We start from the raw sequence: 243,793 nt of genomic DNA, 5'->3' as shown, positions 1-243,793 counted from the left end.
AGCGTTTTTCTTTTACAAACAGCTCATGCTGTTTTGTTGTCAGTGGTAAGCTCCCAGATAGATATTATTTTTAAAAACTGAGCACACTTAATCTGTCTTTAAGGCAAAGAGTGGTACTTTTTCAACAAGCGGAAAAATGATTTGTTTTGGAAAGAAACTAATATAGGGTGTTTTGAAAGTGGACGTAGAAATGTTTGCATCATTGTGCGTGTGTGTTTGTGTGTGTGTGTGTGTTTTGATGTTGCTGAAAATTATGTAAATATATTATACGTAAAAACTGTCCTGTATACTTAAAACCATTGGAAGCTGATTTTTTAGCATGTTTAAAAGTCAAATGAAGAGTCTCAGTGGCTTTTTGAGCTTATTATTCATAATGCAGTACTCTCCCATTAGTACCTTACAGGAATGAGTTTTTGACATAAAAGAGGGTAGAAATTTAATTGAGCCAACAAAAACTTTTGCAGAATTGTTAGTTGAAAAATGTGTGTCATGATTTGATGTTGCAAAGTATGCACTTTTTATTTTTTTGGATAGACATCTTTGTGATACATGTTTTCCAGCTATATCAGCTATGACAGTTTACAATCAAAAGAAACCAAACTTAAATTGGATTTTCAAATTGATGTAGCCAAGATACCAGATTTTTCAAAAAGAAGGAAACTATTTAATCACCTTGACTCCACTATTATTAGTGATACTTAAAACCACTGTATATTATCATAACGAAAATGCTAAAACTCATATAATGTTTACTGTATGCCAAACACTTGTTTTACGTATATTAACTTACTATTCTTCATCAACATTTAGAGTAGTTACCCCAACTACAGAATTGAAAATGAGGCACATTTTCTTTTTTAAATAGAAACTTAGATTGTATTGCTCCTCATCAAGAGCTTCTCAAAACAGAGGCCAGGTACAATAGTAAATACTGTTAAATAATCACTGAAGTACAGTATAGGTCAGCAAATGTAAAGTTTGTCTTAGCTTATCTTAGAATATTATCTGACAAATTTAATGAAATGTTAATGACCATATTTGTAGAAAATGCCTCAGGGATGAATGTGAAGTGTGAAATTGGGAAGTAAGTGATCTGCCAGTCATAGGATGAGAAAATTAGGTCAATGTATTAAATCAAGAAAATTGAAATTTAAAATTCTTTGTACAGAAACAGTCCAGCCTTTAGTTTATCTTTACAAGGCTCTGGTCACATCGTGTTTGAAATATTATCAGGCTCAGTGTCATTACATGGAGCTTTGTCTTCCTTGTAGAGGTTTCTCATTTGTCAAGTAGATTAAAATCACCTCATGTAAGGAACACTTAAGAAAGTATCAATGTTTATCCTAAAGAAGAGAAAATTAAGGGAGCAGAGAGTCATTGTACTCAGATATTTGAAAAGCTGTCATTTGAAGTTAAATAGGACTTTACCTGTGTTGCTGTACAGGAAGATCTTACAGTGTGGTTGAGGAGTAGTCGTATCTATATAACGATTATATTAAAGCTGTGAAGTGGGAATGCCCTGTCTTGAGTGTCATGCAAGAGAGGGAGTAATAAAGTAGAAATAAGAAGGAAGCAGTGCAGAAATTGGAGTGCCATGGAAGTGAACATTTGAGAAACAGAAGACAGGGAAAGGCTGCATGAAATTGGGATTGGAGCTAGGCCTAAAAATACCAGTGGGCAGTTGGGTATCTGAGTATGGGTGTGTGTGGTGGAGGATTCCATGGTAGAGATAAACATTTAGAAATCCTTTATGTGATGAGGCAGGAAATCATGGGCTATGAACTAGACCTCTTACATTAACAGAAAAGAGGGAAATGTGGAAAGGGAGAGGCGAGCCACCATTTGCTGGTGAGCAATTTGATATGTGATTGTATTTACTCAACAACAGCCTTGATAGGCTTGATTTACCTCTCCCTTTTAAAAGGTTAGGAAATCAAGCTTAGGGAGGTTAAATAATCTGCCTGAATTCATAAGCCTCATAATGGGTAGAGAGGAGATGCAAACCAGATCTGAGCCCAGAGCTCTTTCTACCTCATCATGTCATGTTGAGCGCATCTGTAGGGATGAGTGTAGGAAGCAAAGGAAAAGGAAACAGCAGTGATGTAAGTTTTTCAGTCTGATGGACCAGAAGACTGGTGGCACCTTGAATTAACAAGGGATTTATAACTCAGTGTGTGTGATAACCTGTTTTGGTTATGGCCTGTATAAGAAGCAGTGGTACGTTGAGTAGGAGAGTTCATTAAGTCACTGGAAAAGCAGAACTTGATATGCAGATGTTCACATTTGGAACTTTGGTAATATAGAGGCCAGAGAAGATGGACACCCTAGGGGATGTGCTAACCACTGCTTTCAAAAATCTAGTCCATGTTTTCTGCAATTGAGTATCTAACTGTATCTTGATAATTTGAATTAAAAAAAAAGCTTGCTTTTATACGTCTTATTTTCTTATAGCTGGTTTTTAATTTGCTATTATTGAAATTGATATAATTATATATTTTCTCATTAGTCTTCTCAGATATTTTGCTCCATACTATTCCTATTTGTGTGTGTCTTTTACTGTATTTTCTACTCTATTCTGTTTTGTTCTTTATATTGTTAGTGAATTTCTCAAAAAAATTTGAAATCAAGTTTCCTATAACTGCAGGAGTGAAGGGGAAGCAATGCAGAAATCACAGTGCCATGGAGACATACAGCTGAGAAACAGAGTGACAGGTACACAGTGTTGCTTTTTAAATGAAGAGGCTAACTTTATTGACACGTTCTGTGTACACAGGAATGTGGGCTGAGCTTTATAGTTTTCACCTCTTTTTTGTTGGTTTTCTTTTTCCCACCAGGTAATTATGATCAAAGGATATCATCAAACCCACAGATAAAGCATAGGACTACAGTTCAACGAAGCAAATCCTCATCATCCACCAGCTCTCCAGAGGCTGCAAGAAAAGTCCATCCTCGACCGAGCGATAAACTTAACCCTAAAACAATTAACCCGGTAGGTACAAAGAGATTCCTGACTCTGTAGGTTTTTCTAAGGAACACACACTCAGCACACTATTGAACCATTTGTGTTGCTGAGTAGCATGCTGCACTGGAAAGTTGAAAGTGGCTTGAAAGTCAGGGTGTTCATTTGCCTCTGACCTGAGCAGGGTTAAAATTGATTAGATATCACAAAGTGGAGGTGATAGTAATATTTAATGTCATGTTTTATTTCAGTTTGGAGAACAGTCACGAGCCCCATCTGCATTTGCAGCTGTTTACTCTAAAGGTGGTATCCCTTGCAGGTAAAATCAATACAAGTTATAACTCCCCATGTTATTCAGAATCATTGAGTAAAGCCAATACACTATTCAGTTTCAATGTGTTGAAAGTTTTATTTACTAGGGAGGTTGAAATAAAGGTGACTTACACTTTTGGGCTTTGGGTTGGTATAGATCCTGGGACATTATTGAAGAAAACAATTTTAATTCCAAATAGAATTACCAATAAGAATATGATTTGAAGTTATGGTTTTCCTACGTGCTACAAAATCATAGTAGCATGGTTATGTTCTAGAAAGAGAGTGTGTGTGTTAGGTAATCACTGCTTGATGTTTTATAACACTGTCCTCCTTACATTCACCGGTGTGTGTATTTTAGGTTGGTCCACGGTGCAGTAAAACACAGGTTGCAGTGGGACTGCCCCCCTGAAAGCCTTGCGTTCGATCCTCTACTCATTACTTTAGCCGAGGTAAGGTGGCACCCATCTCTCCTGAGCATTTTGGGGGAGTCTTTTAAAACTGCAATAGATGTGATTTTGTAACTCATCAGTAAATCTCATTCTTTTCTTGTGAAATCGGACCCTAACAGTAGGCATTAAAACACTTTTCACTCTCTTAAGAACTAAATACAATTGGCACATGGTGGTTGGAAACTAATTAATCAGCTCTATAAATATGAGGTTAGTCTGCACAGGGGTTTGTAGATAAGGGGCTGAAATATTCAAACTTAACTCGAAATATAAAAGGACTTAGAATCCTGATGTGGAGGAAGATTTTTGCTCAACTAGTCAAATCAGAAGAACATCAGTGGTTTAAATTCAGCTACATCAGATAACAATTTCTCTGTACAACCAGTCCTGCTTAACACTATGTGCTTCTTAGGAAACTGGTGGTAGCTACCTCACGTTTTTTCGTAGAATTCTCCAGGGTTTTGCCTACTTGTACATTTTAAGTAGGACTCTATGGAGGTGTTTTTATACATGATTTAAAAAAAATCTCCAGATGGGTTCCTTTATATTATTTAATATTTGTGTCAGGAAAGCAAATTGTAAAATCGTGGTATAGGTAAAGGGCCCAGTAGTCAGGCATTCACAGAGGTCCACTTATAAGCACCCCGCGGGTAACTGGGCCTTTCGGGCTGTGCTCAGGAGTGTGCACAGAATGCACCTAGAGTCTTAGTGCCTTTCTCTGCCTTTTCTCCACTTTATTTCTTCTTCTTTACCTTTCTTCTCCCGCCCCCTCTCTTCTCCCTAACTTTCTTTCCTTTTTAAAATTCTCTGTTTTTTGTCTCTCTTTTCTTTTCCTGTTTATTTTTTCTTATTTTTCTTTTCTCCTTCCTTCCTTCCCTCCTTCCTTCCTTCAGATGGAGATCTTTTCTATCTCATGTATATCTTTTATTCTACAATTTATCTGTGTAATTAAAATTGTAATTACTGAAATTATATATCACGATTAGGAAACGAATAACAATAATAATAAAAAAACTTGGTTTTCACTTGCACTAGTAAGGATTCAATGTTTCTTGTTAGCATCATCAAATGGGTAGTAAATCATGTGGGTTTTTGTTTTTTGTGTTTTCTTTGGTCTTTGGCAGGGTCTGAGAGAGACTAAACATCCATATACCTTTGTCTCAAAGGAGGGTTTTAGAGAATTACTTCTGGTTCAGGATGCTCCTGAAAAAGCAGTGCCTTTGCTTCCTAGACTGATTCCTGTGCTAAAGGCGGCTCTGGTATGTCCTTTATTCTTTGGACTTTCTGTGATACATTTAGGATATTTTATGCTTTTTCTTCTAAATTCTATGCAAATTAACTTTATTACCTGTGATTTTGATGTGTTTGCAGAATTAGGTCACTGTTCTTCAGGGCCAGATGATTACTTACTTGAAAACACCTTTAAGGGGATGTGCTAATGGTAAAATGGGACAGTTTGAGTAATTAGAGAAAGTCATGAACCTCAACGCAGTCTTTTTGCAGGTCACAATTTCTTTTTTAATTTTTTTATATATCTTTACTGATTTCAAAGAGGAAAGGAGAGGGAGAGAGAGAGAGATAGAAACATCAATGATGAGAAAGTCATTGATTGGCTGCCTCCTGCACGCCCCCTACTGGGGATCAAGCCCACAACCAGGGCATGTGCCCTGACCGGGAATTGAACCCCGATCGCCTGGATCGTAGGTCGATGCTCAACCACTGAGCCACGCCCGGCTGGGTACAATATTTCTTAATGTTCAGTCAGGGTTGACATTCATATGTTGCTTCTATATGTCCTGCATTAAAGGTTATTTTTTAAATCCTGGGTTTGGTTGATTATCTCGTCATTTTGAATAGTCAGTCTCACTTTTTTCTCCCTGGTTTGCCCTATTTCCTAACCCAACCTTCCTTTCTTTGTCTCTCCCTCCCATTTCTATCCCTACACCTCTGACCAACCAATGCTGCGCAGGCCCATTCGGATGACGAAGTGTTTGGAAGAGGGCTGAGTGCTCTGGTACAGCTAAGTGTCGCTGTCGGACCTCCTCTGAGCCCCCACCTGAAACATCTGCTTACAAGTGTAAGCACTGAAAAGATGAGAGTGGTTGTGGATATGTATCATGTGCTGCCGGTATCTCTTCATGATGTAATGGCTCCAAGTGATTCAAACCTCAGTAAAACCAAAAAACAAAAACAAAACTCATCATCGTAACCAAAATCATTCTAGTTGTTCATAAAACATTTGACTAAGGACAGTATACTCCTTAAGTGTTTTTAGTGGAAGCGCCTACATGAGCAGAATTTAGGGCTGCAGTGAGAGGTAAGCAAAGGTGAATGCATACAAATTAACGAGCAGCGTAATAGTATGGTGCCCATGTTGACTGGCTGTGAGTTATAAGCGGGGCTTAGCCACCCTCTTGTGTTACTATATATTGCCACTGCCATGCTTTTTATCCTTTTATCTTTTTGTTTTTTATTGTAAGTTTTGTAGTGAGTGTGTAAATAGCACTCAGGATAAGACTTTTTCCTGCTTTATGTAGTTTAATTCTTATCACAAATATACAGTGGGACACTGAACTGTGCTGTTTCCCTTTCTGCTCTGTGAGTCTGTCCTCACTCACCTGTACTCTCCCCTGAAGTCAGAGTTCCACCTGCAGTCAGAGGCCCATTCAGGACACACCTAGGGACATGTCTTGTGGCTTCTGGCTGATTCCTCTGTCACTGTTACAGAGTCACTCATGCAAATGCTCTTCTGTGTTGTCTCTTCCCATTTTTACTATTGGAGACACATGTGTTTTGGAGGCTTAGCTTCCCATCATAATTCTCCAAATGCTCTTGAAAATTACAAAATAGAAAAATACGCAGTTTCTTAGAAAACTTATTCTGGGTACCACAGATTTTGTAGGATTGGTATTATTTGAAATAATTAAATTAATAGATTTTCCCCCCATTTTTTCAATGAGATGTTTCCTAAAAGAAGACTTGAAGCCTAACATTAAGTGGTGTTCAAGAACTTATTATGCAATAAGGACTCAATGACATAGTTTACTTGCATTACTATTTTAAATCATTTCATCTCCCCAATCTTATCTTTAAAGCTTTTCAAGAGACTGAGGGACAAGAAGTTCAAAGAGCCGATCACCAGCGCGCTACAGAAGCTGGAGCAGCATGGCGGGAGTGTGAGTAGGACAGTCTCCTTAAGTCACGGTGCTTTCCCACCTTCAGTCATAGTGCAGAACTGACTGTGTAACACATGAGCTCATTTCAGCCACAAGTAAGCTGTGGACCTGATATGACTATTTCTGTGTTAGAGCTCTGAGTTTCTGTCTTCCTGGGTCACAGTTTCTAAGCCCTGGGATTCCGGCCTGGGTTGTATGAACACAGGGCCTGTGCACTTTCACTGTGTTCACTGTGTGGCACTCCATGGGGGGCAGCTTTACAGGTGGTTTTATTTTGGGTGTTTTTGCTTTGATCATTTAAAGCAAGGAAGCTCGCGCTTGCTTGAACGTGAGCGTGTGTGTGTGTGCAGCACTCGGGTGACTCAGAAGGTGCAAGAGTGTGGTGTACCTAGAGTGCGTTTTCATCTTTTGAAAGAAGTGTTCAGATAAGCTAGTCTGGAAATATTTCCATGAAGCAGTATTCCCATCTTGTTTCGGAGCTTACATTTAATCAGATCTTAATGATGGAGTTGCATATGATTATCTTAACATAGCAGAACTTAGATTCATTTTAGGTACGTTCAAAAGGAATTAATTATAAAGAAATGTTTATGATAGTATAGTTTTAAAACGGCACCTGTTTTAGTTTAAGCTTTGCCTAAATTACCCAATTTGACCAATTTCAGTGACTTTTTAAATTGAAGATATTCTTTGCATGATGAATGCCTGGAATAGTTTGTAAGGAGGAAATAATTCCCAAGGCTGTAGATCGTGGGTTTCTCTGTTGTGTGTGGGTCTGAGGCAGAGGGTTAGCATTCAGACACCGTGTGGTGATGTACACAACCACCTCCTAGCCAGTCCTGCGTCTCTCCTCAGCAGAAATGGAATTCTTACTTGCAAATGTGTTTGCTGCTCTGAGAGTTGGAATGGAAGATGAATTCCCTGTGAGGTGCAAGTAAACAGATACTTAATAAAGATGGCACAGCTTTTCAATCTGAAACTCTACCCGGGGGGTTTCAGACATCCTGTGGGCTGGATGGGGAAGGGGCAAGTGGAAAGGGGCAGGCCCAGTGTTAGATTGCGTGGTGTGCCTGCGGAGGGCAGGTAGTTTGTGCAGAAAGTTTAGAAGTAGCGCAGTAAGCTTTGGAGGGGGATACTGAATCTCAGAGATAGCTAACAAGGGAGTTCCTCTTTTGCTAATCAGTCTCATTAGTTTTGAGCCATGCTAATACAGAATAAAAAATATTTTGAAGTCAAAAGGCTATTAGTATTGTTTTTTCCTTTGGACTTTTTCTCTTCTTGTGCTCTCCTAATACCTTACATACTATTTTATTACACACCAAACACGTTCCCTTGGCTTTATTATTATTGTGCTGCTTTGGATACTTTGTCGTCCTCCGTGAAATTAATAAATGCTCTTCTTTCCCTTCTAAAACTTAAACATTTATGTTTCTTTCTCTTTCTTTAAATATTTAGAGATGAGTCTTTAAAAAATAGTCTTCTCAGTGTTGTAGTTTCTCATTCTTGGGGCCTGCATGTATCACAGTGATGGACTCAACTTCTGGGAAACACAAATATCAGTAACAGAGTTTACAACCAGCCTTAAGTTGAGATTGGTTCATTCTGAGCTCATTTTGTTTTTTTCCTCATGATATGCACATTTGTCTTAGGTACATACTTACACACATCCCAATTTCTGTTGAGCACATGGGAACGTATGACATGCCGGGTATTTTGTTGAGTACTTTTTAAACATTAAACTCAATCTTTACTACATCCCTCAGAGAGAGGTTTTGTTATCACCCCCCCTTTAAAGAACTAAAAACTGACACACAGATTCCTGATTACCCCAGATTTGACAGGGAAGTGGCTGGCAGAAGCTGGATTCAAATACTGGCAGCCTGGTTCCTGACTACTTCTTTAGTTGGTCATTTTTTAAAATCAGTAAGAGATAACCTATTTTTATTTAACTCAGAAGAAAGTTTCACTTCTCATTTCATCCTTTTACTCTCACTCCATTTTGTTTATTTGTTTTGAGTTTTGGATACTTTTCTAGGCATGCTTTCGAAAATGTAATACCCATGAGGGGAAGCTTGCATGATACTAATGAGGCTCATTGTTTTCTGTTGACAGGGAAGCCTTATCATCATCAAAGCTAAAATTCCAACATATTGCTCCATATGTTGTTGAAGAAGGGAGACGACAAAAATCTTACTACCTGGCGACAGGTGTTAAACGCTGGCTGTGGATACCTGTGGAACCTTCGCAGATTCACTCAGTATATTTTGTAAATCACAGCCACCATTCATTATTTACCAGTTTAAGATGAATATACATAATTCCACTGAATCACAGTAAGTTATTCAACAAAAAAGAATGATTAATAGTGGAAAGCTATTAAAGTTCTATAACACGACAGTTATGAAGCATTTATTGTTCATATTTTTATGATTTGTGTGAACAACCATTATTGGGTTTATAGTAGAAGTGTTTGCATTTATTTTCTAATGCCTTTTACTTATAACATCCCTTTTGCAATCAGTTTGTAACTATACACTTATTTTTAAATATTTTGCTGTTTTGGGATTTTATATTTATCAAGGCTATGGAAATTTAAAATAGTGGACAATTAATAATTCACTATTAATTATTGTTTGTAAATATGTCTTTTGCAATGTAGAATGCTTGGGAAAATTTCTTTCCAGAGTATTCTAGTGTAAGAATTTTTTTTTAATGTGTAAATTCTCTAGTATGTTGTTTATTACAACTCATTAAAACTACCTAAACTTTAGGTGTTAGTTGTAGATAAGTAAATGTTATGTTTGTATTTCATAGTCTGAGTTCAGTACATGAAGAGATTCAGAAATGAAAATGTTAAAACTCTCACATATTTAGTGATTTGTTGTGCTTGCTTATGTTGAACAGTTAGATTTTAAAAGTTTTTGAAATTTACAGGCATCATTCTGGGTGTTGATGTAAAAGCTGACTGGGTCATCTGCAAGAGACAGGAGTAGAAGAGAAACAGAAAACAAGACTAAGACCTTTCACCTTCAGGGCAAGAAGAGAGCCCCTAGAAACTCAGTAGTCACACCAAAGCCCAGCTGACTCTCACTTCCAAAGGTGGACATCAGGGGTCACTCTTACATAGGGGAGCAGTATCATATTCCAGAAGCGTCAGAAGAAACCCTGTTTTTGCTCCTTCCCTCCAATACCTGGAGAGACCTCTTTGCACTCTCCCTTTAACCAGTCTTACAGCTGTGATTTAAAAGAATGCAAGTAATTTCTGAAGTGTCATAAGTGTGAAAATGCTTGTCCTCCTTTAGATCTGCTGTGCTTCCTGGTTCCCTGTCGGGTACGCTCTTTCCTCAGGTATCACTTGTCACATCCTCAGGTCATGTAGTTACAACATCCGCCTGACCCCTGCCTCACTTTCAGTCTTCCTCATGCACTGGGCGCTGCCCAAAGCAAAGATTTCTACAATCTAGAAAATGACATAAGCAAAAATATTTTTAACCTAGTAATTACAAAATTTGTTGGAATAAAGACCTATAAGATACAGTAGAGTTATAAACATTTTATTTGCTTTATTTTCTCTTTTTGAAATACAAAATGTGCACATTGAGTTTACACAAACACGCGATGGCGAATCAGTGTACATGTACTGTACTACTCTTAATTTCTACACTGGTGATAGCAGGGCAGCTTCCACATCCTATCTCTACACCAGAATAGATACCTGATTTATTGTTGCAAAACAGTTGCAAGTTTCCTCCTACTGTAGCTTCTTGGTGATATTTCTGCAAAACAGGGAAGATGTTTGTATCTTTAGTAGTGTTGAGGCAACTTTACAATTTTGGCTTGAGAGTGTTGAAAAGATCTGAATTATTGGAGTTTTATGATGACCTAAATCATAATACAGTTAGGATGAGTTGCTTAGCACATACTCATTTTCAACTCGATTTTGGTGTTGGCATCCTGGCCATAATGGAATCACTGGGTCTGTCAACGTGATTCTGCTGCTGTCTCTTCCCAGCATGCACTGGGGTAGTCAAGGTGTCTGTGCCTGATGGCATGGAATAATGAGGCGCCACGAGGGACGGGAGGGGATGCAAGAGGCTTTCACTGCTGTTAAAAATTAATTCTCATTAAGCATTCCCAGGTACTGGAGACGGATATCCTGACCCTTGGCGTATGCCTATAAACACCCTCACGCTGTCTCATACCTTCTTGGACTTCCACTTAGTGACAATAGAAAACAGCCTGTAGGATTGAACAAATCCAAAATTATATACATCGTGTAGGCCTTGGCTTAATATGTGTTTATGAAAAATTAAGAAATGCTTATTAAATAAGCTGTTAGAAACTAATTTGTTTCATATTATTTCAAAAAACCAAAAACGCCAGATAAATGAATGTCTGACAGAAGGCAGCAAATCCATAGGAACTGGGACTATGTGTTTGCTTTCTTAAATTGTGGGAATTGGAATTACAGCATACAAACATGAAAATTAATTTCCAGAAATTAAGTGCAGATGCCGATATTTTAGAAAACCATTTAAAATCCTGGGGTTGGATACATACAAATGAGGAGCAAAAAACATTTTAAAATTACCGATAACGTGAAAGCCTCAATAATCCCATGGCTAAAGTGTCAATAAAACTACTTGCCAGGTTCTACCCCTTTGAATGTGCACAGGGTGGGAAAGGACTTGGACGGGCCGGGAGCTTGGAGGCATAAAGATGATGCAGATTTAAAAGTGAACTCTAATCTTTTGGGGACTGCTCCATATGAAGACAAAGCTGGTCTGCATAATGTGCCTCAGTGTCAAGCTGGGCAGCCTATGCTAAAAGTGGCAGCTCCGACGTTAAGTGGTGGAGTCGTTCACGTTTGTCTGATTGATTGAGGATGCATTTGACAAGTTAAATCACATTTTCAAAGAGCTGCATGGAGCGCATTATGTTTTCATCCTGTAAGGGAGAAACGGGTTAAATTCAGCATATGTGCAAGGAAAGAACAGCAAACCCTCACTTAACGTCATCGATAGGCTCTGTGGCCAAGCGAGGTGATGTGTAAGGAAGCCAATTTCACCATAAGCTAATTGATATAAATAGGAGTTAAGTTCCTATGGCATCTCAGAGTTATAATGAGACAATGTTGAGTGAATGACATTGAAGGAAACTTATTTGAGGGCCTGCTGCACCATTTTGCCTAAGTACTGCCTTTCTCCAACACCAACTATGCCCAAAGCTCAAATGCTAAGTGTTTGCAGATGTGAACAGCATTCTCTTCATGCTCCATGTAGACAACTGGAGAGCCCATTTTAGGTTTTTTTGAGTCTACCAGACTTTAAACATTTCATCCAAATCTTACTTCGTGTTAACAGGATATTTCTCAAATCAGAACACCAGAATGGAAACTCGAGAGAGGTAAGACAAAATAAGGAAATGCAAATTTGGGCATCCAGGTGAATCACAGACTTGAACATGTAGAAGGAAACGGGGTTTGTGTGTAAGAGCCAACTTCATGAGGACTGGAGCTTGGGGCTTTGGGACATGTTTGCAGTAATTGCTCCTGTTTCTGGATATGCTAGGGCTTTTTCTATAGATTTCAGAGAGAGGGAGAGGGAGAGGGAGAGAAACATCAATGATGAGAGGGTGGTCATTGATTGGCTGCCTCCTGCACGCCCCCGACTGGGGATTGGGCCCACAGCCCCTGCATGTGCCCTGACCGGAATCAAACCATGATCTCCTGGATCCTAGGTCAATGCTCAACTGCTGAGACACACCCGGCTGGGCTGTTAGGGCTGATTCTGTGTGGCTTTTAGGAGCCTTTAAAAATGAATGGGCTCTCCCGGGCTGGTGTGGCTCAGTTGGTTGGGCATTGTCCTGTGCACCAGGAGGTTCCCTGTTCGATTCCTGATCAAGGGCACATGCCTGGGTTGTGGAATCGATCCCGTGCAGGAGGCAGCCAATTGATGTTTCACTCTCATGTCAATGTGTCTCTCCCTTCCCCTTTCCCTCTCTCTAAAAATCAATAAACCATTCTTAAAAAAAAGAAAGAATGGTCTCAAAGTCAGAGAAAGAATTGTTTGGGAAAAAACATTGCCTGGTGACTGTATTTGGTTTAGCGTATTCCTTAAAAACATAAGGGACAGGCCTTGGGCATTACAGCGCCCTTGGAGATTGCATGTGAGTGGCTCTCAGTGAGCTTTTTATACTGTGGCAAGTGGTAGCTGGACTAAAGATGGCCTGCACTCCTAGAAGCGGCAGCACTGAGCAGGTGGATGCCATCAAGTTAATTCTCTCCAAGTCCACCAGCTCAGAAAAAGCTTAGACACAAGCAGGCACTGGGAAAAGGAAAGTATAAAAATTCATAAATAGAATAGCTAAAGCACCAACAAACTTTGTTGTCTATATTTATTTTTTAAATTCTTAATTGTGGTTCTAGCCACACATTGAGTCAAATAATTCTAGGTCAGCTAAAACTGGCCTCCTGCCAGGTGACAGAGAACCAGCCTGAGTTCTCTGAATTTACTACTGTTTTTGTGAATGAAGACCATTACTGCTTCAGTCAAAAGCCATTTATTGTCCACATATATTAAAGCAATGGTGTTTCTCTTAGAAATCAGCTATAATCTTGGCCTGTGATGAATCCTTAGCTGTACCAGAATCCTAAAGCTATGGAGATACGGTAGATAATATGCATGTTATCAGCTAAGTCTAGGCAAAGAGCAGTTTAAAACTCACATGTGTTTTATTCGCAGTGATAGGTACTCTCTAAAGGGTTTAGGGAACAAAAACTCAGTCTATGTGCAACTTTTGCATCCCCAGGACTTACCTACACAGCTGTAGGCACTCTACAAATGCTGAGCAGTTGAAGGTAGAAATTGGTGATTGTTTCACAGTGTGGGCTGAGCTGTATAAAAGTGGTAGACTTTGCATATGATCTTTATATTTTGCTCACTTCATGGTGGCTAGCTTGCAGTTCTCAGTCTAGATGCCATGAAAGCAAAGGGGATGGTTCCTTTACTACCGGTACTTACTTTCTGGCAACTTTCGATGAACTCGTCTATAGTAACCACTCCATCTTTATTTTTGTCCATTTTCTGTTCAGAAAGAACAAAAAAACATTATTTAGACTTACCCCATGATACCCTCACACCTGAACTGAATGAGCTGAAGCTGATAAAGAAAAAAAACAGAAAAAAAGCCTGCTGCTGGTCTATTGGGAGGAACAGCCGCAGGTCATGGACTAGTAATTTCCTAGCAACAGGAACCACCAGCTGACTTCCAGCCCTTTCTTGTCAGAAGGTGGTGACGATCTAGTCACCGACCTAGGTAAAATCCTGCGCTCCAGCTGTGCCAGAGCTCGGGCGCTTTGCTGTGCCTTTCAGAGCCTTGGTCTTCTCATCTGTAAAATGGGGCTAATGAGGATTTATAACCTCAGGGTTCTCGAGAGAACTGAACACACACAAAAAAACCCCAAAAACATGAAACATGGCAATCGCTTAGTGTCCTATCTAGGACATCGTGAGTGTTCACTAAGTGCAGTTATCTGTATTATAATAAATTCAAAACCAAAACTATTAAATTGTTAGGGTGGCGAATATTCTATTGCCTTTTCTCTTTCAGGAAACGGTCTTTTCCTTTATATTCTTATGAACCATCATGACACTTTGAAAGCAGAAACTGCCCTCTTACTTCCTCTCCGTTTCTCTCTGGCTCCCGTTTGCCTTCCTACCTGGAAAAATGTCTCCACGTGCTGTCTGGGCGCATCTTCCTTGAGGACGGGGTATGTGCATTTACCCATCATGTCGTATATCGCTTTCATGATATCCAGCATCTCCTGCAAAGCAAAGGCACGCTCGTGAGGCCTCAGGCAACGTCAGGACACCCCAAGAAGCTTAACAGGCTCTTCCCGCTCAGTTCCAAATTTCTTCTTGGATTACTCATTAGCTGCCTTTTGGTTGTGAGGAGAAGCCAACAACTTTGTGCTTTAAAAGCAGCGGAATCAGAACGTGAGATCATTTCTGATCTTGGCTTCAAAATGAAGCAGATTCCCACGTATGGAACATGGTTGGAAAGGGGGCTCTGGTTCAGTGTTTGGGTTTCCGCAGACTGCAAGGCAGGACCTTTGTTTTATTGACTTATTATAGATCTTACACGCTTATTATCAATTTGTTCACTGAGAATAAAATATAACTCCACATGAGAATTATGTAAAACTAAGTCTCAAAGCTCATTAGGGTTTTCTTTTCTTTTTTTTTTCCTACTATGGCTTCAACTGAAGAACTCACAGGTATAGATTAATCAAAATATTATAACTGAGAAACATCTTGAAATCTCATTTTATTAAAACAAAGTCTAGTTTTTAACTTATTTTCAGTCTTAGTGAACATGATATCTAATTATCTAGACATTCAGGTTTATTGTTTCACATTTGTTTCCTTCATATTGAATTTTCCACAAACATCTGGATTAAGTTGATAATATTTACTTTTGAGAGTATTCAACTCTATTATAAATGATAAACTAGTCTGTAGTTTACAAATGATAGGTGAAACTTTTAAAGGTCTTTTGAGCTTAGTTAAGTAGAAGTTCGCCACAGGCAGAATTGTGAGATGTGCTAGGTGCACGTAGCAAGAACAGCACGTTCGTGTTACAGAGAAAGGGACTGAAGGACCAAGAAATGCTTAATGTCCCTGAGGCATCTGAGTACTAAGTACTTAAAATATACAGGAGGCACTTAGTATTTAGGATATGCCCTGTATACATGAAAATTTAATATTCATGATGTCTTAATTCAGCCACCCATTGATGAGAAACATTCTGGCCCCGTGTGTCCTCTGCTCGAGAAACAGAAATAAAACCCAGGGCCACTGACCAGGCTAATTGTGTCGCTATAGCTGTGGTCAGGTGCACCTGTCCCTTTTTCTCCAACAGAGCAAGCTCATGTCACTGTCCCAGACACCTTTTACTTGAGGGGCCTCTTGCTCATAACTCACCTCTGGGGAAAACCACTGAGGCGGAGAGAAAGACGGCATGAGACTATTGAGCCCTCCCAGGACTCAGGTGATGCCATCCGTGGGCCCCACTGGCACCTTATCCTGAGTCTGGTAACTCAGCCCGTCCGTTTCCCTTGCTTCTCACTGTGTTTTAACTGATTTAATGAACCATTTGATATAAACCTCTTATTTGGTCTGCGGCCCTCCTTTCTTGCATAGCCTGCCTAGCAGTGTTTGCGGCGGTCCCCCATTCCATGAGGTCCTTTTCCTCACAGTACAGGTCGTCACACAATCTATATGACTTTAAATTGCATCTGTTTCCATGCGGATCACATTATATAGGGTGGGGGGGTCACAGGCCAAATATGCTCACATAGTTTGGATACATTTCCTTCCTATCTCATTCCAACCACAGTCTATATTTCATTCACATAAAATGCCATTAGGAAACAAGAGTATAATCTTTACACGTTTTCTATCTACAGTACTTTGCAGATTCACTGTAAACTATTCCTATCCATTCCAGATTTTTTATTAGAATATTCCTCTACTGCTACATAAAATATTTTAGATTTCCTGAAAAGGCTATTTTCAAATTAATAATTGCAAGTGTTTAACATTTTGAAGTTAAAAAATGAAAATGTGGCAAAGGACAGCTGCCGGTGAGGTATTTCTTACTTCTTTAGTGATGTAGCCGTCTTTATTTATGTCGTACAAATTGAACGCCCAGTTGAGTTTTTCTTGTACTGTCCCCCGAAGCAAGATGGAAAGACCCTTGATGAAATCCTAAAAAGAAATAAAAAATACAATTTGATATGATAGTTCTACAAACATAAAATACAAACTCGGATGAAACTCTCCCTTAAATGATGGAAGCAAGGGTTACAACCCACTGGATTTGGAACCGTTTATTTAGCAACATTATCCTTGTTCTCAGTTATTTGTGCCCCAGAGTTCTTTGTGAGCATAAACCACCCCTTACAGCCAACATTCTCATCTTCTAATTGAAAACTGACTTGACTTTGGAATTGGAAACTGTGTCAGAACAGATAACCACAAACAGCGAGATGCCTGCTATAGGTGGTATTGGTTTTCCACCGCAAGGACATGCAGTTCTACTGGAAGGAATCCAATAACACAGTGTCCTTCACAATACAAACACATAACACCCTGTGAAAAGGATCTGTTAACGGGACGTGAAGACTGCCCTGAAGATATGGGCCAACTGTAGCCTTTACTCAGCAGTAAAGTTATAATGTGCACTGTGGGCAGTGGCTACGAGCGTGGAGCTGGGAGCCAGACCTGAATTCAAATTCCAGCTTTGTCACCTAAGAGCTTTGTGTTCTCAGACATCCCCTTGCCTCAATTTTCACATCTGTAAAATGGAGATTATAGCATCTACTTCTTAAAGTTGGGGGTACATATAGGGTTTGAAGTAAATTTTGAAGTTTTCAGATCAACTTTGCAGATTTTGTTATTGGGAAGTTGGGGTATTGCTTTCCCCACTGAGCACTGGGGGGAGAAGGGGGTTGTGGCCACGCCCATTCTGGCCAATGACCTCTGTTCCCTGGTGTAACTGACAGGCAAGTACCTTTGCTGGTCCCCCCAACTTTACTGGGCATGCATCTGTCTATCTCCCCTCTGTTGGACCCCTGGGGAGTAAACAGCTGCAACTTCCTGGCAAAGCTGCCTATAATATCTGGCCTTCCCTTTGCTCCATTCCAGTTATTAATAACTAGTTAATTACAACAGTATCAACTTGATAAGTGCTTGTGACGAGTCTCCTGCTCAAGGCTGTAGAACACCTTTCCCTTGTTCAAGTCATTTTTGTCACTGAGCATATTGTTTTCCCATTGTTGCTGTTAGCAAGTTCCCGCAAACTGAGTGGTATAAAATAATACGTTTATCAACATACGGTTCTGGGGTCAGAAATCGGGACTGGGTTTCATGGGGCAGAAATCCGGACGGAGGCAGAGCCCCCTCCCTCCAGGGGGTGTAAGGAGAGAACATGCTCCCTGAGCTGCTCCAGCTTCCAGAGGCCACCCACAGGGCTTGGCCTGTGGCCGCTCCCTCCAGCCTCACAGCACATGCCCCAACCTCTGCTCCTGTTGTCATAGCGTCTCTCTTACCCCAGTCTGTCTGTCTCCCTTTTGTAAGGACCCTTGTAATCACACTGGGCCCACCCAGAGCATCCAGGATGAACTCCCCATCTCAAGGGCCGTGGTCACATCTGCAAACCTTCTTTCCATGTAAGGCAACATGGCCACAAGCTCCAGGAATTGGGATGTGGACATCTTGGGTGAACCGTTACTCGGCATACCAAACTCCGGTATGTTCTAGATCTTTGTTTTCCCCTCCAAACTGCTTGTTCATATTTCCTAATCATATTTATTTCTAGATATTTTAGTCCTATTGCTATTGTACATGAGGTATTTTCTTCTATTATAGATTCTAAATTTTGTTTGTACAGTATACATGAAAGCTATTGATTTCTGTATAACAATTTTGTATGCCAACTGAGGGTTCCTACTGGGTTTTTCATGTATGTGATCATATTAGCTACAAATGGAGTTAATTTTACCTCTTCTTTCTAATTTTCACATTTTTAATTACTTTTTTCTAAATGTATTGAATAATACTTCCCGAACAACATTACATAATTACCATAATAGCAGACACCCTTATTTTGTTACCGATTTAATGAGGCTATTTCTAGTGTTTTTACAGTGAGCATGATACTGACTTTTATTAGGTTAAAGAAGTAGATACAATTTTTACTTTATTAGAAAAATGTATCAAACACGACCATTGCCCTCTTTTGCAATAAATGGAAAAGCGGATCTTCAAACTCATACGGAATTCCAAGGGGCCCCAAAAGGCTAAAACAATATTGAAAAAGAAAAAGAAAAAAAAAAGCTGGAGAACTAGAACTGTCAGCTTCGAAGCGCCGGGCAGCTGGCGGGGAGTGGCCCAGCGGCTGAGCAACCACCTGGGGTCCAGGCGCGCGGGTTCGAGTCCCGGTCAGGGCCGGAATGGGTTGCGGGCTCCATCAATGACTCTCATCATTGCTGTGTCTGTCCCTCTCTCCCTCCCTTTCCCTTCCACTCTCTGAAATCAATAAAGATATATTAAAAAAAAAAAAAAAAAAGCTCCCAAGCAGCACAGTGTCCGGCCGAGGGCCCAGAAACAAGCTCCCACGCCTGGGGCCACTGATTTCCCACAAGGGCGCCAAGGCGGCGCCACGGGGGAAAGACCAGCCTTTTCCACAGGCTTCCCGAGTGGGTCACGATGCCTCCTTCACTCCCACAGAGAACCCCAGCCTTCGGTAGGGGGAGAAAAAGCCAGCAAAGCATCTTCCACACGGGGTCCCCAGCGGCGGTGGGAGCAGCTTCCGTGGCGCCCGGGCGCTGTGGGCACAAAACTCGCCCGCTGGGCTGTGCGCGCGGACCTGGGGACGGGCTTCGGGACCAGAGGGAGGCGGCCGGAGAGCGCTTTGCGGGAACGCACTTTGCAGACCCGGGGACGGGCTTCGGGACCAGAGGGAGGCGGCCGGAGAGCGCTTTGCGGGAACGCACTTTGCAGACCCGGGGACGGGTTTCGGGACCAGAGGGAGGCGGCCGGAGAGCGCTTTGCGGAACGCACTTTGCAGACCTGGGGACGGGCTTCGGGACCAGAGGGAGGCGGCCGGAGAGCGCTTTGCGGGAACGCACTTTGCAGACCCGGGGACGGGTTTCGGGACCAGAGGGAGGCGGCCGGAGTGCGCTTTGCGGGAACGCACTTTGCAGACCCGGGGACGGGTTTCGGGACCAGAGGGAGGCGGCCGGAGAGCGCTTTGCGGGAACGCACTTTGCAGACCCGGGGACGGGCTTCGGGACCAGAGGGAGGCGGCCGCAGAGCGCTTTGCGGGAACGCACTTTGCAGACCCGGGGACGGGTTTCGGGACCAGAGGGAGGCGGCCGGAGTGCGCTTTGCGGGAACGCACTTTGCAGACCCGGGGACGGGCTTCGGGACCAGAGGGAGGCGGCCGGAGAGCGCTTTGCGGAACGCGCTCGCACGCGCGAGGGAGGGCTCTCAAACAGGCCCGGACCGAAGGCTGGGCTCTCGCACTGTCCTCAGTTTCCCCGAAACAGACAGCTGAGCCTACAAGGCCAAGGCGCGGACACGAGGCCCCCAGGGGCCCAGCCGCGCGCAGGACGTGAGCAGGGCCGCGGGCAGGGAGCCCCGGCCAGGCCGCGCCCCGCGTCCTGCTGCCGGGGTGCGAGCGGCGCGTTCCGGAGGCCCCCGCGGCACCGGGCTCGCTGCGCCGGGACGCCTGCCCCCTGCGCCCCTCGCGGGCCGCGCCAGCAGCTTTCCCGAGACCTCCGAGGCCGCACGTGGCCTCTCCCCTCGAAGGGGGTGCCCCTTTCCTCCGGGGTGCGGCGTCCCCCCAGAACAGTTAGCGTCGCTTCTCGGTGGCGGGGAGCCCGCTGCAGGGGGCCCGGGGCGAGGCGGGCGCGGCTCCCGCTCCCGGGGCAGCGCAGTCGTGAGAAGTCTCACTGAGCAAAGGTCGCCGTCCCCTTCCAGCGCGACGCCGCCGGCCGTCACCAAGGCCACGCCTCTGCCCCGCGAACAGCCGTCGGTCGGCTGAACGCTCCCTGGAATCGCTTGACGCCGCCGCTCCCCGCGTCGCGGACGCCGACCCGACGCCCGCAGCCCCGCCAGCGCCGCGTGCAGCGGACACTGTCCGAACCCTGCGCGTCCCTGCCCGGCCCGCGAGGAGCCCCGCCCCGCCCCGTCCTCAGAGGCGTCCCGCGTGAGGCCCCTTTGGGGGCGGCGCCGCCTGGAGGCTCTCCCGTCGGCCTGTCCCGGAGCCTGTCCCGCCAGGGCCTCGCCTCCCCAGCCAGCGGGCATCGCCCGAATCGCGGCTCTCGGGACGGGCCCGGAGTCCCGCGGTCGCCGTCACAGGCTGCAGTGTTCACCTCAGGCCAGTGGCACCCAGAGGCCACCGAGTGACAGGCGAGCAGCTCACGGAGCAGAAGCGGGCGGGAGGACAGCTGAGTTTCCACAGCAAGAGGCTCCCGCCCTCGCGCGGGCGAGGTTCAGGCCTCCAGCCCTAACCTGGCGGCCTCGCTCCTGCTCGCAGCTGCCAGCAGCCCGGCGTCCGACCCGTCGAGAGCCCGTCGTGGGAACGCCAGAGCCCTGGGTGCGCGCGGATGGACCCACGCCCGGCCGCGCCTCTGCTCTCCGCCCGCGGAGCACCCTCGGGCTCCCCGAGGCCGCAGCTCCACGCAGCGCGTCCCTGCCGCCCTGGACCCGCCCCGGACCCCGCCCCGTGACCTCAGTCTGCCTGCAACCCGAGGCCCCTGGAGAGAGGCCCGCGGCGCTCCCCCGGCTCCAGGCTCCGACCCCGGGCTCCAGGGGGCGCCTGGCTGCGCGCGCGGAGCCCCCCCCCCCCCCCCCCCCCGGAGAGCGCCGCAGCCTGGGCGCCCCGGGCCGCTCCAGCGACAGGTGCGCACGCGTGTACCTGGCTGCATCTTCCTCAGCCACTCCGGACTTGGGGCCATCCTTAAAAAGTCATCCTTAAAAAGTCAGAAAAGATTTTTCTGTCTGCTGGAGCGCTGAGCACTGCAGCTCATCACAGCCCCTGGGAAGTGGCTGCAAGCAGGTGGGACAAGAGCAGCGCCTCGGAAAGGCGGGGGGCGCACGAAGGGAAGTCACTCAGGCACGCGAAGGCCTCCAGGAAGCAAGGCTGGCTCTGCAGGCTGGGGAAAGGGGGGGCTGCCTTGGGCTCCCCCTCCCCCACCGCCCTCCGCCACCCCGGGGCGCCCTGAGGGGTCGTTTCTTTAATAATCCAGAGTTTCTGATTCATTATGTCTGGGACCCGGCCCGAGAATTTACTTTTTAAAAAAAATTTTATAGCAGGGCTTTTTATTTTTTATTTTCTTATGAATGAAATTTTTTCAAATATGCAATACATTATTATTAACCACAGTTGCCATGCTGTACATTTACATCCCCATGACTTATTTTATAACCGGAACTTTGGCGCAAGGTATAAAGAATTTACATTTCTAAGGCATTCCTGGTCCTGGGACCACACTGAGAGCCACTGGCCTAGGAGAGTCATCATGGGCCCTGGCCCATCACCCGACAGAACAGACCCGAGCAGCGATGAAAGATTTAGAGACGGCACTTTTAAAGTCACCCGTGGATTTTTATTGTTTGCCTTCCTAGTAGGCCCTTCTTTTCCTCCAGCCAGTTCTGTGGAAGCACTTGGACTTTGGCTCTAGCGATGGGTAAAATCAGGAAGCCGTTTATCCCTGTGGTCAAAGCTGTTGGGTCTGTGGTGGGCATGTGGCTGGACCCAGTCTACATCTGGGTGGCTCTCAGGACTCCCGCCAATGGTAGGATGGAAATGCCGCCCCTTCTCCGCCCCCAGGAGTAATCGAGCCTGGAGCCCAGGAGCTGCGGGCACCTTCTTCTGACCCTTCGGCTGCAGCCAGCCTACCTCTGCACTTTTGTTCCTGGCAGCCAGTGGAGCCAACATACTATTTTTGTTAGTGTGGGGTTTTCTGTTATTTGTGACCAAAAATATCCTGATCTAAGTCACATCTTCTTAAATATTATGTGAGCAGAAACTACTACCATTAAAAGATAGCTATGGACCTTGAGCACCCCTCTCTCCTATAATATACCACCTTTCAGGATGATAGCAATAAACAGTTATTTCAGAAAGGAATGATTCCTTATTTGTGCTAAAGAAAATGAGAAAATCAGTGTGTCCTACATGGTTCTTGCCCCGTGCTTTTCTGAATGGTAACTGAAATCTGTAAAGCAGGAGTTGCAAGGTTAGAAAACAGACAGACACAAAACACAAATCTCAAGCATACTTGACACAATTCCCCTACTTTTATCTGTGAAAAAATGCTGCGTCTGTTCTCTAATGTATAAAAATGATACAGGGGGTGAGTACTGAGTTCTGGTTTCTGTTCTCTTGTGATCAAGCAAGAGGAAGCAGGGGGCACAGAGCCTTACTTCATGATAACCTAGCTCGATCGATCTAAAACCTGTCCTTAGGGCCTCAGTGCTGGTTACCATGCCAGGAACACTATCCGCCTGCCTCCCACCTGCCAAAGGCACTGTGGCCTAGAATCAGGCATTGGGGGGGGGGGCATTTGCTACAACCAGTCCTGTTTTCAGATGGGTAAACAACATTAAGTGACTCACCAAAGGTTAAGAAGGTTAACTGAGCTAGGCAGTGGCAGATTCAGTAGGGAAAGTCACACACCTGTTTAGTATATTTCTTATGTTACATTTGCTTAAATAGTTTCATAAACTTTTTTAAGGTTGTTAATTTTTTCTGGTGTGACCTCCCTTGTGTGGGGTTGAACTTCCACAGTGATTGAGCTACTATTTAAAGCACCGAAGGGCCCTGGCTGGGTAGCTCAGTTGGTGAGAACATCGCCCCAGTATGCCAAGGTTGCGGGTTTGATCCCTGGTCAGGGCATAAGAAAGAAGCAACCAATGAACGCATAAATAAATGGAACAACAAATCAATGTTTCTCTCCCCCCCCTCTAAAATCAATAGATACATTTTTTAAAACGATGAAAAAGAAAGTGTTTGGAAGAAACAATTTTGGGTACTACCTAAAGTTTGCGTTTGTTTGGAACTAATAAAAGTTATCAGCATGTCAAAAAATAATATGTATATTTTCCAAGATTTGTAGCTTGATTTTTATCACGTAGAAGACATAAGGTACTTACCTCGATTGATAGGCAATACTGTCTAGTTACGGAATTTAGTGTCTTGATAAGTGATTACAGCCATATTAAATTAAATTGGAAGAGAGTTCTTTGGTTTGATTTCACTGGAGGTCATTAAAATTAATGAGTTTAAAAATAAAATCATAAATACAAATTATAATAAATATATATAAATATAATGCTTGGCTTATGTAAAAAATACAGAAAACTGTATTAAAGAAAATTGCTCTAACAAATAATCCTATCATCTATTCACATTTCCATTTTTTTAAGCATATCTTAGCATATATTTATAGTAATGGTCATATGGTATATATAGAATTCCTTATATTTCACTTAAAATTATAAGCATTTTCCCACATTGCTGGAAATGTGACATCATTTAAATAACTACCTATTAGATTGAACCATATGAAATTGCTGATCTTTTTCACCACATTTGTCAAGAATAGTAATTTCATATGGTTTAACCATAAAATACTATCACAGTAGCTTTTGAACATTTGAACATTTTAGACCCCAAACCACACTAAGTATTACAAATGGCAGCCTAGCACACACACACAAACACACACACATGCTCATGCACACAAAATTATACACCAGAAACTAAAGTTATGACTCTATTTCCACTCTACTTCTATTAATTTTTAAAGATTCTTGTCATTTGTCTCTAAATTTATTTTACCACCCACTAATGGTTGCAGCCTGGAGTTTGAAACACTGCTTTGTCATACAAATGTATTGTAATTTATTATCCCTACTGCTGGATATGAAAATGAATTTAAATTTTTCTTCATTATAAATGATGACATGGAAAAGATTTTTCTCTATTTCCCATTATTTTGACTTTTTTTCCTTAGGAAAGAAGTGGAATTCTTGGGTTAAAGAGCCTTGGGAACCCTGAAATTTAAAAGTAACAATGACTACAGTTTACTTATATGTGTGGGGCCCTGTGCTAGGCAATTTCCATGTATTATTTTATGTCAGCCTCAGGCAACCATAGGAAACAAGTATTGTTGTCTTTATATTATAGATGGGAGCTCAGAGAAAATATGTGAGTGAGTCAAGGGGTATAGCCAGTGAGTAGTGCTACCAGACATTGAACCCAGACCTCTGCCTCAAAGTCCATGTTCTGATTTTTGTGAATGGGATGAATTTTTGAGTGGTAATTGTAAAAGTTGGTGATAATACTCAGTAATTAAATTATAGTTTATCTTAGACATCATCTAACAAACATTATGGCTCAGTCTCTCCCTGATAGGCTGTTGTGTTAGTTAAGAATGGGGGCTGTAAATCTATGGCCCAGGAATCAAATATGGACCAGCACCTGTGCTTGTAAATAAAGTTTTATTGGAACACAGCTATGCCCATTTATCTAGAAGTTGTCTGTAGTTGCTTTTGTGCTACAACAGCAGAATTGAGTAGGTATAATAGAGACTGTATGTCTTGCAAAATTAAAAATATTTACCATTTGGCCCTTTACAGAAAATTGCTGAGTCCTGGTTAAAGCCATAGATTTTTAGAGACTTGGGCAGAGCTGGTGCTCAATCTTGGTTCTGCTATTTATTAACTAAATGACTTTGGACAAGTCACTTAACTTCCCTAAGTTTGGGATTCCTCATCAATAACATGTGGCTAGTAATACGGGTCCTTCACTTTTTATCTACAATTCACCACCTCCCTCCACAATTTTTTTGTAAAGTAATAAAACCACACAAAAAAACATTTATTGTGAAGACAAAGGAGGTGGTAAATTTTGGTGCCAAGACTTATTTGGTGTCAAAACCTGAAGTAAACTGACATGAAACTATTTCTAATTAGCTCTATCATCTATCTATCTATCTATCTATCTATCTATCTATCTATCTATCTATCTATCTATCATCTATCTATCTATCTATCTATCTATTTATCTATCTCTCTATCTCTATCTCTCTATCTCTCTATCTCTCTATCTCTCTATCTCTATCTATCATCTATCTATCTATCTATCTATCTATCTATCTATCTATCTATCTATCTATCTATCTATCTATCATCTATCATCATCTATCATCATCTATCTATTTCTACTGCATTAATCATAGGGCATTAACAGCTATGTCAATACTTGCACATCTTATTGGCGTAGCGCAATCTAGGCTTATTTGTCACTCACAAACAGTGAAATACAAGTGGGAAGGGGGCTCTCTTCCATGTAGTCATTCAGAGATCCAGGCTCCTACTTTATTGTGACACTAACTGAAATATGGGACCTCACAGTCTCCACAGATAGAGAGAGGGAGGAGATGAGGTCACTTCCACGCAGACCCCCTAGGTGAAAACTTAGTCAGGGCCCCACCTAACTGCAGGAAAGCCTGGGGTTATGGCCTGGCCATGTGATCACGAAGTGGTGCGCATGGACAGTGGTGACTGGTACCAGTCTCTGCCTCATTTATCAGTTGTCATAATTTTGCTGCACAAATATCACATATTTGATTACAGCATGCTGCAGACCCAGCTGGAGACATTAAAACAGAGTATAAGCACAGCATCACCTTTCTAAACCCGTAAGACTGAATGACAAACTCAGCTGGCTCTGCAGATCTCAGATCAGGCTGGAGACCTGTATACACCTCACAGGCAGGATGCAAAGCTGCTAAGACGTGCATCTGGGGCCTGAATGCCTGAGTTTGAATCTTGGTTCTCCTACTTTCTAACTGTGTGACTTTGAGCAGGTTGCTTAACTCCTCTGTGACTCATTTGCTAAAAAGGAAATAACAATAGTATCTATGAAGATCAGATAAGTTAGTATATGTAACTCCCTCAGCACAAGCTCTTCCTCATAATGAATGCTAAAGAAGTAAACACAGTTAATAGTAAACACAGTTACTATTATTGTGTTTAGCTATTATTATTGTTGATGTCATTTTTAAGCACATAGTACAATGACTGACATACAACAAATGCTTGTTATATAACCAGATGCAGAACTATCTTGCATAGCATTGCAGAGCAATCCGAGCTTTTTCTAGAATATGTTCAATGATATGAGACTGTTGTTTATTAAGATGACCAATGTCATTATTCTCTGGTTTTGTTAGAAAAATCTCCCATGTAACAACTGCTATGATTAACGTCTAATAAATATTGAGTGCCTATTTGGTGCCAGGTGCTGAGCCGAGTCCTTGACTGACATTATTGCTCTTTCATTCTTACATTATCCTGTGAAGTAGCTTCACTTGCTGATGGTTTACAGATCTGAATGCTGAGGCCCAGAGGGTTCACATACGCAGCCCAGGCTCTGACCGCCACTTAGGAGCAAAGAGGGGTTCAGATCCAGTCATATCTGGATCCAGGCCCCTCCTCTTTCATTCACTCTGCCCTTCAGGCTTTCAGCAAATTAAGTAGAAAAGTCCATTCCCCTTTATTGTGGAGTTAGAAGGGTCTCTGCTGTACCTCTCAGGATGCTATTGCTACTCAAAATATGTTCACTGACTAATCGCTTCTGTTTTCTAGAGACTTTCCAGGTAGCTAATCCATTTAGAAAAATAACTACAATAGCCTAATGTTAAATTTGATTTTAATGTAACATTTATTAATTTAGCCATTAGTTTGCCTTTGAAAGAAAGACATTTACCAGCATGCTTATAGTATATAGCCATTACAACTAATATTCTAAATTGCAATCAACGTTCATCGTAATTACAGGCATTTTACATAAATATTGTAACAGCAGTGCTGTACATGGTCCCGTATCATTAACACCAGACTAAATTTACATGTGAAATTAGACACCATGTGCTATAGGCAACTGATGGTACGTTGCTGCCACATAAGTAATTTCAAGTACTGAAACCTCTAGTAGTTTTTGCCGTACTCATTCCCTGCAGCTGTGAAAGATTTCATCAGGTAAACAGGGAACTTTGATGTCTGCGGTATAGGGGCCCTGAGGCTGTGCCGGAATTAACCTCGCAGGTAAAGTGCAATAAACACTAATATAACCGTTATCATGCCAACAGGAAAGAGGAAGAAATATCTCAAATAAACGTTGTAACTTCATACTTCAAGGAGGAAGCAAAAGAACAAACTAAGCTCAAAATTAGCAGAGGAAAGAAAACAGCAAAGAGCAGAACAGAAATACATGAAACAGACAATAGAAAAATAATCAGGGAAACTAAGAGTTGGTATTTTGAAGAGATATACAAAATTGACAAACTCCTAGCTAGACAGGAAAAACAAAAAAGAGCTCTGGCCGGTGTGGCTCTGTGGTTAGAGCATTGGCCTGTGCACCTGAAGGGCCTCAGGTTCGATTCCCAGTCAAGGGCATGTACTGCGACTGCAAGTTTAATCCCCAGCCCAGTGACAACCAATCGATGTCTCTCTCTGTCCCTCTCTCTCCCCCATCCACTCTCTCTAAAAAATCAATGGAAAAAAGAAAAAAGATAGAAGGCTCAAAGACATAAATAAATCAGAAATGGAAGAGGAGCCCAGCTGGCATGCCTCAGCGGTTGAGCGTTGACCTATGAACCAGGAGGTCACAGTTTGATTCCAGGTCAGGGCACATGCTTGGGTTGCAGGCTTGATCCCCAGTAGGGGGCATGCAGGGGGCAGTGGATCAATGACTCTCTCATCACTGATGTTTCTCTCTCTCGCTCCCTTTCCTGTCCTCTCTCTGAAATCAATAAAAACATATTTAAAAAAAAAAATGAAAGAGGAGGTATTATAACTGATGCTGCAGGAATAAAAAGAATGATAAGAGATGACTAGAAACTCTGTTCCAACAGACTGGATAACCTAGAAAAAAACAGGTAAATTTCTAGAAACATACAACTTATCAAGGCTGAATTATGAAGAAAAAAAAGAAGCCTGCACAGACCTGTAACTAGGAGACTGAATTAGTAATAAAAAAAAAAAACTCCAAACAAAGAAAAGCCCAGGACCAGATGGCTTCACTGGAGATTTATGCCAAACATTTAAAACACTAACACCAATCTTTTTCAAACTTTTCCAAAAAAATTGATGAGTAAGGAACACTTCCAAACTCATTTAGGAGGCCAGCATTTCCCTGGCACTAAAGCCAGACAAAGATCACAAGAAAAGAAGACTGCAAGCCAATATTCCTGAAAATATAGATGCAAAATCCTCAGCCAAATACTAGCAAACCAAATCTAATAGCACACTAAAAGGGCCATAGACCATGACCAAATATGATTTATCCCTGGGGTGGAAAGAAGGTTCAACATATGAAAATCAATAAATGTGGCATACCACATGAACAGAGTAAAGAATAAAAAACCACCCGATCGACCCAATAGATGCAGAAAAAGCCTTTGACAAAATTCGACACACATTTATGATAAAAGCTCTCAACCAACTAGGAATAGAAGCGAAGGAGCTCAACATAATAAAGATCGTATATAAAAAGCCTACAGCTAGCATCATGATGAATGATAAAAAACTGAAAGCTTTCCATCTAAGATCAGAAGCAAGACAACTATGCCTATTCTTGGCACTTCTATTCAACACAGTGCTGGAAGTCCTAGCCAGAGAAATCAGACAGGAAAATGAAATCAGATGACATGATCTTATATGTAGAAAATCTAGAGTCCACCAAAGAACCACTAGAACAAACAAACAAATTCAGTGAAGCTGCAAGATACAAAATCAACACACAAAAGTCAGTTGCATTTCTATGCACCAACAATGAACTAAAAAAAAGGGAAATTAGAGAAACAATCCCATTTACAATACCACCAAAAAGAATAGCCTAAAATACTTAGAAATAAATGTAACTAAGGAAGTGAAAGACTTGTATATCAAAAACTACAAAACACTGATGAAAGACATTAAAAAAGATACAAACAAATAGAAAGTTCATGGATTAGAAGACTTAACATTGTTAAAATGTCCATATGACCCAAAGCTATTGGCAGATTAATGCAATCCCTGTCAAAACCCCAACAGTGTTTCTTATAAAAATAGAAAAAAAACAATTCTACAATTTGTATGGAATCACAAAAGACCACAAACATCCAAATAAATCTTGAAAAAGAACAAAGCTGGAGGCATCACACTTCCTGATTTTAAAATATATTACAAAGTTATAGCAATCAAAACAGTATGGTACTGGCATAAAGACAGACATATCGACCAACGGAACAGAATAGGGAGCTCAGGAATATATCCTTGCAAATACAGTCAACTGATCTTTGACAAGGGTGCCAAGAACACACAACGGGGAAAGGAAAAAGGCAGCCTCTTCAACAAACGGAGTTAGGAAGAGTGGATATACACACCCAAAAGAGTGAAACTGGATCCTCAGCTTACACTACGCACAATTATCATTTAAAGTAGATTAAGACCTGAAACCATAAAACTCTAAGAAGTAAAGCTGGGGGGAAACTTCATGACATTGGTGTTGGCAACGATTTCACTGATATGACACCCAAAGCACCAGCAACAAAATACTAAATAAACAAGTTGAATAACATTAAACTAAAAAGCTTCTGTGTAGGAAAGGAGACAACTAAGTGAAAAGGCGACCTATACAATAAGAGAAAATACTTATAAACCACCTACCTGATAAGGGGTAATCTCCAGAATGTATAAGAAACATCTGTAACTCAACAGTAAGAAGAATCTTGTAGCCCAATCAAAAGAAACGTGCGGAGGAGAAACAAGCCGGCGGGTAGGTAGCAGCTGCACCGCCGCCTCCCCAACCGCATCACAGTTACAGCTAAAACACAGAACCACCCTCACGCAGACCTCCTGGGATCTGGCCGCACAGAAGCCCCGCAACCAGGGAACAAAGCAGCACCGAGACCGGGAGGAGGGGCGGAGACGCGGGCGGGGCGGGGCTGGATTGAGGAGACCCGGCCGCGGGCCCACACACGGTGCCACCATTGAAACCCGGGAGGGCATCTCGGCGGTGAAGGTTCCCCGGAGGAGCGGCGGGTCCCAGCCCCACAGCAGGCCCCCAGCCCAGGGCTCCAGGCCGGGAAGAGACGTCCCCACAACTCCGGGCTGTGAAACCGGCGGGGACTGTCCCTGAGGGTCGCGGAGGCTGCGGGAGCCCCAGCAGCTCCTCTAAAGGGCCCGGCACGGACTCACTCGGACGCTCCCTCTGAGCCCAGCGCCGGGCAGCAGCCTGAAAGGACCCGGGACACTCGGGGAGGAACTAACCTGCCTGAGATCCGGGCGAGAGGCGGAGGGCGGCTTCCTCCAGGCAGAAGGGCTGGCGGAGGCCATGGCTCCTTGGCGAGTCCTCCCCGCACACAGCCGGCAGGCAGGCGCCATGTTTGAGTCGCCAGCACCTGACTCACCTTTGGCCCCGCCCCGTGATTCCCGGAGGCCCCGCCCCTCCCACCTGCAGCTCATCCGGGCCATTTCCAGGGGCTTTTCTGTGCAAGTGGCCTCTCGAGCCTCATGCTTAGGACTTTCCTAAAGTCTCTCACACAAGCAGCAGCAGGCCCCATACGGCTTGATAAGCGGCCCCAGCCTGGCACTAGTGGCAGCTGCACTGGCTCATAGCTGGGCCTCTCCTGGGCACCTCCAAGCCCAACACAAGGAGCAGCCAACTACGGTTTGCTGTGTAGCTCATGCTGGGGTCCCTGGGCAAGGCCCTGGCACAGGCTGACTTTGCACCTCCCGGGAGGCCCCAGAGACTGCACCTGGTGCTCAGACTCGACCACGCTGGATTACAACCCACGAGTGACACTCAGGGGCGCACTTGGTGAACCAAAGTTCCACTGAAGTAAATCCTGCTCCACAGGGGTGTCTCCAGCACAGCAGCTCTTTGGCTGTAGCTGCTGCTGGTCCTCACAGCTGATTGGCCTGGGGGTCAGTTCCTCCCAGTGACACCAACAGCAACCAAGGCTCAACTACAATAGGTAAGAACACATGCCCCACACAGGGGAGCACCTAGAAGGCCCAGCTCAAGCGACTGGGGAGGCTGAGCCACTGGGCCCTACAGGACACCTACTACACAGAGCCATTCTACAAATTCCAGGAGACATAGTAGCTCTACCTAACACATAGAAACAAACACCTGGAAGCAGCCAAAACGTGGAGGCAAAGAAACATGTCACAAAGGGAAGAACAGAAGAAATCCCTAGAAGAGGAACTAAATGAAATACATCCAAGCAAGCTAAGAGATACAGAGTTCAGAATTTTGTTTATAAGGATGTTTAAGCAGACTATTAGGGAAATAACTGAGAAAATCAATAACATAATAAAGCATCAATTTGAAATGAAGGCTACAGGAACTGAAATGAATAATAATTTCATGGAATCAACAGTAGAGTAGAGGACGCTGAGAATCAAATCAGCACTTTGGAACATGAGGAAACAAAAAACACCCAACCAGAAGAGGAAAAAGAAAAAGAATCCGGAAATATGAGGATAGCATAAGGAGCCTCTGGGGCAACTTCAAGAGGCCCAACATTCGTATTATTGGGGTACCAGAGGGGAAGAAAGAGACCAAGAAATTGAAAACCTATTTGAAAAAATAATGACAGAAAACTTCCCCTACCTGGGGAAAGAAATAGACTTACAAGTCCAGGAAACACAGAGGGTCCCAAACAAGAGGAACCCAAAGAGGCCCACAGCAAGACACATCATGATTAAAATGCCAAAGGTTAAAGACAAAGAGAGAATCTTAAAAGCAGCAAGAGAAAAGCAATCAGTTACCTACAAGGGAGCACCCATTCTGCTGTGAGCTGATTTCCCAACAGAAACTTTGCAGGCCAGAAGGGAGTGGCAAGAAATATTCAAAGTGATGAAAAACATGGAACTATAACCAAGATTGCTCTACCCAGCAAAGCTATCATTTAGAATTGAAGGTCAGATAAAGAGCTTCACAGATAAGAAAAAGCTAAAGGAGTTCATCACCACCAGAGCAGCACTACAGGAAAAGTTGAAGGGTCTTCTTTAAGAAGAAGCTAATGAACAAAAGAATCTGACAACTAAATAGATCCAGAGACATTGACGCATGCAACAGACGATCATATTTCAGAGGAAAGAGGGAAGGGGTTGGAGGGTGGGAAGGGATTAACCAAAGAAGTTATATGCATATATGCATAACCCATGGACACAGTTAATAATGGGGTGAGGCCCTGGGGAGGGGGTGGGAGAGAAGTGGAAGGTGTCAGTTTGGATGATAAAATGGGACACCTGTAATACTCTCAAGAATAAAGATAAATTTTAAAAATCAATAAAATTTTAAAATTAAAAAAAATACAAAAATTAAAAAAATGGGCTGAGGACTTGAACAGGCATTTATTTTTTTTTTGAAGATACACAAATGACCAATAGATATATAAATAAATGTTCAGCATCACTACTCATCAGTGAAATGGAAATCAAAACCACAATAATATATCACCTCACACCTGTCAGGATGGAAAAACTGAAAGATGAGGACATGGAGGACTTGGAAAACTTGCACACTGTTGGTAGGAATGCAAAATGGTGCAGCCTCTATGGAAAACAGCGTGAAGTTTCTCCAAAAAATTAAAAATAGGACTACCATATGATCTAGCAACCTCACTTCCTAATATTTACCCAAAAGAATTGAAACCAGGGTCTCGAAGACACATCAGCCCTCTCATGCTCATTGCAGCTCTTTTCTGGTTACGTTAGCCAAGAGGTGGAAACAACTAAATGCCCACGGACGGATGAAAGGGTAATGAATATGGGGTATATATGGACAACGGAGCACTACTCATCCTGAAAAAGAAAAAGGGAATTCTGCAATACGCAAAAGCATGGCTGAGCCTTAAGGACATCATGCTAACTGGAATAAGCCATCCTAGAAACACAAATACTGCATGATTCCACATATATGAAGTATCTCAAATAGTCAAATTCATAGAGTCAAGGAGTGGAATGGTGATTGCCAGGGGCTGGGGGGTGGACAGAGAAATGGGAGTTGCTAGTCAGCAGGCATAAAAAGTTTCAGTCAAGCAAGACCACTGCATTCTAGAGATCTGCTGTACAACACTGTACTGTAGTCAGCCCTAATGTATTGTACACTTAAATGTTTGTTAGGACATGTTGAGTGTTCTTAACCATAATAATAAAAAAAGAATAAAGTCTCAGAAAGAAAAAAAAAATCAAGCTCAAATTTCTAACTAAAAAGACCAAATCCCTTTCAGAGTCCAAAGTCAAGTCACATTCAAGAAAAAGTCTAAGACTTACCTCAAAACTCACAGCTCCATTGTGGTCTGTGTCGAACGCATTGAACAGAAAATGCGCATACGTTGTAGAGTCTGGAATGTTGAAAAGGAAATAGCATTAAGTCAGCGTTTCAATGTCCTGTGTGAGAATTGTACATCATGTCCAAGGCCAAGTCCAAGTCAGGAGAGTCTACTCTGTCTCCTTTAACTTGAGCTCTCTTCCCAGTTGCCCACCTGACCTTTCAGGAGAGGATTGTAATTTGAGGTTCACAGGAGTGAGATGCCTACAGAGGCCACTGATGACAGACATCCCTGTAAGTTCCTGGCTGGAAATGCACTGCACACATGGGGGTCCTGGGTGATGTAAGTGACTCTGGGATGAGTGATAGTACCACAGGCGGGTGGGAGGGTAAAGTGAGACCCATCTGGAAACTGCTTAGTGCTTGACAGGGGCTATCTCTAGAAGTAAAAATAATAAAACTACTACTAACGAGACACAAATTGCTATTATTAGTGTCATTCATCAATTTTACAATTTAGATAAGCTATTGAGACTCAGAGAGGTTGAGAAACTCGCCCAGCGTGACACAGTCAATGAAGAAGAGTAGGGTGGGATGTAACTGGGGTCTTTTTGACTAAAAATCCAGGCGAGCCCATAGCCAGTAAAGCTGAGACAGCAGTGACTTGGGAAGTGTCTGTCCCCATGTTGGAAGGGGACTGTGTGGTCTTAAAAGTTTCTGGTTGTGAGCAGCCAGGAGCCCCTGCCCTGCCTGGGTCCTGGGTGGGATTCCAGGCTCTGAAAAACGCTGGAAGGTTTTGGAAAGCCCTCTGTCCCCAATGTCTTACGATGCTGCCTAATGACACTAAAGGACTCTGAAATCCACCCCTTCCTCTTAGTAGGTTTTTCCCCTCTAATTCCTTCTCCCTTCCTCTCCTGTTTCTCCCTAATCCCTAAGCTTTGTGCTTTTTCATTTTAAAAGTATATACTTTTTCTTACTGTTTTCTTTTCTTAGTGCACAGTTTTCATTTTTAAATGCTTCTGTGCTTAACTCTTGATCAAACCTACTTGATTGTTTTAAATGTTTCATCTCATGGGTTTTAGCCTTTTACCTTAACCTTTTTTATATTAACAAAACCTTGTAACCTTTGAGCTCATTGGCTCCAGCCTTTTATCATCTGTTGAAAATCCATTTCTGCTTTGTAACTTTTAAACTTTATTTTTATTGGGATTTTAACAAAACTTCTATTCGCCTTTTACTTTATGAATTGCTTCTCAAAGGTTGTCGAAAACCTAAGTCATAGTATCTGGAGCAGAGAATTGTCCTCCCCCAATAAGGGAGGTCAGAGGTCATGCAAACTTCCCCCCAGCTCTCAAGCACCCCTGGCTGCTTGTGGAGTATTTCTCCTGAATGCTTGACCCCAGTGGTTAACAATATTGAAGGCCACGAGGTAGATTGTACACTCTGTTTCTCAAAACGACGGTAGCATTTTCTTTCACCTCTTAGCTTTAAAAAAGATACGAGGAATTGCTTATTTTTAGACATGAATTATTAACACTGTTTTCAATGAACTCAACAGGTACTATCATTGGGCCTAAATAGTATGTGAAGCCATCACATCTAGAGTGGATGTTCATCAGGCATCGAAGGGCTGCAGGAAGAGGTCCTTGAGCATGGGACCAGGGGTTAATCTCAGCGAGCTCAGGGCATTGCGGGCAAGTTCCTTTACGGAGTCATCAAGACAGGCAGCCTGTTTCACTCGCAGAGTTGTTTTGCTCCCGCAGCACTCTTACACCAAGTTCTGGGACAATTTAGTGCCCTGTGGAGATATGAGCTGATAACTTATTTTCAGGGAGAAAAAAGAGATTTTGCATATTTCATAATGAGCTTCATTAAACAGGTCTCTTGTTGCCTTATTTATACATTCAGAGTAAATGCGTTTACCTTAGCAAGCAGAATTCACCATGAGTAATGGCTCAGAACAAACAAATGGCTGAGAATTTTTAAAAATTTACCAGACGCAGGCATGAATGGTTACTGCCCTTCTCACATGGAGCTGCTCTAGCATTAAGTTTGTCGTGGGGGACACGCACGCTTTAGGTTTGCCCTGATGTGGCACAGAGGACTTCTTATTCCAATGCGCCTTGGCGATTCTCCTAGAGGGTCAGCTGGTTTTCCGGCCTAGGCATACTGCGCACAGAGCAGCTGTTAACAGTGTTGTGAAGTCAGACTGCCTGCGCTTGAATCTCAGCTCTACCAAACAGTAACTGTGTGACCTTGGGCAAATTGTTTCACCTCTCTGTGACTCAGTTTCCTGTAAAATGATAATAACAATATGGACTTCATACAATCACCATGCAAAGATTAAATGAGATACTATAGGCAAAGTTGCTTAGAACAGCCCTAGGCACATATTAAATGCTCAATAAATATTAGGTATTCGTCTTTAATAGGCAAGGCACTCTTATTTCAACTACCTTTAAGACATGTGATCAAATTTTTTACAGATGTAATATATTTTCATCTGAAAAGGTTCCTGTTTTTTGTTAACTCTCTTGTATGTTTAAGTGACTGATGTTCTAATTTGATACAAAGTCATGTTCAATAGACTAGCAAAATTGTGTCATGAAAGGCATTGAGGCTTCTGGTGGAGTTTGGACTTCTTCTGGCAGGCCTTTGGAGACTCTGAAAGCTTTTAGGGAAGGGGAGAGATGCTCCTTGCTTTCCCTGGGCCAGAGGAAGGAACCGAGATACTGGAAGTATATGGCTGGGCACAGAGGTGGACGTGTGAAGAAAAGGAAAACTGCCCACAAAAAGTATGATCTGGTTCCACCTGACTGTATTCTTCTTAGATACTAGTAAGTATTTGCTAAAAGGATGAATAACTAGTATCCTAAATTCTAGATTTCAATACAGTTCAGAAATCAAAAGATATAACAGTAATCTCTTCTCCCCATATGACCTGACTGTTCACATTTCCTTACGTATAACAGTTACTGAGTTTGATATACTGAGATTATCTTGGTTTCTGTATAATCTTACTTGTGAAATTAAAACTTTACAGTTGGGGGACAAAATGTATGGGTTCTTAGGATAGGAGGGCGTCTTGGATATCGCCTAGCTATTCATGTATGTTTAACAAAGATGAAAAGTAAGTACTTTTAGTGGCTCCGCTAAGGTCACCAAGTTAGTTAATGGTAGAGAGTAAATAATAACATCAAGGCATCTCATACCAACTCTTAGAAATGAAGGTTATTGGAGTAGAAAAAAAACTGAGGATACTTTGTTCCACATTTTATAGATGTTGTAAAAATGTTGTTCCCCATTTCACAGAGAAACAACTGCGGCCTAGAGAAATAAACCACTTGAGAAACATGCCTTGGTCATGGCATAGCCTAGCCCCAAACTCAGGACTCTCAACTTAGTTCAGTGTCCTGAACCCAGTTACTTCCAGACCACAGTGATGATACCAATTAGCCCCTTCATTAAAAAACCGTCAATAACACATCCATTTCAGAATATCTGATTATCATGTTTCACATCTGAGGACTGAGATCAATCTGGTTGAGTTTTTTCTTCTCAAGACAAAGCCCTACCTGAACTGAAGCATAATGTATGGAATTAGCTTAATGCATTTGGATATACAGATCATGGCACGGTTGCTATGGTAAGTCAGGTTCATATACATGAATAGTAGTTTCTGTTAAACAAGCCCTTTATCAACCACCCTGAAATTTCTTACAAATATTGTCCTAGATAGTCAATGATGGAGTTATTTAAAAAATTACAACAAAATCTTTATGTCCATTAAACCCATCAGAGTGCCTCAGGTGCCTTAAACACAGTGGCTGCTCATGAAATGTTGGTTGACTTAGAATCTTTTGACGGTAGCTCATTCATTCATTCCTTAGTCAAAGTAAATGCAAAATTCTTACAACATAAGCAGGAGTAGCTCAGGAAACTGCAATTTTGATGCGCTTTAAAAATGCTTAGTGAGCTAAGAGTGTCCATATGCAAGCTCCACTGCATGTGAAGTTGTGAAAGTATTGCTGTAAGGATCCAGGTAAGGGCATAGTTTCATAGTAGGCCTACTTTATCCCTTACAAAGAAGAAGCTTCTGTCCAGTCCAGCTGTGCTGACACCCCGAACACCGAACAAGCTGCGCTCGGTAAGCCATCGCGCTAAGAGAGGAGGAAAGGAAGAGCCTGACACAATACAAATTGCAGGAGGTTCTGTAGATGAGATGAAGCATCTTCCTGGCGGAAATGGCGAGACACAGTGATTTATGGAGCCATCATTGTTACGGCTTATAATGAGATAAACCTGTTGCTTTCAGATCAGCAACCTAAGTAAACGGACCTATGGAAGAGTGAGGGTGGCCATAGCATGAGGAGATGCCCTTCCTCAGATCTTTTTTCCCTTTCGTAGGGCTGCTGCAGGATACAATTTGCATGCATGATAGCAATTTTTTAAATGGCAAGTCATTATTCTTGAAAGTATTTCATTTCCTTTATTTATGCCTGGTACTTTTAGATTTATGCATTCAATTAGCATGAATAATCAAAGAATTTTTAAGAGTGCAAAAGTAATTTTTCTTCAAATCCCTTTCGGTTTTATAACAAGAATCCTTTGCAAAGGATTGTGCTTAAGTAAATGTTCTTTAATGCCAAAACGTTATTTTTCAAATAAAGATAAATTTTTAATGTGGAACTGTATCCAATTTGTAGCATGTAATAACTTTCCTTTGAGATAATAAAAAATAAAGATTTCCATTTGTGCTAGGTGCTCTGATATTATTGCCTATCAACACCTTAGCAGACACTTAAGTATATGGTAAACATAATTTTTCTTAAAAAATTCCATGGTTTTTAATAATTTAAAATTATAAGAGTTAATCAAATACTCTTCCAATTTTTTTTATTAACTCAGACACTAGACCGATTACAATCCGGCATCAGGCTCTATGGCCAATCAATACCTGTGTGTGGGCCGTTAGTAATGAGATGGGGTAGGAGAGTTGTCTCCCACAACATGTCTAAATTCACATAATAATGGGTCACACTGTGCTTTCTCAGAATTGAATTCTAATTAACTTCTCTTAAAAGGCCATCTTAAATGAAAATTTCTGTTTTGATAATCCATGTACAAAATCGTTTCAACCCATTGAAATATCTAATACCAACTATTGAAAACCAAAAGAGCCTAATTTTTATATGAAACAACTAATATTTAGGTGCTGTAAGCTTTCAAAATGTCTGTTATAGCAATGGCTCCATTGTATTGTTATAGCCACCATGCGAGGTGATATCATTCAGTCATCCACATATTCCGTCATTTAAGCAGTGGGTCTGCCACTGTTCCACAACCTGGGGATACAGCAGTGAACAAAACAGAAAAAAAACTCTGTTCCCTTGGAGATGGCATTCTAGTGGGGAAAGAGACAATCAGCAATGACAAAAGCAGGTTAAATTGTATGCATTATTAGATGCTCTTGAGTGCTAAAGTGGAGCATAAGGCAGGGAAGGGGTAAGGGAATGTTTCAGGGGTTAAGGCTTAAGGTAGGGTGACATTTGGTGAGGCACTGAGATGGACATTTGAGAGAAGAGAATTCCAGGCAGAAGGAACAGTAAGTTCAAAGGCCTAAAAGCAGCAACATGATGGCCATGTTGGAGGAATGGTAAGGAGGCCAGTGTGGCTGGAACTTAGTGAGTCGACAGGGAGAGTGGTGGACGCGGAGGCAGAGAGGGAGCAGGAGACCAGCAAGCACAACTTGTAGGTCCCTTCGTAGGTTGTGGCTTTTGCTCTGATGGGACGGAAAGTTGGAGCACGGCAGTGACATGATCTGGCAGGATCACTAGGCTTGTGTTGAGAACAGACTATGGTGGGTAAGCGGGGAGTACAGAATTAGAGATGAATTTGGGGACTGTTGGGTTATTTTGGCATGAGATGATGGTGGATCTTTTCAGTGGACAGCAGTAAAAAGATGTTGTGTCTTCATTCCCACAGTTATTAAAAAGGGAGAATCATTTCTAGGGTTGTTGGAAGGTGAGGGGTAATGCATGCCAGGGGTCGACACATGTCAGGTGCCAGATTAATAGTGGCTAAGACAGCTCATGTTCAATTTGTCTGGAGAGGCTCGTTTTCATTTCCTCCCTTCCCTTCTGCTACTCTAATCGCCTGACCTGGTTCTCCCATAATGGTACTTTTTAAAACCTGTATTCTCTGACTTATACTTTATGTTGACATTGCCCATCTGCTATACTAGAATAGAATGCCTTTTGGGGCAGGTTCCATGTCTCATTCCTTTTCCATTACCAGCAGCTAGCACATAGGTGGGCACCCAGTAGGCTGTGCGACAAATCTGAGCTGGGCATCCCGATGGGTGATTGACGGACAAACAAAAAGGTCCAGTGGCCAACATATCTCTTTACTCATCTCTACCATGTATGTATTATCCTTCTGCTCTCCTGTTTTCTTTCCAAATAAAATAATATCTAGGGTGGTATTGATTTTTCTCAGGTGGGGGTGTCATAGTAAAGGGTCACTGAAAAACAGAGAAACAGTAGAAAGAACCCTAGGTGAGGCTCCAAAGAAATCTAGGTTCTAACCCAGATCTGCCACTAAATGGACATGTGGCCCCGAGCAAGCCATTTAATTTCTCTAAGCCCCAGATTTCACATTTGCAAATTGAGGATAATTACGTTTGTCCTAATTTTGAGAGTTGGGAGAATCAGATAACACCTCTAATGCGTGTGAAAGCTCGGAGGCACAGGACAAAGCTGTCATAGTCAGAAGGTGCTTTGTACTTGAGAACAACGGTACTAGGCACCAATAATACCACTTGGTGTGTTACATCGAAGAGCAAGCTCGTGGACGGTTGATAATTTGTAAGTCGTTTACTTTTATGATATATTGAAACTCAGATGCCCTTGAGTGCGGTATATTAATTCTCTGACATAATGATTAAACATGTAGAGTCATGCCGTGAAAGATGAAACCAAACTGGAAATGGCAAGTGTAAGTAGTTCAGCAAGGGGTGAACATACAAGGTCAACACTCAAAGAGAGTGACCTCACCAAGGTCACACAGGTCAATGGCAACTTCACCTCCCCTCACAGGAAGAACAATGAACAATTACTCAAGAACAAAAACCAATGAGAAAATTCTAGAACTTTCGTCTACACTAGAAAAAGTGTATGTGAAGGTTACCACACTCCCCCTCCCCCAGCCCCTTGCAGCACCAAATGGGAAATGAAAGAAAAAAGATTGCAAGCATAATTCTAACTGAGAGCACTGTAACAAGTCCTCATTGGTACTTACCTCCCTGTGGAAAGAACTGGGAGTAAATCTCTTTGAAGGTTTCTTCGTTAACAACACCGCTGGGGCATTCCTGGAGAAAGCAGTAGAGAAACAGTATGAACCAAGTGCTCATAAAACTAACTTTTTGCACATTTTTAAAACAGAACTGTCTACCATGCAAAGCTGCCCCAAGACAGTTAAGCATCCAGCCATTATTACAAAGATAATAAAGTTTTCTTTGTCCCAGTTTTCACAGAAAGAAAAAACACACCTGCATATGTAAAAATATATGCATATAAAAACACACTTCTGCTTGTAAGAACACATGTTTATTATCAAAGATGCAAGAGGAAATTACATTGTTTTTCATAAAGCAAGGATATTGCAAGATGCTTATGATACGGCCTTTGCTAGGTCTTGGTGCTGTGTCCTCTGGAGATTTGTTGACCCACAAATCTTAGATTCAATGAGAAAATGGGTGTTCCATTTGGGTCAAAGGTGGCCTTGCCCAAGAAGTTTCAACCAGAAATAACTACTAATTTCTGTTAACAGTTTGTAACAAGTGACCTTGAATGAGACAGGACCCCACTCAGTTTTAAATTCTTGGAGGGGAGGTTCTGAAAAGAAATAGGCCTGAAGGTAATAAATTCCCACCTTTGTCCCATGGGTGGAATTATTTAAGACTCATAGATATTGACCTTGGGAACTCCACTAATGTTGGACTGTTGACCTAGTGGGAACATAGGGCAAGGCTACCCCTCCCAGCATGCACTGGGCATTTTCTGTAAAAGGAACTGAAATAGTCAGTGTTAGAAGGAATTTGCCTTGGTGCAGAAAATAGAGACTAAACAAGTGGATCTTAGACTGAGGTGAGGGCCAGACTTCCTCCACTCTTTGCAGTTACAAGAACAGTCTGGCCAGGAATCTGAGAAGTGGAGACTCCTGGGGCAGCAGAGACTGACAGTCACAGACAATCCAACATCAGATCACTGTGGGATGCTAACTGCGCATTGAAGGTGAGGAAGTGATGAGCTCTGTCTAGTCCTTTTGATTAGCTTCTCATAAGCAGTCCCATTTTACCTGGGCTCCTTTGGGTCAGTTGTGATGGTACCCCCTCCCCCCAAGCTGCCTGGCATTCCCCCAGGATTCAATGGAAAAGAATGGTGTGTGTGTGTGTGTGTGTGTGTTAATATCCTTGACTTTAGGGATGAATATTTTGTGTACTTTAAATTTGACACTGTTCCTGGGATCTTCAATAATCATCTGTTGTGGTCTTTAAAGCTTCTCTTAACCCTTAAAATCATTGTCCATTCACAAATAAAGTTGATTTATTAATTTGACATTTCTTTATTCCAATAAGCCAGTTACTTGCAACCGTAGTGTTTCACATGAGAACTTTTCTATTTTCTCATTCATTCGTTTGAAACGTAGGACCTCTGATACATAAACACAATTTTAATAATAATTTCAATATAAACTTGTATTTAGAAAGCTTGTCAGTGTATATTTCTCCCACTTAACTGTTGTAATAAATCTATCACTTGGGTATCACCATTCACACAGGCAGAACAGCAGGTTCTGTAGTAAAGACCATTATTCAGCTACTGGGAGAGCTGGAATGTGAGTTTGGGACTTTCCAGGTCACCACAAGTTTTGGATTAGATGATCCCTGTGCAAATAATGACCCCAACAACCCCCCCCCCCCCAAAAAAAAAGAAAAATAAGATAAGTAAAAACAAATGAGCAAAAAAGCAAGCAAGTAAACTGTGAAGGTTAATTTTATGTGTCAACTTGTCTGGGCCATGATGTCCAAATGTTTGATCAAACTTTATACTGGATGTTTCTGTGAGGTTGTTTTTGGGTGATATTTCCGCTTAAATGTGTGGACTTTGAGTAAAACAGATTGCCTTCCATAGTGTGGGTGGGCCTAATATTGTCAATTGAAGATTTGAATGGAACAAAAGGTTACCTTTACTAAGCAAGCAGGAATTTTCCAGAAGAGAGCCTTAGATATGATGTGCAACATCATTTCTTCTTGGTTGGACAGCAGACTGCCTTTGAACTTTGAACTGCAACTCCTTCTTAAGCCTCTAGCCTGTCTGTCTCCCCCATCAGATTTTGGACTAAGTCTCCACAACTGTGTGAGCCAATTACTTAAAATCTCTCTCTGTATATACATATGTCTATAGGTTCTTTTTTTCTGGAGAATCCTGAGTAATACAGAAAAGAATCAACAGATAACTCTAGAAAGAAAAGAAGACGGCATGCATATAGCTAATAACCCCAAAGTTTTGACTAAGTGGTTCTATCTAGTTGGCAGCAACAGAACCAGTTTTAAAAGCAAATAAATACTTTGTAGTTAGACCCTCTCACACATGGAAATTGTGATTTATGAGCTATTTAACTTGGCACCATCTGTTTGGGATAGTAAGAAGAGAGCAGATGAATGGCTCTCTGACATCAGGTGGTGAATTTGTTCAAGGTCAGAGTTAGAAACCTGCCTCGGAATTAAAGTGATGCTAGCAAGAAATGAAGAAGATGGGAAGTGAAGACTCTGTGCTCAGAGAATCTGTCAGTTGCCTTTGGTCTTTAAGAGCATTTGATAAATATATCTTATAATGTGAAATAAAATTTAGAAATTGGCTGCTTATATGTATTGGTTTTGTGTTTTATCATGTCTGTATCAGACAAAAATCCTTTCTCTGCCAACTGAAAATTTTAGGGTGGAAAGTCTCACCAGGTGAATTTTTCTTTTTCCAACTCACATTCATTACGTTAAATTACATCTTCAACCAATATATACTGTGTACTTATTATTATAGGGATTTTTCTAGGAACTGGGGCATCAGCAATAAACAAGTCAAAAGTCTTGCCTTCATGGAGCCTGTATCCAAATAGAAGAAGAAAGGTAAAAAACAAGACAAAAGATGATAACAATCCCAAGAGTGTAATCTGAGTTCTTATAGGAAGCCCATGCATTATAGTACCTTCACATGAGAAAAATTAACCAAATTATGTAGGACTCTAGTGATTTTAAAAATGGTATAAATGGACTATGTTTAAACTATTTCCCCACCTCTTTCAAGGAATGGTTTATCCACAAAAGTGGTATCTACACCTCTTCATCAAGAATGAATTTGGCCAGGCCATGTGTACAGCTAAGTGTACACGATAGACAACGTGGCTGTATTAGGTAGGTTATCTCTTGCCGCTGTAACAAACAGGCCCCTCAGTATGTAACAAATTAAAAAAGAATATAGTCTATTTCTTGCTCACCTAACAGAGTTGGGCGAGTGTACAGACTAGCTGATGGTCCTTCCTCTCAGAGTCACTAAGGGAGAGAGGCTAATGAAAGCCTGGCTGTCTTCAACATGTGCCTTCTAAAGTCTCTGTGACTGTCTCATCCAGAAAGAGAAAAAGGGCATTGAGATGTGTGCATGGGAGATGTTTATGGGCCAGGTTGTGAAGTGGTGCCCATCATTTTCACTCTCATTTTGTTAGTTAGAAATCACTGAATATGCCCCCCCCCCCCCAAACAAAGAAAGAAGTCTCATGTGCCCAGGAAGAAGATAAGAACACAGATTTGGTGAACTGTTCTCAATGTCTGTCTCGGAGGCTTATTTGAAATATACTCTGTGTTCTGAAATCATCCTCCCACTGATGAGTCAGTATCACCATCATCAAATCGTATAGCAGGATGAAGTCTTCTCCCCTAGTGTCATTCTACAGTTATGATATTTTCCAGCCAACACGTCCCATAAGGCTTCAGCATCTCAGGGTGCAGCTTTTCATCAGGGATTCTTCAGTTTTAGAAGAAGGATCCAAGAAGCAGTTGAGCTCCCAAGTTTAGGGAAAGTGAGGAAATCTCAGTCATCTACACTTAGACAAGAGACAATAACCTTCTACAAGCCCTTATGACTTCTATATTCTATGTTCTAATGAAATTTTGTCTGATTATTAACTAATTACTGTTCTGTGAATATATGTTGTCTATGGAAAAAAAATTAAGTAAATAAAATTTGCCCATAATTGTACTACTGTAAGAACATTTAGGTCATGTATCTAATGATATATTAACATACTCTACAAATAAAATGGAGATAATACAAGAACATGGAACTGTATCTTATTATTTTTTAAGTTTTAGAAAATATCCTGAACATTTTCCGTGTCATGATTTTTAATGGCTGCATAATACTGCATCCATTGAATTTACCATATTGTTGGATATTAAGGAGAGTTCAGCATTTTTACTACATAGGAATAATGATGTAATTAATGTTCTAGAGTGTACATCTTTGACTGCACCTGTGGTTCATTGTTTACGACTCATCCCGGTAGACGAATCACAAGACCAAAGGGTTTGAGCTCCTTCTATGCACCATGACGATGCTTCCTAGGAAGGCTGCACCAATATGTACCCACCTCCACTGGTTTATGAGAAAGTTTTACAGCTGGAGGGGCTGCTGACCAGGATCACATGGGGATTTCACATGCACCAGATCCCGTGAGTAAACAGCAATAATTTGCTTCCCTCATGAATCTAATTGTCATTCTGAAAATTGCCAGAGGATGTCAAGGATCTGTACAGATCTCTCCGAGAGAGAGAGATGTGCCTGTTTTCACGAATACAAGGATGCTCTGAGAGCAAACTGTAGGGCCACGTTATCACATAACAACCGTTTACTGAGCCCAGATTCCATGCCTTCTTACAGACATCACCTCTTTGGTTGTTTTCTATTGACTTCAAAAGGTAGGAATTATTTAGAGATGAAAAAGAGAAGCTCAGAGAGATTAAAATGAAGTAAAATATTGAATGACAGCTTTTTTCAAAGCTATCCATCTATTTATTCTTTCAACAAATAGTTATTCAATGACTTCTATGTATCAAGCACTGTTCTGCTCATTGGGGATATAGGAGTGAGTTTTAAAAATTCCATGTTTGCTCTTATGAAATTAAAGTTCAGCGAAATAAAACTCACAAATGCCTAACTCCATTGATTGCAATGTTATCCTATGTCTGGATTATCTGTTTTTCCATTAAAACTGAAAAGGTGGCCTCCTGGTAAACGATCTATGGAAATGCCTCTAGAGCCAAATGAAGACATTTCAATTAGAACTGAGGACATTGATTAAAAAAATATAGATACAGGGGTGGGCAAAAGTAGGTTTACAATCGAGTAAGCACAACAGAGTTAATAAAGCTATTGCAAGAATCATAACCTGCATGTCTTTTTTTCCATATGAACAACTGTAAGATTACTTTTGCCTACCCCTGTATTATGAATTATAGTTTGAGAATTTGTGGAAAATGTTTTAAATTTTTTTTGGAGAAATTATTGTCTTTAGTGCAGTAAGGACCTCTCCGCCTTCCTCCCTACTACATACACTTTAATTATAAATGGCTAGACACTAAAGTGCTTTGGATAAAGGTCTAGTTTTTAGGTCAGGTTAAAATGAACTACTCTGTCAAATGTTAAGGAACTAAGGTGTCACGGTACTTTGCCTGCTGGTGCATTAATCTATTATGACCAGAGAGTGATTTTTTAAAAATTGCTTCTTAAACATTTCACCACGATATGATCAGGATGTAATAGTGTGGAATGAGCTTTTTTGAGCACATAGCTGCCATACATTTGTCAGCTGGTGAAGAGACATTTGCTGTTTGGAGCCGTACAGAGGTGTTCCCTGATGATCCTTCTGGGTCCCTTCAGGGAGTGTCATGATACATGTGAAGGTCAAGATCAGTTGTAAATGCACAATGAATATTTTGCTTATTTATGACTCATGTCAGTAGTAATAAAGTAATGATTTTTATAATAACAACATGATGATGGTGATGACAATGATGATGACAAACATACATATGAGCACTTTCTATGTTGCAAGCATTGTGTTAAATGCTTTATGGGGATTATGTCATGTGAATAAATGGATGTTAGCATTATCTCCACTTTATAGATGAGCAAACTGCCTTCGAGAGAAACTACCCATGTTCTCATAATTAGAAAATGGCAGAACATGGTCTGTTGATCACAGAATCAGGAGACTTGAGTGTTTAAGCAACTTTAGAGATAACTCCTTTCAATGGCTTCATTTTAAAGGCAAAGAGATTGAGGTTGAGGTTAGAGGAATCGTCCGTAAGCCACGTGGTAGATTGCTGAGCCTTATCTTGTGTCTGGGTTTCCTGAGGTTAGGCTGATGTGTGGATACCACAAATGCCTTCATGTCCATGCAATAGCTGGTATGTTCTGCCAGGTAGTATTTAGAATAATGTAGTGACATGCTCATGCTCCTGGGCTCTGGAGTTATATAGAAGAACTGGCTTGAACCCCTGCTCTGCCACTTACAGGCTGTGTAGCTTCAGACAAGTTGCTTAATGTAAGAATCTGAGTCTCAGTGTTCTCCCCTGTAACATGGGGATAGCTACTGACATCAGAAAGATGTGTAAAAATTAATAAGGTAATGAATGTTTTGTTATCTTAGCCCTCTTCTTTGCACACATGTTGCCCATTAAATATTAGTTATTAGTGCAATAGTAATAATCAAGAGTTTGGTAAGCAGGATTCCATTATACAAAGAGTTGCTGTAACATCAATGTGGCTATAGCAGGGTTAAATGGTATTCAGCAAAGCAGGTGAACCCAGCGGAGTGCAGGTCTGATATAATGCAATGAGCCTGTAAAGCAGATATGAGTTATGCCTCCTACTCCAGCATTATAAATTGAGTTTATCTAATATCGTCAGAGCTTACCCTCAAAGGCACGGGAATATTGCAATTGTAAATGACAGCTGAGAAGAATAAAGGCCACCACGCTGGAAATAAATGTCAGTAGAAACCCAGGGGCCTTTTATTCATTAATTTAAAGGAGATCTTTTCCTAGTAATGCTTAGATGAGTACATTCAAAATACAGTAGATCATGTAAAGTGCTTTAAAGAGAGATCCATGTATGCATAGGAAGTTGCTAAAAGAATTAGATCTTTGAGATGCATCATGAATCCATATACTTTTACTTCATAAGAAGGCCTTTTGTATTTCCTCGAAAACGGTCAGAACTCTGGTGGAATGTTCTAGAAATGATTGCAGTAATATGCAAATCAGATGTATTTTCTCAATAATATCTGTCTACTCCACTGGCTGAAATCTCCTCTTCCCATAGATCAGCATGTTCCAGTGTAAGCCATCTCCTCCAGTTCAGAACTATTATTAAATGTTTAGAGGTACCTCTTCAGAAATCCAGAAAGAATTATGGTACAAAAATATCATGGGGAAAAAACTAAAAGTTCTTGTGAAATAAATAGTCCCTTGGGGACCCTTTTATAATATCTTTTAAGCATCTATGAATGTCACCATCTTTCACACCCACCACTCTTGCTAGGAGGCCATACATGGCAGTGGTGGTGAGGCGCTTACACTGAAAACCTTGGGTTTCCACCAACAAACAGGTCAGGGCATCCATGTTCTGTCCATGGCTGGTCCTTCTGTTATCCTTCCTGACAGAGAAAGCAGACAGACGCCCTGTTGAGGGATCTGCACAGGCAGATTGTGGCAGAGCTACACAGAAGGAGCGCACAGACTGGGCACTCAGATCCGAGAAGAGGAAGATGGTGACACACGTAACTACGCAAATAAGGTGAACTTCCATTCCTCTGGCTAGAATAGGTGGCGGGTAAGTTGGTTTTTCTTAGAGGAACTTGCCTTTGTAAACAGTACTGAGCTAGAGACCGTACTGAAAGCGAGCTGTGCACAAGTCCACAAGCAAAGACCAGAAGGCATCCAGGACATTAAAGCAAGTAGCAGTAACCCATGACATGCACCAAGGGGAGCAGCTAAAGTGGACAAGGAGAGGAGAGATTTTATGTGCGGCACCCTTTCGTGCTAGTTCTCAACAAGTTTTCCCTGGTTTTGAACATCTAGGAAGATTGCATTTCATGGTACCTAATGGTTGACTATGACCACATGACAAACTGTCCAATGAATAGATGGCAGAAGTGACACTGATACTGTGATTTCTAATAAAAAGTATATGTATATATTAGTCTTTGTCCCCATTTTTGGCACAGAGCTCCTAAAACCATTGGAATTTTAGGAGTGATAAGAGAGATAAAGGTTTCTTTTATTGTTAGTGAGGTGACTTTTAGACCCCACCTAAGCATGTCCCACTGGTTGTCAGAGAGCCAATCACATGACTAGAGAATTGGAATTTTCAGCACCCCCCCATCTCTGAGAAGGGATAAGGTGGAATTTGAGTTAATGATCAATAATTGATAACTTAATCAATTGTGCTCATGTAATGAAGCCTCCATAAAACCAAAAAGGGAGTTCAGAGAGCTTTTGGGTTAGTAGACACATGGGGATTTGGTGACAGCAGGGTTCTGTGAGAGGGCCTGAAGCACAGCCCCCTTTTCCCAACCCTTGTCCTATGCATCTCTTCTACCTGGGTGTTCCTGAGTCACATCCTTTTTATTTTTTAAATTTGTCTTTATTGTTCAAAGTATTACACATTTCCCCCTTTTTCCCCCCTTTGACTCCCTTCACCCTGCACTGCCCCCAGGCCTACTGCATAAGCTGGGAATCTAGTGAGTAAGTGAGTTTCCTGAATGACTTCTGTGGGCCACGCTAGCAAATTAATCAAACCCAAGGAGGGGGTCATAGGACCCTGTGTTTTATAGCAGGTCAGTTAGAACCACAGGAAAAAACCTGGGCTTGGGATTGGCCTCTGAAGTGGAGGACAGTCTTGTGGGACTGAGCCCTTTACCTGCGGAATCTGATGCTAACCTGGGTAGATAGTGTCAAAGCTGAGCTGACTTTTAGGACACCCAGCTGGGGTCCCAGAATCTCTTGGTGGTGTGAGAACATTCTAGCCCTCCTCCTCTCCTCAGACGTGATCAGAACCCTTCTAGACACACAACATTCTTGGGGTGCAGCGTTTAATTGCTGATGTCATGACAGAGTTGTTTTCTTTCTGGCATGGCGACCACGTGCGAGCTGGTGGCTGCTCCATCAGCAGGACTCCTTGAGGGAAATCAATAAGCAAAGCATCCCTGCTGACCGGAGACGAACTTGGAATGAATGAGAAGTATATCTTTTAACATTTGCGGCCATGAAGATTCTGTGATGAAGTAATATTCTGGCCGATGTGCCAGGAAGGGGCAGATAAGCTCTTTCTCCCTTGCTCAGAAAGGGTAGGTAGTTTTACCGGTTACAGGGGGAGGGGATATTTTAAATTCACCTGAGAACTTAACTGCATATATAATAACGCATATGTTTGTTTATACCTAGGTGAATGTAATCCTAAATTCTGAAGTTCTTATGTTGAGTATGACTCCAACTGTTCATTAGTTATTTTATAAAGTCATAATTTAAAACTACTTTCAAATTACCATTATGTGTACCATGTGGACTCTACCCAATTATTATAGTGGATAATAGGAGATTCTGATGTCTGTGGTGCCTACAGATCAGATAAGAAGTCTCTTCACGGAAGGATTCTCTAACAAGCTGCATTATATGCTACAGATGTATCATCACTGCTTGTACATATTTAACATTTGGGAAAGACTGGCTTTTTATTTTTTTAATTTTAAAGATGTGAGCATATCAAGTGTATATGCTTGATGATTATATAGTATAGTATATAGTATAGGATAGTATAATTATTTCATAGCCAAGATAATTTTTTAATCTTTTGAGATGTCCTTTTATATTTTCCATTAATTAGCTGATTAAAATGTGAAAACAAAACACTTCACCACCTCCAGCAAGGACGACTTTCACAGGACAGGAGAAGCGAACTCACTGTTACAGTACAGATGATGGATGGCCCATTTTATTCTCGGGGACTTGCACTTGGAAAGCATGGCTGTCTCTACACATTATTCCACCTGGCTTGATACCTAATCTAATCGGGAAAGTATAGTTTCTTTTAACTTATATTTCTACTCCCCACTTCTTTCATTGGAAACTGGGATTGCTCTGAACAGTCACTCTCTTAGTCACATGACGATTTAAAGATGCCCAGGCATCCTACAATTGTAGGAGATTTTCAAAATTTAAATGGCACAACACCATGACCTGGAAGGGTGATATCATTAGATTGTGCTTGTGGGCCCCCCTGCTCCCTTTAGACTTGGTAAATACCTGAAGGCAGGGACCAGTCTCTACAGAGCCTAGCAGTGCTCAGAACAGAGAGTACTAACCATGTTTATCCTGAATGGATCAGTATTCAACCAGTTCTTAGCTTTAAGAAATTAGGAAATAAACTTGCTCTGGAAGTTTGCTCAAAAACTTGTGTGCAAGTTTTTAGACTTCCATGAACTCCAAAATAATTTTTTCCTGTGACTTCCCTATTCTTCTCTGTCCAGTTGTGCTGAGGAACATTTCTGATGTCTTGTGTTATGCTTTTCAAAGTTCCCCTTCTCTTATATACATGTCTGTTCCCGGCCACACCAGAGACCATGAAATGGTTTTGAAGAACTTATGTGGTCAAACTCTTGGTTCCACCCCCAACCTTCAGGACTGCTTATCATAAATATGATCATGGAAATAAAGGGAGACCACCAGGCTCAAGAGAAAGCATTTCTTATTTCAACACAAATTTTAGAAACCTTGCTGTATACAACGCCTGGGCTATAAAAAAACTCATTTAAAAATAATAGAATTAGTTCTGTTTTCAGAGCATAAAAGCTGATCACTAAGATCTAGAACTAGTTTTACGTTTCTGTTCTAATGTTCCCAGGTATTCGAACCCTTAGGAAGTCATTTACTCTCTGACTTATCTGTAAGTTTCCTTACCTGTAACATGACCTCTAGGAAATGTTGACATCACAGGCAATAAGACAAATGAAAATTAAGATAGACAATGTATGAAAACGAAAAACTGGATGCAACTAAAATGTTAGATATTTTACAACTTCCAAAATTTGCATTAAGAACCTTCTTTATTCCCTGAATACACTCTTTGGAGCTAAGTGGTTAAATATAAATTTCAGATTGTAAAAAAAAAAAAATGGAGAAAGCCTTCCCACATAGTACAGAAAGAGAGATGAGTGCTTGATGATAGTCACGATTGAACTCAGCTGCTGGTGTGCGGTGACGTGGGCGCATTCTGAGCGGCACTAGGCCCTACAGGCACCAGGACCAAGGAGAAATCCAAGGTGCAAGACAAATGTCCTCCTCAGCCTCACCTCTGCTCTCTTACTATCTGTTAGAGGAAGATTATATGAGATTTAAAAGAAATCACTGAAATGTCCTGGACCTCTGAGTGTCAGTCTACAAAATGTGGAAAGCAATAGCATTTTATATGAAGAGATGATAGCTCATTGACATTAGATATATAAAGATCTTCGCCTTATTTTAGGAGCTCTACAGATATTGATTTAACATTCTCTCTTCTAGTTACTTATGCTGATTTTGCAAAATGAAGTTGCCCAAATTTTGCAGAAAAAGCCTTCCTGGGATTGGGCCCAAGTCTTGAACCTTTATTGGAATGCATGTTGAGTTATTTTATTTAAAGAGCCTCTAGAAAAGGATTTTATGACCTTTCCTAAGTTCAGAAAGATTTTGAGCAGTAGGACTGGGATCTGAACCTGAGTTTGACTAAAAGATCTTTACTATATATCTTACTAATTTCCCTCCAGAAAGGCAAGTGCAGCTATAGGAAAGAAAAATACACGGATGGAGAACTATTATCCCAATATTTCTCAACCCCATTAATTCACCACCCAAAAATTACTAATAATTTATTCAACAAATATTCTTAGACCTACAAACATGATACCCACCCATTTAGAGTTACAATCTATGGGGGAGACAGGCATTATTTACATATTCATACAAATAAATATCATATGAAAGTCCATCAGGGCAAAACATCAATGAGAAATCTAACTACTCTTCATAAAGTGATTCAAATGCCACAGTTGAGGACACACGGTGGACAGAATCTCGAGTCCTCGTGTCACTTGCTTTCATGAGGAAGGTGCAGGGCAAGGGCAAGCTGGGCTCTAGCACATTCTATCACATATTCCTTTACTTCCACTTTCTTCTTTCCAATTCTGAGAAAAGAATATTTTGTTCCTCCTCAGGCATTTGCCTCTGAGCAAACCACAATTCCAGGAGCAGCCCTGAGTCTCTGAAGCTTGGCTGTAAGGTGAAGGAAGGTTTATTCTGTTTAATAAAATTATGTTTGTTGCAAGTACTTGAGAAGTTTCTACCCTTCTTTGCCTTACAGTGATTCTTCAGAGGATTTTTTCTCTAATTAGCAAGGGTCAGGAAAGCTGCCCAAGAGGGCAGCTGTGTCTGGGCCCATAATGCTTCCAGGCTCTCATCGCACGCAGGGTTGCCCAGAAGGAGACCTGGGCCTGGGTCGCCAACACGGCTTTAAAGGGGCCTCTGGAGCTCAGATGATGCCCACTGTGTGTACAGGATGAGCCGGCCTCAAACATGCTGGGTGTTTTATTACAACATCAAGACACAAGGGGGCAGCAGCGTCCTCTACGAGAGCCAGAAACTGGATTTCTAGTTCACACTCTGCAATTCTTTCCTGAAGTTCCGCGCACGTCCGGCTAGATTTCTATCCAGAAAGCTATTTTCCCTTTATGGAAGGTGACCAAGAACTCCTGTTCCCAAGCTAGGTATACCGAAAAATTAACCATTTCAAGGAAAGGAACCTAGAGGCTATTATCTCCTTCATCCTGGAATTTACACTTAGAATAAATCAGCCTAAAATTACAACCTTTTTCGGCAGTTGGGCCACCTGTAATTTTAGTTACCAAAAATCTGTAGATTGTAGGCGTAAATAAGCAAAACAACACAGAAATTCCAAAGTTTAAACCTTAAAGTCTTACAAATTTCTTCTTCAGTTCATGTGGGCTCTCAAGTCAAACTCCCTGGGTTTGATTGGCTATATTACTGGGGAAAGATTTAAATCTTGAAAACAGGAATTTTGACAACACCTATCTCAGAGTTATTATGCGGTTTGAATAAAGACAACCCATATGCCATGTTCACTGCGATACCTGGCGTGACCTATGACGGGGGTTACTTCTGTAACGGTGGGGGCGACCGTTATGAACCTGTTTAAGTTTTTGTTGCTTTTCACTTAATGGAGGATATTATATTTCTCCTTATTAAATATCATCTGCTTATTGCCCCGGCCGGTGTTGCTCAGTGGTCTGAGCATCGGCCAGCCCACCTAAGGGCGGCAGGTTCGATTCCTGTTCAAGGGCATGGGCCTGGGTTGCAGGTTCTATCCAATCCATGTGTCTCCCTCACATAGATGTCTCTCTCTCTCCCTCCCCCCTTCCTTCCACTCTCTCTAAAAAAATCAATGGAAAAAACATCTTAGGGTGAAGATGAACAACAACAACTAAATAAATAAATAAAAATAAATATCATCTGCCTATTTAATCTTAAAGGGTTTTTATAATCCTAAACCAATTTTCCATTTTCTTTTTTATTGTACTAAATTGCAGCCTTTGGAATTCAATAGCCCCTGGCTTAAAATCTATTTATATCACTTGCTAGTTTTTGGACTTTGAATAATTTACTTAACATCTGCTAGCCTGCGTTTTCCCATCATTCATTTATTCATCAAGTATTTTTGAAAATACAGTGCATGTCAGAGAGCGTAATAAATGTTGGGGACAAAACAGTCAATAAGACAGGTAAAGGCCCTCATGGGGAGGTTAGAGGTCATCAGAGGAGGCACATACAGCAGAGACCTGCACAGATGACCACTGAGCTGCAGCTGTGATTGGTGCTACAAAAGAGTAATGGAGACCAATCTAATTCAGGGTTATAGGGAAGACTTCCCTGAGGATGTGACATTTAAGTGACTTTACAAAGAGACCTGCAAGATGAGGAGAAGTAAGCAGGAGCTGGGGGAGAGGCCAAGGTCAGGTACAAAGCCTGGGACGTGTTCAATATTGTCAAAATGCCGGCTCTTTCCAACTTTATCCGTAGATTCAATGCAATCCTAATCAAAATTCCAGCAAGTTATTTTATAGATATTGGCAAAGTAATTCTAAAGTTCATGTGGTGAGGCAAAAAAAAAAAAGCCAGAATAGCCAGTAGGAGGAAGATAAAAAAAGTTGGAGGATTGATGCTATCTTACCTTAAGACTAAATATAAACTACAGTAATCAAGACAGCATGGTCTTAATGAAGGAATGCACAAATAGGCCAATGGGACAGGATTGAAAGCCCAGAAATAGAGCCACCTAAACACAGTCAACTGATCCTTGACAAAGGATCAAAAACAATACAATGGAGAAAAATAGTCTCTTCCGCCAATGGTCCTGGAATAATGAACATCTAAACGCAAAATAATTAATCTAGACACAGACCTCACACCCTTCACAAAAACTAACTCATAATGGATCGTAGGCCTAAATATAAAACACAAGACTATAAAACTCCTAGGAAAACATGGGAGAAAACCTATGATTAGGGTGATATCTTTTTAGATATAACACAAAAGACATAATCCATAAAAGAAATAATTGATAAGCCAAACTTCATTAAAATTAAAAACTTCTGCTCTGCAAAAGACAATGTCAAGACAATTAGAAGACAAACCACAGACTGGAAGAAAACATTTGCAGAAGACGCATCTGAAGGAATACTGTTATCCAAAATATATGCAGAACCCTTAAAACTCAACAATAAAAAAATCACAAAAAACAATTTGAATAAAAAAATTGACTTCAGATCTTAACAGACACTTCACCAAAGAAGATACACAGATGGCAAATAAACACATGAAAATATGCTTACATCATATGTCGTCAGGGAAATGCAAATTAAAATGGCAATGCAATACTACTACACACCTGTTAGAATAGCTAAAATCTGGAAAACTGACAACACCAAATGCTGACAAGGATGTAGAACACCAAAAACTCCCAGTCATCACTGGTGGAGATGCAAAAAGGTGCAGCCACTTTGGAAAACATTTGGAGGTTGCTTACAAAATTACTCAAACCATACAACCCAGCAATCACAATTTTTGGTGTTTGCCCAAAGGTGTTGAAAACTTACGTGCACACAAAACCTGCACATGGATCTTTATAGCAACATTATTCATAATTGTCAATACTTAGAAGCAACCAAGGTGTCTTTCAGTAGGTGAACGGAGAAACTCTGACACATCCAGACAATGGAATATTATTCAGCACTAAAAAGAAATGAGCTATTAAGCTACAAAAGAACATGGAGGAAAGTTAAATGCATATTATTAGCTGAGAGAAGCCAATCTGCAAGGCTACATGCAATATGACTCTATGACATTCTGGAAAAGGCAAAACCATGGAGACGGCAAAAAGATTAGCGGTTGTCAGAGGTGGGTGGGGAGAGAGGGGCAGATAGGCAGAGTCTATAGATTTTTTGAGCAATAAAAATACTCTGTGTGATATTATAACGATCGATATATGTCATTGTATGTTTGACCAAATCCATAGAATGTACAACAAAAGTGAACCCTAAAGTAAACGATGGACTTTGGGTAATTAGGATGTTTTCATGTAGGTCCATCTGTGGTAACAGATGCACCATCCTTGCGAGTGATGCTGATAGTGGGGGGGTCTGCATGTCTGGGGGCTGCGTGTATGGGAAACTCGGTGCCTTCCTTTCAGTTTTGATGTGAACCTTAAGCTGCTTTAATAGAGCTGTGAATTAGGCTTTTATTAGAGGTGCTACAAAATATTCTAATGTATACACCGGGTGGTAAAAATACCATCTAGTCTATGATATTGTTCCCCCCGGCTTTTTCTTCTTTACAGGACGGCCTCAGAGAAATAAACGTACACTCCTGTTCCTCTCGGTGCGTTTCAGCGCTCCAGGAGACAACAATCAGATGGATGAGGCAGAGTTCATATTTTTCTTACTTATTGTTCCAGTCTCTGGCTCCAGGCACAAGAAATGATATATTAGCTTATTTTATGAACTTGATTTTCACAACCAGAGGGTTTGAGTTTTAGAAAGTTATTTCAAATCCAGCAGGAAGCTGAGATGATGCAAAATTTGTATATATATATATAACAAAACAAATTAATCTGTAAGAACATTTGAAATTTCAATTTCACACTTCTTCTTCTTTATTCAAGTCAAATCTGCTCAACAAATCTCTATTAGACCCCCACTGTAAGCCAGGCACATACAAATGAAAATGATGAACAACCTGAACTGACTTAGAGTTGTGGCCTAATCATCACTTCATGGGATGAAATTCTTTGAGAACACCGAACGAGGAGCTCCAGCCTGCTATAAATTAAGCATACAGAAATATAATGTGTCGATACGAATAGATACTGAGGATTATATACAAATAAGATTCTGCGATAATTGCAATTCAGACACCTCTTAATTCCTTACGCTCTCTGCTAATTATTAGAGTGAGAGAAGGTGGTGGGGTAGCAAGGAGCAGCTTGTCGTACTGAGTCCTGGGCTGGCTTCGGTCCCTGTTTGGCATCAGTCATCGCTGAGCAAAGAGAGCCTCGGGTAGGTGGCCACGATGCCGAATTCCAAAATCCTCAGTGGCAGCTCCCACCAGGACTTGTCCAAGAAAATTGCTGACGGCCTGGGCCTGGAGCTAGGCAAGGCGGTGACGGAGACATTCAGCAACCAGGAGACCGTGTTGACACTGGCGAAGGTGTCCGTGGCCAGGATGCCCTCACCGCTCAGAGTGGCTGTGGGGAAACTAACGACAGTCTAATGGGGCTTTTGATCATGATTAATGCCCGTAGTTTGCTCCAGGCAGCCGGGCTACTGCAGTTGTCCCAGGCTTCCCTTAGGCCCGGCAGGACAAGAGGGACAGAGCCGGGCTCCAGTCTCAGCCAAGCTTGTCGCAATATGCTCCCCGCAGCAGGTGCAGGTCATGTTATCACCACGGGCCTTCGTGCGTCTCATGCTCAGGGCTGTTTTGATGTCCCCCTGGACACTTTGTACCAGGGCCAGCTGCCCTGAGGTGGATGAGGCAGAGTATCCCCGAGTGGACGCAGAGTATCCCCACTGCTGGGGGGCTGAGAGGGTGACCTCCATCGCAGACCAGCTGAATGTTCACTGGGCCTTGACTCACAAAGGACGGAAGAAGGCCAGTGAGGTGACCGCATGGTGCTGGTAGGAGGTAGGAAGGGTCCCGTGGCCATTCTAGAGGATGACACGGCTGGCACTTGTGGCGCAATCCGCCAAGCAGCTGACAAACTTCTTTCAGCTGGAGCCACAGGAGGTTATGCTATCCTGACTCATGGAGCCTTCTCCGGCCCGGCCGTTCCTCACATTGACAGCACACGCTTTGAAGCAGTAGTGGTCATGCCTCAGGAGCAGAAGATGAAGCTTTGCTCCAAAATACCAGTGATCGACATCTCCGGGATCCTCGCAGAGGCCATCAGGAGACCTCACAATGGGGCATCTGTTTCCTACCTGTTCAGCCACGTCCCTTTATAACAGAATAACTTCTGAGGCTTTTAAAAAATAAAGTGAACCCCTTCCCCCCCAAAACAAAAACAGTCTGAGAGCTATTACTTGGAAATAGCAAAGGATCTATTCCATTAACATATTTTTTTTTTGAGACTCTACCATATGCCTGGCCCTGGACTAGGCACCAGAAACACGACCGTGAAAGACTCAGCCCAGTTCTCCCCTCTGCCCCTTAGTGCCTCTCAGGGGCCCTCTGGTGCGTTATAGTGATTACCCCCTTCACTCTTTCCATTTAGTAGGTGATAAAACTCATAAATACTAGTGTCCCAAAGCAGTGATGGTCTCACTGTTTTTATTTTAGTCACCCCAACGTCCAGCCTGATAATTAAATAACTGACCATGATTCCAGAACACTCGTTTGCTTGAATATGAAAGATTCGTCATGCTCAATGGTTCCATTTTAACCTGGGGAAACCGAGGCAAGGGCTGTCAGATGATCTGCTCACGGTTACATCCTGACAGAGCAGGAGTAAGATCCTCTTTTTATCGCTCTCAGCCTGTGTTTGTTCCACTATCCCGAGCTGTCAAAGACAAACATCACTGAGGAAATACAAGGTCGACAGGCTTAAAACGCAGTTCCCTTCTTCCTCAGACATACAAGAAGAAAAATTCCTCCTTCTTTTTGCCCCTTTCTTTATCTCCTTCATTTTTCCTTTCTTCTTTCTTTAATTCTTTAATTTCAAAATCTTTCATTCCACATGAAGTTATTCTGTGTGTAGGGTGTGTATTCTGGGCACGAGGGACATAAAAGTGGGTAAGGGACACGCTCCAATCTAGGGGGCTCACAGTCCGGCGGCAAGGAAACTGGTAGCTGAATCGTTACAAAACAGTGCGATGTGTGTCACGGCCCCATGGAAAAGGTGCTCACTCCTCCCTGGGAAGGAGTGGGTGAAGAGCTGGAAAGGATTTGTAGGGGGGAAAAATGACTGAAGGTTTGTTAGGAATCTACCAGATTTCGAACTCAGGGCAGGGCATTCTAGGGCGAGGAATGACCACCTCAAAGGCGAACAGTATTTTCTACAGCTTTCCCCCTTCTCACTGGGGTGTAGAGCATTAGAAAGAGATATGTTTGGTGGAGAGGAAACACCACTGGGCTACTTTTAGCATTTGTTTCTCAACTGTAAGGCGGGGCTGGCAAGCATCCCACATCGCAAAGGGTTAGAAGGGGAAAGGGGCAGAGAGAGGGCTGAGCAAGGCCGGCCTCAGTCCACGAAGCGGGCGTCTCCGGCGGGCCCAGCTCCTGGCCTTGTAAATGCGCACCGCTTCCTCCACAGATTAACCGCGGCCGGTTTCCTTCTCTGCTTTTTCTGATAACCGTGCCTCTTTCACCACTGCGGCCAGTCTTGGAGGTGGATTTCCAATCCACTCGCTTCCCAAAGAGCTATGCAACACGCCCTTAGGCGCTGTATTAGTGTCCCACACGGAGGAACAAACCCTGTCCAAGGACAGCGACTGGGGGCGACTCTGCTGGTAGACCTGACAATGGAGTCGGGTCGTTGGAAGCAGATTTGGTAACATGTACAATTCTCAAGATACTTTGGTTGTAAACTGAATGAGGCAATTTCAGAACACAATGAGGGTAATATATTTTATTTATGTAATGTGAATTTTGGATGAGTTTGATAAAAATGCCAAGACTTTGGCCGGTCTTTCAAAGAACATTACAATAAAGGATAGAACATAATTAGTGATTTAAAATTTTTCATTACAGTCTTTTATATGTTTCCATCTTTCTATTTTGTGATTAGAAACAGATAAAAATTTTATTATAGAAATAATAAAATCATCACCGCCATCAACAAACTTACCTCGGTAAGTTTCCATCACATTCCCTTATGAAGATTGCAAAAATAAAAATGGCTATTTCTTGCTCATGCAGAACATACATGTGGGTTTCTGATATGTCTGGTCATTGGCAATTTCTTGCAGGTGTTTTCTTCAGCTTGGGGGCGTAGTAGGTGGGTTGCCAGGAGAGGTACCATGTGGTGGAGAGGAATGGCTTCAGACTTGAAGTCACCGGACCTAGATTATAGTTCTTTATCTTTCCTTGTCTATTTTGCGGCCTTGGACGACTCCTTTCTAATTGTAGCATCTGTTTTCTCAAATAAGGTGAACCTAATAATACAGCCCCTATCTACCAAACATGGTGGCTGAAAAGCAGTTTAACATTTTGCAAGCTGTAAGATGCTATAGCCATGTAAGTTGCTTTTAAGGACAATTATTCATAGTCATAAATCCTGCTCAGTGGCCTAAGGCAGGGGCCTGTTCTAAAGGTCTGTTTATTGTGCAATTGGCAAAGAGGCCCTTTTACAATGTTAGTGTATAAGTAGGCAGTTTAGGTCCATGTAACTACAAATAGTCAAACTGTAATATCTATCCTTCCCCCTGTATTGTATCCGGAAAGGCAGTTTTCATGTTTCATAATAAGAATGGCATTTACATCTACAAATTCCCTTTCAAATGCTCACATCTCCCAACTGATTTGCTACCAGCAATTTACTTTTCAGACATTTTTATTATGATGACAATAGCTTACTTGAGCACTCTGGAGTTGCTGTCTGAGAATGTTATGTAAGAGTATTAAACTGCATTATACTTCTGATGCTTTTTAAAGATTTTGTTTTCTGCCTGCAATTTAATTTTTCAATTTAGAATTTTTCTACTGCTCTTCTCGTATTGATTTTATTTTGTAGCACCATTACAGGAGTGTTCAATGAAACACTTTCTTTAAATGAAGGTAGACAAGTATATATCTATACATCCATGCATTTTTTCAGTGCACTTACTTTTGGTGCAAGACTATTGCATAATGATTAATTTGTTACTCAAATTCTAATTCTGGCTGAATCAATATGCACATTTCATTGTTTTTTGAGCACTTGGGTCATTAGTAGTTCCACGAATGTTAGTCATAATTCACCTTTAAGTTTATAGTGTTAAAATTGTTTAAAAATCATTTACATTTGTTTCCAGTTTAGTTTGTTTTCAATAGAAATTCTCACTTGGAATGTTCTTTTCTTTTAAAAGCAAATGTGTATCCAACTACATTTTTGCACTTCAGGCTTTACTATCTGGTTACATGTTAAAAAGAGTTATTTGGTAAAGAGATACTTTCCCCCCTATTTGTAGGAATTTTACTATGTACTTCCTTCCATAGTATTTTATTCTTTCCTTAAGCACTTTTCATTTGGTATTGTGATAGCTCATTTCCTTATATACATATACATAGCTCACTAGGTTGCAAGCTCTGTGGGAAAAGGAGATTTTTTGTCTATCAGGTTCGCTGCTGTATTCCTACATGTTGCTTGGTGCCTAACAAGTAACAGACCACTTCATCGCAATGAATTAATGAAGGAGCTGTAAACTATAAGAGACAAGAGAAGAGATGTGCACATAAATACACGAAGATTTAATCCACACGACTATGGAAATGCTATGTTAAAAAAATAAAACCCTAAAGAACATCAGACAAAACATTTGAAAATGTTGTACAAACCATGTCATGATTGCCGTTTCATATATCATGAGGGATACCTTGGCTCCCAATCAACAGACCAGTCTTCCCACTGAAGGGAGCAGGGTTTAGCCCCCCATCATTGTAGCGCAAGGTGAAAGGGACAGAGAACATGGGGCTGACGTCCTCTGAGGGAAACGCAGCTCTGAGAAAACAGATGAAGGGGTCCCAGCATGGTCCCGTGCGGGAGGCTGAAGGGAAGCAGAGGCTCCAAAGCAACATATCCATAGTCTCTGCTCACAGACAACTTCGAATAAGTGCATAAGCAAAGGCAATGAATCTTCAACAAATAGTTATGAGGCTCTGATTAAATTTAAAAAGGAATAGCCTGGTGTATTTATCAAGAAGAAGAGATAGAGATACCCAGAAGACAATTCAGTAAGTAGTTGGTGAATTCAGAGCAAACGAAAGTTGAAAAATGTATTTCCTCAGCCACACAAAGTAGAGGATTTCTAAGGGTTTAAATTAAGAGTTCCATAGTGAGGAGGAAGGGATATGAGAATTCTCTGATCACTGAGTAAAATTTTGTTTCTATCAAGACTTAAGGAGTAGCAGGGCATGCATTAAGGCCTTCTTCCATAGTGTGCATTTAATCCTAAAACAATCCATTCATGGGGTGGGCGGAGGACTGGGTGGAGGGGGCAAAAGAGGCAAATGGGGGACATCTGTAATAGTGCAACATTGAAAAATACCAAAAAATAAAATAAAATGAGCATAGAGCAAAAAAATACAAATAAATAAATTAAAGAATTCATTCATTTTCATGTTAAATTCCTAAGTTAAACAAACAAGTAAATACAACTTCTATGTGTACTATTATAGTTCTTTACCTATACTAGGCAGACGGATTCTGTCTGTCTATTGCAATTGGTCAAATACTACTCTAGATGTTTCTTTGAAGGTTTTGTTTTAATGGAATTGATATATTAGTTGGTAGACTTTGAGTAAAGCGGACAGCCTTTCATAATGTGAAAGAGGCTCATCTAGTCGGTTAAAGATCATAAGAAAAAGACCGACTGCCCTTGAGAGAAAGGACATTCTCCTAGCAAACTGCCTTTGGACTTGAACTCCACCCTGTAGTCTACCTTGCAGATTTTAAACTTGCCTCCACAACTGTGTAAACCAATTCCTTAAAATAAATTTCTGTCTCTCTCTCTGACTAATACAACTAATAAGCCAAGCAAAGAGATAAAATTAAATAATAAAATTTACTAAATTAACAGGAAGAATCATAAAAAGGGGATTTCTTTTATCTCTTGTGAAATAGGCATCAATAATTACTCACAGTGTGGCTATGAAGATCAAGTGGGTACAGATCTGCTAAAATATGTCTAAGGCCCTTAGCACTAAATAACATAACAGTTCTTAAAATTATGTTTTCATATTAACTATGAGACATATTAACATAGTAACTATGTTCTAGCTTCCATTCTATTTTTTAAAAATGTACTCAATTCCTATTATTATTCTCAGTAATGCAGTCTTTCTCTGAGTCACAAGCTTAGTATTCTTGACACAGTGACTCAAGATAGCATGTCTAATTTCTCAAACTTGAGAAAAGCTTTTGATGCAGAGTAAATAAGAAAGATTGAAATCCTTAAGAAATAAAAACACCAAAGTTTTAGGGCCACAAATAAAAAAAGGTTTCAAGCAAATATATACAAATGCATAAAGCAGATACACTGAATAGTAATAGATGGAAATTATATTGCATCCTAAGTTGGTTTTCTAAATACCAAACTTTTCAATAAATAGCTATTTTAATAACCCCCGGTGTTCAGAGAATGTAGTGCCTTGTGAAAATGAAAATTCTGAAATAAACAACAGTTCTGTATGTTCCATGTCTCTTGAGAAATTCATGGGCTGACCTCTGTTGCTCTAATACAGAAGATATGAGGGCAGGCCCTCTCACCCTGGCCAGCAAGCTCTGTTGTGTAATGAGTTTTCCCTTTGCCAACCCTTGCAATGAATATAAAAACTCAATTTTAGTGCTGCAAGCTGAAAAGGACGCCAGTGTCACTGGGTTTTTCTAAGGGGATATTTTCTGGTTTTGTCGGCATTTGTATTCCACTCATTTAATGGAGGGAGGTAATAGGATTTTTCTATCTGCTATAGAAGCTGTTACAAAAGTACAAAAGATGCAAGGTTAGGAAATATATTAAAAAACCCCCACACACATAAAGGGAAAACAAAACGGTCTATCGGTTTTGCACCCTGAGGATGCCCAACGTAATAATCGAGCAGCCTGGGAAGATGAAATCGCGCCTTCGGGGAAGTATAGCCGTGTGCCCCGGAGTCCACGCAGGGCCTGCCCCGCAGGGTGGAAGGACTTCCAGGACGGTCCCCAAGAGTCCCTGCCCCTTGTGCACACGCCCTGCGTGCATCTGATGGACTTGGCTCTGCGATGCGGTCATGTTATGTGGTGCAGCTGACCAGTTAACCGTAAAATAGTGCGATCACCTGGGGGGGCCTGGCCCGGTCCCTGGAGCCCTATACGGGAGGGCGCTTTCTCTGGCCCCGTGAAGAATTAAGGCCGCCGTGAGAAGCAGGGAAAGTCTGAGCCACCATTCCTGGCTAACCGCTGTGGGGGCCAGGTGGCAAGGGGGGAATGCCGTCTTCTGGAAGCGGGGAGCAGCCCCTGCTTGTCAGTCAGCAAGGAGAGAGGAAGCTCAGTGAAATAGCTGCGGAAACCTGAAACCTGCCAGCAGCGAGAGTGAGCTTGGAGGCCGATCTTTCCACAGAGCCTCCAGAAGATTACTCAGCCTGGCGACGCCTGGGCTTTGGCTTTGCGAGACCCTTAGCGGAGAACCCAGACATGCTGTCGCTCTTCTAAGCCACACAACTGTCCCTTAATAAATGTGCGTTGCTTTTTGCCCTTAAATGTGTGATAATTTGCTATGCAGTAATAGAAAACTAATACACATGGGTGGATCCCCTAACGAGTTTTATTCCTTCTTTTATATTCATGAATTCATTTTTGTATATGTTCGTTCATTTGTAATGCATTCATTGAATGCCTACTATGTGCCAGGCTTTAGGCTTGATCGGGAATTTTTAACTTATAAGGTAATTCCATGACCCATTCCCAAAGACTATGTAATTAGGATCCTGGAATGTAATTATCTGTTGACCAAAAACAGATAATGCAGACACTCTGCAAGTTGGAAAACCTTAATACAATTCAACATGTAGTTTGGGGGCTCATTTAGAAAGCGTGGTGGGCCCGCTGAAAAGCCATAGGTATCTCCCATACTTAAAAAGGTGAAGGCAGTCGGTGACAGCAATTCAGCCTAATTATTTTGGCCGTCTCAGAGGTTTATTGAAATTCCTCATAGTTTTTGAAATATCCAATGACTATCATGCTTGGAAATTCCAAACAGAGGGTCCCAGGACAATTTCATCAATTCTCCTTCACAGAGGCGAGCAAGCGGACAGGAGCCTGCCTAGGGTTTGCCGCCAGATCCTCCTCCCAGGGGCGCGTGCCGATGTCCACCGATCAGTCATGAAAATCCTATGGCTCTGGGGCAATGAAATCCCTGCTCTCCTCCGGATTTTGCTGATTCGACTGCATGACACCAAGTGAACACACCTCAGCTCAACAAGAATTTGGTGGCCCAAAGCCGGACATTCTATGATACCTGCCAGTAGCTGACGGGACAAGATACAAACGGATCCCCGCAGGGATGCGCTGCTAATGTTTTCACCCATCTCTGCAGAGAAGCCTGGAAGGTCTCCCCTCTCTTTCTTTCTCCCTGCCCCCTCCGCTCTCTCTCTTTCACGTTCTTCCTTTCCTCTCTCCCTCCCCCTTCCCTTGCTAGTGGTAGGCAAGGTCCAATTCTGAGCCTGCATTTCTTCTCGTTTTCATATCTCCCGTGTAGCCCTGTGACTTCAGTCCCTTATGTAATCATGACTCCTTAATTTTAGAATTAGTCTAGACACCTCTTCTCATCTACAAATGCAATTATCTGCCTTCTGGGGAATTCCCCCTTCACGCATCCTAATCCTGCCATAACCAACAGTTCCCAAGGCACCATTATCTTGTCCTTGGCAAGCATCCCCCCCCCCCCCCCCCCGGTCCCTGCGACTGCACGTTCCAGTCAGACCCAGTCCACAGCACCAGTTCCTTCCACTGCATTCACCCCTCTGGTTTTATCTACTTGGCACCCAAACCCGCTTTTTGTTTTTTACCATTTTTACTACCATTGCTCTAACCCAATGTTGCCCAAAGTGTGATCCCTGGGCCAGGAGCGTCCACAGCCCCTGAAACTTGTTAGAAATGTAAGTTCTCAGGCTTCATACCAGATCCCATGAGTCAGAAACTCTAGAGGTAGGTGTGTGACTTGTGGCCCCATCATATCTCATCGCTTATCACTCAGATCCTGCAACAGGCTCTAAATTGACCTCGCAGCCTCTGGAGTTTACCTTCTCCATTTGCAGTCCTAATTGTCTTATTCTCCTGCTGAAAACTTGATATTGGCAGGCCAGTGTCTTCTGGATAAAATAAAAAGGCACACGTAACGAATTACCAGGGATCTGCCTCTCTCCTTCTCTAGCTTTATCTGATCTCATCTCTCCTTTCCTTTCTCCCACCCTTCAGAACACAAGCTCCTCTTACACTTGGGCAATGATTAAAGACCTGTCATTCCAGAGTGGCCACACTCTCTTGAATCTCTGGGAGCCTCGCAGAAAGTAATTGTCTCCCTCCTCTTTCCTAGTCCCTATGTCAGATTTGGGTTTCTTCTCAGGGTTCTCTGTTCTTCTGTGTCATACCAAAAATTGCTGCATTTTTAAATTACCTCCCCTTGGTTTCTTGAAAGATGTAAGTAATTTTGAAATGCAAAAGGATAGTATTTTTGCTTTCGAGCAAAATGCAATGCTGTCTGGAAGGGAACACAAGAAAATATTCATAGTTGTTTCCTCTAGTGGGGTTAGGATGGGGAGATCTACCACCTGCACTCTTGATTTGTTACCATAAACATGCTTTATTTTTATTACCTAAAAATAAAGTTTAAAAATTAAAACACACTAGTCACAGGATGTGTAGATGTGTGTGTAGGGAGAAGGCATGGATGTTAAAGGGCCAAAAATTGTGCAAAAAAGAAAAGCAATGCTTGAAATAAATAAGAACTGGGGAGAGAAGATGCAATACATAGCTTACTCTAGTTTTTGCAAAACTACTCTAGTTTTCTCAGCCTTAAGAAATGTATGGAAGCCTTTTAAATGTACAATTTTCTCTTGATGTTCTTCCTTCTGTTTTCAAATTATTTTTATTTTCCCTTATTTAAATATGCACAAACGAACAAGGTGTATGAGATGGTAGCATAATCCCTTCTAATGAATTATAAATATAATTCATTTATCTTAAGTAACTAATATGTGGGCACCTAGGTAGGAAATGGCAGAACTGGGTTTTGAACCAAGGAGTAGGGTTGTGGTATCTGCAATGTTCTTATACGGCCATGAGACCAACTCAAACTAACAAGTTCAATACAGACCCAATGACAAAGCCAACTGATTTAGTATGACACATGCTGCTGGTTTGCTGAAACAAAATTCCCTTTATAATGTGGACACAGAACAGAACTCCACTCCATACGAAACACACTCACACTGATGTGAGCTTGCTTGCTTCTGCCGTGGCTGTGGGCTGTGTGCTGAGTCTAATTCACCAGCTTCTGAATGACTCGAACTCTTCATTTGTAGAGCTGCTTTATGACGTTTGGCCTGCATTTAGACCAAACACGTCATTTACAGCTAATGTTAGCTCTCTTCATTTTCTCACTACCTCATGTCTGTGAAAACAGTAGGACTCGGCACCTACACAAACAGTGCAAACAGAAGTGTGAAGACCCTGCAGTCACATGGCAGTTTTCAGAAGAATACATCATCTAGCTAGCAATCGTCCAGTAGGGGTCAGTAAACGATGGCCTGGGGGCCCAACTGGTTAGACACCTATTTTTGTAAGGTCCATAAGTTAAAAAGAGCTTTTTACAATTTTAAATGGTTGAAAAAATGAAAAGAATGTATGACAGAGATATATGTGCCCCACAAAGTCTAAAACATTTACTCTCTAGCCCTTTGGTAGATTAAGTTTACTGATCCCTCTCCTAGAATAACCTCATCTCATTTAAAAAATACGATCGTGAAAAGAAAATACAAAATGGAAAATATCTTTTAGAAAGCTTCAGGACCCTTGGGGATGTATTTTCAGGCAGCAGGGAGGAAAACACATTTCTACCTACTGGAAAATGTGGTCCAATTCATCGTCCAATATTTGTGAGATACAAGCACAAATAGACCATTGCCCAGGAGAAGCACAACCGTTCTTGGTACTAAGACAAGAAAGAAATTACTCCCAGTATTGCCATAAAGAGGACATTACTGAATGTAACAGTGTCCTCTCTGGCTGGCGAGCCTACAACAGATGGAAAGCAAGTTTCACAGCGCCCTTTTATATAACTAGCCTACGTTTAGTCAGATGACATCCTGTGGAAGAGTGAAAGGCAATTTTCAAAGGACCTTAGCGTGTGGGTCAGGTATTTGCTTTCTATTTATCTGGCTTCACGTAGACTTAGGAAGTATGGGAGGCTGGAGGCACTTTGGGCAAATCTCCCTCCATATCCTTCTCTTGGGGAAGCTGTTGGACACATGAGTAATCACGTAGGCGCACAATTGAAAATCAGCTGGTCTCTGTTGCCAGCTGAATTCATACCCAGTTTATGTTATTACCATGAAAGAACATTGTGCATAACTGGGAGCATGGCCATGCAGAGTTCTGGGGATAAGATCAAACATACAAATACAACACTTAATGAGGCCAGGAAAGCAATAGGTCTGCTCCTGAGACAGTTTCTCTATTCACATAAAGCAAATACGACGGAGCACACATCAGACACCTCCACCCAGCAGTGACATTCACGCCAGTAGGTGCTGAGATGAAATCTCTGCCTTGATTCTGTTAGAGGCAACTATATATAGCTCTCTCAAGAGCCATCATAAGTTTTATTAATCATACTTTAAAAGAGCATGAATACATTTAGTTATAAGCACAATTATTTATATTTTATTAATAAATGCCTGGCTTATCACACTTTGTGCTAGTTCAGCCCATTAGGATGATATCAGAGCGTCCAGAGCCCAAGTGCTTCTCTTGGAAAGTGCCCTGAGAAACCCAAATCACATTTGTAAAAGGGGTAACAGCTATGGATGCTGGATGGGTTTACGACTTTGCCATTATTGGTTAAACAACAACTATACTCTGGGTTCTGTCAGGTCCTCATGCAAAGCTCATAAGGGTGAGCAAGTTATGAGAGGGTTTGAGATTATCATGTGAAGTCAATTGCCTCATCTCCACCTTTGTGTGCAAAACTTTTTTCCTGGAAACTATTCAGTTTAGATTTTAAAATCAACTGTTGATGATGCAGCTGCTATCAGCTGTTTCCTGCCATGTTTTTTCTCACCCTCAGCAAAATCAGTGAGCTCTTTGGGGTCAGGGGCTATTCTCTGTATTTCCCTGCAGCCCAGAGTTGAGTGAAGAGGAATCTGTCACCCCACACTTTCCATACATGCGACACTTTCAGCTAAAGTAAAAGTATCTCTAACAAGTCTATCAAAGCATCAAGTCCTTTGCGGGTGGGAAGGTCACATTTACATTTTTGGCTGTTTAACCTCTCCAATGACAGGAATAATCTACAGTCTGCAAATCACTGGAAAATGGGCACCACTCTGGCAGACCGTGGTCAATGGATTTTAAGGAGAAAAAACAAGAACCAGAAAACACAGATATGACCTTGTTCATTCAATGAGTAAATTGTGAGGTTAGAGGGACTTAGGGTTGGGATGGAGAAACATTTGGAGCCTTCAAAGAGTATGTTTTGGTTGTTGTTTGGCCTATTAAACCCCTTCCTACTCTGAGAGGCTACGGTACAAGCCGTGATGTTCAAGGTTAACTGGAGAGGAACTTGCATTCAGAACTTCTCTGCCTAGAAGTGGACTTCAGGCTGCCTCTCTTCTCCTCTCTCTCTCTATCCTCCTAAAATGAATTCATAAATTCCGAATGACCTGGATATATATTTTCTACCTTTCATGGCCATCAGTTGCATTATCAGGATGAGTTTCAGTGGCTGTCACTCTGCAAGTCATAGCTGTCGCCCTGAAAGTCACAGAATGCAATGTCCTGCTTTCCTGTTATCAGGAATGTGAGATAATAAACTTACTCTCTTGCAATTTCATACGCAATTTTCTTACAACAGACATCAAAAGCCTGGAACTTGACAGATTTAGGGTTGCTCCACAGGGGCAGCCGGCGCCGCAGCTCATCAGGGCTCTGCTCGGATGCGCAGTAGGCTCTCGCTTCCCTGCCGTGCGGGGGGCTGGCACCCAGCCCTGGCCCCGAATGAGAAACTCGGAGGCTGCTGGGCTGGAGTGCTGTCCAGGGCGCTGCTCAGAGCAAAGCTGGGGAGCCTGGCTTCTTCGGCAGTGCTCCTTGGGACACGAGCCCGTGGGAACTGGGGTGACTCGCTCAGGCCAAGGCAAATGCCCGCATGTGCATGGTGACTGTAACCCTCCTGGGCAACTCTCCCTCCGGGCCAACTGCTTCTTTCTTGCTCCCAGAATGGACAGCTCATCACCCGAAGCGATCTTCCTCATTGTTGCTGTTATTGGAAAACAAAGACTGCGAGAGAAGACCATTGTTCAAGCTGGAAGTCATTTCGTGGAGAAAATGAGATGCTTGGGCCGTTCACTTGGTTCTTTATTTTATCGGCCCCTCTGGCATCCGCTTATGGATCTGATTTGATTTCTATTTTCATTTTGAGTCTTTTCTCTGTGACCTTGGGTCAGAGACAATATCAAAAGCAATGTGTTTTGTTGGGTTTATTTGTCTGAGCCAGTGAAAGGAGAGAGAAGTAGCAGAAGTGGAAGTGGGGAGAGAGAGGAAGGGAGGAAGGAAGCGAGGAAAGGAGGGAGGGAGGGAGACAAACTATGTCTGTATGAGGAGGAAGACTGACTACAGAGCCAAGCATCTAGCAGCTTTAATCTTTAACATAGCTCCAGATACAGTGTTTGCAAGCCATTAACATTTCATCCCATACACATGGTCACCAAGATGAGCGGAAAGGGCTGGAGCTGGGGGCCGAAAATGGGGAGGCAACCGGCAGCAAGAATAAAGAAGATAGATTGCTTTTTGCCATTGAAATAGAAATTTATCGTAATAAGTATTTGAGACAGCAAATGTTTTTTTGGAAAGCTTCTGGGCTTGCCTTTTGTAAAACATCATAAAACTTTCAAATCCAGTTTCAGCGGGAACTTTTTCATTAAATGCAGCTGTGCGCTCCTTAAGTCCCATTGTACTCGGGGCTTCCAGGGCCATGGGCGGCCCGCAGGCGGGGCGGGGGCATCAGCAGAGATGGCTGATGGAAATGAAATGGGGGAAGAATATGAACTCGGCTCATCCGGAGGACACCGAGTGACCACCTGTGACTGGTGTCATCAATGATGTCATTAAGCAACTTGCGAGGATGCAACCTTCCCTAATTTACAGAGAAAAGGTAAATCACAGGGCATAAGTTCTTCTCTAGGATTAGGTACCCCAACGCTACCATTTCCAGAGTATCCGAGTGGGAAAGCAAACGATGCAGTGTGCTTTGTTCAGAGACACCAAACAAGGAGCAGAACTGTCCTTCAGTGAATTGAGTGGTTACTAGGGAAACTTTTTAACAAGCTTGTTGGCCTAGTGATGCTTGGTCCAGTTTTCAACTTTTCCTTAGAGACTTCTTTATCCCACAGCCATAGAGATAAAAAAAATGAGGCAATTATTAAATGGGTATAATAAATGCTTAGAAAATTTTTAAGCGTAGTCGTACTTAATTGAATCGATTTTTGCTTATTAAGCATGATTATTTATAAGGCTATGGCCTCAGACTTCAATATGCATTTAGGATTGGATTGCCTTGGATGCGTGTTAAAAATGTACATACCAGCCCGGGGCTAATCCTAAAGATTCTGACTAAGGTGGTCTTGGGTGTGGTCCAAGAATTTCATTTTAAGCAAGTTTTCCAAGTAATTCTGATGAAGGTGGTGCATGGACCATTCTTTGAGGAGCAGTATCTTACCATGTGTGCATGGTGTGTACGTGGGTGTGTGAGTGTGCGTGTGCATGTGTGTGTGTGAGTGTGTGTGTGTGTACCGGGGAGATGTGGTAGACTTCTAGTTAGAAAATTGGTTTGTGTTGTTTTGTGAAGGAACTGCACTGACATGCTAAGGAGTTTATGTTTTTAAATAAGCAACTAATGTGATCTGTCATTTTAGAAGTACAGCTCTGGTAACCGGGTGGCTTGGAGAGGAGGGGAGAGGGGAGTCAAAGAGACGGGTTTAGAAGCTTTGCAAGGGATAAAGGCTTGATCTAAAATTCTGCACCATGCGTCGTGCAGGAATAATAATAAGATGCGGTCCCTTTCCTCAGGTTGCTTACAATCTAGCGAAAGAAGATCCAATAAATGAGACAGATGGAGAAGTCAAAGAGGTGGCGGGCCTGGTGCACAGCCGGGGATGGACAGACGCAGGCTCTCTCAGAGCTATAGGGAGAAGAGAAGAGTAAGTTCCAGACGAGGCCAGACGGACCCTGAGAGAAATTTCATTAGGTTAAATCAGAGTTGGATGTGATCCAGTCTGGCGCTGTGATCTTTTCACTCGTGGGGCCAGGGCCAGGCTCCACAGACTTGCATGAGTGAGGGGTGACAGACGGAAAGCACGGAATATTGCTTTCTTCTGAAGGTTTTGTCGGTGAGAAGAAAGTCAGAGCTGGGATAGCAGCCTGAAGGTACTACAGGGCTAAGGAGAGGCTGGCTTTGGTTTTGTTCTTTCCTGTAGAGGGTACTGGAATGTCTTTGCAGGAAAGGGGGAGATAGATGTTGAATATGGGAAGAGTGATGATTGATGGGGCAAAGAGAAAGGGAGAAGAGGTAGGACCTGGTCTTGGGAAGGAAGAGACCACAGCACTGAAGAGGGCGGGTGACTCCACATGGCCCTTCTGAGGTAGGAGGTGGCGGCAGGAGACAGAGAGAAGCGAGGGTGAGGGACTAGATGCTGAAGGTCCCCCCCAGTGGCCCTACTACACCTTCCTCCTTAGTTTGTAGAAACCAAGTGTGTAAGTTTTGTTCACACGGCAAGTGCTTGGCGAGGGCTGATCCCTCCCCGAGTCCCCGAGGATGAACCGTGACGGAAACTCCTCATGCCTGTGCCATTGGCTCTGCCGGTGACTGGTTTGGGTGTGGGAAGTGGCCGAGTTTGGGCCAAATATACATCAGGGAGCTCTCGGCTGAGGGCACTTCTGGGAATTATTTTCCTGCATGGTAAATAAGTTTTTTTCCCCGAATTTGATCGTATGAAGAGGGCATGGTGCTGAAATGAGGGAGCCATTTGCCACCATGAGGTAGGACAAAGGACCACCAGTTAAATGCTCAGGACGGAGGAGTAGAAATCTGGGTCTAATGACAACACTGAGCTAAGGTGTTCCTGGCACTGCTTGTCCTCAATTTCCTGTTTGGAGAGAAATTTACGTTCATCATTGTTTAAATCACAATCATTTGAGTTTTGGGAAACTTTGTCTCTACTCACTAAAGAAAAAGAGGAAGTCACCTGCTGAAGGGAGAGGGGAGCTTCTGGGTTGGGGCTTGGGATACGAGGAAAATACCTGGAGATGCCACTGAGGATGCTGAGGATGGTAGCTAACAAAAGAAACCAAAGGAATACAGTTTTAACAGCACGCCCAAAACAAAGGGGGTGGAGCATGGCCAGAATGGCTTCCCAACATTTCCAACCTCCCCATGGACGGGCAAAAGTGTAGACAGTCTGTGATGGGGCGAATTAAAGGTGGGCACTGGGCTGCAGCATCCACCAAAAGTCAAAGGCACAGGGTGTCCTTGGGGGAGGAGGGAAAGTGGAAATGTTCCAGGAAGGAGTCGATCAGCGTCAGCAGTGCTTGGTCGCCTCCTGTAACAGGTTTTGGCCTTGGTTTCATCGTCAGTAAAAAGAGAAGAAAACTAGCACCCAGCTCTTAGGGTTTACTGAAGACAAACTGAGATAGTATATATAATTGATTTTACGTGGTATGTGGCATATTTTAAGCACCCAATAAATATGCGGTGGGAATTGGGCCCTGAGCTCCTGTCAAAGCCAGTAAGGGAAGCAGCTCACACATCAGAAATAATGTCAAACAATCACTTCTGTGTGCATCAGGCTTATTTTTTCAATCAGCAAGATGTATAAAAATTCCACTCACCAAAAGATAAAAATTCCACTCACCATGCATATTAGTGTCTCTAAAGCTGAAGTAAGGAAAAAAAATTTTGGCACAAAATAGCCCGTGTATCCTAACAGGACAAACTCCAAGCACGCTGGCTGCCAGCGACGCTCACTGATTATTTGCCAAGAGTGTTTTTAGCCAGCGCATGCTTTTCCTCCGGCTGGGCCAGCGCTACTGGAGGTGTAGTTACTCATCTTGTCACTGGACCGGGTGGAGGGGCCAACAGGGGCCTGAGCCTGCCAAGGAGCCAGCTCTCTGAGCAGCTGTGGGTTAGGTCAGGCAGCTGCAGGCTTCTCGCTGCATCAATTTCCCTAGATCTTCCCTCAAATCCTCCCCTGTGTGGTGTGCTCCTAGGACAGGATCCACAGCTACAGGATCACTTGAGGATTTGCTCAACATGCAGACTTTCTAGCCCCATCACAGGAGAACTGAAGCAGGTGCTGCCTCTCAACAAGACCTCTGACATTTGGATGGCAAGGTCTATCCAAGCCCCATTTGAAAAGTACAGGAAGTATTGTGAGTGAAGCATCATTTTCTGTTTTAGGATTGAGATGCATGAGACTCTGAGAGGTGAAATAACGTTCCCAAGGTTTCCAGCTCGCCTTCTAAAATCCCACTACTCTGAAAAATATAGTTTTGATCAGTGAACACAGGGGAAATGCTCTCAGAAATCTTTGAGTAGAAGACCCGGGCCTTCGTCCAGATGCTGTCCAGGGGAATTTCACCTGCTCTTTTCCTAGAAGGTGGGACGAAGTCTTTAGGGAGAAGTGGCCTCTTCTTCAGGACTGGTACCGGCAAAAAGGTCAAGGCCGCGGGGAACTTCCCAACAAAGCGAGCTCTGTAAGAAGCGGGTCCAGGGCAAGGTGGAAGGCCTCTCATGGAGTATGAAATCAAATTCCTCATCCCTGGCAGGTGCTGGGCAGCAGAGCAAAGCTCAGCATCATGATTTTCTAGTGTATTGAACTGGACAAAATGTTTTCAAAGGAGATGGACTAGTTCTTAGGTAAGAGAGTTAAAGGCCCTATAGCAGCTATCTGATCTCGACGACCTGATAACTCAGTACTCTTGTACCCAAGGAAGGGCAGATTTGCCTTTTAAAAAATAACTCGAGTTTTCTCTACTTGAAAGTTTCAAGCAAAACTGAAAGGATCCTGGAGGTTGTATAAACCATTCGGATCTTTTGCAGGTTGGCATAGACCTACTAATAGGAACTCTAGAGTGGATTTCAGACCTTCTTATGAAAGGGTCTGTTTTGGGGCTCAGTTAGCCATTCTCTGTTTATTTTGGAAATTGATTTTGTGTTGGCCTGGGGGTTTAGACATTAGATTGTCTAAATAATTCTGTGTAGAAACAAAAATTCATGCCCAGATGTTCAGGCCAGTTTCATACAGAGCAGTAACTTAGAGGCATTCAAACTAGTGTTAAATGCACAAGGAAAAAAGTCAATATCTTATGCATTCCAAACATGAACCAACACCATTAGGTAAGGAAATCTTTCTACTAAGAAAATAATGTCCGGAAGGTTCACCCAGTCACTAGGAGGGAAAGGAGGGTTCATAAAGACTGCGCAGCTTTCCTGTGTCAGTCAAAACTTCAACAGCTGTAATTCCTGAGCCCCCAGAGTTGAGCCTGTGGAATTAGCCCAAGTCTTAATCTTTGTGTGAAGCGTCTTTTACCTCAAGGCAGTTTTCCAGGCAGATTTCAAATTCTGCCTTTAGGACAAATTCCTAAACCCTGATTAGACACATACATCCCATGACATTCCGGCTCCAGTCTCCTCCTTAGCTACTCACCATGCATCTTCCCCAGGAGCTCTGCCCCTGACCTGGAGCCAGCTCTGTGCTCCCCCACGGTGCCCTCCTGGCCATTCCATTGGCTGCCATGCCCCTTCTTCTGGGGGAATGTTCTGTGACCTCTCAAGTCCTGGTTCAAATAGCACCTTCCTCAGGCCCCTTCGCGCCTCGCCCTTAAGTGTGAATACCCGCATCTCTCCATTCTGCCTTACCTATTGCCTCCTCATCATTTACCACGGCAGCTCCTTGTGCCATTTCTCTGTCCCTCTCTGGTAACAGGCTCTTCCAGGGCTCTTTTTGTCTGCCTGGCCTGTGTCCAACGTTCGCTAAGTGGCTGCATAAGCATATCAGTATGATAATGCAATTACTGTAGGTTTTAAAATCGAAAACCAAGGATTATATTTGCAATATAATCAGCTATTGTCTTTGCAAAGTTCTTTTCCTCCAGCCTGCGGCCACTTTGAGGGCTGGTGCGGGGCAACTGGGAGAATGATTGGTAATCAAAGGAGCAGCTAGAGGGGTCACCGAAGCAGGCGGAACACCAATCATCTGGAATGTGAAAAGCAAAGCGAAACAAATTATCTTTTAGATCTATGCATTCATGCTGAGTTGATATCCATAGGATTAATTGAAAATCAATGATATTTACCGCTATTGAGCAGCATGGACTGGGCAGAGATTATATGGCTTATATTGAATGATGCTTTCTGGATATGATTTCTAACGATTGCAATGCCCCACATGACACACTGCTTGCCCAGTTTTAGAGATGGGCAATCTCAGGTTCAAAGGTACTCCAATAATGTTGCTAACATCAAATAGTTAAATAAATGGTGAAACTAAAAGGGGGTGGTCCTCAGGAAAAGATTACCTATACCTTGGTCAGTTCAGGCGGCTACCACAGAATACCACAGACTGGGTGGCTTACATATCAGGAATTTATTTCTCACAGATCGGGAGGCTGCAAAGTCTGAGATCAAGGTGCCAATAAATATGGTGTCTGGTTAGGACCTGCTTTCTGTTTTGCATGCTGTCTTCTCATTGCATTTCCAGCAGAAAGAGGAAGCAACTCTCTCATGTCACTTATTATAAGGGCAGCAATCCTATCATGAGGGTTCCACCCCCATGACCTCCCAAAGACAGCACTTCCCAATAGCATTGCATTGGGGCTGGGATTTCAACATATAAATGTGCAGGATGGGATGACACATTCAGTCCATAAGATCCTATTAATAGTAATGCTGGAAGACTAGGCTGGTGGGCTAATAGTAGTAGCATGAATTCTAGTGCTTTTACTTTGATTTGCAAGTCTATGAGAAAAAGGCAGCCAGACTAGTTTAGTAAACAAATATGATGAAAATCCCACTCCAAGTTAGTAGAAGAAATGTAGTCCTCTTCAGAAACAGTGAAGCTGGCCTCTGGGGTAGCTTGTCAGTGGGTTGGCTCAGCTCTCTTGACTGTGCCATCCCTTGGAGGCACACTTTGTGGAGTCTGAAATCCTTTTGACATAAGTAGCTGTCTAGTGAGAGCATAGCTTCTCCAAGGGCTAAGGCCTGTGTTTTGAGTGTTGCCAGCATAGAGCCTGAGCAGAAGGACATCTGTGGTGCTGCAGGGAGGGAACTAGCAGCTGCTCCCACCTGTAAGAACTCTACCGATTTTTCTGCCAATTATAACATTAATCCAATAGGCCTGAGTTTACTGATTGGAAAATTAAATCCAAGGTACCTTAGGCACAAAGTGGGGTGCAAATTTAGATTCAGAATTAAAGAACGTGCCACTATGCATGGTACTTTCATGAACACTATAATGTTAAACAATTCAGATAATAGTAGAAAGACAATCTAACATTTTGGGATGTTTACCATGTGTCAGGAATTGTGCTAATCTATCTATCTGTCTATCTATCTATCTATCTATCTATCTATCTATCTATCTATCTATCTATCTATCATCTATCTATCATCTATCATCTATTTATCATCATCTATCTACTATCTATCTATCTATCTATCTATCTATCTATCTATCTATCTATCTATCTATCTATCTATCATCTATCATCATCTATCTACTATCTATCATCTATCTATCATCTATCTATCATCTATCTATCTATCTATCTATCATCTATCTATCTATCTATCTATCTATCTATCTATCTATCTATCTATCTATCATCTATCTATCATCTATCTATCTATCTATCTATCTATCTATCTATCTATCTATCTATCTATCATCTATCTATCTATCATCTATCTATCTATCTATCATCTATCTATCATCTATCTATCTATCTATCTATCTATCTATCTATCTATCTATCTATCTATCTATCATCTATCTATCTATCTATCTATCTATCATCTATCATCTATCTATCTATATATCATCTATCTATCTATCTATCTATCTATCTATCTATCTATCTATCTATCTATCTATCATCTATCTATCATCTATCTATCTATCTATATCTATCTATCTATCTATCTATCTATCTATCTATCTATCTATCTATCTATCTATCTATCTATCTATCTATCTATCATCTATCTATCTATCTATCATCTATCATCTATCTATCTATCTATCTATCTATCTATCTATCTATCTATCTATCTATCTATCTATCTATCTATCATCTATCTATCTATCATCATCTATCTATCTATCATCTACCAATATCTATCTATCATCTATTGATCAACAGATAAATAATCCCACTTGATCCTCAAAAAGAGCTCATGAAATAGGTAGGTGCTATCATTATGTCATTTTGCAGATGAGACAACAAAATTTCACTTTTAATAACTGACAGTTAGCACTCAAGCTACACTCTCATGGTTTATTCATTTATCACTTTAAATTCATTCAGGACTGAAGACCCAAAGAAAAAGGGACTTATCACCTATGCTCACAGTAGGGTAGGGAAATGGGCAAATACACCAACTACAGAGTAAAACCATGTTGTAAGAGGTGCAAAGAATGATCTGGGAGGTTCGGGGAGGAAAGAGAAGTCTTCACAGGTATCTGAGACTTGGAGTAGTAAATATAATGTCTGACTTAGAAGAATCAAATTACAAAGTTGGCAAGAGAAGGCATCATATGCTCTGGATAGGATGGGTGCCTAGTCCAGTAGGATAAGAACATAAAAGACGAAGCAGAGAGTAACAGGAATTGAGGGCAGAAATACAGGAAAGGGCAAACCCTGAAGGTCCTTGAATGTTATGCAAAGGAATTTACATCTTATTTAAATACAGGTATAGGAGGTTCTTGAGAAATTTAAGCAGAGTTAGTGTCAATAGATTTGTTATTTACAAAGATCACTTCGACAAAATAGTGGTGGATGGCTTGGTGATGATAAGAGTAAAAATAAGAAAGTTAATTAAGATATTGCAATAAAGCATTGAAATTGAGTAAGGAGGGGCGGAAATGGGAAGCAGGTAACAAATTTGAGAGTATGGAAAGCATGGGTGGTGGTTAAGAGCATATATTCTGGGCTGACTGTGGAAGCTTGAATCCCAGCTCTGCCACCTCCTTACCTGCATGTTCTTAGGTTACCCCATAATCCTTGTGCTTGAGTTTCCTCATTTATAAAATTGAAATAATAGTGCTATGTTTTTCACAGTGTTGTGTATATTAACATAAGACACTTTGTATTTAATATGACACATTATTGCTGAACACTACTGTACAATATTATTGTATAGTTAATGCAAAGTGCTTAAAACAGTGCTTAGCACAAAGAAAGAGTTATGCCAGAGACACGTGGAAACTGAAAACAGTCTATATATACATTTTGCTGACCCTCCAAATGGACACACATAGTTATTTTTCCTTTTGTAAAATTGCATCCTAAAGCAAATTTAGTATATTGGAAACAAAATTCAGACTAAGAAAGCATAAAAATTAACCTGGCTTAGAGCTGAAAATCTGTATAGAAAGTGAAAACGTGATACTTCAATATGTATTTTTTGTGTCCTTTTGGGGTCTTGTAGTTGCCTGGTGTAAGGACTTTGGAGACAAAATGTTCCATGAGAGGGGCTATCAAAGGATTGTCATCTCTAAAGCACTGTGAAATTTGCCTCGTCTGCTGTGGGTTAAGATGAGAGTCCAGTCTTCCCTTGTGGGCCAGTGGCAGAAATTACAAAAGGTAAGCAAATAATTAATCTTTGCCTTCTTTGCTTTCACATCACAAAAGAGGAAAGAGGGGCCTGGCCCTGGTAGCATTTCTGCCATATTTTTATTGTAACTGGTACTGTATTCATTTTTAAAATTATAATTGCATTGCATCATGACTCATTTTTTCATCACCATGGTTACTGCTGTTGTTGCCTCTCATCTGTGCTAATCAAGCTTGAAGTTTAACTACTGCAGTAGCCTTCAAGCTGGTGGAACAGCCTCCACTGTCATACCTCTGACTCTGCTCTGTCAGGGTGAGATCTGGAAAATGTAAATCTGACCATAGCTGAGCTTGTTCCCTGGGTGATCTCATCTAGTCTCATGGAGAGAAATACAATTTAGGTGCTGAGGTCAGCAATGTTTATTTCCCAGCTTGGATATCTCCCCTTGAACTCTAGGTATATGTATGCTGCTAACAACTCAGTAAGTCTCCTTGGATGTCCACAAGGGGTCCTAAGTCCCCAAACAAGATGGGACTTGAGATTTTCTTCTCCAAATGTGGTCCTTCTTTAGTCTTTCAGAATGTCAACCCATTTTTCCTTTTGCTTAGATGAAAAGGTCTGAGCCATTTTTGTACAGAAACTGACATACCGAGAGGCTAAGTGGCATCTTCAAGTTTTTAAGTAAGAAAGCGGCAGGATCAGGATGTGAATCCAGGTAGTCTGGCTCCAGAGTCCATGCCCTGTAGCCTTATGTTAGGCTGCTTCTCTGTCGTATAAACCCCTTCGCACATAACCTGGAACTTGGTATGTCCCCTGCATGACAAATATCAACTATTCACTGTGGGGCAGGCGTGCTAGATCAATTTAGAACCATGAATTCTGATTCTATCTAGTTGTCCTATTAAAGAGCTAAAAATTCCCTTTCTTTAAGGTCAAGATTTAAAAAAATTCATTTTCACTCTACTTTTTTAATATTTTGTGTGTTCTTATTGGAATACTAGACTGGGATTTTGAGATGGGAGCTCAGATGTGTCTGTTATAATTATGTCACAGCTACTAATTAGTTATGTGACTTTGGGATGTTTCTAAACCTCTTGATGTTAAGATCATTCTGCCAAAAAAACACAAAACACCATGCATGCAATAGATGGTCCAGGTTTTATAATAATAATATAGAACAAATAGATACCAAGTTACATGGTCCCTTCACTTCTTGAGGACAGGACTCATCTAGTTGCTTACTACCCATTTTCCAAGTGTTTATTGCAGCTCCACATTCTGCAGAAACTAATACAGTGTGTGAATTACTGATGGAGGTTTCATGCCTTGGTATGTGGGAGGGACAAGGGGCCTTAGAATTCCAGAGGCAGTTTGATACCTTTAGAGAATCCTAAAGGAAGAGGCAGAAGACAGGGTCTGACGGTAAAGGAGGCAGAGGCCTCGTCATTTCATTGGCTATTTCATTGATTATTTGACTTCAGGACAAATAATCATCACATAGGTCATCTTCAACATTTGTCTCTGCAAAATTGGGAGAAGGTGGGATTAGTTGTTCTCAAAGGTGCGTTAACAGAGCTCTGAATGTGTAAGGTAGCTTCACCCCAAAGCACAAAGGACGCGGGCAATTCTGCAACAGCATCTATCACATGTCAGCATCTCCGCTCCCCCACCGTCATTTCCTTAAGACCCGTCACCCGTTATTCCCACTACAGAGAAGGAACATGAGGTCCAGGGAGGTTTCCCAGGGTAAAGTGACCAGTAAGCGTCTGAGCTGGGATCGGAGTCCAGGACGGGGTGGCTCTCAGTTCCCCATCTGTGCCTGAACCTTGTCCTCCCTAATCTGCAGCTCTAGTGGCGCAGGAACGAGGGCCGCCCAAGGTGCTGCTGGAGATGGCCTCGCTGCAGCACGCATTCATGGGGCTCTCGCAGAAAGTTACGATCAACGGAAGAATATTCTAGTCACATAAAATACTAATTAATTGGAGAAGGCTGGCAATTAACTGCATGCTCCCATTCTGTTTTCAATAAATGTAATCTAGCCAATAAATCTGTAGCACTTATTAATGATAATACAAAGTGTGTTCAGCAACAGGCTTGCCTCCCGTTAGGCAAGTAATATGGGACTTTATGTGGCTTCCAGGAGAAATGGAGTAGGTATTATTAGCATTCGCTTCAATGCACAGATACATGGTGCCTTAATTCTGCTGCCGACAAGCCGTAATTGCTCAGTTGTGTATGGCATATTAAAATGTGTTTAATCTGCTGTTAATTGCATGAAAAACATTATTGCCCACCCCACTTCTAATTACCATGGATAACATGGGGAATCAGAGTCCTAAAATAATTATAGACCATAAGTTGTAACAATACACTGCAAAGGGACAAATCACAAACTTCCCTGGAATTTGTTCATTTTAAATGATGTTTACTTCCATTGTTTCATGAAGAGCTCTGTATTGGACCACATTTCTGAACAAGATTCAACTTGGGTTTAACTGCAGAAATTATGCTATTTAATTTCTCAGTGATAAGGCACTAAATAACTGCTTGAAATGTTTTTTGTTCTTCCTTTCTCTCCACATTTCTGCAAACATTTTTTTTTTAATGATCTCTTTTGGGGAGAAGAAAGGGTATAATGTTTAGAAAGCCAGGTAGATTAATAACTAGCTAACTGCCTAATGATGAGTGATATAATCAGGAACTATGCTGAGAGAACCTAAAAAGAAAAACAAATAAATTGGCCCATTTTTGCAAAACAACAACATCAGAAAAAGACAACAAGCTGAATACTTGGCTTCTGAGAGTTAAACATTAACAATGATCCCAAATAGCAGTAACTCTCTTGGCCCACATTTTTGAAAAATTAAATTTTCTCCTTTCTTCAGTGTTATGGAATCTATATTATATTGGTTGTATAATATGTGTGTTTATGAACGTTTCCTTCAGAATATTTTGAAGATCAATACATGATATATTAAAAATGAAAATAGAAATAAAGTTGTACATTGGCTTATGTACAGTGGTTGAAAATTCACTTTTGAAAAAAATGATTTGGCCCTGGTCGGTGTGGCTCAGTTGGTTGTGCCATACACCAAAAGGTTGCAGGGTCAATTCCTGGTCAGGGCACATACCCAGTTGGTTGTAGGTTTGATCCCTGTTTGGGTGTGTGCGGAAAGCAACTGATAGATGTTTCTCTCTCACATTGATGTTTCTCTCTCTCTCCTTCTCTAAAAACAATAAAATAAAATAAAATAAAATAAAATAAAATAAAATAAAATAAAATAAAATAAAATAAAATAAAATAAATCAATGAAAAACATGGTTTGGCTTATTTCCTTGTTGGCCTATTTCAATGTTTATAAAATAAGGGCCATCAACCTGAAGGATTTGGAAGGTATAGTGTTTGAGCTCACTCTAAACATTTGTTTTTGCTAACTAAGGAACTAAGGCTTGAAAGAAGCCTTCAAGAAGATCATGAGTTAATTTTCTGAAGCAACATTATCTACTCTACCGAAATGGTCCTTTGATGTCCCTCAGTGGTTTTAAAGGCACTTTGTCTCATTCTTTACAGATTATATTAACATTTTCTGCATGGTGAGTAGATGTTGCTATGACAAAATAGGCCAGACAAAAAGCCAAAACTATGCCTGAGTTAATTATTTCCTTTCATAATTAATTTCACACTTTCACACTAGACTCTAATGTCTATGAGTAGAAGACAACTCTCTTTTACTCATTACTGTGTATCCAATACTAGCAACATCCCTGACATATAGATAGTATTTTAAAAGGGTTGGTGCTTCATATCTGCTTGTGGGAAGGATTAACCAGGAGGAGTTTAAGATGAGAAGTTTTGACTTAATCTCCTAAATTCTACAGGAGTTGGAATGTCAAATATTAAGCATAATTTATATATCAACATAATATGCATAGTAAGAAAATTACTGATTCTATCTCATCTTCCTTTAAACATTTCTTTGTATTTCCATCAAGTTAAATTAATCAACACAGAATTAAAAAAATTGTATCCTCTAACACATTCAATTCAAATGTAGTATTGAAAGACTTCTAAAGTTTTGGCAACTTACTTTATTTTAATGAAGATTTGAGAATCCCTGCCAGGATCACAGGAATAATTGCCAGTAAGGCTTATATTAAAAAACCCATTTAAGTGGGAATTGCAAAAATAACAAAAAATAATCTGACTTTATGGGGTAGGTTCACAGCCAGCAGCTCACAGTGATGAATGGTGCCCCAGATTTATTTTTGGTTTTAACCATAATACATCCAAAGTTGCACAGCAGGCTCGTTAAAGAATATGTACTGCATTTGAAAAATTATTTACTGGGCTCTGAGTGATACGTTTGTGTGAAGCAATTAGTTCTTCCAAAAAGAATAAGAGAGATTACGTAATGCTCTTAAAATTGATGGGCATAGCAGGCTTACCGCCAGCTTGTGCTTGGGTTCTGTGCTATGAAGACTGGGTTCCACATAAAACAAACTGTATCAGCAAACCTCCTTGGGTGAGGCTGCTCTTGAATTTGTTGTGTACTGTTCCCTTCTGATGTCCAGTACTAAGGGAAGTAGGAAACCTCGAAGCATTCGGAAGACAGAAACCTACCATTCCTATTTTAAAAGTAGTGATTCATTAAGGAATACGTGACTTTGAAGAATAAATTGACACATCACTTCCCAGACTTTAAAATAATTGTCTTAGGAGGATTAGCTTGACTAACTTGGGAAATCTTTAGTATATTCTATAGAAAAATTCAGTAGAAGAAATGTTTATTGACTTTTTTGCATTGCTAGTTGTTTCCCCAATCTAGTTTCTCCTTTTATCTACATACCCTGATGTCCAGCTAGAGAATACATGTCCTAGCTTTCCCTGCAGCTGGCTGGTTCATGTGACTAATGAACCCTTGGGATATTAATGAAAGTGATGCACATAACTTTTGTGTTATCTCTAAATTAAGACAAGTTGCCTGGTGCTGCTCTATTGTTCTTTTACCTTTCCTCTGGAAACGAACATGAAAATGACCTGTTTACACAATGCAGATGGAGACAGAAACTCAGCCAAAGGAGAACAGGGAAATGTATTGGAAGGAAACTGGATCCCTGAATGACCTATTGGAGCAGAACTGCCCCATCAGCTGGGACCACTTTGAGAAATAAAAATGTGATCTCACTTACAGGATTGCTGTGGAAAAATGGATAAAAAATCTTGAAGATTTTAGAAATGCTTCTAGTGAATGGTATTTTATACAAGGGTTGCTTTTATGTAAGTTGTTTTTTAAAATTACCTTCATCTCCAGGTTGCATTATATGTTGAAAACATCACAAATTATGTTATGTGGTTTGATTTTCACAAAATCTTGGTGAGGAAGTCATTATGGGAAAGACTGTCAGTTTCTCCAAGAACTCAAAGGGCAGAGTAAAATCAAACTAAATAAAGTGCACTATTTCCAAATTTGTCCTTAGGCAAGGTTGTAGGACAAAAACATCTTAAGAAAGAGCTTCTGGACAGTACATAATTCAGAGGAGCAGCATGGTGACAATGGTGCTAATGATAATAAGAATAGTGAGAATAAGAATAGCTACATTTGAGTGTTATCATGAGTCATGTTTTGTATTCTGTGCTTTACATTCATTATCTTTGCAAAGCATCTGTGAGATGCTATTTCTTCAATTTTGCAGATGAGATAAGTGAAGCACAGAGAGGTCAAGTATACTGCCAAATGGTAGCCAGAACTGGAATCTAATCACATTATCATTTTTACTTCAAGATGACATCATGGAGTCTTTCTGAACCTTAGTTACTTTTTTTTTTACTTAGAAGAATCTGAGGAAAGAACTAAAGGGTTCTAATATCTATTGACCATACTCTAAATAAAAGGGATTATGCAAAACATATATCATCATCTCAAATACATGAGTATTGATATTTTGAGTTTTTAAGAATAATATGATGTCCAGAGAAGCTAAACTACCTCTCCAAGGTAGGAAATGATAATTGAAAGGTTTAAACCCAGGAAAGAACTTGGACCATGCAATCCTTAGAAGCCAGAGGCAGCCAGGCTTATCTGCTTAGACCTGTCCACAACCTTCCCTTCAGAAAGCAATGCGTCTTGAGAGTTTGACAGAAAGTTCTGCTAGGGCATAGGAAATAGCATTTTAGCTCTGTATTTATACTTGACTCTAAGTACATGAGTAATACTTTGCACTTAAGGAAGATCTGCTACCTGAGTCCTTCAAGAGCGGAACAAAACCAATTATTACCCACCGCCCTTCTGATTGGAAAGGAAGATCTCTTAATCCCTAATTTGCTGACAGGGAGGCAGAAGCTGCCAGGGAAGACGTGATTTACTGAAGGTCACACAATCGGTCTATGAAAACCTTAAGAATACTTCTGAGGGCTCATGACAAAAGAGCAATTGCCTTACACAATTAGCAGCTTATTTCTCTAACCACCATATCCCACTCTTTCCCATGCATGTGCTAAACTCTCCCTCTCTCCCTCTCCATCATCAGTAGGATTTTGTGCTTATTATGTAAATTACCATGTCAAAAATGTAGAGCCCTATAATTTCATCCTCAGCTCACATCATCTATTTTTAAAGGTCTCAGTGCAAGGAGTTCTCAAACACTTTGGGTGGGGTAGAAAAGCCCCATCAAAGAACTCTCATTTCCTGCTGGTTCCTTTGGCCACAGCATAAAAACTTACAGAAATCAAGGAGCCCTGGCCAAGCAGTTCAGTTGGTTAGAGCATCATCCCAATACACCAAGAACACAGGTTTGACCCCTGGTCAGGGTACATACAAGAATCAACCAATGAATGCACAAATAAGTGGAACAACAAATTGATGTTTCTCTCTCTCTCCCCCTCCCTTCCTCTCTCTCTCTCTAAAATCAATCAATTAAAAAAAAATCAAGGGACAGTCTGGTGCCACTTTTGGTAAAATCTCCAAGGAGATGTCTGAATGCAGGAACAACACTGAGGTTGCGGATTAACTGTACTTGAGATGTGACATCAGACCAAATTCAACTGCTTCACTCCACAGGAGTTGCTTCTCCTCACTGACGCCACTGTGATGGACACTGTATGGTGATCTCAATAGATCACATCTTTTTTATCTCCTGGTCCTGAGTGCTGGATTAGCAAGGGTGATGGGCTGAGATGTTGTACCCTGGTTATGTTACATTATACAAGACTCTGCTTTAGTAGACTAGAGACACTCTCCCTTGCTAGCCACCATATCATGAGAGAACCTGTGAGTAGGCCATTGGCAAGGAATGGGGAGCCTCTAGGAGCTGAGTGTCCCCAGGTTGGCAATCAGCAAGAGTGAGGATCTTGGAAATACAACCATAAGGAAATGAGTTCTGCCAACAACCATGGACCCCAGGATCCAAAAAGTAATGAAGCCCAACCAAGATCTTCATTGTAGCTTCATGAGAGCCCAAACAGAGGATCTGACTAAGTCATTGCTGGACTCCTGACCCTCAACACTGTAAGATAAGTGTGTGTGTTTTCTAAGCCATAAATATGTGGTAATTTGTTATACACAACAGAAAAATAATACAAACATTTTTCTTTTTAGGTAAAAAGGATATTAATACTTAGCATTTTTAGGGAAAAAAGACATTAATGAAGGGAACCAAAGTTTTGCCACCCTGAAGTTATCTTTTTGGGATATTAATTTTAGGTCATTAATTAAAAAACAAGACTCAGAAAGAACCTTTGACCCTCTCCCTTTTTGCCTAAGAGATTCAGATAGAAAGGCCTACACCAGGAAGAAAATTTTGGGATATTGCCTTAGTCTAATTCTAATTAAGTATGGTAAATAGAAGGGCTTCAGGCAGGGGCTTAGCTATGTACCCCGTGTCCCATTGTTTCTGAGTCTCTGAACAACTTCCTGCTCTTCCTCAACTAACTGTAAGTCACCCAGTTTCACTTCTGAAATCTAAGACCCTGTTCCTGCCTTTCTCTCCTTTGTCTAAAGTCTATATACCTAATGTTGCCTCACTCTCTTTGGACTGTTTCGGGCTTGTGTGAATTCCCCATGCACATGTATTAAAATTTGGTTTTTCTCCTGTTAATCTGTCTCTGTTAATCTGATTATTAGCCCAGCTAGAAGAATTTAGAAGGTGGGAGGAAAAGTATTCATTTAAAATTTTTTTTTGAGCCCCCACATTAACAAGGATTAAAGTGATGCCTTAAAGATATATTTGAATCTAGTGGACACTTCAACGTAATGTAATTCAAAGTAGTGAACAAAAGGAAGCAGGCACAGATTTGGGACAGCAAGGAGCCAGGTGACCAAAGCATATGGGTCTAACTACAGGGTGGGGTAAAAGTAGGTTTACAGTTGTCTGTCTGGGACAGAATACAATAATTAATAAATAATAATACAAGAATAAGCCCTGTGTTTTGTGTAGTGACAACTGTAAACCTACTTTTTCCACACCCTGTATTTGCACCTATCTCTCCTCCTGTACCTTAAAGGATGGGAAGGATATGCTACAAATTATTAATCAATGAGATGAAATGCCGGAGACGCACAGCCATATTAAAACTTAATGCCCAGTAGACCATTCACGATCGCCTGAAGTTGAACTAAAGTATTGCTTGATTTTGAAAGGGAGCTGCAAAGAGCGTTCATGAATCATGTATGTAAATAACTGTGTGACCTTCTGGGTCAGTGGTTCTCAAATGTGGCCTTCTATTAGCTACCTACTCAAATGAATTTTTTTTTTTAAATTAAGAAGTTTATTTTTTCTAAAAAAAGGATTCTTGAGCATCACACCAAACTTGACTGAATCAGAATCATTGGAGGTAAATACTGTTACTCCCACTCCCTATACCCCTCACACACACACAAATATCTCACCCACCAGGACTTCATAAGGTTCCAACATAGCCAGTCTCACCATTGGTATTTGACATTATAGGGCTTATCACAGTTAGATCCGCGCTTGTGTGTGTGTATGTGTGTGTGTGTGAGTGTGAGATAGACTTGAGTAAGCCTTTCTCCTCTGCTCACCTTGTCTAATGTGCACCTACAATGTGCGAGCATCGGTGTGCCCAATGAGTCAAAGTCCAAATGGTTACAACATCTAGGAAAGATTGGCATGAAGCGCGCAGACAGCTGGGCTCCCCAGCTATAGATTTGCCTCTTTCCCTCTCACTTCTCAATGCTCCTCTGAGAACTAGGTGAAATTAAAATCGAAATGAAGTTCTTACATTCTTAAATCCTCTGTAGAGGATCTGGAGCTCCTTCTTGGTGAATTTGCTCTGGGCCTCCAGCAGCTCAAGGGCCTCGGGCCGATGCCTGACGGTGGCCATTTCCAGCTCATCTTCCACGCTGTCTGTGGGAGAGAACCAAGCAGAGTCTTAGGAACAGCCCGGCTCCCCAGCGCTTGCACACAAGCAAACAGAAAGAAGTGTTTATTCACGTCAATTATTTTTCCAGAGGAGTGATTCTCACACTGCCAATCGCTATTCGCATGTCCCAGAGTTTATAGTATTAAGCCAAGCTAATTCTATATAATATTTTTTCTAGTTATTAAAAATAACATAATAACAGTTTCTAGTTATTAGACATTACAAGATTAACATTTCTAAGTACAGTTCGAAAAAGGAAAAAAATCATGGAAAACTTAAAACTTGGGATTTGTGTATATATACCAAGTACTAGTTATACAAATAGAATTGTAGTTTAATAACAATCAACATCACCCTTGTATAGTGCGCCTATGAGACAGGACTTTGCTAATACTCAAGAAGGCTTCTTCTGACCTAGAGTATCTCACCCGCGGCTGCAAATAAAGTAGTCAGGCCAAGTGAGCAAGATCAGCTGCCAGATTGACTGGCATAGACCCAGTCTTCACGGGCGGGTACACACTGGATGGACTGGGGCCTATGGGAACTTTGGGCCAGACCCTGTTTTGTAGCCAAGGAAATCCATAGCTATAGATAAATTATAAAACATTGCGCTTTATTTTGTGAATTATATTTTTACTATAATTCTCTAAGATATTCTATGCAAAATAATTTTTAGACCACATAAATTTGAGAAATGTAGATGTTTACATAGTCTGGGAGCAAAATACAGGACTATAAAGTTTTAAAAGAACTTGTAACAAAGAGTTCTGTTTAGCTTTGTTTAACCCAATTAACCCCAAAGGGTATTTGTCCATAGAACCCTTCCTCCCCATGAGAAACATCTGGTAACATCTGCATATTTGCTCTAGGATCATGTAGAACACGCACTGGGAGGTGCTGGGATATATTAGGATCTGGGTATTTGGGTCTCCAAGTACGACATCCTTAATTAGGTCCAGCTCTTTGTAGTGGGGCCCAAGGAATTCTTCCCGCCATAGTTCAGTCCAAACCTCAGCTAAAGAACTCGTGAGGGGCCCCAGTGTCCAGGCCCAGTACTGAGGCCATGGCTTCCCTCTATTATATTCCTTCCTCTTGGCTATGGATCCCCAGCTCAGAGGGCTGAAGCTCAGAACAGCTTCTGCTCCTCAACTCTGGACCCAGGGCCACCAGCACCCCCTTTTCCACACTTCATGTGTCATTGGAGATGTAGTCATTTTTGACTACAAAAGTCAGATCATTTTTGATACTTAGTAATGCTGCCTCTCTGGTGATTCCCGGGGGTGGAGGTGGGAGGGGTGGGTAGGGGAGGGAGGAGAGGGTGAAGGGGGGATGAATGGTGATGGGAGGAGACATGACTTGGGGTGGTGAACACACAGTACAATATACAGATGATGCGTTATAGAATTGTACCCCGGAATCCCATGTAATTTTATTAACCAATGTCACTCCAATAAAATTAACTAAAAAAAAAGTAATGCCGCTTCTCACTAACACCTGCACCTTCTTACTGCCCTGCTTCCCTGGGGGCAGTGAGGGCCGGTGCTCTCCCTTGGCAGGGAAGTGAAGGTCAGGGCATGTCTCATATCGTCTCATGTCGGCATGTCCTTGCCACTGCCCTCAAGGGGTTTACAAAAGACCACTAATGGCGATGAAACAAATCCTTGGAGTGGCTGTGCTTGTCAAAATGAAAGAGAGGAGTTGAAAGCAAATATTTGTTTTGTACTTTTTGTATCAAAATCATTTATTTTGCAACGGTGGTCTGGAAAAGCTGCAGAATAGTGATTGATGGATAAAAGTAATAAAAGGGGCCTGAAAAGATGGGAAGACCAAGAACAAACTCTGAGCTGACAAAGATAAAAATGGGTGAGAATTTCCGTGTTTTTGCCTCGAAAGGATGTGAACAGAGAGAAAGCAGCTAGTAAAGCCAGCCAGGAGCTAACAGCTCGGCCTCAGGCTGGGCTTTATGAGGAAAGTAAAACAAGCCAAACAGGGCTCCTTTGATTTTCCCCTTTGTTCACTGTAGCAAAGAAGTTGATTCTACTGGATGGGTCCTGAGCAGAGAGAATGAGGGAAGATGGTACCCTCTGCGGCTGCTGCGAATCCAATGACTTGAGCTGCGTTGCAATTATTGCAGTTGCCAATGCAAAAATAAGCTCCAGAAACAAAACTAATGTAACCAAACAATAACAAACAGACTCTGCTTTCTCAAAAAATGTGCAGCTGTAAGCTCCTTTTGAATCATTTAGAGTGCCATTGCCTAAGCTTAAAACATTCCTCATTCCTTTCTCACCTGGTGAAATGTGTGCATCTTTTATGATCCAATTCTAATATTACTGCCTCCTCTCCAAAGCCTTCCCGATTGCTCCGCCATGAAGACAGATGGCTCCCTGGTCAGAGGCCTCACACCCTACCTCCGTCTCATACAGCATGTAAAGCAAAACATTGTGATCTGCTCATGTCTGTCTTCTCCATTGTGAGTTCCTGGAAACGGGAGCAATGTCTTACAGATCTGAATATTCTCTGGACTTCACACAGAGTCTGATATTCCATCAAGATTCAAGGATTATTTGGTGAATGAATGAATGAGTCGGTAAACAGATGATGTTGCTGCTAGAGTTTCCATTCCTCTGGAGTCCCTTGAACCTTAGCTGCCCTCTAGAAATTTCTCAGACTGAGGTCTGTGGACCTCTGGTGGCCCTTAAATGCCTTCTTTGGATTCACTGTTGACTGTGCATTGTTCTGAGAAACACAGCATGAGCAAAAGTAGAGGACATTTTAATCAGGTTTTCTGAGCAGTCTTTCAATCATAGCATAACCTTGTCTAGACCTAGTGACCCTCCCACTGGAAAGAAACAAAACAGCTCATTAACTTCTTGGCCTTTGTAACCGCACAGCCATCTGAACCACACGCTCAACACAGTTTCTTCCCCAGCTGTCACAGACTTGCAGATGCTGAGACTGAGACAAAAGACCCAGGGTTGGGGGGTCAGTTAGGTGTGTGATAGGATGAGCAGCACATGCAATATTCAGAGCACCACATGCAATATTCAAAGCACTGTGCTTGAAGTGCCCGCCGCAGGCTCTCATTTTCCCAGCTCACTGGTACCTTACTTCTTAATGACTCCTACCTGCTGAAGGGCTCTTTCGGTTTCTAGGAGGCTGACAGGCTCTGGAAACACACCCGAAATCATCAGCAATCACCAGTTTATGATAAATTAAAAAACACACGATACCACCTAACTCAATGAAAACCCTGGTTCCTGAAGGCGAACTCTGGAGAGCACAGCGTGATTCTGCTGTGAAATGCGTGCTGTGGCTCAGCCACCAGCGAAGAGCATGCATTTGGGGTGGGGATTAATATGGGGCTTAACGTTCACTGAGCTCCTAGTCCATGTCGGGAGACGGGCTCTGTTGATACCATTCTAGTCCTCGCAATAACTCCAAGATGAGGTATAACTGTCCTTTTTGGTTTTTGTGGGTTTTTTTTTTACATATGTGGGTACTGAGTCTCACAGAGGTGAAAAAAACGAGTGGTCAGATGTCACATAGGAGAAATAAATAGAGACAAGATTTACATCCAAGTCTTTAATGACAAAGCTTATGTTCTTTCTACTTGGCCACGTGCTCTCTTAACAATGATAAAAATAATGACAACCTTTCTCCTCCGCTGCACTGTCAAATGTCTCAGAAATGTTGGCTTTATCCACTGGGTTCATTTCCTAACTCCTGCTTGCTCCTTAATCTACTGCAGCCTGATTTCTGGCCCTGTTTTGGGTTGAAATATGTCCCTGTATAATTTGTATGTTGAAGACCTAACCTCCAATGTGACTATATATGAACATATAGTCTGAAGGAGGTGAAGAAGTTTAATGAGGTCATAAGGGTAGGATCCTAATCCAATGCATCTGGTGTCTTTATAAGGAGAGAAAGAGAGAGAGAGACTTGCAGACAGCCCCGGGATGCCCATGCACAGGGAAGGGCCATGTGAAGACACAGCAAGAAGGCAGCCACCTGCAAGCCAATGGGAGAGGTCTCAGGGAAACCAGCCCTGCTGGCTTGATTTTGGACGTCACGCCTCCAGAACCATCAGAAACTAACTTTCTGTTGTTCGAGCCAACAGGTTATGGTGTTTTGATGGCAGCCTGAGCAAACTAATAGCTCTACCTATATTCAAATGACGCACAATGCTAATAAAAGCAGGTCTTTTTATTCACTAGGTTTGCCCAGTGCATGCTGGGCAGTTTGCTGGTCAATCATATTATTTGTTCTTTACAAAGTCTGTCAAAAGAGATTATCATCCCCAATCTACAGATGAGAAAACGGAGGTTTGGAGATTCTACGCAGCTTGCTCAAAGTCAGATGGCTGGTTAGTAATGAAGCAGAAAAGGGTCCTCAGTACCCTGAGGTCTGACTTTTTAAGCATTCTGCTGAGATTGTTAACAAAAACCACCATCCTGTAGAGAACTTTTGCTCCAAGAACTTGCTGTATATTCTCACTGTAATAGGGCCAAAAATTCTGGGAGGTGTTACTGCCTGTTTTACAAAGAATAAAGTGGGACTCAAAGAACTTGAACAGCTGACTCGAGGTCACACAGCCGGTAAGTGACAGAGCTGGGATTTGATACTTGGTTTTTTGACACCAAAGACTGTGACTTTAGTCAAGATGCTTTTTGTAACAGTTACATATTTTGGTTTAAAATCCTAGGGGATAAAAGATTTGAAGCCACAAACCAGGTGGCCACTGACCCCCAATGCCTCAGGGGAAACATGCCTGCTGCCTGGAGATCACTATGATGGTGGCCCATGATGAGCTGATCAGAAAGGAGTGGGATAAGGCGTGGAAGGAGTGATGAGATCTCAGGACTGGAAAGAACCCAAAAGGTCATTTGCTCTTCCTCATGTTGTCACTGAGAAATTTAAGTTCCAGGAAGCCAAGGAGTATGTCTGGGATGAAACCAGAACCACGTGGGACTCTGGCCTCTGAATCATCTCCAGGCCTCTGTTAACACATATCTTGCCGAATTGCTAATTCCAGACATCCTGAGACAAGCTGAAGACAAGTAGTATTTTAATTCATGCATCTTCTGAGAGATTTCATTTTAATCAGACAATAAGTTCCTAAACCCAGACACCCTTGAGCTTCCTGGCTGTCTCTTTTTCTTCTTTGTTCCTTAGATTTAAGTCTCTCAGGAGCTGAGGTTTTTCTAATGTCTGCGTCAAGGGTCCCCTTAGGCCATGACACAGTTGGGCTAGAAATTGGAATTCAAATCACTTGGGAACAACCGAATGAGTTTCAAAAATAGTCATTTTTCTCTCCTTTCCAACAACTTCTCTTAAAATAAAGTAGAAACTTATTCCAGCCGGACTCATAATTATTTGAACTTGTCTCTATCCGAGGTTAAGCCACACCCTCCAAAAACAATCGCAGAACATCCTGCTCTGTAAACAAACATGAATGTGAGGTCTGTTGTCCTAATACACATGTTTGTAAACAATGCTGAAATAAAACCATTTTATGAAAAATAATGTCACTTTTTTTAAGAAGGTGGCTCAGTATGCAGGTCAGGCACACAGAGTCTCGTCCTTGCCTTATCATGTCATAACATTGTGAGGTCCTTGCCCCCGTGTCTTCTAGAATCTGCCATACTACTGGCTACATGGGCCCAACAGCATCTAGTCTGGCACCCTAGAAGTGCTCAATAAAAAATGTGAAATACATGCAAAACTATTTGAAGCACCCCAACCAGAGTGGGCATATCTACAAGGAGGTCTATTTCTCTATACAATGTGAATCTTCTTAAAAAAAAAAAATTCAATTTTTTATTATAAAAAGATCATAGATAGTAAAACTTTAAAATTATATTTGAGCTGAAATTGATTTGTCTGAGCCAAAGATTCAGCCAGCTTGACTTATATTGTTTTATCTCATTCATAAAAACACCCTCTGAGTCTTTACTCCTAAGGTTGACCCTTATTAAATTGATTTAATAGTGACTTGATCGAATGACAATAACATCAGGATGAGAACGATTACCTTCTAATGATATGTTACATTTTAGCATTTAGAAGCGGGGTCTAGTGGCAGGTATTGGAGAAGAGTTTAACTAATTTCACTCCAGACTTTAGCTTCACACTAAACAATGCTGTAGGATTCTTGACTACAGCATTGGCAGCTACTCCGGAGAAATTCTGGAATAAGAAGAGATACTATTGTCTGATTAACCAAGTCTGACACATCAGGACAAAGATGAAGCTGCCTGGGGGAAGATTTCCAAAGCTATTTTATATGACACATGCAATTTTTTCCCTCCCTTTCTTTTCTACATCAAAAACTTGCACAGGCACAGCAGGATGCCATATACTCAGAGCATCCCCTCCCTTAGTTCTACCCACCACAATGCTCTAATGGGCTGCCATTATAATCAGTTGAGGAAACAGATTTTCAAGGGTTAAGGAATTTGCTCAAGTCTGCACAGCTGCTAAGTGGGGGAGCTGGGATCGGACACAAACCTGTCTCTCCCCTTCCTGTCCGAGCATTTGACTCCTCCGGATGGGGAGTTTAAACCTGGGCCAGGCTCTAGAACCAGCTCTTTAAACTTTGCCAACTTCAAATGTTTTATTCAAACATATGGAGGCCTGGGAGCCCTCTCAACTCTTCTTGTCTTCACAACTATTCACCCATCCCCCTAGGAGGAGCTATTTCAGGCACACCTAGAGGGCATATGAGTAATTAACTCCAAGTTGATCAGCACAGCCCATGAGGAGAAGGCAATCCATCCACCTGAAATGCTGGGGAGTCCTAGCACTTCCCAGACCACCCAGAACAACTGGAACCCCTCCAAGTTCTGTCACTCAAACATGTGTTTCTTCAACTCTGACCCTAAAAGTATGTTAGGACCAAAAAAGCCCTTTAACATTGTACTTTACTTAGTATTCATATATCATGTAGAAAATGAAAAGTACTTTGAAAACAGCTAATTATTTTGAATGTCTTCTGTTAGAGGTGGTTGTTGGCAATGACATTGCAATTTCTGTTCCAGGAGAACTTGAATTATTTTGCAATTTTGCGACTGAATTCAATCAGTTATAAAATATAACTACTCAGAAGAAAATTACTTGAGCTATTTCTCACAGCATGTATGAATGGGTTGTCTCTATATTATTTATAAACCTAAATTACTGTTTACACAGCTTAGATTTTAAAATATAATCACCTATTGGAATGCTTATTATTAGCATTATCCACATTATTACTACAGCCAGTCAGGAAGGGCCCCTTATAAAAGAGGTATTATTTCATAGGTGACAGAGTCTTACTCCCTTTTCAGTAAGTGAGTGAAATAAACATTATTTTGCCAGTCATTACACATGGAGAGAAAATCTACAGTAAAAAGGCTGGGGTGAGGGCAGAAGGAAACAAGAAATATGATTGCACTTGCACACAGAGGCAGAATAAAAAGATTGATATTCTAAGATATTCTTGTTGCCTGGAAAGGCAACAGCTGGCAAGAATTATGATCAAAGAGAAAAATTTAAAAAGTAGTGAAACAGGAAGAGAGGTAAAGAAAGATAGCCCATGATAATGCACTCAATGAAAAATGCCCTAATGATAGAGTTTCTCTTGAATTTTGATAGACTTTCTTCTAAAAATGTAATCATCATAGCAAACCACCCTTTATAGCATTGGCTCTGTGTAAGCACTTTACATAAACTCATAAAATTCCCATGAGCCCACTGTATTCTGTTCTTAAGAAAAAGATGCTGGCCCAGAGAGCTTAAGTAACTTGCCCATGGTCACACAGCACCACTGCCAGAGCGTGCGCCCTGGAGTCTGCTTCCAGGGTTCAGGGCCTTGTTCATGGCTGCAATCTTGGCACCAAAATTAATCTCTCCCATGTGGAAGGTATTAATAGAGAGATGACTAAATGACCTGGCCTTGAGTCGAAGCTCTGCCACTTAACAGCTTTATAATAGGGAATGAGTCACTTAAAACCTCAAACCCTTTTTTTCCTTTATTGTCAAATGATGATAATAATAGCACTTAACAATAATTCTGAAGATTAAAGGCAATCACGTATGTAAAGGATTTTGCATAGTGTATGGTGCACCGCAGGAATCCATCCACATGCTTTCTGCTATTATTATGATGACTTTGCCACATCTGCTCACCTAAAGCATTGATTTTACACTGTCACTGAGATCAATTAAAAGTGGTTTTTACTACCCCCAGGAATACTCACTGAGAGATATGCCCACCTCCAAGCATATTCAGAGAACGCGACAGTGTACTAGGGGTTGTTTTTCTACCCAAGTCTCAAACGGAAGTGTTTCGCTGAACGGTGAATAAGGCTTCCTCTGCCACTTTGTCGCCACAACATGTTTTTTTTTTTGTTCTTTGTTTCTTTTTTCCCCTCTGAACGTTTATAAGCAAAGGTGGGCCAGTGTTCCTGTCAAGGACTTCTGCCCATCACATTTGCTGCCCTGTATCGCCCAGCAAAAAAGCAATTTGGAAGTAAGGAGGTTAAACTTTAACCCTGCGATCTAAGCAGATAACAGAGCAATGCTGTGTATTTTATAGGCCTGGTGGGGTGGAAAATTGAGTCTGTGTGAAGTGTTAGGATCCTATTTCAGCCTATAAAGGAAACCAGCAGAAACTGGCATAGCTGGATGCATGTTTAGCCCTAATGTTACTGTCCAGGTCACTGCAAATGGAGCACAGGTATTTGTGACTTCTACTAGAAAACTGCCTAAGTGGCCGATTATGAAATCATCAATGAGAGAGACAAAAAACAGAGAAGGTTTTTAAAAATTGAAATGTCTACGCAGCTTCTTATAAGTAGTCATCACTTCACCCCTTTTGGCCCCAATTAACAATTTAAAAAAAGAGGGGAAAAATCAAGTGGGAAGCAAAAAGATTTCATCACACAGGTGACCTGAACGATAAAGACACACCAATCCAGGATGAAGCTGCTTCAGGAATGGCTTGTGATCTTAAGATGACTTTAAGCCATGTCTAAATAAAATGATCGTCTTTTCTTAATTGTCATGGCCTTCTCTGTTCCTTGTCTTGCTTATGCCACCAGCATCCTTCTGGTGGAATCATCCTTCTGGTGGAATCGCCCTTCTGCTGGAATCATTTTGTCCATTCCTATGCTTCACTCAGTACCATCAGTGACGCCTTCACCGTGCCTTTTAGGTCCATCTTCTCCCTCCTGTGACTACCCCTCACACTGAGGCACCGGTCTTCTCCAGGCTGGGGAGAGCCCGAGGCTCTGGCATTACACTGAGGTGAAATCCCTCCTTCAACACTGAGTTATTGTGAGGTCTTGGGTTAGTGATTTCATTTCTTTGTTTAGTTCTCTCGTTGAACTGGGGATTTTATGATTTATTTTTGTGTCTTTGCCTCACTCTGAATTTCAGTTGGTTCTTTGATTCAGAAATCAATACTCGACTAGCTTTTGCTGACAGGTTTGACACCCTGTTCATATTTTGTATTTAAATGTTGCTCTTGCTCCAGCCAGTTTGGCTCAGTGGTTAGAGCGTCGACCCACGGATGGAAGGGTCCTGGGTTCGGTTCTGGCCAAGGGCACGTACCTTGGTTGCGGGCTCGCGGGGGGAAATGCAGGAGGCAACCAGTCTATGTTTCTCTCTCTCTCTCTCTCTCTCTTCCTTCTACTCTCTCATAAAAGCAATGGAAAAAATATCCTCTGCTGAGGATTAAAAATACCTACCTACCTACCTACATACATACATACATAAATGCTGCTCTTGATCCTTTGCTAGTCTTTTCTCTGACTTCAAATTCACCATTAGCTTTTCTAAGGTAGGACTAGTGTCGAGCTCCCTTGGCCCTTGGCCAGCTCTAGCCATCTCACAACCCTTAAGATCACAAGGATGCATTCCCCATATTGAATCAGCAATTGAACTTCCAGGTATATAGCCAAAGAAAATGAGAGCAGTGTACCAAAAAGATACCTGAACTCCCTTGTTGACTGCAGCAATATTCACAATAGCTAAGATACGGAAACAACTTAAATGTCCATCAACAAATGTATGGATAAAGAAACTTTGGTACAGATATACAATAGAATATCATTCAGCCATGAGAAAGAAATCCAGTTGCTTGGGGCAATATAAATAGAGCTTGAGGGCATTATGCTAAGTTAAATAAGCCAGACAGAGAAAGACAAATGCTTTATGATAACACTTATATATGGGATCTTGACAAAAAAATTAAAATGAAATAAAAAGTCAAATTCATAGAAACAGAATAAAACAGGGGTTGCCAAGGGCTGGGGAAGAGAGGGGATAGGGTGAAGTTGGACAATCTTTCATCTATAGGATAAAAAAGATTTCAAGAGCTAATGTAAAACATGGTGACTATAGTTGATAACACTGTGTTGTATAATTGAAATTTTCTAAGATAGTAAAACTTAAATAATCTCATCCCCCCCGAAAATCCTAAATAAGTATGTGAAGTGATGGATGTGTTCATTAACTAAGTGGCGGGAATCTTTTCTTACAATTTTATATGTCAAATAACTTGATAAAGCTGAAATAGAAATCAATCAATCAATCAATCAATAAAAGCCTTGGACATCTCCCCACCACTTCCCTTTACTGCAGACTGATGTTGGCACCAAGGACCTTCAAACTCTGGTCCCAGCTCACCTTTCAGGCTGCCTCTCCTCCCCACTTCTCATTCCTTCTGACCGACTTAAGCTTTATCTTTTAAGGTACCTAGAATGTTCTTCCTGCTTTTTCTACCTCCCATGAAATGATGAGTCTTCTCCAAAGGGCGCTGCGGAAATATTCTCTTTGTGAAACGCACTGAGGTGAGATGCAGTCTCACATCTATGGCTGTGGTTGTCGTGATCACCACAGTATTAGAATGACAGCATCAGCGGCTAACGTTTAGGGACAATCCTAATCGTAAACACTTCATGTGCTCATTTAATCCTTTGGGCGAACATGGAATATTTGCCACTATTACTTCCACCGTACACATAAGGTGATTGAAGTTCAGAAAGGGTAAGCAACTTACCTAGGATTTCTATAGCTAGTCAGTCAGAGTGGGGATTTGAACCAAATAGGCTAATGGCAGCATGATTGCTCTTAGCTTGGTAACTCTGACCTCTCTGGTGTTGCCTCTCGCAGCATTCTACTTGCATTCATTTATCTGAGTGATCTGCATACATGTCTGTCTGCTTCAGTACAAGGTCGGCCTTCCGACGCCCTGATCTATGGGTTCCCTGTCCCTGGCACTACTGCTTTTCACATGGTTAGCGCTCCATACATGTTTCTGTATCTAAGTGAACTCTACTAAGCCTGCCCGCGGAAATGGCTGTCCCGGGGCTCCTGCCTCTGGCTTCCCTACACCAAGACTCATTCACCACTTAATGAAGATTCCTGGCAGATACGTGAGAGGTCAGCAAAAAGAATGCCCAGCTTTCTGTTTGTCACTAAACACCCAAGTGACTTTGGACAAGCCGCTCGATCTCTCCATTTTTTAGTTTGTTAAATGAAGACTGTGACCCCTGTGAACTGTAATTCCCTCTGGAGCTTTATAGGATGAAATACGATCAGCAAGAGGAAGAATCTTAAAACCTGGGAAAGGACATACAAAGGGAAGAGACAACTCTTCTACTTAGTAAAACACACAGTTCACAAAAAGTAAACGAGAGGCTGACTGCTATTAAACTGGATTAAGTGGAGTTTCTAACTTTCCCGCTTCTGCCTTCCCTGGGTGGTGAAGCACTGAGGACAAAGGAAATGGCACGTTAGCTTTATTGTCACAGCCAGAAGCAAGGCCAGCTCTCCTGTTCCTGCAAGGTTAGGCCAGAAGGACACAGGCGCGGTGAGGCGCTTCTCGTTTGCACATGGTGACACTGAGGTGCAGAGGCCACAATTTCTCTGAACACTATGGGCTTCACAAGGGTGCCATATGTTGCATAAGCACCCTGAAAAAGAATTTTTTTTTTTTTTTTTTGGTAAAACCGACCAAAATATTGAATGTAACTAGAGAACTGGTAAAGTACACAGAGTCTGCTCCCTGCCCCCATGCCTCTTACTGATGAGGTGATTTAGGCAAGTGAATTAACCTTTATTCGCCAGTTGCCTGTGGTGTAAAATGTGAATAATAAAGAATGACCATTTCATAGGATTATTTTTAGGATAAAATAAATTAAAATGTACAAAACACTTATTTTTTATGTTTATTTAAAGATATTTTAAATTGAATTTTTTAGAGTGAGAGCAGAACATAGACAGGCTGCTTCCTGCACTCCTACTGGGGATTGAGCCTGCAGCCTGGGAATGTGCCCTGACCAGGAATCAAACTGGCAACCTTTTGGTGCACTGGATGGTGGCCAACCAACTGAGCCCCACTGACCAGGGCATGTGCAAAGCACTTAGAACTGTGCCAGCCACATAGTAAGTGCTAGATGTCTGTTAAATAAGTAAAGATAACTGAGAATTCGATCACTACATTTTTGGAGCTCATAGAGATGCTGAAATGGAAAGACCTTGTATTATACTTGCAAATTAAGTTTATAAATCCTTACAGGTTATATTTCTGTTCCTCCAAAAATTTTCTTGACTATATGCCCAGGTCTGAGCTTTTAGCTAAAGTCACTAAGGAGTTGGCATGAGATTGATTAATTATTAGAAGGTTAAATATATATTTTAAAACTTCCTGGAGGTTACTGTTGTATTTTTAATTGGCAGCATGTTGGCAGTTCAAGTAACTTTTTGAAAATAAATCCAACAACCACATGCTGATGTTTTCTCAGCCAAGAGAGCATCTAAAACTTTCATGATCAATAAGCTTCCAGGAAACAAAACACTGAAATGTTATGCTGTATTGGACACCAAAAACCTGAAGTAAAGTTAGGAAATTATGTTTTGTAATTATACAAGGCAATATGATGATAGTGGCTTATGGGTTATGAGTAGTCTAGCCTTATAATAACCTTGTTGCATTTGCTCTCCTGTGTCTGCTCAAATAAACAACAAACTCCCTTGGAATAAAGCTTTAATTTGTTGAATCAATTATTTTTATTTTTTAAAATATGTTTTTATTGATTTTAGAGAGAGAGGAAGGTAGAGGGAGAGGGAGAGAAACATCAATGTGAGAGAAACATTAATTGGCTGTCTCCTGCACACCCCCTACTGGGGATTGAGCCTGAAACCCAGGCATGTACCTTGACCTGGAATCAAACCAGTGACATTTTGGTTCACAGAATGATGCTCAACCATCTGACCACCGACCAACTAGGACGGAATCAATTATTTTGATTGAATGAGGGCACTGAGATTCTACTGGGTAAAAGTAATTATGAAGCAAATTTAAGTAAAACATACACACATGCATACATATATATATATGTGTATATATATATATGTATGTATGTGTGTGTATATATATATATACACACACATATATTCAACTGTTCTATTTTTTGTATTTGTTCCTTACCATTATCTAGTGAGTAACCTTTTGTCACCATCATGTCCTTGGATAAATAGGGAAAGTAATTTCTTTAGAACTGGGGCATGGGGAAATAAAGTGACTTAGTCAATGAGGAGATAGAGCCACAGATTTGACAGCACTTATTTCTTTAAAGAAAAAGTATTTGTGCTCACATAGAGAAGAGTAGCTAGAATGTCTTGATTCTAAGCCATTCATGAAATAGCTAGTTAAATTTCTTAATCCTATAATTACCTACTCAACATCAACATATATGTGTGAGCCAGCTGTCAGCCTCCAAGATGTCATGGAACTGGAAACAAATCTTATAAGAAAAAGAGCAGTGTGACTGCCTCTGAGAATTATCACTGGTCCTGTAGTTCCCCAACTCTTGCTTTGCAAGACTACAGAGTATGGAAAACATCTCCATTTGGCCTCCCGAGCCAACGGCTCCCCTTCTGCTTGCTGCTCTGGGCCTGTGAGGCTGGTCTCCATGGATGGAATCTGCACCCTGGCTGCCCACTGGGTGTGGCCAGAGGGAAACACCAACAGGAGACCAGTGAGGAGGGAAAGAAAGAGGTTGTGGTATTGATTCTTTGGGTTCCCTCCTTGGTGGCATAGAGTTGATAGTAGCTGCATTCCTCTTCCAAAGGCCAGAGTCCCTGTTATGGAGATGTCTACGATAGTTATAGCTATAGCTATGATTTCCTTCATCTTCTGGTAACTGACAATCTAGAAATGATAACTTTCACTCCTGCTAGCATTGGGTGTTTCACCAGTCTGTTGGGTCCAGACCCTGACTATACCTTGGCAAATATTTGTCTGGCAGTCTTCTCAAACATCAAAGTCCAGATGTGTGGTTTAACAGGAGTCTAGGCTTATGATTTTTGCTGTTTGTTACAGATGAGTAATATATTTGATTTTCAAAAATTTAAGAATGTCTATGGTTTTTCATGCAGAAAATCTTTGTCATGTTCTACTTCTTTTAATGCTTTCATTTGAGACACAGACAGCAGAACTAATGTTTAAGTCTGCAGTTAACAAATGACTATAAAATCTGTATAATTTCCAAATATTGAGGATATTAGTCCATGTAACAAAAAATTTAGGAGGTAATATGTATGATATGTTTAAATATTTGAAGAGCCAACTCAAAAAATATTTTCCTAATATACATTGGAAAGCTTGCATTCACATAATTCTTTCATCCAATAATTCCAAACTTTGGGGAAAATAATCGAAAAGACATATATAGATATATGTACATAGATATAGGCACAGATAAATTTATCCCAGTGCTATTTACATTATAGGAGAAAAACTTAAAAGGGGAAAAAAATTAAATATCCAAAAGCCAGGGGATATGGTCAAATACAATTTATGGTAACTCTAGAATGTAATATGCTTGACATTAAAAATGACCTTTACAGATTCTTAATAACAAGGCTAATATTGGTGAAAGTGTGCAATGTAAAAAGGATCCGAGTTTGGTACAGATGGTATCTCATCGATACACACACAGCAATGAAAAAAGACGCTAGTACTTATTTGTTGGCACTTCAAGGGAGAGGAGTGCAGCAGGCCCAGGAGTGGGCTGTGGGCTGTGAGTGGGGCGTGATTGTGTGTGCGATTGCTCATCTGCTTTGCACTTTCCAAATTTCCTGCCATGAACCTTTTCACTTCTGTAAATAAACCACTCACCTTCCCAACACCCAAGGAGGAGGAAGGCTATCCTGTGGCCGGTATTGACACCACAGGTTACTCTCAGGGGTGGGAGCATGGGTGGAAGCTGAAAGGAAGGCTGATTTGAGCTCACTGTGATAGAGAATGCTCCTGGAAGCTGGCTGTCACTAACGGGTGGCTTTCTGAGGAAGCTGGAATGCTCCCCGGTGATGGCAGGAGTCTCTCTGGGAACTAGACATGACTACATGTCTATCCGATTCTCCCTCTAAACGCTCAGGTTCTTGACTGTGGAAATCTAAGTGCTCCATGGCACAGCAGGAGTATAGGCTTTCCTGCAGGAAACATTTTTTCTTCTGCTATTTGCATAATATGGATAAATCTCACATCCCTGCCAAGAGGAATGAAGAGTTCCTTCTTATCTACCTTTCGGGAAAAAGAAAATGAAATTGAGGGTGAGTATTGGCCCTTTACTAAATTCACTTTCAGCCTCTAGGTTTGAAGCTGCATGGGACCTGGTTTAGAATATTTCCTCAGCCACCCTGAAGCCATTCAAGCCAGGAACTAGCCCAGCCAAGCCTCCCCTCCCCTAGGGCTCTCTGCGAGGCACCCATGCTCTTCCCCCTTCTGGCTGGGGGTCCTCTGCCACTCTGGTACCACCTGCTTTGTACCTCGTGTCCTCATATCATCTTTACAGATCTGTGTCTCCCCACTTAGGGCCCAGATCATACATAGGGATCTAATGAAACCACTGTTGTAAAGCAAATAGCAATGGAATTAATGTGATCTCCTTTCTAAGTAATTTACTTCCACATGCTGGGGCTTTCTTGTGCTGGGGAGCTAATGCGGCAGGAGTTTTATACCTGTAGACCTTTTGGAGTTCACAAATCAGTGGCCATACCTAGCGTGGGTTCACTATCAACCAGTTTTATGAAATCATATTTTTATAAAAATAGTTTTTGGAGTCATTCTGCTAATTTTTCAGTATCTTTTTCTTTCCCTCAAGAAATACTCTAGACCTGCCGTCATGGCTCAGTAGATGAGCATTGACCTGGGATCCAGGAGATCGGGGTTCGATTCCTGGTCAGGGCAGGTGCCCTGGTTTCGGGCCCCATCCCCAGTGGGGGGCATGCAGGAGGCAGCTGATCAATGACTCTCATTATTGATGTTACTCTCTTTCTCCCTCTCCCTTCCTCTCTCTGAAATCAATAAAGATATATTTAAACAAAAACAAAAACAAAAAACAAAAGAAATGTTCCACTTCTTCTCATTTTTGGTTGGAAATTGTGGTGCATCCTCTGTGAACATTTCTTTGTGGGCTTTACCAGATGTTGGTACAGGAGGCTCAAGAGGGCCTGGCGATGTTGATCTTACCTAAGTAAACATAGTGATCCATTTGAAAGTTAGCAGCAATGGCTCTAATAACCAACACTTGCTGACAGATAGTGGCAATATAAATATCTGTAGCTTCAACATCATGTAGGACTAGGATTTGGCATTACTCTGAATTATGGCCTTCTAGGTTGTTGATGACACGTTAGGTTTTGTTTTTGAGATGGTGTGCATGTGTTTAAAATGAAGGGGAAAAAGCAAAGCAGTCTTTTTCAATCATAGTTCTAATATTTTTATCCAAAAGATTATTACTAATAAAAATAATTTTGTCCTGTCTCCTCTCTTCACAGAATGATCTAGTAAAACAGATCTTTTTAAAAGCTGTTTTATTTACTACTCTATCTCCAGCACAAGAACAGGGGCTGATGTATAATAAATATATGTTGAATGACTAAGTGAATTAATTAAATATTATTATTACAATATATTACCTTTGGTCAGTGTCACTGAAACGAATTACTGTTCTATTCTGGGACTTTTGACTGGATGTATTGGGTTGCTTGAAGTACTTTACATATTTTCTCCATTTTTGTTGTGGAGACTAGTGAAATTTTAGGGCATTTACATTTTCAAATCATGAATTGGGTACATCAGTTCCTAGAAAATGGTGTGGCAGAATAAAAAGAGGGTAGGTAAAGACATGGGTTATTTTGAACCTTTTCCTTATGTTGCATTAAAGATAACTGATTAGCAAGTGAAAACAGAATCATGCACCTATATCTTTTGAATGGCAAAAGTAAAATTTGGTGGCTTTTTTTTTTTTTTTTTTTTTTTTACCTTAGATAGTGAATAAGGTAAATATCACTGAAAAAGTTAACTGGACTCAAATTTCAATATTCAAACCAGCATTTTAGCCCCTCACCTAGAATGTTTCTCCTAGTTTCTTAGTGCTTGCTTTCCTCACTGGTGAGGAATACCACCTCTGCGGCTGATTCCAACAGTTGTTTGATGCTTGAAAAAAATTGTCCATGAAAGAATGCTTGTGAACATAGAATATTCATAAATGTTCATTATATATTATATATAGCATCTTTTAAAAAACAAAGGGTTTCCCCTGAGATATGCTCATTTTCTACTCCTCAAGAATGCCATGAAACTGGAGAGAAAGAAAAAAAGGAGAGTATGCTAGTCTATCCATCACCTTGGCTAAGCTATAGTATCGCTATTTAATCAAGCACTAATCTAAATGTTACTGTCTAGATATTTTGTAGATGTGATTGACATCCTCAATCTTTTGGCTTTCAGTCAAGGAGATTGCCCTGGATCATGTGGGTGGAATCAATAGCTTGGAAAGACTTAGGCAAAAACTAAAGTTTCCTGCAGAAGAAGGAACTCTGCTCAAGACTACAGCGCCAAATCCTGTCTGAGTTTCCAGCCTGTCAGCCTGACCTGTGAATTTCAGACATGCCAGGTCCTGTAGTTGTGTGAGCCCATTCCTTAAAATACATCTCCTTATATTAGTGTTTGATTTTTGTGTTTGTATGCATATATTATATATATACATATATGTGTACATGTATATGTATACATGTATCAGTTCTGTTTTTCTAGAGAATCCTGATTGATACAAGTAGAGAGTGAGCAGAGAAAAAAAGTCACATTTGCATAATTTTTTCACTTCATAGTATTTTTTCCGAAACTAGTGATATATCTGACATTTGGCAGTATCTAAATTACAACACCAAGTGCACGTATGGGAGTCAAAAAACTCACAAGGTAAAACCCTTTAAAGGGCACATTGCTTTGCTCACAAGTTAGGCAATGGGAACCCAAGAGTTATCTGAGTCTAGTCCTGACCCCTCATGTCAAAAAGTTTCTAAATGTTTTGAAGCCCAAGCTCCCATCACTAACACCATGCTGTCCATCTGCTAATAGGGGGGCTCCTCGCAATTGCACAAAACTTCCCCGGGGTATTTAGAGTACATCAATAGAGTTGGTTTTGCAGAATATAACGTATGGATTCTCTTTAGAAGCAGAGAACTGCAATGCATGCAGACCTACACAAACAAAACAAACATTTTTGGGGAAAGGAACAAATGAAAAAACAAACTTGCTTTGAACAGCAGGAGACGATGTTTTGGCAGCTGAGCAGGGCAAGAGCTTCATGAGCCGCTCTTTGATGCTGCGCTTGGTGCTGCTCTGAGCGTAGAGGAAACCTAGAAGATACCGATGGTTGGGTGCTGTTAACGCTGTCTTCCACGAGAAACCAGGGCGGGCTGCGTGGTTTGTCAGAGGAAGCCGGCAAGCAGGACCTGACCTCAGCCATCCGCTCAGGCAATCACAGGCAGTAGGTTGGGACCCCAGAAGGAAAATCAAAAACCCTTCCCCTTCTGTTTTTCTCATGTTTTAGGTTTTCTTTTCAAACCTTTTCCTTATGTTGCATTAAACATAATGATCAGCAAGTGAAAACAGAATCATGCAAGTGTATTTTTTGAGTCACAAAAGTAAAATTTGGTGGCTTCTTTTTGACTCTAGATTGGGAATAAAAGAAATATCATTGAATGAATTAACTGGATTGAAATGTCAATATTCAAACCAGCATTAAGGGCCCACATGGCAGTTTTCTGTTCTCATTGCTCCTTGTCTTTGATTACCAAGGAGAAAGATGCTTTGCATAAATCATTCACACTGCAATCACCTGGTAGTACATTTGCCTTCTCTGAAAGTGAGAAAATAGATGTCCTTGATATGCAGCTTCATTAGCATAAGCTGACAAGCCCAGAGAGGAGACAGTCCTTCACAATTTTTCTCCTGTCCACACCACTGAATGGAATTATTCAATCAGAGTAACTCCAAAAGAAGCAGCGTGTGTTTGAAATGTTAACCCAGGAATAGACAAAAGGGAATCTGTGACTTCAGATACTTCAGGAGGTCTCAGGAATGTCACGAATCACCTAGTGGGCAAGTCGCAAACACTTGACTGTCGAACTTGGCATCAGCCTGCCCACCTTGAGTGCCCAGAGCTTGAATTTGCATGTGGATAGATATATTGCCTCCCCCAAATCAGTTTGGAAGAGTTTGAATATAAAATGACAGCAAGAGAACCAATTTAGATTGAGTTTAGACCATCTTTATAATAGGAGTCTTGAGAATGTATTGCTTGTTGCTTTTCTACTTTATAGTTTCGATCTCATAATTGTAAGAAATCCTGACCACAAGGCTACTGATCTCTTTCCCTTTGGGGCTGGTTCCACCCGACATTAGTGTCTATTGGCTAAAAAACCTGATAGATTTCTTGTGTGTGGGATGACAGTAAATTAGTAGATGCATAAATCAAATCAGATCATTTCCCTGTTTAAAAGCCCTTAAAAATCTTTATGTTGTCCTTTGGGGGGAAAAACACACACACTTCCCACCATGGGCCTCAATCTTCTTACTCTGAGAGCATTTTCTACCATCCACCGAACTGCTCCAATGGGCCATCAACCATTGGCCACACCACCTTTCTTGCCTTTGTTGGGATTCACAAAACAGGCTGTTCCCCTGCTCTTGACACTGACCGGGTGTGAAATGTCTCCTTCACTTGATATCCCAGGTGCTGAGTGAGAGTCTGGCACGTAGGAGGAGATCAAGAAATGTCTGACAAATGAGTGAATAAGTTCACTTTTAATATCAAGAGAAGACCGGATTTCATGCCCTAGATTGGTATGTAAGTAAACTTTTAAACTTGTAAAATAAAATAAATCTGATTTACATAACACAGACTCTTTAGTTGGCTTCTTTCTACTATGTTTCTACAGGGAAAGGAGTACATACAGCTAAGAGCCACTTCCTTCTCAGGACATTGGGGTTTACTTTAGCTCCCTAGGCAGGATGTTGCTTCTTCTTTCAAGTAACTGAAGACTTCCATTCCACTGTACATGGAATCTAGTGGGTCCTTAGCCAATTACCAATTTCTAAATGCCCATGCAGCCTTTAAAACTCAGCTCAAATACACATGCACCTGGCAAACTATCCCTATTGTATCCTGACGCCTTCTTGAGGAAAGAGAGGCCTCGCCTTCCTCCGCTCTCCCTTCTCTATTGTTCTAGTGTCACACCCTCTTGTTCTGGATATCACATCCTATTGCAGAGTGAAGCCCTCTCCTGACAAAGAAAGAGAAGGTTCTATCAGCCACCAGCAGTAGGAGAGAGTTTTTAGTTTTATTTACTTCTGACCCAGCTCCTTGCTCCAGATTTGATTTCTGGACATCTAGCCAAACTACAATCATCCCTGAGACTGGCACATGGCAGACATTCAAGAAATATTTGCAAGTTGTTTGATTCCCCCCTTTTCCCTTAAATTCTGATACCTGCCAAGCTTGCTCTCTCTACAACTGCTTCCTGGACTCTCAGGCCTGGGTGTGGGGGAGGAGTTTCCTGCTTCCCAAGTCCTCTCAGGTTGCACTCCCTGCTAGCACCCATTATTGGGTAACTAAAGATGTTCTTCCCTGGAGCATCTTTTGAACTGCTCTTATTTTTGGGGGAGGACCCTTAGAACTTTAAAAGAAAAAGCACGCCTGAGAAAGAAAGAGGGCTTAGAAAGGTGCAGGCATGCTCCAGAGGGAGTCAGCAGAGACTACAAGGTAGACAGGCCACTGTTTTTAATCATGAGTTAGAAGTCCCAGATTTCAGTCCCTGTTTTACTACTTCAAGCTGAATGACCTTGAATAGGTTATTAAACTTCCTTGGTTCTCTGTCTTTTCTTAATAAAACAAAAGGATTTATAGTAAAGGATCATTGTTGTCAAAACGCAGTTTAAAGGTCCATTTTAGGAGTACACAGGGAGGGGAAAGTAGGTTTACAGTTGTTCATATGGAAAATAATACAATAAATAATAAATAATAATACAAGAATAAACTCTGTTTTGATAATTGTAAACTTATTTTTTGCCCCACCCAGTATTTAAACAGAAATTGTATATGGTTACTATCTTGTTTTTATAGTGTTTTCTCTTCAGTGAGACCTTTAGCTCCTAGAAGGCTAGATGTGGACATCATATAATTTCCCCCCTCTCTCTCTCTCTCTCTCTCTCTGCTATCAGATTATTATGCTATTTTAAAAATTTGTTTGTTTTCCTTAAAGTGTAGTAGTTGAATGTTCAGGCACTGTAGCAAAACAGCCTGGATTGAGATCCCAGCACTACATGTCCTTGGGTAAGGTTATTTAATCTCTCTGAATCTTTTCTCATCAACAAAATGGATTAGTGATAGTACATAACTCCTAAAATTGTTAGAATTAGAATTTTATGTGATAAAATATAAAGCATTTAGGTTGATGGCTGTTCATAATACACTCTCAGTAAATGTTAGATGATATTTTTCCCCCACTCTTTGAGTACATCAGCTTTCCTCTTACCTCATTCCATGATCTCTGTCTGAACTGTTGCTTTACCTCCATGTGGCCTAGCTTATCCTTGAGATGTCAGTCTAATAATCACTTTCTAATGAAAACCTTATATGACAGACCAAACTGAATTATGAACAGCTCTATTATATGCTTATAGCTTCCTCTATCTCTCTTTGATCTCAAATCTAAATCTCATTTATCTTTATTTTCACAAATGTAATTAAAACAATTGATGATACTATCATGGGTTTGACATATGTCTTCCCTACTGCAATGTAAGATTGAAAATTTCTACTTCCATACTTTACTAGAGGTACTATCCTACTCTAAGCAACCATGTAAATGGACAAGTTATATGAGGAAACTCTTTTCAAGGACTGAATAACAAGCAATGTAGAACTGTGGTACATGAAAGAAAAGATACCCAGGAGGTGAGCTCCACAAATGTCCTGGCTCTCTCTGCCTAGTGACATGTTTCTTCCATAGTTCACAGAGGTGGAGCTCATGTTCACTGAGCTGAGGTGGTAAAGATTGGAATTCTAGGCTTTCAAAGTGACTAGAATTGCAGGAAAGGGTGCTGGAGAAGAGAGACCTGGTATGTGTGTCAGAGGGAAGGATCCCTGTGAGGATTAAATGTGGGTCATTGTGATGATTAATTTTATGTGTCAACTTGACTAGGCTAAGGGATGCCCAGATAGTTGGTAAAACATTACCTTTGGGTGTATCTGTGAGAGGGTTTCTAGAAGAGATTAGCAATTGAGTTGGCAGACTGAATAAAGAACCCACCTTCACCAATGCTGGTGGCATCATCCACTAAGTTGAGGGCTTGAGTAGAACTGGAAGGCAGAGCAAGGGAGAATGTGTTCTCTTCCTGATTTGGGACAACCATTGTCTCCTGCCCTGTGATGTTGGTGCTCCTAGTTCTCAGGCCTTCAGTCTGACTGAGACTTAGACCATTGGCTTTCCTGGATCTCAGGCTTACAGATTTGGACTGGAAATATACCATCAGCTTTACTGAGCCTTCAGGTTGCAGATGGCATATTGTAGTTCTTCTCAGCTCTGTCATTGTGTGAGCCAGTCTCTCATAATAAATATCTTTCTATATGTCTACATGTATCCTATTGGTTCTATGTCTCTGGAGAATACTGACTAATATTGTCGTTGACCAGGGACTGTGTAATGCATACTCAGAGTCAGACTCCATCATATTTAGTAGGCAGAAGCTGCTGCAGGACTGAGAAATGGAGATAGAAGTCATGTAATGCTGAGATATAAACTAGATCTGGCTTAGGCCAAAAAATAAATAAATAAAATGAAAGAAACGGAACTGAGCACCTCTGGCATTCACTGGAGAATTCAGAAAGACTATTATTTTGGACTAAGAATCATTTCCTAGAGTAGGGGCGATACCCTATAACTAAGTATAAGACTAAAATTAGCCTATCCTAACAATACAACTGAAGTTGCCAAGACCAAAAAGAAGCCCTAGAAACTATGGAATGACTTCCAGGACAATATTCAACACACATTAAAAGAAAATAATACAATCAAAACTCCCTAATATGTTTTATAACAATGTCCATCATGCTACCAAAAATTAGCAGACATGTGAAGTTGCAGAAAAATGTGACTCATAAGCAGGATTTAAAACAGTCAATAGAAACAGAGCCTGGAATGACACAGATGTTGGATTTAGAAGAAAATGACTTTAAAGAAAATGATGGTCATAATAAATAAATATGTAAAAAAATTTTAGCAGTGAAATTAAAACTACAAAAAGAAACCAAACGAAAATTCTAGAAAAGAAAAGCCAAATATCTAAAATGAAAAAGAAGCCCTCTTTAAATGGATTTAACAGAGATTGGGGACTATGAGCTTCAATAGAGATGAAAAGAGGCAAATCTTCCTATCTGAATAATAGAGAGAAAAGGAAATAAAAATAGACACATTAATTTGTAAGACAATATCAAATAGTCTAACATGAATATATAGCCAGATGAGATGAAATAAAAAATTTTGGGGAAAAAAAATTACTGATCTTACATTATACTTGGGGAAGAAAAGCAATAAACAAAAATCAATTGCAAAATATAAATTTTGGCAGGTATGAGGTCTAGAGACTTCTGTTGGTAGACGGGTTGGGAGGTAGGGTGGGAAACATTTGTAATTTTAAATATTGTGGTCAGGGAAGGTGTCATTGGAGTTATATTTAAGCAAAAATATCTAATGAGATAAGAAAGCCTTATCTTATTTTGATTATTAGCAATTAGTAAAGAGTATTACATATATTAGCACTAATATACATTTGTGGAGTAATTAATGACTCACTTATTGGGTTACTCAGTTAACACTTATTGGCACTTACAATGGACAAAGTAATACCTTAAATTAATTGGCTATATAACCACTAAGTTTAACGATCTATTCACAAATTCATTGCCTTAGATATTAAAGTGACATCAACTCCCTTATCCCTGCATGTAGACATCAAACCAATCTACTAAAATACTAGCACTTTGATAGTCATGCAATAGAGCAATACAAAAAAAAAAAAAGATTAAAAAGTAAATGTGCAGATTAGTAGGCCACTTTAAATTTTGATGGAAATGACTGAAAATGTGTTCATTTTTACCAATGGGAAAGGTTTTATCTTAAAAAGCCCGAGGCTACTGAAAACAGATCAGCTGTCATCATCTGGTGGCCCCATATTTCTGACCCTCTGCATCTCAATAGGGGTCCATGCAAGGGGTCATTTTTCACTGACTGCTTTTCTCGTTACACAAAAATCCACATTACCTGGGAATGTCAGGTTTCCATGGTGGATGATGGGCCATGAATTATGAAATCAAGAAGTAATGATGATGGTGATAGACATGGTAATTTCACTGTGATGAGAATCATGCTTACTTTCCTTCTTTTTGCAGTAGAGCTGATAGCAAAGCCAAATATTCTCTGTGGCTCTGCCTGGGAATAAAGGCTCTACTGCACTATTCGCAGCCTGTTCAGCTTCTAGCTTGTGCTCTTGAATTATGGACAATGTTTTTCTTCCTAGACCCTAAGCCTCTTAGGGATGTCTGGTGGAGGAAAATGGCTAATAATCTTTCCATGTCTTTCCATGAATCAATAACTATGACAAAATCACCAGGAGTTTCAATGGCACTGTGATCCCATCTGCGTCTCCTGAATCAGTGACAAGGTGACTCGTAAGCAGTGACTTCAGACTGGGGCTGGAAAGTACATTCTTCACGGGGTGCAAATGTGAACTTATCTGCAGCATGTCTGATATTTTTCAATGGGCTTGTGGCTCATAAATACTCAAACACAGGAATTAAAGTGGAATACTGAAAATATTTAATCCCCAAGAAGTCAGGGACAGAGGAATAGAGAAGTAAAGAGAATACATAATAGGACAGCAGACTTTACTGAAAACAGATCAGAGTACAGCTTATATTTTCAAATGTTTTCCTGAAGAATCAGGGGCCCAGATAATTTGGAGATACTCTTGCTGAAAACTACCACCACAACGAACCGATTGTAACTGGACTGCAGTTACCCTTTAAGAAAGGTAGCAGCAGGGTTAGTTGCTGAAAACCATGGGAAAATATCTACACTTAATTTTGTCACTTCATGAATTTTGGAGGCAGGATACTGACCTTACTAATTGACCTGTTTCCTTTTGCCTGATTATAAAATTACCTTTTTAAATCTATCAGTTAATTAAGAAGGAGGGAAGGAGAAGGTGCTTGAATTTGCTCAAAATAATCTACAGAATTTAAATGCAAATAGAGTCAATTCAACTCTGCTTAGAGCTGCCACTTGAAGACACCTGTTTCTCAGAAAATAAACGCTGGTCTGTCTGTCAGCCTCTCAGTCTCGTTCCTATGTCTCTCTCTGCCTTTCCAGCTTTGTGTGTCTCACTCTCTTCCTTGGTCGTTGTCACTTTCTCACCTCTCTCTCCCATGCACTCTCCCTGCACGTCTCTCTCTGTCTTAGCCCTTCTATGTCTCTGATTGTGCCTCTCCTTCACCTTTCTCTGTCCTCTGTCTCTGTCTAGCTGTCTCCCTCTGCCTCAGACTCAATCAAGGCTGGGTCCCATTTGATCGTTACTTTTGTGCTGATTGCATGCCTCATGAAACATTTAGAGAGAGCTTTAGTCGGCTGAGGACAGGATAATTATTGTACGCTGTTGCTGAACAATTACATGATCGCAAGCCACAGTGCTTTCAAAATCAGGACTAAGTGCTTGTATTTGAACACATTCCTGCCCTGCTCTATTGGCAGAGCCAGCCAGGGAACACAAGCAGAAAACAACACCGTAAAACATCAATTTTCTTTGGGATCCTTTAAGACCCATCATCGAAGCCCAATTTTCTTCTGTTCCTCTGCAAAAAATTGCCAAAATGCTTACTTACATGGTGATATATTTTTGGAGTAAGGTACAGTCATTTACTAAATGGCAACTTCATCACAGTGTAAATGACGTAAACTGTGCAACATCATTAAAAAAATGTATTTAAAAAATTATAATTAATAGGAAAGATAAAATAGGAAGCTAAAATTTAACTATTTGCATACCATTTGATATTATTTGAATATTATTGTGACATTTTTTTGGCTTTAAAAAAAGAAGGACCTTCTGTCATATGTGATGACATGGATAAACCTTGAGGGCATTAGGCCAGGTCAGATGAGCCAGGCAGAAAAGGGTAAATACGGCACAATTCCACTTATACGAGGCACCTGAAAGAAACCAGGTCATAGAAGCAGAGATCAGAAAGGTGGCTGCCCAGGGCTGGGCAGGGGAAAAGGGGAGATGCTGTTCACTGGGTATAAATTTTTGATTTTGCCGGATGAATAAGTTCTAGAGATCTGCTCTGCCACATGGTGCCTGTAGTTCACCACACTGCACTGTGCATTTAAAAATGTGTTAAAGGAGTAGATCTCTTAGTAAGTATTTTTGTCAACATGAAATAATGTAAGTAACTTGGGGCACATTAATTGCGCCACTTGCAGTGGAAAGACTTGCAGCTTTATATTCAGAAAAAACTGGTTCGAGCCTGAGCTTTTCCACTTTGGGCTGGAGACTCTGGACGAGTGCCGTAACCTTGCTGAGCCTCTTGGACCTCACCTGGGTGATGGCAACACTGATAATTCCAGCCCTGGCCATGTCCCGGGGAGGGTGGGGGCTCAAACAAGGCTGCGTGTACACAGCTCCGGGCTAGTGATGCCCTCTGCCCGACGCAGCGGATGCCCGGAGAGAGGGTAAGGCTCGGCACCCAAAGCAAAAAGCAAGATTTCAAAAGTGACAGCAGTACCTTTTGTGAGATAGCAGCAATGAAAGCATCCCCCACACCCAGATGCCTATCTGGAGTGATGCCTCCTTAATAATATATTTTTAAAAATATGAATTAAACCTAAATTCTACTGCACTAATTATTGTCTTCAAGCTAACACATGTAACCCAGTATATACATAAAATTTAGTTCCCAAAAGCCTCGTTTCTCATGTTCACTGAACTTTACATATATATAATAAGCATTTTTAATGCTCAAGCAGTGTAACTTCAAGTTTTCCTTTGGGATAAGTAAAAAAATCAGAAAGTTACATTTGAATGAAGTGGTTTCTTCTGATAAAAAAACCCCCACAAATATAATTTATGAATTGAGTTTTAAAATGATTTGGGATTAGAAAGTTCATTTTCCTTTCCAAAAGAGTGTCTCTTTACTATATCATGAATCTTTCTGCTCCTCCCCTGCTCGGTCCACATTAATTTTCATATAGCCTCGCTACCCTGTTCATTTTATCATTAGTCAGTTCCCTGATGACTGCCCTTTAAAAGCATGCTTAAAAGCCTTTAAAATTTTATTTATTCTATTCAGCTTCTTTTAGTATAAAATTCTATAGAGACTCATAGTTAATTGCAAGAACGTTGGCTTTTACTTAGGGTGAAACAGGGAGAAAATGAAGGATCTTTGACAACAGGAGTGCTGTAATCTAGCTTATGTTTTGTTCAAGATATAGTCATGGTGCATTGGCAAAAATGAACCCAGTCCCTGCTCTCATGAAACTTAAAATCTAATGGGGAAGATAAATATGAACCAAAAATGCAACAGTAACACAAGAAAGTCTTCTAAATTTCACTTGAACATGATCTTGCCCTAAGGAAAGATGCGGATAAACAAGGCCTAAAATGCAGGACTCTAACCACAAGAAGACGACCTTCCACATGGCACTCAACCTTCCCAAGAACGCCATGCAGCAGATAATACTATTGACAGACAAATGACAGGCAAGGAAATTAGTTGTAGTGAGACGCTTACAGCTTCTAAGTGGCAGTTCGAGATATGAGGGCATGTCCATCTGTCTAACTCCTGTGTTTGACGTCTGGCTTCTATATTACACTATAACGGCTCTAATAGACAATTAGACTACTTCACTTATCGGGTAGCCTTCAGCTACAGAACATGTTGTACTTTGTGGAGTGGTTTTTATCCGAGCCTCACCCTGCCCTCCCGTTAGGCTTCTTAAATCATCCCATCTTAGATATGGTACCCAAAAGTTGGTGACCTGCATTCCTCTGCTGGAAATGCTGACTCTAATCCCATTTTCTGTAGGATATCCATCAAATTCCTGGTGGTATTAAAAAATAATGCAGTTGAAGAAAAAGCTGCACTAGGAGATCCAATTTCTTCATCTGAAAAATGGAGGTAATAATATGTGACAGTTACTAATCTCAAGGGAGTTAGATGAATGAAGTCATTGTTGCAGCAAATCCTTCAAGTGCTAGAAGAAATAACATATAATCCATTATAACCTCTAATATGAAAACTACTTCCCTATCCTTCTGGGTCATTGTATTCAATTCTCATCTTTCAACAATGAATTTATTCTATACATTGATTTGTTCATTAATTTAACTAACAAATATTTATTGAGTGTATATAAGGTAGACCCTGTGCCAGACACTTGGGATGAAAATCACGTAAGATATGCAGTAAAGCTCCAACGCTTACAGTTTTGTGCATACCCGTTCCTTGGCTCCAGCTGCTCATTAGAGTCACCAGGTGGCTTTACAGATTAGCCAGGCCTGCTGGGTCACTCCAGAACAAAGGACTCTCGTACATCAAATTCAAAACCAAACCTGAGCAGCATTGTTCTGTGCCGGGCCAACCACGCCAGGTAGGTTTTCCTAAGAACCATGGTTTACAGTTCTGCTATTACAAACTGACCTAGTTGTTTCAACATAAACACTGGACTGGGTTGAAGGGTGTCTCTCAAAGTTCATGTTCACAATGAACCTCAGAAATGTGCACTTATTTGGAAATAGAGTCTTCACAGATGCTATCAGTTAAATTCGGAAGAGGTCATACTGCATTAGAGTGGGCCCTAAGCTGAGTGACTTGTGTCCTTGCAGGCACATGCAGATGCACACAGGAGGAAGGCCACGTGATGAGGGAAGCAGAGATTGGGGTGATGCCCCTACAAGCCAAAGGACATCGGTGATCACTAGCAGCCACCAGAAACCAAGAGACAGGCATAAAGCAGATCATCCCTCAGAGCCTCCAGAAGGAGCCATCTGCGCTGTCACCCCAATTTCAGGCTTCTGGCCTCCTAAACTGTGAGATAATAAATTTCTGTGGTTTTAAGTTATTCAGTTTGTCGCAACTTATTACAGAAGCCCTAGGAAACTAACGAGACACCAATTCACAGATTTTCAAGACCATCATAAATAGTTAAACTAAACCATGGCCAAATATTTATCCTTTAGTTTATATAAAATATTCTTTTAACATAATCAGTGCTGTACTTACAGTACTTTCTTAACAGAACTGGAAATTTTTATAAATTGCTACCCAGCATATTTATCCCGGGCAAATTAGTCACTGTCCACAACTGAGTAGATTTTTACTCGTGTGGAATTGCCATGTTTTACATTCTGCAGTAAACCTCTGTCGAGTGCAAGCCTTCACAAAGGACTAGATGAGAAATGAGGGTCTTGGTTTCACATTAATTAGTTAATTAATTAATCAGATATTCATTAAACACCAGATGACTTTTCGTATCACTGAGGCTAAAGCCAAATTCCCTACAATGGCCTACAGTAGAGTGTGCACAATCCTCCCGCCCGAACTCATCGGTCTATCTTATATTCTATTTATGCTTCTCACTCTGTCTGTCACCCACTGGTCTCTGACCGATACGTCTCCTAAACAAGGGGAGAGGCCTCAGGAGACATGAATCCTGGTGGCGCCTTGATCTTGGACTTCCAACCTCTAGAACTGCGGGAAAACGGGTGTTGGTTGGTTAAGCCACCCAGTCTTTTGCTGTAGTGGCTCTAGCAAACAAACACACCTAGCCATAAACTACTGTCCAACTCGGAACAGCACTGAGGAGGAAAAGGGGCACTGTCAATAATGATACCAAGACAGCTGGCATAAACTGTGACTGCCCAGGTATAGCAGGCTCTTTGGTAGCCCTTCCCCGAGTCCTGTCACTATTAGCGTGAAATGTACTTTATTTACCATTGCTTTTCAGAGAGAGTGGAAGGGAGAGGGAGAGGGAGAGAGAGAGAGAGAGAGAAACATCGATGTGAGAGAGACACATTGATTGGTTGCCTCTTGCACATGCCCCAATTTGGGCCAGGGATCGAGCCTGCAACCAAAGTACGTCCCCCTGGCCAGAATCGAACCAAGGACCCTTCAGTTTGTGGGCCAGCATTCTAACCACTGAGCCAAAACAGCTAGGGCTGTACTTTACTTAGTTCTATGTTTATTGCCTGCTTGTCTACGCCAGACAGGAAATTCCTTGAGGGAAAGTATTTGTGTTTTTACTGCTCTGTACCCAGTGTCTAAATGTCTGGCACACAGTAGCGTCTCAATAAAAATATGTTGCATAAGTAAATGTAAACTGTAGGAGTGGTTGATATTCTTTGTTCACTATATAAAGGTGTCCATGTTCACTGATCTTTATAAAAAATCAACTCTCTCAATGTGACTACCAATTATTTTGTACCTGCTACATGCTAGGCAGGGTGCCAGGCACTTTACATATGCTATCATCCATTCTTACAACAACTTTGCAAGCTGGGAATGATCCTTATTTTATAGTCAAAGAACTTAAATATCTCAGAGGTTTTAAGGTCACTTCTCCTTTATCCCTCAGCAAGTACCTAAGGATTTAAACTCAGGTCTGTGTTTCCCTTTTTTAAAAATTAAGTTTATTGGAGTGACATTGGTTAATAAGATTATATGGGTTTCAAGTGTACATTTCTACGATACATGATCTCTATATTGCATTGTGTGCCCACCACCCAAAGTCAAATCGGCTTCTGTCACCATGTAGTTGACCCCTTATTACCCCCCTTCCCTTCCGTCTGGTAACTGCCACAGTTTTCTGTGTCTGAGTTTTTGTTTGTCTGTTTTTTGTGCTGTTCTGTCGCTTTGCATCTCCTAAAGCAGAGATGTTTGCACATCCTCAGTAGCTAGAACGGAGCATCAATTCAGATTTCATATCAGTAAGTCTATCAAAATGATCAATAGTTACTAGTCACAATATTAGACACGTTGAGGTACAAATGATATGCACAAATTATGTCAATGTGAGATCAGAATAGGTCCTATTCAATTAAACAGTGTGGGTGGAAAGATCCCCAATGCTTGAATCCTAAATTCTCTGTCAGCTCAACAGGAAAATCAAGGACCACAAACCAATGTTCCTAAGTGGATACGGGCAGCTCTTCCTTCTAATTTGATTTTTAGTAACTAATGCATTAGACTGGTACACAATGTGAAATATTGTCCTTGAAAACAGGCAGCTATGTCTGCTGCTCAACATTTTATTTATTAGAAACAGAGCCGGGAAAACCCAATGCTAAAATATATCACAGCCGCTGAGGGCCTATGTCCTGAAGAAGAAACTTAATTTCATGCCAATTAAGTAGATGCTCTCTGATATCTTTTTATGTTACTTGTATCTTGACCACATCAAAATGTTGCCTAAGAGAATCCTTTGGAGTTACATAAAGTAAAGTCACACTTTGCATACAAATTTGAAATAATACCATAGAAATAATAAAGTCTCACACCATGAGAACATTTGAAAGTAATGAGATACTCAAATTTTTGTTACATTTTTAAAAGAATTTCATGACTTCAAAGCTGGCAGACTGACAGAATGGTGATTTAAAGCAATATAATATCCCTTAAAGTTTGTAACAGAAACGCTGGTCATCCTTGTTAGTCTTACGGGAACCTTAAATTGACGTCATCAAGAACATGTTCTTCAAATAAAACACAACTTCTTCATCATTCACACCAACCAGGCTTTATTTTAAAAGCAGTGGAGCTAAAATTTTAATCCTGAAAATCCTAGCATCTCTCAATTCAGTTTTACAAATGTCTGTTAATGATATGGACACATTAAAGGCTCCTTGATGCTTTCTACTCCCAGGGATCTTAGGATTTTATTGGAAAGAAGGTGAACTTTTGAGAGATAAAAGTGAAATAATTTAGAAACAATCGCTTCACTCCAGAGGCTAATTCTGTGTCTACCTCTGTCATTCAGAGCTCCCTGCACTGTAGCGGACCTATCAGGCTCTCCGGCTCCTCCAGATCTCCATGGCGTGGTACAGAGCACTGCTTAGGAAACCGAAAGCCGTATTTTAGAAACCTGCTGTGACTAAACATTGTAAAAGGCACACTGTACATACGGGCATACTTTGGAGATATCATGGGGTGGGTTTCAGGCCACCACAAGAAAGTGGGTCGTAATCTTTTTGCAGGTGGTGGGTCTTGCCTTCAATGTGTAAGAAGCACAATGTCTGTGAAGCTCAATAACGTGAAGCGCAGAAAACACTCTCTCATAGGAATCACTGATCAAGGAGGACACTGAGCTCAGGGACGTGTTTGCTTGCCTCAGATCAGAAGTCTAAGAACTGATGGGATGTGTCTATGACCTGGTCTGTCTGAACACTAAGGCAACATACACTACTCATGTTTCATTCATCTCTGTCTCCCGGCATCATGTCTACCTAGCATTGGCTGCTCAATACATATTTGTTAAATGAATGGATCAATATATTGGTTGAATTCCAAAGCAGAAAGAGAGGCTTCTTTTATATGAATAAGTTATGTCTTTTATAAGGTTTCCAAAAACAATTAGCATTTGACTGGGACAATCTGAAATGCCAGACCCTAGCAAACCTATCTGTCACTTGGAGACAGGGCATTCAGAGAGCTGAGCCTTGAAAACTTGCCACCTTACTTGGTGGCATTCAGTGTTAGGCTCTGCTGGTTGGTGGGAGTCGGCGGGACAGGGGAAAGTGGTGGTAACAGGGAACCCAGCATTTTCAACAAACTTTAATAGTCTGAGAAAACAGTGCTGATGAAACACACTCAGATCATAATAAGAAACAGGCCAGAGTTATGAAATTGAGATAAGATATTCATAGCGAGATAAAGCAATATTGTACTCTCAGCCTAAAATGTTGTGGGAAGCCTGTAAAAATGGTTTCTTGGGTAAGGAAAATTATGGATCCTATCTTCCTCTCTGGATGACTAAAGCCATTAAATTGAACACGACCTCAGGACTGCATGTGCATAGAATCAAGCAGGACGATTTGCCCAATAAGTATTTTTATAGGCAAGATAGATCTGAGTTTCATGGGCGCTTAGGGGGGCATTGAACTGAGTAAGTTTGAGCTTCATGTTGATGAGAATAGGTAACAAATGCTGAGGGTTTTTGAGCACTTTACAAAGCACTATCCGATTCAGTGTATTTTATCACTATCTGTCATTTCCACTGTATATTTACTCTTCTGCCAAGACCGGGCTGTTAGCCACTTCCATTGTTCTCATAGTGATCTTCATCACACCTGAATTTCATCATCTTTAAAACATTTCTTAAGCTAGTTTTGTTTTGTTGAATTTCTTTTAATTTACTTTTAACTCTTGATTTCTAATGGTAGGCAGAATGGTCATAAAAGTGGTATCTGGGAGTAGAACCTTGATCTAAGCAAGGGAGCCTATAATGGGGCCAGAGCCCCTCTCCTTTCGTCTTTCTTTCTCAAAATGCAAGTTCCATGAAAGCAGTGGCCCATGCCTGCTTTTGCTCTGTTGTATCTCCACTGTCTGGCTCATTGGAGGCACCTAATAAAACTTATGAAGGGTAATAATGATAATGGATAAGGGTTCCTAAGAATTACATGAGTCTATTAACAATTTATTAGCACTATGTGTCAGACATCCTTCTGAGGACTTTCCACGCAATGACTCACTTAATCTTCACAACAACGCCATGAAGAAGGCATTATGATCACCCCCATCTAAACATGAGGAGACTGGGACCCTGAGAGATATACAGTAGCCTGCTGGGGTCACTTAGTAAGCAGCAGAGCCAAGACTTGAACCCATATCATCTATGTCTGTGTTCAGGGCTCTTAACAATCACTTGCCCAATGTTGGCCATATCTCATAACAAATAACTGGTCAATAAGGCAGGTAGTGTGGGGAAGCGATGTCTTGAAAGAGACCTTTGTGCAATCACTATATAAGATAAAACAAAGTGGCCTCTCATACATCAAGGAAGGCTAGCTCAATAAAGAAAGGCCTGGAACTTACCTAGAAAATTCACGACTGGCTATACCTTCAATTGCCCAAGCCTACTGCTTTGAGCAGACTGCCGTCAGCCCCTCTCTGCTCTGAGGCAGCCTTGAAGTCCCACTCTGTTACATTATCAATTTGAAATCAAACATAGCAGGTGGCGCCTGGCTCTCCTAGGTGGGTACCTCTCAGTTTGCCAAAGATTCATAAAAACAATATTTTAAAGAACTGCATTTATGCAACAAGCTAATTTTCTTCTCAGTTTGAATTCCATCATTCTTTAGCCCTAAGAATAAAAAGTGAGCGAGCTGAAGCAAATAGATAGAGCTCGACACTTCTGTATGTTACGTATGTTGACTCTTCCACGGTAGAAATTCTGCTCCTATAGTCAAGCTGCTCACCCAGAGTTGAGACTCAAGAATCCAGAGAGTTTTTATATATGCTTTTTCAAAATAGAATTTTAATTGATTTAATAACATTGGTTTAAAACTACACAAAACTTAATTCCCCCAGGAAAGACTTGTGATAGCATATTGAACTATTGTCTAACAGAAAAGCTCATTAAAAACTGTGCCCCTGGTTTCTATTCGGGGTCAGGTCATAGAGACACTCTCTGCCTAAGATGTAGCAAAATTTCACATTTCCACAAGGAAATCAGGTACTCACTATAAACCATATTTTCTGTACAAATAAGATAGAAAAATGAGCCACTCTCATCAGTAGGGAACCCTCTCCAAATCCAGGTTCTCAGGTGCCAGACCAGGGGCAAGCTTGTAGGCAGGTCCTATCGACAGCCGTCTCAGGCCTGCCTGTGTGTGAACTGTTTCCCACGTCATTCCTGAGGGCCTTCGGTTGAGAAGGATTCCTGGCTCCTTGGGGTCCTTGCAATGCTTGACTAAAGGAAAGCTTGAGAGGTGAGGCGTGCAGACAATAAAGCAGGGGTACAGCGGGGCTCTGTCTCCCCTCCCTTCTGGGCGAAAGGAGACAAAGCTTGGATAATGTATGAATTAATCATATCATCTACTCCTCTTCCGTTCTGATTTTCCTGTTCATCACAGTACTCATCGGGGCCAACAGAGGTGATTTAAATGTGTACATGACGAGACAACATTAGCTGCGTTTCTGAAAACACCTCATGTAATGTGTTTCTGTTTTAACATGTATTAGAGCTAGACATTTAAAGTCAACCTCTGCAGAGCCCTTTGGAAACGTGAGCACTCCTTTCACGAAGCTCACTTCTTGTCATTCATCCTGCAAATCAGAGGCCAGGGTTCTGAGGACCTGTGAAGTAAGGCACGTTTGTGGGGCATTCGGACTCTCTGTGGCAGCTTCTACACGAACCCCTGCAGCACACTGGACCTCCCGGAAAGCCCTCAACTCAGAACAGCTGCTCTTGGATTTCTTGGTATCATCTGGCATTTAGGCTACCAACTGCATTTCTCCTGATCAAATATAACTTAGCTTTTGGGCACTAGGAATAATTGCAAAGCCAAAAATAAATGGTTATACCCCTCTAAACAAAGCAAGAAATTATAAAATCAACCATTAGTATTGAAATACAGCCGTATTGTATTTTTTTAAAGATGTTCTTGCTGGTTTTATTTTGGGACCGTGGCTAGATGGTCTTTATCCATGAAAGTGAGTGATTATTTTCATGAGCAGGAGAGAAAGAAGTGTGTGGGAATAACATTTAAATTGCTGTTTTCTTTGAAGCTATGCTAGGATGTATAACTTGTGGGTCTGCATTCTTCAGAATTTAGGGATATTTATACCTATTTTAAAATTTTTTGAGAACGGTTATGTTTTTGTTTGCAGTTCTTTGACATATGATAACACTAGATTAAAAGTTAAAAGGCTTTTGCTTGATGCAATATTAATCCTTTCGTGGAATAACATTACTAAGGAAAGAAAAAAAGATGAAGGCAAAAATGTTTCTCGTTAGCATTTTGACTTCTGGGGGAGGACTTGAGACTGAATTCTAGTTGTTTGTTTTCAGTGTTTATTGTAGCTTAAACTGAAATGTGTGGGATTTAGTCATAATGTCCTAATACCATTAAAGTTGTATACAACTGAGCCGTTCAGTACCATAAAAAATGCCAAGTGTATATTTTTAAAAGTGTGTTTTTTTAAGCTAGAAAATAATACCACAGCATTTATTTTTTAACTATTATTTGTCTAAGAAGTGCTATATTAAAATATCTATTGTTCTAGGGCTTGTTAATAATTGAAGACATGATTTATTTCCAGGAGACTAACCTACTCAATTCTAAGAGGAACAATAGAAAGAAATACATTAGGACAAAACCTAAGAACTGTGTGTGTGATAAAATATGTTGAAAGTTAAAAAATGCATTTTTTCAGTGTATGCTCCAATATATAGCAATTTGTTTTCACTTTTAAAACTATGTAAAAGCTATAGATTACATTATCGTATGATTAGAAAATACAGATTTTCTAGGATAATTCTAACTACATCACATTTTCTTTTTAACTTAAGTAGACTTGTTAAAGCATGCTGAAGTGTAGATTTGATTTTCAGGCTTTTACTAAGATTTTCATATAAATGAATTTAAAACTTTTTCCATGGCATAAATTAATATAAATAAACAAATTAGAAAAAAATTGCCAGAGGTAGATCGTTTTATACACACACACACACACACACACACACACACACTTCTATTTTATTATTATTATTTTAAAGATTTTAAAATTGATTTTTAGAGAGAGATGAAGAAAGGGAAAGGGAGAGAGAGAAACATTGATTTGAGAGCAAAATTTTAATCAGCTGCCTCCTGCCTGATCCCTATGGGGGATCAAGCCCAAAACTTAGGCATGTGCCCCTACCAGGTATCTAACAGGCAACCCTTTGGTGAATGGGATGAAGCCCAAGCAATTGAGCCATACTGGCTAGGGCTAGATCGCTATATTTTTAATTAATATGGCAAAGTAGAAGCTTTGCTTTAAAATTTTCATGTATCTGTATTACTATAATTAAGAGAAATCCTCAGAGCTTAAGTGTTCCTTGCCACCTTTCAACTATTACTTATAAAAATTCTGATTAGAACCTAGATAATTTACCAGTATTTACTAAATGCCAATAAATATAGAGCATAGTTCTCTCCTCAGATCTCATGCTCTAGTAGGAGATGAATATAAATAAATAGGACTTTATCATACAACTTGATAAGTACAGTGTTCTAAATTAATGAGAATGCTCTGAAAATCTACAAAGGGGGCACCCGACTTTACAAATTGAAGGGGATCCACTTATGGAGGCTTTTCCAAAAGGATGGCACAATGGTTGGACTATTACATGGACTCAAGTATATCACAGTTTAACTCATAATTGTCCACAATTCATGATGTTTTAATAACAATTAATGGTAATCAAAGTAAGATCTGGTAGACCCAACTTTAGTTAATGTTCAAAATGATGACCCAAACAACTGTTGCTTTAGGTTAGAAGTATATTGATTTAGACTCTCCAATCTTTCCTTTCCCCATAACTATAGGTACTATGTTGAGGGAAAAAGACAGAAAACAGAAAGAAATTTCACCAGCTCCTTAGTCCCAGGACAATTGAATGGTTAGTGTACCTGATCATGGGTTCTTCCCAATCAATGGGACACATTTCAACCTTCCTATTTGCATGTGTGCTGTGCACTGAGGTGGAAAAGTTTCAGTAAAGTTGAATGTCATCTAAGGGATCAGAAACACATATTTGACTGAAATAAGTGTGGAGGACAAACACACAAAAAAAGATGATTGGAAGATGAATCTAAGAGGTTAAGATGTAAATATTGTAGAAACTGAAAGTGAAACTGGAATTCGTAAGACAGAGCTGCTTAGTTTTTCCTTCCTCTAATTTTTCCCTGTCCATTTGTTCCTTCCTCCCTCCCCACCATGTACACACATATTTAAGCCTTTTATAGTTTAATAAAATAAAGCAATTTATTCCACAACTTGCTGCCCTCTAGCATCAGAATTTCAGGCCACCACACACCTGAACTTCTCTCCTAAAGTTCATCAAGACATCCCATCTCTCTTCTCAGTTGACTAGATCATTTTGCATTGTGTGACATTTCAAGACTATTCCCTCCTTGAATTTATTTCCAGTCTTGACTTATTGATGCTACATTCTCCTGATTTTCCTCTCACAAATCTGTGGCCATTCTTTCCCAATCTGTATTTGGGGCTCCTTTTATTTCTATTGCCCTTGAATTTGAATATTCATGTTTCCTGGAGTTCTATCATTGGTTTGCATCTTTCTTTAATCCACACTTACATAGGCATTGCTGATAAATAACAGTAGATTAAAACAATAAAGCTAAAAATCTCTACCATCACGGAGCTTAAATTCTACCGAGGAGAAATGTATAATATACAAACAAAACATATAACTATCAGATGGCCTTGAGTGCTATATATCCAAAGTGGAAGTCATCAAAATTGTGTAATTAATCCTTCTTCCGAGTCCTTGCAAATGATATCTTGTTCTTCAGCTAGAAAACTAGGAATCATCCTAGACTCTCAGATCCAACTCAACTTATCTCAACATCATAACTCTAAATTCTGTCAATCCTAAACTCTACAAATCTATAAAAATATCCATATCCCTAATTCTACTGCCTTTATTTTGGCTGCTTTATTTCTGTTCAAGTTCCCCACTCTCATTCTCTACACTGCTTTAGAGGGAATTTCAACAAGAAGAACCTTATCACGCCACCCTTGGCATAACATCTTTTAATAGGTCCCTAATATTTGAGATAAATTATGGTCTCTCTTACAAGTAAATAGAAATTCTACACTGTTTTTCTTAGCAGGCAATCCTAAAGAAGTTCTTATCACTTAAAAATCCTTTCTGTGGTTTCCAAAGATATTTTTCACCTTGTATTAACCAATGTTCCCAGTTCCTCTCCTATCACATCTGTCCAAACATTTGGTAGACCAGCCATACTCAACCAGCCTATCCTTGCTAGTCAGTCATGGCTACTACCATCACCACCCTCATCTCTTAATGAGCACCAACAACATATCTAACAGTGTTTACTGGTATGTGACTACTTTGTACATATAACTTTAATTTACTTAAGAACCCTAATGAAGTAAGTATTCTGATTTCTATATTATAAATTAGAATACTAGAACACAAGAGCTTAAGTTTCTTGCCTACAAGGTCCTTGATCACACACAAGATACATATTTCTTGCCAATTAATTGGGGTTAATCATTTTCACTTCATGGAACTGTCATTTTAAGGATTAACTTAACTTACAAAAATATCTAGTACAGACACTGGCACCTAGTAGGTCTTCAAGCAATGATAATTATGATGACAAGGATGATCACATCGTATAATCTTCTGACAGAAGAGACAGAGGTGCTGAAGGGAAAAGTTCTGCCCCAGATAAAGTCAGTCCTGAGCTCATAACAGCATTTATTGAAGAGCTGCTCTTTAATATTCAGACATTTACCTCTTAAACTCAGGTAGGCCTATCTAACACAACTGTAGTGTAGGAATAGGCTTGGAGTACATTGTTCCAATCATTCATTCATTTAAAAATTATTCCTCCAGGATCTTTCATGTGCCAGATTCTGAGATTACATAGATTTATTTAAAAACACAAAGTCATGTCCTAAAGATTTTATCAGTCATCTATATAAATCACTAATAACATTCACTCCAATAATAGTTATTGAACACTTACTCCATGCCCAGGGTTCTAATAGGTATGAACAAAGCTCCCAATGCTCTAGTCTGCAAGGCAGACATCTACAATATCTACTTTCATCCTGCTTTGAATGTTGCCCAGGCCCCACCTATATCTACTCATCTTTTTCTTCTCCTATATTTTTGCATATGTCTCTATCTTGAACTAGTCCATAAGTAATTGGAAGAAAATGTGTCTCCCACTTATATTTCAACCCCTCACCACTTCCCACCTAGTGCAAAGCAAAACAGTTAAATTTAACCCAAGGCTGGTACCTGAAAAATGACTAGTAATAAAACCACAGTTATTAAAGACAGAGTGCAGATCACAAATATGATAATAGTTTGTCTGGGAGCCTTCCCTGTGGCCACTCAGATCCTCAGCACTGTCTAGGGCGTGATCTCAGGCAGACACATCAGTGGATTACTCCAGTGCCTGAAGGAAAAGATGTTCTTTTCTTGGTGTCTGTTCTACACTCCTGCACAGTTTTGCTGCCATGAAAGAAAGGGAGGGGGACCTTCCGGGGGCAAAGCCCGGCTTGGAGCCGAAACACCTGCCTGGAGAGAGGCCACTCACGTGACTTGTAGGGAATTCTTTACCCTGTTCTGGGTCATCTCATACGCACATGCTGAGGGCACTAGCAAAGGTGGCTCCAGAGAGTGTTTGAAAGAATTTGATACTTGAAATTGGAAAAGAAAACCATAATGACAACCACATAACTATCATAGGAAAATCAGAATGTCTTTATTTTACCATCTAGAACTGATTTTCAGTACAAATGGAGGTAGTACTAAAGCTGTTTTCATTTTTAAGGCTTTAGAAAGTTTTCACATAGCCCTGACTTTGAGCAAAATTTAGGATCTATCTTGGATGTGGCTACTGACCCTCACACAGTGAGACTCTTGCCTGTTAACAGTCTAGCTTTCAATCTGTCTGGGTATTTCATAGATAGATATTTAGGTCACAATTATTCATGCAAATTAATAAAGTTAAGGTATAGGTTTAATCTCTCTCCAATTCAGTCTTTAACCATAATGATTTTTGAGATAACTAATTCTATTTTTTTTCTCAAAGCTATCACGGAAAGATTTTTAAAAAGCTAGAACAGGTAACTGTATCCTGTTTACTGGTTTTCAGTGTTAAAGCACAAGAAAAGAAACAGCTAACCAAGCATGAATAGGCTTCCACTAAATACACATCTTCAAGTTCCAGAGACAGCTCATGCGAATGTCACCTTGAATGTTAAGTGGGGTTTTAGATGGGCTTACATCAAATCTTCCCTAGGTTTTGTCTCATACAAAAGATTTTATCAGCACATTTTTTCAGTATAAGTTCACTGTTCAATTAAAGGTTGAGGTTGAATCAGGGGAAACAATACAAAGTGGAGTCAATAAAAGTGTTTAACTTTGGTATTGATCAGCTCAGAGATTAGTCTTATTTCATGAAGCCAATCCAACCTGGCCAATGTTCCTACCACTGTGTTTGTCACCACTTAATAACTGAGGACTTATAAGAACTTTAATATCATAACTTAAAGCCCAAATAGGAATTTTTTGCTGTTTGAAGTCTGAGGCTGCTTTACGGCCTCATGGCTCCGCTCCTTGGGACTGGAAACTGCCTGCAGAATGAACAGTCTCTGTGTATGTTTGATTCCTGTAGATAAGTCACCCAAAGCTTTTGTTCTACAAGCCTGAACCAGAACTAGGATGCTGACAAATATCTAGTCATATGCACTCACTGTTCTTGTCTTGTAGCCCCATTTGCCCACCACTGAGTCAGTCAACAGTTGAAAAGTCCACTTGCCCCCACTAACCAAAGTATGTAAGTTTATGATCAGAAAACAAAGTATGCAAGTGTATGATCTTGTTTCCCCTAGCAACCCATCTCTGGGATTCAATTCATGTCATTTTTAAAAGGGAATAACAGTGTTGTTCTATAAGATTATTTTGCAATTACATGAGCTAATGCTTTTAAAACAGCTGGCCTAATAATTTGGTTTCCCCCTTCTCTGTTTGGAGTTGATCTGCAAAGACTAGATAGAAAAGCTAAAAAGAACTGAATAAATGTAAATTTAAACTATTTGCCTGCTCCCTAATTCATGTTAACATGTATAATGAAAATAGGGCTTCTTAAAGGTAAGAGCTTCAGTAAAATAAAAGAGAGTGTGATATGCAATTTTGTTTTTCTGTATTGGTAATGAACTTATTTCTGCTTTGCTTGACTGGTTGCAAAGTTTTGTCCCTAATGAAAGTAGAAATTGGATAAACTTTTCCTAATTGGCAAAAAATAAAAAAATAAAAAAATAAAATGACCTCAAAGAAAAACTTTTATAAAAAAAGAGAGATTCTTAATAGAAAGCCTAGTACAGACAGAAAGTTGCAAATGAAACATTCTGGCGACAGAGGAATGAAGAAAGAAGGACCCAAGAAGAGAAACTTGTAAAGACAGACATTCTCTCATTATAAAGATTGATGATTTAAGCGAGGTTAGTTTTTGAGGCTTATGGACTTGCTACGTTTAAGATGGCAAACAACAAAATGTTATTGCTAATTAGACATCCAATAAAATGTCACATGGAAAGGTTAGCTCTTTTAAAGAATGGTGGGTATTCTTGTATTTAAAATGTCATTGTTATTAGTTTTGAAACAGAGCTCACTGATAAAGCATGTTCCAGAGAGGAAGGAGACTTCTTTATTATTTGTCCAGTATATAAAAATGGGAAAAATATTATAGTGAGGTTCTGTCCTTCATTTAAAACATTTGCATTTGACTAATTTTATAGTGATGTAGGCCCAGAATTATTTTGGCTTGTGCAGATTCAAAAACAACAAAATGTATGTACAGAAGGAATGTTTTGTGCCAAGAACTGCCTCAGACCCCGAGGAAAGAGAGTGAACAAAATCAATAGGTTCCTGGCCGCATGGAGGTTATATTCTAGAGGGCGGAGACTTACAATAGGGAAATTATAATAGAATGTGATGTCCTGTAGTAGCAAGTGCTCTAAGGAAAGAAAGTAAAGTTTGGAGATTGCTAGTTCTCTGACCACCACTATCATAATAATCGGGTGGTGAAAGTCTCTGTGAAGAGGTGACATTTAAGAAGAAACCTCACAGAAGACAGTGAACAAACGTGTGGATATCTTGGCAAGAGACTTGCCGGCAGAGGCAAGGACATTCATCGTGGCTCCCTGTTGCCTGACCTTGCTACAGTCGGCCACTGCTGCAGTGGGTAGGTGAGTGGGGAGAGAATTAAGAATTATGTTCTGGGAAGTGGGCAAGCCACGTGATAAAGGTCATCTCATTTCCCCATCCTAACTAAGATAGACTGAACTACCTCTTTCCTTGATAAGGCAAGTGGGATTCATGAAACTGAAGGCTCATCTAGTAAACTTTAAATAATCCAGTCTCCAACCTAAAGTCTATGCAACATCTCATCCTGAGGACTCCTCTGGCCAACACAGTCGCAGAAGTAACTGTAGCACTTACCTTCATTGAGATCTTGCTAAGCACTAGATGTTTCTGTCTATTATCTCTTTTGGTCCCCACAACACCTCTGTGGTAGGGCTGTTATTATCCAGAGTGCTCAGGTTAAAAACAAAAACAGAAACTGTGTCTAGGGAGAGTTAAATGACTTGTTCAAAGTGATGGTGGGTCCATTATAAAAGCTAATTCCTGCTATTTCATTCTTCCTAAAAAGCTTATGTATTTTGCCATGTTTATTTCAACCATGAATCAGGATCAGTGTGCTTGATTAAGAAATGCATTTATAAAAATAATAAAATCCCAAAGTACCGATGGAGAATGTATAAATATAAGTATTGCATTTATTTTTGGATTCAACTTACAATTGAATTATGTATTCAATCATTTTTCTGACATTTATTATTATATTTCCTTTAGAGTCAACCAAATATAATTGATGAGAAATACAGTATGTTCTAGTGGTTTCTGCTCTTTAGAAGATAAGAGTCTGCCAAGACCTTGGTTTGTGGAGCCTCAGCTACAAACGCTCTAAGATAGCAGCGTGCATGCCAACCAGGTCACACCATATAATGCCTTAGCCTTTTCTTCTGGGTGTTAAGCATCTATTAATAGCCAAAGCTACCATTTGTGGCAGAGGCAATATTTTAGCAATTAAGAGCTGAGGTTCAAATCTCTGCTCTGAAATTTATACAACTTATTTGCAGCCTACTGCAGCTTCTCTGCTAAATATTCATTATGCTGCTGAATGCTCATTATGGGCCAGGGACTTTACATTCCACGCACTTCACATTCAGTTCCCCTAATGGTCCCAAGTTGAATTATTAACCCCATTTAACGGAAGAGAAAACTGAGCTCAGAGAGGAAAAATAAATTGGTAATGGCCATACAATTAATAAGCTGCAAAGCTGGTGTCTGAACCCCAGATGTCTCTGATTTAACAGCCTCAGCTTTGTAATAAGAGCTAGGCATGCAGATTCCGTACAGGCTCAACAAGGCACTGTTTCCTCAGTTCTGGCAATTTATAGGTTCTTTTCATTAGGAGACCAGTTTAGGATCAAATGTTCAAGGGACATAGTCTTGGGAGTGTTAAGAAGAGTACAGACGTCGGAGGCTAGAAATGCTGATTCTGATAGCTGTAATATGGAATCAAGCAGCAAGGCGTGTCAGAGGAATCACTGGATGCCTTGGCCAGCTGCTTCCCCTGAGATTGTTTCCGCCCCGAGCTATAAGATGGGATTAATTATAGCCAAGTCATTGGGTACTAATGATCAGATGTGTGAAAATAAGCACAGCACCCAGCTCCATTCCCGTGCGTGCAGAGACTCACCATGGCCCCCGTCGCAACTCTACATCCCACACTCTCTATCACTGTCAGCTGCAGTGACCCTGCAGGGGGCTCTCTGGCGACCCTGTGCAATCTAGAGAAACAGTTCATGCCTGTGCTGAACATGAAGTTCATCCAGGCAGTGGTCTTGCAGAGGCCAACAGAAATACCATGAACATGACTGCAGCTGCATTTCCATTGACCAAAGACTCATATGCCCAGTGCATTTTGCCCACTGTGACTAGTGGACAACCAGAGGGGACCAGACAGTCTTCAATGACTGAGGATTCATGTCTTGATATGGCATAAGAGAAAATCCACTGTGCTTCCCTAGATGATAAAAGGACTAAAATACAAAGACTTATGTTTTCTTTATCAACCCAGACATTTTCTCTCAATTCAAATCCACAGAGGCTTGCCTACTGGGACCATGCTCTGCACTTACCCTGGCAGAGAAAAGAAGGCTATGGATTAGCTGGGCATTTCCTCCAGGCTTTGCAAGGCTCCAGGAAAGCCAGAAGCCTGTCTAAGCCTCAGGCTACTCATCTACTGCCAGATAACCCTTCTTCTGACTCCATTCCAAGATAAACCAAGGTAAAGATAAACCTGGAAGGTATGGGGACATTTAGTCACTTACTCTCATGTAAAAACATCACCACTTCTAGGGAACTCAAATTTATGTTTTCAAAGTCTTGCTTGCCAAATACCCCCTTCCTTGCTAAACTTAAATTATATGTCATTGCCTCTCTCAGAGATAGTCAGATCCCCACAAACCAGCTCAGTCAGACTAGGTGACTTCCCCTAAGATCACCGCTCAAATAGGGCTGCCTCTGGGAGGAGGTTCTTAGTCTCAGGACTGCAGTTCATTAGAGCAGAGCTTCTCCCATTCCCCCGTGAGCCTGTGAATCCCAGGGGTCTCCAGCCAGCAAGCCCACTTAGCTCTCATGCCTCACTCTGTGAAGTAGTTGGGCATTGCTTGGGAACTGTATTGTTAAAAATGCAGAGTAGGGAGCCCTTTCCAGATTCAGGAGTGCAGCTTATCAAGAACCCCACGTGATCTCTTGACACATTCAAGTTTGAGGAATACTGCCTTGCAGATCATTCAACACCCTCATTTTCCAGGGAGAGAAACTGAGCCTCAATCAAGTAACTTTCCAGAACCTCTCACGGCAGAATCCAGTTTAGAGTCCAGGATTCCAATTCAGCAGTGTAACCTTCGGCACTATCATAAATCTCCCTGGGCTTTCATTTCCACATCAGTAAAATGGGGACACTCACAACTGCCTTGCCTCCTATTTGGTATAAAACATGAAAGCACTTTATTAACGTCAAAGCCTTATGCAAACAAATGCGTGTGCGATTATATCAAACCAAATAACCCGAATCCTCAAATACTGCGTGGTTGTGTGTGCACACAAGTGCATGAGTCTGGGTACAGAACTGGGCCGTATATGAAAACTTTTACCCTACTTAATTTAGATCGTAACCTAATTCTCAGACTAGTTGCCAAAAAAAGAATCCTTTCTCCTCTACATCTCAGAAGGTCTCTTAAAATGGATGGGCCCTTGGGGACTCACCGACAGGTTTCCACTGCCAGAGAGACAAGACAGCTGAGATCACGAGCCTTTATATCACGGGCCCCGATCACGGTGTTAGATCGGGGTCAGGAGCTCAGGTGGACAGATGACAGGGGAGAGCTGGGCAGCTTTTTTTTCCTTTCTTTTTTTCCTAAATTCCTGATAGCCACTCAAATAAAGTGTGGTTTAGAGAAAGGGATAGAAAAATAAAAGGATTGGAGGAAGAGCAAGAGAGCAAAAGTGGGAGGAGAGTTGATCGTATCCATCCATTCATTAAACAAATATTTATTGAGATTTCTGTACGGCAGACCCTGGCCTAGGTATTTTGGACATAGCCATGAACAAGGCCAGCAAGGATCCACCCTTAGATGTCTTAGGGGCCAGCGGTGCTGGTGGAGAGGGAGACACATCAAAAGCAAACTAAGACCAGGACAATTTGGGGTCATAAAAAGTGCTTTGAGGGACATAGTGACGGAGGGGTTCTGCTTATGATTGGATGACAAGGGTGGCTACACTCAGATGAAAATTCAAGTGTGACCCTAGGACAGGAATCCATGTGCAGACAAGGGAATGGGTATCGCAGGCAATGCCAATGCCCTGCGGTGAGGATGAGCGTGGGAGTTTTGAGGAACAGCGAGAAAGGTGGGGAGTACAGAAGGTAGGAGGTGAGGTAGGAAAGACTGACCTAAGTTCGTTCCTATAGGGTCCTGTGGCTCATGGTCAAGAGTGTGGGCATCAGCCTGAGTGCAGTAGAGTATCACTGCCAGTCCAATTACTGATCTACCTAAGAACAGAAATTACAATCTTAGAATCTCCGCACAGCATTGAAGGTTCGTAGACTTACTGTGGGGAATAGCAGCTTCTGTATTCACTTTTCTTCCTACCTTTCAGCCTTTCCTCTTTTCAGAGGTTAGAACACCTATGATATGCCAGCTACCGTATTTCTGTGAGCATGAACATTTGACTAACATTAAGTTCAGCTCATCTCTGAGAATTAGTACCAAATACCAGTAATCAGAAGCAATCAGTGGCCCCCCACTGCCAAGAGCAACTTTGGTTTGTTTTACTACAGAACTCGCTACATGTAAAACTAGAATTCCATCCAGCTGTATTGAATAAGAATTTTTAGAGGTAGGCCTGCCTATGTCTATTTTTAGACACAAGTGATGCAGAGAGAGCAACACAACCTCCTCTCTGAGCGTCTCTCTCGAGTACCTGGCATCTCTTCTCTGCTTCCCTAAGCTTCCCTAAGTCTTTAGGGATCAGCTCAGAGTCCCTAGCTTCTGTTAGCAGTTCTCCAGGAACATCTCTGACTCATGCTACTCTGAGTGCTACTCCTGGACACTAAGTCCTCACTGGTCATGCCTTCCAGCAGCAGAAGTGCCTTGAGGACTGGAGATGATCCTTTATCATCTCATCTTCCCAGTACCTAGCGTCTAGCTCTACATGCAACAGAAACTTAAGAAATGGTGATCGCTGACGATAGAAATAACCTTGATAGAGAGAAGCCTCAGTAGGCAAAGCTATCTTTTAACTTTGTTCTGGTTCCCTCTGGGATGGGGAGAAATAATTACAACAACAACAATCAACCGATGACACTGATAATGGCTGGTTTGTACCGAACACTTACTGCATGCCAGATACTGGGCCAACTCCACGCGGCATCTCATAATTTAATTTGTTTCTTATCAAATCCCGACCTGCAGTCTCCTGGATTTGATCCTGAGGCTCAGCCTCGTGGGAGATGCTTTCAATTAACTTGGATCCCAGTTTCATCTCAAGCACTGATTAATAGAGTGGTCTTTTCCAATCTCTTTGAGCCTCAGTTTGCATATTTGAAAAAAAAAATGGAATGAAACACCCTTGACTTTGCTCTTTTCCAGAGTTGTTGTGAAGATCAAATGAGGTAACAGAGTGAGCGCCATGCAAACAGGTGTTAAAGAAGCACAGACATAAAGAAGAAAACTGACTCTCAGCTGTGGAGCAGCCCCAGAATTCCAGTCACAACAGGACGTTCGCCCCCCTGCTTCAGAATTGACCTTATTTATTCTCAGTATCGCCAGGGTACTGGTTAAATCTGAATTTATCTCAGAAACAGGTCATACATGGAAGAGAGTTTGACTCAATGTGATATTGGAAAGCTGAAAAGCCCAGGAAAGCAAAATTCAATAAGTATTGACCAAGGTCCTTCATTTCTGGCTTGCTTTGACAATAACCTTTATTTTTCAATTAATTACGCCAGTGTTTCCTTCAGTGAAATACAGGCTGGACTTGGCAGGGCCCAGTGCACAGCTCTCATCCCCGTTGCCCTCCCCCATGCTCGATCCAGTGGCTCTTTTACTCTGCAGAGGGCACGAGTGACCCACCCCACCTGGCTGGGGAATGTTCAGGGGAAGAAATTACAGCCCATGGGAAAAAGCTTTGCTTAAACACACTGTTCAGGCTGTGGCTCTTTGGAGCTGGGCCTGGGGGCGGGGGGGAGCAAAGAAGAGTTGGTGCATATAATAAGAGTAGAACTAGGAAAACCCTCTTGTTTCCTTAACAACATCAGCATCACTGTTGTTTGAAATGCCATTATTGGAGATGATTCACTTTGTTTTCTACTGAGGGTTATTTTTTTTAAATAATGGTAATAGTCCTGAAAATGGTAATCTTTAAAGTTATAATACCTTGGTGTCAATTTGTCTGTTGGATCCCTTTGCTAACAGGAAGGTAAGGGCCTTACAGAACACATTGCAGGCAACATGTAAGGCCCTTTAAGGGCATCATCTCATTGAACCTCCACAAGCCCTCTGTATGGTGAGAACTGAAGATCAGAGTAATTCCCCAGAAGTCACATAGTTGGTATGTGGCAGCGATGTTTTGAGCACATATCTTTGTATAGATGTAGCCTTTTCCCTACTATCCCATACAAATAAATAAGGGTATGGTTACACAAATTTCATGGAAGAGAGGGAGAGGCTGAGATTTTGGTTACTTAAAAAAAAAATCCTATGTAGATATTGAACACCAGTCACAACGCTTTCTAGCATGTTACACGTCCAGAATGAAAAGTATTATACCTGTATTGGTTTAAAAAATTAGGTCCAATACCCCTCCACACTACTCTAACAGATTCTGTGTGGGAGAGCTGATTGTGGGGTCAGCCCTTTGGGCTCTCTGCCATGTGGTTCAATAACTGGGTTAGGTGGATTTCATTTGCCACCAGTGGAAATACAGATTCTTTCTTTACAGGGGAAGGAGATTTCTAGGGAAATGTCTTCTTGACCTGGAAGATCTACAGCCATTAGCTAGTGTGACGCCCTATCATCTCAGCTCTTAGGTCTTCTTACCTTTTGCCCTTTTCCTTGACTTTGAGTTAAGATGTGGTATGGAAAGTGAAAAACTTGCCAAAGCATTCCTTTGCTTCCTTTGCTGTGCATATTTCATTCCGTCCATATGCCCTGGATAGAATGAATAAGCCTGAGTTGCTTTTAATCTCCATGGCTGTTCTTTGATATTGGAAAACATTCCACTCACAGCCATTCTGTAATCAAAATCCCCAAGCCACCGAGGAGAGATCTAACTAGATTTTCAGTGGCAATTTAACTCTAAGTTGATGCAATCAATACTCTGTACAGGCCAGTGTGATGCTGTTAGAGGCTTTAACCCCTTTGTAGGCTTACAGACTTTGCTTTTCTAAGCAGTAAAGAGACACGTGACATGGAAGCCAATGAGATTATAGCTCTGAATCGAATTCTGCAGTTATTAATGCAATCATAGCCTTTTCTCTAGGAATCCTACAAAACCAACTTGACTTCCCCCACAGCTGGAATGCACCAAGAAGAAAAGTAACATTAAATGCAGAGTGCACGGCTGGGCTTTGGTGCCTTTGTTTTTGCTCAGCTTCTTTTCTATTTTCCATTAAAAAAAAAAAATCCTCACACTCTTTTATAGAATTCTAAAATAATATGGGGATCTATTCGCTATGGGCTGAATATCTGTGTCCCCCCAAACTCATAAGGTGAAGCCCTCTGACCCCAGTGTGACTGTATTTGGAGAGGGGGTCTCCAAGAAGTAATTAAGGTTAAATGAGGTCATCAGAATGGGTTTCTGATCTGATAGGATTAGTGTCCTTGTAAGAAGAGGCACCATTGAGCTCTCTCTCCCTTTCTCCTTGAATGCACAGAGAACATAGTAAGAAGGCAGCCGTCTACAAGCAGGAAGAGAGACCTCACCATAACGCAACCATGCTGGCTCCCTGACCTTGGAACTTCAGTCTCCAGAGCTGTCCGAAAATAAGCATCTTTTGTTTAAGCCACCCACTCTGTGGTATTTTGTTACAGTGGCTCAAGATGATTAATAAACAATTAATCTGGGAAAGTCTAAATATTTGAGTCAATTTGCTGGAAGTGTAAAATGAATTATTCTAAAATCCTTGCAAATGTGATTAGAATTAAGAATGTGGAGAAAACTTTTGATTATCTAGAAATGATTAAGTCTATGATCCTTTCTTTAAAAGTCTCAAATGAGAATTAGCTAATTCTAGACAGGTAGTTTCCTTCCTAACAGAAGACTAAATACTAACCTTACTCCGCCTCCCTTACCAAAACACCCATACATCTTTTTTGAATAGGCATCCTCTATTTCTGCTTAAAGTTAGTAAATTTTCAATGTAATTGAGAGCAGACTAACAGTATATTTTATTCATTTGGGTGTCTGGCTTGTGATGTTGTGTTTTATTGGGCCGATGAATTCATTTTTCTGATGGAAGAAAGAAAAACTGGGAGGAGAGGACCCTGGGCTCATATAAGCAGTTGAAGGTGGGACGGTGGGTTTGGGAATGGAGCAGTTAAACAGCATTTGCTCTGAAGGACCCAGATTTGTTTCTTTCCTTCCTCTTAAAAAATACAGGATGGAATGAAAGTAAGTTTACAGTTAGTTGTTTGTATGGAAAAATAATACAATAACTAATAAATAACACAAGAATAAACTCTGTGTTATGTGTATTCAAAACTGTCAACACCTTGTATTTTGCCACACCTTGTATATAGTATATTTGTTGAAAAGCAAACTTGGCCCTCCTCCGGCAATGATAATAAACATACGCTCCGCTTACAGTTATACCCCTAGAGTTATATCTCTGTAGGTGATGTGGTGTCTGGTACATAGTGGGCACTTTATACAAAGATTATGAATGAGTATCAGTGAATAATCTGACTGCATTTAAAAGCACATTTCTTAATAAGAAAAAAGGAAAACTGTAACTTCTGCTTTTCTTTTTATCTATGACAAATTCATAGTTGAAGAGCTTGAGATCATAAGTATTTCAGTCACAATCTATTTCAAGGTATTCCCCTCCCCCCTAAAATGACAGTGATTTATCCCAGTTGTTAAACTGTAGAGTGTGAATGTGAATGACTGTCTGTTTGAGTCAACAATCTTCCTTTTCACTCTGTGAAGCATCAGCTACCTTTTCCTTCTCTGTCATTCATGTCAAGGACTCTGTGTCTCTCCTCAGAGACCCTCCTAATAGCTTGTACAGAGCATCCACCTTTTCACAGCATCTGTCCCTTAGACCCCTAATGACCAGACACAACTCGAGACTTCCATATCACAGGGACCTAGCACATAATAAGTAATATACTGTATATAAAAATCAATGCGCTGTAATTTGCTGTATGAATTGATGGAGTTAATGAGATCCATCTTTGTATTCCATAGCCACACATGCTCATTTTCACCTTACCAGTGTTCCCCCCAAATTGGTCTTCTCTATGAACTGTTATCAAAAGAGATTCATTATCAATCACCAAGAATGTGCCAGCTACAAAGGGATGCTTACTTGGAGGGAGGTAGTGGAGGGATGAATGAATAGCAAAAGGGAAATATAGTCAACAACACCGTGATAAGCTTGCAGGATGACAGATGATCACTAGAATTAGTGGGGTGACCACAGTGTAAGGTCTAGAGATGTTGAATCACTATATTATATACCTGAAACTAATATAACCAATATAAGGTTGTATACCAATTATACTAAATATTAATTTAAAAATGAATTAAAAGAAGATATTTGAACTTTCAAAAACATGGGTCAGTTAGATTCTTCTTCTCCAAAAAATGTGATTAAGTCTTTGGACACTGAGAGTAGGCTACACAAGTTAGCAGGTAAAGTCACATGGATTACCTTTGTGTGTTTTCTTCAGGAAACAGGCAACCTTTCTGTGCAGGATTTAAGGAAAATTTTGTGCAGAAATCGTAAATCAACATCCCCATTTTGAAGTTCTAAGCACATTCATCCTATGTGATGTAGATTATATCTGTTTCCTCTCAGAGAAAAACAATTTTTACAAACAAATATCAGTTCAAGCGAGCCCATGAATTCAAGCTGAAAAGTGATGACAAGAACATAAAAACCTGGATGGACTCGAAGTAATAAACTGAGTCTATGGTCCATGAACAAGTACACCTAAGTTGTTTCAAAGGGACTGTTTACAGAATCCTGTAAACATGGACAAAATATGTTCTTTTTAAAAGGAGGCTTAGGGAGGCCCCTTAAAAACGTGGGCCTTACTAAGCCTGATACAATGACATATGATATTATTTTGTGCAAAGTGAACTTTTTGATGGAATGATTGAGACTTTAAAATAAGATTAATATGTGTCAAGTACTATGCAGGGTGTAGAGATGATTAATTCATCAAATAAACTGTAATTTGCTTTATTTGATAAGGCATGATCATCATGATAATGTAAAGAAGTCAATCAGGATGTAATTAAACAACTACTACAGCAACATCAATATTCCACAAGGCATTATGGAAAAGTCTGTCAACCAAGCTGGTCAGGCGGAAACTGACTAAGGGATATGGTGGCATTCATACAGCTCTAATCACTTTGTGCTCTTGCTTCTGGTGACATCACTAATGAGTCCCTGGGCTTTATCCTGCTGGGCCTAGATGCACTTCTCAAATCTTTTTCAATTCTATATTCTTGGCAGCCAATTAGCTAGAGCTGGCTAGCAAAATAGAATCTATTTGTCACCCTGTCTTATATTATTCTCTATATGATGTGGTTTGGGTCCCCTAATCCTACTATTTACCACCTTCTTGGATTCCTGGCAGATGATCTTAATTACCTCAATATCTATTTCAACCTCCTCTTTGAGCCATCCTTTGTTGTAGAGACTAGAAAGTTAAACCCTATCTTATCCAGACTCCCTTGCAGTTAGTGCTCCATATTTCACTTGAATTTCGAACGGAAGGAAGAGAGGCAAGTCTGAGGCAAAGGCAGCAGAGTTATGATATCACAGCTCTGGATACAGAGTCTCGTTGCAATAGTCACCTTTCTGATCACGGCAGAGGCGGGGTGAGTCTGGACCTGGGAGTTGTTCCTATGAGTTCTTCCTAGAACTTCTTTTTCCACCCTTTTCAATTAGTTTGTAAGCCACCTAATACCTAGTAATAAAATCCTTTCTTTCTAAATCTGAGAGAATGCTCCTGCTGACTGTAACTGGACTCTAATCTACACAGCCTTTGTCCCTTAAACAGCTCTTAATATGAAGTTTGTGCTGAACCTAAAGTAGAATACATTTCTACGCCCAGTCACATATGCAAAGCATTTAAAAATATATACAGAGCATTTTAAAAAATGTCATGTATGCAGAACATTAAAAAACAAGCAAACATTGAAGTTCACCTAAGCCTTACAAGCCTGATGTATGTATTACGGTTATAAGTCAGAGTCATGTTTCAATTTTTAAAAGAAAGTATAAGGTGGGAGAGAGGGAGGGAAAGAGAGAGAGAGAGAGAAAGAATTATTGAATGGTTATGTTTGTCTAGATTCAAAGTCTATGACATGCTGCTGGGCTGGTAGCCTCTTCACTAACCAATCGCATGACCTGGAGCAGGTTGTTTACACCCTTGTACTTCAGTGCCCATGGGCTAATGATCTGTGCCATTCCTGTCATAAAGGGTTAAGGAGGCAATAATGAGATGCATGTGGCAGCTCTCTGGAGTACCAATAAAGTCATTATAAGCACACTAATTGCATTGTGTATTAATAATTATAATTTAATCACCAAACTGAGAAAATTTAGAATTATATAAAAGTAATGGTTTAATTTGCATGTGTTCCAGGAAATATTGCTGGCTATTCTCACATTTTCATGGTGTTCTCTGATTTCTGGCCTCAAATCCCCACAGAGATGCAGCCTGCGTGGAGTGAAAGGAGCGAGGCAGGAGTCTGACCAGTGACCTCTTTAGAGGACACTTGTAAAATGCGTGCCCGCTGCATCTTCTGAGAAAATTAGAAGTCAAATCCTTGAGCCAGGCAAGGATTACAATTGTTCATTTTGACCTTAGCACAAACTGCTACTACCTGGGCCTCTGGTTTCCTTAGTAACCTTGCTCAATAAGCATTTGTGGAAAAGTGTCCTAACGTTGGTGTGGTAGAAGGATCCATGTGAAATTCACCAGACTAGGGATTTACTTTTATGGTCCAGAGGATGTGGTAGCTGGGGTTCCAAATGGCCAGTGAACTGCCTCCTCAGGAAACACAGATCCAATGTGACATCTACAACACCAACCACTGTGCCCATCTCTTCAGCTGGCAAATAGGGTGCTTAAAGGAGAATGCATGGGAAAGGAATACTTCCGCTGAAGCCAAAGGGCCATAGAGACCCACTTACTTTCTAACAAATTCACACTGTTGAGTAAGCCTGGAAAGTTCCAGAATCCCCTGGAGGCAAGAATAAGTACAGACTTTTCTCTTTCATTGTACAATAAAAACTGATGAAAAGGCACACATGTGAAGTGTAGTTTCCCTCTAGGCAGATTTCAGTGGACCTATTATTATACGAAGAATGACCTTCAACTAAATTGGGAGGAAGGAAAGATTGGACTTCCTACATGCCACTTATTTTGAGGAGGTGAGTAACAGCATCTTTCTTGGAGGTTTATTAAAGGACTCAACAGAGCTCGACTGTTTGGGGGACATGTACACCCCTAAAATAACCTAAGCTAAAGTAGCAAATATCTTTAGCTGACAAGAAGCATCCAAGCGTTCCATCCTGTTTAGTGTCACAGGCATCCTGCAGTGCCTGAAGGAGGTGTGCTGATTTTCACCGTTTCCAGCACTTGCAGGCACCCTCTTACTAGGGTAGGAAAGTGATGGACATGCACAGCTCATGAAAAAATTGACATTGCTGGGCACAGCGCTGGGAATTAATCCTTTGCAGTTGTGGGATGCCGAGCAAAATTGAAATCCACGGGACCATGTGGAAACCAGTAGGTGTATATAAATCTCTAAATGACTACTTTGGCCAGGTGGGAAAAGGTTCTATTTACTGCTTGCTGTCGGAAGTTTAGTTGATAGCCTGAAGAGGGAAGGAAGGTTTAAAACAAGGTATTTTCATGTGCACTAACGGCTGTTATCCAAGAGGAGCATGAGAAAGGATAGTCACAGGTCCAGAAGGACACAGTCTTCCTCTTGGCTACTGAAAATAGGTGTCCAAAATAAGTGACTGTGCTTTTAAATAATTAGCTTTAGCAGTGTGTGTTCACTGTCTTCTATTATTTCAGCAACTAGCCTATCATGATATGCACTCAGACAGCACTTTACTTGTTATAGTTTCAGACAGTGACCTATATGTTTATTTGCAAATCAGCACAGGTTAAAGTTTGGTTCCAAAATATTCAAACTGTATCTGCAAGGAAGGAAGAGTGTGGATAGGAATTACCGAAAGCTAGTATAAGCTAGTTCCCAAAGGGGACTGATTGTTAAATCTTTTCCTCCTTTTATCCTGTCTTTGTCTCCTTCCCCTACCGAGGAAACTGCTAATCTTCCCTCGAAGCCCACTATACCATCTCTCTTTGAAGGCTTCCCCAGCTCCAATAAACAGAGTTTGATATCTTTTCTTTTCATCACGCTACTTTCACCACATTTTATGACGTTTCTTTTTATATATTTCTCTTCCCACCTGAGCCCTTTAGGAAGTAAACTATATCACTAACAGAGTTGGTAGGTGCTTGTTAAAAATGAGCTGGGCAGCCCAGGCTACCTGTGCCCAAGCCCGTTTCCACAGCTCTGTGACCTTGGGTACAATCCTTAATATCATCTGTAACGTTAGGACAGTGAAAGTATCTACTTGTTGAGTTATTGCAAGAATCAAATGAGATGATAACATACAAAGTGCTTTGAATATCACCAGGCTCAGTTAAGTGTTTGCCATGATTTCTTTTTTAAAATCACCATTGTCTTGCTTAACATCAGGCACAGGGTAGACTCACTATGATTGTCTACACAAAGGAAACATGTCCTCCAAACTATTACAATTAACTAAGGAGCATATATAATGAAAAGCAGGTGTTCGGGGACTGAGCTTGAATGTCCCCTAATCCCAAATTAGCCTCCCCTTATTTCCAAAAATATTTTACAAGGAATTAAGAGTGTATGCAAACATACTTATACCCTGCAGAGTTCTAAAACAATTCAGGCAACAAACAGTGGATATGGTTGGCCAGGTTTGTATTAAATGACTTTCTTCAGAAACACTTTGACAAGGTTAGGTACAGTCCAGGAAGCAAGAAAGAAGCTGTTTCTTCTCATTCAGTGAAAACCTCATCACTGACCTCCTTGTGTTTCAGTCATGACAATGGGTGCGCTTTCCTGCTCTGCTTCCTCTGTGTACCTGGCTGGCAGCAAATGCCCCAGAAAAGACTTCAGCAGACGCACAGAGAGCAGGGGCCCAGGCATACATGTAGGGAATGGGTGTCCAAGCAAAGCAGTCCCCTCATCCTGAGAAAGATCTCAGGTAGCAGAGGCTACAACCCATTGAAATTCTAACTGAAATGCAGTCATTCGTTCAACTAATATCGAGAAGCTACAAAGTTCTGGTGCTATTTTAGGGGCTAGGAATCCAGCAGTAAGCCACCCAGGAGCAAAAACAACTAAGCAGACCTGCCACAAAATAAAGTCTATTAGATGGTAATAATGTACAATGGGGACAAATGAAACAAACAGAAAAGGGGGTCAGATGGCCCCAGAAAAAAGGGCAGGAGGTGTGCAGTGTTAAATGGGAAAATGGAGGAAAGGCCCTTGGAGACTTCTGAGACTTTTGATCATGTGTACAACGGACTGAATGTCTGTATCCCCTCTAAATTCATAAGTTGAAACCCTAATCCCAGTCGGATGGTATTTAGAGGTATGGCCTTTGGGAAGTAATTTGGTCATGAGGGTGGAGTCCCCATGAATGGGACTTATAAGAATTGGCCAGAGAGCTAGCTAGCTCTTTCCCACCACGCAAGGACACAGTGAGAAGTTGGCAGTCTGCAACCCAGCAGAGGGCTCTCACCAGAGCCCCATGTTGGCACCCTGATCTCAGACTTCCAGCCTCCAGAACTATGAGAAAGAAATTTCTTTTGTTTAAGCCACCAAGTCTATGGTAATTTTTTTATAGCATCTTGAACAGACTGAGAAAATGTATGGAAAGCACATATATCACAGAGTTTTTATATTTTTAAAAATAGATCCTGCTCTTCTTTTGTGTAACTTATTTCATGGAAAAAGCACACTCTTAAACATTTGCCTATTGACATTTTGAAAATCAAGAAATATTTTTCCATTACTTTTTCACTTTATAAATAGATATGAAATCCTCAGACATAAAAGACTTCAAGAAAAATATAAAATAGAACTAAAAAATTCACTAAAATTTGTTTACATTTATTAGCTTTTCAATGATAATTCCCAATGAAAATCACAAAATGTAAAATCACAAATTATTTTTATGTTTGGGACTATTTAATAAACAAAGGGAATGCTTTTTAAAAATCTCTGGTAAAATTTCCTTCTTTAATCCATTTTAAGTTTACAGCATGGATAGACCTGGAGAGTACTATGCTAAGTGAAATAAACCAGTCAGAGAAAGACAAGTACCGTATGATTTCACTTACATGTGGAATCTAATAAACAAAATAAATGAACAAACAAAATTAAAACATATTCATAGATACAGAGAACAGACTGACAGCTGTCAGAAGGGAGAGGGCTTGGGGGGCTGGGCAAAAAAGGTGAAGGGGTTAAGCAAACACACACGCACACACACACACACATACACGCCCTCATAGACACCAACAATAGTGTGGTGAGTACCAGAGGGAAAGGGTGTGGGGGGAGGTAGATGGGGGTAAAGAGGGTTAAATGGTGATGGAAGGAGACTTGGGGTGGCGAACTCACAATATACAGATGGTGTATTATAGAATTGTACACGTGAAACCTATATAATTTTATTAACCAAGGTCATTCCAATAAATTTTTAAAAAATCTCTGATAGCTCAAGTAAAGAAAACATCCTAAACTAAAAAGCTATTCAACTCCATCACTGCCTCCATATGCTATCACAGATCACTCAAAATCCCCTGTGTACATAAAGGCCCAATTTCTGAGAATTCGAAAGACACTAATAGTTTTGAGATATGAATACACTGATCTCTGATGAAAAATGAAAGAGTCCCAAAACTCATCAGAGACAACAATTCAAACTATTACTGGAAATGATCAAATAGTGTACATTTGGAACATACAGAGCTTTTTAAAAAATGGAAATTGGTTTCGTTAACTCCGATTTCCATTAATGTTTCATAAACTTAAATTGCCTTGCAATCACCTGGGTGCTTGTTAAAAACGTAAAGAGCTGGTTCTAGTCCCAGGATGTGAATTTGAAAATAGAACGAGGGAATATGCATGAGAATCAAGTCCCAGGGCTCCCCAGACAGAAAACTGTGGTCCCTGAAATGCAATGAAAACAAACAAAAATCCACTTCTGTGTAAGGAAGTACTAATGTACTGTACTCAAAACCTGTGACTATTTCCACACATTTTGATTAGAAGTGGCTTTAAAATGAACAATCCACATGTACTTTGACTCATAAACTGACACTTTCTATTGATATTATCAACAGGTCAGTGTTGGAAAGGAATCTCTTCCCCATCCTTTGGTTTCCATGACAACACATCTTCTCTAAACCATCCTGGCATCATTAGACCCTCACTTCCTCCCTCCTTGTGGAGGAATGACTTATCTGATTGGTAAATTTAGGAAAGATAATGTTCCTACTCTGCTCAATTTCTCCATTTTGTCTTTCTGGGGGCAAACTGTCCACATGGAGCAGTGTTCTCCTTTGCTCCTCCATTCTCAGTCTCTCCTGGGCAGCACCACCCTTCCCAGCCAGTGGGCGGAGGGGTCCAATCCCAGGCAGCATTGCCTGAGGCTGAGAGGCCAGTCCACCTAATTCTAAACCTGTCAGCAGGTCCACGTGGCTCTCATACTGGGCTACAGCCTCTGACCTGGTTTCTGTCATCTGCAGACCACATTTTGTCCTGCATCTCCCACTCCTTCGTCTTAGCTTTTATTGAGAACAAGGTGGGGGGTAAAAGGGGATTCTGTATACTCTTAGTCTGAAAACAACTCAGTATGCATTACTATGCACTACTACAGAATTGCCATTATATAAATTTCATTTGTACTACCGAGCTTTCCAGAAATATGAGAAAGAAAATGTCTGTTGTTTAAGCCACCCGGTCTATGGTACTTGGTTATAGCAGCTTGAACAGGCCAAGACAATGTATATGAAACACATAAATCAAACCATTTTTGTACTTTCAAAAATAGATTCTGCTCTTCTTTGGTATAACTTATTTCATGGAAAAGGAACATTATTAAAAATTTTCCCATCTAATACATTTTGAATATAAAGGAATGTTTTTCCTTGAGTCTGTGTTTTTACATACTTATATATTCAATGTCCTCAGCCCTTAGTTTTTCCAAGAACGCAATAACAGTCTGTTGCAACTTTATATGAGAAGCTCGAGTCTTAGAAAACTGAAATGACTTGTCCAAAACCATACACCTTGCAAATGGCGGCACAAGAATTCAAGGCCACTTCAACTTTACACTCTTCACCACTGTGCACGGTCTACCTCTGTCCACACTCCCCACTGAGGGGGGAAAAATTAGATTTTGCCATGAAGTTAAGAAGCATATCCCAGCCATGGTTAAAATACATGCTTCAAATATTTCATCACCTGATATCATTATCCTTTATAATTTGTATAATCACTAGTAAAAAAATATCTCTCAGGCAATGTTCAAAGAAAGTGCACTTCATGCTGAATTGAGCAAGATCAGCCCTAGCGGTTTTGCTCAGTGGTTAGAGAGTTGGCTCATGGACTGAAGGGTTCCAGGTTCGATTCCAGCCAAGAGCACATACCTTGGTTGCAGGACTGATCCCTGCCCCTGTTGGGGTGAGTGAGGGAGGCAATCAATTGCTGTGTCTCTCTCACATCGATGTTTCTCTCTGTCTCTCCCTCTCTCTCTCTCTGAAAAGCAATGGAAAAAATGTCCTCAGGTGAGAATTAAAAAAAAAAAAATCAATATTTTCTTTAATAATCATTAACTGAGTGCTCTGGTCTTCATCCCCTTTTCTGATAATTTCTCCCAGCTACTTGGGGTCAAGATTCTGTTGCAAAAATTATCCTGAGCCATTTTGATGCTCCCGGCATTTTTCCTTCATGAGCAGCAATGTTGTGAGTATTGATTCTGCTTAAAGTGCTTAGTTGATGCCACAGAAACAAACATCTTTTTACCTTATTCAAAATATCCAGTTTTTCTAACCTGTGAAGGAAAAACCGAGCTAATATGGAGTCATTGGTGCTGAGACAGAATAGACTCAAGTCCAGTGTCAAGGATCTTACTTCTCATAGTAATACACTTGTCACTACGTTAAAAAATGGTTAGGGAGGATTATCTTAATTAGGAGGCACACTACATGAATATTCTCTAGGAGACGATGAACTAGGAAGGAAAGGGAAACCCTCATTTGTTTACTTTATTTCAAGACAAAGTTTAAATAATTCTACTTAGCCATAGAGAAGGTGGAGAGAAGGAAATAAAAACTCATTAACTTTATCTCTTAACCCTCTACTCGGGACTTGCCTCCGCTGTTTCCCACTACAGTTACGTGTGAATCTAGTCGGCACTGACCCACATTCAGGAGGAGGCACACGGAGAAGCAAAACAAGGAGAGGAGAGCCAGAGCTGGTGAGTTGCTGACCCATATTCCTGCCTCTTCCTGGGACTGGCCTCAGACCAACACTCTCGGTATCTCAGAATTTATAATGTGCCTGATATATCAGCAGACTCCCTGTGGCTTACAGCGTAACACACAAAGCAAGTTGAAGAGCAAAGAACATGGCGCTACAAGGAAAGACCACGACTGACGCTACTTACAATGAAATGAGTGAAAGAGGTGCTCCCAGTACAGATGTCATGGGATAAGGTCCCAAGCTACCTATATCCACTTGAAAAACTCCCCTCTGTTGCACCTGCCTAGCATAGCTCAGTGCCTGAGTGTCAGCTTATGAGCCAGGAGGTTGCGGTTCGATTCCTGGTCAGGGCACATGCTCGGGCTGCGGGCTCCATCCCCAGTAGGGGGCGTGCAGGAGGCAGCCGGTCAATGACTCTCTCTCACCATTGATGTTTCTCTCTCTCTCCCTCTCCCCGCCTCTCTCTAAAATCATTTAAAAAAAGCACATATTCAAAAAACAAAAAAAAAATTCTCCTCCCTCTCTAGCCTGAGAAAATTTATTTAAAGGAGCTGAGAAACTTTTCTTAAATAATTATTCCAGATTTAAGTTGTGCCCTAAAGAACAGACATATTTAGGTTCCCCTGAAGGGTGATAGAATGAGATTTCCTTTGTGGAAAAATTTCTCCACTCCCCTTAGTGAGCCATTGACAAGGATAGTTCCTATTATTGTAAAATGTGTGTATTGGAAATATATTAGCTAGGTGGGTCAACTCTCAACTTGATAAAGGTTTTGCAACTTGATAAAGATTTTGCAACTATTTCTTTGCTGATTTTGCATTTTCCCCTTGAATACGCCTATAAAATGCTAAGCTATATGTTAGTTTTATTGTTGATGTCTAGTAGAAGAGTTAGTTATACAACAGTATTGAGGTCAGTTTACTATTTTTGAACATTATAATTTTAGTTTAAAATCTCGTTAGGGGCCCAGGGCTATTGTGCAAATTTTTAATGAGGTACATTTGCAAAACCAGTTTTAGCTCTACAACCTCGGTTTTCACAAAGGAATGCATTTGACTACTTCCTTCTGTGTTGCCTTGAACATTTGCGGTGACAGGGTGGGGCTAATCCTGCTTTCACTCAGGCGATGTTCAGAAGCACCCAACACTTTCCTCTTCAGTGCACCGGTGCTATTAGCCACAGAGAAAGAGTGAAGACAGATGCGAATCTGGGCGTTTGTTCAGGTGCCTTAGTCTTCTAATTATTTTATCAGTATCCATTTTCCCCTGTAATTTGTTTAAATTTGGAATCACATCACCAATTTACCTCACTGCTGCCAGGTCTTAGATATTCTTTTTACTCCTTAGAGAGTTTCTGTGACCAGGTCATTAATAACCATGAGTTTACTGACATATACAGTCACTCATGTACTTAATTCTCCTCAAATGGGTGTCTGAAAGAGGACTTGACCTTAAATATACTATCATGATTTTACTAATCCAGGGACCTTATCATAGATATTTAGAAAAAAATTTAGCACTTACAAGCAAAATTAGAATGGAAAAAACACAAGTTCTAGCTTTTGAAATCTGTAGCTGATTCCAATTCATTGCTTGGTTGCTGATAAACAAGAAGGGGCTTTCATTCCTTACATGACCTGTAATATGAGAGTTTGACTGGATGGGCATTCAAATCTTCCTACTCAAAATATCTATGATTCTTGTCCCAGACTTTGTCATATGAACAACATACACCAGACTTTGACTTGAGATGCACATGGGCATGCCACTAAAAAGAGACATTACCCTCCCTCTCTCCTATTTCAATTCATCTAAGTAAAATGCATCTATTAGTAAGGCTCAGGAAATATTTGAATGCGTACAGCAATGGTTTTATGTATGACAATTTTCTCCTAAATTCATGCAGACCCAGCAATTACTTCATCCAGTGCAAGACTATATCATTCATTCTCTTTCAAAAAATAATCCAATGCCTACTTAGCACCATTCTCAATGGCTGAGATGGGTATGATGATCCATAAAACGTTGAGGCCATTTGACAAAGGGGGTGTGTCCTGTTCATTGACAAGAGGACAGAACAGGAAGAGCATATTTAAGCTACACTGTAAATTTTGTGTCTGCACAAAATTAAGATTTCTAATGTTGGCTTAAAAGACATTAGCAGTCCAGCCCTAAGAGGTTTTTTTTTTTTTTTAAATATAACTTTATTGATTTCAGAGAGAGGAAGGGAGAAGGAGAGAGAGAAAGAAACATCAATGATGAGAGAGTCACTGATCGGCTCTCTCCTACACGTCCCCGACTGGGGATCGAGCCCTCAACCTCAGGCATGTGTCCTGACCAGGAATCGAACCTCGATCTATCTCCTGGATCCTAGGTCAATGCTCAACTGCGGAGCCACACCAACATGGTCTTTAGTGTCCACCTTCAAAATGTCCTCAAGTAGCACACAGTGACAGGGCAATAAGTACAAACCATTGGGCACTCCTACTTCTTAGTGGGGCAGGCAAATGTGTCCCACCCCTTTGGAAAGCATTGCGAAGCCACATTTATGTCAAGAGACTTGAAACAGTTCATTCTCCTGTTCCATTAATTCTTCTTTTAGGATCATATCTTAAGAACATAATTTTAGATATATAAGCAACTTCACACACAGAGATTTTATTAAAGAATTTGTCAAATACTGAAAAAAATGCAAATAACTTATGTGTCCTAGAATCAGGATAACTAAATTATAGTACACAATTTATAGAATATAATACAGGCATTAAAATATTTATGAAGAATCTGTAATCTAATATAAAAATACTTATGCTCAGCCCGGCCAGGTGTCGCTCAGGGGTTGACCATCGACCTAGGATCCAGGAGATCGAGGTTCGGTTCCCGGTCAGGGCACATGCCTGGGTTGTGGGCTCATCCCCAGTCGGGGCCGTGCAGGAGGCAGCCAATCAATGACTCTCTCATCATTGATGTTTCTATCTCTCTCTCCCTCTCCCTTCCTCTCTCTGAAATCAATAAAGATATATTTAAAAAAAATACTTATGCTCTAATATTGAGCTTAAAGCAAAATAAAATTTTATGATTAAACACAGTATTATTAAGTTTAAAGAAACAAATCTACATACAGAAAAAAACTGAAAATATTTATTTAAATAAAGATATTACCAGTGGTTATTCTTTGAATGGTGAAAGTAGGGGCACTTTCTGCATATTTTTTCTTTTTCTATATTTATAAACTTTCCATAATGATTATTTATTACTTCTGTCATAAAAAAGCATATCTATTCCTAACACTCAGTTTTGGTTTTCAGTGATTTCCATTAAAGCTAGGTTGTTTTCACACTTAATGACTTCACACAGTTTAATGACTTATGAATATATTCACATAAAAAGGCTTACAGACTGTGTCTGACCATACCTCACTCCACTGTTGCTCAGTGTCGGCCCTCCTCCCTGCTGGCATATTCAGCAGCACCAGACAGCACTTTTGGTTGTCACAATTTGGGTAAGAGTGCTACTGACATTTAGTAGGTAGAGACCCAGGATACTGCCAGTTGCTCTATAATGCAGAGGACAGCACCACTGAAAAACAACGATCTAACCCAATAGTACTGAGGCTGAGAAACTCTGCCTAAAAAAAACAGTTTAAAAATTACATTAATTCAAGGGACGAAGAGAAACAAGATGGTAGATAACAGCTGCGCCTGCCGCCTCCCACAACCACATCAAAATTACAACTAAAGTACAGAACCGCCATCACTCAGAGCCTCCTGAGATCTGGCTGCACAGAAGCCCCACAACCAGGGACCTGAAGCAGCAACAAGACCAGTAGGAGGGGCAGAGACGCGGGCGGATCGGGGCTGGATCCCGAGCCCACAGCTGGCGGCGCCATTGAAACCCGGGAGGGAATCTCGGCGGTGGAGGTTCCCCGGAGGAGCGAGGGGTCCCAGCCCCACAGCAGGCCCCCAGCCCAGGGCTCCAGTGCCGGGAAGAGACGTCCCCATACCTTTGGGCTGTGAAACCGGCGGGGACTGTCCCTGAGGGTGGCGGAGGCTGCGGAAGCCCCAGCGGCTCCTCTAAAGGGACCAACACGGACTCACTCGGACGCTCCCTCGGAGCCCAGCGCTGGGAGCAGCCTGAAAGGACCCGGGACACTCGGGGGGAACTAACCTGCCTAAGATCCGGGCGAGAGGCGGAGGGGCGGCTTCCTCCCGGGCAGAAGGGCCGGCGGAGGCCATGGCTCCTGTGGCGAGTCCTCCCCGCACAGCCGGCAGCAGGCGCCATGTTTGAGTCGCCAGCACCTGACTCTCACCTTTGGCCCCGCCCCGTGATGCCCGGAGGCCCCGCCCCTCCCCACCTGCAGCTCATCCAGGCCATTTCCAGGGGCTTTTCTGTGCAAGTGGCCTCTCCAGCTTCATGCTTAGGACTTTCCTAAAGCCTCTCAAACAAGCAGCAGCTGCCCCATACGGCTTGATAAGGGGCCCAGGCCTGGCACTAGCGGCAGCTGCACTGGCTCATAGCTGGGCCTCTCCTGGGCACCTCCAGGCCCAGCACAAGGAGCAGCCAACTACGGTTTGCTGTGTAGCTCATGCTGGGGGGCCCTGGGCAAGGCACTGGCACAGGCTGACTGTGCACCTCCTGGGAGGCCCCAGAGACAGTGCACCTGGTGGTCAGACTCAACCACGCTGGATTACAACCCTACCACATCCACGAGTGACACACTCAAGGGGCACACTCGGTGAACACCAAAGCCCCACTGAAGTAAATCCTGCTCCATGGGGGTGTCTCCAGCACAGCAGCTCTTTGGCTGTGGTTGCAGCTGGTCCTCACAGCCGATTGGCCTGGGGGTTAGTTCCTCCCAGGGATGCCAACAGCAACCAAGGCTCAACTACAACAGGACAGGGCACACAGCCCACACAGGGGAGCACCTAGAAGGCCCAGCTCAGGTGACGGGGGAGGCTGAGCCACTGGTCCCTACAGGACACCTACTACACAAAGCCGCTCTACACATTCCAGGAGACAGAGCAGCTCTACCTAATACATAGAAACAAACACCTGGAAGCAGCCAAAACATGGAGGCAAAGAAACATGTCACAAAGGAAAGAACAGGAGAAATCTCTAGAAGAGGAACTAAATGAAATAGATCCAAGCAAGCTAACAGATACAGAGTTCAGAATTTTGTTTATAAGGGTGTTTAAGCAGACTATTAGGGAAATAACTGAGAAAATTGATAACATAATAAAGTACCAATTTGAAATGAAAGCTACAGGAACTGAAACAAAGAATAATTTACAGGGAATCAACAGTAGAGTAGAAGACACTGAGAATCAAATCAGCAATTTGGAACATGAGGAAACAAAAAACACCCAACCAGAAGAGCAAAAAGAAAAAAGAACCCGGAAATATGAAGATAGTATAAGGAGCCTCTGGGACAACTTCAAAGGGCCCAACATTTGTATTATTGGGGTGCCAGAAGGGAAGAAAGAGACCAAGAAATTGAAAACCTATTTGAAAAAATAATGACAGAAAACTTCCCCTACCTGGGGAAAGAAATAGACTTACAAGTCCAGGAAGCACAAAGGGTCCCAAACAAGAGGAACCCAAAGAGGCCCACAGCAAGACACATCATAATTAAAATGCCAAAGGTTAAAGACAAAGAGAGAATCTTAAAAGCAGCAAGAGAAAAGCAGTTAATTACCTTCAAGAGAGCACCCATACGACTGTCAGCTGGTTTCTCAACAGAAACCTTGCAGGCCAGAAGGGAGTGGCAAGAAATATTCAAAGTGATGAAAAACATGGAACTACAACCAAGATTGCTCTACCCAGCAAAGCTATCATTTAGAATTGAAGGTCAAATAAAGAGCTTCACAGATAAGAAAAAGCTAAAGGAGTTCATCACCACCAGACCAGCACTACAGGAAAAGTTGAAGGATCTTTTTTAAGAAGAAGCTAATGAACAAAAGAATCTTATGAACTAAATAGATCCAGGGACATTGACACATGCAACAGACGATCATATTTCAGAGGAAAGAGGGGAGTGGAGGGTGGGAAGAGATTAACCAGAGAAATTATATGCATATATACATAACCCATAGACACAGTTAATAACGGGGTGAAGGCCTGGGGAGGGGGTGGGAGCGAAGTTAAGGGAGTCAGTTGGGGGGGAAAAAATGGGACACCTGTAATACTTTCAACAATAAAGATAAATTTAAAAAAAATTATATTAATTCAAAACTACCATGGAAACTGAGAAGTTTATTACCAAGACCTCTGAATAGACTTGTGATTATCTATCCATCCATCCTCTTAATTCTATGAGGCACAGAAGATACAGAGATAAGTACTCTGCCTATGTGGTGCTTGAAGTTTAGTGAAAGAGACAGACATAGAAATGAAGAATTTGATGTTGCTTGAAACGCTAAGGTTGAGTGCTTTTGGATAACGGACATGGGCACTTAATCCAAGGGGGCAGTTCCAGGGAGGCTTTTCTGGAACAGACGGATCCTCAGCTGAGCTTAAAAGATAAGAAGGAGTTAGTCAGGTGAAGACCAATGGGATTGATAGTTTAGAAAAAGGAACATTTGTGGTACAAGCGAAGGCGCGAAGCATGAGAGAGCATGGAGCGCTTGGGAAGGGGTGAGTGTGATCGCGCTGGAGCGTAAAATGGGCACAGGAGAGTGTGGGGAAGAGGCAGAGGGCCGCAGGGACAGAGTACCTTGTTCTGCTGAGGGAGTCTGGAAATGCTTCTCAGAGAAGGAAGAACACAAAGTAAGAGCTGAAGGTTGAAAAGAGGTTTCCAGAAATATGAGGAAGGGAGGGAATTCTGGGAGAGAGAACAGACTATGCAAAAGAATGGCAGCTGGAGGCAACATGAGGTGCTTAGGGACCCTGAGGTTGGGCAGAAGACAAGGAAGGAGATGTGACCAGAGATGGATTAGACAGGTAGGCACCGGTCTAATCTCCATCCCTTGTATCATGTGCAGAGTCAGGGAGGTTTTATTTTGTAGGTGACACAAGACGAATCTTGAGCATGGGCTCAGTCCTCATGCTTTAAAGATTTTCTCTTGCTGCCTGGCCAGGCGTGGCTCAGTGGTTGAGCGTCGACCTAGGATCCAGGAGATCGGGGTTTGATTCCCGGTCAGGGCACATGACCGGGGTGCGGGCTGCAGCTGATTAATGACTCTCTCATCATTGATGTTTCTATTTCTCTCTCTCCCTCTCCTTTCCTCTCTCTGAAATCAATAAAGATATATTTAAAAAAATTTTTTTTCTCTTGTAACAATATGAAGCCAGATTGTATGGGGATGGGATTAAAATGAGACAAGCATATTGATGCAAAGGAATGATCCATCAAGGATGCAGCTGAGAAACCATGATAAATATTTGTTGAGCCTCTGAGATACACTTTGCTCTGCTCTGGACACTGGGAAGACAAGGGAGATTTACTCAGTATGGGTTGAGTCGTCCCTTTTACCAGCTGAGGAGAAAATGAAGTAACACAAATGAAGCAATTTGGGGAACAGTGTATGAAGGTTTATTATTATCAAGTGTTACGTGTGTACCACATACATCAGGACTCATCAAATTCAGATTAGAAAGCAAAGGTGATATTATATGAAAGAGGGTAGGTTCTGATCTCAGCTGAAATGGGGAAATATGGGTGGCATTTGCTTAAGGAAAGGAATTGAGGGGGAAAAGGGAGTAATGTGAGCCAGGAGTTAGACACTGGGATCAGCATGACGTGTCCTTGAAAATGTGAAACTAGGTTTTATCAACCATCAGGATTTCCCAAGGATGCGTGATGCCGAGGGCTGCTATATCATGGGACATGATGAAAGCATCACTGAGCTTCAGCTCAAAGGTTACCTCTATGAGTTTTTATCTAATGCTCCTCCTGTCCCCCCAAGTAAGGCTGGTCAGTCTCTGTTTTATGTCCCCCTAATCTTTGCACAGTTGGGAGACCAGGACAATTTACTAAACCAATTTGTTCATAGGTTAACTTGTATGTAAGCCCCTCTTGGCCAAAACTATGCGCTTAGTTTCTCAATTACTAGCACAGTCCTTGGTATACAGACCACATTTAACAACCTCTTTTCATGGATGATTCCATAGATGACCATGTTTTGTAACAGGTATGGATGTGAAGAACAAAGACAGGAATGATACTAACTCTGTAAGTAACACCCAGTATTTGTTGAGCTTGTGTGCTAGGCATTGTACTAAGCATGATTTTAACAAATATACTTCTCATAATAATCCTATGAGGTAGATACTATTATTGTCTCCATATTGTATATGAGAGATCTGATGTTCAGAGTGGTTATATACTTTGTCCAAGACCATGTGGCCTATAAAAAGCAGAACTGTTAACTGACTTCAGATCTGCTTCACTTCGAAGAACATGAACTATTTATGTATCTTTCATTTTCAGGAGAACCCAAAAGGCTCAGTGCAATACAACACTCTGAGGGCCAGTTTACTTTGAAAAGTTGAAATGTGTCTTTAACACACCCACTAGTAAGGGTTTATAACCTCAATGAAAAGGAAATATGATGCCATCTTGTCTGAGAGGCAATGAAACCAAAATGAAAATCAATAAGACAGGATGACCCAAATCATCCTGTCTAGTCCCAGCATTACTCATTGTGTGACCAAATCATGTGATGGCTTAATTTATAGAACAACCCTCTAAATAGACCTAGAAATGTGGAATTAGGGTAAGGAAAGACATTTTATTGAACAAACACATACATGCTAATTCAAATAACTTGCTAATTTGGCAGATGATTTCATCAACCCCAAAAGTGGGACTAGGCCCTCATTTACTCAATGAGACCAATGGCTCAAAAAAAATCTAGATAAGTCCCAAAAGCAATATCTCATAACTTGAGGCCTCGTCTCAATGGGTTCCTTTATGGCCAATTATACAGGAGTTGGCAAATTATAGCAATATGCCAAATCTAGCCTGCTACCTGATTTTGTATGATCCTTGAGCTAAGCATTATTTTACATTTGCAATGCTTATAATTTTTAAAAAAAGTAATATTTTATGACACATAAAAATTGTTTGAGATTTATATTTAAGTGTCCGTAAATAAAGTATTATCAGAACAGAGCCACACCTATTCATTTGTGTTACCTATTGTGCCACAACAAAGAGTAGTGACAATGGACTACATGGCCAATAAAGCCTAAAATATTTACTCCACAACAACCTGGATAACCACTATTCTAGAATAAAGCTCAGCAGGGACCAAAGAACTCAGTGAGGAATACATTGCAAACATCATGGGTTTGGCCTTTCAGATTTATTGCCTAACTCAGTGGTTCTCTAAGGGTGGTCCCTGGACCAGCCACGTCAGCCAAAAGTGAGAAATCAGTGGAACTGCAAATTCTCAGACCCTAATGTAGACCTATTGAATCTGAAACTCTTAGGATGGGGCCCAGCAATCTGTGTTCTAACAAGTCTTATAGGTGATGTTGATACAAGGTAAAGTTTGAGAAATCCTGATATAACTCAAAGAATTTGAACATATTATCCTATCACAGCATAAATACAAGAAAGAAATTTATTGGCTCCTATTTATATTCCAAGCACTGAGCTAGATATTTCACTTATACTTTTGTATTCCATATAACAATCTTGAAAGGTTGGGCTTATTAGCCTCAATTTACAAAAAAGGGAAGTCAAGCTGAGGAAGGTTAAATAAGTTAAAGTGGCTGATTAGGATTTACACAGAGATCTGTCTGCTACAGAGCCTGCACACCTGCCCTTCACCTTACCCCGGCCTCTTCCTCATCATGTGTGAGGACAGAGCAGCTCTTGACATCCTGAGGGAGCTGCCCTGGTTTATCACCTTCGCCTTGGCATTCTCTTCTTGAATATAAACAATTTCCCAAACTATCAACATCAGACAAGACCACTCTACCTGTGATTGATCAAGACAGAAACAAGACCATAAAAACATAAACTTCGTTTAAACAACAAAAATAACCAAATATTCTCCATTCCAGCTAATGTAGCTGGCTTCCTTGCCAATTACAGCTCTAGCCTCTGTCTGGTTTTCACTACTTGTAGATGTGATTTAAGATGCCCAGTCATAAATTGTTCCCGCTTCTTGACTTCATCCACTCCAGAGCAAAGCCTTGCTTCCTAAATCATAATCCCCCAACACAAGCTCAAGTCCCATAAATTCTTTTTAACACCCTGTTACTGAGCTGCCCCACGATCCTCCACAGTGTGGTTCTCCCTCTCTGCAAAGAGTAACAAAGCCAAATTGTTCAAACACAAGTGTGTTCCCGGTGATCTTTGGCTGGAGGTCATTGAAATGTTCAGTCCCCTGAAATGTTCAATCCCTCCATCTTCATCTCTCCTCTCCCTTAAGATTCTAGCTCTTTGCTCTCAGCTTGGATGGGGAATGGGTTCCCAAAGTAAGAAAAATTTAAAAATAGTAGTCCCCAAACCAATCCGTACAAAACACATTGCCAGGTCCACAGCAGATACTGGGTATCTTAAAAGGATTAATGGACTCTTTAGAATAAAACTGATTATAAACAAACAATGACTTCAAGAAAGTGCTTTTCTTTTTAAAATTACAGTTGAAATGGCTATTTTTAGCTTCCAGTCTACCTGTCAAAGTGTTCCAATCCTTCAACCCATCACATTTCAGTTGTCACCATCTTCACACAACCTTCCCTGACATCTTCCAACTGGATGGGCTGGCTCTTCTCTTGGAATTTTCTAAAGGCCTTGCTTCCTCTCACCAGACACTTTAGGTCTTGACATAGTTATTCATGAGCTGTTTGGTTTCTAACAAGTTTGAAACTTCTTAAGGACAGTAAAATACCCTCCTGTCCACCACTCCCCTTCCTATAGCATGTGCATAATACGTGTTACTTCAGTTTCAGTTAGAAATCTAAGGTTCTTTTTTCTAGTTATGAAATTGCAAGGGCTATTTTTTCAGCCAAATCAGAGTCCATCTCAGCTGGGCGTTTTCATCTCACTGCTGGATGTCTCATTTGAAATGATTTTTCAGGGCCATGGGGTTCTAATGAACAGCTGCCTCTGATGCCTTTGGAGTGTGGGTATCTCTGATTTTGATGTGAAGCCTTACTAGTAGAAAAAAAAAAGTAAAAAAAAATAAAATCAACTAATCAGCAGTTCCTGGCTACTGTGGAGACTTGAAGGAGGCCCAGGAGCCTCTCGATTATGTAGCTTTAGTAGAAATGTGCCTTCTCTCTTAGTGAATAAGAGTGAATGATGCTCGTGCCATGGTTTTTTTCAGCATCTTCTATACACCAAGCATTGTACTGGACAGCAGGGTTGATTATATCATCAAGGAAGAGGAACAGACTCTGTCAATACCCCTTTACACTTCCTTGGCTGTTGTTCCTGGAATCCACATGGAGTGCCGTGCCCCCGTGTGGAGCTCGTGCAAATGCCTTCCTGTCATCTGAATTTAATCAACTTCTCTTCATACATGAAAACTTAGCTTAGAAGTCACCTCCTCCAGGGAGTCATCTCTGATTACTTTTATCTCTTCTTCTTGGACTTAATTGCTTTTCATTTTTTCTTTTATATCTATCTACCAAAATGCATTACATTTTCTTTGTTTATATGCCCCATCTCTGTATACAACTGAGAATTCTTTGAGAGCTGTGACTATCTTTAGTTCATCTTTGTATCCTAGGCCTAACAGAGTACCTGGCATATTTTAGATAATAAAAAACTATTTTTAAATGCAAGCCACTGATGAAACAAAAATGGTAAAGTACTAGGAATTATTGAAGCTGGATAATGGGTACATGGAAGTTTATTATGCTATTTTCTATACTTTCTGTGTATAAAAGTTTCAGAAAAGAACATATACTTATATGCATAGCCTGTGGACACAGATAATAGTGTGGTGAAGGTGGGGGGGTAGAGGCTGGGCAGAGGGAGGTAAAGGGGGGGGGTTGGGATGGGGGATAAGAATACATATACATATACATTTTTTTAAAAGTCAGAATAATCGAAGACCTTGTAGGATGTGAGCTATACCCCTCAGAATTTTAAAATTCCCACCATAAAGGGAGCTTCTATATTTATAGCTACAACCTCTGGGTGCCCCATGTTTCTTTCTTTTCTCATAAGAAATATATTTAAAGCCAAACATTGTTGCCCTGAAATAAAATACAATTATGCCCATTTTAGAACAGGTGCAAACCCAAGATATTATGTATAAACATGAATTTCTGAAAAACTGGAAATGGACCATTTATGCTAAGTATTTTATTGAGGAAGGTAGTCTCTGGATGTTTGCCCTTGTTGTCTTTCACCTGAATTGTTCCAGAAGCATGCCTAGAGCCTCTGCTTCCATTCTCTTACCTCTCACCCCATCTTCACATACTCCCAGGTGGACCCGCCAGAACACTGCTCTGCCCCACAGCGTCCCAAGAGTGGGCCTCAGACACATCTCCCACTTCACCATTCCCACCCTCTTGTGCTAAAGCCACCGCCCTTGTCCACGAAAGCCACCTCCTGCCAGTGCTTCAGGTCACAGCTCAAGCTCTTTGCTTGGCCTGGAATGTTCTTTCCCCATTCTCCAGTCAGGAAATCTTTCACACACTGCAGTGTCCCATACAACTATGCCTTCTTCACGAAGCCTTGCCGGAACCCCTTCCAGAGCGCATCACTCTCTCTGTGCTTCTACTGGCCATTTCTCGGAGTTATGCTCAGCACTATTCCTTCTGTCTTATGTGGTAATTAGCCCCCCTTACTAGAATGGACGCTAACTGAGTGTTCATTCCCTTAATGTTCATCTTGCAACTCCCTCAGTCAGTGCCTAGCAGAAAGCTTTGCACATAGAGTTTAATAAGACATATAGCACCTGCTAAACTATGAAATGAGATTAATCTTGTGAGTGTTCTTCCTGTTTCCCTTATGAATAAGTGGATATGTGTAAAACCTCTAATCATTACATTAAAATCCCATTAGTCATTTTAATCTTTTTTATAAATTGCAAAACTTCTTAAACCTTGAATTTCATTTGAAAGGGAATTATTTTTTAAATAGGGCTTTATCAAAATTGGAATCTCATTTAGGTAAGAGCAGAAATGCTTCTCTTAACTCTCTTCTAGCCAAAGCTAATTCTCACCAGCCACTGTAGATGAGAACACTGAGGTAACAGTGCTTTATCCCAACATTAATGTGGACCCTTTCACTCGCATAGACTCAGAAGTATTTTCTAAGTGAATCCATGCACCAGCTACACTGGAGAAAATACTCTACAGTCGTACCAATGAAGAATCATTGCTTCCTGAGGACATACGAGACCAACGATGCCTAAGAGAAGCTCAGGTTTCGGCTCTGGGCCACATCATCTTCATTTCTCCATCAAAAGGAACAGCGGATTTCCTGGTCTTGTTCTGAGCCATATTTTGTAGGCAGTGTCGTCTTTCTGAAAAGTTCAGCAATCTACATTGAGATGACTCTTATGGTCGTTTTATCATTTGCGGGTAGAAAGGATGAAGGGCCTCATAATCTAATATTTTGTGGTTGTTCTTTAGCTGCCCTTTTCTTTTTTCTTCCACTTGGCTGGTGATCAAAAACGCCTAAGTTCTGTTTCTGCTTGGACACCGACACAGTCTAAGAAAACACAGACAGGGGCCCAGGCCAGCATTCCCACATCTTATACGTGTCCTTATTGGATTCTAGGTGGAATGGCCATTCATTGCTATTAAATATGAGTTACAGATGGTCAAAATTCAGTGCACTTTAGAGAAAAGAGGTCAGAAGACCACTTGGTTCACTTTCATTCTAATCCTGCCTCAATGAGGACAGTTGGTGACCTGGTGATCTGGCTTAGGGAGCTTACGTGCCATGCTTGGCTCCCACTCTTGGGCTGGGGTCAAAGACTTGTGGATATTAAGTGGCTATTATGTGATCTTATTTCCCTATGAATGCATTTCCTTCAGATATCTCATAAATGTTAGTGGACAGTTCAGGAATTCAAGAACTCATCAATTTTCCATGTATGTTCTCAATAATTCTCTTTCTCAATATTAAGGGAGAGAAATAAATGAAAAGTGTGTTTTAGTAGGAAAAGCTCATAGGATTCAGTAGTGTTTGGTTTTGGTCCTGTCTCTGCTCCCAGTTAGTTTGCCTTTGGATAAATCAGTTAAGCTGTCTAGGTTGCAATTATCTCCTATGCCAAATGGGGAAGTTGAACCAGACCACCACTTTCTAACATGTACTTCAGAACAAAAAAGTACTCATTTGTCAAGTAAATATGGGTCATACCTCAGGTATTGTGTAACCTGCATCCCTGTATTTTAAGCATGATCAAGGTTTATCCACTGAATCCAGTTTGCCTAGCTTTCTGAGCATTTTACATAAGATCTATAAATATGTAGGTACATCTATATATATGTGTGTATACAGAAATATAGGCCCCTACATGAATATGGATATTATTTGGCTATGACTATGGATATCCATTTCAAGACAGATGTTTCAGGCTAGCTCACAATTCTGTGCTTCTAGTTGGGAAAGTCTACTTTTCATATTGTTGGAACTCACGTTGGAAGCTGTCATCTTAAAACCTTCAACTTCAAGTGACATAAAACAGGACTTAAAGAATAAAAGCTGAGTCAATGGCAGGGCTCTTGGACTTAGCCCACTTGACTTTAAGTTTCTACATCATCGACATTGTCAATAAAGAACTGCGCGCTTTCCCACAGCGCAGTGAAAGTTGACTCCCCCACATACTTCCATGGTGGTTCTCTCCAGACCACTTCACCTAGCTCTGAACCCAAGCCACCCTGAGTAGAGTGCACAAAGTTGGGAGCTATGGCTCAACCAAGTCCAGAAGACAAAATCTAATATGGTGACAGAGTTACACAGAAGCAAATTATTGCCACCACAGAAACTGAAGTTACTGAATCTGTATTTTAGTATGACACCCACATTAGTGCATTATAGCAGAAATCTCAAAATAATGCAGGCCATTTTGTAGCACTTGGAGAAGTTAGTTATGCATTGCTCTCCTTCCAGGGATTAAATAAAATTACTGTGTAATGTGAGTAAGGTAAGAAACTAACTTTTGAGGCTTTTAAAATCCCGTTACATTAATATTTTCATGCATGCCTGGACAGAATTTGTCAGGGAATACTTAAAAGAAGGTATGAAAATTATACGAGAGCTTTTTATGCTCTTCTCCTGGTCTAAACAGTTAGAACCTAATGAACCCACTTAATAGGAAGAAAAGGATATTCTGAAGATAAAATACATTGGTCATTAGTAACATATTACCAGGAACAACCTGTATGCCGGATGTGGATTGGGATGATGTCATCTTAGCTATCAGGTCTTAGAAAGACTATACCACAGGCAGCCTTAAATATTTCCACCAACTTCCAACATTACACACTACATGAGAAGCAAATATTCATAAATAACTCGGCAATAAAAGATCATATCCTTACTGGGGGAAATATTAGAAAGTGTCTCAATAACTCCACTCTTTCACTTGGGAAGAAAGGAGATCTTGGACATGAAATTAACATTAAATGATAGGAATTGAAATGACTTAAAGTATATTATTTCAGTTGAAAAATTATTTTATGAGAAAAATATGTGTGCCCACACACACACACTCAAATTGTTAAAGCAAAGTTAATCAACTTTTTTAACTTTCTCATCTTTGAATAATAAAATTGATTTTGGCAGTAAAGTAAATATTATGTGGATAAAATATTTATTGGTAGCATCAGTGCTGTCCTGGGTGTTTTGTTCCCAGACAGATAAGCTAAGTGGCTCACTGGGAAATGTAAATGAAACACTTTTGCAAATTAAGCGTCCAAAACACATTTTTGCTAGCATCCAGTAACTCGATTTTAAACCAAAACCTTGCTCATTTTATATCATAATCAACAACCCAGCTCCACCCCCGCACCTCCTAACTAATGAGGCACACACAGGTATTTCACTGGCAAATCAGGGTTCTGCTCCAGAGGATGGATTAGTAATGGCATTAGGAGTGGTAGCCAACATGAACTTGACAACCAAAAAACAACCTGTCTTATCACCCCTTCTAGAGAGCCCCCATTTCCCACCCTGGAAATACATTTAACCCACAACATCGCTCTAAACTCCAAGAGGCTTCAAATAGAAAGGTAATGGTACAAACCCCCTTCCCTCCCAGTGTTGAGTATCTGGGTGAACAGAAAGGAATTGTCCAGTGCCAGGCTGCTCCAGGGCAAGCATGCATATTTTAAAACTTTCACATTGGTTATTAAGCCTCAACTTCTGCAGCTTCTGTATCCAGCTCTGAACCAGACCCGACCAAGGGCACACACTGGGAGCGAGCACTTTACCTTCCGAAAAATCAATCAGTCCCAGCAAATGAAGCAGCTTCAGAGATGCACATATAATCACAACAATACCCACTGTTTGCAGTCCTTCCGACTCCCACTCCAGAGTCAACATCTTTTAGGAGGGCAGAGCATCCCAGCCTCCGGACCCCTTTGGAGTGGAGGGAGTTAATGCGAGAATCCGAGCAATGTCTGGCTTGGAACAAAGACTCCTGAGGGCGGAAAGGGAGCCGCTCCTCTCAGATGCGCGGGGCCAGGCAGCGGCCCCCGGGGGTGTGCACCGACCTGGGCTGAAGACCAGCCTCTCATGCTGCTGCTGGCATTTGCCTGCTGGGGTCCCCCAGCCACAGCCTGCTGGCCTCGGGACTCTGCGCTGCAGCCAGCGAGTACTTGGACTTCAGAGCTGCAAAAGAGACATCTGTTGGAGAGCTGGAGACTTTGCTGTGTGGGTGGAGAGAAGGGACACTCCCAGGAAACTTGCCCTGGAGAGCACAGCAGCGCAACACAGGGCTGGGCAGGGCTGTCTGCGCTCTAGTTTGCTGCCTGGGAAGCTTTCAGATGTCCCCTTTTTGCCATAGCAGCCGCTCTCTCTTCCCAGAGCCTGCACTGAGAGAGCTCAGCCCCCCTCTGCGATGCCAGGAGAAAATCAGTTCCAGTAGCTGGTGACTGCAGCCCTTTTAGAAAGCCCCCCTGGAAGCCCGTAGGCAGCTTTCCTAGGCAGAAAAGTGCAGGAGCAAAAGATCCGTGATTCAGTGGCATTGTTCAAAGGAGCCCATCCACGTGCCTCCCCCCTGCCACTCGGCTGGGACTGCTCCGGTCCTCGCTGACACACAGGGAGACTGACCTAGCCCTTGTATTTACAAACATGCCCGGACGCAGGGTGGGGCAGAACGGGACCCTGTGAGAACACTGACGGTCCCTAACTGCCCCCTGGAGGGTGAGTCCCGCTAGCATCCTTTGAAGTCCTGCTTCAGCTGTCTCCAAAGCAAAGTTTCACAAACTTTCCAGATGATACATATCACCCCAGGCGCTTGTTAAAAACACTCAGAGTCTGATTCAGAGGCTCCTGGAGTTTGTGCTCTTAAACATAGGGAGGTGCGGGCTGTGCTGTCCCAAAGGATCACACGGTGTATTTGATTGCAAACCAGGCAAGCAGCCCAGGCCTGGTGGTGGACTCCGGGCTGTGCCGGGACCACACTGGCTTCATCACACTGCTGTTACATGCTAAAGAGGGTCAACCGGCATCCTGTATGCGAAGGACTTCAGCCCCTGGAACTGACTGTGAAACATAAGGCTTATGAGTAATAATATCTTAGACCCCAGGGGCATTGCCTGGTTTTGCTATTTCCCTGCTGTGTGATTTTCTGCAAGACACTTCTCCGAAAACAATTCTTATTCTGTGTAGTTGCAATCATAATACTTCGATTTTTTTTAAGTTTCTCCATTTAAAGGGAATTCAGTATGTTCATAAGAACAGTTAGTATTTACTGAGCACTGACTATGAGCCCATCACTATTAGAGCGATTTATCAACACTTAACTCAACCCACAGCTCATTTGCTAGGAGAGGTTAACTTACTTGCCAAAGCTGTGGGAGCAGCAGTTAGTGGACAGTAGGCATGTATTCACTCACTCAGTTATTCGTTAACATTTATTGAGCTACTGCTGTGAGATATGAATGACAAAATGGCAAATAATGCCCAAACCTATCTTTGGGGACTTACAGGTTAGTAGGGGAGGTGGTGATCAATAAATGCACCAGCACTTGAGGACAAGGCTCTGCAGTAGAAGCAGCAGGGAGAGCCAGATCCACTTGAAGAAGGGTGGGTGGTCAGAGGGAAGAGGCCTTATGGAGGAGGCCACCGTCCCTAAGGGTAGCTTTTATCGTTAGTAGACGTTGTAGATCACACACAAGCTTTGGGGTAGGCAGACCTGGGTTAAATCCTGGTTCTGTCACTTGCTTGCTGTGTGACCTTAGAGAAACCACTCCATTTCTAAGTCCCAGTTTTCTAAGTTCAAGAGAATGTGACTGCCGCTTTCTCATGGTTGATGTGAGAGTGAACTAAGACGTGGACTTCTGCGCCCAGTCCCTGGTACGCATCCTGCTCAGCATGTGGTAGGTGAGGGATTGTGACAGGACTGCTGGCTCTTTAGAGGCGTTGCTGGGCTGAGGTGGATGAAGTGAATTCCCTGGTCCTGACACTCCTCCCTGCTCCTAGGTCTAGTTCTTGTATTTTCCCTATAAAGACATTCTCATCAACCCACCTACAGGCAATTTTTTTTCCTCTGGGCACCAGAAATACATTTAGGCCACCAAGTTGGCTCTTAAAATGGTGCTTTTAATTTTGGATGATATGTTCATAGGAGTTATCTTTCTATCAATCTGCCCAACCACCTGCCCATCTGAATATGTTGTTTACGGTTGTGTCAGCAAGCCAGTGGAGGGGAACCAGTTCTCAGTAGTTGACGGGAAAATACATGTCTTAAGTAGCCATTCTTTGAAATTCCTGCCAACATAAAGCTATAGGAAGTCAAAAGTTTAAAAAGAAAGTTACAGAGATTAATTAGGTCAAGTGAACTCTAATTCTCTCTTTTAATCCTATACAATACCATATTTAGTTGGAAAAACAAACAGACACTAACCTATGGAATTAAGTGACTTGACCAAGGCCACATGGCTAGAAAGGAATAGTTCCTGAATTCAAATGTTTCTTAGTCTGATTTTTGAATTTATTCCTCTCCCTTAATACCCCTTAGCAGATTTCAGCAAATATTTTTCAATTGATCCTTTGATTTGCAGGGTCAGGCAAAGTATTTTAAAATTGCCACATCCATTTCCCAAGAAAGAAATCCCAGCCATTCTTGAAATTCACATAAATACCCACACATATGACTTTGCTGATTCTAGGCAGCATTTCCCTTCAGGACAATGGCATTAGTGTAGGATCCACCAGCTGAGAGTCTTGGTGGCTCATCCCTTCCCCATCTATTGATTTCCCTTTACCACTGCTTTTCTAAGCTCTTTCTATTGCCTCTACTTGTAGGGGTGGGAAACCTTTTTTCTGCCAAGGGCCACTTTGATATTTAGAACATCAAAGAAGTCCATACATCAACTGAGAAATTTAGGGAAATGGGGGAGACCTGGGCAAGAGTGTTTTCCTAGGGACATTTTGGGAAAGAATAGTTGTCTGCATATTATTTAAGAAAATATATAATTGCAGATTGTGGCTCTATCACTTTGTTGCAATAACTTGCAAACCCCACTCCTTTTTGTTGTATTAAAATATGTCCTGGCTTTCTCTCCTCCTTCCCAAGATCATATCTTTCTTTACATTGTAAGAGGCGTCCAGAAAAGTTTTGTGTATATATATTTTTTTAATCCTCACCTGAGATATTTTTTCCCATTGCTTTTTTCAGAGAGAATAAAAGGGGGGAGGGAGAGAGAGAGAGAGAGAGAAACATTGATGTGAGGGGGACAAAGTGATTGGTTGTCTCCCACATGTGCCCCGACCAGGTCCAGGATCAAACCTGCAACCAAGGTACGTGACCTGGCTGGAATTGAACCCTGGACCCTTCAGTCCATGTGTTGATGCCCTAACCACTGAGCCAAACTGGCCAGGGCCAAGTTTTGTCTTTCATACCAAAGGAAAGGAAATCCAAAGGAATAAACTGACATGTCCTTCCCACTTATCTCTGAACAATACTATGTACTTTACATGCATAAACTCATTTAATTTCACCCCAAACCACAGTTAGGTGTTATTATCCTTATTTCAAAGAAAAATAAAAACCATAGGTCATTAAGATTAAATTATTTTCATAAAATCACATTCAATAAGGGGCACAACAAGGATTTGTATCTGATTTACTTCAAAAATAACAGCTGCTAACATTTAGGGAGAACTTATAAATGTCAGGCACTATTGTAAAATCTTTACACATATTCACTAATAAACTTAAGAAAAAATTTTAAAGTTAGATAGGTTTACCTACCTACATATTGTCCCTCAGACATATAGACACAACAAGAATGCATGTAGAAACTCGTTAAGTCAAATTTAAATTTAAGATTATTAGTTTATAATTGCATAAATCTTTAGGGGTCATTTACAAATTAAATAATCCAATCTTTTAATTTTACAGATGCTTAGAAGAAGTGCAAAGAAGAGAACTGGCTTGTTGGTCAAAATTTTGGGATGTGAACAATGTTGGCTTGAGCCCCATGGTTCATCATTGTTTCTGACTTGTTAACTACAGGGGAAATCAGGAGATAAATTGAGAAGTTAAAAAAATTAAATTCTAAAAGAAACATTTTCTACTCTTGGTCACTAGGAGTTACGAGAAGTAAGACATCAATGAGGTTGGCCTCATCTAGAAGGTTCCATCAAAAAGAGAAGTCTACATAGCACTCAATGTACAATTGTGTGAAGGGTTTATGGATAAAGCTGTATCTCTGTCACATTGTGGCAGTACCCTCTGCTTTCATATTAAACAGCTTGCTATTTAAATAATGGTGAAAAAAGAGACGTCTAATTTAGGTTTTGAAAAATAAGTGAGAAGAAGATAGAACAAGTTAATGTGGGCAAGGCTGGTGTGTGACCTTTCGTGTCTCTTCTAGTCCTAGGATTTTCTCATTCTCTGGGGCCCTCTATTCCACCCCCAACCCTCACTTCTACCCTAAAGTACATCACATCTCTCTGTCTTTGGATTTCTCAATTATTTGGAAAGATCCCTAAATGTTCTCTAGGCAAGCTTTCCACTCGAACAGGACAGGATCCAAGCCATCTCACTTAGCTCCAGGGCTCATTCTGAAAGATTAGTACACGTATCTGGAATGGATTTCTTTAAAATATGTATATGGTTGTCCATTAAACAGTTCAGATTCACTTTCTGGTTTGAGTGCCCTGTTGAGTCCATGAAGTGATGATGATGGTGGGAGAATGCCTTCCACTTTAGGAAACTTCCAGCAACACTGCACCTCATGCATCTTGAAAAGAGTTCTGCATTTTATGTTCAAAGCATGTCCAGTATGTAATCTCAATATAAACAGAGTAGTAGATATTTGGAAATGCAACTAGAAAATTTTCATAAGAATATAACCTTTCCCTATGAGTTATGCTTTATGTGTGTGTGTGTGTTTTACTTGCTTTAATGGTCTTTCTGCCCTAAACTGAGTGGATTCTTGGGTTCCCCAAATTAATATGTCAGAAAGTTTTGGCTCACATATCATAACCCTTTCCATGTGGCCTCTCTATAAAAAGCGTCTGCCACATACCACTATAATGAGCTGTTCTTATGGTAATAATAATTAGATTTCTTTACTACATTATAATTAGGCTTATAATAATGTTAAGTCCCTACTATGTGATAGACAGTGCATAATATGCCTCACATAAATGATCTCATTGAATCATTACAGCATCCCAATAGGGTAGGTGATATTTTTAACCCTTGTTACAGATGAGGACACTGAAATGCAAAAGCTTAAGTAACTTGCCCAACATTGTGAAAGGGGTCAGAATAGGCCACTCTAAAATATGCCATTTTGGCATAAGGATTGTGTTGAGCTAAAAGGCAATTGAGAATCTGCACATGCAGGAAGAGTTCTCGGCCCTTCTTTCATCTAACTGAAAGCCGAGCATAAATTTCCCTTTGTGAAGCTGCCTCCCCACCCCCACCCTGCCAGGAGGCAGGGAACAACTCATATCACCAGCTATAGAGAGCCAGCACCAAGATAAGTCTGCATAAACAACCTAACTAAATAACCCTTACCTTCTATTAGTTCCCCCATAGATTTCCTAGTCACCTCCCTGCAATTTGTCATCCCTTGAAACTCAAACTCCCTCTTTTGTTAAAATGATATATAAGTCCCAGAGTTTGTTTCTTTGAGTTTCACTACTTCTCTATTAACTTTCACGCCCATAAATATTAATAGAATTGTATATCTTTTCTCCAGTTAACCTGACTTTTGTTAGTCTAATTTGCAGGCCCCAGTTACTGAACATCTGAGGGCAGAGGAAAAGTTTTTCTTCTCAGACAATTCTGTGCTACAAGTCAAAGCTTTGGAATTTAACCTCAGGAATTCTCACTCAGGAGTCAGTGCTCTTACATCCCTAGAGAGGTATAAGTAGATAAGTATTTTTGTTTTGTTTTTATTGTGGCCCCATTAAACCAAAGAAACAAGAGTTATAATGCAAAAGGTATGCACATGGTGTGGCTTTCACCTCTACTGAACTTTAAATGTTTAGTAGAAAGTTCTTTCCTGGAGTGAGATTCAGAAATGAGATCAGGGGAGGGAGGGGCTCAGGAGAGAAGCAGGAGGAAGGAGGAAAGCTGAGGAAAAGAGAGGGAGAAAGGGGGAGGAAGAGTGAGAGAGACCAGAGACAGGCAATCCTCTGTGCCAGCTGCCAGGACACAGTCAAGAGTATAAGGCTGAATTCAGCCCGTTTTCTGCCTGTGGGATTCTCAGAGACTGACTGCCAGAGAGGTGAGATCTAAAAGAGGATTTTAAAAGCTATAGGAAAGAGATGAGCAAGGAGTTATTTCTCCCTGAATTAGTCCCACCTCCTTGGTCCATCAGTCTCTAGGGTTCTTTTAATTAGACCTGCAGAGCAGCTCTTCAGCTCCACTTTCTCAGCAGCAGCTTCAAATAACCTTAGAAATAGAGCAGGTGGTTTTAAAAGTGCGACCAATGGCAATCCCATGGATGCTGCACTAGCTATTCCTGGGTCTAGGGCCCTGCCTTCAATGTCTGTTCCTAGACCCTGTGACACCTTCCTGCTCACCTAGGGCAGCGCCCCTCTGCCATAGATATATCACTCCATCAGCTTAGTTCTCTCAGTTCTTAGGCACAGGATTCCCAGAGACAGACCTGGTATTCTCAGAGCTGCATCAGCTCACTTCCTGTCTCACAACAGCATTTGGGGGAGAGAGCTCAACAGATCTAGACTTAAGTGCATTCCAAATCTCCAAAGACTCAATGATGATCTGATCTGCACCATGTTTTGTATAAAGAGGTGTAGGAACTATGTGGAAAGAATATTTGTAGAGTTCTCAAGACCCTTCTCTGAGAACACTTTTAAAGCCCCTTTATTTATTTGTCCTGTCCCTTCCTCTCTCTCTCTCTCTCTCTGTCTCTCTCTCCTTAGAATTTTCTCAGGTGCTGGACTCCAGAACTTTTTATTTTAAGTTTAAATGTTCCTTGATTTAAACACACACACACACACACACACACACACACACACACACACACAGTTATTATGGGGATCATTTCTTTGATCTCCAAAAAGAGAGGCCTAGAGAGCTAGAAAGGGAATGATTTAGCTTGATTGACTCCTGCTGGAGATTGCCTGTTTTCTTGAAATGCTAATATATCAAGAAAATTACTGAAATGCTGTATTAGTTTCTTATTGCTGCTGTAACAAATTACAACATAGTTGGTGCTTAAAGCAACACAAATTTATTATTTTATTATCTGAAATGGGTCTCCAACGTGTTGGCTGGGCTGTGCCCATTTAGGAGTCTTAGGAAAGATTCTGTTTTACTGCCTTTTCCAGGTCTAGAACCTGCCCACATTCCTTGGCTAGTGGCCACCTCCATCTCCAATGCTAGCAGTAGTAGCCGGTTGAGTCTTCCTCAGTCATCATCATTCTGAACCTGATTCTTCTGTCTCTCTCTTTCATTTATCCTCATGATCATATGAGGTCTGCCAGGATAATCCAGGATAATATTCCCATTTTAAGGTCAGGGTATTGGCAACCTTAATCCCATGTGTAAGTTTAATTACCCTTTTCACGTAACCTAGCATTTCCACGTAACCTACCATTTCCACAGGTTCAGGAGGTTAGAATGTGGACATCTTTGAGGGGAAAGCATTCTGCCTGCCACACGGTTATAATATATAATTTACTTTTAACAGTAGACACTCCTTTAGATAAGAAAAGAAAAGCTAACTCTAACCTAAAATCGAAAAGATAGAATCTGCTTGATCTGAGCAAACCACTAGCAATATATTTGCATGAGTGCATGTGCTTGTGTTTAATATACAGAAAAAGGACCTTGTCTTTGAAAAGGAAAGGGCAACTTTAATTAGCCTTCTTATCTCTGAACTTCCAATTTTCACTAAGAAGGAACTCTGAAGAAAGTTCAGTTTAAAATATTAAAAAGGAACACCAAACAATTTAGAAGATGTATGCTAATGAGGAGGCTGAGGGACACTTTTATCTTATCCATCAGGAGCAATTAGATACAGAGAAGGCACTTCCTGAACCCAGCACTAAAATTGGAGTCACAGAAGGTCAAACCCTGGAGTAGACAGAATGGGATAATGCTGCTCTTTACAGAATTTCTGGGCGGATCACAAAAATTCCTGGAGGAGGGGGTGCTTCATAAGTGGTGAGAAGGCACCCTCAGGAAGCATTTCCACTAACTGGCACAGACATCCCAGGATGGAGAAGACTAGAAATGAGCTAAGATCTTCAGCTACCAAAGTTTTCATTTTTCGTTCAAGTTGTCAATGCTCAAGTCACAGACCATGACTTGCAGAAAGGCTGCTCAAGGCTGAACCAAAGCTGAGGGAAATGAGGGGCTTCCTCTTAAGAACACTGTGTTTCTATGGGCTGGTGTCTTATACACTTGAGTTAAAAAAACTCGAGCGCCTTCCAAACGTCTACATTTATCCAGGATTTTGTTGTGATTTTACGTGTGTTTGCACTTGAGCAGGCTTTGCCTCACTTGTTCCTTATACTAGTTCATCTTAAAAATGAGAGCATTGAGGTTATGAGGGTTTGCCTTATCCAAGGTCAAGAGCAGCAGAGAAACTGGGTTTTAGGACCAGGTGCTCTGGCTCCATATCTAGATTTTTGTTTCTTTTTCCCTAGGACTTCACAGGATGTGTTCTCTGTCAGGTGCTGTGGTGAGCGCTTTGCATTGGCCATTTATAAAATGATAATAAAAGCGCGTACCTACTCTCCTGGTCAGGAGCAATAGAGGGCCTGGTGCCAGTACAGCTAAAGCATTCGGGGCATCGCAGAGCACAAAGTGAGGGCTTTATTTGCAAGCATAGTTATTATTTCTCCTCCAGCCACCTCGAGGTATTTCTATTATTACATGCATTTGATAATAGAAGAAACTGCAGTTCAAAATGGTTAAGACACTTAGCCACTGTTCCTCGCATGTGACATGAACCCGGCCTCGTTCTCAAAGCCAGCCTCGCATTGCCCCACAGGGCTCGGTTCTTTGACACACAGCCACTAGCAGTCACTCAGTTAGTCCTGGGCTTCCGAGCAAGGCAGAGCCAGAGCCAGCTGAGCTGTGACAGTTCCACCTATTGGGAAAGATCCTCAGATTTCAGGTGCTGTGGCTCAGGAATCATTCCTTTACCTGAGGACTGTGACCTCCGCGTAATTTCCATCTCACTTCACCCATGCATTTCTTCATTCATTCTTCAAAAGATTTGACGCCAACTTTGTACCATGCAAGACAAGCAGGGACTGTGGGGGATCGATACCTTGAGGAAGCTCCCAGCCTAGAAGGGGAGGGGAGGCAGGGATGCCCGTAAATCCCTAACTCCAGGAAGAATATGAGTGTCCATGAGAGAGTCTAAAGTGCAGAGAGAGTCTAAAGAGCTCAGAGGAGGGCGAGGGGCAGGGAGGTGGAGGGCCCAGCGCCATCAAATGCTTCACGAAGTCGGGTTTGACCAATGAGCTCATGAACATGTATCAGGTGTTAAAATATGTGAGACCCCTCAGTCCAGTCCGATCCAACGGGCCCCACCTTGAAGATGTCACCTCTCTCTGACTAATTCTCACTCACGCTCATCGGAACTTCTGGGTTTCACTCTCACACCTGCGTGGTCTGTTTTTTACACAGCATCAATCTTTATATTGATCTTCAATTCATTTATATAAATCTTTATGGATGAAAGAGCAGACTTTTCATATAACTTCCTTGCTTCTGGGTTTCCAGTAGTTGTTCATTCCACTGGGGACAACACTCGAACCCTCCACCAAGCACTGGTCTCTCTTTGATCTTGACTAAGACCCCCCCCAGTTCTCACCTCACAGGGGCTTTCAGCTCCTTGAATAAACCAAGATTTTCCTGCATAACCCCTTTGTGCTTCCTGATTCTTCCGTGTGGAGACCTCTTTCCCTCAAGGCTGTTTCCTTCCTCTTTCCAGCTTACTCTCATCGCTCAGGTCTAGGCTCCCACGCTGTCTTCTCAGAGATGGCTTCCTTGGTCATCCTCGCAGAAGGACTCTGTGTCTCCTGTCCCCGCTGCCCTTCAGTCTATCAAACCGCTGCTTTGTTTGCTTCATAGGACTCACCCCTCTCCCTGAACTTATTTTTTTTACCTGGTTGTTAATCCATTCATTTCCTATCTCTTTCCACTTGTATACAACACTCCGGGTAAAGCCCATTACTAATCTTGTTTGTCACATAATCTCCAGCACCTAGAAGAGTGCTGGGCAGTTAGGGGCTTTTCATAACTATTTGTTGAATGAATGAATGAATGAATGAATGAATGAATGAATGGCATATGACAGGGTTCTTTCCTCATGCAGGCATTTGAAGTCACGTGAATTGGCCCAGCAATGTGTGTGTATCTGTGTGTGTATTAGGGGGTGGTAGTTTTTGTGTACATGCACAGAAAACTGGAGTGCAGAGGTGAAAGGGGAAAGGTAATGCTTGAAGGGATTTTCAACTGTGATTCTTAGGCTTTTCCATTCAACCCAAGACGAGTTTACAAGTATCACTGAGTATCCGGTATGTGGCCAACACTGTCATAGGTGTTGGGGGTACCTTATGTGCAGGTGAGCTAGCCCCTGCTCTCTTGGAGCCTACAGTCCAATGGGGATGCAGAGAGGAAAGCAGGCAGTTTTTAAATATTGTAGTGAGACCAGTCCTGGTTCATCATGGGAACTTATTAGATGGATGGATACTTAACTCACACCTGAATCTGGACAGATTTCCTAGGAAATCAAATACCATCTGAGCTGAGAGCTTATGGATGAGCAGGGGAAAGTGTGTCATTGGAAGAGAGAACAGTAGGTTCAACATCTTAGACACGTCCAAGAGCTCAGTGGCCTGAGCGAGTTTGGGGCAGGAACAGCATTGAGTGGATGGATTGGGTGGCAATAACTTGTGTTTTGAGATATGAGGCTTCTAAGGCAAGCAGGGCCCAGATTGCAAAGGCTCTTTCAGCATGCTAAAGGAGTTTGTTTTATCTTGAGAGGACTGGGGAACCAATGAAGGATGTGAGCAGAACCAGAAGAGCATCAAATTTGTACTTTAGAAAGATCACTGGTACTGTGTAGAGAATCGATTGGAGGGTGAGTGTGGCTGAACTACAGGGAAGAGGCGAATTAAGAGGCTGTTCCAGAAATCCACGCGAGAGAGAAATTAGGAATGTGGCCTAGTAGCTGAAGAGACTTGGGAGGATGTGAGAGGTACAGAGGTAATGGAACCTCCAGGCACTTGGAACTGAGTAACGTGAAAGCCAGAAGGAAAGAACCCTGGCTGGTGTTCCGGCTTCCAGAAGAAAACTTTACCCTCTTTAGTTGAAACTTGAGATTATTTGCAAAAGTAATTATATTTTAAAGGACTAACAAATTAATACATGCAGGTTTGCAACAAGAAACACTAGGTTTAGTGACTGCACGATACACCATTCAGAGGTAAGGTGAAAACTAGACATGAACATCACCAGTTGGAATTTGCTAGAATGGGAGATTTACTCTGCCTAGAGCATTCATCTCTACCTCCAGAACACCCGAAGTCATTATTAAGGAGGGAGTAAAACAGAACTGAGGATCAGTGGCACGTGAACATTTGTTTATGGCAACTTAAAATCAAATGCTTTTGTTCAGCACTCTCCCACCTCCCCCTGACTCAGAATAGTAAATGCTCCAGGTGGGAATATGCCATCTATTAGATAATGCGGGTGGGAGGCTCTCTAGTTACCACACAAATCATTAGCAAGTGCATTTGGCTCTTCCTCAAAGACTAACCAGAATTTGACCAGTTCTCAGCACATCACTGCCATACCTCTGATCTAAGCCTCTGTCTCTCCTCCCCGACTTCTGTCCCCTAAGCCCTCTCTCAGCGTCTGCGCTTGCCTTCCCATGTTCTGTTCTGTAGAAAATACAGCCAGAGCAAACCTTTAAAAACACAGGCCCAATCAGGTGATTCCTCTGCTTAAAATCTGCCAACAGCTCTCGTTTCTCCAAAAGCAAAAAGTAAAAACCTGTTTACGAAGGGGTATGAGTCGTCTATGATGTTCCCACCTCATTTCTCATTACGCCCTGCCTACTCACTCGCTCTAGCCACAGGTGTCTCCTCCGCGGGCCTAGATCGTCCCAGGCACGCTTCTGCCTCAGGGCCTTTGTACTGGCGGCTGCCTCTACCAGGATCAGCCTTTACCAGCATTTCCACATGACTCACTCCTTTGACAATGTCAGTGGGTATTTTATTATTGTCCCCTCTTTAGCCTGGAAGGCTGCATTACCCCAAATTACCTTCTGCTACTCCTAATTCTCTCTTACCTCCCAACCCTTTTACCCTTCCTAGCAATTACCACTATCATGTAGGCTATATATATATTTTTCATTTATCTTGTTTTCCCCACTTGACTCTAAATGCTATTGGGCAGGATTTCTGTCATCTTCATTCACTGCCCCCAGCACTGAAGCTACATGATGTGTAGTAGTTGCTAATGAGCATTGTTGAAATATCTATTTAAAGCAAAAAAACTCTCATTCATAAGCACACATGGTTTTTCCCTTTAATTAACACAAATAAATAGATAATGTCACCCTTAAATATTTTGTATTTAAATGCAACATAAATGTAAATAGATCAAAATAATTCCAGCTGTCTCTAGGAGAAAACACTATAAAATTGTTTCACAAATAATTGCTTATGAGGAAATTAAAAATGTAACAAGAGACTAAAACTCAAAAGCAGTTTGAGTGATTTTTAAAAAAGTCATTAATCTGCACTTCAAGGTAGGTGGGTCCTGAAATGAAGAGCTCGGAACTTTTTTGGGGGGGGGGTTCTGAGATTGATTAGTATATATAAATTTTGGATTTGAACTAGGTGAGCAGAATTGTTCTGCATAATTAAGGGTGTGGGATTTCTTCCTTTTAAAAAAATATTTAAAGTATTTTTTAATTTTTTTAATTAGTTTACATTCAATAGAATTTGGATTATTTTCAGGTGTACAACATAGTGGTTAGACAATCACATACCTGTCGAAATGTTCCCTCTGTATTTCCAGTACCCACCTGGCGCCGTACATAGTTATCACAGCATTATTGACTGTATTCCCTGTGCTGCACTTTACATCCCCATAATTATTTTGCAACTACGAATCTGTACTTCTCAATCCCTTCACCTTCATCACCAGGGAAAACCATGTGTGCTGAAGTGAAGAAATTGAAGTCAGAGAATTCATGCTCCTTAATAATCTACAACAGCAATTTACTGAGTATTTACTTTGTTCACGATATGGTAGCAGCAAGTCTTCACCTAGTGTCCCGTTTAGCTGTCACAAGGACTCTGTGAGGGATAAATTATCAGCTCTTAGCCGAAAAGGAAACAGAGGGGTTTAAAGTATTTTCATTTTTTGCACATAATTAGTTGGCACTGAAATCAAACCTAATCTGCTGCAACACCTCTTGCTCTAAGAAATACTGCTTGTTTGTTCTTTGAACCCCTCTTTTTTTCTAGCCACAAGGAAGAAGAACTTTTTCCTTAGAAATTATTTTATATGCTCTGATGTGGTTTCCAGGTAAGTTCCTTAAAGCCCTCTGTAACCCATAATGCAGATCAAAGAGCAAGATTGTTTCTAGGGGAAGATGAGCCCGGAGAGCTACGCTGCCGACTTAACGAATGGACACTGGGGATGTGATCAGCTTCCCTCTTTGCAGAGGAGATCCGTAGGTGGCGAGGATCAATTCCTCAATGCATTTCCTATGTCATTTTTCCTGATAGCATTTGGGCGAGTTGTATTTTCCCCACCACTGAAATACAAAAGCTACACAGACGTAAACGACAAGCCCCAGAGCCAATTTCTCATCCCAGACATTGCAGATTCCAATGTGCATCTGCAAGCTCCAAATACGACTATGAACGCTCCAGCTAAAACAAACTGTGATTTTTATAAAATCAATCTGCAGAGTATATTTTTCTGAAACCCAATGCTCCTTGTCTAAGAGTGTAATAGGAAAATGCAAGAATGAGAGGATAGCTTACACTCCATTCATTCACTGGCAGTGCTGTAGCCCACATGAAACCTGGGAGGGACAGTCAAACCTTAGGGCCTCATCTTTCTCTCTTTGTCACTTCCTGAGAGTGAGATGTATGAGAAAGCCCAGAACTGCTCCCAGCCAATTCAGAATGCAGCTTCAGCATTCCCTGGGCGTGTGTTAAAAAAGCCAATTCTTGGGCCTACCCCAGATCTGCTAAATCAGAATCTGTGGGATGGGGGTGCAGGGGCTCAAGTCCCTGTAGATCATTTGCTGGAGAATTACTTTTAGATAAATCATTTAATCTGTCTGGGTTTTGTGTCCCTTATGTGTAAAGGGGTTAGTTGCATTAATATTCTGAATTGCTGCCCGGCCAGACGTGGCTCAGCAGTTGAGCGTCAACCTGGGATCCAGGCAATCAGGGTTCGATTCCCGGTCAGGCCACATGCCCGGTTGTGGCCCTGATCAATGACTCTCTCATCATTGATGTTTCTGTCTCTCTCTCTCTCTCTCTCCCTCTCCTTTCCTCTCTCTGAAATCAATAAAGATATATTTAAAAATATATATATTCTGAATTGCTTCTGAAAACCTAAAATCGGAGCATCTTGTAAGGTTACTTGATGATGCTATAAATGTTCCCCATATAATGAAAGAGTTAGCTATTATTACCAGACTGATTATGTCTTTTTGTGAGTGTGATGATGATGATAGTAACAACAATAGCAATAGTAATCATAATAACTGAGCATCTCCTGCATACCAAGTGCTTTTTCAAGGGTTTGACATATGTGTGGTCTATTGCTGTTCTCTACTAGTAATTATTTTGAATTTAGTATTGAGGAAAACTAGACAGGTTATGTAACTTCCCCAATGTCACACAAAAAAGTAAATATGTTTTTGAATTTGAATCCAGGCCTGACTTCAAAAATCCATGCTTTTCCCTCTGTCTCCCCAGACCTGGTATATTTCCTCAAGGGAAGGAAAAACTGAAAGAGCCACTGTCTACAAGGCGGGACCAGGAAGGTCTGACGATTAGATTCTCTTCAGTAAATAAAGCAATTACTTTGAACACATTTAACACATATATCAACTTTATATAAAAGCCACTTTACCTTAAGAGTGATCAATGAACAAGGCTTGTAGTTGTACTAACTGCTGATTTATTGACAAGTCTGAGATGTTTTGTCCCTGGTGAAAAGATGCAGAAAATGGAAGCTGGAAAGAGCTTTGGAAAGCTTCTAGCTTAAAAAGGTCATTGTAGGCAAAAGGAAATTTAGAATTAAGACTTAGTTCTAAAGGTTGCATAGCTGGTTAGCAGCAGGGATGGGACCTGAATGTACCTTACTGCCCACTTGAGTTGGGAATTATTGCCGATGTTGTTTTATTAAATCAAACTGAATATCCCCTTTGTAGGAGCTGCTATAGACCCATACATCCATGTTCAAGGAAAACTTATAAGAAAAGTGTGGTGCAACAGAGTCTAAAGGAGAAGCAGTAATAGCTCAAGCTAATAAAGTCAGGATAATAACTCTGGGCAGAGGCAACAGCCTGGGCAAAGGTATGGAGTTCTGGAACCAAATTATGTGTTCCGGGAACTTTCAGAAAATTCCACAGTATCAACAAGTTAAAAGGTTCAAATCAGGAAGCAGTAGGAAATGAGGCTGGAGGGATAGAGTGGCCAGTTTGTGGGGGGCTGAATATGCCTTAAGAAAGACTAAAGCATTTAGGCAGGGGAATGACATGGTCAGATTTGTATCTTAGCCCCTCTGGCTACCTGTGGACTATGGAATATCAACCTAAGGAGTAGGGAAAGGAGGGAGATAGGAGAAGCCAAGCCTGAAGATACTGAGACCAATTATACTTAGAATATTCCAGATAAAAGGAAGTAACGCCTGTACAAGGTCAATTTTACTAGCAATAAGTAGAGAGGGAAGATTCAAAAGATTTTTGAGAGGTAAAATGACCAGGACTTAGTGATTGATTGAAAAAGAAAGAACAGAGTATAAGGGTAACTCCTCAATGTGTAGCTTGGGTAACTGATGGATAGTGATGATTCAGGAAGGACAAAGAGGAATACATCTGGCCATGTGAAAACAGTAAACCTAGCATTGAGGCCATGGCATGACTGGATCATCATTGAAGAAACATCCTGGAGAGACAGTCAACACATTTGGCCTATGGTAAAAAATATTGTAATATACGAGGCTGCCCAAGGCAAGAGGATAGCAGGGTCAAGGTGAGCGTCCCGGAGAACACAACAGAAGGGGAGGAGCCTCAATAATTGTTACGGCCCGTGAGAGAACAGAGAATTGGGAAGGGGAGAGGGAAAGTCTTGTGCCAAAAAGAAAGACAAAAAAGGAGTGATAATTAGTTGTAAATGCATAGAGTCCCACTGAAGTAAAAACTAATTTCATTTTTGCCATATGGTTCAGAAGGGCAGGTAGTATGGATGGAAATTCAAATGCATGGGCATCTCGAATATAGAATTGAGAACAGGAGTGTTTCTTATTGAAGGGTTTAAAAAATGTTAAGAGGCAGGACATGTGGGAATGGGGTGATTTAAGCACAACATATAAACATAGTGAAGAGCTAGCAGAGAAAAATAAGTCAGAGAGAGATGGGCCAATTAATGAGACATCTCTGCAAGTAAAGCAATCAATAGGTGTTGTTGGCTCTGGCTTAGAGAAACCTTCTTTACTGATGTAAACAACAAAAGTATAGACCTTTTCACATTCAACGTGCTGTTTGTGGGAATTAATTCTATATTACAGTTGTAGGTTCCTTGTAAAACACCAGGGGTTCCTAATCTAAATGTCAGCTGTAGACCAGCAGTCTGGAAAGACAGAATGAGTTTTTTCTGACACCAGCTGGTCTCGTGGAATGTTTCATTCGTGTACAGGGGGAAAAGAGCCATGTGTTTTCTGTGACCGGCAAGCTCTCCAATACTAGGAGAAGGTACTCTTTGGCCATACAGGTATGGCAGATTAAACTAACCAATAACCCTTGGGCCCTTTCCACTTACTCCAAAACAAACATAGTATGTGTACATGTGTGTATGTGTGTGTGCATATATATACAGATATAAACTTTGTTCAATACATAAGTTGCCTGAGCTCTCAGAACAAATGGGCTCCCAAATTATGCTGAACAGTGGGACGAGCTTGATGAATTTTGCTATGAATATGGTGTGGCACAGCTTTATTTAAAAATGGAGTGATCAGATTTGAGGGAGCTGGTATCCAGCATGCGTGCGTGGCTTGAATGTAAAGAGACTGTGGACACAGTGAAAGAGAGGGAACGGATCCTTGGCAGGTGCCCCAGATGCCTTCTTACTTAATCAGAGCAGCCACCCTGTTAGGGAAATATTATCCAATTATCATGAATAATTATTGTGAATTAGTGTGATTCTAAAACATACTATTTCACCCTGACATTTTAATTTTTCTGGAATTTGCATTCAACTTTTGATTGATCTGCTCACTTAATAGAATGTGTTTTTTTCACCTTAAAAGTGGTTATATCAATAAGACAGCAATAAAGAGCCTTGGAATGGAGGAAATTGAGGCATAAAGAGGTTATGTATCTTGCTCAGGGATACAACTGGGATTAAAAGAGCTAGGATTTAAGACCTGGTCCTCCTGACTTGAAAGCTGGGCAAGAGCGAATATTTACTTGTCATCTCCTGTGTCGGTGCAGATGCTTCTCAAGGCCCTGGTGTGTAACAAGTTGATGGGTCAGAAGAAGCTTGCATTCCAGAGGGGAGAGGTGGACATTAAAGTCAACAAGCAGACAAAGGAAATTTAAATGCTCTATAAATGCCAAAAAAGGAAAGGAAATAGGGCAAGGTGATAGAGACAGATTTGGGGGTTGCTTTTTGCAGGTTTCTCCCGGGAGGTAACCCATGAAGAAAGAGCACTGCAGAGGCCCAGGCAGGCAGTAGCTTGCTCCTGACCCACTTTCAAATCAGATGCTCCCTATCGTGAGCTCCAAGTGTCTCCCCTCAAGGGCCCATAATCTAATGGCAGAAACAGATATGTCGAATGATAAGTGACTGTGTTATATATCAAGAGCTATGATGGAGCCCAGCCAGCCGTGGCTCAGTGGCTGAGCATGGACCTAGGATCCAGGAGATCAGGGTTCGGTTCCCAGTCAGGGCACATGCCTGGGTTGTGGGCTCGATCCCCAGTGGGGGGCGTGCAGAAGGCAGCCGATCAATGACTCTCCCATCACTGATGTTTCTATCTCTCTCTCTTCCTCTCCCTTCCTCTCTCTGAAATCAATAAAAATGTATTTTGTTTTTGAAAAAAGAGCTATGGTGGAGATGTAGTGGCGATTCTACAGAAGCATGGAAAAAAGGAAGTTTGCGGTGGGAAGAACCACTGTGTTGGGGAAGGGGGTAGGGTTTAAGGTGGGTCTCCAAGGAGAGGAAGGAATGGGCCTGGGACATGGGGCACGGTGTGGGCACGGGAGGGATCGTTGTTAGGATGAATGGAGGTGTGAGCGAGCATAGCATGTTCAGGTGTATCATCCTGGCTGAACTAAGTTAGGGTTTAGAATGGGGAGGAGCAGGGGATAGAGCGACAAAAGGCAGCGCCTGGAAGTGGCTGAGCTTGGCAAGGCCGTGCAACACATTCTTTTCTCTGTTTTGAGGACAATGTCACTGAAAATGCTCCAAGCGAATTTCCCGGCAGTGCCTGTTGGGCTTTCCAAGCTCTCTTGATATCTGTGGTTCTCAGCCCTGGCTGCCCACTAGAATCACCAGAGGAATTTATAATAAATATAAATTAAAAAAAAATTAAGTCCCTGAGCAATTAAAATCACAAGAAATGGGAGGTGAGTTTAGTGGTGGTTTTCTGAGCTCCCCAGGTGAATCTAATAGGCAGCCCATGTTGAGACTCATTCTTTCCAGAAGAATCGGCAGGGAAACAGTCCTCCCGAAGGCTTGGGAACATCTCATGCATTGCAGAGCCCACCTGGGAAAAAGCCACCCACGAAAGGACAAGGAATGGGCAAGGACAGATCCTGGGGTGGACAGTGTCGATGGTCCAGGGATTAGAAAAAGTGATTTTGAAAGTAAAGCAAATGAAAGAAAGGTAATCATTATGCAACGAGGCTCTGCAGTCTAATAGGGAGATCTGAGCTTAATGATGCCCCGAACATCCCTCAGTAATTATCTCAGAAGAAATGGTGCCAAAGGGAGGCCTGGGTTTTGAACAGTCCCAAGCGACAGTAAATAAGTAATCTGACTGAGAAAGCAATTGTGAGTCAGGCCTCGCCTTGCTCTTCGGTAATGACACCTGAGGCTCGCTTGTTTGTTCCCTAAACCTTAGTTAAACAAAGTTAGCCTCCAAGACACCAGGGCTTCGCCAGAGAACAGTTAGTTTAATTAGAGCTCATCTATTTTTGTTCCTAATGAGTCTCCAATTTCATAGCCTGCCTCTAGTTTGAAATAAAATGTCCCCCCTGTCTGGGAAGATTAAAAACCTGTTTAAGTCTACGATATACGGTAGCTGCCGAACTGTTTCCACGGAACAACACTGCTCAGAACTGGGGCCCGCAGGCGGGATGGGGGTAGAGAAAAACTGTTGCTCGCTCCAGCTTTAAGAAAAAAATCCCATCCAATTCTCCATGCTACATTTTGTTAAGGAAACCACCTTAAAATTGCATTCATTTCCCAAAGATTGCTACCGCATTCTTGTTAGAAAAGGCAAATACACACGCCCTGTTGCACCATAAACATAAGCAGTGGGCTCCATGGTGTGTATACACAACACCTGGCTTAGTGAACAGCACGTGGTTGATAATAAATATCTGTTCAGTGAGTCAATGAATAAATTTCATGGTAAGTTGGGATGGCCATGAAGGCTGATTTCAATAAACTCTGGTTTCAGAGCCTCCAGCATCAATGAAAAACATTATGACATTGAATTCTTCCAATTTCTTCTAGCTCTGGAAATGTTTTTCTCTTTCTGTGTTAAGGGTTGACCATCTCCTGCCTCCCCACACAATTTAAATCTAGACGGGGCAAGCTGGTTTGATTAGGGTTCCATGCAGAGAATTATAATCACTTCCAGCCTCTTTCACAGAGATTACTCTGAATTTTTTTTGATGAAATATTTGGTTGTTCTTAAACTCCTCTTAACATTTAATTACCACCTCTTGGTTTTCTCCCACATATCTATTGTGATGCACTTCAATTTATCTTCTTTTTCAGAAGACATCATTTGTTCCTCCTATTTCCAAGTTCCAGGGTCATCATAGTCCATATCCTGCCAAGGGAGCTGCAGAACATTGGCTCGGGGTCCTCTCCGTGGCTGAGGTGGGCTGCCCACTCTGAGCTTCCCCAGAACACGTGCTCTGAAAAGATGCTCCCGCAGGGTCTATATATAGGACAATATTCTGTCCAGTCCCCTTGTCCACTCAACTGTCCTAACTGTGTTTATGCCATTTTAAAGGTCTTATTTGCCTACATCTTAGTCTGCTTCGTTGCCATAACAAAAACCATAGACTGGCTGGTTTAAGCAATAGAGATTTATTTTTCACAATCAGCTGGGAAGTCCAAAATCAAGATGCTAGCTTATCTGGCTCCTGGTGAGAGTTCTCTGCCTGGCCTGCAGATGGCTAACTTCTCACTTTGTGATCACATGGCCTTTTCTCAATATGTGCAAACAGAGAGAGGGGGAGCTCTCTCTTCATCTCCTTATACAGCCACTAATCCCATTTTAAGGGCCCCACCCTCATGACCTAATCTTAATTACCTCCAAAGGCATAATCTGCAAATACCATCCCATTGGGGTTAAGATTCAGCATATGAATTTTAGGAAGACATAAACATTCAGTCCATAACCCCTACTGACTGGGGAGAGAAGAAGTGTTCAAAGAAGGAATTCTTTTGAGAGCTCTGGTTCACCAGAAACATCTCATGCATGCTTTATTAAATCCTAACATTATGGGGTAGCCATGTAAATTCCTGTTTCAGAAATGAAGACTGAGAAGGTCAGAGAGGTTAAGTCACTTATGCATGGTCACATAATTAGGAAACAGTGGCCCAGGGACCCTCACCTAGGTCTCCTTGCACTACCCTCACATGGCTGCAAACACTGGTTGGAGGATGAGTGTGTTAGTCTTGCTGATGGGGGCATTTAGACACCAGTATCCAGACCCCACCCTCATAAAGATTCAGCCAGCTCTCATTTATGGTGCCTCAGAGGTGGTCCGCGGCTTCATGCTGGAGCTGAGCAGCTCTTTTCCAGCCACTGGCTACCAGAAACTCATTGAAGTGGGTGATGCACGCAAACTTCGTACTTTCATGAGAAGGGGATGGCCGCGGCAGTTGCTGGTGATGCTCTGGGTGAGGAATGGAAGGGTGACGTGGTGTGAATCGTGGTGGCGATGGCACAATGTTTCCCTGTGAAGCAGGGGGTCTTGAACCAGGGCCATGCCCACATGCCGCTGAGTGAGGGGCATTCCTGTTAGAGGCCAAGGGGGACTGGAAAGAGAAAGCTCGACTCTGTTCGGGGTTGCACTGTGGATGCCCATTTCTGTACAACTTGGTCATTCTAATAAAAGGGGAGCGTTCACGAACTTTTCAGTCTCGCTAAAGCTGATGATGTCCACCAGTATGTTGTGAGAAAGCCCCTCAACAAAGAAGGCAAGAAACCTCGGACCAAAGCTCCCAAGGTTCAGAATCTTGTTACACCACGTGTTGCTCTGAAGAAACAACATACTAAGAAAAATAAGGGAGAGGCCACAGAGTATGCTAAACTTTTGTAAAAAAAATATGTCTTTATTGATTTCAGAGAGAGGAAGGGAGAGGGAGAGGGAGAGAGAGAAACATCCATGATGAGAGAGTCATTGATCGGCTGCCTCCTGCACGCCCCCCACTGGGGATCGAGCCCACAACCCGGGCGTGTGCCCTGACTGGGAACCGAACCCCGATCTCCTGGATCGTAGGCCGATGCTCAACCGCTGAGCCACACCAGCCGGGCTATGCTAAACTTTTGGCCAAGGGAATGAAGGAGGCCAAAGAAAAACTCCAGTAACAATTGCCAAGAGTTACAGCCTGTCCTTTCTGAGAGCTTCTGCCTCTAAGTCTGAGCCGGTCAGAAATGAGATTTCCTAAGAAGTAACAAATGGGTAAGAACAGACATAAAAAAAAAAAAGATTCATCCAGACTGGGGGTAGGGCCAGCTCCACACACAGAGGATTCTGACCTGTGATCTGTTTGGAAACCAGTGCATCTCGACTCACTGCCTTCCCAAGATTAGTAAATACAGAGGTTGCCTTTCAAATGTGATAATGATCTCTGATGCCCAAGACAGAAAAACATCATTTCAGGGCTCATCCCTGGCTCCCTGGGAAGTAACAAGCACATACCAACTGCTGACTTTGCCAGAGAGGGGTAATTATAGTCACATACCTACTGCTTCTTCGACATGGCTGTGTCACTTGTTAAGGACAGAGAGTCTTGAAGATATTGGGAGCCACAGGAGACACAGACATCAACCATGAAAAAGCACCAGGCGTTTTCCTTGATTCCTTCTTACAGGAATATGTCCATACATTTTTCCTTTCTACCCCTGTTCACTGAAATAATAGTAGATGTGACTATAAAGTCCTGGGTTTGACTTTAAAATGAAAACAACAACAAAGGGACAAAAAGAAACTTTTGGGGGTGATGAATATGTTTATTACTTTGATTGTAATAAGGATATACAAAGGTCCAACTCACCAAATTGTATACATTAGTTATGTGCAGTTTTTTAAATACCAATCACACCTCACTAGAGTCGGAAATATTTAAAAAACAGAATTTAAACATGTAAATGAAATTTGGTGCCTTCCCAACAAGTACTCTGGGGAGCCAAGCACTTATTTTGATGGTTCTACTGAAGCACGAGTGCTTTTTGAACTCCCCAGGCGAAATGCCTGCAGAGTTTGTGACACATTCTTTTGAATGTCCGCTGGAAAAATTCCTGACCTTTACATGATGGATGTGATTTTTGGAAATAACAAAATTGTATTTGGAGACAAGTTCTATAGTCAGGTCAAGTGAACAAAACTAATAGGAATGCCTTCACTATCAGCCTTGCAAAACTTGTTTCGAGATCAATTATGACATAGGTATTTAGATATTTTCCAACTGATTTTTAGTAATAATAGAGTAGTATATTAAGTTCATTGATTTAGGTGAAAATTTGTGGGATGGGATATATTTGAAAACTTAAGCTATGATTTTTTTTTTTTAGTTTTTTTTCAAGGTTGTCTTTGTATACTTGGATTTTTATTTGAAATAAGATCAATTTTAGTTGATATTAGGTAATTTCATGCAACCAGGTCAAGAACTGATGGAACAAAACAGTCTCTTCCTTTTTTTTTCCATTAAAAATATTCAATTACAGTTGACAATATTACATTAGCTTCAGGTGTACAGCATAGTGGTTAGATAGACATTTCTATAACTTGCAAAGTGAACCCCTCAGTAAGTCTTGCACCCACCTGACACCACGTAAAATTATTACAATATTATAGACTATATTCCTTAATCTGTAATTTACATCATTGTGACTATTTTGTAACTGCCATTTCTAATTCTTAATCCCTTCGCGTTTTCCACCCAGTCCTCCAAACCCCTCCCATCTGGCAAGCATCAGTTTATTTTCTGTATCTATGAGTCTGTTTCTGTTTTGCTGTGTTGTTTATTTTGTTCTTTAGATTCCACATATAAGTGAAATCATATGGTGTTTGTCTTTTCCTGTTTGAGTTATTTCATTTAGCATAATACCCTCTAGGTTCTTTCATGTTGCTGTAAATGGCGAGATTCTATTCTTTTTTTACTGCCAAGTAATATTCCACTGATAAATATGTATCAGTCTTTCTTATCCATTTGTCTTTTGATTGGAGCACTTAACCTATTTACATTTAAGGTGGTTATCGACAGCCATGTACTTATTGCTGTTTTATTAATTGTTTTCTGGTTGTTTTTGTAGTTCTTTTCTGTTCCTTTCCTAGTCTCTTGCTCTCTTGTATGTTGATGACTTTCTGTAGTGTTGTGTTGGGATTTCTTTCACTTTATTTCCTGTATATTTCTTATAGATGTTTGGTTACCATACGCTTCATATGTACCAAGCTGTGTTTATAGCAGTCTATGTTAAGTTGATGGTTAGGTCCAAACATGCTCTAAAATCACAACCATGTTTACTCAAATTTATGCTTTTTTTACTTCTTTTGTGTGTGAATGCATCCCTTAATTTAATGTTGTAGTTACACATGATCTTCTTATTTTTGCCTTTTAACTTTTGTACTAGCCTAAGTGTTGGTTGATCCACTGCTTTTATTATGTGTTTGCTTTTGTCATTGAGAATTTTTTTATGATATTCTCTTATTCTTATTTTTAATTTTTTCCCCTTGTTCTTCTTAAAGAAGTTCCTTTCACTTTTTTTTTTTTTTTTTTCCTGCAATACTGGAGACCAAACAGTTTCAAAGGTTACTTTGGGTAGCACCATCCTCTCCTAAAATCTACCTTTTATAAAACAATCTGCATATGCACCTCATTTATTCTACTAAAGGTCTCCAGGTATTATAGCAACGAGATGCTCATAGGAAGGGAATAATTGAGCAAAATAATAATAAATAATTTTGATTATAATTTGGGGACACAAGAGAGGGGAAGTAAAATGCAGTTACTTAAAAAAAAACTGAAAATAATTGGCATCTTTGCCTTTTTGTGAAAGACACACTAAGCCGGTTTCATGATTCATTCTCATTAACTTTGGAAGTGCCGTTTCCACCACAGTCACTTCCTGGCTGCACTGAGGACCTTTTGCATCCTGTGTGACTGAGAACTCAAGGCTTCCCACAGTCCTTGTTTCTGAAGCATCTTCTGATCATTGAGTCACAAGTGGTCATGATTCTGAAAGTCTTTTCGGGGTCTCAGATACTTGGACAAGGCTATTATTTCCCTTGGCACTTTTCCGTCTTTTCGTGTGTGCTATTATTTACAGCCAGCTTTGAAAAAATAGCACTTACCATCACAACTTTGTATACTTACATTGCACCTGCTTCTGCACTATAAATAACTATTTATAATTTAGACTTATAGAAAATGTTCACAGTAACCAGATCTCTGCACACACATGTGCTTACTGAGTGTGTTATTTCTTAGGTTCCAACTAGAAAAACACATTTAGAATGAAAATCTTTCTCATTTAATCTCCGATTCAACAAGAATTAAGTCTCTTTGATATTGGGTATATAGATTACTCTCCCAACTTTAGCCTCCAAGAAGCATAACCAACCCCATTAAAACTCTATTCCCAAAGTGCCTTTGAAAAAGTCCCTTGCTATCATACTATCCCCAGATTCAACAGATATCTTTTTGTATATACTCAATGCTCCTGTTCATTTCCTTCAGAATCTAATTTCATCACTTAGCTTCTGTGCCATAATTGAAACAAGCTGAATGAATTATCTCCTATCTAGTTCATTATTTAAAAACGGCCCAAACTGGTTTCAAAATACTTTTGATGTTTGGAGTGTTTCAGAAAGAAAGAGAGAAAGAATGATAATAAAAAACAAAAACTTGATAAGAATGTACTGAGCTAATTTGTACAGGAAACAACTGAAGCACAAGTGAAGGCGGGCGTCCACATATTGTTTCTACAAAATTCCATTTCAACAGGACATGGGCTCATAGAGGGCAGAGATCAAGCCCTGTGGCTCTTGGTGTGCCCAGCACCTAGCATTGTTCTGGCATGTATATAGCAGTTGCTCAATAAAGATCTGTTGAAGATAACGTTGAATAAGCTTTTCTAGGGAGAAAAACGTGGTTTGAAGTTCAGGGTAATGAATCTAATCACTAGATGCTCAAAAAACACTTGTGTTTTGCACATTCAGCATTTCATGTCATAGACAATGTTCAACTAGGACCTGGAAAACCAGATTAGTAGGGGGGGGTTATGTACAACATAGGAATTAGGACTAAATTATTCTATCTTCCAATTTGAAAATACATCTGTCCTATATCCCTCAAGACCTTTCTTGGAGGTGGGATAGTGACAACCTTGATATATGCATGATGTTAACAGGCAATGACAACTAAATGTGCTGGCTTTTCTAGGTAACACATTTAACTTGGAATACAATGCTTTAACTTGAAGGTGTGGCTCACTCTAATGATGTGAATTAAAGCAATTTGGGGGTAGAATATCACGGCCCATGGCCCTGAGCACAGAGGGACCTTCTCGCTGGGGAGCTGGGAATGAAGTGAGATGGGCAATAATTGGGTGCTCATAGTTGTTGAGTGAATTCAAGCTAGTATGGTAAACTTGAGCTAATTCTGGGCTAGAGCCAATAGGCAAACGGTCTAAACACAGGATGTAGCACAAATCAGTAGTAGAATTGGGACATGCATCATATTGTAACATCAGCAGGGCTAGAAGGAAGTGAATCTGAGATGATGTGACAGGCACTAGCATCAAATCCAGCCCTGGGGGAAGAAAAGATTGCAGGAATTAGATAAGAAGGTCAGGACTTTCAGGGAAGAAGAGTGGAAAACAGAAGCCAGGTAGAGGGCTATAAGTATGCTGGCCACATACTGAAAACAGAGGGTACAGATTGATGCTCAGGAATGTCCTTCAGGGCTAAATTTCCTCAATGAGCCACTGACCTCCACACACCAGGCATGGGGTTGGCCAGCTCTTTTCAGTTTCCACTCAGTAGCAGAGGAGAAGCCCTGAAAATACCACTGTGCCTTTGAGCTCAGAATGAACAATGCTAGAGACGACGGCAGCACTTGAAACAGGAGAGCCTTCCAGTAATCTCAACACTTGCCTCCTAGGGGGCGCCCTGTTTTTCACACCAGAGGTGGCCCCTCTAGGCAGAATTGGTGTCAGGTAAACGGGGACATTGACAAGCTATTATAGTGACTATCAGGGTCCCTTCTGTGCCAAAAATTGGAATTTGGGTTTAGAACTTAAACAAAAATACAGGGTGTGAGTCAACAGACAGACTTTTTCTTTGCTTTCATCATTTTACATTCCTTAGCTCCTTGAAGGTTGTCACACACTCATCAGATACTCAACAAGCATCTGGTGACTAAATATACCATTTGCTTCAGCGATGGTACACATGATATGCCCTTATAAAAGCAAAGCCATATCATAAAGCTAGGGAATTTGGAGGTGAGGTATTGACAAAGATTCTTCTCTTGACCAAATTCTATTCAGGGTCCCAGGAAATTTTCAAGTAGGCCTTGAATTTGAACTCTCTTGTTCATCTCTGCATTGTAAAGAATTTAGCAAGAATTCTGCTAAGTTGGTTTAGCCAGAATCCCTCATGTGCCGAATCTGATCACTCTCCACATCTAATTGGGTTACTCATCCTCTGCTATCCCTCAGGTGATAGCTGATCACCTTGGCTTGTCTTCGGCAAGAATCTTGTTAGGTTGGTTTAGCCAACATCCCCTCTTCCGTCTGATGTTTCTCTTTGCAATTTTCCATTCACTAATCGCCGCCCTGCTTCTTGGCTATAAATTCCCACTTACCCATGTTGTATTCAGGGTTGAGTCCCATCTTTCTCCCTCACTGCAAACTCCCATTGCAGGGGGCCGTACAGCTATCACCATGTCCCCCCTAGAATAAAGTTCCCCTTACTGTGCTTTACCAAGTGTCATTGAATAATTATTTCTTTAATAGTTAGAATTTATTTTCTCTTTAACAGTCTCCATGAGAATTATGTCAGAGGTACTTCAAATTGAATTTATTTATGGGAGTTTAGGGTACAGTGAATTCTGACTTTTGACAATATTGAGTTGATTTATGAATTACTAACTGTATTAGTTTGCTAGGGCTGCTATAACAAAGTATCACTAATGACGTAGCTTAAACAGAAGGTAAGTATTTTCTCATAGTTCTGGAGGCCAGAAGTCCCAGATCAAGGTGTTGGCAGGGGTGTCTTCACCTGAGTCCTCCCTCCTTGTCTCGTAGATGGCTGCCTTCTTGTGTCTTTACATCTTCTCTCTATGTGTGCCTGTGTCCTAATTTCCTCTTCTTAGAAAGATGCCAGTCATATGGAATTAAGGATGATTTTAATTTAATCAGCTCTATAAAGACCCTGTCTTTAAATAAAGTCACATCCTGAGATACTAAGAGTTAAGACTTCAGCATATGAATTTTGAGGGAACATAATTTGGCCCATAACACTAGCCCAAAACTTTGAGCTTGTCAACTTCTCTGAGCCTCAGTCTGTGAAATAGGAGATGATCATATCTAGTATATAGTTTTGTTGAAATTAAATACAATAATATATATGATGTCACTGGTCCATTATACATGTTATTGTATTTAATTTATTGTATATATATATGAGGCAGTCGTTATAGGTTTTTCTCAACAGAAGTCCCACCCCCACACATAATTTACTAAAATTATTGTCCATTAATGTATTTAATATTAATTTATTTGGGGGCTATGTCACTAGAGGTTTGTCCCACAGTTATATGAAGTAGAATTATATGATAAACTCAAAAAGGAAAGGAAAAGAAATTTTAAAAGTCAGATTGTGTAGCTTCATGTTTGTGATATGACAATTCTATAAATCTATGACTGGCTTATTTATTTAAGCTATACCAGAGTTCATAAACTGATAGCTAAGAGGCAAACATCGCCTGTAGATGTGTGTCGTTTCCTTAGAGTGTTTTTAAAAATTGGAATAAGCATATCTAAATAGAGTGATGTCTCTGCAGCTTCCCACAGGACCCCTCACATCCCAGCACATGTTTGCACCGTACACGCACAATACTTATCCCTAAAAGGCTTCTGAGTCGGCAAATATTGAAGCGCAAACCCCAGGCTCCAATGTGCTGCTTCTACTTTCCTGATTACTCTCAGAAGAACATACTGTCTACTGTATTCCCTAAATTAACTGCAGGGCCTCTGGATGTGGTCCTCCAGGCATGCTCACACTCATCCAGTATCCATTAGTTCCTCCCATCGTCACCTAAGGCTGCTCCCCGTGCCACCCATTTAAGTGTTATTTAACAAAGTACCAAGTACATCGACCTGCCAGGACTTTATCAACACGCACAGTCGATATAAAACAGGGCATGTTCAAGATGAAAGTCCCTCTTCTGTCTGCAAGTTGGTAAATGTCCTCTGCACCCAGATTCGAGGGACTGTGAGTGACTGACCCGCCCAAAGGGAACATGATCTTCAGACTGCACAGAGAAATTTTTTTCTAGATGCTTGATTGTATTGGCATTCTATCATCTTTCAAACAGATGAGTCTGCTTTTAAAAAAGATGACTTCAGTATATGGTATCCAGGAAAATGAAGCACTTTTCATACTTTCAGTGCATTATTTTCATTACCAAGACTAGGCAGGAACTGAGAATTGAAAACTATTATCATGATTCATTCCTCCCGATGGTTATGAAAAGATCAATTGAATATAGTCAATTAAAAATGAATAAAATGACTAGTATTATGGAGTAGCAAAGCCAAAAGGATCTGGAAGAGAGTCCAACTTGTCTTTCTGAGGGCCGAGTTATTTGAGTCTGTCCAGAATGGGGAATCACTACAGAGAAGACCTGCCAAGCCTTTTAAACATGTTTAAGCTGCTCAATCTGACTTGGTTCCCATTTTCTGTCATTCCACATTTCCTTGGGACACCTCCAACCATTGGAGAGTGGAACGTAACCCCACCTTGGTAAGTCTGAATCATATGTGAACCTAGACTATGAACATTCAACCTGTGCAATCATCTCAAAAATAAACTCAAACCCAATTTTCATGTTACATAGCCTATAGGCAAATCCAACTACTTCATTTGATACTCTCAAAATAATCTGTTGGTTCATAGATACAGAAAACAAATCGATGACTGGCAGGTGGGAGTGGAGTTGGGACGATGGATGGAAAAAGCACAGGGATTAAGAAGTAGAAATGGCCAGTAATAGAGACAACCACAGGGACGTAAAGAACAGCATAGGGAATATGGCCAATGGTATTATAACGACTTGATTAGGAGGTTACTTCTTAACCACCAGTGAACACTAAATTATATTATTTAATACCAGGCTTTGTTCAGTCATCTTATTCTTGGAAAATTGGCAAACTTTGGATACTATTTACAGTCAGTCTCCAACAACTAAAATACCTGGTTAAGCCTGTTAAACAGTAGAGTTTACAATAGGATTTTTAAAGTTTACATATTTATTTGTATATATTTTCAAAAAAATTCTTTTTGAAACTTGTCTCTAAACACCACTAATTGGCTATATTTTGACCAAGTAGAAACTTTTCCTTAATGGTTTCTTCAAACTTTCAGCCTTACCTGTTGGCATTTAGTGAATGTCAAAATGCTTAATTCAGGGCAATAAGATTCCATTGTTACTGACTTTATCCTCATAGAAAAATTCTATCTCCTATATTAGAAAGTGTATTTTTGGATCAAGTAAGTATGTTTTTTTTCTTAAAGTGCCCAATACTTCATAGGGCTTTTCAATTAAAAAATATTCACAACTTTTAAGGGGAAAAAGAAAAATGACTACTTCTTTGCATGGGAAATATTTGTTTAAATGTGCAGAACTCTTTGAACTACCCTAAAATCAATCAAATTTAATGAAGATATAAGAGAGGACCAAGTAAAACCCAAGGGGAGAGTTGCTAAAACTGCCAGAAGAGGTTTTAGGTGGCGTTCAGATGATAAACAATTTCCTAAGGAAAGAAAGGTATGGGAATTTAGGATGTGAAGGTCACTTGGGTACCACCAATTACTCTGTTGCCAACTGTCATAATGTACCCGTTGTCATATAGGGTTTGTCTGATCCCCATGCAGATGAGGCAGGGAGAAAGAAGAGGGGAGGCAGGGTCGTCTCTGGAGCTTGCTTAAATGGTCAGCGCTTAGGAGGCAAACTAGAACTGGGTGTCTGGAGGAATTAGAAGTCTTGTCCTAAGGTGGACCAATTATCAAAGCAGATGGAGTCAAATTCTGTTCCTAAATCCAAATGTTTAGCAAGGGGCTTAGAAAGATAGAAACAAACTGCTGCTGAGTGGAACCAGTACGGTGCATAGAGTGAGCACAACTGAGGGAAAGATTACACCAAGAAAAGTTCACTCGGTGATTAACTTTTTCTTTCCTTCAAATACTTAATAACTATTTAGTTCCCTCAACTTGCCAGGCCTAGGGTAGAACTTGGTGATATGATTGTAAGAAAAGCAGCACAGTTTTTGACATTACATGGTAAAGAAAGAGAGAAATATTAATCTAAGAGTCCTGAAAATAAGAACAAATTACAGTTCTGAAGGGTGTTTATAAAGGAAAAAGTTGTTATGAGAACATGTAACAAGGGGACCTGTCTCCTACAGACTGCTTCTCTCAGGATCTCTTACCTTCTGATTTCCAGTGGGATTCAACCAATGGGAGGCATCAGCTCTAAAATAGTGGGAGGTGAGGGGTCTGGATATTTCTTCCTCTATTTCCTGTCAACTTCTGATTTCTGGTTCTCAGAGTGGCTATGTATATTATAATCATCTGCAGGCACAGTTCCTGCCATGTGGTCCCTCCTCCATGGTTCCAGCTCTTGCTATTCTTAGTCCCTGGGTCCATGGCAACCCCTTCATAAATTTCACTCATAACCCATTGTAATATACCTTCTTCTTCCTGCTAAGACAATGACTGATAAAGCCTGGGGAAAGGCAGCCTAAGGGGATGAAAGAGCATGTGAGAATGCCCTGAGGTGGGAGGGAGGATGGCCAGTTGTGGGTCAGCGTGTCTGGAACACCAATCACCAACAATTTGGCAGAGGCAGGAGACTTACGTAAGGGTTGGGTAATGTAAAAGTTATGGGTCATGCTGAAGATTTTGTCTTATAAAAAGGACAATTCTGAAGGATATAAGCCAGAGTGTGATGTAATCAGATTTGTATTTTTAAAATTTAGTCCAACTGTCCTGAGAGAAATTTATTGGGAAATTTCAAAAGTATATAAGGCTAGACCCGTTTCTTTCACTAGTTTGAGAAAGAGAGATGGTGATCAATTAGATGAAGATGATGGCAATGGATATAGACTGAAGGAAACTGATTTGAAAGGTTAAATCAGAGGTCAACAAAGTAAAGCCTATTGGTTGGCTGTTTGTTATTGTAATTAAAAGTTTTACTGGAACTTGGACACACCTACTTATTATGCATTGTCTGTGGCCACAACAGGTATTCTAAGTTATCTAGTGACCTGCAGGTAGCTCTACATAGTAAATATATGTCTGCAGGAACCATGCCTATGCTCCAATGTGGGGCATGAGTTAACCACTAAATTATGCTCCTTATGACACAGCTCAAGAACACTATAAATTCCTTTCATTATTTTTTCTTTCCATGGCCTAGTGAAGATGATGGTTCCAGAGAACACTGTCATCCTGAAATGCTGCTGAGTCTAGAAGTTTGAAGATACTTGTTCTAATCCATACCTCTCTAAAATGATTTGCAGAGTAAAAGATGACTTGAGAACCAAACTGCAGTCAAAGCTTGATGAGTTTCTCTAATTAGACAAAGTGTCTATGGAAATAGAAAACCACAGGCACATATCCAGCCTATTTCTTTCACTTCAACATAAGATTTTTCTAACTCTTGGTATCCATGATGAAAGTGTTAAACATTCTGTGTTTCTAGATTTATGTCAAATTTTCTAGAAGAAAAGTCTGAACATTTTGTAACTCTCTTCTAAAACAGGCTTCAAACAAGCTCTGTGGACCTCTAGTTATATTTCAAAGAATATCTTCAAATGTTCTGTGCAACAAAATTTATTCCTAAATTACTAGCCTTTCCCATGTTCCACAGTTGTGGCTTTGATCCCCAGTCAGGGCACAAACAAGAACCAACCAATGAATGAATACATGAGTAGAACAACAAACCAACCTCTCCCTCTCTCTCTCTTTCCCTCTCTCTAAAATAAAATTTAAAAAAAAAATTACTAGCCTTATATCTACTCCAGGATATTAACTAAGAATTTGGTGAATGCAGACACATAAATACAATAAAAGTAGATATTTTTACTATTATCAATACACAGACTAACATTAATGACAAGTTACCAAACATTGATGTGACCACCTCTTCAGAAGCTCATTAGAGTGTATAGTTCATAATTGCTACTAGGTTGAAATGTCTGTTGATTAGAATTTGTGGAGCTGGGACAAAGGAGACTGCAATATGGTGTGTTTGTCGTAGTAAGCATGGTTGATATCTTAGCATATTCCCTTGACCTTCCCTGGAAGTCATCTGAGATAGCCCATTTATACCACAGCAGCTGAAGTGTCTACTGGAGGGCATTCCCTGAGCCCAGTGAAATGTCTACTAGGGAGGTAAAGGCACAGGAGTGACCCTTGCCCAATAAGAGACATGAATTGTCCCATTGTGACGATTTGAGGGCAGGTTCCACATGGCCTATAAAAGGATCTCAATGGGACTGTGCCCCTATTCCTCTGTTAACTTTCATCTCTCCTTGTGCCCCATTCCCACTCCTTCCCACGGCTCCCTGGGATCACATTCAAACAAATTCCTTGTACCTACATCCTAGTTCTGGCATCTGATTTCATCAGGGGTGGGTTGGGGGGTGGGGAAGGCCTGAACCAAGACACTTATTTGTTAATTCTTATTGATATTTATTTAATTCTTGCTCTGTACCAGATACCTTTCATTCATTATGTCAGAATCCTCAGAAACAGTAGTTTCTATTATTATAACGTCCATTTTACAGATGATAAGTTGATGTTTAGAGAGATGAAAATAATTTATAAATTATTCTAGATGGCAAAGCCTGAAATTAATTTCTAGTCCTTTATTGCTGCTATTGTTTTATTACTATCTTTTGCCTTTATTCTGTGAATTCTGATCAATAAAATGAACATAAGATTAATTCTGCTATATAGTTACATTCTCTAAAATTCAAATTTGTGAGTGGGTTTTGACCTAAGGCAAACAAAGGTGCGTCTTTTTGCTGTGACACATGCAAAGAACCTCTTTTTCACTGGAAAATTTCCCACAAGCTCTGTCACTCACCTGTTCTCTGCTTTGGGCTTCAGTTTCCTCAAATGGAAAATAATAGCCTTGGCCTAAATGTTTAGGATCCATTGAAGAGCGAATGCTATACAAACCTGAGTTATTTGTAGTTTAGTCCCTCTGGCTAATTCTATGTCCTGGCCCTTTGTCTTATGTTGAATTCTCTTTACAACCACTTTTAAAGCACATGCCATTTTGTTCAGTAGATTATAAACATAAGTGAAATCACATGGTACTTGTCTTTTAAGCAAAACAGAGACAGACTCATAAATAGAGAGCAGGCTGACAGCTGTCAGGGAGGGTTGTGGGGCTGGGTGGTAGGGTGGAAGGATTGAGCAAAAGAGAAAAAACTCATGGACACAAACAACAGTGTGGTGATTGTCAGGGGGAGGGACAGTGTGGGGAGGTAGAGGAGAGTATAGGGAGAGATAAATGGTGATGGAAGGAGACTTGATTTGGGGATGGTGAACATAAAATAAAGCGTACAGATGATGTATTGTGGAATCATGCACCTGAAACCAGTATAATTTTGTTAACCAATGTTGCCCCAATAAATTCAATAAAAAGGAAAAAAAAAATAAAGCCCAGGTCAGCACATTTTCTCTGTAAAGGACCAGATAGAAACTATTTTAGACATTACCGTCTGTACGGTATTTGCCTCAATTACCCAGTTCTGCCATCACAGTTTGAAAGCAGTAAAGACAATGCGTAGATGGATGAGTGTGGCTGTGCTCCAATACAACTATTTACAGAAACAGGTGGCGGAGGCACTGAACACGCTCAGCACTGCACACAGGAAACTGTTACCGAAGGCCCTTGTGTTGAGACATGGCAGATGTGAGAGGGCAGGAAAATTGCAAACAATGCTTTCATTCTATCACCTCCCCCTGAAAACTTTGGAGCTTTTTCTCACAGGGCTCCTCAAAGAAACAAAGAGAAAGCAAGCGTCAGTGTCTTTCTTATCTAAACCCATCTGAGTGGCTTCCTTTGAAAGGGAGCATTTTGTGTTTGTATTTGTGTTGGGCTTAAAGGCCGAGAAGAGTCAATACTCAATGGCGCTGTCATCTAGAGAGCTGGAGAAGATATAAATATTGCACAGGGATGAACTTTCCTTTAGAACCAAGCTTCTGAACAGGTTTGCTTGCTAAGGGTCTATAATTGGCATTTTCATTTATCACCCCTCTAATACCAAGCTTTTTCAAAGGACTTATGACTCAGAACAAACATTTTCTTGAGGTTGAATCTCACATACTTGATGTTATCCAAGGGATACATTTCTTTGTAGAAACTTCCCATGTAAAACTCACTAAGCCTGTTTTAAGGAACCCAAAAGAGTTTTAAAAAAAAGAAAGTGCTGCCTCATCCTTGAAATTTTAGTCAGTTGTCTGAGCTGACAATGAATAAACGTTACTTCTGATCCCATTTGTGTTGAAAACCTCTCCTGTACTGGTGATTTGCAATGAATGATAATGCAGTAAACCTATATAAATAACCTGGAGCTGTGGAAAGATTAATTAGGCTGTCTTGTGAAACAGGGAGTTCCTTGTCATGACATGGAATCAAGCAGAAGTTGAATAACTACCAGTGATGCTGTTTAGAGATTTTGCATTAGGTGAGGGTTTGAGCGAATAGGCTCAATAGATGTTAGCATGGGCAGGAATAAGCTATCTGGACTCCTATACCCAGCCCTCTCTCCTGTCTCCTGCTTGAACGGGAGAAGCTCTGTTTTTACCTATTTTACATATTAGATGTTTAGGATGCTCTCCTTTAAAGAAAAATTTCTACTACTAGTAGTTTTTTAAAATAAAGAAAATAAATTTTGAACTACTGGGCAACAGAGATTTCAATTTCTTCTAATCCTTAGCTTGAAGATTTTCTACAAATAGGCGATGACACACTCTACACGAGAATGCATCCCTTTCCAACTCCCTCCCAGGATCTTCCAGCCTCCACTTAGCAAGAATGAAGCCAGTCTATTCTTGGAAAATTTAACAGCTGACTTTCAATAGAAGAGAAAAAAAATTCCTCATAGGTTTTCAAGTCACAAGGAATAACCATCAGGTTTAGGGGATTGACCATCATTAATAAATAAACTCTTCAAAAGTCAAGCAAAGCTGTGTTTTTAGAACTTAGCCCTCTAGGAATGAAAGAAAAACCTTTAGCTAATATCCACTGGCCCATTGCATCTTATACCCAGGGACATATACTGTGTACTGTTTCCTTGTGTGACTTTTAGATTTTTCTCCATCTTTATAGCTGAGATTCTCCTAAATAAAGATAGAGTTAGATAAGAAAATGACAAGCAGGAAGGAATTAGAATACAATACAGAAAAACCCAAAGATATTAGCATGGGATATATATCAGGTATTAAAGGTGCTCAACAAATATGTACTGAATGAATAAATGATTGAAATCATTATTATAGACATTCTATATTGAATCCTTCCATAAAAAGAAAAATTTTGAAGCAAACATCTTCTGATTTAAATATTGGGCCAATATGGATTTTTGTAGTATCTTGGGGAAAATGTCTCATGGCAAACTTTAAAGCAATAAGCAGGCATTCTGTTTATGTGGAAACTACTAACAGTGGAAAATATTGATTTGTACTTACTGTGCGGGCTCTGAAGGGAACTACATATGGTTTCTCTGGCAAAATCCAGTGAATTTATGTTAAAAAGAAAGTTGCTTTGTACAGCAAATGTCTTAAACCCATAATTACGTGATAAACAAATAGAGTTCCATTTGGCTATCCAAGTGATTACTATTTTAAATATTTGCTGGCAAGGCTATAGTGAAAAAAGAAACCTATGTTTTCCATGTGAAACCAAACCAGCTGGCAGGTGAGAGAGGGGAGAAAATTTTCACATCTTGTCACTCACTAAAATTCAGTTCACACTAGTAAAAGGGTCTATTTCCTGAACCCTGGAGTTGTGGCATGGAACAGAACCAAACCCAATTACTATCGCCTCCAAGCATCATCACTTGTGTTTGTTTACCTCTCAGTACTAAAAACAAACTAGCCTGGAGGCTTGAGCTGTGCTGGAAGGCTGCAGTTTGCTTCTTTAATAACACAAGCTGTGCTGAGAATGTTCTCTCTGGGCTCCAGATGCTGTCACTGTTTTGTTTCCACTTTCAAATGCAGAGTAAATAAGCCTAGGAAGGCCTTTACCATCGCCAAGGTCTCTAATGCCCTAGGGTCAAAGGGCACAATGGTCTTTTCTGAGCATGGGAGCCTGTGATGCTTCCCAAAGTTGAGTACTGGGTGGCTGGGGACAACCATAGAGATATTTTGTCACAGTGACGGCTTCCCTCTGTCAGTCACCAGTGGAGGGCCACATTAATTTTCAAGGCACAGTGCACGCTCCATCTGTTATCCTAAGTGTTTGTGGAGATTATATGCCAGACAAAAGAGTTACTGAATGAATTAAAAGTAAATGTCACTTCCTAAAATTCAGCTCAGTAAATAGAGCTTGGGGAAATATTTCCTTTGGCCTGAGTTACAGCTCCTGGAGTCAGGCCATATGGTGCTGCTTTCAGACCCGGTTCATATTCGGAAAGCCTCACAGTTGTCCTGCCCCCCAGGGAGGGGATCACAGGATGGACAGTTCTTTCGCACCAGCAATTTGCGGAGCCTGAAGCTGGAAGCCTGTGGGAGACTCACAGACGGCATGTTACAGTCCAGTGGGATCAACAGGACAACACGATGGGGGTCCAGAGCAATTCCCGTTCTCATCCTTGGCTCTTGATTACATTTGCTTTTAACGGACAGGCGTCTGGGCCGGCAGTTGCTGAAACCTTCTCGGCTGCAATGTTTCGTGGGAGAGCATCAAGCTTCATTTCTTACCTAAATTGCTAGTTGGTTCTTGCTCTCACCCTTAACACAGCTGCCTCTCCGATGAACTTGTCAGAGCTCATAGTTTTCAATATCCTAAATCCTTTGCCTTGCCTGCAATTGCCAAAGTGAATTTTAACATGTATCAAAAAGTTCTGAGATTGAAATATGACATCTCGCCCGGCCGGGCGTGGCTCAGCGGTTGAGCGTCGACCTGGGATCCAGGCGATCAGGGTTCGATTCCTGGTCAGGGCACATGCCCGGGTTGCAGGCTGCAGCTGATCAATGACTCTCTCATCATCGATGTTTCTGTCTCTCTCTCCCCCTTTCCCTTCCTCTCTCTGAAGTCAATAAAGATATATTTGAAAAAAAAAAAATGACATCTCACTAAGCATTCAAATAAAACAAGCACAGTGGTTGCAGTTGCCATGTGCTCTGTAGCAACTACCAACAAGTATTAACAGCCTTTGTCTACCATCCCTATGTGGCTCTGAGATGTGCAGCAAACCAGAAATGCATAGGAATAAATCATGACTCATGTTCATATTCCTGTGGGCCCAGCAAATTCTTATTGATGGCCATGTGCAGCCATTGAAAAGACAAAAATTATAAAACCTCTGACCTCAGGACTTAACTAATTAGGAGGCTAGTATGAATGATAGAAGTGGTGACTGTTTAGGAAAAGAAAGGGAAGGGAGCTTACATCTATTGAGACTTTATCATGTGTTGTCATGAACACTATTGGTGCTCTTCCTCAATCCCTTTGGGTCCCTGTCACCAGTTTCTAGTGACCCTCACTGCTTCAGTAAGTCTGCTTCATCTAATGGCCTGCATTTGTGACTCAGCTTGGATGATGGCCCTTGGCTTGCTGGAGCCCCCATGTTCACAAGGGCAGAGAGTGGGAGGTGCCTGAGAGTTTATAGTCCCATTGTATCCTGTAGCCAAATTGATTATGAGGGAGGAAGGAGGCCCTGCTCTCTTGCTTTAAGTCTTGGCAAACTGTAAACCTTAATTGGCACAACACGGCTCCTCTCTACGGAATCACACTGAAGTTGGGACTTTGCCTGAAGTCATACCCTTGCTTGGGTTCTTTCCATTTCCAGTCTTCCTTCCCCCATACCCTTCCTCCTTTCTTACAGGGGCACTTCTTTAATAAACCATTTACCCAGGGATCCTTGTCTCAGTGTCTGCTTGGGACATGCTGTGCTGTGCCTTTTGCATATACTCCATTACTAATGCTATGCCTCTTGCATGATTATATTACATGTGCCATGTCTTTTACATGGGCTGCATTACATATGATATGCCTTTTCTCTATACTGTATATTTAATCTGTACAACAATTCTAGGAAGGAATCAAAGTTCAGAGATTTTAATTAACTTGCCCAATACCATAGCGCTATTAGTTGGTGGAGGTATGTACCTATCAAATCCTAGTGCTATTCTTTTATTATATTTTATACTCAGCATAAGCAAGGGGTATGAAATGCATAAATGCTACTTTGGGAATAAATGCATTTGAAGATACATGGTGTCTATAAACTAAGCTTGATACAAGTGCTAATTTCTTACCAAGAGGACATCATTTGAGAAGGAAAAGATAAGCACAGGCTTGTATCCTATGTTTGCTGAAAAAGTACCTGGCACATCTCTCAGTAGTGAAAACAAAACAAGTCTTAAAAACTGCTACATGAATCGTTTCATGCCTTTTTAAAAAATAAAGTATTTTAGTTAGAAGTTGCTTGATTCATTATAACATGGTCTGTGTTAGAGACAAATCACTGCAAACACTAGATCAATAGTCACCCTTGCTGCCTACCAAGGAGTTAAGGAGCTTGGCAGGAAATGATGAAGGCTGTGCAGACCTTCAGCTTGGATTGTTTACAGAAAATTAGCTCAAACCCATGGCTTCAAATGGGTAGAATTATAGTTGCATTTACCTTGATCTTTCTCATTAATAACTTCCAAGGTGTTTCTGCCACTTTTAGTTTTATAAAGTGGCCCCAAAAGCCAACAAAAGAAATGCTTTCTACAACTTCCACAATAAAACATTAGATTGTCATTGAATTTACCCCAAATATTTCATTATCTTCTGCTTATTTTACTTATTGTCTTTAGCGTTTGGGAACTCAGAGATGCCACAGCTGCAGGGCTGTTTATGACTCATATAAGAAGCACTGACAAGTCTCAAGAAGATACGACTTTTAGACCGGTCTCTTTCTCCCACTTTCCCGAAGCTTCCAGATCAGACACACAAATACTGCCCACGTTGCCTTCTGTGGAAAGGCTTCGACTCCCTCACCCCAACATCAGGTGACAGCAATGTGGGGGGTAAAAGTTCTAAAGTCCAAGTCCTACCATGCAGTTGGAGGAATGGCTTATAAGGAACACGACTCTCAGGAAACAGAATGCTAAGCTCTAAGCATTATTTGCACGTGTGCAGATTCAACTCCTGCACATTAAATGCTAAGCATTTTACAAACATCTTTGTGAGGAGAGTACTACTAACTCCCCACGTTACCGATGAGTGTGAGCGTCAGAGAGATTGATCACTCACTCACTTCAGTAAGGGAGCGAGCTGGGATCAAAGCCACACACCGCCAGTTGAGCTCAGTGCCCCAGCTCCTCTACAATGTGTGCTTGGGCTCTGTGGTCCAACTGGGAAAGGCTGCGTCAGGCGAGCCAGAGTGAATTCTCCGGGCCGTCATCCTCGTGTCTGCATGGAGACGGTTTACACAGTACAGTCACAATAAAACCATACTCCTATTGCAATGCTAATTTATGCAGGACAACCACGTAAGACCGAAAGTGCAGCTTGAAGGGACAAAGGACAGATACAGCCGCACGGAGAAGCTTCAAGAGAGAGTAGCAGAAAGTACCTTTTAGCTCTGGAGCCCCCTGTAAAGACCTAGCATTTTGTTCTATCCTATATTTATTACACTCGTTCTTATTGGGCACCTACTATGTGCCAAATCCCTGCCCTCAAAGCATTTACTTTCTAGAAGGAGAGATAAAATCAACTAGACCATTTCAGTTTGTTATAACTGTTCTTAAGAAAATAAAATGAGCCCTGGCCGGTGTGGCTCGGCTGGTTGGAGCATCTTCCTGCGCATCGAAGGGTAGGGAGTCTGATTCCCAGTCCGGGCTCATATCCAGGTTGTGGGTTTGATCCCCAGTCAGGGTGCGTAAGGGAGGCAAACAATCAATGTTTCTTTCTCATATTGATGTTTCTCTCTCCCTCTCTCTCTCTCTCTCTCTCTCTCTCCCCTTTCCTCGCTCTCTAAAATGAATAAAAACATATCATCTGGTGAGAAAAAAGAAAACGAAAGAAAAGAAAATGGCACAATGAAAAGTCACATTTTACGCCTTTTATTTATTTACATGTCTACTTTCTCTAGGAGACTGTGAGCTCCTGGGAGTGGTAGCTTTGCTTTTTACTCTCTTTACATGCCTACTGTCTAGCATGGTTTTAGATATTCAAGCTACTCAGCTAGTGCTCGTTTAATGAGTGAACAGGCCAGTGGACATAGGAGCAGCCTGCCAATGCAGAGCTCCGAAGGGCTGCTAGGTGGGGAGAAACGCGGAGCTCCAAGCCAGGCCTACTGTCTCCACAGAAACTGAAGCCAAGCTTTCAGACTTTCTCTCGCTGACACATTTGGTGTTCCCATAACAGGAGGCAGGCTGTGTACTCTGTCACTTTATCCACTAGTGGCCACTTTCCTCGACCACTTTAAAGGGGACAAGCTCACAACCAGCTATTTTCTAGAAAGGATTAAAGATAATTAAAAAGGAAAATTGATCTAGGGCTTCACGACTTAGGGGATCTGGGTTTTTTGTTGGGTTTAGAAGGTAAGTTTGCTCTCACAATATTGCGGCTGATCCTCTTACAGAGGGAAATGGTCACATGTTAAAAGTGCATCTTGATTTTTAGCAGCCACTGCATTTTGTAAATTGTCTGAGACCTAAAATTGAAGAAGTACTTTCACAATATAACCACACTCTTCTTAATTGCAATGCTACTTTAGGCAGGATATATATGAAAAACAAGTTGTTGTGTTTTGTTTTTTTAAAGAAACCATTTGATCTGCACTTCAGCTTAGCCTTGACTAAATCAGTAACAAGTCACTAGGGACTAATGAATGAGATCTCAGGCCCCTAAAGATATGCAAACAGGAAGACAAGTGTGCAGACGGAAACAACTAGTGAGGCTTTCAGATGCTTTGTCTAGAAATATATGCAGTTCCTTTTAAAGTAGAAAAAAAATTATTTCTGCTTTCACCTACATTTTGGTTAACTTTCTTCATGCGGTAGATAAATGCATTTTTTTTTACTTGGAGTTGAACTCAATTTTGAAGAACATAAAAATTACCATATAAAACCAGACCAATCAATACTCCACAATCTTTATTTTCTCAGCTTATCTTTTTTAAACTTTAACCTCTAATACTCTTTCATAGCAAGGGTTTCTGATCATGTAGATGAATATCTGCTGATATAAAATAAGACTGATATTATATAGTGATAAAGGGAGGATTTCAGATAGTGTGTATGAACATCTGACACACTCTTGATACATTATTGACTCTCGGGGAAATTGAGCAGCTTTTTTGGATTTCTCATTGGGCTTGCATATTTCCTAAACAACTGGCTTGTTATATAGAATTATCAGTCATTATGTGCACTGTCTCTGTTTCCTTGCTCAGGGAAATATTTTTTCAGAGGTTTCTCAGGCAGTCTCAACCTTAAAAATTTAGCTTCACCTTAAAAACCCCCAAAATCTAATCATGTAAAGCAATTTCAAAATAATTGAATTTGGATTCTTGAGCAAGAAAGGCAGAAGGTAGGCCTTTTCAAACAAGCTACTGCACATATTTCAAAATCCCACCTCTGGGGAAGATACAAACAAAAGTTCACGTCCTGTGCTCTATTGCTGCTGACCACAATTCAGTAACAAGCAGATGGTAACTTGTTCTAAGGAAATGCAAAGAAGCCAGAAATGATCTGGTGATGACAAAATCTAAGCTTTTTGGTCTGCCCAGTAACTAGGAGGGAACACAGCTTTGGAGACATCATCAAAGTAGAAGCAGCCAGTACACTATAAATATCCAGAGACAAATATTATTTATCTAAATGCAACATATTATGGATTTGGCAGCCAATAGGTTTCATGATTAAATCTGTATGAAGTGAAGAAAGCCAGAAACAGAAGAAGCAGGTTTGAGGATAGCTCTGCCATTTGCTGCTGTGCCCTTGGCTATAAGATATAGACCAAGTTCCTAACCATTTTGGGGGGTGGGTATGAGTACTGGATTAGATGACCCTTATGCAAACAGCAGGCACAATGTTGAGTCAGGCCAGATGCTCAGTCAACAGCATTCTCCTTTCCCTGCCTCCCTCCTTTTGACATATCCCATGATCCATCTTGATTAAATGCAAACTGATTCAGTAGGTCTGGGGTGGGGCCTTAGCTTCTGCATTTCTAACAAACTCCCAGATGATGGAGATGCTGCTGGTCCATGGACCACACTTTGAGTAGCAAAACCCTAGAGCATTTTAAATCACTCCTAATATCCATGATCTACTTTGTCTCAAAATATTTCCTTTCTTCCACTCTTTACTAGCTCTGATTCCACAAGTATAACAAGCCTCAAACAATTGAAAGAATCACAGCCAAAAACTGCTGTGACAACTCTTGGTTTTCTGTGCTACTCTCCTCTTGATTTTACTGAGTATAGAAGTTTAGATGAAGGAAACATTTAAGACCTGTCCTTAGATAACACAGCTGACATGAAGTCATAGCTCTGAAGTGCATATTATTATAATTATTAGGCAAATAGAATCATGGAAAAATGAACAGAGAAACCTGAGGGGAAAAATATGAATAAAGAATTAAAAACAATTTGCCTTTCAAATAGAAAGAATGCCTGTCATTTATAAAGTACTTGCCATTTGCCAGGATATCATTTTATGAGTAATGAAATTCTCTGGAAATGAGTGATTGATTCCTTGAGTAATTTGATAAACTTAGACAGCTATTGCCTTTGTTTGATGCTGTATGACATTGCTGGATTTTTTCCCCAAGGCCTGTGAAGTGGTAGGCATTTAAATAGGAGAATGGAAAATTTTAATTTGATGTGGTTGACAGGATGTTTGATGGGGCTGTCACAATGACAGCACATTTCCCATGCATTTATTGGGATTACCTGGGCTGACGGAAATTCACAAGGCAGCCAGAAAAGTCCTCATTCTCACTGGCCTATTTTGAGTGCAATGCAAATGAAAAGAGTGATATGACACAGCATTATCACGGTTTCTGGTAGGAAAACACTACTATTTGTGTCCAGGAATGTGGAGAGTCATGAACAGGAGGTGACTGGGCATATTTAAAAGACCCAAAGTAGTCTTAGTAGAGCAAAGTCATGAAGCCTTGGACACCAGCAGAGAGAAGGGCTGAACCACCGAAACCTCTTGAGTCCTTGCCATTTTGCCGCAACATCTCATAAAATATAGATCTGTATTCCCTACCCACTTTTTGCCCTGGCCATGTGAAGATGTTAGTTCTTTATGCTTTGACACTTTGGTTTTAAGCTTCAAACTCAGAATGAGAGGAGAAGCAGGTAGGACTTAGACTTTAAATCAAGTCAGGAAATATTCTGTTTGAAAAGGAGAGGTATTTGAGGGAGAGAGTTATTAATTTAGTAAAGATCAATTTTATAGATATTTTTCTGAAGTCTGTTTGAAGATGAGACCTGCTGCACCCTGCCTCCTTAAGAGCATGAGCCCTAAAGAACAAGACATAAAAGACACGCTCTAGGTCTGCCACTGTCTCTATCTGTGGAAGTGTCGGCATGGGTGCTTATTAATAGTATCTTTTAAACATTCATGACAGAAAGTTTCAATGGTTTTATACTAGATAATCTCCCCAATGACAAAATGCATACTATCTCTATCATCATATTAAAATTTAGTGCATTGTGGCATCTCTTTTTCTAAGGCTTTTCTTATCAGCATATTAATTTACTCTTGATAATTTTTTTGGTCTTATCATCCTAGCAAGACTTTCAGCATAAGAATGAGGGCAATGTCATAGGATTCTCGGAATCCCTCACTGTGTCTGCCATACAATGATTGGTACAATCTCATGAATGCTGGGGGGGAGGGAGAGAGAGAGGGAGAAAGAAAAATGTCCAAACAGCCCCCTCTTTTCAGCACCTTTTTGTTATCTCTGCTGAGGTCACAGGCATGTGGAACAGAGACTGATCCCTGTCCTAACCCCTTGACTGACAAAATACAATGGATCTTTGAACAACACATGTTTGAACTTTATGGGTCCACTTACATACAGATTTGTTCAATAACTACTGTAAATGTATTTTTCTTCCTGATAATTTTCTTAACAACAATTTTTTTCTCTAGCTTACTTTATTGTAAACATACAGTATATAATACATATAACATACAAATAAGTGTTAATCGACAGTTTATGTTATCAGTAAGGCTTCCGGTCAACAGTAGACTATCAGTAGTTAAGGTTTGAGGAAGTTAAATGTTATTCTCATATTTTTGACTATGTTGGGGATTGGTATTCCAAACCCACCACGTGTTCAAGGGGCAATTGTAATATGTAATAATAATAAATTGCTCTTTTAAGCCACTGAATTTCTGGCTGGTTATTGGGCAACTCCTTCCTGCTGATTAACTTTCCTGTTCAACCTCATACCTATAGTCTTAACTCTAATGGAGGCATTCTCTCTCAGGACCTATGGCTCATTATTTATCCCATGGATTAAAAACAATTTAAGAAGCCAGTCATTCACATTAGCTATTATTATTAAAATTCGCTTGTGTGCACACTTTATTACTGAACTCCATTCATCTCAAAACTCATCTCTACGTAGCCACTTATTCAGCATCCAGAGAACAGTAGGTGCTTTAGCACATTTATTTGTTTAAAAGCATTTCTGTTCCCATAGCTATAAAACCCTTAAGGACAGGTACCCTGTGTGCCTTATTTCCAAGTTGTAGTTACCCAGCTGAGGTAACCAGCAAATGCTAATATTTTTTTGCACAAAGTAAATAAATGAAAATTAAATTGGCAATGTCATTAAAGCTGGATATAAATATTTAGGGGGGGTGTCCTATATCTTTTTTAACTTTCAAACCATTGAGGCTACTATACGAGCATAATATAATTATCCTGGCAAAACAAAAGGACTGGATGATGGTGGTACAGTTTTAGAATCTTCTTTAAATATAAGAAACTATTTGCAGCAGGTAGTCAGAATCAATTTAATTTAAATTAATATAAAGTAATTGTGGAGAAAATTTTCCTTCTCATCTCAAAATGATGTTTCTTTGACTACAAGGTAAAAAACTTAAACATTTATCTAATATGTTAGAAACTAACATATCTAAGTAAATTTGGAAATATTAAGTCAAAGTAAAGCCCTCATAGGAAGGGGCTAAAATAAAAAGAGATTCTATCAAGCAAGAATCATATTTCCTGAAATGTTTTCAAAACAGAAATCTGTCTTACAAACTAAATGAAACATACCCACTTGTACACGTCCGTAAGTCCTTTACAAAAAACATGGCATTATGGAATTGAGAAGAATATGGCAGCCTAACCAACCAAGTAAACACTGATTAAGAATTAAAAGTGATCACAGCAGTACAGATATTTTTCTTTGGTTGATCACTCAGATTCAAAAAATACCAAATTTATCTGAAGTCATTCTGATTAAGCAAAGCTACTTGGTAACTTGAACAGTTGGAATCAGAAGTATGCATCCAATTAAGAATGTCCTGAACTGATTTTCTTTAACTGGCCTCTTTTGTTTGCTACTATTTACTTCCCATGCAGTACCCCATGGAAAAGAGTTGTATCCAAACTCAGCTCATTCTTCAAGACCTGCTAAATGCCATCGATTGAAGTGACCCGAGTTTCCTGCGTAGAACGTCTCCCCTCTCCTCCGAAGCTGCAACAGCTGCCTCAGGAATTCTGTACTTTCCCCTCTGAACCCGGACCTCGCTTTTTCAAACACCGAAACCAAAAAGTGTCATTTTTTTTCCCACTTATTTTCACATCTATGTACTTTTGTAGGATAGATTTTTTGCAAGTCATTTCAGGGTTTTAAAGAGAATAACTAAAAAGTGACAGATAAGGTAGCTAAATACCAAGGTAAATGCCACGTTCAAGAGTACAGAGGTAAATTTATTTTCTGCAGTGATATCTGTCGTATCTTTCAGTTATCTGAATTTTGAAGTCTATTTGCCTTCCTGACTGGCAAGGCTCTTTTAAAAACAAACAAACAGACAAACAAATTAACTAAAAATAGTCATTAAGAACCTCGTAATTAGATGTTACCATGTACTTGTCACTAGATGATGGGAGAAATCAGATTGTCGAAAGAGCTCACGGCTTTGTATCAAAAAGTATAAGTATAGATGGTGTTATATGTAATAATATAAATATAAATATAATTAAGTTCCTTCTCTTTTATTTTACATGTAATGGAAAATGTTTGACTATTCTGACTAGCAGTAAGAACAAAGCAGCTCATCCTTGTGTTTTAAAAACTTTTTGACCCTCAGACTTAATTTTGATTTCAGTCTCTAACTTATGAAAGTACTGAGCTTCTACTAAAACTTGAGCGTGTGCAGCATGTTTAAAAGAAGGCTTTTTGTACTGACATAGCGTTATGAATGGAATGCTTGTGTCTCCCCAAAATTCCTGCGTTCAAATCCTAATCCTCATTGTGATGGTAGCAGGACGTGGGGCCTTTGAGATGTAGTTAGATTCAGATGAGAGTAGGGTCCTCATGATGGGATTAGTGCCCTTAAAGGAGACACCATATAACTTCTCTCTCTCTGTGTGTATGTCTTTCTCTTTCTCTCTCTCTCTGTCTATCTGTCTCTCCAATGTAATGATAGGAGAAGGCAGGCATCTGGAGGCAGGAAAAGCCTCTCATCAGAATGTGACCATATTTGCACCCTGATCTCAGACTTTCTGGCTCTAGAACTGTGAGAAATACACATCTGTGGTTTAAGCTGGCCGGTCTGTGGTATACGGTTATAGCAGCCCAAGCTAAGACATATAGTACCTAAAGAGTGGCTTACGCAGGGGAGATATTTAGAAATACTTATTATTTGGCTTCTCATTTTTACGTGTAATATAATTAGTCATAAACTATTAACTGTGTATTCCAGCATTTCACAGCAGGGATGCTGCTTGTCGATGCCATTGGGTACCTGCGTGGGCACCACTTAAGGACCAGCAACACTTTGTACACTATTTGTCTAAGTTGTCATTCTCCATGTGGAATGTCCTCAGCGATTCAAAAGCTGCACAGTCTGCTTTGAAGTAAAATTTCATTCACTTTTTTTGCATTTATTTTAAAAAGCACTTGCAGTACTTTTCATAGTTCATCATTCATGAAGAAAACCTTTTGTTAGCCTAAAATGTAGCTGTAACAATTATTTTTCAAAAAAACCCCAACACAATACTTTTAAACCTTACTTGATTTCCTCGTACCTTTTTTCCCCCAAAGAATGAATACGGACTTAAGTCTATTTTTCATAAAACAGGATTAATCACTGTTTCTCATAATCACACTCAGTAAGAGTCCAACAATAGCATCTCAGCTTGAAAGAGACTTTAGCTACAAGGTTGAAGTTAACTTTAAATTCCTTTTAAATGGTTCAAAAATAACTCACAGCATTGTGGTTTTCTTGGAAGTGAGAATTATCTGTTTCATTAGCTCTCTCAGGCTGGATTTCACAGAAGATTCTCCTGACTCACTAATGTGTCTCAGTCCATTGTTTGGAAAGCACTAGATAAGAATTGCAATGATAAGAGCTGAAGCATATGAAGACGCTGGAAAACGGAGGTTCTCATTATTGTAGCATGTCGGTTATCTGTATATCATTCACCAGCATATTTTAAAAGTATCACATTGACTTCCAAACAAGAGAAAATTAAAGAGTTTCAGGCATTGCATGCTATTTAAAGCTATTTCAATACTATTTTATATTCAGAGACATTGAAAAGATAAGCTAAAGAATGGAAAAGAGATAAAAGTATGTATAAAGACTGTCAATGCTTGGTAGGCATGTAGCTTAGGGCATGATTCAATGACCTGAGTTAAAAAAAAGAAAACCTGCCTAGATCCTCTGGCTTTCCTCTCGCTGGCTAATGAGGGGTTAGCAAAGCAGTAGAGAGAAAAGATGCGCGCTTTCCGTGGCCAATCCGCAAACACACCTTGGTGCAGTATGCGGTGAGTCTGAAGACTGGGGGCCCAGAATAACAGAGGACAGACCTAACTGAACAAGAGGGAAATGTATCTCCATTGCTCACAGCTCCACCTCTTGCAGGTGCTGGAGAGTGGGGCTGTCGTGCTTGTGAATGTTCAGAAGTTAAATGGGCCGCACAGCAGTGTCATGGAGCCGTACTCCAGAGCTGGGCACATATGGCTCCTAAGCTTGCTCTACAGGAGATATTTTTGTCCATGAGCACATCACTACCCCTTCTAAAATTCAGTTTCTTCACTCACCTATAAATCTAAAAATAGTGGCCCCTGCCTTATAACACTAGGGATATTAAATGAGATAATTGCAGGGTTGAGCACCATGTCTAGCATTTACCAAGCCCTCATGGAGTCCAACCATAGTGCTCAATTACACACACACACACACACACACACACACACACACACACACACACACACATATATATATCACACATATTATATATATAAATTATATATATGTATATATATTGTATATTTCAAGGGCCTTTACCAATCTTTTGAGAAGCTTAGTTAGCTAAACATTATTTTTTTCCATAAAAAGCTCTATCCTAACACTGGGTATGTGAAGAAATTTACCCTTGCACATGCCAAGGGAACACAGTGTTATATGAGTCCCAGTGTCAGGCAGCTCACACTGGTAGGACCAAATGGACTTTTCATGGTTGGTGTTGGTTCTGATGGCTGGAGTCAGGAGGCAGCAGGTGTTTGGTATTTTGACTATTACCCTGGACTATATTAATGGTCCATGGATGTGTATGACACAGCTAAGAATAGGTGAATCAAGGGACTGCTTAATTTTACTCTGTTTTAGATCTATGTGATGAGCACACAGTTCCACTGTCCAGATTCTCCTTCCAGGAGGGAACATCTGCCCCAGCACTGAGGAGTGCCTCAGGCTGTCAGCAGCTTCCAGGTTTGCTTCAGCTGCAGAGTTGCCTTGCCCAAGGGCCAGCTGTGGTGGGTACAAAACCCCAACTCTTCCGGGCCATCACAGAGTTACTCACGGGACTCCCTCCTCTGAGTAATCCTGCTTCTGCCCTCCCTCTTCCACAAGCACTCATTTCTAACATCCGTGCAGCAAACCTCTGGAGAACCCAATCCCCTTGGTTTGTTTCAACCATTAAAGCTCTTCCTCAGGGCTCTTGCACTTTCCTTCTCACACCTACAAACTTATGAAACTTAACTGTCTTGCTGCCTGAAGACCCACAGTACTTAGGTCCTTGGACTGAGGCCTGAAGTAGGACTCCCTGGCATTCTGTCCTAGGATGACTTGGGGAAGAGAGGCCCAGGACCACATGAGAAAAGGAGGGCAGTGGGGTCCTGAGCCTTGGACAAAGGATCACCAGGGTTGAGAGTGTAATCCCTGACCAGGACCTTGTTCTCAATGACAGTGTATTTATGAGATAGAGGAGAAAGTTATTATACATTATTATACTAAGTATACATTCCAGAGGACTAGAAAATAAAAAACTACTGAAGTATGTTTACCTAGTAAAATGAATGAGAATTATTCACATATATGAGCCTTTTCCCATTTATCCATTTATACTTTTAGTCAGGCAATATCATTTAACAGAGAAAGTATACACTACCAAGCCCTGTGCTAGAGACTGGGACAGAGAGTTGACTAAAACCTGGCCCTTGGACAAAACAAGTAAACAAACACCCTCCCCCCCCACATTTATGACCCATTATCTTGAAATACTACATAAATATATTTTAATGTATACATGCCAGACCAATTTTTTATGTTCTCAGCAATTTTATTTCATAGGGACACTCTGTAATTATAAAGATTTAAGATTATGTCACCAAATACTGTAAAAATCATTTCATTTTTTCTAGATATATCTTGGAAGTTCCAGTTTCTTGCTGTTCTGTTCAGGTATTACATGTACATGCAAAAACCTGTACATTAATAAATGAGAACATTGACTACATGCATTCCCACAGGCTTTGGGTAGCTATTCTAACAATTGGTTTACCTACAATTTGAACTGATTGATAACCGACTTAAAACAGTTAGATGCATAATATATATCAACTGAATGACTGAATATGAAAAACTTTTCAGTAGATAACATCTTGTGGCTCAACTCAGAATTATTTCCTACACAAAATTAAGGACACAACTTACTGTTTTGTTTTTAGAGAAGTCGTGTGCATCTGACTGGATGCTAAGAAACAGCTCCAGGAAGACAAACAAGGTCAGAGTATTGCTCAGTTAAAGGGGATGTTTGTCACGCAGACAAGTAGGCTTCTACCAAACACTGGGACTCCCCTGTCTAGTGCAGAGTAAGGCTAGGAAGTGGCTGTCCCGCCAAGAACTGCATTACCTGCGCCTCTTGCATATAAAAGGCCATGTGAATAGAATGTTCATGAGCGTAAGCGGTTAAAAATCATGTAAGTCAGACAGAAAAAAACAAAAGTGATATGATTTCACTTATATGTGGAGTATAAAACATAAAAGGAATAAGCAAATAGAAGAAAAGCAAACTCAGAGATATAGATACAGATGGGTGGCTACCGGGGAGAAGGGGGTGAGGGAGGGAGAAGAGAGTAAAGGGGTCACATGTATAGTGATGGTCGAAGGCTGGACTTCCGGTGGTGAGCAGAGAGCAGAGTGTATGGATATCAAATTGTATTGTTGTCCCCTGAAATTTATGCAGTGTTATTAACCAATGTTACCTCAGTAAGAAAATTAAAGTAAAAACATGGGAACTGTTTCCACTTTCTTTCTTCTCACAGGCAAAGGTTAGCTAAAAACTGAATCCTGGGAGATGACAAAGCAATTGGTAGAAGGAAACTGAGCCCTTAAAGCTTGACTTGAAAGAAAACTGCTCGTTAATCAGAAATATCTGTTCGGACTTTACAAGAGTGAGAAATCTCCTTCTATTTGTGTATTTATTTGTTACAGCGCCTTAAGCTGGGGTTGAATGTAAGGATTTATTATGGAAAGGTGGAGAAATGTATGCTAATATCAAATTGGGTCCAATATAACTAGGCTATCAAAAGTTATGCATATTTTAAAATAATTGAATTTAACATTTCCCCAGAAAGGCATATTAAATTTCTAAAAGCATGATGCTCTATCTTATGTTGTAAGTGGGTTGATGAGTAGAAACTGCTTAATCTTCATTCTCTTGGAGATTCATATTTTCTAATTTGACGTTTGCCTTTTCACATGCATATCAATACTCAACAAATGATCACCTGAAAACACCTTCAGAGCTTTAAACACGTTTTGTGGGATTCTGTCAGTAATTATTAAAGGAGAGAGCATCGTGTTTGCTCAATGTATTAAACAGCTTGGAAAAGGAAAGAACAGTTGATTGACTTATGCTCTGTATTAATAATTTTTCTTTTTTATGCCACAGTATTTTAAAAGTACTATTATAGTGACATAATATATGCAAAAGTGCTTAGTCCCGAGTCCTAGGGGATGAAAGAAAGGTGGTGAGCTAGCCTCACCCATATCAATCAGAATCATACCTTCAGGGGTGGAGAAGCGACAGGTAGATGGAACCGAGGTATATTGATGACCTTAGAGAATGGAGGCTATTGATCACTCTGAACCCCTGTCTGCTTCTGAGTTATTGTCACACAGAGGAAATAAAATTCTGTTGTCTTTGATTCAACTGTATTTTAGGATCTTTTCGTTACAGGAGCTTAATCTATGTACAAGTGTCAGGCTGCATTTTGTCCCTCCGCAATTCAGATGTTGAAATGCTAACCCTTGAGAGTCACTGTATTCAGAGACAAGACCTTTAAAGGGGTGATTAAATTAAAATGGAGTCTTCAGGGTAGAAACTAATCCACTATGACTCATGTCCTTATAAGAAGAGAAAACTAACACAAGGACAGACAGAGAGACGACTAGGTGAGGGCCCAATGAGAAGGTGGCCATTTGGAAGCTGAGGAGATACTTCAGGGGAAAGCAAACCTACCTACTCCTTGGTCTTCAACTCCCGGAGCTGTGAGGAAATAAATTTCTGTTCTTTAAGTCACTCATCTGTGGTATTTTGTTATGGCAGCCCTAGCAGATTAATACAATGAGTAATACACCGTCCATTCATTCACCCATTCATTCAACCTTTACTTAACACTTACTCTGTGACATGCCCTGTGCTAACTGATGTAGGTGACATGGCAACTAAAATCATCTTATGTGCTCAGGAAAATCTTACACAAATGGATATAAAATCTTTCCTTTCATTATATGTAAAATGATTCCTTTTTAGGGAATGTGTTATATAAATAAAATATGTTCCATAAATTATGGACTTAATTGTGTTCCCCTCAAATTCATATGTTGATGTCTTAGCCCCAAATGTCTCAGATGTGTTCTTATTTTTTAATGTAATTATTGCACAACTAATTAGTTAAGATGAGGTCGTATTGGACTAAGGTGTTCCCCTATGCCAATACGATGGTATCCTTATAAAAAGAAGACATTTGGATACAGACAGGCAAGCATAGAGAAAATATGCCATGAAGACAGAGGGAGAACACTGTGTGTAAGGAATGCCTGAGGCTATCAGGAGCTGGGAGACAGAAGCTGGAACAGAGTCTCCCTCACAGCTCTCAGGAGGAACCAACCCCGCTGACACCTTGATCTTAGACTAGAGCCTGCAGACTGTGAGATAATAAATTTATGTTGCTTAAGACACCAGTTTAAGGAAATTTGTGAGGGCAGCTTTAGCAAACAAACACACGGCCCTTTCCACAATAGAGGTTAAACATTTTAAGTTCTGGAATCAGTAAACAAACCCTGTTGTTTGACATTTGGAGTTAGGGAGGTAAGCCACGTCAATCTTACACTATTTATTTCCCTTTATCTGCCATTCACTAATGAACCCCCAATTCTTGCACCCAATACTTATTGAGTATCTTCATCCATATCTTTACACTGTGCTATAGAGGTTGTGATAAATACCACCTAACAGGAGATGCCATTCTCCTATTTCAGTGTGATGGAATTCTTAGGGACACATGGAACAAGTTGCTTATATCCCACCAGTCAAAAGAGAATAAATTCTAAAGGCAATGTCACCTGTAAATACACATAAAGGGACAAGAAGACCAAAGAGGCTGGATAGGCTATCTTAACTTAAATCACAAAATGAAGTAAATATCATTGGACTGCTATGATTCTCAGAAGAGAAGATTTATAAAGAAATTCAACTTTTGGTTGAGTATTGATAGAATTGTCAAATAAGTATATGATATTCTTCAGACCTACTCTTACCCCAAATCGAGGATTTTAAGAAAGAATTTCTGATTCTGGGGAATAAGGTCTAGGACTACTTAAAAGAGGGCAAACAATAAAAGTTCAAGTGTTTGGAAAGAACTTCTAGAATACATAATAGTTTCAGGGAAAGGGAATATAAAAGTGCATTATTTGTGTGTGATGTTCTTGATCAAATGACTCTTGAGTCTATAGGAATGTGAAATATTTTTAATCTTCGCACAAACTGAACACCTGTATCCAAGTGTCAATGTCAAGTCTGTGTTTAAATTTCTACAAGTTTAAAGATTTACATTCACATCTCAGAGTTAGAAAACTGTGATGTAATGAAAGCTTGGACATAATTAATTCTGCAGCTGTATAATTTTTCACTTTTCTTTTCAAAGATTGTCACTAAAATAGTAATTGTTTTCACTTCTTGCTAATCCAACGATTTCACACTGACAGCCTGTCATCATGGGAATTTACTATCACATCACTACTTTGAACACTTGAATACAAACATTTCCAAACTGCAGTCAGATACATTGACAGCAAACAGGCCTTTTAGTTAATGATTTATGTCTCTGCTTTGAAAAAAGAAATGTTCTTTTCAATATATTTCAATGACAAGTGGCCTCCTGACAACTTCTGGTTGAAGCATTCAAAAGGAATGCTTGTGATTACTGATCAATAAAAATAGTGCGCTGGCATTTTTATATGCCTCTCTCCGCAAAAATGCTACATTAGTAGTTTGTAGTGATTAATAACAGTATGCGTATTGCTGACCAGGATGTATGTCTTAGATTTTCTGTTAACTAGTTCTGTGGATTAGGTAAGTGGTCTGCTTTGGAAAGTGTTTGGAAAAACTGAATAATAAATCCATGGGAAACTTAGATGAGGGAACACCAAAAAAGCACTCAATGATTTTTATTTGATGTTATTATAATCATTACTTATAGGGCACTACTCAGGTGCCTGGCATTGGGGTGAACACGTCAAGATAAGGAAGTCACACTTCCCTCAGACCTTCACAAGCCGTGTTGTGAAGCAAAAAGGAGGTGGCGTAGGAGAAAGCACTTTGGAAGATAAAAAAAATACTTGACATAAATACCAGAATGATTTGTTAAACAAGTAATCACCAATGCCCCCAAAAGTAATTTAATGCAAAAATGGGAGCCAGCATCACTTTTTAGAATGCTGCAACTTTTATTTAAAAACCATACTGCCAATATTTTAATCCTAAATACATTGGGCATCTGTCCATGAATGGACTCAGTTATGCATTCATTCATGCAAGCAATTAGCATTTACAAGTGTCCACTCTGTCCTGGGCTCTCACTTCCCAGGCTTTTTAGCAGGCCAATATTTTGTTTCTGAAGCATATAGTTACATATAAATTGTTAAGCTATGTATAAATATTAAATGTTATTGTCAGCCCCATTCTTCTTCTTCAAAGAGCTCTGAGTATTCCCTTTTCCCAGCAAAATGGAAAGCCAAAAAATCCAAAAGTTTTTAGGAGGAAAATATCAGCAATCACAGCTGTGGGCTATGCAAACATAACCTATCTAATAAATGTAAGAGATCATTTATAAGGTGGTGGCATTAAATACATAGGGAGTAATAAAGAATTGCATGTAATTACATAAAACGAGGAAATTGGTTATGAGATTTCTTTTTCTGGAAACATTCAAAATTTGATTATTCAGTGTAGTCTAGAGACACAACGTGAAAAAAGGAGCGAGTCGATTTTCCCCCATTTCATTTCAACATGGGACGTCCGTTCCTATCAGGCCCGTCTTCTAAATATAACTCCTGCCATCATGCCCCTTCATTCCCTCCTACCCATTCATCAGGATCCTACCAATATTCTCACCTCCCCCGGAATTTTCTGACAATTCCAGCCCACTCTACTTTCCAAATTGTACTGCTCTTATAAGAGCCTGGACCACAAAATTGGGCACTTCATTACATATTGCCTTGCACTGTTTTCTGTTTGTGTCATGAATATCTTCTCTCCCATGCCATATTATAATTTCTCCGAAAAGGGCCAATTCTTATGCTTTTCTGTTTCTCCTTCAGCATTTAGAAAACATGGGCATATAATAGATACTCAATAATTCATTGACTAACCCACTTTTCTAGGCTCAGAATAACTTTTTAACTCTACAATATTAAACAAGTACGGACAACAAGAAGACCAAATTGCTTATATTAATTATCCCAAATGATGAAGTCATTCAATGTACCTGGGTTTTGGTGGCTACTGAGATATCTTGATGACAAGGTAAACAGTGGTGGTGAATGCAAGGGCCATCCTAAATGGCTTGCAAACATTTTGGATTTTGGAGAGTTATCACCACTTACTGAGTATCTGGGTGTAATTCCACCATGTACTTTTGTGGGTGTCAACCCTTTGGCATCTATTGCCTCAAGTAAATCAAGGCGATCTGCGGCCTTCATGTGCGATAAAACTTCATCCTGTTTCACACACTGGTTACAGGCAGGGCTAAGATAAGAGACTTTGGTTAGAAAGTTTCTGATTCTTGGAAAATTCTGTATGTAAAGTTCTTTTACCTCACTTTAAGAAAAAATAAACATCTTGAAGGAAGTTACCACTGGGGGCTTGGAAATCATCTAGTTTAGCCTTCTCACGTATGGCCACAGGCTCTGGAAATTATAAAAAAGTGGCTTACTATCATAAGCGTCTTTATCAGTTCATAAAATGTTCAAAGTACAATGTTTTTTCTTTTCTTTTTTCCCCCCCTCTATTTTTGTTCTTTATCTTCTTGTATTTAGATAAGTGCCTCAAACCTAAAATTCATGTTTTGCCATCAAAGTGACCTAAATTTAAACTCCAGATTTGTTACTTATTAGTTATGTTTACGTATTTAAAATCAGATGGAAGAAATAATTATCTTGCCTTTAAAGACAGCTTAAAGTTTGTTTTTGTTTTTTTTAAAATATATCTTTATTGATTTCAGAGAGAGGAAGGGAGAAAGAGAGAGACAGAAACATCAATGATAAGAGAGTTGTCATTGATCGGCTGCCCCCGACTGGGGATGTAGCCTGCAACCCAGGCTTGTGCCCTGACTGGGAATTGAACTGTGATCTCCTGGATCCTAGGTCAATGCTCAACCACTGAGCCACACTCAGCCAGGCTAAAAAGAATTTTAGAGAGATTTAGAGATACTAATTTATTGAACATTTCCTTTGTAATCCATGAACTGCCCCATTTTCAGTTATGCCAAACCAGATTGCCTTTCCCTGAATAGATCTTTGTTTTTCTTCCCACTAAACCAAGACTCATGTTCTATGTGGTGAGCAGAATAATAGACCTCTAAAGATGTCCAAGTCCTAGTTCATAAACCAGTTCAGTTGTCACCTCTTCCATAAAAATGTTTACCTCCTCCCCCCTTTCTGGATGGTAAGATTTTTATTCCCTAAACCACAGAGGACTTTTTTTTTTACAATTTTTTACTGCACTTAGCACTTTAATATTTATTTAATTACTTTCATCCATGTTGAATGGGCTCTTCTAAGATATAAGATCCTGTAAAGCTACCAATGTGTGCTTTATTTACTTTATATTATTTTATTTATGTTAATTTTGTCATTCCTATGATTTCTGGGCCAATGTTTTGTATATCATTGGTGCTCAATAAATATAGTTTGAGCTACCAATGGTGTTTTCCATTTGTGCCAACTTCAAGAAACAAACTAAATCACTCACTATTCAGCCAAGTGACAACCTTAGAAAATATTAATCAAAGTCTAAAGAGAGTCACTAAATTCATAAAAAATATTCTCTGCAAGTATTCAGTGAGGTTCAGACTTTATTTTTCGCTTTCAACTCCCCAATTTAAATGACCTGTCCAAGCAAGTATGTTTTATTAAAATTATTAGTCCATAAAGTATATTTTATACTGTCTACTCTGAAGGTTATCTCTTTGATTAGCAAGCATGACACATTGTAGGGACTGAATTTTAGTTCTGTGGAAAAACTTGACTGAAGTTCACATATCTGAATGTCTCAACATATAGGACCTCCCCACTAAGACTATAATGCATGGTCATGAAGTTGACTTCACAGTGTTTTCTGATGACAATGGCCAATTGATTAGTATTTCAGAAATGAAGTGAAAAAAGTACAAATGTAATTACCACAGGAATCAATATTTAAAATTTTTTAAAAATTGATTGATTTGACAGAGAAAGACACAGAGAGAGAGAGAGAGAGAGAGAGAGAGAGAGAGAGAGAGAAACATCCATTTGTTGTTCCACCTATTTATGCATTCATTGGTTGACCTTTGTGTATGCCCTGACTGGTGTATCAGGATGACACTCTAACCAACTGAGCTACCCAGCCAGGGCTAGGAATCAATATTTCAAGTCCTAAAAATAATATCCGAATTAGTGGTTATGTTCATTTTTTGATACATCTACAGTTAACCTCAAAATATTAATAATTGTTGTGGGGTTATTGTATTCTGGTATGCCAAAAGAAATGTAATCCAATAGAGGTAAACTGCCATTAACCTTGGTAGTATTTTTTGAAATTACTCTCCAAACAGATCCAATTTTTGTTAAAATTGTGGAAGGAAAAGTTGTTTATTGATGAAAGGGAAAGTTAAATGTTCTAAATAAATACAAACTCTAATTTAGTGACTCTAATAAGAATATCATTTCACATGATCCTGCTTTTTTGTCATTATTTTGAAATTTCAGTATAATATTTGTAATTTAATTACATGACACAAAAACAAGCCTTTCCTGATACTGAGGGAAGAGCAATTGATTCTGTTGAACAACTCGCTGACTTTTCAGAAGATAATTAGGGAATTTCTTATGTGAAAACAGAACAACTCAATGGCTCATACATTAAGATGTTGAAGACTCTTTGAAAATAGCATTTTAATGAAGGAACCATGCTTTCAGCTTGCAAACTTTTCAAAGCACTATGTCAAATGAAGAGATAAATCTACCCTTCCGATGTCACTAATCTCACACTGAAAAAGTAATTCTCCTTTGAAAAGGCAGATGGCAGATGCTTTCATGGACAAGTAGCCTACTCTTCAGCGGTTGTGAATTGATATGCTAATGTAGAAACTGACTCTCTCAGATTGGTTCAGTCTTGGTGTCAGTGACTTTTTAAAATGTCTCTTTCACTGTGTTAGAAATAACCGTAATGGTTTTTTCTCATGCTGATTTTTAAGTATTTAAAGGAAAACAACAGTTGATGGCTCATCAAGGCTAGTGAGACTCCCCTAAGAGTTAACTCCCATTTTGAGAACGCATTAGTCAAAAAACACTTCGATTTCCCCTGGAGGATGTCATTAGGGGCACTTAAGCAATGAAAGCTACTGGGAGCTAAAACACTCCAGAGAATTTCTGTAAGGACTTGGATACACCCCTTGCCCCGTATTTTACAATGATATATCACTCAAAGAGCAACCTCATTACAGATCGCTTGGGCTATCACAAGTTATGATGGACTCGAGCCTCTGTAATAGTCTGACCCAACAACTTGCTTTATTACAGCAACGGCACAAACATCTGTCTTACAGAGCAGTCTAGCCTCTTCTTCTCTGTATACCACTGGGATTTACAGTGTCTGGGGCGAAAGGCAGGAGAAATAAAGTCTTACAGGAAAAAAAAATGTTACAGGAGATCATTATCAGAAATAAACAAGTGATGAGCAATGGGTTAAGCCAATACTACTAATTCAATTAGAGCCCAAGAGGACGGCTGAACCTGGTCTCTCCAGAACAAAACTGTGCTTATAACTAATGTGTGTACGTGCCATATTCTGTGCCACTATCATTGCCACATTGAAGATACTTCCAGAAGAGCATAGCTAGTAAGTCATTTAAGTGGGATTTAAATGCAGATTGGTTTCAAAGCCTGTGTTCTTTAGCTACAGCATGTTGGTCTTTCTTGGCTCTCCTTTTTACTTCTGTTTCTTACACAGGCAAGGGAAGGAATTCACTGCAGGCAAAGACTCTTCTTAGGCCATCAGATTTGTTTATCCTTAAGAAAGATATTCCCTTTCTCTGCTCCCCCCCTCCCCCTTCTTACTAATTCTCCAAAAGAACAGTTAGTCTTTACCCTATTAGTGGATTATATTATAGACCCTCAAAAAATATGACCGGGTCCTAACCCCAGAAGCTGTGACTGTTTCCTTATTAAGAAAATGGGTCTTTGCGTGTGAGATTAAGGTGAGAATAATGAGAGGAGATGCAATCATGTGCATGCCTGTAGGGAAAGGGATATCTGTCCCCTCCGGATTTCTCATTTCAGAAATAGACAGACACAGAAGAGGAACAAGTAATAAGACCACAAAGGCGGAGCCTGGAGTTAGGTAGTAACAAGCTGAGAAATGCCCCGAGCCACCAGAAGCTGGAAGAGGCAAGGAACAGATGGTCCCCTGGAGCCTGTGGAGTGAGGGTGGCCCTGCTGACACTTTGATTTTAGACTCTGGCCTCCATAACTAAGAGAGAATAAATTTCTCTTGTTTCAAGGCAACATGTTTGTAGTAATTTGTTACCCCAGCATGGAAGCTAGTAAAACTCACCTCTTTAAAATTCTGAAATTGGTGGCAGGGGAAATTGCAATGTAAAAACACTGCTTGCCTACTTCTAGCTCTGTGAAATAATAGGAAAGATAGAAAAATAAAATAAGATAAAATAAACTTTAGAAAATAGAGGGACATTTTCCCTCTGTATAAGTCTATGAATTACCTGGTGGTCATACATTCTGTCTTTTTCTACCTTCCTTGACAAGGTAGGAAAAGATAATCTTCTGATTGCTGGACTACAGCATGTGATCAATAGATATTTGTAAAGCAAATCAATCTGACTTTGCAGTGGCTTAAGCAGACCTGGAACATTTCAGGAAAAAAACAAAAGGTCATTTATCTTGAGAAAAGTATTAAATTCTTGCCTGAATTTTCATCAACATGCAAACACCTGCTCTCACATGTACTTCAGGTCTCTCAGCATGTCAGAACTTGCCAGGCTTTGGGTCTCCCAGACAAGAACAGATAGGTCAGCAATGCAATGGTGAATGTGGAGAGTTCTCAGGGTACAGTGTCAATCATGACTTCTTCACCAAAGGTGAATGCATACATCTAAAAATATATTAAAATAGCTTTTTCAAAAAATCCTTAAAATGTGAAAGAAATGGGAATGGCAAAGCAACACATGAATCTAAGCGGTGTTGCGCAAGGCTAGGATTCCATTTTCCAGTGTCAGCTGGGATGTCAGGAGAAGTCTTAGAAGAGCTCGGAATAGACTAGGTGGTTCTTAGTGTTGGCCCTTCCCACCTAGGCTGCTCGTCAGCCAGAATGTTCCAGTTCTGTCATACTGGGGCTTTTTCAGTCCATGTCCATTCTTACTAGGTGGTGCCTGGCAGGACCAGCTGTCAAATATTTGAATATCACTTTATTTCACCCATTTTCTCTAGAATATACATTCCTTTCTTTCCATTAGCAATGTTATGGCTCCAGTTCCTGCCCCCATTTGGATTCTGGTCTCCCACTTGGATGTCCAAAGCAGCCTCTTCAGAGAACCACCTTCCCATAGAATTGCTCCCTGCAGTTTATTCTGAACACAAACTTTCTGAAAACTCATTCTGAACATTAACTCTACTAAAATGCATAAGAATTCATGATTGTTGGCTTTTTTTGTCACCCACAGGATTAAATATAGATTATATATAAGTAAGTATATTCAATCTATGGATAACTATATTTTACTAATATATAATATCAACATTAAATCTATGTATTCTGTATATTGAGTTGAAACCCATCTACTTCTGCAGCCTCCTCTGCCTCTCCTTATAATAAAGTCTTTTGCCATATATGTTTCTCATAGCTTCTTGAAATCACCAGGCAATCTCCTGGCTCTGTGGTTTTACACAGAGCTGATGTTCAAGGGGGACACACTGATGAGGCCAATCCAGCAGACATCTATTCTGATAGATCAGGGCATCTGCTCTACCTGATTGGTCAATTTGGATCGCAGGAAGCAGGGGTGAGAGAGCAGTGAGGGTGACACAGTGATGGAGGAGAGCCAACATAAATGTGCTTCGCTAAGGTTGCTGCTGAGGCATCAGAGCTCAAATATGCTAGGACCTCTGAAATGTCTACAGAATACTCCCAGAATGATCTGTAATAAAGCTTTATCCTTCCATCATTGCTTAACTTTGTACTTACAGTCATCCAAAGGCTGAATCAGAAAGCTACTCAGTGAACAATGAGGTAAAACCCTGGGACTGCAAGGTGAGTCTGAGCTCATGTGGAATTGCCCACCACCCTTGCTGCTGCTATCAGAGATGGTCTCAGAGAGGTGGTGTAGGACCTGGAGGAGTCTACTATAAAATTTGTGCCATAATGATGGTTAAAAATTTTAAATATTACATTTGCTTTTATACATGTTAGTCCTTTATTGCAGAAATCTCTTACTCTCCTTGAAAACTCCTCATATCCTCGAAGATTTAGACCAAAGTCACCACCTGTGACAGATGGTTGTTTTACCCCCAATAGAGACTTTCCTCACCTTCCATGATAATAGAGCATCAGCTGGGCATATGGGATTTGAGCATAAATGATATATTCAACGTCCAGATCATGCCCTCCACCTGCTCTGCTCCTTTCCTGTGCACTGGAGCATGGATATGTTAGGGGGGAACCAGGTTCCATTACATAGATGTAACAAAGTAACAAAGATACAGAAACCTAGATCCCTGCATGACTTCATGGAACAGAGTAGTCCTATTCTTTCTACCTACCTACCATTGAGGTGCATAACAATTCTGTATTGTAAAGTCAAAGTTATTTTAATCTTATTCAAGTGGCTAAACCTATATCCCAATTCATCCGACTCTCAGGAAGTTATTCCCTGATCTCTACTTCTACCACACTCTAGTCCCACCTCCTGTCAGAATATAGTGCAGTTATCTGTTTAAATGCCAGTTTCCATCACTACACTGCAAGTCCTTAGTGGCAGACAGTCCCATCTCTGCACCATGAGTGCCTGGCAGGCATTAAATGTACAATAAATTTGCTTACAATAAATGTTATTGATAATATTAATAATAATTGCTCAGATAGTTATAATAGATGCAATTATGAACACATGATAAATAATAATCATTCACTGGGCTGCTTATTATAACTTTTCTTTTAATGCTTAATGAAACACTTCTATGCAGCACATTTTCCATATAATGTGACTCTGAGATGCATCCCTATACCTTTCCTTCTCCGTTCCCTCCTGTTGCAGTTAGGAAGATGGTCCTTCTCCTACAAACAGAAATACCTCTATTATTCCCTAGGTCCTCTCTCCTTTCTTTCTGAAGACCCTATGTTCCCTCTGTCCAATTCATATAAGTTCTCTGTCTCTTGGTTCAAGTCTCTTTCAAACACAGAAAATGCTTCCTATTCCTCTTCAGGTGACAGCCTCTTTATCTTTGTTATATTTAGAGGTTTCATAACAGCCTTCACTTGCTGCTTCCTCACCCTCAATCACTTCACAACACAATCTCAACCCAACCAAGATTATATTTATTTCTTTCAAACTTTTTATTGCAAACATTCCAATCTCTCTTTTTAATGGGCGACATTTTTTGTTTGTTTGTTTTTTAATTTATCTTTTTCATTGAAAGTATTACAGATGTAATCAACCTACAAATATTATTCTTGCCAACATATCTCAAATTCAAATTTTAGTTATCATGACATAAGTGTGTCGATAGCATTTAACACAATTCAGTACTCCCTTGAAGTGGTCGCTGTGTCTTGGTTTCCTTTTATCCCTCCTCTCTCTCTAGCCACTCCTCCTCAATGTCTTTTTCAGGCTCTTTCTTATCACACACATGTAGTTAAAGTCCTCAGGACTTGTATTTCTATTCTCACTCAATATAATCTCACTAGTTCCTTTTTCCGAATGCCATGATTTCACTGGCCACTTCAGTCCACAAGTCTTACATATCTGTCACTGCACAGATCTTGCTTCTGAGTTCCAGAAAGTTTTACTCAAGTGTGCACTTCATTGTCTCACTGGCAACTCAAACCCACAAGACACGGCCACTCAAAACCTGGCCTCCTTCGGGGCTCTTAGGCAGAAAATGGTATCATGGTCTACCTCATTGCCCAAGCACAAACAAGGAGTCTATACGATTTCTTGCTCTACCATCTAGGATGACCAGACATGATATGCCTGGAACTGAAGGATTTCCTGGGAGGTGGAATTTTCAGTGCTGAAGTCAGAATAATCTTGGTCAAATCAGGATGGCTAGTCATCCTCATATATGGCCAAAGTCCTGCAGGCTCTCTGCCCACATATTGCCTGTATCTGTCAATTTTTTTCCATTCTCAGGATTAATACTTCTGCTTCTCTACAAGGCTTCAGGCATCCATTCTTGTCCTGTTTCCTACCCTCCAAATGGTTTCTGCGCTCTGTGACTGCAGACCTTAATGAAAATGAGATTATTATACACCCCTCTTCTCCCTTTCTCATTGTCTAAGATGAAACCCAGGGGTTCCGATCCCGCCTGCCTCCCAGCCTCACTTTTCATCCTTCTCCAACCCCCACCCTGTGTTTTAGCGACCGACCTTCCCGTTACTCAGCTATGTCAAGAAATGGGCCTGGAAAGACATCTCCTCCTTCCCCATATTGACTCCTCGTGTTTCAGATCTCAGATTTAATATCATTTCTTTAAGAAATTTTCCTTTTCCTCCAGATGAGCTCAGGAATGTGTTTTTCTCCCTTCCATAGCAAACTCCACTTCTTCACAGAACCCAGCATCATTCATTCTGTGTTCAATGTCCAGCTTCCCAGTCACACTAGAAACTCCAGGGGACGGGTACTCCTGTGTTACTGTCTCACTCACCATCGTATCTCCAGGGACCCCCTCAGTGCCGTGAATACAATAAACATTTATGAGACGAATAAATATTTGAAATTACATTATTTCCTTGTGTGATGTCAAATCCTATTGTATCTTCAGATATTCCATTAAAAATGAACCTATATTAAGGAAAATAATTAGGACCATAATCCCTCATAAAATTTTAGCACATTTTACTATATTCCATTGAGACTAAGATAACACCTTGGTAACGTGTATCATTATTTTAAGTACAACCCAAAAAGAAAGTGAAAATAAACCATAAAATGCCATTTCCTAAAAGAAACGTCCAGTTCCAAACATTAAAAAGTGAGTTGATGGGGATGGCCACAAAGCAGCAAGTAGCTGAACATAGCTGACTTGCTCCCTTCACTCCATACTCCCCACCCTGTCTCCAGGCTATCGAGGCTGCAGTCCCCCAGCTTGTACCCCCGCCCCCTTGAAAGCCCAGCTCCTTCTCCACATTTCATCCAGAATGATCACTTGGAATCAAAAACCTGATCACATCACTCAGACCCCTGCATAACCTCACCCTTGCGAAACCTTCTGTGTCACATCGCACCCCCCCTTGAGCTTTCTACCCTTCTGACGTGGTTTCTAAAATGTGCCCACCCCTGTCGTTCACCTGAAATGTCCCACAACTCACTGTCCGCACCTCAGCCCTCCTTCAACTCCGCACCGTACAGGGTGAGTCTAACTTCCCTCTCCAGGAAGGAGCTCTGCGAGCCTGCCACGGTCGTGCAGCGGCCCCCTGCTCCTGTCCCACCCTTGGTCGTTCTCCCAGCACACAGCCCTCCTCTTGCTCCATGGCAGTCGCCTCACATTTCCATGGCACTTGCTTGTGTGCTTATGGGCACAGCGCCTGTCTCTCTCGCTCGACCTTGAGCTCCATAACGGCAGCTATCAAGAGGGTGTCAGCTGGCATCATGTACCAGGACATGACACAACTGAGGTGTCAAATGATTACGTGTTGAATGAACGAGACAATGAAACTTCACACTTGTTGCCAAAACACGGACAATAGAAAGCCCGGTGCGCAGTTCTGAGGCCTATGAATGCTGCTGAAAAGCAATGTATAGCCCCCAAAGTTAGGCAGGTGACAGAGATAAACTTGCTATTCAAAGGGACTGTTTAAGGGCCATTCTACTTTAAAGGCTTTCTGCTTTAAAGAAAGTTTTATTTTTGGAGTTTTATTTTTCCCCCAGATATTTTCAAATTATTTCTAATCATAAATAGCTTTATGGCAATAATTTTATTTTCAAAATAAAGCTATTTTTAACCTCATAATAAGTGTTTACATTTATAGACCTTAGTATCCTTTTTTGTGTTTCATTTTGAAAAGTAATCATGTTTGAAATAAAATGTGTATTACAAGGTGAAATCATAATAAATGACTTTTTTCCCCCTCGATGATGTTTGGGGAAAAAATTGGATAAATGCCTAATAAGAAAATATTACTATGCTAAATTTATGAAAATTATAGAGTGAAAACAGACCAATTTTAATAGAGTCCGTGCCAATTACATCTCACACTTCAATGCCAGTAAACGTAAATTTGATTTTGACACATGCAATTGTGTTAGGAGTAATTTCATGTAGAGAAAATGCCATTCATCTTTAATATCCTCGGGGACATTTTGTTCAACTAACTTCCAGTCTTCTAATGCCTGGCCCAAACTTATGTAAAATGAGGACAGTCACTGTTTCTCTGTCCTTGAATACTGTTAATACATCATTCTTATGGAAATATGTGTTTCCACCTACGCATGCATTCATTCCTTTACTTACTCACCTTTTATTGAGCAAATTTTATATGTCAGGCATTGTGCTAGGCTCAGATATGCAACTGTGAATAACTGAGTTAAAATAGAAAAAAACTCATTAAAAACAATTACTTTTTAAAAGATAAGTGCTAATGAAAATAAAAAGATAAATGGTAGAGTATACTTATACACAAATATTGAATACTACTTCACCTTACTCTTTATTTTTCAGGAAAAAACAAGAAACAAACACTGAGAATCAAGAGAATAAAGTGGTTTCATGAAGATCTCATAGCTAGTGAAGAGAAAAGCTGGGCTTGAATTCAGGGCTCCTAATTCCCATAACAAGGAACTCCCTTTGCTGAGTGCACTCAGGTACCACCCCTCTTTTTACATGTGGAGGTACATTTTACATAAACAGCATCGAACCCTCACAACCATGAAAAAGAGCAATTGTTATTCCCATTATACTGTTGAGGAAACTGAGACAGTATAGTATTTTCCTGAGTCACAGGGTTAGTGAACAACAGGGCCAGAATTCAGATTCAGTTTGTCCTGAAAACTATGCAATCCCTGCTATCTCCAGCTTCCTGTCTATTCCAGTTCACTCAACCCCATGTATCTATGGAATAATTTAAATGATAAATAACTACCATTTTTTGAGCATTTGTTATGTACCAGGTACTCTTTAAAGGTGTTTTCCATGAATCAACTTGCTTAATCCTCACGAAAACCACAGGTAGGCACTACCATCCCCAAAGTATAAGGAGCTCTATCTGCTCTCCTGAAATGGAGAATTCAAGGACCAATGTTTCTATAGACCTCACCAGAGGTCAGTCTAATAAGTAGTGTCATCTAATTAATTCTCTACCAGCCAGAAAATATGCCATTCTGAAGTTACGTATATAGGCCGTTACAAGTTCCACACCCCAAGAAGTCTGTATTTTTCTTTCTTTCTGTGTACTCTGCTTTGTAAATGTGTATTATGGCTAAAGCATGAACTTGAGTATCTGGAATGAGAGTGATCGGTATCAATTATCGATTTCTGTTGTGACTCTTCCCCTCCTACAACCACATGCAGAGATTTCCTGCAGTGCTGTCACTAGAAGGAAAGAGAACCAGTGAGCAGCAAGCACTGTGCTCCCTTTGCCTCCCTTCAGCGCTGCAGGTCCCAGGGACCGTGCAGCGAGCGGCAGGAGGTATGGTTTCATGATAGAAATAAACAAAGAGCCGGGTGCTCCAGCAATGACTAGCCAGGTCTCTGGAAACTCCCCAAGTAAGCACCAACTTGCAACCTAGTCTAGAAACAATGTCACAAATGGCTAAATATAATATGACAATGACATATTACAGACATATGTGCTGAAATCATCTGAAATTATCTGAAAAGAACTTTTTATGCAGAGATATAAGATAGAGGTTAGAATACATCGTTCAAAGGCTTACAAGCATCTTGCCTCTAGGAAACACCTCAACAATATAAAAATTTTGAAACAATGCTGTAAATAAAAATAAATAATGCAAAAGGCTATAGGTACATATTCCCTGAAAGCGTATCCCTGTACAAATCATTTGCTTTCCACCAGGAAGATTCCTTTCCAGATTTTCTCCAATAAAATTTTAAAGTTAAGTAGGCGACATTGTTTTAAAAACAATTCCATGTTGTACATGGCACTTCATAAAAGTGGAGATCGCTCTACATAATTAATCGGTGATATTACGGTGTCTCCAATTCCAGACATAACTGGTTTCAAGTTTGTGGGAAAATGAGTTACCTTGCTAATAGCCCTAATGACAATCAGAATGTGACTTAACTTGTATTCCAATAATAAATGCTTTGACTCTCATTTTTTTACCTGAATTGAAGGGCAATGTAAGGTGAATGCAAAACACCCTGCAAAATTAGAAAAGCAATTGAACAGATGTTAACACTGTGCCCGGGATGACCAGTAAGAAATTTCATCACAACCGAAACATCAGTGTGTCCAACAGAACCCCTTTGACTTCAAGATCTGTGATTTCAGGGAGAGAGATAAGGGAAAACAAACAAAAAACTGTGAAAACTCCATTATTTGGTCAAACTCAATCAGATGCATGTTTATAAACCTAGTTTATATTTCTCAGAGGGGCAAAGTTGGTATGGGAATGACAAAGTTTTTACAAAGAATAGTTAATGTTCTATTTACACAATTAAAGGTATGAAATGAAAAGAAAGTAGCACAGAAATGAAAAGAAAAAGCTTTTTATATACATTAATTTAGAGCTATACCTCAGAACAGATGGCAAGACAAATTCCAAATCAATCACAACTCTATTCAAAAATAATAAATAACATTCTAGAGCAAAATAGAACTAAATATTATGAGCTTTTTAGAGGAATAATACTTTTTTGCATGATAGGAGAAATTATAACCAAAGTACTGATGGATTTGACTATGAAAGATTAAAATTTACTCATACAGTGGAAAATTATTGAAGATATGGGCATCTAACATGAAAAGGTACTGTCTGACCTGTATAAGAGGAACATTATGAATTGACAGGAGGTGCTCTGGTACGGCTGGCAGGTTGGTGGAGATGTGAGAGATGCGAGGAGAGCCAGGGGCAGGGCAGAAGCACTGTGAGTGAGAACTGCCGGCCTGCACGGTGGCCTCAGGGCCTGGCCCCCTCCATTCGCACCTCTGTGGAAGGTGTGAATAATCACTGCCTGTGTTCCCCATAGGGTAATACGGACACAAAGTTGTCCGACCCCTGAGACTGGGCTGGAAAAGACCTGGTGGCTTCTGTCTTGTACTTTCTTGGGTCACTTGCTCTGGGGGAAGCCAGCTGCCAAGTTGGGAGAAAACTTAAGCAGTTGTGTGGGAGGTTCATGGGCTGAAACTTCCTGCCAGCAGCCAGCCAGCAGCAACTTACTCGGTGTACAGAGGGAGAAACTGAGGCCCAGAGGAGAGAAACCTGCCAAGCTCTCCTAACTAGGAAGCGCCAGATCTAGGATTAGGAACCCGGAGCCTTTGTCCTTGGCCACTGCGGGGTCCTGCTCCCCCTGATGGAACAAGTAGGGTGGAAAAGCGCTGGCGATCGTGTGAAACACAGCAACAAAAAATGCTAAATCCAGAAATTCATTAGAGGTGGGCGCAAGGGGAAGACTAAAAATAGCTCTAATTTTTCAAGCATGTGTAGCAGGGAGGAGGGTAGGGTTATGGGTCAAGATGGGGCTGCCCCGCGAGCAGCGTGGGACGCAGCGTGTGTGCTCGAGCGAGCGCACGGGGTCACTTGCCAGTGAGTAGACACACGGGGCACGCGGAATAGGCGAGGCAGAAAACCCTTGACTTGAGTTTCCCACGCGCGGAGAAACACGCAGGTGTCACTGCAGCAACACCCGGTTAAAGGCGGTTTCTCTGGGGGAGCTGCTATTGCCCTCTTTCTGGAAATTAATAAAAGACTAAAATGTTCCTCTCTTCGCTTAATCTCTTTGACCGTATCTTATCTTTATCAGTCAGGTTAGGTGTGCACATAGTCTAAGATTAGAGAAAAACCTGGTTCTTTAAAAACAAACATCAATTAAGTAAAATTCAATCAAATTAGTTCAGCTAAAATGTCAGTTAAGTAAGAAATGATTAACTGTGTTGCGTTGTAATAACTGGAATGCAACTCCTATTGTGAATATATACCCTATGCTTTGTTAGTGGATGAGATAAGTATTTGCATTTGAGAATTAATGTTTTCTCTAATTTTCCCCATGGCTAACCCCGTTGAGAGAAATGTTCGTTTTGTATTTTTTTGTTTATCTCCTCACAAATGTATGTGACTTTATTTCACTTTAATGCGTGTCACTTTAATGAGAGGCTGTGTACAGGAGCCATAAAGAGGCAGATGCCCCGGTGCTACTGTGAGGTGCCCTGTTTGCAGTCACAGCCGCTTCGTGGTGATGCCTGCTGCGTGCCACGGCCACGGCCACGGGCACAGCCACGGGCACAGCCACAGGCACAGCCATTCAGCACAGATGCTAAAACAAAAATTCCCAAGAAGCCAGCAAGAGTGAAATTGGACAAATCCTAATACATAAAGTATACACAACAATGTCCTATCGAGTGTGTGTACAAATCTGAGCATGCCACTTGGCTTATCTTTGTGTTTTACTAAAATAAAATAAAAAACCCCACAGAGTCTCTGGAGAGATTTAACTTTATCATACACAAAAATGCTCCAAGGGAGGCTAAATTGCTTTTATGACAAAGGGGAAAATATACTAAACAATGACCAGAACAATGCAATTACCAACTATCGGTAATGAGCAGACGCCCTCCTTCCTCCATCCCTGCCCTTCCACGGCCCATCTCACGACTCACTCCCGTTTCTCAGTGCTGGGCCCTTTTTGTTTCTATTTCACTTGCACAGAAAAAAAATTAAGATTCTAAAAATCAATACGTTGCTGAATCCTGAATTTATCTTGTTCAACTCACAGCTGTTTACCTTTTCCTAGTAATATTGTATCAACAGTCACATTTTATTTCTAAAAGGATCCTAATACTATGCAGATAACAGGCTATTTAACAGGTTATACTCACTCTAGGCTTCTTCAGTTTTATGTTCTTTGCCAATATTTGTTATATTTATCATATATCTCCTCATTTGTACACCAAACACAACAGTTAAACTTTAGAAACCAACAAGTGTGATGATCAAAAGCACTAAAGCTGGTTCTTTGAGAATTAATTTGAAAATAGTTCTTTTAAATGTCCATTGCCTTATACTCCATATTTTGGATATTAAATATATACATTTGTAAATACATATTTGATTCCCTTGATATGCACTTGTTTCACTTAAAATAATTTTAATTTAAAAAGAAGGTATCACTTCTAATTGTTTAATAAGGCCTCTTAGCATTTTCACTTTGTGCAGTAAAACAAGTAACTATGGAACCTGATCGAGAGATCTCATGAGCAGGAATGAATGAGTCCTAAAAGGATGTTCTGCCTGCAATCTTTTAATCCTGAGAATATACAGCCAATTCAGAGCTGAATAAACAATGGAACTAAGTGACACATTTTCCATGAAGCCTTTGACAATTTCCATTCAGCCATGAAACTCCAAATGCCTCAAAATTAAAGCAAAACAACAAACACTTTTACCAAAAAACAACACAAAACAAATAGCACGTCTTAAAAAGTTAAACATAGACTTAACAGGAGGGATGTTGACAAATGACAATGCAATATAATATAGGTTTTTTGGTGTTTGTTTTGAATAAATATATCTAACATTTGTAAAATATTAGGAAGGTGTTTCTACCTGTGTATCATTACTTTATATGTTTCATTTGTTGAGGTAGAAATTTCTATCAGCTTTGTTGATTGGCATATAGCCTATGTTCAATAAATATTTGTTGAATAGAGGACTGAAAGAACTATTGTACTAACTATAAATTGCAATATTAAAGAACTATTGTACTAACTATAAATTGCAATTCAAGGGCAACAGAGCCTGGGTGATGAGAGAAAATTTGGAGGAAAAGCAGTATGGGGTCGGGGTGGGAGGCACGAGGTCAGTCTTGAACATACTGAATTTAAGAGGACCTCGCCTCATTGACTCAGGGTGCCCAGCACCCACCTCAGTACATGGTTGTGGATTTAGGGTATAAACTAGAAAGTTTAGTGTAGTTTAACTCATGGCTACCTGTGACTTACAAATCAGTAACAAATCAATTTCTTTTAAGTGATACACAAACTTTTCTCAAGCACCTAGTTCCACTTCTGGCTCTGATTTTTAAATCTGAACAAAAGCCTATTGAAATCCTCAAACAGAATGCACTTTCCTTGGGAGCAATAGTGTCTGTAAGCAAAGCTGCCTTTGCCGGCTCGGAGGACATTGCTCTTCCCTCCAGTTACCTTCAGCCACACAAAAGTCCCTCTGAGACAGCGACTTGCCCTGTAGTTACGAATTTCTCTTTCTAGCCTTGTTTTGTTACCTTTCTACAATATACTCATTTTGAGGCAACCGCAGTCTAAAGCATGTGAGTAAACCCACAGACTGGTTAGTAGGAAACCCCCGGTAGTATAACTAGTTCCCCTTATTCAATGCTTATTATTTAATATTAGCCTACTCATTCTGCCAGGTAGCATGTGAATATCGTGGTTCCCCCTTATCTGCGGGTTTGCTTTCCACAGTTTCAGTCATCACAGTCCAAAACTATTAAATGGAAAATTCCAGGAAAAAACAATTACTCAGATGTAAGTTGCGAGCCATTCTCAGCGTGATGAGATCTCAGGCACCCCGCTTCATCCTGCCCACGCCGTGAATCATCCCTGGTCCAGCTCTGTCCCCTAAGCAGAAGCTCCCGACCCATTAGTCACTGGTCGTTGTCTTGTTCATCAGAACAACTGTCCAGGGATCACAGTGCTTGGGCCCAAGTAACACTTATTTTATTGACCGATGGCCCCAAAGCCCAGGAGTGGTGAGGCCAGCAATTTGGATACGCTGAAGAGAACCCATAAAGCTCTTCCGCTGAGTGAAAAAGTGAGAGCTCTTCACCCAATTTTAAAAAAGAGAAATGTATGCTGAGGTTGCTGAGGTTGACAGTGAGAACAAACCTTCTGTCTGTGAAATTGTAAAGAAGGAAGAAGCTCCTGCTCTTTCAGGTGTCATACCTCACACTGCAAGCGTGACGGCCGGGGCGTGTGATTAAGTCCTTGGCTGACATGGGAAAGGCACTGGACATGCGAGGGGGACCCGTGAGCAGAAAGCATGTTCCCGCTGCCGACGTGCGGACCACACAGCAGCGGGCACCCAGGAGGCTTCTTCCAGCAAGAGAGCCCCTGAAACGGTGTCCACAGTACATAACTTTTATTTTAGTGTTTGTTATAATTGTTCTATTTTATAACTGGTTATTGTTCTTAATTTCTTATGGTGCCTAATTTATAAATTAAACTTATCATAGGTATGTATATAGAGAGAAAAAACATAGTATGTATAGGATTTAGTCCTACCTGTGGCTTCAGGCATCCCCTGAGGGGCTTGGAACGCACCCCCATGGATAACGGGGTGTGACTGTATTCGTTTTATTGGGAGGACTATTAAATTATTGTCAAACATGATAGATAGCCTATGCATGAGGAGACAAAACCAGGATTTTGGGTGAAGGGAACTTGGATTTAAGTAACAGCTTTTTTATTGACTAGTTTTATGATCTTGGGTGAATTACAAAATTTCACTGAAATTTGGTTTCTTCGTTCATAAAATTGAAGTATATTTGTGTCTCCAGGAGGTTTTTAGTGAAAGTTACATGAGATAATACATATGTATATAAAACCAAGTAAATTGGTTGCTGACTTATCTTTAGTAGATTATGGCCAGGATAGTCATGAGGATTTCTTTTAATTATGCCATTACTTTTCACACTGAATGAGATCTTAGAGCAGAGGAGACATTTTTCAGATATATTCCCGACAAGATTCAATGTAGCCAAAATTTTTGGATCATCTTGACGTGTGTTTTTCTCCCTACTATCCTCGCTGTGATTTCCCTCTAGCTTTCCCTTCTTCTGATAGTAGCTGCTTTTCAAAATTCACTGCTTGCTTGAAACTACTCTCTTACAAAAAGTAAGCAAGAACTTAAATTTTTAAAATATGTTTTTATTGACTTTAGAGAGAAAGGAAGGGAGAGAGAAACATGGATCGGCTACCTCCTACACGTGGCCCACCGGGGGTTCAGCCCACAACCCAGGCATGTGCCTTAACCTGGAATAGAACCAGGGACTTCGCCGTGCAGGGAATGATGCTCAGCCAACTGAGCACATCGGCCAGGGCAAGCACTTAAATTTTTAAAGAAAAAAATGTGGAAGGAAAACAGGTGTCGTGGGCCAGTGGCAGTGGGGTGGCTCAGAGAACACAGATCTGAAAAGGTCTAACAGGCAGGATTGATCAGGAAGCCAGAAAAGGGAAGCTCGCTTCCATGCTCAGCTGGCCCCTGGGGATTGTTATCAACGTTTTTCCTCTTGTTTGCTCTTTCTCTAACAGCCACAGAGAAAAAACAGTCTCATCCTACTGATATCCAAATAGCCTAGCCAACCTGCTATTGTTTTTGAGCTCTGATTGTTTGCTTTCTATTTCCCCCCAGAATGTAAACCCTCAGGCAGAATGTCTTCGCTACCTGATGGTACTCCGTAGATGCTACCAACACTTAAAACATAAAAATGAGAATTTGACATCTTTGACAATATCTATTCCAAGGAGTCCAAATTCCAGGGAAATATCTGATACTGTACAGAGAAGCTGCAAACGGAGGGGGGTGAGAAATGAAACTTGCTGACCACAGAGGGGGCAAGAAGCTTTGCAGGTGGCACAATCTAATTCTAGGCAGAACCCCCGAAGAAACAGGTTCTTTCAGCAACAATGACAAAGAAAATCTCATCAAGTTGGATTTCACGCAGACGTAGGTCTGTAATTCAGTGGGGCAACAGCAGGGAAGATCATTTCCTTGCCAGCTTCAACTGACAAAATGATTTCCCTCCTCTGCTTTATGGTTTGACTTTTCTCTTTTGCTTTTGAAGAGTGAATGAAATATACAGGAGAGATTGTATCTATCTGTGGGGGAAAGGAAACGTGTACTTGGTGGGAGAGTATGGAAGAAACTTCAGTTAGCCTCTCTGGGACCTAATCTAGGCTAAGGGATTGTAACATCACAATTCGGTCTACTTCTGGGGGAGACATTGCTCCCCATGTGTTGTTCAAGCACTGAAAACAATTACACAGCTCCAATATGCAGCTA

At 40.9% G+C, this 243,793-nt stretch overlaps 2 protein-coding genes and 2 pseudogenes across 4 annotated transcripts; 3 read left to right on the top strand and 1 right to left on the bottom strand.

Moving 5' to 3' along the window:
- Positions 1-2,378: 2,378 nt before the first annotated feature.
- PACRGL (parkin coregulated like) lies at positions 2,379-10,434 on the top strand. 2 transcript variants are annotated; one of them, XM_087828034.1, is made up of 9 exons: positions 2,379-2,712; positions 2,835-2,989; positions 3,211-3,278; positions 3,633-3,723; positions 4,848-4,982; positions 5,693-5,800; positions 6,819-6,899; positions 9,012-9,232; positions 9,834-10,434. In XM_087828034.1, the coding sequence occupies exons 1-8, from the start codon at positions 2,661-2,663 to the stop codon at positions 9,066-9,068; spliced, it is 747 nt and encodes a 248-aa protein (XP_087684160.1). In that variant the 5' UTR covers positions 2,379-2,660; the 3' UTR covers positions 9,069-9,232; positions 9,834-10,434. The 2 variants fall into 2 exon arrangements, with proteins under 2 accessions (XP_087684160.1, XP_016073728.2); XM_016218242.2 differs by lacking the exons at positions 9,012-9,232; positions 9,834-10,434 and having other exon boundaries at positions 6,819-7,893.
- Positions 10,435-11,239: 805 nt separating this feature from the next.
- On the bottom strand, positions 11,240-168,039 carry KCNIP4 (potassium voltage-gated channel interacting protein 4). Of its 2 annotated transcripts, none has more exons than XM_087828045.1 (8): positions 167,964-168,039; positions 89,539-89,663; positions 41,106-41,175; positions 33,809-33,879; positions 16,562-16,669; positions 14,620-14,724; positions 13,922-13,984; positions 11,240-11,846 (listed from the first exon to the last, which is right to left on the bottom strand). In XM_087828045.1, the coding sequence occupies exons 2-8, from the start codon at positions 89,638-89,640 to the stop codon at positions 11,799-11,801; spliced, it is 567 nt and encodes a 188-aa protein (XP_087684171.1). In that variant the 5' UTR covers positions 89,641-89,663; positions 167,964-168,039; the 3' UTR covers positions 11,240-11,798. The 2 variants fall into 2 exon arrangements, with proteins under 2 accessions (XP_087684171.1, XP_016073731.1); XM_016218245.2 differs by having other exon boundaries at positions 167,682-167,980.
- On the top strand, positions 57,598-58,537 carry LOC107541234 (ribose-phosphate pyrophosphokinase 1-like; annotated as a pseudogene).
- A 20,994-nt stretch (positions 168,040-189,033) lies between the features above and the next one.
- LOC148094519 (small ribosomal subunit protein eS6 pseudogene) lies at positions 189,034-189,695 on the top strand (annotated as a pseudogene).
- Positions 189,696-243,793: the final 54,098 nt, after the last annotated feature.

Source organism: Miniopterus natalensis, chromosome 1 (assembly GCF_054644295.1).
Source record: "Miniopterus natalensis isolate mMinNat1 chromosome 1, mMinNat1.hap1, whole genome shotgun sequence".
NCBI classification, from domain to species: Eukaryota; Metazoa; Chordata; class Mammalia; order Chiroptera; family Miniopteridae; genus Miniopterus; species Miniopterus natalensis.
This window is presented reverse-complemented; position numbering and strand designations above follow the sequence as displayed.

Bases quoted from the DNA above. Each gene is read 5' to 3' on its own strand.
- KCNIP4 (XM_016218245.2), bottom strand. From the start codon at position 167,793: ATGTTGACTCTGGAGTGGGAGTCGGAAGGACTGCAAACAGTGGGTATT. The intron at 89,664-167,681 runs GTAAAGTGCTCG...TCTCTCCCACAG, and splicing joins ACTGATTGATTTTTCGGAAG to ACAGCGTGGAAGATGAGCTG. The intron at 41,176-89,538 runs GTAAGAACTTCA...TGCTTTCTCCAG, and splicing joins TCTACAGAGGATTTAAGAAT to GAATGCCCCAGCGGTGTTGT.
- PACRGL (XM_016218242.2), top strand. From the start codon at position 2,661: ATGCAGAAATCACAGTGCCATGGAGACATACAGCTGAGAAACAGAGTG. The intron at 2,713-2,834 runs GTACACAGTGTT...TTTTCCCACCAG, and splicing joins GCTGAGAAACAGAGTGACAG to GTAATTATGATCAAAGGATA. The intron at 2,990-3,210 runs GTAGGTACAAAG...GTTTTATTTCAG, and splicing joins ACCCTAAAACAATTAACCCG to TTTGGAGAACAGTCACGAGC.